This window comes from Gopherus evgoodei, chromosome 14, assembly GCF_007399415.2.
Source record: "Gopherus evgoodei ecotype Sinaloan lineage chromosome 14, rGopEvg1_v1.p, whole genome shotgun sequence".
Classification (NCBI taxonomy): Eukaryota; Metazoa; Chordata; order Testudines; family Testudinidae; genus Gopherus; species Gopherus evgoodei.
Genome location: NC_044335.1, coordinates 31,516,001 through 31,804,358, shown reverse-complemented (window position 1 = coordinate 31,804,358; position 288,358 = coordinate 31,516,001). Strand labels below are relative to the sequence as shown.

Genomic DNA, 288,358 nt, shown 5'->3' with positions numbered 1-288,358 from the left:
CTTAATTACAATGTCACCTGAAAGGGAGAACAAGCGTTCACGTGGCACTGTTGTAGCTAGTGTCACAAGATATTTGTGTGCCAGATGCGCTAAAGATCCATATGCTTCTTCGTGCTTTGGCCACCATTCCAGAGGACATGCTTCCATGCTAATGACGCTTGTTGAAAAAATAATGCGTTAATTACATTTGTGACCGAACTCCTTGGGGGAAAATTGTATATCTCCTGCTCTGTTTTACCGGCATTCTGTCATATATTTTATCTTTTAGCAGTCTCGCATGATGACCCAGCACATGTTGTTCGTTTTAAGAACACTTTCACTGCAGATTTGACAAAACGCAAAGAAGGTACCAATTTGAGATTTCTAAAGATAGCTACAGCACTTGACTCAAGGTTTAAGACTCTGATGTGCCTTCCAAAATCTGCGAGGGGCCAGGTGTGGAGTCTGCCTTCAGAAGTCTTAAAAGAGCAACACTCTGATGCAGAAACTACAGAACCTTTTGCTGTTGGCATCTGACTCATATGATGAAAATGAACATGCATTGGTCTGCACTGCTTTAGATGGTTATCGAGCAGAACCTGTCATCAGCATGGACGCACGTGTGCTGGAATGGTGGTTGAAGCATGAAGGGACGTATGAATCTTTAGCACACCTGGCACATAAATATCTTGCGACATCAGCTACAACAGTGCCATGCAAATGCCTGTTCTCACTTTCAGGTGACGTAAACAAGAAGCAGGCAGCATTATCTCCTGCAAATGTAAACAGACTTGTTTGTCTGAGCGATTGGCTGAACAAGTAGGACTGAGTGGACTTGTAGGCTCTGAAGTTTTACATTGTTTTATTTTTGAATGCAGGTTTTTTGGTACATAATTCTACATTTGTACATTCTACATTTGTAAGTTCAACTTTCATGATAGACAGATTGCACTACAGTATTTGTATTAGGTGAATTGAAAAATACTATTTCTTTTGTTTTTGCAGTGCAAATATTTGTAATAAAAATAAATAAAGTGAGCTCTGTACACTTTGTATTCTGTGTTGTAACTGAAATAAATACATTTGAAAATGTAGAAAACATCCAAAAATATTTAAATAAATGGTATCCTATCATTAACAGCGTGATTAATTGTATGATTAATTTTTTTAATTGCTTAACAGCCCTAAAAGCTACAGTAAGACAGAGTTAAGGTGGAGGGCACATATCAATGATTTAGGGAAGAACTGTAATTACTGTAATTATTCCTAGTGCAACCATTACAAACTCGGGAAATACAGAGTTAAACACAAACATAAAATAAATCCAAACATGTGAAGGTGTGGAAATGCAATGAAAGCACCCACACAACTTTAACTCTGTAGTGACATCATGAAATAATCATACAACTATGATTAATATATAACAAGGTTTGTCATTTCAAAGTAAACTGATTTTTAAAGACAGTTTTTCATTTTTTTCCCCTCATGATCTTATCATGTCTGGATTTCTTTTCAGGTTAATCTGGACTCTGAATTTCCTGGCTTTCCAATGCTGCTTGTTATTTTGGGCATTGCAGAATTCTGGCTTTCCAACCCTCGTGAACCATTTCAGCCAGGCAGCATGGAGAAGAAAACAGTTCCAGGTCTCAGCTCACCTTTCATAAGTTGTATGCCGACATCAGCACCCCCTTCTCTCTCTGTGTGGGGGGCAAGGGAGCTGTACCAGAGACAGACTGGTTGTTGTTTGTCAGGCAGAAGTCACAGCCCAAGAATGGATTTTTTTAAAAGGACAATGTACATTTCAAGTGTCAGGAAAAGGCGGAGAATTTTATGTCAACAAGGCATTCGCCTCTCAAAACAAACACAAAGGGTGCGCCGGCACCATAAAGAGACAAACTCAGTTCCACTAATTGCAGGTCACCAACACCATCTGCCCATCAGCCAGCCCTGAACAAGACCACTTAATCTGCCATCTGCTTACTAAGGGGGGATAAGCTCAGCCCAGCATTTCATTAGAGCTCACAAAGCTGGAGCGTGATAGGGTTCTGAGATTCTAGGTTAATACATTTTATTTCAGAGAATGAACTAGATTACTGCTGCTAATGAAAAAGGAAGAAATTTAGAGGTCCGTAAGCCGTGTGCCAAACCTACTGTTTACTCTCATGTCAAATGGTTAGCAGATTATTCAGTGGTTATTTTAAATAGAGTAATGGCACCCTGGAACACTGACCATTGTTTATCAGCATCTAGCTGTGTTTAGTGGTGGCTAAATGGGTATCAGAAAAGGAGCACGATGTCCTCCATTGGTCAGCTGCAATGCAGGCAGACAGGCTGGGAGCCCCTCCACACCACTCCGACCCAGAGGAGGGGCTTGCACTTTGGATTAGCATAGATCTGTTTCAGACCAGTCAGGACAAACCTAGTTTTATTCCTAAGTGAAAATAAATACTCCAACCACCTGGGAAGTTAGTAACAGACTACAAACGGGGAAGTGCACATAGTCGCATAGCAGCCAGAATGCATGGCAAATACGAACAAAGATGTTCCTGGGGACAGCAATGAGTGCCGAAGCTTTAGTGAGAGCAGCATGTACAGAATGTGCTCTGTGCACCATGCTGTTCAGAGGAACATCTCCCTCTACACCAAGAACATTCCAAGCAAGACTGAAAATAGAAGCTGGGACTCAATTAATTTATCTTCTTAGCAGCTAAACATTCATCGCAAAACATGAACAACTGACAACCTAACGCAGAGCACCCTGAAACTCGAGCACTCACCTGGAACAAGTTCTGGATTTTTCACACTAGATCAGAATGTGGTGCAAGCCAGTGTAATAGTCTACCAAGAGAAAAGTCCACATTGGCCCCCGTCAATTGTCAAAGGCTCAGACATGAGGAAAATGACTTCTGACCCCGCAGGCAAATCAGCTTATGGTCTGAAGCATGAGATTTGCTTACCCACGGTTGATATGCATCTGACCTCTGCTCTGCTCAGTCCATGTCTCCTCATGTCTGGGAAAGGCAAGACTCTGAACACCAAAGGGTTAATGTTCCGACAAGACAGATGATGTAAGATTGTGTTCTCTGAAACCATCCTGCTGAAGAAGGATGTTCTTAATATTAGCCCACCTCAGTCTAAGGCAGTTTCAGAGTAGAAGAGTGAGGAAAACTCACTTCTAGCATAGGCCTTGTCTGTGCACCAATCTGCACCTATTTAGTTAAAACAGTGGCCTGTGGGAACACACTTATTTACACTTAAACCAGATGTATTCAGATTTCATTTAAACCTGTTCCTTATGGAATTAAGCTAAAGCAAAGAAGCCTGGTTTAAACCAATATCTCTGCTCATCCACCCTTTTGCACCAGTTTAACTAAACCAATTTAAAAATCATACCATAAGTTCAACCTGTGCCATTCTGCATGCAGATAAGACCCCAGAGTCTATGAAAACTATGATTCAAAGCTCAGTACCAGGACAAGTGCAGTTGTGACAGTACTGGAAATCCATGAAGATGTATGTTGGGGGAGAAAAATAGGGACGTACCATATAACGCCACAGAAACAGAGGGAGAGGGTGAAAAATTGGGCAAAGATACAGCCAGAGGGATAGGACTGTGAAAAACCAAAACTGACCAATTTCATGGGCAAGTCAGTGACTCCATAACAATTCATGGCTTGTGTTGGATAAGGAATTCTCCATAGTGCAGTTCTATTCTGAAAATTGACTCAAAATGTATAGTGGGGTTTTAAGTCAATAACTTCAGACTGAACTTGCCCTTGTACTCCTGGTATCTGCCTGTGCGTTCCCGCAGCTGGGAAAAATGTGGGTCCCCTTCTATCTACTTGTCTTTCAGGAAGGTAGAGCCTGAAGCAGTTTCACTTACAATTCATGGCAAGTTGGGCAACTCGCTGCATGAGCAAAGCACAGAGAGCCAGACAGCAAACTGGAAAGAATTTACAGATGAGCCCTACGGGGTTTTTAAAAATTGGACATGTCTCTTTTTGATTTTGTTGTGATTCAGGGATGCTTGGAAGGATTCCTCCTCCCCCTCCCCCTTTGTATTTTGTTAAACATGAAAGAAAAGTTGCCCTTTTAAAGTGGCTGGTTAGCAGGGTCCACAGGGACAGGAGAGGCACAGCAATCAAGCCCATTTAACTATGTAAGAAGCCTCTACTGCAATAGTTCCAAATTTTATTAATTCACACGCTGCCTTCTTTATAAATTGTCATGAAGTGAATTGATAGAACATGAAACTCATGTGCAGGCAGTTCTCACACTTATTACACAATTGGTTCCTGAAAATTGTGTCGTAAGTTGAAACATTGTAACTCAGAACCACAATACACTCCATTGAAGGACCAAGTGTCGTAAAGTCGAAACCAATTGTCATAAGTCGTGAAGTGCCATTCGCCGTAAGTCGAACATAATAAAGTTGAGGACTGCCTGTACCACAGTTTGGGAACCTGTGATCTACTGCATGCAAACATATGAGCTGGATAAAGATGAACGTATCAGACATGGATGGGACATGGCAACAATTGTAGGTGTTCAGTTAAACAAGAACATTTTCATTTAAAGCAGGTTGCTGTCTGCACTAAATGAAAATGTTTTTCCAAGAGCCAAACAGAAGGGTAAATCTTATGGTGGTGGTTCAGGGACCCCATAGAGTCTATAAGGTAAAAGCATGAGATATTTTGGGCAGAGTGTCCTGCCCCCCACATTCCTGTGGACTGGATCATTCTGTGTAAGATTGTGCTGTTTCCACAGGAACAGCCACCACCATGCAGGATCACTGGGCCGTCTAGTCTGGGACCCTGTTCCTTTGCATTACTGTAACTGGGTACATGAGAATTTACCCGTTAATCTCATTTCTGTGGGTCTAGGTAACAGCTGAGCCCAACAGGGACTAGACCTTTTGGCAGCTCTAGACTTGCACCCATCCTTTGTGAGCCCCAGATTTCATTCTGACCTTGCACAGACCAATTGGTAAGACAAATGAAGCCAGGCATTCCTTATGAACAGGAAGCACTGACCAAAAATACGACACTATTCCACTCCTGAGAGAGCCTGAGGAGTTGCTGTCTGGGGCCACAGGAGGAAAGATTTTACTTGGTAAGTTCATTTCTCTGACTCCAGACTAGCCATCCCAAAGGAACTCACTACAGTGAAAAACCCAGGACAAGGAGAGTAGGACAGAAAAAAACATCTCTACGTGCTTCATTTCATATCTGCCCGAAGGTGCATTTCTGAAAAGACAGTGAGTCTGCAGCGCTTGGTGAACACATGCACTAATATCAGGCAGCCACCCTGCAGATCTCCTGTTACACGATTTGCTACAATCATGTCAGAGTGGGCTCTAAGCCCAGCATGGCTAGGTACCCTAGCTACGTAGCAAGTTTGGTTAGACAGGTTCCAATTCACTCAGATCACACATCTGGAAGCAGGAAAGCTTTTTTGGCTCCCTGCCAAGAAGAAATAGGGGGAATCTCATTTTCCTTCAGTTCTTACTTCTAGCTAGTAAAGGTTTAGGGGTGTGTTGTGCCCATGGATGTGAGCTAAGCCCAAAGCTGGGGACAAAGCGCCTAAAGCCAGGAACAGTTTCCTGGTGATGGTAAAGAGGGATATCAGCGTAAGTCAGAAAGAAGGGAATGTGTATCAGACTATTTGAGGTGTGCATTAATGGAAATACTGGTGCCTGTATTTCTCGGCCATTAGTTTGTCTGTGGCTAGTTCTGTTTAGTGGTGGCTACATGAGGGTTTTGTCCACTGGTCAGCTGGGATGCAAAAAGACAAGTGGAAAGCTTCTCCATGCTGCTCTGTTCAAGAGAACAGTTCCATGTGCACACAACAACATTGGAGTTATGCAGACTCCAAAAAAAATAGCATGACCCACCAAAGGATTTTAGTGAACTTTGTGGTCCTCTACTCCTTAAAGTTGTCTGTCCATGGTCTAGAATGCCCTAGTTTTAGGGCTTGTTAATTCATCACTGGGGGAATTACAGTAGCTGGTGTATTAAGAATGAAGTGGACATGCTGCTCTGGCTCCCAGGTCTGAACTCAAAAAAATGCTTGGGCCGGATCACAGTTCTGAACACAACAGGGTCAATGAAAGTTGTGAAAGCTGGCTGACCCCCCTTAATAGATTACAAGCGGCCAGTGGGGGCGGGGGCGTGAGTACTGCTCATGGACACAGTAGCCTGAATTTTGGCACTCTCTCCTTTCCTCTGCCTCAAAGCAGGAAGATCCTGCTCCAAACCAGTCAGTACTAGCCAGATAACGGGAGCATGAGATTTTACACTTACCAATTAAGTATTAACATGCAAGGGTCTTTGTCTGAATGTGTATAAAAGGTTTGTGAAATTTGTGTAAGACAGAGTCTTTTTTACCAAGGTACAGGCTCTCCTTTTTCTGCAGAATAAAGCATTTTTCCTTATCCCTGTCAGGCTGTTAATTGGCTCTCAGCTAGGCAGACCCGATATTTCAGTAACAGTTTCTGGCAGCTCCAGACGGGACTCTCCTAGCTCGGACATTGGACTACGGACGGCTGCGGCGAACTAGGAGCGGCGCCACTGGGGTGCTTAACCCCTCTTCCTCACTTCTCCGTAGCCCCTGGGATTTGTGCTCCGATAAGGTGAGCCCTAATAGGATAAGGAAATACTATCTGGTTCTGGTTAGAGGCGGGCATCTTATCTGGTTCTGGGGCACTATCTGGTTCTGGTTCTGTTCTGTTTAACCAGCTACTGTTGTTTTTCTGCTCTGTATACATTTGGGACTTAGGAGTGTGGGCGGAACTGAACCTCTCGTTCGTAATTCCTCGGAGTGGAAGCCATGCGAGCGAGGAAGCTCTGAGGTCGAATTGAGATCCTTCTGTCCCATCCCCTGTAGCGGTCAGTGTAATAGAAGTAGAAAAACCTGGATTAGACTGTAATTCCCTCTGTGTAATTCTCTCTTCTGTTTGAGTGTCAGCAGATAGATGGGTGGGTCTCTGGGTAAACCCTCTAAAGGGGTTTGGATTATATGTTAAGTAAGTGGCCTTTACCTGGTGTTCAGAAAGGAATGTCAAGAGGAAATTGAACAGTTGAACGCCAATGGACCATGCGTTTTTGCCCAGAGGGCAAACCTCACGAGGGAGGACTCGGGTAGTCTTGTGAGTAAGAATGTTTAAGGGAAGAGACCAGGTGGGGGTGGCGGCTAGTTAAGAAGCCCACCCTCCTAGCTAAACTGGCAGTGGAACAAGTTGGTGCCCATGGAAGGGGCGGTTCAGCGAGAAAAGCAGGATCGGGCCCAGGCAGGCAGGCAACAGACAGAGAGATTGGAAAACAGGTTGGAAATTCTGAGGGTATAGTGGAAGGAAGGAGTAAGTAAGTGTAAGCATGGGGATTTCAAATACCCAGGACAATATCTTGAAATGGTGATTTGAGTTGATAAAAATGGCTGTTGGGAGACAAGCAAGTGATTTAAGGAAGAGTGAGAAGTTAACTCTGTAGTTGCTGGACGGAAAAGCAGTTGAACTTTGTAAAATGCTAAATAGGAAAGTTCTTGGTATCTTTGAAATGTTTGTAAATAAATTCAGGCAAAGAAATTATTAGATTGCAATCATTTGGCTATGAACAATTTAGTTGAATTAGCTAAAGAAATATATACAGTGCTATGTAATTGAAATTTTATTAGGCTCTAAGGGGCACTATAAGTAGTGATGTTTTCTTTCAGTGTTTGAAAGCAGGAGTTAAAAGTAAAAAGCAATCAAAATTCTGGTAAAGTTAATTATGTCCCTTTTAAGGTAAGAATCTTTAAGCTGTGGATAGCTTTGGATCCAAAAGCAAGCCAGAAAGCATCTGTATTAATGTGAATTATCTAACTGATAAGGTAGAAGCCACTGAAACCTGGGCTGCCTAGGAAACAAATACAAAAAAAGAATATGGGGTAATTCCTTTGTTTTGCCTGAAATCAACAAGGGTATTTGTATATTTAAGTAATGATTGACTGCCCAGAAGGGGTAGACCTCTGTTTTTTGTCTTTCAGATAATCAGAGAAAACTGGTGCCAGCTGAACAGCATTCAACATATCATGCATTTACTGGCACAATAGAAATTATGTTTTGTGTTCTATGTTCTGTCTTGTGGTGTTTGTCTCATGGCCGGAATTGTTGTGTTTAGTGTTTTCATGGGATGGTCTGGTTTGGAATCAGGCAGAGGGGTTGGATTGGAATGCAGATACTTGTTTTATTCAACTTGGAATACAAAGTGTTTGGATAAATCAGGAAAATGTGATATACTAAAGTCTAACACATTTGCTTAAGTGAAAAAAAAAAACTTCATTGGCCAAATCTTTTAATTGAAAATTGTTATTAAAATTTGCATACCAACAGTTTTTGGGAGCAAGGACATGAAAAGTTAACCCACTCCCCATATTGTACATGGGATCCTTCTGGCTACCTCAGATTTCTAGCCAGAGGGCTGGGGATGGTGGGAAGCTATTAGACTAAAGGTTGTATTGAATGAACTCCTCAAAGTGGGTGTGCTTGTCCTGGCTTGTTGCTCCAAAGCTCTGAAATAAAGTTATTTTAGTGGAAGGGTATATGTGGCATACATTGAATAATAAGACTGTACTGTATAATGGCAATGTTTATGTGTTCATTGTTGGGAAAAGGTGTATGAGTGAAGAGTAGAAGTTTCCTTTGTAGGTTAAAAAGAAGCCAAAAAGGGAGAAGGAAAAAAGAACAGAATGAGTTAACCGGAAAGAAAAAAAAAATAGCTAGCAGACTGAAGATAAGACACTGTCTCCATTCAAGGACACTGCTCACAGCTAAGACTTGGCTGATAACCAAGAAAAGTGGGTGTGTGTGAATGTGCGCAAGCAGCTATGAGATCTTCAAAACACTGCCAGGCACTAATGAAATGTGTTAGGTTCCTTTTCTCACAGGTAAAGAAGCGCTACCCAAAGACCCTAGTAGCCCTGCCACTCCTTGGAATCAGGAGACTGGATCAATGTAAAGGTCCACCAATGAAAGACTGACCGCTTGGACCCATGATTTTCACTGCAAAAAGACCCCTCCACATCGGGAGAATTTTCCTACTGATGATTAGCCTATTTCTCCTTCTAGCTCCACTGTGCCTTCTGGACAGCAGGGAAAAAGTACAAGGTGAAGTGCTAGCAACCTCTCCCTTGTCCACTGACAGATCTACTGTGCCTTTGAATTTTTCTAGAAGAATTAAAACCATTACAGGGTGATGTGCTGGTAACCTCTCCCCTGTGGGATGCTGAACCACGACTGTTTCGGGGAAGAAGAAGGAACACTCACTCCACTGACATTGCCAAAGTCCAGGGATTCCTGACTAGAAAGGATATTAAGAACTGACCCTTGTAAAGAAACAAAGAATTACACACTGGCTGGAAAAAATTTGTGGGACCCATGCTTGGGAATGTGGTGTTGATTGGATTTTGGGGTTTGTTCTACAGGCTGCGCCCTGTGTTCTGGATAAATCCTTCAGTATGTATTGCTCTCCCTAATTGGATTTAAAATGACAGGTACCACAGGCACCTTGTTGCCCCTGCCATCTCCCCTGTTACCCTGTAATACACCCCCTCTTTGGCTATTAATGTTAATGCCTTTTGAAAATACCGAGGATAGATAAATAACAGATGTAATATAGTACTACACCAAGGAAAGATGGTATTGAATATCACTGAGGCTGGGAAGGCATTGAAGTGGGATCTAGTATGTTTAGAAGTTTAGAATTTCCTGAATGACCAGCTGATGGCTGTTCGGAGTGATCTCGAGCACCAGACTTGGCCCACTGCCCTTACAGACACATCAGGAGTACCATCTGATCTGTGGTCATGGAGACATATTTGGACACTTTTTGAGTGGAAGTGTGGACATTCACAGTGTTCCTTCCAAGCATTTGGACCAGTTGGGGGGTGTGCGCTTCCACATACTGAATCCTGACGGGTCCATGGGGAGGATGCATGTGGGACTGGATTATTCACCGAGACATCTGGGAAATTAGACCACCTGGTATACCTAACTGATTTATAGTCATTGCCCCAATCCCTTAGTTGTCAGACAAACAGGATTCCATTCTTTTGTCCGTGCAATCATTCCTGAGTTGGGGGTAGCTGAACCAGAGAGAGCAGTTGTAAATAGTTCTGCAGGGCTTAAGAAAGCAGCTAATGCATTAATAGATGCTTTTCAAAAGTTAAAGCAAGAGATTGATGAAGTAGCAGAAGTGGCTTTGCAAAATAGACATGCGCTAGGTGCTATGAATGCTGAAATAGAGGAGGCTTGTGCTCGCATCAGGAAAAAATGCTGTTTTTATGTTAATCATTCCGGGTTAATTGAATAGGATTTATAGGCTATTAAGAATGCTGCTGTTGTTTTTCATGTTGTATCTCTTGATCACACCTTTAATTTTGAGGACCTTCTCCCAGACCTTGGGTCCTGGTTTACTGGCCATTTCCATACAATTGTTAAATGGATTATTTTCTGCTCTTCCTATGTATTGTTTGAATAGTAATACAATGCGCGAAATGTCTGTATAATGCTGTAACCAAAGGTTCTGCTGTCCTAAGACAACTCAGTACCTGTCTCTTCAGCTTGATCGTAAATTATGTAACGGGCCTGGCAATCTGGGCTTGCCAGGCCCGAAGGGGGGATTGTGAAAGCTGGCTGACCCCCATTAATAGCTTACAAGCGGCTAGTAGGTGGGGGGGGGGTGAGTACTGCTCATGGACACAGTAGCCTGAATTTTGGCACTCTCTCCTTTCCTCTGCCTCAAAGCAGGAAGATCCTGCTCCAAACCAGTCAGTACTAGCCAGATAACGGGAGCATGAGATTTTACACTTACCAATCAAGTATTAACACGCAAGGGTCTTTGTCTGAATGTGTATAAAAGGTTTGTGAAATTTGTGTAAGACAGAGTCTTTTGTACCAAGGTCTTTTTCTGCAGAATAAAGCATTTTTCCTCATCCTTGTCAGGCTGTTAATTGGCTCTCAGCTAGGCAGACCCGATATTTCGGTAACACCCAGGTCTGAACTCAAAAAAATGCTTGGGCCGGATCACAGTTCTAAACACAACAGGGTCAATGCTGCCACCGCCACTTCAGAAAGAACAAGGTAAACGTCATACTGCTTAATACGAAGTTAAACGCCCAAGTTAATGCATGAAGTAATGGCTTCAGAAACATCCTGCCAAGCCTAAAAGGGGTGACTTAAACTGGACAGGAAAGCTGGAATCAGGGCTAGTCACTGTTAATAGTGACTGCTGAAAAACGTGAACCCTGGTCACAAATGAAATACAAATCAAACAGGAATAACAACTGTCCTCCCAATCCCAGAAAGAGACCTCTGCTCTCCAAACAGAGGCAAAGCTACCCTCTGGCAGTGTCTGGACTCTGCCACTAACCCCAAGTGATGCGTTTGATGCATCAGTTCCTCACAATCAGAGAACAATATTTTCTTCCATTTCAGTTCCCAGCCTGCTGAGAAAGAGGCCAGTGAAATACACACGTAATCAAACCGGACGCTGCAGAGCTGCTATTGGCAAGTAGTTCTTCGGCAGAGTTGTGCTACAGGCTTTGTTCACAAGGATACTTACAAAGAGGGGCTTGGGGAGGATATTGTGGAAGAGAATACTATTATGTCACAGCCCTGTCACCAGGTGGCATCCTTTTGTACTCACTTTGTAAAACTCTCAGACCCCCTCCCAAGACAAGAAAGAGCGCAGCCCTTCCCTTCTCCCTCCAGCACTGCACAACTGGCTTATGGGTGTAGATTTCGTGCTCCTTGTACAGGCCACTGTCACAGACAGGAGACCCAATTAGACCAGCCTCAGGTCTGAGCTGATGTAACAGATATTAAGTTCCAGCAGTGGTAGAAACCTAAAGCCACTGCTTAGGTCTGATCCAGTATTCCTCGGCATGCGGATGGCTGAGGCAGACAGCCGTGCCCCGCAGTGGCACTTGGCAGGAGGAGGAGGCGGCAGCGGCAGTACTGAATCACAAAAGCAGCTGTAACTGGATGCTAAAAAGACACTACAATGAATTGAGAGCTCCTGCAAGCAGCATCCTGTTTCCTGCTCAATTGTTGCCATGGACACTGGTCCTCAACTGATCCAACCCACCAAGATCAGGCATTCCTCTGCCGGCGCTCACTTCACTGCCGTCTGCTGGCTACGGGGCTGCTTGGAAACTCTGCCACGATTCAGCAGCGTGGGGAGCTCATCCACATATGGCTTCGCTGGCTGCCCACTCTCTTTTCCATGGGGTAGGGTTCCCCTGTGTTCCAAACACGTCTAGTCAGTCTCTACAGACTGGGGTGTGCCTTGGGGAGAGCATGTGGGAGATGGTGCGGCTTGATGGGAAAGGGCAGCTGAAGAGAAGTGAGGCCTTTTATACCATGGGGGCTTTCCTGCCCCCCCCCCAACCAGTATCTTCTGCCAAGCTTGGACAGCTGCCAGCAAGGAGAGAGAGGGAGCCAGCTCCGAACCGGCAAAGCCTAGGCTGCTTTGGAGATTCAGAAGATGCCAAGGGAATGGTTACTACTGCCCTCTCCCATCCCCAGGCCCCAAGCACACTGCCCCTGTGCTCCCCTTACTCACCATACACAGGCCCCTGCAGGTAGGGCCTGTGCTGCATGATCCCTGATCACCTCCTGACCCAAGCACACTGCATCTGTGCTGCTCACACACATACAGATCCCAGGCCCCATGCACAGCACCATTGCTCCCCTCCTAGGACCAAGCCTTACAAACCTGTGTGCCTCTCCCCAGCGCAACCAGGCCTGGCACCTGAGCTCCCCTCACCCTTTCCTGCACACAAACAGGATGGTGGGGGAACCTGTTTTCATTGCATTAGCTACTTTGAAGGCAACAAAAGCAAAGTGATCCAGAGTCACTGCTGCTGTCTTCCCCTGCCCCTCTGGACACTGTAGCTGTATCAGGATTTGATTAATGCTCTGAGGACTTCAGAACAATGGCAATTTTGAAATCCACTTGCAGCTGGGATAACTAGTCCCAGTAGGCAGAGTTGGAGCCCAGCTGCCCTGGACTGTCACATCCTGCCTGCTCAGAAACCAGTACTTTGTATCTTTTGATAGGGGGCTCCCCAAAGACACTGCGAGACAAACTGCCTGATCGCTGCTGCATTTATGGCTTTGCCTTTTCGGGCAGCCAGAGGAACCATTCCCTCTAAAAAGCTGAGTTTTATATAGAGTGGAGTCAGACAGCCCTTGAGAGCCCACTTCTGCAGCTACTTTGCTAGCACATCACAGCAGTGAGCACTGGCCCTGCCCTTCACAAGCAGAATGCTGGAATAGCAGCAGCAGAGTCCTCACAGCAGGGGAGGAAGAGAAGCCAACAGCTACGCATGGTTCCATGTGTTGCTCCAGCCTGTTTTGACTGAGTGCAGGATGGGGTATCACTTGGCAGAGCAGCTTGGGCCTGCCCCCGACAAGCCTGCCAGGTAACACCAATGCCATGTGCTGCCCAATGAAGAATCAGCCCAACTGCAATGCAGGGAAGCCATGCGGTTTAATGGTTCCTCTGTAGGGATCATTCTGTAGCAACAAGGCAGAGATCACAGTTGTCTTCTGCACTGGTCTGTCAGGATAAAGCGTATCAGGAAGAATTACTACAGCTTTGCCATGAGTGGGCGTCAGGCAATCTGCCCATCTCTAGGTCAACTGACCCCAATGCTATTTAGCACTTCACATCTTCAGAGTGCTGAAGCAACTGAACTACGGCAAGAACAAGCCATTGTGCCCCCTGCCTCCCTTGTCAGCCAATGCGCGGGGTGGGATCTGCGTCTTCACACAAATTTGGTGGCACACACAGCAGAGCTGCATGAGTTTAACATGTTGCAAGTAACTAACTTACAGGAGACAAATCTGTCCAGCACTGGGTGTTGCTACAACAGCAAACATGGTACAGTGCGCTAGAGGAACATGTCCAGAATACAAGCAACTAGCCATGTCTAGTGACAGCTTCCAGCTCCACTCCCAGGCCTCTGTTTTACCAATAAAACGACACTGCTTATTTGCTGAGACTGCCACTTTGCAGGACAATAGGAATTACTCTGCCCGTTCCTCCTCCCAAAGCTACACATCCATGCCCTTTGATAAGTATACATTGCCAAACGGTAGAGCTCATGAGAGGAGGGCAGAGATGCAGGAAAGAGCGGGCACTGCCTGACTGATGCGGTGCATAGGTGGAACACACCGAGAACAAACCCAGCTGTCCCACCACTTCCCTTCGCTACTTAAGAGATCCCTGGAAGAGTTTGATGGTATTAGGAATTTCCTTGCCAACTCACTGAATCTTGCAGCTCAGTCTGAGCCCTAATTTGACATTCCTGTCATGGAGCTCACTGTGTCACCATTTGGCACTGGGACTTCACTGCAGGGGAAGCTGAGCTGGGTGGGCGATGGTCTTGTTAACATAGACAGTAACAGAGGGAGGGAGAAGGCCCAGGACTGGAGGCTGCTCCCCAGGAGATTTTCCCGTTTTGCTCAGTGAAATCTTTACAGGCTCAAGGCAGAAGACTGAGCTAATAAAAGCCCTTCTGAACTATGATGGGTCATGTCTGCGTTCAGCATTGGTTACGACATGGGCCATTTGCTGCTTTCTGCGCAGAGGCTGTCAGTAACAGATCCCTTCTGGCTGCATGCTCCTTACCTGGCAGTCAAAGTCCTGGAAGTGCCGAGCAGCATTCTGTCAATGAGAAAAGAAAAACAGTCAGTGTTCAGCATGGCTCCCCCAGAACAACTCGACAAATCTGCTGTCAACAGCTAGGCATGACTATGTTGGGTAAAGTCAACATAACTATGTCGGCAAAACCCCTGGTGTGGACACAGCTATGCCAACAGCAGAGTGCTACTTGCCACTTAGCTGATGCTGTTTAGAGAGGTAGCGTAACTAGGCCAGAAGTTTCCTCCTGCCACTGTCTTGCCGGCTCTGCTGACACAGTGGCCAAGACTACTGCTGTGCTTCTCAACCAGTGGTACACACGCACCGCAGGGACAGGCAGAGGTCTTCCGCGGGTACAGCAACTTTTCTAGATATTTGCCTAGTTTCACAATGAGCTACAGAGAAAGCACTAGCAAAGTCAGTACAAACTAAAATTTCACACAGAATTACTTACTCTGCTCTATATACTATACACAGAGTACAATATTTATATTCCAGTTGGTTTACTTAATAATTATACGGTAAAAATGAGAAAGTCGGCACTTCCTCAGTGCTAGTGTGCTGTGACCCTTTTATATTTTTAGGTCTGATTTTGTAAGCAAATAGTTTTTAAGTAAGGTGAAACTTGGGGTATGCAAGACAAGGAGTCTGGAAAGATTGAGACCCAGTGCTCTACTGTACACAAGCCATAAGTCTCTGACCATGTCCTGCATCAGAAGCAGGTTTAAGAACCTTTCAGTGAGTATATACGGAATAACCTGTCTATAAGGGAAGTGACCTGGAGTGAATGAAGAGCACTAGTTTCATTAGGAGGGTCTGCTCATCACAGCTGCCATTATCGATCTGAATGCAGAATTACTTAAGGCAATACTGCTAAATCTTAGCTTCACAAAATTCTCCATGTCCCTGTTATACCCTAAATGAAACCAAACCCCCATTCACTCAGAGGGATGGAGGATATTTACCAATTCATAGATTAAGGCCAGAAGGGATCATTGTGACCAGCTAGTCTGACTTCCTGCATAGCACAGGCCAGAGAATCCACCCAGCAATTCCTGCATCAAACCCATGACTACTGAACAGGAGCAGATCTTTTAGAAAGACATCCAATCTCGATTTAAAGGTTTCAAGGGATAGAGGATCTGCCACTTCCCAAGGTAATTTGTTCGTGTTAATTAGCCTCACTATTAAAAAGTTGGACCTTATTTCTAGTGCGAATTGGTCTAGCTTCTTCTTCCACCTACTAGACAAACTTATTATGCCTTTGTCTGCCATACTGAAGAGCCTTCTATTATAAGATCTTCTCCCCATGTAGGTACTTACAGATGGGTGAAAACACCTCTTAACAGTCTCTGATTTTAGGCAGAGCAGGCAGCAACATCTATAGCTAAGGTTGCCAACTCTTTCTACTATAAGACCCTGCTTTCAGTTGCTTTACCAAACTTCGACAGTTCAGGCTGAATGTCTGCCTCAGGCTGAAATTCTGTTTTGAACATTTTAGCTAAACTGGTCCCACTGTTTCCAAGAACAAGGTTGTGGAAAAGTGTATTTTTGCCTATATTAAAAATGCTTACGACCATTTTGTTGAGACCCTCTAGTGCCTTCCTGCTTTGGAGCAGGGTCAGATATGTACCTTTTGCTGTAAAAATTTGTTGATGCTCACACTTTGCACATGGTCAGTAGAGGTTGGTCAGAAGCTGGCAGCTAAATTCTCAGAGGATTCCACAGAAACTTAGCATGCTCCAGCCCAGAGCTGCAGGGGTTGCACAGGTCTTTCCTTGCAACTGATCCTCCCACTATTAGGCATCAGAACTGAGAGCAGGGACAGTGTTGTGTTCTCTCAACATCTCCTTAACAGGTGGTACTTAGGCAAGGTAGAGGAGAAGAAGAAAGCAGCCTGATTCAAATGCAGAAGGATGTGGAGCAGAAAGGGATCGGGACGGGGGAGGACAGAGGTAGTAGGGTCTACCCATAAATGAGACTTTTCTCCAGAACCTGGAAAAGAACCTAGAATTCCTAAGATCCAATATTCCTATGCTCCAGCAAACAACTGTGAAATCCTCTGGCAGTGTGTGTCTCACTAGTGGCTTGTCCATCTACAGAATAATGGCCAACTAGTGCATGCAGGTAGCTCAAGTGACAGGCATCTGTGCTGTGGATCTAAAAGCTCCATCCCTGATGATGATCCAGTTCAGGGGATCAATATGATAGAGTTTTCTCAGTTTACTCTTTTAAAAACCTTAGAAAATTACATGCAAGCCCTCCTCCCACCAATATTAAATACAACGTTTGCAAAATCAAGCACTCAGGACAGGAAATGCCAGAATTAAGACTGTGTAACCATAATTCAACCCCCTTATACATATGCATTATGTTACAGACTAATTACATGAGTGAGGGATAGCTCAGTGGTTTGAGCACTGGCCTGTTAAACCCAGGGTTATAAGTTCAATCCCCGAGGGGGCCATTTAGGGAACTGGGGTAAAAAAAAAATCAACAAAACAAAACTGTGGATTTGTCCTGCTTTGAGCAGGGGGTTGGACTAGATGATCTCCTGAGGTCCCTCCCAACCCTGATATTCTATGAGCACATGCTACTTTTCCACAGGATCCCTGCCACATTCAGTGCACAAGATGGATCTGCTCTGGGGATGAATCAGGATTGTGTATGAAGGAGATTATCATGTTTGTTGCAGAAATCAGAAACTGTGTAGTGAATGATGCAGGGGCTTGCAGGAAGGGAAAGGATGATCTCATGCTTAAGGCAGTTGAATGCTGCCCTGGAGAACTGGATTTGACCCCTGCCTCTGCCACAAAGTTACCCGTAAAAGCAGCAAAGAGTCCTGTGGCACCTTATAGACTAACAGACATATTGGAGCATGAGCTTTCGTAGGTGAATACCCACTTCATCAGATGCATGTAGTGGAAATAGTGGGATATTTCCACTACATGCATCCAACGAACTGGGTATTCACCCACGAAAGCTCATGCTCCAAAACGTCTGTTAGCCTATAAGGTGCCACAGGACTCTTTGCTGCTTTTACAGATCCAGACTAACACGTTACCCCTCTGATACTTAAACTTACCTGCTCGTCAAGTCACTTGATCTAAGCTTTTCACAGCTGGTCACCAAGTGCATATGCCTCATTTTCTGGATGCCCAACTTGAGACACCTGGGACCTGATTTGCAGAAGTGCTGAGCACTGGCAGCTGCAACTTAAGTCACTGGGAGCATGCTTTGAATGTAAGGTACCACAAAAATACTATAAGAACAACACCTGATCCGACAGGAGTGTTGTGCAGAGAAATTCAAGCACTCCAATACCATGGCGATAAGCACCATATAAAATTGCACAAGGAAATAAAATTATTTATCTCCAGTATAAGAGCTGGCATAACGTGCAATAAATAAGGGAAGGGCCACATGAACAATGAGGATAGAAAGTAGTATTGTATCCGGTGCACCGAATGAGGCAAGGGGTCATGGGGAAAAAATATTATCTGACCATGTAACTCAAGACCGCCATAATGTATATGCACAAGGAGGCTGAATTAAAGGTGCACAGGAAACCTAAGATCAGGCATTTTCTACCCTCTGAGTTCTTGAAACTGGTTATTTGTTTATCTGAAGCCCATCCCCCACCCTATACTTCAGAGCTCAAGCTCCAGCCTGAGTCGCAGTTTCCAAGAGCTGTCTACACAGCTATTTTTAGACCACTAGCACATGCCCCTAGCCTATTGACAATGAGTTGGAAGGCTGGTTCCCTGGGCTCCATGCAGTGTGTGGACATAGCCTCAGTATTCTGTTGCATCCAGCACCCCAAGGAACATGGGTAAGGGACCTGAAGGAACAATCCCATCAATAAAGTGTCATTTTTCAAACAGAAGTTTCTCTATGTTACAACTACTGTAGATTTGAAACCGAAACATTTCAAGTTGAATTTCTCTCCAGTTAGGCTCTTCATTGCTTTAATTTCCCTGAGCGTGAACAATGAGAACAGACTGATCAATCTAGTGGCTTTCATTTCATGCAGCCTCAGGCTGCTGCAGGAGAGCTGATGCCTCCAATCACCACAGGGCAAAGTTTATATTGGAACAGAAGTGTACTTGTGTTCTTTGATTCATCACACGTGTTATAATGGTTTGTTACTTTTAGGACTGATGCAAAAGAAACCGTGGTCCTTTTAGTTCAGGCAAGAAATTCACAGCTTGGGGTTTTCCTCATTTTCCAGGCAGCTCTGCCATTTTCACATGCAGTTTGACTGTTATGTTGCCAGCATCTCTCTAAACTTTAGTACCTTCCCCCACCTGGCAGAAGATAAAAAAAAGCCACCCAACACCCCTTGTGCCAAGGAGAAGCTCTAGAGAAGCACACCCTGGGAACTCTGGTCCCATTAAGCACATTTTGGGCAGCTGTGTTCACCCTGGCATGTGAGGTCCTAGTCTTGGAGTGATATCAGCTTAGCCATCGAAGATCTGTGTGCGCAATAGCATCAGCTCTTGGGTCTCTGTAAAACCTGATATGCTGAATGAAAGTGGCCTGTTGTGGCACAGCTACTTTGTATGCTCCATTTACTGGTCTTGGAGAGAACGTGTACATTTCCCTATCAGCTCTGGAAGAATTTCAAGCACCAATGAGGCTCTGGTTTGCTTTTCTGAGAGATGTGACCTCATCAAGACGTTTTGTTCTTGGACAAACATCAGCATTCATTCCACCCAGGCCACTCATGGGGGAGGGAGCAAAGGAAAAGGCAACACAGAAACTGGGCCGATGAGAACATCTCAAGGGGATAGATGCCATTTTCTTCTCATTCCAATTCCTGGCAGAGCGACAAACTCCGACTGGACATGGTTCTGGAGCACTGTCAGGCATGAAGCTGCCTGCTCCACCCATTTTTTCTCACTCTGATACTAGCTCTTGTAATCTTTTGTCCAACTAACTAAAGTGAATTAGGTGGCTGATCTGCCATTATCGTTTGAAGGAGGCACTGAGCACTCCCATAGTGCCACAAGACCCGAACTGATGGGGTGAGGGGGGACAGCTCTCTCCTTCGATACAATGAGGAAGAGAGGTCCTCTCTGGGGAGCTGGATAATTCTCTGGCCCAGCAGTGGCTATCCCTGCAATTGCCAGAACAACCAAGCTGGGGATCTAAATTTGGCTATTTACTAAGCGTTAAAGAGTTAGGAGGTGCCTAGGTCAAGAATCTCAGCTTGTTGATTTGCTCTGCTGCCTGTCACTCAAATAAGAAGGGATCTAAAGTTTCCACCTACCAATCAGTATCTGAGATGATCAATTCCCAGACTTGCTGTGGAATCCCAGGCGAGCGCATGTCCTGGACAGTCAGGGCTGCAGGGCAGGGGAGCATTAACTGGGCCAGAATTTCCTTAACAGCACAAGCCAATTCAGTGCCCTCATCAAAGATGACAGCATGAAAAGATTAAATACTTGCTGGGCTTTTGTAGCATTTCCAAAGTGCCCCAGTACTGCACTACTTTGCCTTAGAGGCTACAGCAATGCTCTGCAGAATCGAGTTGGAATGGCAGGTGAGGTTCCCCTGTCATCAATCTCATGCAGACAGCAGACTTTGAAAGCCAATAGGCAGGCGGGTGAGGTAACATCTTTTATTGGACCAACTTCTGTTGGTGAGAGAGACAAGCTTTAGAGCCACACAGAGCTCTTCCTCGGGTCTAGGAAGGGTACTACCAGTCTCTCAGCTAAATTCAAGGTGGAGCAGATTGTTTAGCCTAAGTAGTTAGCACATGTTGTAAGAGACCATTCAGAAATTGGTCCCATAAAATAAATTATCTCACCCACCTTATCTCTCTAGTATCCTGAGACCAACATGGCTAAACCTACATTGCATACAATAGGCAGGTAGGCCATTTTACAGGTAAGGAAGTCATGGCACCATGTCAGGAGAGAGAATCTGGTATTCTCCTATAATTTCTATCACCAGGCTGGCCCTGCTAGAGATCTCTTACTGCCTAGGGTTTTAGTGATGCCACCTGCCACACAATTTCCACCCCCTGCCCACAGGACTTCATAGCACAGGCTGCATCACACTGGCAGAGTTGGATAGGGGTCCTCATCAGAGCCTGTCAGAGCTGTTCCTAAACGGTCTTTGGGGAGTGGAGAGCAATTGCCATTTCTAAGCATTTGAGCTAGTTCACTCTGTGACTGGAGAGTCTGGCCACCAGAATTCCTGACTGTCTGCACGTGGACACAGAATTAGCTCAAGTCCAGTGAGCGACAGTGGAGGGGCAGTAAGCATTACCTTATCATTCAGGAGGGGTTTGATCTCTGTCAGCTGCACATCCTGCAGTTCATCCATGGCAGCGGGTGTAGAATCGTATAATCTGCAGAGTGGCAAATCAGTGACCCTGGAACAGAAGGAGAGGACAAGATTAGAGATGATGACCTTTCAAAAGGATTCTCCCCACTGTGCCCAATGGCTATGCTTACAGCACAGCTACTAGGATATACTAAGCCTGAAACCTCCTGGCCTTGTTCCCAGTGAAACATGGCACATCTACAACACAGTGGGGAAGAGCAGCTTGGTTTGTGCTTGAGTGAGTCACACCAAGTGACCTCCCCACACTGCAGGGAACCCCTGCTAGGAATCTCTCACCAGCTGAAAACTGTGCAACACACTGGCCTCCACAAACACACACTCCATCAGTTCTCATGCCGGAAACCTGCAGGGCACATAGCTCTGATGCTGCAGAGCTTCCCACTTGCGTAACACCACAGACTTTAACCTAGCAGGAAGATCATGGCCCTAAGTATGTTGTATGGATCTGCTCTTTCAGTGGCACTGGCGCTTTGAGACTGCTCTGCTCAACAAAAAACAGCTGAGACACAGCACCTAGAAGGGATAATGGAACAGACGCAGTTCCAGTTGTGTCTGATCTGGGATTACGTCCCAGTAGCCTCTGACAAATGCCATCACCATTTCCAATGGCACCCCTACATTAGTCAGGTTACTCAAGACATATCCCACCAAGAGTAGACGGAGGAACTTCAGTAGAACCTAAACAAGCTTCACTTGTAAGCTCCTACAGCCAGGACGGTGTTTTTGCTGTGTGTTCATACAGCACCAAGCACAATTGGGTCCTGGTCAATGATTGGGGTCCTCAGGAACTTCCACAATACAATTAAACAACCATCCAGGTGAACGAACAGCACAATGGCAGATGGAAATCACTGGTTACAAATGCAGAGTAACACATACTGGAAGGAATATTAAATACTCCCACACATGCTGGGTTCTGTACTGACTATAACGACTCAATAAGACCTGGGCATCATCGTGGGCAGCTCAGTGGAAACCTATGGTGTCATAAACAGATAGCTAAGGGTTAATGTCTCTTTCACCTGTAAAGGGTTAACAAACAGTGACCTGCAACACCTGACCAGAGGACCAAGCAGGAGGCAAAATACTTTAAAATCTCGGTGGAGGGAAGCCTTTGTTTGTGTTTTTTGGGTTTTGCTTTGTTCTCTCTGGGCTCTGAGAGTGACCACACATACCTACAGGCTCTCTAATCTTCTATTCCAATTTTGTAAGTATAAAGGTAGAAAGGCGGTATAGTCTTTTTATTTGTTTTCCTTTATTTGCAAATGTGTATTTGGCTGGAAGTATTTTAAATTGTATTTCTATTGGAGGAGGCTATTTCTTCAATTTCTTAAGCTGACAGACCCTGTAACTTTTTACCATCTAAATTGCAGAGATAGACCTTTTACTTTTTTCTTTCTTTTTATTAAAAGTTTTGCTTTTAAGACCTGTCTGATTTTTTTCCCCTTGTTAGGCTCAAGGGAATTGAGTCTGTACTTAACAGGGAAGGAGAAGAGAGGGGAAGGGTGGAATCCCTTTGTTTTAGATTCACAGAGCGTGAATCTGTCTCTCTCTCCAGGAGACCTAATTTCTCTGTGTTGTGATTCAAGGGTTTGAATCACAGTAATCTTCCAGGGTAACCCAGTGAGGGGAAGGCTGACAAAGGCAACGGTGAGGAAAGAGGTTTATTTTCCTTGTGTTAAGATCTAGGGGGTCTGGATCTTGGGGGTCCCCAGGGAAGGTTTTGGGGGGACCAGAGTGTATCAGGCACTCAAATTCCTGATTGGTGGCAGCTTATCAGATCTAAGCTGGTAATTAAGTTTAGAGGAATTCACGCTAGTACCCCAACTTCTGGACTCTAAGGTTCAGATTGGGGAAAGATACTATGACATGGGCAGCTCAGTGGAAACCTATGGTCAATGTGCAGGAGTGATAGAAAACCACTAACATGTTTCCCTGGAGCTGCAATTTCTGCATTAGGATGAGCTGGGAGATATTTTAAGACACATTTACACTTCTTCTATGCTATGAGCTGGCGTGTGATTCCCAGCTAGGGTACACATACTTATAGTAGCTCAGTGAGAGCCAGCACGAGTATAAACAGCAGTGTAGCATGGGCAGTGGCAGCACAGGCGCAGCTGAGTTGTGCTGAGTATGGAGCCACCATTTTTAGGCATGTTTGGCACAGCTCAGCTGTGCCTTTGCAGCCACTGCCCATGCTACACTGCTATTCACGCAGTCACAGGACAGAAAGAGGAGGTTATGGGTTACAGATTGTTGTAATAAGTCATAAATCCAGTGTCTGTTCAGTCCATGAGTTAGTGTCTAGCAGTTATGCATTTAAGCTCCCAGGCTCATCTTTTGACAGGGTTGTGCAGGTGTCCTTTCAGGATAATGATAGACAGGTGAGACAGCGTGATCGGTTTGTGAGAAGTGTTCATCCACAGGTGAAAGGGTGTTCTTGTGTTGTCATTTTCCTATTTCACTCAAGAGCCCTCTTTTTGTCCTGTAGAGATGTGATTGGAGCCACTCTACCTTGAATAGTCCCTTACAATATATTCTAACTACTCATGTTAAACAATCTGTTCCACCTATCATTTTGCTGTGACGCTGGGAGTACCCTTCCCAGACCTGAAGAAGAGCTCAGTGTGGTTGGAAAACGTACACTGAAAACTGAATGGCTGCCCATTTGGTATTACATCATATTACACAGACATGCCTAGCTGCATCTGACCTATCTATTAGATGAGCAAGAAGAGACAGCTAAAATGATGATTACAGCTCACTGTGATCTTTCTCACAGTTCTAAATTGGACCACTCCTCTTGCTCACCCCAGTGATCATCATCCTGTATTTCTGGTTCAATACGATGAGGCTTGCGATCAAGCTGTGAATTCACTCTCTCCATGCATGGATGCAGGAGCTTACTCTAGGTCTGGCTGCAGCAGATTCTTATCATGCTCAAATACAACAGTTCATGTGGCGCACACATAAGTAAGGCCTTGTCAATACTACAGAGTTTTGTCGACTCAAGTTAGGCTGATGATCAAAACCTGCTATAATTACATCGCTTCTGCGTGTTCACACAACACTACTTAAGTCAGCAGAGCACATCCACAGTTGGTGCTCTAGCACTGACAGTGAGAGCAGTGCACAGTGGGTATCTATCCCGCTGTGCTACTCACCACCTTCTGTAGCTAGGAATTTGGGAAGGCGGAGTGGGTAGCTGTGCATCATGGATGTGGGGTCAATAGCCCATGATGCAGTTTTTTCCGTCCCATCATTCCATGGGCTTCCAACTGCGTTTCACGATATTTTTCAACAGCCCGTTTACTGTGCACGCGCCATCTCTATCTGAAAGCATGGATCCTGCTCTGCTCTCTGCTGCTATGATCACTGCTCTGAACACATCCTGGCTGATCATGCAGTATATCATGAGTTCCCAATCTGAACAGGAATCAGTGGTGCCTGACCTGCTGTGTGCCATGGAAAGAAGCAACACCAGATTACTTTTGACATTCAAGGAGCAGTTACACATGGTGGACCATCACTTTTGGGCTCGGGAAACAAGCACTGAGTGGTGGGATCACATCGTTAGGCGGGAACCTTTGGATGCGCAAAGCCATCTTCCTGAAATTGTGTGCAGAGCTCGCCCCAGCCCTGCGGGGCAAGGACACTCAAATGAGAGCTGCCCTCTTGGTGGAGAAATATGTGGTGATCACGGTGCGGAAGCTGGCGACCCCAGACTTCTTGCAGTAGGTCATGAATTGGTTTGCAGTTGGGAAATTCACCACTGGGGCTGCATTAATGAAGTGTGCAGGGCCATTAATCACATCCTGCTACAAAGGACTGTGGCTCTTGGCAATATGCGTGAAACAGTGGATGTCTTTGCGGCAATGGGATTCCCTGAGGAGGGATGATAGCTGGCACGCATATCCCAATTTTGGCCCTGGACCATCTTGCAATGGAGTACATCAATAGGAAGGGCTACTTCAGTATGGTATTGCAGGTGCTTGTGGATCACTGTGGATGTTTCACTGACATCAATGTGGGATTGTCCGGGAAGGTGCATGATGCACGCATCTTCAGGAACGCATTTATACAGGGACTTTCTTGCCTGACCAGAAGATTCCAGTGGGGGATGTTGAAATGCCTATAGCAATCCTGGGAGTCCCAGAGTACCCCTTACTTCCATGACTCATGAAGTCTTATACAGGAAATTTGGACAGCGGTAAGAAGTGCTTCAACAATAGGCTGAGCAGGTGCAGAAAGATGGTAGAACATGCCTTTGGCAGGAGCCTAAGGGTGAAAAGTTTCCCCTGGGGTGGAGCATGGAGGCGGATTGCCTGATACCAGGGCTATTAGAGGGGCACAACAGGGAGCTATTCGAATCAGGGAGGCTTGAGGTAACATTTTGACATTGTGAACCAGTAATGTGTCTTTCTGTGCAGCACTTTGCGATGTTTTTTAACCTGCTGCCTTGCATGAAAATTTTAATGATTCCTGACTGTGATTTGTAGTCAGCAAATGATCAAACTGCAACTGTGTATTAATTCCAGCAGCAACCCGTGTGTAGGAGACAAACGAAGATTGGCTATCTTTCAGAGAGTATGTTTTTATTAAATACCAATTAACAACACACACAAAAGGCTTGGTGGGGAGGGAGATAACAATGAAGAGCGGTGTATGCTCTGATAGCTATGTTAAGTCCAGCGATCATTTTGGACACTGTCTGAAGGGATGGAGTGAATGGGGTACTGAGACGGGCTGGGAAGTTGCAAGGAATGTGTGCAGGGAGTTTGGGGAGGGGATGGAAAGCAGTTCTGTATTGGCTGCAGAGAGGGCCGAGCACGTATGAATTTAGCCTGCAGTGTGATTAGAGACTTCAACATCTCCATACCCTTCTCTATCACTTTTATCATCCACTCCTGGCCCATTAAAATTCACTCCTGGCTCTCCTTTCCATCCTGTCTGTATTATAAAATTTTCTTTTAAAGTCTCTCTCCACACCCTGCTTTCCTGTTTTCTGGCTTCTGAGGACTGGAGCACCTCTTGAAACGTCCTCCTTGGTTGCTTCCTTATCTGGTGGAAGCACTCTGCTGGCGTACAGGGGGTTCCCCTGAAGGCCACACCTGCATAAGCACAAAAAATAATAAACAGAAGCATGATTGTTAGTGCACGAATAGCAACAATTATTGTAGAAAGATGCACCCTTTTTAAATATGAATCAGTTTCTCACTGTCCCTTGGCAAGCACACAGCTCAGTGAATGCCCTAAACACAGTGAGTTCAGCCCAGGGAGGGGGATGCTCAAGATGGGGCACAGAGTCTAGCAGGTTTTTTAAGGGGATCGCTGCAGGTGACTAGGAATACTATTTAAATTCTGCCACCCTTTTCCACAGGCAGGGGTCACTGAAGCTCATATCTCATTCCTGATGATAAGCAAGGATGCAAGGGTGCATATCCTGCATGCACGTGGCTTCAGACCAGGTCCCTATGCTGTTCACCGGTGAGCTGCTTTAGTCCCTGTACAAATGACTGCTGATTGGTGCGGGAAAAAGTTTCCTACAATGGAGGAAGGAAGCAAGCAGCTCTGCCAAGGAATCTTCGGCCAAGGACTGGTGAGCATCTCGAGGAAAGTTTCCCAGAGATCTCTCTGGAGGATTTCCCTGAAATCTCAGTGTGCATTGACACACTGTTCTGCCACACTGCATAGCTGCACAAGCGAAGGTGGAGCACACTCAAACACAGTTAGTCTTGTACACGTCTATCCCTTCCCCTACTTCTAGAATATACAAAGCAAAGGACAACTCTACTTCATATAACTGAGCAGCATCAACTAAAAAAGATCACTTACCAGAGCTCTCCTTTCCCGCATCATGTGTGCCAGAAACAGACTGCTGGGACTGGCTAGACCCCGCCAGAGTGGAAAAGTGGTCCAGACTCACTGCACCATCAGGTGACCCTGCCGTAGGCTCCACATCATCCTCCAATTCGACCTCCTTACCACGACTTCATCCTTGGGGTTCAGTCTGCTGTCCGCTTTCTCTAGCTCCGCCGAAGTATCCACGGGGCTCTTGGCAGTAGATGTGGGGTCACCGCCGATGATGGTGTCCATCTCCTAACAGAAGGAGCAGGTCTTCGGCACAGCACCAGAGGGATGGTTTGACTCCCTTGCCTTCTGATATGCTTGCCTCAGCTCCTTTAGCTTCACACGGCACTGATGCATGTCCCATTTGTAGCCCTTATCCAACATGCCATGAGAAATCTGATCAGGTATCGAAGTTCCTATGGCTGGAATGAAACTGGGCCCGCACAGCCTCCTCTCCCCACAGTGCCAGCAGATCCAACAACTCAGGTGTGCTCCAAGCAGGTGAGTGTTTGCTGCATGGAGCTGCCATGGTCAGCTGGGAAGATGCAATGTGAGCTCTCCACACTGACCAAACAGGAAGTTGAATTTCAAAAATTCCCAGGCCTCTAAAAGAAGAGGGACGGATGCCTGTTTACCTGGATGCAGGGCAGTGGAATTCAAACTGCTGACCAGAGCAATCAGGACTGGCATTGTGGGACATCTCCTGGAGGCCATTTACAGCAACATAAGCAAATGCAGTGTCTATATGACTTTGCTGCAAAAAACTCTGTAGCTTAAGCTATAGTGATGTTAAAATTCATTTCACACAACTCTGTCAAAAGAATCTGAAGCTTATGTGACAGGATAGCCTAATTTTGGCAATTAATTGATCTTTGATTATTAGCAGGTTAATTTGCCCATTGGTCTGTGATGGGATGCTAGATGGGGTCAGATCTGAGTTACTACAGAGAATTCTTTCCTGGTGTCTGGCTGGTGAGTCTTGCCCACATGCTCAGGATTTAACTGATTGCCATATTTGGGGTTGGGAAGGAATTTTCCTCCAGGGAAGATTGGCAGAGACCCTGGAGGTTTTTCACCTTCCTTTGCAGCGTGGGGCATGGGTCACTTGCTGGAGGATTCTCTGCACCTTGAGGTCTTTAAACCACAATTTGAGGATTTCAATAACTCAGACATAGGTTAGGGTGTTGTTACAGGCGTGGGTGGGTAAGATTCTGTGGCCTGCATTGTGCAGGTGGTCAGACTAGATGATCATAATCGTCCCTTCTGACCTTAAGTCTGTGAGTCTATGAGCTCTCCGCCTCTTGTCAAGGTGGTTTTATTTTGTTGGCAAAGCAGGAGAGTGTTGTTGGCAGAAGGAGCACCGTAGTGTGTACACCGCCACCATTTTGTTGATGAAAGCTGACTTTTGTTGACAAAACTCTGTAGTGTAGACAAACCTCAAGTCCTCACAATGGTTCTACCATTTCCCACTCGCCCATGTATGATATACGGTTAAAAGAAAACCTATGTTAAAAGAACTAACAGGGGAAAGCGTCTCCTCTCGATTGCTACTAGGGAATTAGGGATGAGCTGTGATTTTTATTCTGAATTTAACCTCAACATGAGAGGAAGCAACTCATAGCCAGAAGCTGCCCTACAAGACACAGACAGTCTGGCAGGTCATTCTCATGATGTCAGCATACTGCTCTCTCTCCTCCCAGAGCTAATGCCCTAGCAACAATAGACACAAGACGTAAATCAGCACAGAGCCAGAAAGATTTTATTCCAGCTTAATCGCTCTGCAGAGTTGCATTAAGAAAATCCATTGCCCCATTCTCCTCCTGCTGCCCTATTAGCCCTGTCCAGGGCACTCCCCCACAACACAACTGGTTGGAACACTCACAAAGCGCAAAAATCCTCTATGTTCTCATCAGTCCTGCCTAACGAAGGATTAGCTTTTATCCAGGCGACCTGGATAATGAAGAGAGGGGCTGGACTATTAGCAGATGCACTGCAGGCCACATTCTGCTATCTGAAAGTCTAGGAAAGAAGTATGTAGAGCACAAGACCAAGAAAAATTAGATTGTCCACAAATCTGATCACCCCCCACTTCCATCCTGCAACAGAACAAAGGGTCCTGCTCCCAGGATTTTATACTCTCCAGCAGCTGATGATCTGAAAGCAGAGCCAGAACGTGCGTGGGTGAAGGTTACAGGAGCTGAACGGGTTTTGAGCTGACGGCAGAAGGTGACAGACTGCCCCTTATAGCCGGAGAGTTTATTCCCTGCAGCTGGCTTACTCTCCTCTGAAGGAGAATGTCCTTTGGGCCAGACACTTGCAGGAAGGGAATGCCGACAGGACCCTTGGAAGCTCTCTCCCATTCAGCAGAATGCTCCATACCACCGCGCTCTGACTCTTTAGAGTGACTGCTCTGGCAGCTGGCCAGGCAAAAGGCTTCAATGCCACCCTGGAAACCTCATTACCGTTGGACATACAGTCCTCCTGCCTGGCCTAGACTGGCTGCCACACAGACAAGGAGTGCAGCTGGCGCAGAGTGGACTCTTGAGGCAAGAGTTCTACCGGGTACCACTGGCCATGAAGAGGTGTCTTCCCAAAGTCTCCTATGCAACCAAAAGTGATGCATAGCCTGAACACTTCTTTGCCTGGGTTCCTCCAACTGAAAACGCACCAGAAGGCTGCATCTGGGGTGGGAAGCCTCACCTGATGGCTGCACTGATTTGCTGGTGGAGCAGTGAAAGGGTCAGGAATAACTTGGAGAGAGACTAGTGTTGCCTGTAAAATGCAGACAATACTCCCCCTCTTGCTCTTCTTGATGTAGCTTGTAGCTTTCTGGGCACTCACATACAGCACCTAGCTTCCCCCCAATTTCAGATGCTACGTGCTACTGCAATATCGGTGATTAACAACAACAAAACACTGATGTTAGCCTGGTAATAGTTCACTTCCTACTCTCCTATTGTTCCCACCGCCTAGCATTAAAGTTTATGAGCCAGCCAGCAGCTCTTTGGAAGACTAATCCGGCGCTTCACAACTTTAAAACTATTCACGCTGGGCAGCAGACTTCCCAAGGCCCATCATTTAGTATGCGGCAGGCTGAGAATCGTACAGAGCATCTCCTCAAAGGGTAGTGAGGTCTAGTATCGCCTGCCTGCAACTGAAGAGGCAGACAGACCCAGTGGGTCCTTCAAGAGCAGTGCCAGTTCCACTCTGACAGGTTATAACATTAACTTCAGAGTACATTCAAAAAGAGAAGTGTCCAAAAGTGCGAGAAACACTCAAGTGAAAAGGAAGAGCACTGCAGAAGGCAGGGTGCAGCTGAAGCAACAGGTTTGTGTGCAATGATCTACACATGCATTTCTCTTTATACGGCTCAGTACAGTATCCTGGGCAATTGCTACCTACACTTGCATTTGCACACAGATGACACTCTCAGGAAACTCCTTCTAAACCAGTTTTTCCTTCCCAAAGGCTTCTTGGAGACTTGGATAGATTTGCATTCTCTGGAAATGGGTTCCAGAAGCATCAAGGCTAAGGTCTTGGCTACACTGGCGCTTTACAGCGCTGCAACTTTCTCGCTCAAGGGTGTGAAAAAAAACACCCCCTGAGCGCTGCAAGATACAGCGCTGTAAAGTGCCAGTGTGAACAGTGCCGCAGCGCTGGGAGCGTGGCTCCCAGTGCTGCAAGCTAAACCCCACCAGGATGTGGAGTACGTGCAGCGCTGGGAGAGCTCTCTCCCAGCGCTGGCGCTGCAACCACACACGCACTTCAAAAAGTTTCAAGTGTAGCCATACTCAAAGTCACCTGGTGGATACATAATTGACATGGGGCCTGGAGCTCTGAGTAGGGGACAGGAAAGTCCTAGAGGTACACAGGGTGGAAGGGTGCAAATACCCACTTGCAGAAATCCTTAAACAAGCCCTCAGTAAATCAGATAAGTAGAAGCCCCATTATCCCACCAGAGCATTGACAACGCTCCCATTGAGGGCTTGCCTATGTGGAAAAAGGAGCCGAAATCATGCATGTACATGCTATTTCAGAATAAGAGTGCCCCAAATAGACAGGTAAAATTTTCATTTAAATTATACTGAAATAGAGTGCTCTTATTCTGAAAGAAGTGTGTAAACCCACGGAACAGCACCAGGATAGCTGAAGGTGCGAATTACAACCCTGTTGGTTATTTTAACTCCCGTTTCTGTGCAGACAAGCCCTCAGAGTGCTGTTACTCACTCAGAATCAGAGGCCTGAAACACTCACTAGCCACTGCAATGCACCTGCTTTAACATTCTTATGTATCATGGAAACAGAATCTCCCACACACCACCTGGAAGAAAGGGCATAATTACTTTCCAGAGTCAGCCACTGTGCAACAAAACACTTTGTGCTCTGCTGCTGCAAGTCCTTCTACATTCATCATAACCAATCCAGAGCTTCTAATTTACCAGCTCCATGACTTGTCACACTCCTGCCTTTACAAATTACATTAGACTTGTCACATCTCTCACAGGGACAATTCTTTAATACAGTTATTAAGCTACGATGCAAAACATGTAAAGGATACATCTGGGAAAATGTAGACTTCTCTCAGTAAAATATTACCTCCCCTACCTTGCCTCTCATGTCCTGGGACCAACACAGCTACAGCACTACTTGTCTCTGACTGTCAGCCTAGCAGAGACTATGGGCATTGGGCAGTCTGTTCTCCAGAAAGCATGTAGGTTTAAAGCTGTAACAAACTGGGTTAGTCTTCCAAAGGGCTGCTCACTCTCCCTTACAGCCTTGAATAAGCAGTTCTTACCAATATGAGAAGCCAAGAGGGAATTTCCTTCCAAAGGGAATCTGGGAGTGGGAGATGGGACACAAGGTCAAACAGGGCTGGCTTTAGGCCAATTCGCCCGATTCCCAGGAATCGGGCCCCGCACCTTAGACACTTTATTTTTTTTTTTTTAAACTTACCCCGGGTCCCTGGCTGCGATCTGCTCAGGGGTCTTCCGCGGTCCCGCTCCCTTGAGCGAAGTGCAGGCGGGAGCGGGCAAGTCCCGCTCTCCCGGCTGGAGCCCCGGCCAGAGCGTGGCAAGTCCCGCTCTCCTGGCTGGAGCCCCGGCTGGAGCGCAGCAAGCCCCGCGCCCTCGCTCTCCTGGCTGGAGCCCCGGCCGGAGCGCGGCAAGCCCCGCGGCCTCGCTCTCCTGGCTGGAGCCCCGGCCGGAGCACAGCAAGCCCTGCGGCCTCGCTCTCCTGGCTGGAGCCCCGGCCAGAGCACGGCAAGCCCCGCGGCCTCGCTCTCCTGGCTGGAGCCCTGGCTGGAGCCCCGGCCGGAGCACGGCAAGCCCCGCGGCCTCGCTCTCCTGGCTGGAGCCCCGGCCGGAGCACGGCAAGCCCCGCGGCCTCGCTCTCCTGGCTGGAACCCCAGACGGAGCGCGGCAAGCCCCAAGGCCCCGCTCTCCTGGCTGGAGCCCCGGCCGGAGCGCTGCAAGCCCCGAGGCCCCGCTCTCCTGGCTGGAGCCATGGCTGGAGCCCCGGCCGGAGTGCGGCAAGGCCCGCTCTCTCGGCTGGAGCTCCGGCCGGAGCTCGGCAAGCCCCGTGGCTCTGCTCTCCCGGCTGGAGCCCCGGCCGGAGCATGGCAAGTCCTGCTCTCCCGGCTGGAGCTCTGGGCCTTTAAATAGCCTCCAGAGCCCTGGGGCAGTGAGGGGCTCTGGGGGCTATTTAAAGGGCCGGGGCTCCAGCTGCCTCTGCCACCCCAGTCCTTTAAATAGCTGCCAGAGCCCCGCCACCCCCATGCATTCCCCAGGGCTCCCGCAGTTATTTAAAAGGTCCAGGGCGGGGTAGAAGCTGGGGAGCCCTGGGCCCTTTAAATAGCCCCCAAAGCCCTGGGATAGCAGGGAGCTTGGGGGCTATTTAAAGGGCGGGGGCTCCAGCTGCTTCTGCTGCACCCCCTGCCCTGCCCACACCAGCCCCGCTCCCCCTGCCTGCAGCCAGCTCTGCACCCCATGCCCACAACCAGTCCCTGTCAAACCCCCTGCCATGTCTCCAGTCAACCCCTACCACACACCCCTGTGGCCCTGCCCAAAGCCAGCCAGCCCCCCACACACTACTGCCCGCACCAGCCCTGCACACCCTGCCCTGTCTCCAGCCAACCCCTGCTGCACCCCACTGCCTGAAGCCAGCCAGTCTCACACTCCTCTGTCTCCAGCCCTGCCAACCCCTGCTGCAACCCCCTGCGGCCCTGCCTGAAGCCAGCCCACCCCACACACCTCCTATCTCAAACCAGCCCCGCACCCCTTGTCCTGCCTGCAGCCAGACCCTACTTCCAGTCAGCCTCTGCCCTGCCTCCAGCCAGCCCCCATGTCCACTTGTGCCCTGCAGATCCCAGGGCAGTAACCCTGCACACCTGCTTCAATGAGGGGGGCAGGGAGCAGCTGGGACCCACACATGTGAAACGGCAGTCATTAATAACCAATCAACAGCATATATATGATGCAATGTACATAATATATAATTTTATTATTTATATAGTTATGGAAAGTAAATAATACATGAAAGAAATTAAAGGCTTTTTTTCCACTTTTTTTTTTTAAGTCATCCCTGCCAGGGCCCTGCCGAAAATGTTCAAATTGGGCCCCACACTTCCTAAAGCTGGCTCTGAGGTCAAAACTACTGTTTGCAAATTGAGCAAGATGCTCAGAAGCCTGCTCATTTCCTTGCATCCTGGATATTTACTCAGCATTCACACTGCTGCAGCCTTGGAGAGGCCCTTCCTCAATGACCTTCTGCAGAAATTTTTATTTATTTATTTATTTTATTTATTATAACAATTGGAGATATACCCATCTCCTAGAACTGGAAGGGACCTTGAAAGGTCATCAAGTCCAACCCTGTGCTTTCACTAGCAGGACCAAGTACTGATTTTTGCCCCAGATCCCTAAGTGGCCCCCTCAAGGATTGAACTCACAACCCTGAGTTTAGAAGACCAATGCTCAAACCACTGAGCTATCCGCTCCCGCCTCCCTGCACACTGCTTGCCTGCCTTTGTTCCACACCCTGTGTTGGAGCCATTTATTTCCAACAACTGTGCATACAGCTCCTCTAGACCCCTTTGATTATGCGCCACCTTAATCTTGGCACATTCCTTTTTCCAAGTAATAAAACCCTCATTTATAGCCCTGGTGACCCTTTATTATCCTTGCTGCCCTCTGCTTTTTCCTCAGTTCTTCATTAAATTCTTCCTGAGCTGTCATTAGCCATCTGTACAGGCCAGTCCAAGTCCTGTATTTATACATGCAGGTTAACAGTAACCTTTCAGCTAGGGAGGTAAGGGTCCAAATTTCTCTTTCAATGTCTAAACACTCTACCAAGTTTGCTACTCCCTCTTTACTCCCTAGCCCCTACATTTTTGGTGTTGTACCAGCAATTACAACTGCATATTCTACCATATTTCCAGTTTCTTGGCACACAAGTCAAATTGTCAGCATTCTGAGAGAGAACTGAAAAACTCCATCTAATCGCTACAGAACATTGTTATACCCATAAAAATATATTAGAATTGGAAAAGATACAGAGAAGGGCAACAAAAATGATTAAGGGTATGGAACAGCTTACATCTGGGGACAGCTTAAAAAGACTAGGACTATACAGCTTGGAAAAGAAATGACTAAGGGGGGGAATATGCTAGAGGTCTATAAAATCATGAATGGTGCGGTTCCTGGACGAAGGGAGCTAGAGAGCCAGCACTCATGGCGGGAGCAGCGCACAGAGCACCCCGACTGCCCCTTCTCCTTGGAGCTGCAGGGATATGCCGGTTGGAGCCGGGTAGGGAGCCTGCCAACCCACACCAGCAAGGGTCCCAGGCCATGCCCCAATACCCAGCCCCAGTAATTATAGGCCTGACTGCCTGACATAGATGCCAGGCAAGATAATGGAGCAATTGATACTGGACTCAACAGAGAATTAAAGGAGAGTAATGTACTTAATGCAAATCAATATGGATTTATGGAAAAGATATCTTGTAATCTTATGGAAAAAGATAAAGTTAGTTCGACGAGTTTGGTTGAGTCAAAGAGGGTGAGGTAATATCTTTGATTGGACCGACTTCTATTGGCCAGAGAGACATGCTTTCAAGCTTATCCAGTGCTCTTCTTTTGGTCACAAAAGTGGGTACAGTAAACAGTATGAGCCTTTCTCCAATATCCTGGGATTGACATGGCTACAATACTGCATACAAGTTTGGTTGATGAAGGTAATGGCGCTGACATACTGTACTTAGACTTCCCATAAAAAATGGAAAATGACTGCCTAGGAAGGAGTACTGCAGAAAGGGATCTGGGGCTCGTAGTGGATCACAAGCTAAATATGAGTCAACAGTGTTACACTGTTGCAGAAAAGGAAACATCATTCTAGGATGTATCAGCAGGAGTGTTGTAAGCAAGACACGAGAGGTAATTTTTCTGCTCTACTCTGTGCTGGTAAGGACTCTACTAGAGTATTGTATCCAGTTCTGGGCACCACATTTCAGGAAAGACAGGGACAATCTGGAGAAAGTCCAGAGAAAAGCAACAAAAAAAGATTAAAAGTCTAGAAAACAATGACCTATGAGGAAAGATTTAAAAAATGGGTTTGTTTAGTCTGGAGAAGATAAGACTGAGGGGGGACATGATAAAAGTTTTCAAGTACTGTACATAAAAGGTTGCTACAAGGAGGAGGGTGGAAAATTGTTCTCCTTAACCTCTGAGGATAGGACAAAAAGCAATGGACTCAAATTTACACCTGGGATTTCTGCCCCCCAAAAATTAAAATTCTGCACACATTTTAAAATTCTGCAAAATTCTGCATATTTTATTTGTCAAAATAAAGCAATATATCACAGTAGTTCCAATTATTTTGCTAAATTTATCGTCAGCAAGTAACAATACAGGCAAAAAATATTTCCCCAGGAGAGGAGAGTTAAACAAACCCCTACAACAATCCAGTTTCTGTTTCTCTGTTCATTGTTGAGCAATCAGTCTGGATGTGTCACACATGCCAGCTGGGCACATCTTGGGAGAAAGCTCTGTCCTTTTGGTCTTTTAGTCGATCGTCAATTTTTTGCCCTGCTCCTGTAGGGTTACCATATAGGTGTTCCCGAAGAGAGGACACTGTCAGGGGAAGGGGAAGCTAAAGGGGTGCTGGAAGGGTGTGTGTACTGGGAGAGGATATTTGGGGGTGGTGGAGGTGGCTGTGTGGGGCATCCCCAGCCAGACGCCTGCATCCCTTTTCCCCAGAGCTCAGGGAGAAACAGCCTGATGCTGCGTCCCTGACTTGTATGAAGTTTCCTGAATGCCACCTCTTTCCTTCAAGGCGATCTGTGAATTGTATCTGCCAGGAACCCTCCAGCTCCCCCTCCCCCTGGCAGCACTCTCTATTTGCGAGCCAGGCTCTGCAGGGCCCAGCGGCCCCTAAAGGTGGCCCAGGAGCTCTGCAGTCCCAATTCTGTGGGGGAAAATGAAATTTTGCACAGAACATTAATTCTACACAAATTCTACATTGCATAACTATGCAGAGTTCCCCAAGGAGTATAAATTGCAGCAAGGAAGGTTTAGGTTGGACATCAGGAAAAACTTCCTATCAGGGTAGTTAAGCACTGTAACAAACTGCCTAGGTAGATTGTGGAATCTGCATCATTTGGAGGTTTTTAAGAACAGATTAGGCAAGAACCTGTCAGGAACGGTCTAGTTATTACTTAGTCTGCCTTGAGTGCAGGGCACTGGACTAGATGACATATTGAGGTCCCTTCCAATGCTACACTTCCATGATTATATAATTCTGCAAGGCATTTGACTTGGTACAACACAACATTTAGATTTAAAAACTAGAAAGATATCAAATTAACATGGCACACATTAAATAGATTTACAACTGACCAGCTGATAGGTCTCAAAATGTAATTATAAACAGGAAATTGTCATTTTATGGAGTCTCATAGGGACCGGTTCTTGGTCCTATGCTATTTAACAGTTTTATCAGTTACCTGGAAGAAAACATGATAAAGTTTGCAGATGACAAAAATAGAGAGAGTGGTAAATACAGAAGAGGACAGGTCAGTGATTCAGAGCAATCTGGATCACTCTGGACACTGGACAAAAACAAACTGCATATTTGCATACAGCTAAATGTAAATGTATTCATCCAAGAATAAAGAATGTAGGCCATATTTACATGATAAGGGACTCTATGCTGGGAAGCAGTGACTCTGAAAAAGATCTGAGAGTCATGGTGGATAATCAGTTGAACTCCCTATGTGATGACACTGTGTCCAATCCTGGGATGCACAAACAGGGGCATCTCATTTAGGAGTAGAGAGGTTATTTTTACCTCTTTATTTGGCACTGGTATGACCCCTGCTGGAATACTGTGTCCAGTTCTGGTGCCTACAATTCAAGGATGGTGATAAACAGGAGGCGGTGAGGAGAAGAGCCACAAGAATGATTAAAGGATTAGAAAACATGCCTTAGAGTGATAAACTCAGGGAGCTTAATCTATTTAGTTTAGCAAAGAAAAGGTTAAGGGATAATTTCATTACAGTCTAAAAGTATCTACACGGGGACAAATATTTAATAATGGGTTCTTCAGTCTACTAGAGAAACGTCTAATATGTTACAGTGGCTGGAAGTTGAAGCTAGACAAATTCAGACTGAAAATGAGGCATAAATTTTTAACAGTAAGACTGAGTAACCATTGGAAACAATTTAACAAGGGTTGTGGTGGATTCTCCGTCACTGACAGTTTTTAAATCAAGATTAGATAGTTTTCCAAGATCTACTCTAGGAATTATTTTGGGGAAATTCTCTGACCCACGTTATGCTGGACATTAGACTAGATGGTAAGAACAGTCCCTTCTGGCCATAGAATCTCTGAAATGTCAGGCCTCAGGCCTTTACCTTTGGCAGGGTGGAATTCTACAATTCTCCCACTCTTAGGCTAGGCCCCGTGTACCAACTATTCTCACCCCACATGTCTGAGTTCACACACCTTCTTCCCTTCAGGAGTCTGTGATCAATAATGTGCAGTCAGCAGCCTTCTTAAGAGTTGTGGGTTTTTTTAAGTAGTAGGAACAAATCTTTTTAGAGAAAAAAAGGGGATTTAAAATAGTCTACATACCGTCCATTCTACCTATAGCCCTACTGTCCTGGGATGGTGATCTAGCCTAGTTTCCCCAGATTCCCTAGCTGGGACCCATGTCTCAGTCTGCTTTCCCCAAAGAATTACCGCTCTTCAGTTTTCCCAGATTTCTTTTGTCTTTGAGTTCACAGGCTTTTTCCTGTTCTGCTCCAAACCAGTTGTGTAGGGTGGCCAGAGAGGTTGTTTAGCACGTACTAAGAGCTGGCTACCTTGGGTGGAGCTGGGTGGGAAATGGTGTTCCCGTCCTGTGAATATTAGAATTCAGAAATTTTCTGTATCAAGAAAAAACTGAAACCTTTCACAGTTTTTGATGAAGAAACACAACTATTTCACTCTCTGACCAGAAATTCCATCCTCAGCCTGAGAAACCCTTTCAACGAGTTCTGGCGAACCTGGTATGTTCCTGCAAACAGTTTCAGTTTCAAGAAACTGACAATTTTTGGGCAAACAGTTTTGGTGAAAATTCCCAGACAGCTTTAATCTTGAGCCATTCTTTTCCCTCATGCCTGTTTTTCCCAACAAATTCCAGTTGAGTTAAACCAATACAGTGTAAGGCAGTTGTCTGAATGACCTCTCCCCTACCACCTACTTAGGAACTAGGGGGAAAAGACCTCAAGAGCAGAGAGACACCTATTTTCCCTTGGTGATCAGCAGGCATACATACCTGCTTTGCCAGAGTCATCAACTGTGGTCGTTTTGGGTTAAAATTCACATAAGTCTTGGCTGCAGGGACAGTGAAATATTGTTATCCTTACTGTAGGACTAAAGGGCAGCAGAATTGTACTTAATTGGCCCTAAGTGGGGGGGACAGTCACCCTACCTCAATCTCACTTGCAAAGCAGCAGGCAGTGATACCAAATCCAAGTGAAAGTTGGCGTGGGGATTGGGACAGATGCTCTTAACCTGGTGGCAAAGACTCTGTTTTCTCAGTTGCCATTTGACCTTCCCCCTCCAGGGTTTAAAGACAGCTGACTGGACTTGAGACCCCTTGTTTCTCGGTGGTCGCTCGAGCTAAAATCTTGATAAGCTGGTCTAGGGGCTGAGCCCTAAGACAATGTGGGGACAGTGTTGCTGAGAAAGACAATGCAGAAGAGGCAGCAGCAGTGAGGTTCCCCACTAGCCAGTGAAATCACTAAGGACTGAGCTAGGTGGTGGAACCTCAGAACACGGCATCACAGACAAAGGCAAAGGGGATAGTGACAGCAGTAAGCAGAGGCATCACTCAGCCGTGCCCTCCCCCCTCTGGGTATGAGGTGAACCCACCCGAACGCACTTATGGAGTCTTGTGATTTTCACATTGCAGTGGGAGAAACTAATGCGAAGCACTACTGCCCAAGATATTGTGGGATGGATGTTTTACTTAACGTTTGCATACTTTTGCATCACTGTTGTGTTTTCCCAAGTTAATACTGGGCTCCCTCTCCTCTTAATAAAAAATTTCTTTTTTTATACACAGACTTAGTGCTTGCAAGTGGGGAAGTATTGCCTCTTAGAAGTACCCAGAGCTGGTGTTTGGTTTTCCTCGAGTTTCAGGGGAGGGAGGAGGAGCTCAAGCCAATTGTGTTTTGTAATGCTAAGAGGAAACCCTAGATACTGAACCCAACGCTGGTTGCTGCGAACGCACCTGGGAGACAGAAACCAGCACAATAGCCAAATCAATACACAACATTCATAAATTACGAAGCAGCTTCAAATGAGTCACAAGTCTTTTCCCAAGTGAGGCAAGAGAAATGCTTTTTAAACAATAAAAGTATCATCTCTGGCTCAGTATTCTAGCCTACTGGCTAATATAGCCTTGCATCTGGTTGCTGTTAAATACAAGGCTAATGGATTTCTGTGACTATTATTCCACATGCTAGTCTGATCAGCATGCTGGATAATTTAGTCACTCTGTATTCCTTATTCAAAACATCCCCCATATTTTCACAGTCACATTCTGAGAGTCCTTATCAAGTCTATGGGCTTGTCTACATCAGAAAGTTGCAGCGCTGGTGAGGGAGTTACAGCGCTGCAACTTTGAAGGTGTACACATCTGCAGGGCATCACCAGCGCTGCAACTCCCTGTTTGCAGCGCTGGCCGTACTCCCGTTTTGTCTCGGGTGTAGAGGATCCAGCGCTGGTGATCCAGCGCTGGTAATCCAATGTAGACAGTTACCAGCGCTTTTCTTGACCTCCGTGGAAGGAGGAAGCCTCTGGTAATCAAGCTGGTTTCCTTTCCCGGTTTGCTCTCTCGGTCCCGGAGCCACCCAGCAAACCGCAGGGAAGGAGACCTGCTTGCTCGGGGTTCCGGGACCGAGAGAGCAAACCGGGAACGCCGCGGTTTGCTCTCTCGGTCCCGGAGCCACCCAGCAAACCGCAGGGAAGGAGACCTGCTTGCTCGGGGTTCCGGGACCGAGAGAGCAAACCGGGAACGCCGCGGTTTGCTCTCTCGGTCCCGGAGCCACCCAGCAAACCGCAGGGAAGGAGACCTGCTTGCTCGGGGTTCCGGGACCGAGAGAGCAAACCGGGAAAGGAAACCAGCTTCGCCGCGGTTTGCTCTCTCGGTCCCGGAACCCCGAGCAAGCAGGTCTCCTTCCCTGCGGTTTGCTGGCTGGCTCCGGGACCGAGAGAGCAAACCGCGGCGTTCCCGGTTTGCTCTCTCGGTCCCGGAACCCCGAGCAAGCAGGTCTCCTTCCCTGCGGTTTGCTGGGTGGCTCCGGGACCGAGAGAGCAAACCGCGGCGTTCCCGGTTTGCTCTCTCGGTCCCGGAACCCCGAGCAAGCAGGTCTCCTTCCCTGCGGTTTGCTGGCTGGCTCCGGGACCGAGAGAGCAAACCGCGGCGTTCCCGGTTTGCTCTCTCGGTCCCGGAACCCCGAGCAAGCAGGTCTCCTTCCCTGCGGTTTGCTGGCTGGCTCCGGGACCGAGAGAGCAAACCGCGGCGTTCCCGGTTTGCTCTCTCGGTCCCGGAACCCCGAGCAAGCAGGTCTCCTTCCCTGCGGTTTGCTGGCTGGCTCCGGGACCGAGAGAGCAAACCGCGGCGTTCCCGGTTTGCTCTCTCGGTCCCGGAACCCCGAGCAAGCAGGTCTCCTTCCCTGCGGTTTGCTGGCTGGCTCCGGGACCGAGAGAGCAAACCGCGGGGAAGCTGGTTTCCTTTCCCGGTTTGCTCTCTCGTCCCGGAACCCCCCTTGAAGCCGCCCAACAGCGCTGCAGTGTGGCCACATCTAACACCACTTGCAGCGCTGGTTGCTGTAAGTGTGGCCACTCTGCAGCGCTGGCCCTATACAGCTGTACTAATACAGCTGTAACAACCAGCGCTGCAAAATTTTAGATGTAGACATGGCCTATAGCTCAAATGGTGGATAACACCACATGTGGCAGAATTTCAGAGCTGAAACATTCTTATTTTGCATTGGGTTTTGCCTGGCCCTGGCCCTGGCCCTGGCCCTCCCTTGTTCCGGTGCCCTGGCTACAAATCTACAGGAATCCTTTCAGAAAAGAGCCAAACTGGTAGTTATTGTGTGTCTCATTTTAAAAGGCCAGGAATATGCACCTAGAACACACTGACAGATCTAAGGTTTTGTTTCACTCACTGTACAAAATACTTGTACAGTTACAGCAGCAGTTTGTAAATACCTGCAGGAACACAAAGGTCACAGGATGAAAAATTCCATCTGCTGAGACATTCAGCAGTAAATCCAGGCAGCCTGGAGTATCTCTGGGGACCTTAGCCTGCCACAAGCTATATTTTTCCCAGATACCCTTTTGAAAATGATACAGAGCAAACCCTCTAAGGTCCTCTTACATGTTTATATGCATTATACGCTGGTCTCTTTTTTAAGATAGAAACAAAATCCACATAGCTTCAAAGTCATTAGTGCCCTAGAGGCAAATTGCAGTAGCAGAGTCCATTACAATAACTCATTCACTAAGATGCAGTACCCGTTAGAGAAACTCCCACTGGAATAAAACCTGCTCCAACAACAGTAATAGCAGCCGTTACCGAGTGATTCTCCAAGCACTAAACCAATTCTCTCCTCTGTTAATAATCAGGTCACTGTACACATCCAAGGGAAGGTGCATACTCCTCACTGCTACTAGCACACAGTGACAGTTTGTGGAGAAGCAGTCTCTTTAGACTTTCAGGCTACATAAGTCTTTAGCGCACACAATGGAAACAGGGAAGAAGGAAGCACTGTCTAGTACTGTGGTTCTCACCTTTTCTCACCCAGGATCCAAGTCCCACTCATGGTTTCTTTCAGGACTAATCCACATCCCACAATCCTTTGCTGTTGCAAAGGGACGTGAGATTGGGGTCATGGAAAGAATTCACAGCTGAATCTTGGATGAAGGGAGTGAGGGGTAGCATGGGAAAGAAAGACCTCCCTCCACACATCAGCTTCAGGGCAGCACAATTTGGAAAGGTTGTGGGGCTGGTTGCACAGGCTTTTGGAGTGCCTCAGAGCTGAGCACATGCAGGTGGGGGGCAGAGGAGAGGGGCTGAGGTGCTGCATTGGGACTGGGTTGAGAGGGGAGCTGGAGCAGCAGGAGGCAGCAAACTGCTCCCAACTGCAGGAGTGAGATGCTGTGGTCACCCCCTCACAATTCAGTCATTCAGACGACTTTTCCTTGTGGTTAGAGCATAGGACTGGGACTGAAGAACTGGCATGTGAGATTTCTAGTCCAGTAGTAAGGATCTTTAATAAAAATATCTATTTGGGGCTAGTACTGAATGACCCAAGACTCCTGGGTTCTATTCCTGGATCTTTCAGAGATTCACGGTGTGACCATGAGCAACTCACTTGACCTCTACAGGCCGCAGTAAGGGTTGATCGACACACAAACTTGTACTGAAATAACAAAAGACGTGAATTAAAACTGACAGTTATTTTGGTGCAAATATCTGCAGACACTAGCCACTTTTATTTCAAAGTAAGAGCATCCACAAAGATCTGCACCTGAGTAACTACAACAGTTTTGGGGAACCAATTCAGTTCGGTCAGTGCAAGTCTGTGAGCAGACTTAAATAGGAGCAACAACTCACCTGCCACCCAAGGGAGCTGTAGTGAGTGAAAAGCACTTTAGAAAGGCGCTATATCCTGCGATGGCTCCAGGGAGATGGACAGGAGGAGGTAACAGGTCTGCCATCTTTAACTTCGGGGTCTGTGCCAATGGTCACACTTAAAAGATTTAAAGTGTCCGTAGCCCACTTAAAAGAAGAAAACAGAAAGCATGTCTATCTGCAGATTCGATTTAGAAACATAATTCCTTAGTGTTGATGCATTATGAAGGTGCCCAAAACTGGTATAATTTATTCTCCTTCACAAACAGGAATTGCTCTACTGATATAATGCACCTTTGTCCACCTTTCAGCTACTTTATTGTCATTACTGCAAAAGTATTAAGGGATATATAAAATCACAGGAGTGTAGGACTGGGAAGGACCTCAATAGGTCATCTAGTCCAGTGGTTTTCACCCAGCGGTATGAGTCTAGATATCATCTAGATATTTGTCTAGTTTTATAACAGGCTGTATAAAAAGCACTAGCGAAGTCAGTACAAACTAAAATTTCATACAGACTATGACTTATTTATACTGCTCTATATACTATACACTAAAATATTAAGTACAATATTTATATTCCAATTAATTTACTTTATAATTATATGGTAAAATGAGAAAGTAAGCAATGTTTCAGTAACAGTGTGTGGTGACACTTCTGTATTTCTCTGTCTGATTTTTGTAAGCAAGACATTTTTAACTTGGGGTACGCCAGACAAATCAGACTCCTGAGACGGGTATAGTAGTCTTGAGTTTGAGCGCCATAAATTTAGTCCAGCCCCGTCATGCATGGTTCATTCTCTCTCAATCTCTCTGCAGTAGCAGAATTGTGTGTGCAGTGGAGCAGTCTGTTTTGGTAGGGTTTTGTGCATGTTTTAAATGTACACAGAGCGCTTGCATTAATTAAAGAAGGCAGATCCGAGAAGTGTTCTTGGCAGCTGGCATAGAAGGAAGTGAAGTTTGTGATGGTCCTTCATTTGGGAGTTCATTCCACAGACTCCCTCCCCCCAGAAGCTCCATCTTCTGCACAGTTGGACTTTACCCTTGTGCTAAGAAATTCCACTGTGCCCGAGTGGAGCTGTTGACCAGTTCTCACCCCAGGGCTTTAGGTAAGGTTTTATATATGCTGGGCTCAGGAAATGCCCTGAAGATAAGGACCAAGACTTTGAACATGATATTCTACGAAAGCCAGCACAGACAGTAGAGGACAGGTGTGATGTGTTCGCAGGAGCCGGTGTTGCTGAGGAGATGTGCTTCAGCATTCTGCACCAATAGGAGTTTCTTAAGGGTTGATGCCTTCACAATCAGGTATGCAGCATTACTATAGTCCAGACAAGTGGTGACAAAGGCATGAATAACTAAGGCGCCAAGTCATCATCTGCCATAATGTAGGATAGGTTCCTCACCAACCGGAGATGACAGAAAGCATTACTCATGCATGCACGCTATGTGAGAGCTCAGCATCAGTGAGAAATCCAGCAATATATTGACTGAACGGACCAGCTGTGGGCATCAATCTTCAGCGCAAGACTGCAAGCTCTTCAGTGCACTTTCCTCTACCCATCAGCATAACATGTCATGCTCAGGTTCTACTTCAACCAGCTGTTCTTCACCCCTGAGCTGATCTCATCCAAGCACTGGGCATCTAGGTCGTGGTTCAGTCATACGTGGTGAAAGATAGGTCAATCTGTGTGTCATCTACATATTGCTGGCACTTATCTGACTAGTACATCTAGTGGCTGCATATAGATTTTGATAAGTACTGGAAAGAAAATTGATCCAGGTGAGGGGTCTCATAGTGGAGGTGCAGTTCCCCACCATTATTTGTTGGAAGCATCCTTCCATGATGGATTCAAACCATTACCCTGGACCCCACCACCTCTCTAAGGTGGGACAACAGTATCTCATGGCCAATGCTAAAGGAAGATCCAGGGAGATGAGAATGGGTATCTGCCTTCTATCCACTGACAGCAGATGATCTTCCACCAATGCCACTAAAGCTGCTTCAATGCCATGTCCTGACCTGAATCCAGATCCAGTCTCGGAGATTAGCTTCAATTAGGTGAACTTGTAGTTGGTGCTTGGCTAGCTTCTCTGTGAACTTTCTTAGAAATCGGAGATTTGACACTGAGCACTAGAACCAATGTATCTTCTGGGGTTCTTCAGTGTTTGTCAGACTATTGTGTGTTTAAGGAGGAAGGGAAGATACCCTCCTTGAATGAGACATCGGCTATTTTGGACAAGAGGGGCACCAGTTGCTCAAGGCTCTCTGGCACCTGATAGAAAGGGCATGGGTTAGTTCACAGGTCTTGGGTTGAGACTCCTTTATTCATAGATTCCAAGGCCAGAAGGGAAGGGACCACTGCGATCATCTAGTCTGGCCTCCTATAAAATACAGGCCAGACACCTTCTCCAAAATAACTCCTATAACAGATCTTTTAGAAAAACATCCAATCTTGATTTCAAAATTGTCAGTGATTGAGAATCAACCACGACCACACAATCGTTTGTAAACTGATCCAGTGGTTAATTCCTCTCACCATTAACACCTTACTTCCAGTCTGAATTTGTCTAACTTCAACTTCCAACCATTGGATCATGTTAGACCTTTCTCTGCTACACTGAATACTCTTGGGGGAATTCTGCGCCACTGCATATTTAATGAGACTCGCAGACTTCGAATTCTTGTGCAGAAAAAAGCTTCTGTCAAAATGTTGCTGCAGTTCTGCCTTTTGCCCACCAGAGGACATTGTGGTGACAGAACAAAGTTGCAGCTCCCCGCCAGCGAGAAGAGAGAGTGAGCTGCCTTCGCAGGGTTTGTCAGGCCAGGTGCTGGGGGTGTCAGACAGGGGCTCATAAGGATTAGTGGGGGAGGACAGACTGGGGCAGGGCTGAATGGGAGTGGAGGCACACGGCCATGAGGGGAGGGAGATGCAGAGACACATGGGGTCGGGGCAGAGCTACATAAGGACGGGGAATGGCTGGGTGAGGACACAGACACACATGGGGGGGCAGATGCGCCTGACTGAATGGGAGATGATAGGGGTCAGCCAGAGTTTGCATGGGGGAAGCTCCCGAATAATACCTCCCTGCCCCACTCGAAACCTGTTCCATACTTCTCCCACTCATATCCAACAGCCCTCCAAGTTCACACCCAGCAATTTACTTCCTTCTTCTTCAGCTCCTCTGTTACCGCGACTCCCCCGAGCCTTTGCACTGCTTCTGAGGAGGTGTGGGAAATACAGTTCTGAATTTATTATTCAGAGTTCCGTGTTAATATACCTAGTAAGGAATCTATTTGTCAAAAAACATTTCCTGAATCTTTTGTCTCTGTATTGTTACAGACCTGTCAGCAAGTATGTATTTTGAAATAAATCACAAAAATAATTGAAACTGGTGTGATTTTTGTGTGTTATTTTGACAAATAAAATACGCAGAATTTTAAAATAGTGTGCAGAATTTTTAATTTTTTGGCACAGCATTCCACCAGGAGTAAACGAAGAGCACACTAGCAAACATTTGTTCCCCCCTGCAGGTACTTTTAGACTAATCTAGTCACCCCTCGATGTTCTCCTTGTTAAACTAAACAGACGGAACTCCTTGAATCTATCACTGTAAGGCAATTTTTCTAATCCTTTAATCATCCTTGTGGCTCTTCTCTGAACCTCTTCAATTTTTCAAAAGGGAGTGCAGTACTTCTATTGAGGGCTGACTGTACTGAGCTCTGGGAATGCAGGCAGATAGTTTGTTGGCTGGTATAGGTGGGTTGGATCCATGTTGTCTGAGAACGATTCCTGAATGTGTGATCTTTTCTGCACAGTAGGATGATGGTTCTTTGCATTCGGAGCTGGGTTCTTTTGTGGGCTGTAGGCACACAGGATTGATAAAGTTGTTTACCATCCTGGATGGCTCCTTGGGGTAGGATTTGGCAGTCTCAACTGAGGTCAGTAGGAAGGTTCTCTTGGCCTCTAATACAGTCTCGGCATGGGCTTAGAGAAATTCTCTATGTTGAGTTAAACAACCTAGGCCCTGGCCACTTGTAGTCATTACAGATTTCACCACACTACTCACAAGAACTTCCCTATGAAACCACTTATTAAATCAATGCTGTGTGTGTCACATTTTCCATTCACCTCCTGTGAGCCATACAAGTATGTCGTCTTCTCCAAAAGGAGAGATGTTTACAGTCAGACTACAAACCTAATGCTCATATAACAACAGATGGAGAAGACACAAGGATGGCAATATTCACAGCATTGGTCTTTCTACATTTTAATTTCTCAGTGACAGGCTGCTGACTCAAGTCCTTGGAAAGAAACATCGTGCAAAAGCCAACAACTGAACAACAATATTCCCTCTAATACTTCGTTTTCTTTTCTTTTAAACTGAGTGGCCCACAAACTCCCAAGTCCTACATTTTTGTCCTCAGGCAAGTTAATTCAAAAGAAGTGCGGGGCATATGCACTGAGAGGGGCTGGGTGTGCAGAGTGGCTCCTTCCCAGTATCTCACACTAATTCCTGTGCCCCCATTTGCAGGGTCCCTGAGGGAGGCGATTTGTTCTGCAGCAGCTGTCTTAGGAGCCCGACCAGGAGTCCGTGTGGGAGAGGGCACATGTCAGACCACATCTTCCCCAGATCAAGGGTTTCAGTCCCCTTGCTCCAAATGGATGCTCCCAGGAAGGGGCCTGGCTGCAGCTCTCTTCCTGCAACATCTCTGGAAACCAACTGCCGGAGGGTGGAAGCGGTTGGGGCTTTGGCCCTGTTAGGAGGAGATCCAGAGCAGCTACTGATCCTGCCAGCACTGCAGAGCCTGGCTGGGCCCCCAGCCTGAGTCCCCACACAAGGCATAGCTGAGCATGTCCGAGACCGGAAGCATTTTCACTCCCCCTACAGCAAGGAGCTGGGGCATTAACACTCTGTCATGGGGCTAGGAGGGTGAGCAGAGCAGGTTCTTCAAGTACCACACCACATCCCTGCTGGGGCCAAACACAGGAGACTTGAACAGCACGGTTTCTGACGTGCACCATATATACAAGATTGCTGCATGGCCATGCTGTTTACAGGGAACATTACTGGATGGAGGGATGCAGGGAACAAAGTGGCAAGGGAAAGTTGGCAGCATTGTGGGGGCAGAGTTAAGGTGATCTAAATGGCCAAATGCACATTTCTATCCAGTAGAACCTCAGTTATGAACCCCAGAGTTATGAACTGACCAGTCAGCCATACAACTCATTTGGAACAGGAAGTACACTATCAGGCAGCAGCAGAGACCAAAAAACCACAAATAGAGTAGACTACTGTATTAAATGTGAAGTTCTAAAAAAATAAAGGGAAAGCAGCATTTTTCTTCTACATCGTAAAGTTTCAAAGTTGTATTAAGTCAATGTTCAGTTGCAAACTTTTGAAACAACCACCATAACGTTGTGTTCAGAATTACAATTATTTCAGAGTTCCTAAGGTGTTCGTAACTATGAGGTTCTATTGTACTTTTAACTCTTCATGGTTTTAACTTGTCTGATGGTTTATGAATTCTTTTGTTTACTGTGTAACAATATTAGTTTACCCTTAAATTATTGTTCCCAGACATAATTTCAGTCTACCAGAATTTTTTTTCCTGAGACTATATAGTTTGTGTTACAACCTGACCCAGTACCCTTCTATACAGTCACCAGTCCATTGTGAGTGGACTCAATTGCTGGGGATCACATGCATCCAAGCAAGCTGGGTCTGAGTAGAAGCCGGTCACAGTTCCTAGCTTTAGAGCCCTCTGGCACACCTGTGTCTAACTTTCCTTGGGACCTGGAACACCTTCATCCAGCCACCCTAAGCCCTAAAATCAGTGTCTGAGACCTCCCAACTTAGCTCATGCTCCCCCAAAGTTCCATCTAGGCTGTGGACGCTCTGAGATTCTATTTTAACCATTTCAGGAACAACATGGCAAGAAAGTAAGGAACACAGCGTAGCAAAGGAATTTCTTAACCACAGTGACTTTACTGTTGAAGAACTCAACTTACAGTTCTTCTGTGTTATACAGAGGAAGCCAGAAATGATCACAGGGGTCCCTTCTATTGAAAACAATCGAAGTCCTGAAATGCTCCCTCCTCTAGTCTGATCTCACCCCTCCTGAGAGTCCAAGATGTCACCATGTTTCCAGCTGGGTAGGGTCCCTTTCATCCCCTTTCTCTGGCAAGTCCTTGTATATGGTGATGGTCTGCCCCCTGCACCAAGCAGAACCCTACTTTTAAGTAGGGTCACTCCTCTGTGCCTGTGCTCCAGCACTGCCTCCTCCTCCACGTACACCCCCTCTTATTATGCTTGCCCCACCTGCTGGCCTCTGTATAGGAAACCCATTATCCTATGGAAGGCACCAGACTGTGATCTTGATGGCTCATAGTGATAGTCCTTACTGATGTCTGAGCCAGGCACTGTCTGGAATGCAGTACTTCCTACAGGCTGCTCTCAGGCACAGTTAGGTTTGTGTTCAACACAATACAAAGTGGAGTTCGTAATTTGACAGATGTATCCCATCCTGTCACAGTTTGTACAATCAGTTCAAGGAGCTGTATCATTTCCATTAGAGGAAAAATACTGTAAGTTGAAAGAAAAAGCTATTTCACTCCAGTGAAATTCACTCTTGTCTAACTGGGAAACAGAACCTGTCAACACAGAGGACTGATATAGTAAATATATTCATACATGGCACTTCTGAGAACTTCGCAGCATGCATCTCATTAGCACATGGCACACTGTTTAACAGCTTCACTCATCACAGAGAAAAAATACATTAACAGAAATCAACAGAGTGATGAGCCCACTCCCCAAAAAACTAAAGGCATGGGAAGGAGTTGAAACTGAAATTCCTTGGTGCCAAGAGTACCCCCAACACTAGGGAATCCAGTTACCGTAAATATATTCAGGGCTTGTTAAAATGTATAGGGGTGTTCTTTTCCTGTTCTCAAAATTACGATTGAGCCACTCAGTCGTTAAAGTGAGCTTTGATGCCTGGTTCTCTGGTGAGATTCTGGACTAAAGGGGAGTCCTCTGAGGGGTTATACATTCATTCCCTTTTCAGCACCTAGAAAGAATAGATTACAAATGATTAATACTTAATTTCAGTTGGCAGAAGACTAGACAGTCCTCATTATGAGAACAGAAGGTGTGCTTTGCACCAAGGTCCTAGAGTAGAACAAAGCTGTTGATGGAGCACATTTTTAAAGATAGTTCCTGGTCCTTTTACTTCAGGGCACAGTTGTTTTGAGAATAAACCACCTTAATTTGCAAACCGTAACACTGATCCTTGCAGATACACAGACACTACACCAAGGCTGATTTACAGGGGATTTGTACAGATCTGAACAAATGAGCTTTCTGACCTGAAAACATCAGATATCCCCAGCAGAATGCAGAAGCAGATGCCTGATCAAAGACTCCTACCCACAGGCTGAGGGGAGAGATGATTGCTCTCTATAAATACATTAGAGGGATAAGTACCAGGGGCAGAAGAGTTATTTAAATGAAGTGCCGATGTGGACACAGGAACAAAAGGATATCAACTGGCCATCAACAAGTTTAGGCTTGAAATTAGATGAAGGTGTCTAACCATCAGATGAGTGACATTCTGGAACAGCCTTCCAAGGGAAGCACTGGGGGCAAAAAAACCCTCCCCAACAGCGTACCCCCGATCCACCCAAGATTTAATCACAGGAATTTTTAGTATAACTCATGGACAGGTCACAGGCCATGAACGTTTTGTTTATTGCCCATGAGTTGTTCGTGACTTTTACTAAAAACACCTGTGACTAAATCGTAGTCTTAGTGATGGGACACTAGATGAGGAGGGCTTTGAGTTACTACAGAGAATTCTCTCTCAGGTGTCTGGCTGCTGGGAGCCTAGGCCTTAGGATGCACTGATTGAGGCCTAGTCTACACTACGCATTTATACCGAATTTAGCAGTTTTAAACCGATTTAACCCTGCACCCCTCTACACAATGAAGCCCTTTATATCGATATAAAGGGCTCTTAAAATAGATTTCTGTACTCCTCCTCGACGAGGGAAGTAGCGCTGAAATAGATATTGCCACGTTGGATTAGGGTTAGTGTGGCTGTAATTCAACGGTATTGGCCTCCGGGCAGTATCCCACAATGCACCATTCTGATCGCTCTGGAAAGCAATCTGAACTTGGATGCACTGGCCAGGTAGACAGGAAAAGCCCCGTGAACTTTTTGAATTTCATTTCCTGCTTGCCTAGCATGGAGTGCTGATCAGCACGGGTGGCCATGCAGTCCCAAATCCAAAAAGAGCTCCAGCATGGACCGTACAGGAGATACTGGATCTGATTGCTGTATGGGGAGACAAATCAGTTCTATCAGAGCTCTGTTCCAGAAGACGAAATGCAAAAGCATTTGAAAAAAATCTCCAGGCTATGACAGACAGAAGCCACAGCAGGGACTCAACACAGTGCTGTGTGACAACCATAACGGAAAGCCAAAGAATCAAATGGATGCTCATGGAGGGAGGGAGGGGGTACTGAGGACTCGAGCTATCCCACAATTACTGCAGTCTCCGAAAAGCATTTGCATTCTTGGCTGAGCTCCCAATGCCTGAAGGGTCAAAAACATTGTCACCAGTGGTTCAGGGAATATGTCCTCAATTTACCCCCTTCCCCCCCCTCAAAGAAAAGGGAAAAAAAACGTTTCTCGTCTCTTTTCAATGTCACCGTATGTCTACTGGATGCTGCTGGTAGACGGGGTGCTGCAGCGCTAAACAGCAGCATCCACTCCCCTCCCCTCCTCGGTGGCAGAAGGTACGGTACAAAATGACTGACAGCCGTCCTCGTCATCACTCTGTGAGTGCTCCTGGCTGGCCTCGGTGAGGTTGGCTGGGGGCGCCTGGGAAAAAATGGGAATGACTCCCGATCATTCTCTTCTTCAAGCTTTGTATCCTAGAGATTCAGTCCTGGCAGATGGTGCAATAGGGCTGGTAACCGTCCTTATCATAGCAGCTGGAGGCTGAGCTCCTCTCCCCCACCTCCTTTCATGTCTAATGGAGGTTCTGGATTATCATAGCAGCGGGAGGCTGTGCTCCTCTCCCCCCTCCCATCCTTTAATGAGTAATGGAAATGTCCTGCCTGGAATATCATAGCAGCTGGAGGCTGCCTCCCCCTCATTTTATCTCACTAAAAACTCAGTGTTTCTTATTCCTGCATTCTTTATTACTTCATCACACAAATGGGGGGATAACTGCCACAGTATCCCAGGAGGGGTGTGGGAGGAAGGAAGCAACGGGTGGGGATGTTGCAGGGGCACCCCCTAGAATGGCATGCAGCTCATCATTTCTGCGGGATATCTGGGGCTCTGACGTGGAGCGGCTGTGCTCTCTGGTTCTCTAGTAGACTTACCCCATATTCTAGGCAGGACTGACTCTATTTTTAGACAAAACATAAAGAAGGGTGTGACCTGGGAAGTCATTCCCATTTTTGTCCATGCGCCCCCGGCTGACCTCAGCGAGGCCAGCCAGGAGCACTCATGACAGCAGCAGATGGTACAAAAGGACTGGTAACCGTCATCGCCAATTTCCAAATCAGCAGACGGTGCAATAGGGCTGGTAACTGTCTCTGCTACCTTGCAAAGGCAAATGAATGCTGCCGTATAGCACTGCAGTACCACGTCTGTCAGCAGCATCCAGTACACATATGGTGACAGTGGAAAACAGGCTAAACGGGCTCCATAGTTACCATGTTATGGCGTCTGCCAGGGCAATCCAGAGAAAAAGGGCGCTAAATGATTGTCTGCCGTTGCTTTCACAGAGAAAGGATTGAGTGACAACATTTACCCAGAAACACCTGCGACACTGTTTTTGCTCCATCAAGCATTGTGATCGCAACCCAGAATTCCAAAGGGTGGGGGAGACTGTGGGAACTATTGGATAGCTATGGGATAGCTACCCACAATGCAATGCTCTGGAAATCGACGTTAGCCTCGGTACATGGACGCACACCGTTGAATTAATATGCTTAGTGTGGCCATGTGCACTTGACTTTATACAAAGTGTTTTAAAAAACTGGTTTATGTAAAATCGGAATAATCCCGTAGTGTAGACATACCCTGAGAGGCAGTCTCAGATGTGGGAGGTTCCCTGGGGAGGGGAGACCCTAAGAATGAGGGGTTACTGCCAGGGCAGAACCCCAGATAACGGGGCAACTGAGTCCAGGGAGGGATGTGGAGGCCCAGCGGCAGTGGGACACTGGCCTGCACAGGGCGCTCCAAAGCTGGAAAATGAGTTAATTCCCAGGACACCAGCAGGAGGCACCACAGGGGTGAGTTGCACATTCTTACAGGACCCCAAAGTGGGTCATGACCCCATTTTAATGGGGCCATCATGGCTGGCATTAGGCTTGCTGGGGCTAGGGTCTGAAGCCCAAACCCCATCACCTGGGGCCGAAGCCAAAGACCAAAGGCTTCAGCCCTGGTGGTGAGGCTCAGGTTACAGGTCTCACCTGGGACTGAAGCCCTTGGAAGTTAGCCCCATGCCTGGGGCAGTGGGGCTCGGGCTTTGGCTTTACCAAACCCAGGGCAGCAGGGCTTGGGCCAACTCAGACTTCGGTCCACCCTCCTGGGGTCATGTAGAAATTTTTGTTGCCAGAAGGGGGCTGCGGTGCAATGAAGTTTGAGAACCCCAGAACTAGACTAAATGGTGGATTCTGTAATTTGAAGTTGTTAAACGATGACTTCAGTAACTCAGGCAGAGGTTAAGAGATCAATTACTGAAGTGGATGGGTGAGGTTCTGTGGCCTGCAATGTGAAGGAGGTCAGACTACGATGATCATGATGGTTCCTTCTGACCTTAAAATCTATGAGTATTTACAGATTTCCTAAGACATCTCATTTTCTTCATTTAAAAATTAAGAGAAGAAACCAAGATAGATACCTCACATGAAAGGCACAAGATGGAGCAGATACTCATATGCCAGTAGCTTTTTGCAAGGCAGAGAATCAACAGCAGATTTAACTTCAAATTGCTTTTTCCATTCTGGACTATTCTCAATAAGGTAAAGAGTGCCCTTGGAGTGACAGAACTCATTTCAGAGTTGGTTATTTCCCCTGGAGTTCACTGGAACCATTTTTGCCAGTCAGTAGCTCAGCCAGAGGAAGCTACACATGACCCCCTACAGCTCAACGCCCTTGTAGTGCTAACAGAAGGGCCCAACAGCTCAGGGTTGCATCTCCCCTCTCCATGGTGTGCTCATAAGGAAATGTCTCCACCAGCTATACAAAACACAGAGAAAGGCTGGCCCAGGATGACAACATCCAATACCAAGATGCAGTTCAAGGTGAGGCTCTCCACTAGCCAGCTAGGTCCTGACTATCCCAGGGACCAACTCTTTCTCCATTGGCCAAGACAATGGCTATGAACAGAAGGAACCTTTAAGCCAAAAATCCAAAAAGCTGGCAACAGACAAAGACTGCTGCTGGGAAAGGGCAGTCACTCCCTGGGAAGAGGGTTTGGAGCTGGTCCACCCAGAGCAAGGAGGGGAACCAGGAGTGGTAAGAAGCAGTCCAGGGCGGGAGAAGTGAGGTCTGGGAAAGGAAAGCATAGAACTGCAAGGTGCAGGATCTGTGGATTGGAAGTAGTCGGCGAGCCCGAGTTCCCCTACCAGCCACTGAAGGCATAGCACAGACCAGCAGGTCAGTGAACGGGAAAACTTCCTGGGTCACTGTGGGAGTTTCAGAGAATTTAAGCAGCATACCCCGAAATGGGGGAAAATGCTAAGTGACCTAGTTGGAGGGCTGAGTCATGAAGAGGGCGCTGCAGTTCCTGAGATAAGAGAGGAGCTGCAAACCAGATGACAGCATGCAAATTGCAGAAGGGGGCGCTGACCTTGTGAACTAACCCCTGAAGTGACTGGGAGAAGGTGCCAGACAAGATCTGAATTAGTTTTTTCACTCTTCAAGTGTACCAGACGCTCCCCACACTTCAGTCTGAAGTGCTCTTGGACAACACTGTGCAGATTTTAAACTTACCATGTTTGGCACTCCATTACTATGGCAATAGATTCTACAGAAATAGCCAGAGGCGATTTCAACAGTTTTAAGGAAAGTATAGCAGAAAATAGGCACCAAGCCACCACTCTCAGCACCAATCTCCATCTATTTCATGGACATCAAGGTCTGTCTAGATCTCAAATACACCACCACGGTGGCTACGTCTCCCTTACAATGTGAGATTCCCCTGCTTATGTACACATTCACACTCGCTCTCATCAAGCTAGCACAAATATAAATAGTAGCATAGCAATGGTAGCAGCAGTAGAGGCACAGCTGAGCCGTGCCAAGTACATACCCACCAGTTTCAGTCAGGTTTGTACTCAGCACAGCTTACTGTGCTTTCACTACTGCTACCCATGCCACGGCAGCTTTCCTCCTATTTATATTTACATTAGCTCTGATTATGTGTACACAAGCAGGGGAAACAAATACAAAATGGGAAATGACTACTGAGGAAAGAGATCTGGGGGTTATAGTGGATCACAAGCTAAATATGAGTCAACAGTGTAACACTGTTGCAAAAAAAGGGAACATCATTCTGGGACCTATTAGCAGGAGTGTTGTAACAAGACACAAGTAGTAATTCTTCTGCTCTACTCTGTGCTGATTAGGCCTCAACAGGAATATTGTGTCCAGTTCCGGGCGCCACGTTTCAGGAAAGATGTGGACAAATTGGAGAAAGTCCAGAGAAGTGCAACAAAAATGACGACAAGTCTAGGAACATGACCTCCAAGGAAAGACTGAAAAAACTGGGTTTGTGTAGTCTGGAAAAGACAAGACTGAGAAGGGAGATGGTAACAGCTTCCAAGCATCTAAAAGGTTGTTATGAAGAGGAGTGTGATCAACTGTTCTCCTTAACCACTAAAGACAAGAATTAATGGGCTTAAACTGCAGCAAGGAGCAAGTTAAACATTCTGAATAGCTTCCTAACTCAGGAGAGTGTAGAAATCTGCTAAACTGGCAGTCAGTTTATTTCCAGTGAATGTAAGAACAGAACAAATCACCATATCTGATGTAAATGGCACCTGAATGGTAAGATCCACCCCTGGCTATGGTGGCTGGAGGTCTACATGAAGTCATAGTAAAAGGGGCACTGATGAGTGTAAAATCTGTGTTATGCAGGAGGGCCTGGCATGTACAATCAAAATATTCACTTTCAGCAAAGAATGTAAACCAGCCTCCTGCGGACGAGCCCTGTAACTATAATATGGCTGTACAGATATTTGATCCTACAAGTAAGTCTGTGGTAGTTTAGGCTATGGCTAGATGGGAGGGGTCGGATCAGTTTCACTGGTTTTTCAAACTTTGGGAACATGCAGTCTACCACCATTCCAACCAAACACATAGGACACACATGTTTTTGAGAAGCGGTTCTCTAACTTATTTGATCACGCCCCCCTTCTGTGTGTCTGTAGTAGTTTATGCCCCCCATTCCCCAACCACCCAGCGAGCAACCGCTGCTCTCTGGCCACCCAGCTCTGTATGTGCACAGTAAGCTTTTTCCCCCTAAAGCTTCTCACACACCCTCAGAATACATTCCAGGCCACCCCAGGGCAGCGTGCCTACCAGTTTGAGAACTTCTGCTCTTGAAGATCGATATTTTCCTACTTCAGTAATGACACTGAATAGTTTATGCTCATCAGTTCCATCTATGAAACACCTGCCACAAACTAACAATTGTATGTGACCACAATGCCTTATTACACGTTTCTACTCAAATGCATTTTCTGGAGAAATTCAACCGGTTTTGTGCTTACACAGGTAGGAGAGCATAAGCAATGTAAATTAATCAGATGGGCTGTTTCTGGAGACCCACCAGGCTTCACTAAACGTCATAAACAACAATGCAAAACAATCTTCTGAACAGAGCTGTGGAGCAAAGCTCTAAGAACATTGTAAATGGTGTTTGGCAAAGTGTTAACTGCAGAATAAGACAAAATAATTGTAGAGTCCTTGTTTGATAAAAATGTCTCTCATTCCCAAAGTTCACTATCCTGCATCATGCAGAGAGCACATGACAAAAAGGTTCAGCACATCATGATCAGACAAATACTGCTGAACAGGGCAACAACACAGAAATCCACATTATAAGTAGACAACAGAGCTGGACTGGCTTCTCATGCACTTTGCTTTTTGCCCTGCTTCTGAGTGTTTTTACTGTGCAACATTCTCTTCCCCTGTCCTAACTGTGTATTCTAAGAAGTCAGATTCATGTAAGAACTGTGCAGTAAGTACGCAGGACATATCCCTCCAAGTGCAAAAAGCAGTCGATTAGCCTGGACCAGGTGGGATGCAGCAGCAGGAGGCAACTTGGGGAGATCAACTGCTCTTGTAAATGATCCTCGTGGAACATTACAGGAGGCAGACACCAATTAGGGATGAAAATTCCACTGTGAAGTAGCAAGACACTCTCTAGGGCATCTTCAGTGTCTGACTAGTTTGAGGGAGATTAATCTAAAAGCAACTTATTCCCATTAGTTAGAATTTAAGCAGCCTGAGTTTTCATTCCACATCACATATTTTGTGAGGGAGGCAGAAAGCACCTAAGAGCATGGATCATCCTGGAGCCTGGCAAATCACACACGGGATGAAGTTTGACTGAGACTGCCACGACACATGTGGGTACTCAGGATGGATTTGCTCCCACCAAAGCCACACAGCGAAGTGTCATCTTGTAGATCATTAGAACACCTCAGAAACTGAATTACAAATTTAAAGGATTCTTGGGCAAATTCAGAGAAGTATCTCCCAACCCCCACGGCATATAGGTTACGCCATTGAGACTTATCACTAGGGCCCTACCAAATTCATGGACCATTTTGGTCGAATTTCATGCTCACAGGGTTTTAAAAATTGTAAGTTTAATGATTTCAGCTATTTAAATCTGAAATTTCACGGTGCTGTAATTGCAGGGGTCCTGATCCAAAAAGGAGTTGTGGGATGGTCGCAAGGTTATTGTACAGGGGTTGAGGTACTGCTAGCATTACTTCTGTGCAGCTGCTGGCGGCGGCACCATCTTCAGAGCCTGGCAGCTGGAGAGCGGTGGCTGCTGGCTGGGAGCCCAGCTCTGAAAGCAGAGCCTCTGCCAGCAGCAGCGCAGAAGTAAGGATGGCCTGATATGGTATTACCACCTTTACTTCTGCACTGCAGCCTGCAGAACTGGGCCCTCAGTCAGCAGCCGCCACACTCACCCTGCCCAGCTCTGAAGACAGCAGCGCAGAAGTAAGGGTGAAATGGTACAGTATTGTCATCCTTACTTCTGTGCTGCTGCTGGCAGGGTGACACCTTCAGAACTGGGCCCCCGGCCAACATCTGCCACAATCTGGTTGCCCAGCTCTGAAGGCAGAGTAGAAGTAAGGGTAACAATACCACAATCCCCCTACAACTCCCTTTTGGGTCAGGACCCCCAATCTGAGAAATGCTGATCTCCCCCCTGAAATCTGTATAGTATAGGGTAAAAGCACACAAAAGATGAGATTTCACTGGTCCGTGATGGATTTTTCATGAAGGAATTTGGCAGGGCCCTACTTATCAAACACATAAGATATGTCTGCCCCTTCCCCCACATATACTGGGAGGGTGAAATTCAGAGATTGTGTAAGAATATAAAGCTTTATCTATACACAAGATTGCAAGGTGTGACAAAGTTCCTCCTCTACCTTGGCGGGTCCTGCGCTTATTGGCAGCTTTGCTCACCTCGGTGATCTTCCCCACAGTCTGGGTCAACTTCTCCTGTGTCTGATCAGGAGTTGGGAGGTTTGGGGGGAACCCGGGCCCGCCCTCTACTCCGGGTTCCAGCCCAGGGCCCTGTGGATTGCAGCTGTCTATAGTGCCTCCTGTAACAGCTGCATGATAGCTACAACTCCCTGGGCTACTTCCCCATGGCCTCCTCCAAACACCTTCTTTATCCTCACATGCACTTCCTCTCCTCTGGCTCCCCCCTTCGTGACTGGAGTGAGCTCCTTTTTAAACCCAGGTGCCCTGATTAGCCTGCCTTGATTGGCTTCAGGTGGTCTAATCAGTCTGTCTGCCTTAATTGGTTCTAGCAGCTTCCTGATTATTCTAGTGCAGCCCCTGCTCTGGTCACTCAGGGAACAGAACACTACTCATCCAGTGACCAGTATATTTGCCCTCTACCAGACTCCTGTCCCCCACTGGTTTGGAACTGTCACAAAGGGTATATAACTCATGTGTATCTGAATGCAGGACGAGCCACACCAATACATTTCCTCCCATGCATGGTGCTCTGGACTTCAATCAGAAAGTTACTCTGGTTCACAACAGCTGTAACCCTGCCTTGATGGAAGTGCAATCACAATGGAGCTATGAAGAATAAAACTCATTTGTGTGGGAGACAGAACTTTCTCCAAGGGTGGTCTGATGCTGGAGAATGATCTCCCCCCAAGAACCATCACAAAGCTCACCATTTTCCACTCCAAATGCAATGTGCTCTTCTTTGACCCTGCCTTCTTTTACATAAACACATAGCAACAGGTATATTAAAAAACACATAAAACCCACAAAAAAACCCACACACACGACCAAGCCAAGATGTTCCACGTGATTCTCCCTGTAGATGAGAGAACAAACACGTGACAGATGTGTAGTTACATTGCTTAATGCACTACAAGGCGGCACTCAGGGTACGTCTACACTACGGGATTATTCCGATTTTACATAAACCGGTTTAATAAAACAGATTGTATAAAGTTGAGTGCACGCAGCCACACTAAGCACATTAATTCGGTGGTGTGCGTCCATGGTCCAAGGCTAGCGTCGATTTCCGAAGCGTTGCACTATGGGTAGCTATTCCATAGCTATCTCATAGTTCCTGCAGTCTCCCCTGCCCCTTAGAATTCTGGGTTGAGAGCCCATTGGCTGATGGGGCAAAAGCAGTGTCTCGGGTGCTTCTGGGTAAATGTTGTCAGTCATTCCTTCTTCCGGGAAAGCAACGGCAGACAATCATTTCGCGCCCTTTTTCCCTGGATTGCCCTGGCAGACGCCATAGCATAGCAACCATGGAGCCCGTTCAGTTTTTTTGTTGTTGTTGTTGTTTTTTTGTTTTTTTTTTACAGTCACCGTATGTGTACTGGATGCCGCGGACAGAGGCGATACTCCAGCGCTACACAGCAGCATTCATTTGCTTTTGCATGATAGCAGAGATGGTTACCAGTCGTTCTGTACCGTCTGCTGCCAGTGTAATTTGGCTATGAGATGACGGTTATCTGTCCTTCTCTGCTGTCTGATGCTATCACGGGTGCCCCTGGCTGAGATCAGCCAGGGGCACAAAAGCAAAACTGGGAATGACTCCCCAAGTCAATCCCTCCTTTATGGTTTCTAAAAATAGAGTCAGTCCTGCCTAGAATATGGGGCAAACGTACTAGAGAAGCAGTGTATCAGAGAGTACAGCTGCTCTGTGTCAGATCCTGCAGAAATGATGAGCTGCATGCCATTCACGGGGGGCGTGCCCCTGCAACAACCCCACCCGTTGCTTCCCTTCTCCCCTAACCTTCCTGGGCTACCATGGCAGTGTCCCACCCCATTTGTGTCATGAAGTAATAAAGAATGCAGGAATAAGAGACACTGAGTTCTTAGTGACATAAAATGAGGGGGAGGCAGCCTCCCGGTGCTATGACAGTCCAGGCAGGACATTAAGCAGTGTGGGGGAGAGGAGCCCAGCATCCCACTGCTATGATAGTCCAGGCAGTACAGAATCTTTTCTTTACACATGAAAGGGAGGGGGCTGATTGAAGCTCAGCCCCCAGTTGCTATGATGAAGACGGTTACCAGCCGTTCTGTACCATCTACTGGGAATGACCGGGAGTCACTCCTATTTTCACCCAGGCGCCCCCAGCCAGCCTCACCTGAAGCCAGCCAGGAGCACTCACGGGTTGATAAGAAGGACGGTTACCAGTCCTACTGCACCATCTGCCACCGGGGAGGGGAGAGGAGCAGATACTTCTCTTCACTGCTGCAGCATCGCATCTACCAGTAGCATTCAGTAGACATAGGGTGACATTGAAAGAAGTCAAGAAATGATTTCTTTCCCTTTTCTTTCACGTGGGGGGGGTGGGGTGGGAGTAAATTGACGAGCTATTCCCTGAACCAGGCCGGACAATGTGTTTGAACCTACAGGCATTGGGAGCTCAGCCAAGAATGCAAATACTTTTCAGAGACTGCTGGGGACTGTGGGATAGCTGGAGTCCTCAGTACCCCCTCCCTCCCTCCATGAGCATCCATTTCAGTCTCTGGCTTCCCGTTACGCTTGTCACGCAGCACTGTGTAGCCTGTAGATTTTTTTTTCAAACGCTTTGGCATTTCGTCTTCTGTAACGGAGCTTTGATTGAACAGATTTGTCTCCCCATACAGCAATCAGATTCAGTATCTCCCGTACGGTCCATGCTGGAGCTCTTTTTGGATTTGGGACTGCATTGCCACCTGTGCTGATCAGAGCTCCACGCTGGGCAAACTGGAAATGAAAATCAAAATTTCGCGGGGCTTTTCCTGGTTACCTGGCCACTGCATCCGAGCTGAGATTGCTGTCCAGAGCAGTCACAATGGTGCACTGTGGGATACCGCCCGGAGGCCAATACCGTCGATTTGCGGCCACACTAACCATAATCCGATATGGTAATACCAATTTTAGCGCTACTCCTCTCGTCGGGGAGGAGTACAGAAACCGATTTAAAGAGCCCTTTATATCAATATAAAGGGCCTCGTAGTGTGGACGGGTACAGCGTTAAATCGGTTTAACACTGCTAAAATCGGTTTAAACGCGTAGCGTAGACCAGGCCTCAGATACTACGGTGATGAGAGCAGCATAAAAATCTATACAGAACAGAACCATTTAGTGGCAGCAAAGGACACATCACATTTCTGATTTAACTAAGCTGTTACAAACAGTCCTCCAGCAGCTGTCCCACATCTCACCAGTCTACATGACTGACCTGTTTGGTTTCCCAGGCTATGCTTCATGGGGTCGGAAGTCATCCCACTCTTCAGGTAGCACTAGTAAACACATGGGTCCTATTCATGAGCCACTTTCTCAGTGAGGAAACATATTTCTGAGGAAATGCAAACTTCTTTGCCCTTTGATCACACATTACACATCAGTCTGGACCTGCGAAGAGGTCAGCACCTCACTGCTCTGTAGAGTGAGGAGCACACACAGTCTCAGCTATCAGTCATCAGAATTTACAAGTAGATGTCTAAGCAAGTGGCTGAACTGGGTATCTCCTCAGAGAAAGAGAGACAGAACAAGGATTTCAGGTCTCTAGACATATTAAAGACAAGAGCAGCCCTCCTGGAACTCCCATAAGTTATCCAGGACTTGACAGGATCTTTTCTAGGGAGCTCAGCAATTGGTGTAGCCTAAGAGATGATCCCTCAGGGGAGTTCCACAGCCACAGTGAGCTGGATTCATCCCCACCCAACAGCCAGGACCTGTTCAAAGCCCAGGAGGATACACAAGGCCATGCCAGAGACATGGGTAGAGACAATGTAGGCTACATACAGTGAGGCCAGATCTGCACTAGATGCTTTTGCAATTATGGCAATATCAATTAGAAGTGTGATAATTCAATATTGGAAAAAACCCTAGTGTAGACACAGTGACACAGCTATAAAAGTGCTTTTGCCAGTATAGTTTATTTTATTCATGTACCGAGTCTACCTTTTACTCGTAAGCTGCGTCTACCTTTTCTAGGGTAGATAGGTTTATGTTTTCATTGCAATATATAACCACTGTGGCCCCTCTTACATATTGGTAGAATGAGAGTAATTAGGTCTAATGGAGTTAAGGTTACACCACCCAACACACTAAAATTTGGCCCTTTATGACTCCTAACTACCAACAGCATGCCAGTGTCTCCAGCCCAGTGGTCAGAATGGTGGTTTCAGAAGGTCTTCTAAGTTCGTGTTCTCTCAGTTCCAGGGTCACATAAGCACTCATCATCCAACAGCTAGAGAATTCCACTGTGCTTGCAATACACAAAATCAGTTCACTCAGAGTGGAATGAGGCCCTGGCATAACATTTCTAGAGTGCAGATGACATGACTGCAGGAAGAGAGCTGATTGCACGCACACACTAAGTGACTAGAGCAGTAGCCTCAAAGAAGCATAGCTACAAAATCAGATGATAGCATTTGTGACAATCTGTACTCTTATGTTCACCACTTTCAAAAGACTATGATAAATTTCATGCAAAGTATGTCTTGTGAGCTATCATTTGAAAACTCATAATTCGCTGATCATTATTGTCCCGGTAAAATGTGTGGAAACATTGTTAAAGTTATAAAATTCTACTTTATAAGACATGACCCAAGTCGAGGGAAACAAGTTCAGACCTGTTCCCCAGAGACAAAAGGCTAGTCAGCACCTCAGCCAGGTGTCAGCATAATCAAATGAACTCTCACCTAGTTAAGTGGCTATTCTTTGCAGGAAAAAGGTTCTGAGTACGAAATTTACATGTTGGCAAAGAAACAGTTGGAAGTTCCCATTACACAGGCTTACTGTTGCCTGAACCCAAGCTGGAGATGATTCTCAAAGAAGAGAAATGCTATAAGAAAGGTGACCACACTCCAGATTACCTCTCTCCCCTCATCTCTACTTTCAGCATCAACACCATCTGAAAGACAACGGAAGCATCACTGAACTGGAGGACAGGTTCTGGCTGAAGGAATCCAGCCAGACAGCTGTAAGAATGTGGTGAAGGAAACCTTTTTCTTTAAATTCATTTAGCTTGTTAAGTTAGATACTAGTTTGTTTTACCTTTTATTTGTTTGTAACCAATACTGACTTTTATGCCTCATTACTCATAATCATTTACAATCTATCTTTATATAGTTAAAAGACTTGTTTTAGCTAAACCAGTGTGTGTTTGGATTGAGTGTTTGGGAAACTTCATTTGAAACAACAGGATTTATGCATATCATTTTCTATTAATAAAGTGATAGACTATCCATGAACTTGTATTCTCCGGAAGGAAAGACCTGGGCAATACAAAGGACACATTTCTGGGGACAAGTCTGGGACTGGAAATTTGCTGGTGTCACTCTGCAATATAATTCAGAGTGGCTAGCTAAGAGATCTCTCACAATTCAGTTGGGAGTGATTTTGCATGTTAGAGGCTATGTGCGAGCAAACCAGGAGTGGCTGCTCTCATAGTGAAGCAGTGTGAAAGGAACTCAAGGTTGAAGAATCGAGGGGACACAGCAGTTCAGCAGTCCAGATTATACCTTTGGTAATGTCACAGTGTTTGAAGGACCTTTCAGGAAAACTTAATTCAGACAGTCTCATATTGTGGTCTGTGGACTAACCGCTGGTCCCATGGTGCTGGCTTCTTGTTTCCAGCTGCTAAGCAGCACTAAAAAGCTAAAAATACATTGAATACTTCCCAGAGATGGGATTAGCTTGATGATTAGCTGTTCTGTTCATTCCCTTTGGGGCACCTGGCATTGGCCAGTCGGAAGACAGGACACTGAGCTAGATGGACCTTTGGTCTGACCAGTATGGTTGTTCTTATGGAAAGGCACTTTTCCACATAAACAATTGCTGTAGCCACCAGAAGGATGTTATACAAGAATGGGGAGATGGGGCCAAGTTATTGCAAACAAGAAGGGAGATATAACAGCTTGTAGATATTTGAGAAATCCTGATCTAGAGCTCAACCCTCTCAGCTTAAACATGGGCATTGTGCTATTCTACTGCAGCACACGGCTTCACGCCTGTAGTACAGGATAAGTGGATCTGACTGCAGTAATTCATTTTAATCTATTTTTATGTTATGCTCTTAGTTTGCTCGCACTTTTCAGCAAATGCCTATTCTTCTGAGATCACTTTCCAGGATGGAAGGCCAGAAACGACCAATTTGACCATCAAGCCTGCCCACCCAATGATTGCTGCATCCAGCCCTACAACTTGTGGCTGAACTACAGAGTCTCTCTTGGAATCTTTATATCAACAATGGATGTCTTTCTAAATGATGGGGAATGCACCATGTCCCTTGACAATCTGTTCCAAGGGTTAATTGCTCTCACTGGCAAATACTGGCATCTGATTTCCAGTTTGACCTTAGCTGACTTTACCTTCCAGCCACTGGATTTTATTACACTAGACTAAACAGGCCCAAATTATCACATCTCCCCTCCCTTTCTAAGTACTTATAAACTGTGATTAAATCCCCTGAATCTTCTTTCTTTGGTGAGCTTAATAAGCTATGGTTCTCTCTCTCATTGTAAGGCATGCTTTCCAGACTACTAATGATTGTTGCAGCTGTTCTCTGAATATTCTCTGATTTTTCCAGTAGTAATTATACCCCATCTCTCCTAACTTTATCTATATACTATATTCTTCCTTCAAGGGCAGGTGTAGACAGATGAGTGACTAAAAAGTACACTGGGAACTCCTGGGAAATCCCTCCCTCCCATTCCCTAAACAAACATGTCTGCACTCTGTTTACAAGCCAGACCAAGTTCTTCCTAGCTGCCAACCTGCAAACTCTGTCTGGGGGCCTGTTGTTTTTCACTTTTTATACCTTCACTAACTCATAAAAATTCTGCAGGCAGATCCTTATTGACAATCCTGTGGAAAATGCAAGAGGCAGAGTACTGCCCAGCTGACCCGTCCATAGTAGTACTGGACTTGCAAGGATGGTAATGACTGGTTTGCATCAGTGACAGATAAGACTCCAAGATGCAGAAGAGGAAACTTCCATAGTGTTTTTTCTGACAATAACTGCATTTTAACGTTCATCATTTTCAAGTTAACAATCAAATGAATTTTTGAACTTTGTGTACAAATTTGTAATGGCTACAAGTCACTGCTCCCCTTGCCTATGTGAAAAAAAGAAATGGCCTTCTCTTTCCCTTCTCTCTCGGTGCCTCTTGTAATTAGGTGTCTCAAGGGCTGATGATTCAATAGACTGAAGCTACAGATTCACAGACTAAGCCAATAAGGCACCTTTTCGCGCCTTCAGCTTTTGATGTTTATCCTGCCATTTCATTTTCTTGATGTTTTAGGGCACATGCAGATGATATTGCACCATGCTGCACAAATGTAGAATCCAAGACTAAATGGAAGGGTTCCCACAACTGAGGGCATGTCTACCTTGTCATCACAGGTATGGCTGCAGCACACGCAGACATAATTGAGCTACCTTTTATCTAGCTAATGGGAGCACAAACAGCAGTGAAACCACAGAAGCACAGACTGTTTAAGCCTTCCTAGGGTCTTGGGTACTTACTCAAGCCACCAGCACACACTGATGTCTGTGCTGCTGAGATGTCACCGCTATTGGTACTTGTAGACATCCCCAAGCTAGTTTTAATCTAGCTAGCACATGAACTGCAATGTGCTCTGACGGCAGTGTGGATATGCCCGTAAAGGAGGAAAGATAGGTCCTGGAAACAAAGGGACTAGTTTTCTAAAGTGCTATGTGTCAACTGGTGTCAATTGATGTTGTAACCGCTCAGCGCCTCCGGAAAAACCCCATCTAAACCTAAAAACATGTATTCCAGTTTGCAACATTAGCCAGTAAAGCACTTACAGCTTCACTAAAAGGAGAGTTTAAGACTCTCAAATTATTTCTCACTAACACCTCACTTTAGGCTTTATTAAACAACCCCACTATAGTTTTTAAAGTGCTTTCATATTTTGTTTTTAGAAATGCAGAACAAAACCAGTGATGGGCATTACATAGGAGAGACTGAGCAGAGGTAATAATGACAGACATAACTGAAGAAAAGGGTGTTCACCTTTCCATAACCAACAGCAAAACTTGGCCTTGCAGAATCTTTACTACAGACAACAGAACACAGGAGATCACAGCTATCTGTAGAAAAAAACATTGTAAATGGATCCAGTTTTATCTGGAGTCACTGAGATAAGAAGCAATAAACTCTGTGATGGTATTTGTAGAGGTACTTTTCACAAAGGATCTACATTTGAAGGTCAGAGATTATGTCAGGGAAACCAGACCACACAGAAGTGAGAGATCCACACTACAGCACTTCTCAGCTCAGACAATTAGTGCTTAGCTCATGAGCTTAGCTTTCTGCTACAAGTATACAAGTAACGTTAACCTCTTTCAACTAAGCCCTCTCTTATAGACTGGACATGTCCAGAGAGCACAGCACGAAATTCATATTCTGCAGACTCAAAGGCTTGACATATTCCTTCCTAAATTGTGCTTGGTTTATGAAAGTCTAAAAATTTAATATATTGTTCATCCCTCCACACAAAGCAGGGCTTGAGTTTTTAGTTAATTTCTAAACATTATATCCTTATTTTACTACAGAATGGATAAAAATATTTTTAAATCCAGTTTTAATTCAAAGTAAATACAATTTGCTTTTTAAAAATAAACCTATTTAAAATTAAATTTGAAGTTACAACAACCTATATTAAGAGCTAATTTTACTATAATCTGTTAAAATCAAATTAAATTATTAAAAATATTCAAGTGGTTCATGTTTGCTGCAAAAGTTTTAAATAAAGTTAAATCATTGACTTGGTGGAAGTCACTGGCTAAGCACCTGGAACCAGTTTGTTGAAATACTAAACTAGCTTTGATGGCAGCAGCCCTTTCTGTAGGTGCAAAGAAAATATTTTCTTCATGTCAGTGTTTCAATTAGTTTAGTTCAAAGACTAATTCATTCAAAGCTGAGAAACCAAAAGGGAATTGAAAAAACAAGAAAGCTTGTTTTCCTTTTACAGACTATGAATAAAAACAAATGTGTGAAAGAATGAGCTTTACTAGTTTTAAATCTACATGGTGACCAGAAACAAATCAGTTCAATAACAGATATTTCCTTTGTTTAATACATCAGTTACTTTTAAATACAAATCATGTTCTGACAAACTTATTTTTCTTATGTGTCCATCCTAGCGGTAGTTTAGTTAAATTTAAAATACATTTTTATGCATTTTAACTGAATTGCTATTCCTATACAAATACACAAATCACAAGTAAAAAACAATCATTTGCTATTTCCTTAAAGTAGCAAAAAATAAAAATTAAGACTCTGTATAAATATGTTAAGCTATATAGTTGTTTAATTAAATGTATACAGATAGTGTATCCTCCTGGTTAGTAAAAAAACCACCAAGTTTAGCGTAAAGGTTATATTTAGCTGTAAATCAGCACATTTTAATGGTTAATAACCAGTAAGTCCCAACCTTTCTTTAGAAAAATAAGTACCAATGCAAAACTAGATTAAAATTGATTATTTAAATCAATGTGTCCTTCTAGCTAATTTAAATTGTTCCAAAGATCACAGCCAATTATAGTGAATAATCAAGACATACAAACATTTCTGTACATGATGTAAACTTTTGTAGTAAACAGTATTTTTATTTATTGTCTTAATCCCAAGTCCGAGTAGTTGACAATTACAAACAACTTTCAAAAACAGGTGACTATTGCTGCCAAAAAGACCATATCTTTTGGGGATTTTGGTAAAACTTAATAAAATTCCTCCTGGTGTGGGAAAATTTAACATAGACCCCTGGTGTGGGAAAGTAAAAATCAGCTGCAGTACATCCTGCTTCTTCCCCGCCAACCCCAACACATACCCAGGCCATGTGTACATCACAAAATCAAGTTGACATAACTTATTTTGATGTACAGCTGCCACAGTAATTAAATTGTTTTTGCATGGTCACACATTCAGTTTGGAGTCGGGAAATCAACTGTGGGGGTTCCTGTGATGCAAGTGTGCAGGGCCATTAATTGCCTCCTGCTACAAAAGATTGTGTGATTCTGGGCAATGTGTGGGAAATAGTGGATGGTTTTGCAGCAGTGGTATTCCAGAACTGCAGTAGGATGACAGATGGCATACATATCCCTATTTTGTCAACAGACCATCAGCAGGGGCTGTTCACAGAAGGTGCATGAAGCACGCATCTTTAAGAACAGAGGCCAGTACAGAAAGCTACAAGCAGGGACTCTCTTTCCAGACCAGAGGATTATCATTGGGGATGTTGAAATACCAACAGTGATCCTGGGACTGTGACAACCTGTACCCCTATGCTCACCTCCTTTTATAAGACTATGATAAATTTTGGACAAAGTATGCTTTGTGAACTATCTTTTGAAAATTCATAATTTACTGATCATTATTGTCCTAGTGAAATATTGTGGCAACACTGCATGCAAAGTTATAGGAAAGAGGATGTGGGCGAAAATCTACATATTGACAAAAGAAACAGCTGGGGAGTTCCTATCCACACAGACTTGATGTCTCCTGAGCCTCAGCTGGAGATGATTCTCAAAAAAAGAGAAAGGGCTATAAAAGGAGAGAGAAGTCACAAATTGTTCCTACTCTTTCTCTACCCACAACACCTGAAAAACAAGGGAAACAGCTTTGGACTCAGGGAGGGATACTGATTCAAAGATACATCCAGTAAGACTGCTAAAAGATGTGGTTAGAGACACTTTGCTTTGAATTCACTTAGCTTGTTAAGTTGGGTATTAGTTGCGTTTCACTTTTTATTTTCTTGTATCCAATTCTGACTTTTATGCCTCATTATTTCTAGTCACTTAAAATCCATTTTCTGTCATTAATAAACTTGTTTTATTCTTTTATCTAGACCAGCGTGTTGGGACTGAAATGTTTGGGAAACTCCATTTAGAATAATAGAATTTGTGCATATCATTTTCGATTAATAAAATGACAGACTTTATATGAGCTTGTGCAGTCTGGGAGTGAGCTCGGCAGTACAAGTCGTACATTTCTGGGGGAACGTCTGGGACTGGGAATTTGCTGATGTTTCTCTGCAGTGCAATTCAAGGGTGGCTGGCCATAGCACTTATGCAGTATATCCGGAGTAATTTACCTGCTGGATGCTGAGAGAGAGCAGGCCAGGAGTGGTTGCTCTCAAAGCAAAGCAGTGTAAAAGGCACGCCAGGTTGGAGAACTGAGGGGACACAGCTGTTCATCAGTCCAGATTATACCCTCAGAAGTGTCACAGAGATCCAGCCTACCCCTTATTCCCATGACTCATGAAGCTGTATACTGGCCACCTCGACAGCAGCAAGGGGCGCGTCAGCAACAGGCTCAGCAAGTGCAGAATGACAGCTCAATATGCCTTTGGACATTTGAAAGGCCACTGGTGATGTTTAATCATGAGATTAGACCTCAGTGAAGAAAATATCCCCATGGTCATAGCTGCCTGCTGTGTGCTTCATAATATCTGTGAGGCAAAGGGGAAGAAGTCCAGTGTGGAGGGAGAGACCCTCAAGGCCACATTTGCAACTGCTAAAGAAACAATGGGCAGAGATACTATTGTGAGTGCATTCACTCCTCTTGATCCACACAAGTTACAAGCTTGCATTGGGATTCATAGAGCACGGCAGCAGTCCCAGCCGTGGTGAGTATGGCCTGGGGGAAAGGGGGCGAGTTGAGACAATAAGTGGCGGTAGGACACGGCTATCTGTGTATGCAGACAGGGCAACTGAACTGAATACTGGCAGCATTTTCACCAGAAGTGGTGATTTTAGCTGATCTCTCGCTCCTGTGGGTAACGGAGGCTGAAAGGGAACAGTTACTGGATGCGTTCTGCTGCAGACTCTGTCCATATGCTGCTAGTCAGTGTGCTGCAATGATACCTGATGAAGTAACCGCTGACTGGCATGGAAAAGTGTCCTACTGCAGTGGAAGAAATAAGGCAGCCCTTCCCAGAAATCTTTGGTAGAGGATTGAAGACTACCTGCAGCAAAGTTTCCTTGAGCTCTCTATGGAGGATTCAAGGAATGTCCTGGAGCACATAAACTATTCCGCAGGGCCCCCTCTGCCTAGCTGTAAGGGAGAATGAGAAGCAGATAGCAACTCTACCTCTACTGGTTATTTCACCACCTCTTTTAGCCTGATTTAAATAAATAGTACCTGAACAGATGTGTTCCTGAAATACTGAAGCAAACTGCATACTTATCAGAGGACCCTTCCCCTGCATCAGGCTTGCCAGTGCTGGACTGCTGGGAGTGGCTCTTCTGCTCAGAAGTCAAAATGAGGTCCTAGCTTGCTGCTCCACTAGACACTCTTCTGTTGCCTGTCCTGCGTATTCTTCCTCCTCCTCATGGTTCGCTTTGGTGGCCTGTGACTCGAGCTCCTGTAAAGTATCCACAAGGGCAGTGGGAGTGGGGTCACTGCCAAGGATGGCATGCAGCTCCTTGAAGAAGCGGCACATCAGCGGCTCCGCACCAGAGCGACTGACTCCCTTCCTTTCTGGTACACCTGTCACAACTCCTTGATTTTCACATGGCACTGCTATGTGTCCCTGTTGTAACCCTTCTCCCCCATGCCCCAAGCGATCTGGCCATAGATATTGAAGTTCCTATGGCTGGATCGGAGCTGTGCCTGCACAACCTCCTCCCCCCACAGACCCAGGAGATCCACCACCTCCTGTGTACTCTGGGCAGGAGCACGTTTACTGCATGGAGCTGGCATGGTCAGCTGGGCAGTTGCTATGTGAGCTCTCCATGCCAACCAAACAGGAAATGGAATTTCAAAAATTTGTGGGACTTTAAAAGGAGAGGGGCATGTTCCTGTGTACCTGGTCACTGGGCAGCAAAGTTCAAAATGGTGACCAAAGTAGTCACGGTGAGGCATTGTGGGACACTTCCTGGAGTCCACTCCACTAAAGTCAATGAAGGTAACACAGTGTCCACACTGACACTGTTGTGATGGTAGCCCCCGCTTCAAGGGTGCCACCTGACGTACTGGGGAACCACTGAGCCTGCCTGTTGCACCAGCCTGGGCTCCCTCACCCTGTCCTGCTAAGCCCATGGAACCCTCATCCACCTCCTCTGTGGATTTTAAGGCTCCCTTCCCTGGGCTCCTCTCTGACATACACACACCTCCATGCTCTCTAGAGCAGTTTCTATCTCTGATTTAGCTGCATCAGACTTGCAGCTACCAGCTGACACAACCTTCTCACTTGCAGGCAATATACTCTCCACCCCTTTTGAGGACCCTACACAATACTCCCTGCTGCGAGTTACCACACCAACAGTCCTGGCCTTGTGGAAAAAATCATTCCCCACCAACATGTCCACCAGGATGTCCTCTAGCATCACAAGTATATTGCCTTTCAAACCTTCCCACTCCACACAAACCAGAGAGCTGAGCCCCAGCATCCCTCCACCTCAAGCAGCCTGTGCCATCAATCTTGAAAACCTTAATGTATTCCCGGTCTGGTTCACCCGGCCCTGTGTCCACCAAGCAGGTGTGGTAAGTTGTGGGGACACCTTCTGGGGCCTCAGAAAATCGAGCCAAAATGGGTTAGGTGAGGCTTATTTTCCTTCAGTTTGGGGCAGTTATACCTCAGTGATCTGTAAAAGCACCTGAGTGGAAGCACCTTCTAGGGTCTCCTGTTTTCAAGGGTGGTTTAGGATAGGTATTGGAGGTAGGGTTCTGGGAAGGTGAATGCCCCACTTCCCAGCCACCCTCCCTCTTCCCAGGGGTAAAGCAGTGGCCTTGCTTCCCACCAAACTTAAACCCCTCTGCCTGTGATTTGTTCCTAATAGATGCTTGGGACTGTTCAAATTCATCTGCAAAAGTAGCATGTTCCTTGACGTTTTTCCCCTTTTATCCCATAAATCACGGGTTCTCAACCTTTTTCTTTCTGAGCTCCCCCTACTCCACATGCTATAAAAACTCCATAGCCCACAACTATTTTTCTGCTTATAAACACCAGGCCCAGCATTATGGGTTAGCAAGTAGGGCAACTGCCCAAGGCCCTGCGAAACTAAGTTGCTCAGGCTTTGGCTTCGGCTTCAGCCCCATATGGTGGGGCCTCAGGCTTCAGCTCTGCATGGTGGCCTTTGGCTTTCTGCCCTAGCCCTGTTTGGCAGCCCCCTAAAGCCTGCTTATGGCCTCCCAGGGGGCCCCAGACCCCTGGTTAAGAACTACTGCCATAAATCTTTCATTTGGTTTACATATACCACATTACTCATTCCAGCCCCTCCCTTAAGGCTTCTAAATATTACCCTCTAGGTTTCAGGTCCTTACTCCTGGTGGAATTTTGTACCACTGCGCATGTGCAGAATGTCCCCCACAGATTTCTTTCCTTTCTCAAATAAAAATGACATTCTGACAGGGAAGAAAATGGAAGCTTCAATCCTCCCCTCAGGCTGGGGGGGGGATCCTTTAGCATTGGGCGGGCGGTACAGCCTCTCCTGGGCTGTTTCAAGCCCCACAGGGCAGGAGCGGGTAATCACTCCGCTATAGGTATACAGTACTCGCGATTGTCTTAGAGCTCACAGCATGCTGCCCTCCTTATAGGAATTAATGATTCAGCCAAGGATGTAGAGAAATACTGTACAGATTATGGGCCTCAAACCTTCCTTTTAAAACCATTTTACTGTTCTTTTACTTGTTATACTGCATTTAACTGCAACAGTACCTGGATTATGTGCTGTCTCCTGTTTGACTTGACATGGGTCAAGTTGAAATAAACTGGGAATTCCCGGGAGGGGTAAAAAAAAAAAAAAAAAGGAGACGTCACGCACCATTTCCTAACTGCACAGGTACATTGTTTCAGGCACCCAGAACAGCCAGCAGCGAAGTAAATCACCCCAGCCAGTGGTTCCTACCTTAAGCCAAGATCAGCTGCTAGTCTCAACTGGGCTGGAGGCAGGAGAGGATGGAACTTCCTCTTTCCCTGCAAGGAGTAGTTGGGGCTGTGTCAGACCAACACCCAAGAAAGCTCCCCTACATCGCTTCTCAGCTGCAGGGGGAGGGGTCACGTTGCAGGGGGCTGCTCCCCCATCTGCCCAGTCCCAGTGCATCTGAACCTTCCATACCCAGACACTCCTGCCAAGCTTCACCCAGAACTCCCTTAGCCCTCCATACCAAACCCCACCCCACTGAACTTCAACCCCTGCACCCGGAGCCCCCTGCACCTGTACCCCCACCCCTTCACCCAGACCTCCCCGCACTCTAACCGCCACCTTGATGAGCCAGAGTGCACACATCCAGACCCCCACGCCACTGATCTCCAACTAACTGCATCCAGACCCCCACCCCACCAAGCCCCACTCCCCAGCACCCAGACCCCTCCACTGAACCCCAACCACATTCACTTGGAAGCCCCTGTAGAGTCCCATTGCCCCTGCACCTGGAACCCCCCAACAAGCCGGTGTATCCAGATCCTGCCCCACCCCACCCCCCGCCAAGACCCCTCACTGAGCTGCCTACACCTTGATTGTCCAACACAGAATCCTCTCACTCCACCTCTGGATCCCCCCAACACTGAGCCACTCCATGCTTGGATCCCTGCCCCACACCTGGTGCACCAGCACAGAGGGATCATCACATGGAGCACACACAGCCTCTCAAAGTTATAAAATATTCAGCAATGTCCCAGTCTTGCTGTATGCAGGACATAACCATTCCCATTTGTGGATTTTTGGAGAGGTGGGGTCCCCTGGTGTGGGATTCCTTTTCTGCCGCTCCATCAAGGCCGGTTCACGCTCTCTCTCTTTTTCCCTCTCCTCCATTTCTGTGTGTCTCAGTTCCAGGACAGCTTTTTGCCTCACTGCTTCTGCATCCATTTCTTTGGCTTGCAGTTCCATGGCTTGCTTCTGGGCTTCCACAGCCCTCTTGTTGGGTGCTTTTAGTCTGGCTTCTTTTGCTTCCTGTTTCTTTATCTGCAATTGTCTTAATTCCACCTGACTCTGGTGCATCTTTTCATTCTCTTCTATCTGTAATCTGTAAAGCTCCAGCTTTCTGGTAGCTTCACTTGGACTCATTTTCCTGCTTTACTGCCCCGAATTCCCTTGCCCAAAATAAGCAAACAGAAAGCCTGGTAACTACTTTGCCTGTTCTCTAGCCACACTGAAAACGTACTTAAAATCTCCACTACTGTGATGGGTTGCCCCCCCTTCTGGGGTGCCACCTGATGTACTGGGGTACCACTGAGACCACCTGTTCCATCAGCCTGGGCTTCCACATTCTGTCGTGCTAGGCCAGGCTCTCAAGCCTCCTCTAGAACACACCCAGTTGCAGAAAGACACAGCCACTGAAGTCAGTACTGCATGGGAAGGCTTCAGCTAGGGAATTGCCCAGCACTCAAGTACACTCCCCCTCTAGAGAGTAAACCCAAAATTATATGGTCCTGCACTGCACAGAGAACTGTACAATGTGAGCGAATTGAAATCCGCCCTCTCCCTCAATGTGGAGAGAGATATGCACAGCCTTTCGCACCCCCGCACTCCACCCCCCGTTATGAATTATACACAAACTGGGTTTAAAACAAAAACAAGTTTATTGAGCACAAGAAGTAGATTTTAAGTGATTATAAGGGTTAGCCAGCAGATCAGATTACCTTAGTAAATAAACAAAAACTGCAAACTGAGCTTAACACACTAGATAGGTAGGATATAAATCGGCAAATTCTCACCCTGAGTGATAAACAGGCTGGCAGACTCAACGCACAAGTTGCCTTGGCTGTCTCAGGTTTTCATACACAGGCTAAAGATCCTTCTAGCCTGGAACCATCACTTCCCACAATTTGGTCTTTGTCCTTCAGGTGTTTCCAGGTGTGTGAGGGGAGAGTGAGGTACAACCATGATGTCATTGTCCTCCTTTTATATCTTCTTCCCACTTGCTGGAAAGCTCTTTTTCTGTGACCTGGGTCCAACAGTTCCCACTGTTTAGTGCTACCTCTGAGAGCTTTCTATCACACACAGTTCCTAGGCTAATCCTTGTGCTTGTCTGCATTTCCTCAATAAGCCATTAACATTGTTTAGCCTTTTTACTGTTGTACCTGAAAGGCTGTTTGTGGGTGCTTTCAACCTCACAACGTTTTATAACACACACAAAGCCAAACTTTATAACATCACATACGACAATAACACATACAATCCAACACGATATTAATATCTAGTAAATCAAAACTTTTAGAATATCTCACAAGACATACTTTATACAAAACATATCCTAATTACATGACAGTATCTACGTCAAACTAAGAGCTGTGCCTCTCATCAAGATGTAGCAAGTGAGTTACATAGGCGGGAGGAATGTTGTAATGTAGAAGCTTATATAGTTAGTTGTGTTGACTTAATGCTGTAATGCAGACCAGGCCCCAGAGTCCCAGCCTCTCTGAACCCATCACCAACAGAACAGCCATCAGCTCTAAGGCCATTTTGAAGCAATATGATGTTGGTCTTGTGGCACATGGTAACCGACAGCCCCCATACAAACAGTTTGTTCCTTTTTGCCCATGTACTCCAGCTGCAATATTCCAGCCCTTGCCCTAGTCAGGCTTCTGTGTGTTGACTGTCTCAATTATCAGCTCACTGCTAATGGTTGAGAAACAAACAAAGTTGAAGGCCCTAGATTGTTCTGATGGCTTCAAAGCCTTAATCATTCAACTAGGTGCCATGTTTTGAACAGTAAACTGATGTTCTAGCCCATCATGAAGGTTACACTATGAAATTAAGGTCATAATGAAGACTACAATCCCAGATGGAAGCTGTAATACAAAATGGTGTTCACAATTTTAGACAGACACACACTGTCAGAGAGGGGACATTTAATGGAGAAATTCTCCTATGGACACCTCCCCTCCCATTTGTTGTCTCATAACATTTCTGTGACAGCTACTTATAGTAGCTTATATAGGCATGGTATTCATGGATTTTCGCTTTCTTCAAGGCAGTTTAGCAACTGGAAATAATGAGCAGTAACCAGTACTCTGTGGGGCCAAATAGAGCTTTGCAGACCAGGTTGGGAATTCTACAGTATTTCCACGGTGCTTATTACTGTAGTGTCAGAGCACTCATATTGATGCTAGAGAGACAAGGTGGGTGAGGTAATATCTTTTATTGGACCAACTTCTGTTGGTGAGAGAGACAAAGCTTCTGAGCAAGCTTGAAAGCTTGTCTCTTTCACCAACAGAAATTGGTCCAATAAAACATATTACCTCAAGCACCCAGTCTCTCTGGTATCCTGGGACCAACACAGTTACAACACTGTATACAATACTGACTGTGTCATTCCCACGTACTGGCAAGGACCAAGTCTATTGAGTCATTGCAAAATATAGCATGATGCTACAGGATGCTCAGCTTACCACAAGGATAAAGCAAGTGTATCATCATTGCAGTAGTTCTCCAGCCACCATATAGTTTTGTAGCTTAAATAGAACTTTCTAGTATAAAAACAAGCAGTTAGGAAAAAATACAACTTTCAAGCTACCTTTATACATCCTAAAACAATAAGGACACATTCATTTCCCTCTTCTGCAGATCACCTTTAGTACTGCCCTGCAGATTTAAGACTTCTCATCTGCAGGTAACAACCTTTAAATTCAAATAAAAACAAACAAATCCTACACATTTCTTCTGGATGAAAATATTGTTTCAATTTCAGCCAAGCATGAATCAAAATTTCTCCTTTAGGTACTATTCAAAAATACAAAACACCTACACAAAATGAAAAATAAACCTTATTGACTAAATAATAGTACACTAAATCTAGTGTAGTCAAAAGTCACTGTCAGAAGCAGAAGCCTACAATTTTACTTCTGCACGACAATCAGAAAGACCTAACTACACAGAACAGCTTTCACTGTGTAACTTATGACAAGACAGCTGTTGAGTCAATACAGAAGCTTCCAAGAATACTGCCCAAAAGTCTGTTTAGCAGCCAGTAAACTTCACTATTTTTGTTGCACTTTACAAGGACATTAACTTAAACCCAGTCAATTTCAATACAGTTTCATGTACTTCACTTGCCTAAGTCTTGCTGCCAGAATCAATTACATAGTTTTATTTTCAAGAATACTTTTCTCTGTCCTGTTGCTCTGTAAGAGAGCCACACAAACTAAAGGTGAAAATTACTATCCAGGAGAAAAAAATGAAACTGGCCATACACAGTGTAATACATGCACAAAATTCATAACAAAATGAAAGGCATTTTTCATTGTCTAATCTTTCAGTTACAGGAAACTCGGGCATCAGTTGCAAGAGAAATGGGTACAATTTTTCAGACAAGAGTGTGATTTTTAAGTTGATTGTATTTCTTTAACTCAAGATGTCCAGGATGCATTCGCAAAAATCATAGTAATTACACACATGCCTTGTGTACACACCAAGTTGTACCAATACAAGTGTGATTTTAATACTTAGTTAAATCAGTGCAAATTTGTATGTACTTTTATTAGCTTAAAACTGGGATTACACTGATTTAAAAATGAGCCTGTAAATTTACAGTTTTAAACTGATAAAAAAGTCCACACACAAAAATTGAATTGGTTTAGTTAAACTAGGTGCGGACAGAGGCAAAACTAAGTCAACTTAGATTGTTATAACTTTGTAGTGTAGACAAGCCCTAGCACCCCAGCACTTCTTCCCAGTGGATATCCTGCCACTGTGGAGTAGCAGCAATCATCATGGGCCTGATGAGAGTTCAAAGGAAGACAATGCCTGATCCACTGTCGGTTTTCATATCTTTCCTTTCCTCTTCTGAATGTTACCACTACAGTACTGTAATCAGGAGGCTGAGTCACAGGGCTTACTCCATGGACACAGCAGTCAGTCACTTAGGCCACGTCCGCACTACAGAGTAAAATCGAAATTAATAAAATCGATTTTATAAAACAGATTTTATAAAATCGATTTTATGCGTCCACACTAGGGCACATTACTTCGGTGGTGTGCATCCATGGTCCCAGGCTACCATCGATTTCCGGAGCGGTGCACTCTGGGTAGCTCAGTAAAAGAATGGGACCAATAACTTCGATTTCCGTCCACACTAACCCTAAATCGATTTAGTAATATCGATTTTAGGGTTACTCCTTTCGTTTAGCTGGAGTACAGAACTCTATTTTAAGACCCCTTAAAATCGATTTTAAGTGCCTTGTAGTGTGGACGGGTACAGCGTTAAATCGATTTAATGCTGTTTAAATCGATTTAATGCTGTAGTGTGGACCTGGCCTTACTCTCATGTGATCTACACTGACTAGAGAATGGCTCCCATAACATCTTAGGTGTAGCAATACAAGTAACTACTAACAACTGCCTACCGGAAAGTGCAGCAGAACAAGGACAAGATTAGCTGCTTCCCTCAGCCACTAGGGGAAACACAACAAAACACAATCAGTTCAGCCTGCAGGGAACTGTTTGGGGTGGAGCAGGTAGAGCACAAGAGATCAGCAGCATCCCTAAGACCATGTCTACACCGGCAGTTTTTTCACCAAACAACTTGGGGCAGTAGCATCAACAGTGAGAGGAATGCACTGTGGGTAGCAATGCACAGCTCTCCACCTTCTGCTGCTAGGTCTTGTGGAAAGGCAAAGCGGATCACACACAGCTCATCATGGGTCCAGGCTCAATGTCCCATGAGGCATTTTTTCCCAATCCAGCATTCCATGTGCTTCCATCTTCAGTTTGTGGCATTTTTCAATGTCCCTTTGTTTTCTGCTCATCCCGCCATCTGTGTCTGAAAGAATGGATACCGCACTGCTCTCCAATGCTCTGCTGTCAGCAGCACACTGTGAATGGCAGTGCAGTTAATTGTGAAGTTCCACACTCAACAGGATTCACAGTTGCCTCATGTGCTGCCTGACATCAATAGGCGCAACATCGATTACTTTTGGCATTCACAGAACAGCTGAACATGGTGGACTGTCACTTTTGGGCTCAGGAAACTAGCACTGAGTGGTGGGATCACATCGTTATGTGGGTCTGAGATGAGGAGCAGTGACTGCACAACTTTCGGATGAGGAAAGCCACCTTCCTGGAACTGTGTGCTGAGCTCGCCCCAGCCTTGCAGCATAGGGACAACTAAATGAGAACTGCCCTCTCAGTGGAGAAGTGTGTGGCAATTGCAGTGTGGAAGCTGGCGACTCCGAACTGCTACCGGTCAGTCGCAAATCAGTTTGCAGTCAGGAAGTCAACCGTTGGGGCTGCGTTAACACAAAAGTGTGCAGAGCCACTAATCGCATCCTACTGCAAAGATCCATGACTTTGGCAATGTGCGTGAAATAGTGGATGGCTTTGCAGCAATGCGTTTCCCTAACTGCGGCTGGGCGATAGAAGGCGTGCATATTCCAATCCTGGCACCGGATAATCTTGCAACGGAATACATCAATAGGAGGGAGTACTTCTCCATGGTGTTGCAGGCGCTTGTGGATCACTGCAGGCGTTTCACTGAAATCAATGCAGGGTGGTCTGGAAAGGTGCATGATGCATGTATCTTTAGGAACACCAGCCTGTGGCTTTCTTTCCAGACCAGAAGATTACAGTAGGGGATTTTGAAGTGCCCATAGTGATCCTGGAAGACCATGAATCATGACATTAGGGGGTACACCTGAAGCCTTATACAGGAAAAATGGATTGCAGTAAAGAGCGGTTCAACAATAAGCTGAGCAGGTGCAGAATGACACTGGAATGTGTGCTTGCAGATTAAAGGCATGCTGGAGATGCCTTTATGGCAGGCTAGACCTCGATGAGGATAATATTCCCATGGTCAGAGCTGTGTGTTGCACATTGCACAATATTTGTGAAGAAAAGGGTGAAAAGTTTGCTCAGAGGTGGACTGCTGAGGCAGAACACTTGGCTGCAGTTTTAGAGCAGTCAGATACCAAGGCTATTAGAGGGGCACAAAAGTGGGGGCAATCTGAAACAGGGAGGCTTTGAGGCAACACTTTGAAGATCAGAAACAGTAATGTATGTTGCTATGCTCTGGATTACAATATTTAATGAAACAGTTTTGCAAGGAAGTACTTGCAATTTTTGTGGTCTAGGATTCAATGTAAGAAAGGGATTTAACTGCTTGTTAACTTATTACTGCCATCTGCTACCACAATTTGCAGGAAATAAAGAGTTCTTATCATTCAAAAAACTTTGTTATTATTGCGCACACACACACAATTGCTGGGGGTGGTGGCAGGGAGAGAAGGTACCAGGGCAAGGTTGACTTTTACAGCTGTGTGTAAGTCCAGCTATCATTTGAAAAGGTGTCTGTGGGGGTGGAGTGAATCAGAAAGCAAGAAGTCCCAGACAGCAGAAAAACTTTCACATAGAATTTGGGGAGGGCATGGGAAAGTTTTCAATGTGCTGAAAAGGAGGGCAGGTATGCATGCACCTGCTCAGCCTGGAGGGTTATAAGGGACTGTATCATCTCAGTTTGTCTCTTCACAACTGTAATCATCCTCCCTGTTGCATCCCTAGCATAAGCCTCACTTTCTTTTCTGTCCTCCCTTTCAATTTCCCTCCTCTGTCTGCGTACCCTGTTTTCTGCATCTGAGTATGTCTTCCTTGCTCCACCTTGGGTGCTCTCTTATCTGCATTGCAGCGTGTCCCAATCATAGTCCTTTCCGCACAAGCTTTGAGAAATCTGCCTGTAGGCATCGAAATTCCTACAGCTGGGGCACAGCTGGGACTGCAGAGATTCCTCTCCCCAAATACTGAGCAAATCCAGCACCTGCACATTGGTCCAAGTCGGAGAGTGTTTGCCATATGGAGCCGCCATGGTCAGCTGGGAAGATACGATGTAAGCTCTCCACACCACGCAAACAGGAAGTGTAATTTCAAAAATTCCCATGGCTTTAAAGGAGGAGGCATGGATGGTTGCTTACCTGGCTTCAGGGCAGCGGAGTTGTAACTGCTGACCAGAGTGGTGAGGATGGGCATTGTGGACACTTCTGGAGGCCAATTAAAGTGATAAAAATCAAGTGTGGTATCTACATTGGCACTTCTGCAACAAAACTTTTGCATAAAAAGCCCTAGGACTTCTGTTGCCGAAAGTGGCATTGCAGTGTGTACACCTCCACTGTTTCATCACCAAAAGCTGCCTTTTGTTGAAAAATACTCTGCAGCGTAGACAAGGCCTCAATTTGCAAGGACAGTAGAACTATTTCCAAGCAGACTAACTCAATCTCACCTGTCCCCAGACCTCAGTGGCAGCGAGAATGCTGAGGCCACGGGACAACATACCTGGTCACTGCCAAGGCAGAAATAATGCCTATTATTTTCTGTGAAGTCTCTTAAGTCCTAAGATCACTCCAGATTCTGTTTGACCTCAGATACACAAATGTGCGCCCACAAGTGAAAGAAAGCTGAAACCAGCCAGTACACAGAGTTCAGAGTGCAAAGAAGGAAGCAACAGCTTGGGAAAGAGGAGACTGTCCACAGTACTTGCCTGAGAACAGTTACAAGTCTATGCCTTGGACCAGACCCTGCGAAATTTCATATTTTGAATCTGTTTTAATTATTGTGGAGAAGCATCCTCAGTCTGGATGTATACATATATACCATCAGGTTACAGAAAAATTAAACACCGTATTTATAGGCACTCTTAGCTGTCTAACAATAACACCAAAGCTAAGGAACGCAAGTCTGCAATCTACAGAAACCCAGTGTAAACAGAACAGCACTTCCAAAGTGTCAGGATGAGTACTAGATGAGAAAAGTTTCCTATTTCTGTCTGACTCAGCATGTACTTGACAATTTCTCCAAATGTTGCTATATCAATCACTGAAGTCAAACTGTATATTGAAGGTACATTATGAATGATCAGTTGTAACTCACTATGATTGAAGTCCCAGCTACTTTTTTAAACTCAGACTTCAAGGCTTCTGGGGACCATTATGACCATCTACACTGGCGTCCGGAATAGCATGCGCAGATCAGAGAATTTCACCCAATAATTCTGTATCAGGCCCTAATCACATTGTCCTCACTCAATGTCTGACAACTGCCCCAAATACTCTGATATCTCATTTGGAGTGGGATACAATGACACCCTTCTCCCGAATCTAGTCTCATAGCCCTATGTGATCACATTCAGTCTTAGAATAAAGCTCTTTGGTATTATTTCAGTACTGATGCGGAGGCAATATTATCTATGTCAATTCTTTAACATGATGTGATGATGAGACACCAATATTTATATTCAAAAACCAAACTAGTTTTGCTAACACAAAGTATAAAATTTCAGCATGAGTCATTCATGTGGGTTCATCCAGTGAGAGCCTTTGTCTGTAGAGCTTGAATAATCCAATGCCGGAGCCCAAGGACCAGTCATTTATTGAGAACATTGCACAAGTTTCCATTTGCTTATCTAGCTACAGCAACATCTCTGGATAGCATTCCAGCTGCCAAGTTAAAAACAGAGTCATCAGGATGAACCAAGGCCTCCATTACTGGAGTGTCCAATAATGCAATTAGAACAGCAGCAGGATAAAACATAGACTCATAGACTTTAAGATCAGAAGGGACCGTTATGATCTAGTCTGATCTCCTGCACAATGCAGGCCACAGAATCTCACCCATCCACTTCAATAACTCAGACATAGGTTAGAGGTTTGTTATACAAGTCTTCAAATTGTGGTTTGAAAACCTCAAGCTGCAGAGAATCCTCCAGCAAGTGACCTGTGCCCCATGCTGCAGAGGAAGGCGAAAAACCTCCAGGGCCTCTGCCAATCTGCTCTGGAGGAAAATTCCTTCCCGATCCCAAATATGGCGATCAGTTAAACCCTGAGCATGTGGGCAAGACTCACCAGCCAGCACCCAGGAAAGAATTCTCTGTAGTAACTCAGATCCCAGCTCATCTAACATCCCATCACAGACCATTGGGCATACTTACCTGCTGATAATCAAAGATCAATTGCCAAATTAATTGTCAAAATTAGGCTATCCCATCATACCATCCCCTCCATAAACTTATCAAGCTTAGTCTTAAAGCCAGATATATCTTTTGCCCCCACTACTCCCCTTGGAAGGCTGTTCCAGAACTTCACTCCTCTAACGGTTAGAAAACGTCATCTGATTTCAAGTCTAAACTTCCTGATGGCCAGTATATATCCATTTGTTCTTGCGCCCACATTGGTACTAAGCTTAAATAATTCCTCTCCCTCCCTAATATTAATCCCTCTGATATATTTATAAAGAGCAATCAACCTTCTTTTGGTTAGGCTAAACAAGCCAAGCTCTTTGAGTCTCCTTTCATAAGGCAAGTATCGGAGGAGTAGCCGTGTTAGTCTGGATCTGTAAAAGTAGCAAAGAGTCCTGTGGCACCTTATAGACTAACAGACATTTTGGAGCATAAGCTTTCGTGGGTGAATACCCACTTTGTCGGATGCATACTCTATAAGGTGCCACAGGACTCTTTGCTGCTTTCATAAGACAGGTTTTCCATTCCTCGGACCATCCTAGTAGCCCCTCTCTGAACCTGTTCCCATTTGAATTCATCCTTCTTAAACATGGGAGACCAGAACTGCACACAGTATTCCAGATGAGGTCTCACCAGTGCCTTATATAATGGTACTAGCACCTCCTTATCTTTGTTGGAAATACCTCACCTGATACATCCTAAAACTGCATTAGCTTTTTTAACGGCTATATCACATTGGCCGCTCACAATCATCATGTAATCAACCAATACTCCGAGGTCCTTCTCCTCCTCTGTTACTTCCAACTGATGTCTCCCCAATTTATAACTAAAATTCTTGTTATTAATCTCTAAATGCATGACCCTGCACTTTTCACTATTAAATTTCATCTTATTACTATTACTCCAGTTTACAAGGTCATCCAGATCTTCCTGTAGGATATCCCAGTCCTTCTTTGTGTTAGCAATACCTCCCAGCTTTGTGTCATCCGCAAACTGTATTAGCACATTCCTACTTTCTGCGCCAAGGTCAGTAATAAAAAGGTTAAATAAGATTGGTCCCAAAACTGATCCCTGAGGAACTCCACTAGTAACTTCTTTCCAGCATGACCTGTTGTAGTCTCTCCTTTAACCAGTTCCTTATCTACCTTTCAATTTTCATATTGATCCCCATCTTTTCCAATTTAACTAATAATTCCCCATGTGGAACAGTGTCAAATGCCTTACTGAAAACAAGATAAATTAGATCCACTGCGTTTCCTTTGTCTAAAAAATCTGTTATCTTCTCAAAGAAGAGGATCAGGTTGGTTTGGCATGATCTACCTTTTGTAAAACCATGATGTATTCTGTCCCAAGTACCATTGACCTCAATGTCCTTAACTACTTTCTCCTTCAGAAATTTTTCCAAGACCTTGGATACTACAGATGTCAAACTAACAGGCCTGTAGTTACCTGGATTACTTTTTTTCCCTTTCTTAACAATAGGAACTATGTTAGTATTTCTCCAGTCATATGGTACAACCCCTGACTTTACAGATTCATTAAAAATTCTTGCTAATGGGCTTGCAATTTCATGTGCCAGTTCCTTTAATATTCTTGGATGAAGATTATCTGGGCCCTCCGATTTAGTCCCATTAAGATGTTCGAGTTTGGCTTCTACCTTGGATGTGGTAATATCTACCTTCATATCCTCATTCCCATTTCTCATCCTTCCATTATCCCTAAGCTCCTCATTAGCCTAGTTAAAGACTGAGGCAAAGTATTTATTTAGATATTGGGCCATGCCTAGATTATCTTTAACCTCCATTCCAGCCTCAGTGTTTAGCGGTCCCACTTCTTTCTTTATTTTCTTCTTATTTATATGGCTATAGAATCTTTTACTATTGGTTTTAATTCCCTTTGCAAGGTCCAATTCTACATGGCTTTTAGCCTCTCTCACTTCATCCCTACATGTTCTGACCTCAATAAGGTACCTTTCCTTGCTAATCCCGCTCATCTTCCACTCCTTGTAGGCTTTCTGCTTTTTCTTAATCACCTCTCTGAGATGCTTGCTTATCCAGCTTGGTCTACAACTCCTGCCTATGACTTTTTTCCCCTTTCTTGGGATCCAGGCTTCTGATAGTTTCTGCAACTTTGACTTGAAGTAATTCCAGGCATCCTCCGCCTTTAGATCCACAAGTTCTTCAGTCCAATTCACTTCCCTAACTAATTTCTTTAATTCTTTAAAGTGAGCCCTTTTGAAATAAAAAACTGTCATCCCAGATCTATTTTTGTTTATCTTTCCATTGAGTTTAAACTGAATTAGCTCATAAAATCGCTCGAACCAAGGTTGTCCCCTATAACCATTTCTTCTATGAGGTCCTCACTACTCACCAAAACCAATCTAAAATGGCATCTCCTCTTGTTGGTTCAGCAACTACTTGGTGAAGGAATTCATCAGCTATCACATCCAGGAAAATCTAAGCCCTATTATTATTATTAGCACTTGTCCTCCAGTTTATATCTCGGAAGTTAAAGTCTCCCATGATCACACAATTCCTATTAGTGTTTACTTCATTAAAAACATTAAAGAGGTCTCTCTCCATATCCAAATCAGATCCTGGCAGTCTGTAGCACACCACAAGCACTCTCTCAGGGGAGGCTCTGGTAGCTTTCTTTCCCAATGTGATTTTTGCCCAGACAGACTCTGTCTTATCCATTCCATCACTTCTTACTTCTTTACAGTTAACATCTCACCTTCCTCCTTCACTGCAACAATCATGCTGGGCCAAGAGAGCTGTTCTACAGACAGTCCCAATACATGCAGCGCTACTCCCCAACCCCATGTACAGCATACACCGTACAAGCATATTCTCCAAAATACATTGCTGCCTGATTATAAGAACAAGATAAACTCTGGTTATGGAAGGTTACAATGTCAGCACTGAATAAAGCTATAAAAATAGCACTCACTAAGTACTCAACTTTAACTGTTTTAAAAAGAGACAAGAGTGACAATCTAGGAGACAGCTATTATTTAAAAGGACATTGGATAACTAAAATTGAAAATTCAGTGTCAGTTATTAAAGCTGAAAATGTTAACCATCTATTTTTAATCAATTTTATTGTGTGCTTTTTGCATTTAACAGTGCAATTAAAACAGATGTATTATATTTTAGGTGTAGTCAATTTCATGTTCTGATTCTCATGCACTACCACATAGCTGCAATATTTAGATTGAAGATATAATGGGGGAATGTTTAAATCCAAAATGAACCCAAACTGTCTCTTTTTAAAATAATTTTGTGAAAAATTCTAATATTCAGTTCTACTTAAAAAAATCTAATTATGGGACCTACTTGATGGACCCCCATTAAATTCAAATGTACAGGTATGTTTTCCATCTAAAAAGATGACTAACATTAAATATGAGCTATTTAGAGCTCCGCTGGAAGAGTTTTAAAGGTGACCAGTGAACAAAAAACATGAATCAAACAGCTTTTGTTAATAATGAAATATGATCTCAGCTTATATGCAAAGTTCTGTGAGGAATACAAAGAGAGCTGTGACACAAGTGTGGAGACCTAAGCTGTCACTGTCAGCAGTATTTAAACTTTCCCAGCTCTTATGGCTGCAAAGATAGCCTTCTAAATGTGAACCAAGTGTAACTGATGTAATGTTATCTGCTTGAGTCTGCAGACAGCCAGCTCCAGTGCCTCTGTTACTGCTCATAGACAAGTTTTAAAGATGAACATTACTTTGTTCCCAGCCTAGAGTTTCCTCCCACTTACCAACCCTGTACAGTATATCCCGTAACCTAGTTCACCAGAAAAGCTCTAGTTTTCTGGAGAGAGCCTCCCAATGACTCTATTGAAATCCCACTTCACCTGTTTGCTCAGGCACACTCCCATAACCCATCAATCTCTGCCCCACTCCCTGCTATGCCTGCCCTAGAAACAATCAAGTTCACAAGTATCCGTGTACTAAACCCTAGTACTTTACCATCCACCAGTCTCTCCCCATGAGCTGTGCACATTAGGACAAAACAAAAACAAAACAGAAAAACGATGCTGTTGCACAATTTGCACTCTTGGGTTTGGAGGACACCAGACTGCAACAGGGAGGAAGGCAGACAGAGCACTGAGGCAGTGGGACCCTTAACTCCTAACTCAGTGAGGGAGAGGGTGCTGGATGTCTTTACAGGGCAGACAAAGGCCAAAAGGATTGCAGGGGGAAGAGACAATTCTCACACGATGGTAAGTTTCCCCCAGTATAATCCCCCATCCTCTCACACCCCACTGCAACCCAACTGTGCTTCCCAAACATGATTATTCCGCCCTTCCCCGCCCCAAGACCTTCCAAGGTACAATCCACACCGGTGAGATGGTGTAACCACCTGCCCTGCAACCTGGGGTGCCTTACAATGCTTTGCTGTTGTAGCTTTCCGCCAAATTGCTCAAACAGCCTGCTAACATGTAATTCACTCTCCAAATATCTGTGTGCAGCCAGAGCCCGGATCCAGAACCTCTGATCTCTGCAGCCTGCCAGCAAACACTAGCCACACCTTGGCTCCCATTAGTCTTGGTTACTATTTTCCCAACACACTCCCAGTCCCAAATTTCCCACCCTCCCCCTAAACATATATGTCCAGCTCTCTCCTGGACAGCCCAGACACATGAGGTCCATTGTCCCTCTAAGAGTACAACACACAACAGTGTACCACCTTAAATGGAGTTACCCAAACAGTTTAACTTATAAACACACTGGATTTGATGAAACAAGAAAACAAGTTTATTAACAAAAGAAAATAGGATTTTAAATGCATTTAAGTGTAGGCATTACATTGAGAAATGGTTACCAAAAAAAACCAAACAGAAAAAAACACCACCCTTTCTGATGCTAAAACTTAAAGTAGGCTTGATTTAAGGCAAAGTTCTTACCCACATGCACCTATGAGAATTACTGATAGGTCAGGACCTCTCCCCCAAAGTCCAACAGTGGATTTTTTTTATCTTCTTAGATGCAGAGACACAGAGAGAGAGAGAGACAGAGAGAGATCTTTTGGAGTGTTTGCCCCTCACCTTTATATCTCATTTCCCCCCTGTGAAATGCAAGCTCTTAAGAAAAGAACAGAAGTGCTTGTGGCACCTTAGAGACTAACAAATTCATTTGAGCTTAAGTTTTCATGGGCTAAAACTCATTTCATAGGATGCATGCAGAGGAAAATACAGTAGGAAGATATATGTATACACAGAGAACATGAAACAATCGGTGTTACCATACACACTATAACGAAAGTGATCAGTTAAGGTGAGCTATAACCAGCAGGAGAGTGTTTTTATATATATATATTCCTACTGTATTTTCCACTGCATGCATCCGATGAAGTGGGTTTTAGCCCACAAAAGCCTATGCTCAAATAAATTTGTTAGTCTCTAAAGGTGCCACAAGTACTCCTGTTCTTTTTGTGGATACAGACTAACACGGCTGCTACTCTGAAGCTCTTCAGAGTTATTTCTAGGTAAAAATTTTTTCCAGCTGAGGGCCAGTTGGGATGAAATCTCCTGGTGAAAAATCCCAGGCTATTTTTTCATATTCCTGTTTGCCAAAATGCATATCTTCTTTGTCCCCTGCCTTTCCCCTTTCATTTTCTGAGAACTCCGTTTACTGTTTATATGGAAATTTGAGGTAAACACAAATCCCTTTGTTTAAGGCCTGCTTGGCCTGTTTTGTCTAATTGTTGCTTCATGAGCTTAAACATACCCCATCAACACAACTTTACATATAATTCATAACTTTACATATAATGATGCCACACACATTTCACCATGATATTATTGACCAGTGAATTATGAGTTTTCCAATGATACTTTACAAGGTATGCTTTGTGCAAAGTATCTTACAGAAATGTGTTGCCCACCGGGTGAATACAGGGTGCATTCAGTCACACCCTCTGAAACCCCTTCTAGTCCACAGTAAGATGGGTCACTCTCCTACAGGCTTTGGGCTCCCTTCTCAACAAGTCCTAATCATACTGTGCTCTCAGATCTGCTGCTAACTTGAGCAGAGAGATATTGGACCAAGCACGAGAACCCATGTCTCTTCCATGGCAATGCAGCTTCCCACCCTGTGCCACAAGACCAACTGTCAGGGCTTGGCTACACTGGAGAGTTGCAGCGCCGGTGGTAGCTTTACAGTGCTGCAACTCACTCACCGTCCACCCTTGAAAGGCACATACAGCGCTGTGTCTCCCTGGCTACAGCGCTGGTTGTACTCCACCTCGACGAGAGGAATAAAGACTATAGCGCTGCTGATGCGGCGCTGCTCCGCCAGTTATTGGCCTCCAGAGGTATTAGGAGGTATCCCAGAATGCCTGTTCAGCCACTCTGCTCATCAGTTCGAACTCTACTGCCCTGGCCTCAGGTGACCAACCATCAGACCCACCCTTTAAATGCCCCAGGAATTTTAAAAATCCCCTTCCTGTTTGCCCAGCCAGGTGTGGAGTGCAATCAGTGAATCTTTCCAGGAGACCATGCTTCCACGCGCCAAACGAGCCCCAGCATGGAGCAATGGCGAGTTGCTGGACCTCATCAGTGTTTGGGGGGAGGAAGCTGCGCAGTCTCAGCTGCGCTCCAGCCGTAGGAATTATGATACCTATGGGCAGATACCAAGGGCCATGATGGAAAGGGGCCATGACAGGGACGCGCTGCAGTGCAGGGTTAAAGCGAAGGAGCTGCAGAGTGCCTACTGCAAAGCCCGCAAGGGAAACTGCCGCTCAGGTGCTGCCCCCACACCCTGGCGTTTCTACAAAGAGCTGGACGCGATACTTGGGGAGGACCCCACCTCCACTCTAAGGACCACGATGGACACTTCAGAGTGGGGGGAGGAGGAGAGCGAGAGTGAGGGTACTCGGGTGGGGGGAGACACCCCGGAGTCCCTGGAGGCATGCAGCCAGGAGCTCTTCTCAAGCCAGGAGGAAGGGAGCCAGTCGCAGCAGCGGGTACTTGGTGTAGGACAAACAGTGAAGCGGGTTCCCGGTAAGTGGCTTTTATTTTCAGGATGGAAATTTTTCAGGAGAGGGAGGGAGGGTTAGGGCTGCATGCATGCATGCTTGCCTGCCTGCCTAGATGCGGAATAGTGCATTGATGTGGTCTATCATGTCGCGGTAATCGGCCTCGGTAATCTCTTCAAAAGTCTCATCCAGAGCGTGGGCAATGTGCTTGTGCAGGTTTATTGGGAGAGCCACTGTGGTCCTTGTCCACGGGTATGTCTACACTACAGGATTACTCCGATTTTACATAAAACAGTTTTTTAAAACAGATTGTATAAAGTCGAGTGCATGTGGCCACACTAAGCACACTAATTTGGCGGTGTGCGTCCATGTAGCGAGGCTAGCGTCGATTTCCGGAGCGTTGCACTGTGGGCAGCTATCTCATAGCTATCCCATAGTTCCTGCAGTTTCCCCCACCCATTGGAATTCTGAGTTAAGATCCCAATGCACGATGGGGCAAAAACAGTGTCATGGGTGATTCTGGGTAAATGTCATCACTCAATCCTTCCTCCATGAAAGCAATGGCAAAATCATTTAGCGCCCTTTTTCCCTGGATTGCCCTGGCAGACACCATAGCATGGTAACCATGGAGCCCATTTAGCCTTTTGTCACTGTCACCATGTGTGTACTGGATGCTGCTGACAGACACAGTATGGCAGTGCTACACAGCAGCATTCATTTGCCTTTGCAAGTTAGCAGAGACAGTTACTAGCCCTATTGCACCGTGTGCTGACTTGAAAATTGGTGATGATGGTTACCAGTCCTTTTGCAACATCTGCTGCTGTCATGGGTGCTCCTGGCTGGCCTTGCTTAGGTTGGCCGGGGGCGCATGGACAAAAAAGGGAATGACTTCCCAGGTCATTCCCTTCTTTATGTTTTGTCTAAAAATAGAGTCAGTCCTGCCTAGAATATGGGGAGAAACAGAGAAATACTAGAGAAACAGAGAGCACAGCTGCTCTGGGTCAGAGCCCCAGATATCCTGCAGAAATGATGAGCTGCATGCCATTCTAGGGGGTGCCCCTGCAACAACCCCACCCGTTGCTTCCCTCCTCCCACGCCCCTCCTAGGCTACCGTGGCAGTGTCCCCCCATTTGTGTGATGAAATAATAAAGAATGCAGGAATAAGAAACACTGAGTTTTTAGTGAGATAAAATGAGGGGGAGGCAGCCTCCAGCCGCTATGATATTCCAGGTAGGACAGAATCTTCATTAGACATGAAAGGTGGCGGGGGGGGGGGAGGAGCTCAGCCTCCAGCTGCTATGATGAGGATGGTTACCGAGCCTATGTAACTGTCTGCCTCTCCAGGAAACAAAGCTTAAAGACAGGAATGACCGGAAGTCATTCCCATTGTTGTCCAGGAACCCCCGGCTGACCTCACCAAGGCCAGCCAGGAACACTCACGGATGATTAGGAGGGTTTTCAAGCCTTTTGCACCGTCTGCCATCAGGAAAGGAAGAGGATGGGATGCTGCTGTTCAGCGCCGCAGCACAACATCTACCAGCAGCATGCAGTAGACATACGATGACATTGAGAAAAGGCGAGAAACAATGATTTTCCCTTTTCTTTCATGGGGGGTGAGGGGGGTAAACTGACAACATATACCCTGAACCACTCGAGACAATGTTTTTGACCCTTCAGGCATTGGGAGCTCAGCCAAGAATGCAAATGCTTTTCGGAGACTGCAGGGACCATGGGATAGCTGGAGTCCTCAGTCCCCCCTCCCTCCCTCCAGTCAGGCTAACGCGTCAGCGCCACTGTGCTGCGAGGGGTGGGGGGACCATTGCTGCACACCGGCAAGCTGCATAGGGGCCAGGGCAGAATCCGCATTGCAGTAGAAGACCCTTCCGTGCTTCCCAAGTGACCCGCAGCAGCGAGATATCTTCCAGGATAAACTCCTATAGAAAATGTTGGGATAGCGTTCAGTGTAGGTGCTCCCCGCAGCTGTTTGCTTTCCCCAACACACAGAAACCCCAGTGAAAGTGGCATCTGTCATCCACAAGTTCTGCAGCCACTGTTCGTCATCCCAGACTTGCATGACGATGTAATCCCACCAGTCAGTGCTCGTTTCCCAAGCCCAAAAGCAGTGTTCCACGGTGCTGAGCATGTCTGTGAATGCCACAAGCAGTTCTGTGTCATACGCATTACGCAACTCGCTATCATCGTCGGACTCCTCACTGTCACTTTGGATCTTAAGCAATAGCTCAACTGCCAAACGTGATGCGCTGGCGAGACTCGTCAGCATATTCCTCAGCAGTTCAGGCTCCATTTCCCACAGACCGAAAAGGAACACAGAAACCATGCAAAGATGGCACCAAATGTGGATGGAAACAAAGGGAGTGCTAGGATGTGAAGCGATGCATCACGGGGCATTAGGACAGGAAACAGAATGACTCGCATCTGCCCCCTTCCCATAATCCACGGCGCCAGAATGGGAAGAGGTGCTCTGTGAGATAGCTGCCCTTAATGCACCAGTCCCAACACCGCTGCAAATGTGGCCACACTGCAGCGCTGATTGCTGTCGGTGTGGCCACACTGCAGCACTTTCCCTACACAGCTGTACGAAGACAACTTCAACTCCCAGCGCTGTACAGCTGCAAGTGTAGCCAAACCCTCAGACACTAACTGAACACTTGCAACTTTCCTCAGAAGTGAGTGTTGCATATGGGGTTGTCTGGTCCAAACAGTTGGTCTCTTACAGCACAAAATTTTATGAGAATGTTTAATATGGTCCCAGAAGCAGTTAATTTAACAACCATCATATTTTTGAATAACTCATTCTGCCTTACATTAATATCAGGTAAATATAGACACAGAGCCAAATGAAGCTGCAAATGAGGAAAAAATTGTCACAACCAACTCCTCTCCCCACTCACCCCTAGACAAAACCTCATTGTTTAAGGAACATCTTGTTTTCATCTCCCAAAAATTATTACTTTTAGGCAGACTTTGCATACTCCTGATATGCTGAATTCCTTCCTATCTTTATTAAAGGCTCTCAGCACAATATTTTAAAGTCATTTGATTTTTTTAATTTGCAGCTGACCTTCAATAAAGTCAGAGTGATCAAGAAAAAAAAATCAATATATCAGTGACTAAGGTTTATCTATGCCGTAGTTTTCCCCAGCACCATGAAGGCTTCCATAACAATACCCTCCCATGGATGATTTCAATGAATAAATCAATCCATCTGTAAACTAGATGGAGAACACAGCCTTATAATATACTTTAAAAAAATGGGAATATAAAGAGATTATTTATGAAAACCATAGCATGAAAAACACTTAGAGGTGAATAAATGGAGGAGCTAAAAACGTAATTCAGGCAGAACCTACCCTTTCATGTTTCTAGCCCTTCTGTTTGCAAAGAAAACCTTTGGAATGAGACACCAAGGCTGTGCTCAGTTTGCAGACAGACAGTGCCAATGCTTATTCCTCAGCAGCAGGAGAGTGAAACTCAATTGACAGTTGCATTACTGCTCAGTGTTCTGTGATGTCAATTTTATTCTGCTACCTGGGAAAACCTTGAGTAGCAACAGATGCAAGCACTGGAGTACACCCCAAAAAACAGAAGATGGGGAAGATGTAGTAAAAATCAGTCCTGCCTAAACAATCAGATCTGTCTAATATGGAGAAGACATCTGGCTTCTCTCCTTTTCAGCAAGGAGAGGTGGGCAGAGGCTCAAGCCCAAGATCAGGCATAACATCCTGGTAGGAACTGGAGCACCCTCCCCAGTACAAGTCAGACAGGGATGAGACTGGACTTCTCAGACATTTGGACCCTGGACCTCACTTCTCGACTTGCTTCCTCCTTCCCTTTTTTCCCCTCCTATCAATCCCAGGCTGGCAGATTTCTGGCAGCCAAGGTTAAATATTACTCCTTCAAAGAGTAATTAGCACTTTCCTGCACTGCATTGCTTCTCTGGTTTAGGAAGCTAGAAAACTGGGAAAGAATCCTTTCTGCAAGTATCCAGTTACTTAACACAGGTGATGTGCAGAAGCCAGTGTTTCCAATATCAGGTTACTAAATTTACAAGCTATTCTCCTATAGGAGTGGAGGTTTAAGATTTTTATCAGCACGCATTATTTACAACTCAAGCAGGGATAAAGGAACCCTATTACAACTTAATCCATTTCTAATGGAAATTTTCTGCTCACTTTTGAAAGTCCCAGGATCAGTATTGATGGAGATGAAGGCCTGAGAACTGGAATACCAGAAGTTTGAAACATTAGCTCTTTTGGGAGCTGGAGTTAATTGGGAAAAAAAACTGCCAAAAAGTCAACTAGCACCATTAAACAATCTAAAGAACTGAAGAGGTCTGAAGAAATTCAGCAGCAGCCTGTATTACAATCGATTTGCCTATTTGCCCAAGCATGAGATAACTTTTGTTAAGGCATGAGGGTATGTCTATAGTTAAAACACAAGGGAGGCAGCAGCACCACTGTAGGTTACAGGCTGTTTAAGCTAGTACTTTTGTTGGTCAGGGGTGTGAAAAACACCCCCTCTCCCCCCACCAACATAAGCTTCACAGACAAAAGCGCTGGAGCTGACAACGCTGTGTGGGAGGAAGACACTGTCCCACCGACATAGCTACCGCCACTCGCTGGGGGTGGTTTAATTATGCCAACCGGAGAGCTCACACCCATCAGCACAGAGCGGCTACGCAGGAGACCTTACAGCGGCGCAGTTGCTGCTGTAAGGTCCCTAGCGTAGACACGCTATGCCAAAGGAAGCGGTTCTCCCACCAGCACAGGTACCCGCCTCCCGGGAAGATGAAGAATTATTCAGCTGACCTACCGCTGTCTACGCGGACGGTCCGGGCGATATATCACCTCACTCGCACGCCTGCGACACAACTGTGCCAGCGCAGGCTCCCAGCACAGACTGGCCCTGGACCCACAGATGCGGTGGAGAGCTACCGCCCATCCCCGCCACTTGCTCGGTCCCCTGCCTCGCTGCTCCCAGGGAGCCGCCGGACTCCCATGGGAAGTTCCCCATTCGCCTGCATCGCGTCTTGCCCTTCGGCCTCACGCCGCCTGGGGAAAGGACCGTCCGCACCTCGGGGCCCGGGGAGCGCCTGCCACGGACACCCCGCCGCCGGGACCACCCCAGCGCAGGCTGCAAGGCGTCGGGGCGCCCGGCGCGGACCCTGCTGCACAGCGGGCGGGGAGAGCCCAGAGCCCGCAGCGCCCACCCCGCCCCTGGCCCAGGCTGCGGAGACCGGCGGTGCCGCCCCTCCAGTATCTGGGAAGGGGGCGCTCTGCGCCCGGGCCCGAGGGAGAGCCCCGCCCGGCTCTTACCGGACTCGCAGGGCAAAAGACAGCTCCGGCGCTGACAACAGCATGTGTGAGTGCGTGACGCGCCTGCGCACTGCCCGGCAAAGCGCTCGGGACTCCCGCACATGCGCAGAGCTCTGGCAGGTCTCAGAACTACAAAGAAGATGGCGGCGGCGGCGCTGAGGGAAAAGGAAATCGCTTTCTCTCCCCGCCGGGCTGAGGCACTGCGAACCGGGGGGCGGGGCTGCGTGGGCAGCGGCTCCTCTTCCCTCGACGCCCCTGGGCCGGGCTGGGGTGAGGGCCTAGCAGGATCGGTCCCGCTGCGGGGCCTGGGTGGCTGTGAGTTCCCCTCAGCCCAGCTCGCTGTGGCGCTGGCAGAAAGACTCCCTGGAACCTTGTCCTGGCTGCGGAGCAGACGCTGAGCCCCCAGCCCATGGCGGCTGGGGTGACTGGATGTCCCGTTTTTAAAGGGACTGTCCTGTTTCTTTGGGACTTTTTCTTGTCTAGGCACCTATTACCCCCACCCCTGGCCTGTTTTTTCACAGTTGCTATCTGGTCACCCTAATTGTGGCCAGGCGCTGCCATCCCCACCTGGCTCCAAGCCCCTGGCCCATCACACCCCACCTTGGCCTGGCTCCCTTCTTCAGGCCTTTCTGCCTCTGCACATGGGCACGAACCTGGGGCAACGAGGGAAGGATGACTAGGGAAGAGCGCTGTAGTGCATCTCCTCAGAGACACAGGCCACTGGGAGCACGGCACCCGTCCTCTGCACTGGCTTCCCGTACAATGGCAGCTCAAGTTTAAGGTCTTGGTGCTTAGCTTTACAGCGCCCCATGGAGTTTCAACAGACTGGTTAAAGCTCAGGGACAAAGAGCGTGGTCAACAGCTTCACCCCTGTGGCATACTCAGTGGAATGGACCTCTCAACAATACCAGTCTTTTTGTTTATTGCCTGGGACTGGTCCATGACTTTTACTAAAAGTAACCATGACAAAAGCTTAGCTTTAACTATTACAGATGGCATAAGCTAATTCCATGCAGAATACTGTAGCTTGCACAGTCCCTTCTGAGCAAAGCAGGTAGAGGACAACTGTCGTTCCCTCTTACAGTGGGCTGAGTCACATATTAATGGAACATAACAGTAGGTCTGATGGTTAAAATAGCTACACTTCTGGCAAAGTACCTATGGTTTCCCAAACAGATTGAGGTGGGTATATTAAAAATCCTTATCTAAAGCAGCTAACAGCCTTAATACCTCTACAAGTGCTTAGATCTATTCTGAGCAAGGTTAGATAACATAGGCCATGACTATACCGCACTTTCACCATTACAACTTTTGTCACTTTGAGCTGGTCTACACTGGGGGGATCAATCTAAGATACGCAACTTCAGCTATGTGAATAGCATAGCTAAAGTTGAAGTATCTTAGATCGATTTACCTCTTGTCCTCACAGTGAAAGACCGACGTCCACGGCTCCCCCGTCTATTCCGCTACCGCCATTTGCGCTGGTGGAGTTCTGCAGTCAACGGGAGCGCTTTCGGGGATCGATATATCGCGTCTACATGAGACGCGATATATCGATCCCTGAGAAATCAATCGCTACCCGCTGATAATGGTGGGTATTCTAGACATACCTGTGGGGATGTGAAAAAACACCCCCCAAATGACAAAAGTTATAATGAAAAAAGCACCAGTGTGGCTAGCGCTTAGTCGGCGGGAGACACGTTACCAGCAACAAAGCTACCGCCTCTCATTGGAGGTGGTTTTATTTTGTTGCCGGGAGAGCTTTCTCCCAGCAACAAAGAGTGGCTACACTGTGCATCTTACAACACTGCAGCTATTGTAAGGTGTGCAGTGTATACAGCCATAGTACTGTAAGCACCTACTAGCTTGTGTATACTGGAGCTCCCAACGGTACTGACTCAGAAGGAGCTTAATGCGTGTTAGTCACAGTAGGAAATGTTTTAAATTTTTGTGTAGATAATACTATAAATCAGCTATAATTGATGAGGAATGTAGGTGTGCAATGCAGATTACATGGGTTTCAAATACTGGAATCCTCTCTCCTACCCAGCAATGTGAAAGCAAGGCACACTGGGATTTGGAGTCAGTAAGCGGCCCTTCCTCTCGTGGCCGTGCAGACCAGCGGCTGGTTTCAGTTAGCCTTTTGGGGCTGGTGCAGGGTAAGTACACACCGTCACAGTGTAGCAGGAGACTTAAATTGGCAGGAGGAGCATTGCAGTGTGTACACCTCCACTGTTCTGTAGATGAAAGCTGCCTTTTTTTGACAAAACTGTAGTGTAGACAAGACCGTAGGCATCTAAGAACTGGATTCACAAAAGCCAGCAAGCTGAGCAAAGAGCCACCTAAACAAGACAATGGGAAATGCCAAAGCCCTGCCCCTCAAAGGGAGTTAGGTGCCTAAATCAGAGGGAAGTGCCTGTATTGATTTAGGATTCACAGCCATGAACCCTCTCAGGAGGGTGGGGAGGTCTGAGTAGCTCTTAGCATATGAGATAGTGATGTTGGACCTGGTGATGAAAGAATCGAGGATGTTACAACACTTGAGGGAGGAGTAGACTGAGGCATGGAGCAAAGTTATAGTATCATAACATCCCATAATATGCTCAGAGTTTAGCTGATCGCCATATTTGGGGTCAGACTGGTGAGTCTAGCCCACATTCACTCATGATTCTATGTTAGATTCTGTGTTAGATGGGTGGGATCTGAGTTATTACAGAGAATTTTTTCCTGCGTCTCTGGCTGGTGAGTCTTGCCCACATGCTCATAACATCCCATCACAGGCCATTGGGCATATTTACTGCTAATTGTCAAAGATCAATTAATAGCCAAAATTAGGCTATCCCATCAAACCATCCCCTCCATAAAATTATCAAGCTTAGTCTTGAAGCCAGATATGTCTTTTGCCCCCACTGCTCCCCTCAGAAGGCTATTCCAGAACCTCACTCCTCTGATGGTTAGAAACCTTCATCTAATTTCAAATCTAAACTTCCTGATGGCCAGTTTATATCCATTTGTTCTTGTGTCCACAGTGGTACTGATCTTAAATAATTCCTCTCCCTTCCTGGTATTTGTTCTTCTGATATATTTATAGAGAGTGATCATATCTCCCCTCAGCCTTCTTTTGGTTAGGCCAGTGGTCCCCAACATTTTTCGTCTGGTGGGCACCAGACGAAGAACCGTGGCATGGTCGAGCATCTGCCGAAATGCCACCGAAATTCAGAGGCGACGCCTCTGGATGATGTTGCTTTTGGTAGCAAGCAGCGTCATCCAGAGGTGTCACCACCGGATTTCGGCGGATGCTCGACCCCCAGCCACAATGCGGGCATTTAGATGCCCCTGCGGGCACCATGGGACCCACAGGCGCCACATTGGGGACCCCTGTGTTAGGCTAAACAAGTCAAGCTCTTTGAGTCTCTTTTCATAAGACAGGTTTTCCATTCCTTGGATCATCCTAGTAGCCCTTCTCTGTACCTGTTCCAGTTTGAATTCATCCTCCTTAAACATGGGAAATCAGAAGTGCACACAGTATTCCAGATGAGGTCTCACCAATGCCTTGTATAATGGTATTAACACCTTCTTATCTCTACTGGAAATACCTTGCCTGATGCATCCCAAGACCGCATTAGCGTTTTTCACAGCCATATCACATTGGCAGCTCATTGTCATCCTGTAATCAACCAATACTCCAAGGTCCTTCTCCTTCTCTGTTACTTCCAACTGATGCATCCCCAGCTTATAATAAAAATTCTTGTTATTAATCCCTAAATGCATGACCTTGCACTTTTCACTATTAAATTTCTTCCTATTACTATTACTCCAATTTACAAGGTAATCCAGATCTTCCTGTATGATATCCTGGTCCTTCTCTGTATTGGCAATACCTCCCAGCTTTGTGTCATCCGCAAACTTTATTAGCACGTTCCCACTTTTTGTGCCAAGGTCAGTAATAAAAAGATTAAATAAGATTGGTCCAAAAACTGATCCCTGAGGAACTCCACTAGTAACGTCCTTCCAGCCTGACAGTTCACCTTTCAGTACGACCCATTGTCATCGCCTCTTTAACGAGTTCCTTATCCACCTTTCAGTTTTCATATTGAGCCTCATCTTTTCCAATTTAGCTAATAATTCCCCATGTGGAACCATATCAAATGCTTTACTGAAATTGAGATAAATTAGAACCACTGCATTTCTTTTGTCTAAAAAAAATTGTTACCTTCTCAAAGAAGGAAATCAGGTTGGTTTGGCATGATCTACCTTTTGTAAAACCATGATGTATTTTGTCCCAAGTACCATTGACCTCAATGTCCTTCACTACTTTCTCCTTCAAATTTTTTCCAAGACCTTGAACACTACAGATGTCAAACTAACAGTCCTGTAGTTACCTGGATCACTTTTTTTCCCCTTTCTTAACAATAGGAACTATGTTAGCATTTCTCCAGTCATATGGTACAACCCCTGAGTTTATAGATTCATTAAAAATTCTTGCTAATGGGCTTGCAATTTCATGTGCCAGTTCCTTTAATATTCTTGGATTAAGATTATTTAGGGCCCCCAATTTAGTCCCATTAAGCTGTTCGAGTTTGACTTCTACCTTGGATGTAGTAATATCTACCTCCATATCCTCATTCCCATTTGTCATCCTACCCTTATCCCTAAGATCCTCATTAGCCTCCTTTAAGACTGAGGCAAAGTATTTGTTTAGATATTGGGCCATGCCTAGATTATCCTTAACCTCCACTCCATCCTCAGCATTTAGCGGTCCCACTTTTTTTTTTTCCTTTCTTATTTATATGGCTATAGAACCTTCTACTATTGGTTTTAATTCCCTTTGCAAGGTCCAATTCTGCATGGCTTTTGGCCTTTATCCCTACATGTTCTGACCTCAATAAGGTAGCTTTCCTTGCTGATCACTCCCATTTTCCACTCCTTGTAGGCCTTCTGATTTTCTTCATCACCTCTCTGAAATGCTTGCTCATTCATCTTAGTCTACAATTCCTGCCTATGATTTTTTTCCCCTTTCTTGGGATGCAGGCTTCTGACAGTTTCTGCAACTTTGATTTGAAGTAATTCCAGGCCTCCTCTGCCTTTAGATCCACAAGTTCTTCAGTCCAATTCACTTCCCTAACTAATTTCCTTAATTTTTTAAAATAAAAAACTCTAGTCCCAGATCTATTTGTTTATCTTTCAATTTAGTTTAAACTGAATTAGCTCATAAAATGGCTCAAACCAAGATTGTCCCTTACAACCATTTCTTCTATGAGGTTCCTCACTACTCACCAAAACCAAATTAAAATGGCATCTCCTCTTGTGGGTTCAGCAACTACTTGGTAAAGGAATCCATCAACTATCACATCCAGGAAAATCTGAGCCCTATTATTACTACTAGCACTTGTCCTCCAGTCTATATCTGGAAAGTTAGTCTCCCATGATCACACAATTCCTATTTGTATTTACTTCCTTAAAAACATTAAAGAGGTCTCTATCCATATCCAAATCAGATCACGGTGGTCTATAGCACACCCCAAGCACTATCCCAGTGGAGGCTTTAGTAACTTTCTTCTCCAATATGATTTTTGCCTAGACAGACTGTCTTATCCATTCCATCACTTATTTCTTTACAGTATACCTCATCATTGATATACAATGCTACTCTACTACCTTTGCCTTTATTTCTGTCTTTCCTAAACAGCACATACCCTTCAATACCTGTACTCCAGCCATGGCTACTATTCCACTATGTTTCTGTTATCCCTATAATATCTGGTTTCACTTCCTGCACCAGTAACTCTAGTTCCTCCATTTTGTTACCTAGTCTCCTCGCATTGTTGTACAAACATCTTAATTTTTGCTGTTTGGCTTTGTTTACATTCATTACCTGATTAGACACAGATATTTTACTGCCAGCATCACCTATTAGACTAGTGTCTACACTACCCTTCCTCCCTGTGTCCATTCTCCTATCTACAGCTGTATACTTTCTTACTTTGTTTTCTTCCCTCTCAATGTTAAAATCCAGCATGGAGATTGCCCGGACATCTCCCCCCAATTCCTAGTTTAAAACTCTCTTAGTTATGTCATCCTCCATCCTAGAAGTTTATTTTCCTCCCTACTCAGGTGAAGTCTATCCTGAGAGAACAGTCCTCTGTCCATGAATGCCTCCCAGTGGCCATACATCCTAAACCCTTCTTTATAGCACCACTTCCTGAGCCATCTGTTGATCGCCATAATCTTGTCACACCTTGGTTGCCCTTCTCTAGGAACAGGCAGAATCCCACTGAAGATCACCTGAGCCTCTGTTTCCTTAAGCAGCTTCCCTAGCCTGGCATAGATCTCCCTTGATATGTTCCAGCGAGAATCTAGCTGTATCATTTGTTTCCACATGAAGGACAATCAGCAGATTCTTTCCCGCTCCTGTTAGGATCCTCTTCAGCCTCAGGTCCACATCCCCTATCTTAGCACCCGGTAGACAGCACACCCTTCTGTTCTCTGGATCAGGTCTGGTTACAGGCCCGTCTGTTCTTCTCAGTAAGGAGTCCTCAATCATGTAGACCTGCCTTCTCCTAGTGATGGTGTGATTCTCAGGTCTATCCCTTGTTCCCTCTGACTGCAAGTCCTCTTGATTCCTGTTCTCCCTTGCAATCCTCCACAACCCATCCTGTATCTTCCCGGGGCTCTGTAACAGGTGCTCTGCCCACCTCTCTTCCTGGGACCCACTGGCTGCCCCAATAAAACACAGAGAGGCTTCTCCTTCTGCAGCACCCATGGCTTTATTTACATATGTTCTCCCACCACCAGTGATATACTATATACAGAGCAGGCCTTACAGTCTCCTCTTCTGCACAGAGTCTGCCCTCAGCCTGGAGACTGACCTTCCCCTGGCCATTCTCCTGTCTTCTCACTGCCAGCCAGCCTTTATAGCCCTCGAATCCTCAGGCTCACAGGTGCAGCCAGTTTTAAAGGCCAGGCTCCAGCCTTCTCCCCAGCCCCAATCTATTTCCCCTGATTGGGGCTGGCTGAGCAGGGGCTAATTAGGTGCCTTTGCACCAGCACACTGCTACAGGCTCATATTTGGTATTATCTCCATTGACTCTTCCCCGCTTCCTGTTGGACTAGCTGCTCTTCTCTTCTTCCTTGCCCTCTCACCTTCAGCGACCACCTGCGGTACCCCTTCTTCATTTTCCAACTCCACAAACCTGTTCCTGAGCTCTATTTCTCCTTCACTAGCTCATCTTTTCCTTTGCCTGGTCCTCTTAGTCACATGCTTCCCCTGTTCACTTTCCTCACCCAGCAGTCTCCCCTCAGAGTTCTTTGGTCCTGCTTCCATCTGCAAGTCTGAGCTTTTCCCTTCAGCCTCCTCATGTCTTTGTTCCATCATCTGCTTGAACTGCCTTCTAAACTCAACCAGAGTTTCCACCTGCATCTCCAATCCTCAGATCTTTTCTTCCATCAGCTCTATCAGGTGGCAGTTCATGCAGACAAGACTTTTTTCAAGTACCCCCTCCAGGATCATGTACCTACTGCAGCTTCCACATCCAGTTATATTTATTGTGTCTTCCACTGCTTGGGTCACTACCACTGCTGCCTCTGTATCTACCATAGGCTTCCCACCTAAATCCTGTAAATCTGAGAAACACAAACCAAACATTCTATGATGAATACTTGAGGCAGGAGCCGATTGAGGCATGGAGCAAGGTTACAGCAACAGGAATTGAAAGAGTTGGACAGATTTTGGGCAAGAAAACCAAACAGCAGGGTTTACTGTCAGCACGGATGTAGAAAGGGAGAAGTTGAACCTGACACCCACACTACATAGCTGGTAGCTGGTAAACTGGGAGGCTGATGGAATTATTGGTAATGTTTGAGAGGGAAATAATCTGTAAATTGTTTTAGGATCCTGCTGCCTGCAGAGTCCTTTAGCAATGCATCTTGGCTTCCTGGTGCTATTTCTGGACTAAAAGGAAAAGGTTTGGACAATTAGGGCATGCCTACACAGGGAAATTAACCAGCACAGCTAATCTAAAATAACTACTTTGCTATAGCTATCCCAGAACAACTAGCTGGCTGTAGCTAGTCTGGGACAGTTCCCAATGTGGACACTAGTCTGAATTTAAAATGGCTGAAATAAAGTCACTTTCCACCTGTAACAGAGAGGCCGCCTGCAGAAGGTCCTCTGGAATAGCTCGATTCTGGCATGGCTACATGGGAGTACTTATTTTGTAATAGCTCTGCTGGTCAATTTCTGGCATGGAGTCAAGGCTTTAGAGTAAAATCCTGCCCCCTCCACCCAGGCTCTAGAGCAGCAGAAGTGGTGTGGCTCAGCTTTGAATGGGTTAGGATTTCTGCATCCCCAGCGCACACTAGCCCAGTGAGGTTTGGAGCTGGGCAGAGGCAGGGCAGACACAGGACTGGCCACTGTACAGATCATGGGGCTATAGTGCTCCTATGAAACAGTGCTCAGTGACTGGAGCCACTGGAGCCCATGTGGCAGTTACCTGGATGGGACAGAACTGCCCTAGAAACCCTGCGCCTGTGAATCTCCAATTACTACACATACTTATCCCAGAGATAAGTTGTGCCACCTCCCCAGTGTTGGTGTCACCAGGTATAAATCTAGGTAACTCGGGAGAGTGGTAGATCACAAGTGTCAATGAAGCCCTCCTGTTGTAGGCCTCAGTGAACCATTGTTCCTCCATGTTCAACACTTTGTGTAACCTAGTGTAACCTAATGTACTAATAGTTGCAAAAATGTAATGTTAGCAGTTAGTTTTCGGTTGTAACAGCCAGTTTTCTGCTGTAATACATTGAAGCTCGGCTGAAGCAAGTTTCAAGGCCACTTTTAGATACAGCATACATGTCTCTGCAGCAGAAAGGGGGAGAGGGAGGGGGAAGACAAAGAAGTGTGTGAGAAGAGAATGCTGCAGCTGGACAGAAGAGGGAGGGGAAACGGGATTGCGAGTCAGCCAGGAAAGTTCTCATGGATATAAAGGAACAGACAGCTTGTTTTAAACGTGCTTGATTTGAGTCAGTCTCCCTGCACCGCTTTGAGATCTCAAATAAACTTGGTTTGCTTCTCCACCCTGGTGTGTTCATTGGCGCGGCACACCGGGTGACGGAGTCCCCCCCCGCTGTTGCTTGGCCTCAGGCAGTTATCTGCCGGCAACACCAGTGATCCAGTCAGCCCCCCACCCTAGGGAGCCAGCTGCTGCTCCTGCCCTCCTCTCCCCTTCCCATTCTGTAGCACTTCACTTGGCCCTTGGCTCCAGGATTCATTTAATAAGCACTCTCTGGGAATGCTGCTGCCTCATCCTTTCCTCCTCCCGCCAGAGCCCCCCGCAGCTAGCAGGCGCTCTCCATTACCGACAGCCCCAGCCCTTTTTCCAGCTTAGGGCCTGTCTTCTTCCATAGTCACGCTGCAGGTTTTTAACCCGTTGCTTGCTTGAATGGCTAGGGGATGATTTCAAGGAGAGATGGCCCCTTCACAAGGCTGGGGCTCTGGGACAGCAGCAGCCTGGGGGAGACATTAGATTGGAGGGAGCCGCATATACAGATGATGGGCCAGAGCCTGGGAGGGACTTCTGTTCTACAGGAGAAGCCCTTGAATGTAGTTCCATGGGGCACTGATGCAGCCAGCTAAAGGGGGGTGGGGGGGGGGCAGATGGTGGCACCAGGTCCCCAGACATGGGGTCAGTATCAGGCCAGACCCTTTGCTTGCTGTCAAAGAGAAGGATGGATTTGAAGGGTACTTCTGGTACTAGACTCACAAGCCCTAAAGGGAAGGCTAGCATTGCATTCTACTGGATTGCCCAGAGGGTCAACCAAAGAACTATGCCTCACTTATCTTCCTGCAGTCCCACAAGTGCCAGGGAATAGCAGTCCCTGAGTGAGGCTGCAGGGGAACGCAGCAGCGAGGTTCAGAACAGTTTGAAGAGAAGGCGGCAGGTGCCTATGTTCCCTGCTTCTTCTAATGAACTGTACTGTCTATCCACCCCACTCAGACTGCTGGACTGGGGCAGTGTCCATAGTGCAACCCTCTCAGGATGGACAAACCAGCACCTCATTGCAGAGCAGTGTGAAAAAGTGTCCTGCTGTGGAGGAAGAAATAAGGCTGCCATCCCTAGAAACCTTTGGCAGAGCCCTGCAGAGGAGAGGAGGATAAGGCACATAGATGCTGAGTTTCTAATCTTCTGGGGGGTGCTCCCACTGGCTGTGCCCAGGCGCCGCCCCCACTCCAATGCTGCTGGGGCTGCCTATCCTGTGCTCAGGGGCTGGAGGGCCACCCGCCCACTCTGGGAATAGGGGAGCGGGACCTGCATGCTGCATGCTCACTTGTGCTTGCGGGGGCCATGTGTCACCCGCACGTCCTGTGCTAGAAGGTCGGGGGGCCATGCGCCACCTGCCCTGTGCTTCAAGGCTGGGGGGGCTATGGCAGGGGAAGGGGGACAGGTCCTTGGGCTGGGGTGGCTGTGCAGGGTTGGCTGGGGGCTAGCCTCCCTCAGCCAGTGGTTCACCCGCCACTCCTGGGGTTCAGCTATTTGTTCTCTGATGTGCCCCACAAACTTTTGGGTACTGTGAACAGGACAGAACAGGTTGTGCTGGTGGGTGAGTGGCACTATATGTGAAAGAAAGCATAGAGTCAAATGAAGTAAAAATCTTAAATGAACCAAACTGTACCATAGAATTTCCATGGATAGTCATTCCAGGCTTCCATAATAAGAATATAGCAATAGGGATATATTACTGATCACCTGACCAGGATGGAGATAGTTACTGAAATGTTCGGGGTGATTAGAGAGGCTATAAAAACAAAAAACTCAATAATAATGGGGGGATTTCAGCTATCCTCATATTGACTGGGTACATGTCACCTCAGGACAGGATGCAGAGGTAAAGTTTCTTGACACCTTAAATGACTGCTTCTTGGAGCATCTAGTCCTGAAATCCACAAGAGGAGAGGCCATTCTTGATTTAGTCCTAAGTGGAGCACAGGCTGTAGTCCAAAAGGTGAATATAGCTGAACTGCTTCGTAATAGTGACCATAATGTAATTAAATTTAACATCCCTGGGGGTGGGGGAGGGAGAGGGCAAACACCACAGCAGCCCATGACAGTAACATTTAATTTCAGAAAGGGGAACTACACAAAAGTGAATTAAACAGAAATACAAAGGTGCAATCCCAAGAGTGAAATTATTGCAAGCTGCATGGAAACTTTTAAAAAACATCATAACAGCGACTCAATTTAAATGTATACCCCAAACTAAAAAAACATAGTAAGAGAATCAAAAAAGTGCCACCTTGGCTAAAGAAAGTAAAAAGCAGTTAGATACAAAAAGGTGTCCTTTAAAAAGTGGAAGTTAAATCCTATTGACGAAAATGGAAAGGAGCATGAACTCTGGCAAGTGAAGTATAAAAATATAATTAGAAAGGCCTAAAAAGGATTTGAAGAATAGCTAGCCAGATTCAAAAACTAACAGCAATTTTTTTTCAGTATATCAGAAGCAAGGAGCCTGCTACACAACCAGTAGGGCCAAAGTAGCACTCAAGGGGAATAAGGGAATTGCAGAGAAACTAAATGAATTATTTTCATTGGTCTTCATGGCTGAGGATGTGAGGGAGATTCCCACACATGAGCCATTCTTTTTAGGTGACAAATCTGAGGAACTGTCCCAGACTTAGGTGTCATTAAAGGAGGTTTTAGAACAAATTGATAAACAGTAATAAGCCACCAGGGCCAGACAGTATTCATCCAAGAGTTCTGAAGGAACTCAGATGTGAAATTGCAGGACTACTAACTGTGCAATGAAACCTATCACTTAAATCAGATTCTGTACCAGATGACTGGAGGATAGCTAATGTGATACCAATTTTAAAAAACGCTCCAGAAGTGATGCCAGCAATTAGAGACTGGTAAGCTTAACTTCAGTACCATGCAAGTTGGTTGAAACTATAGTAAAGAACAGAATTATTAGACACATAGATGAACACAATTTGTTGGGAAAGAGTCAACATGGTTTTTGTAAAGGGAAATCATGCTTCACCAATCTACTAGAATTCTTTGAGAGGGGTCAACAAGTGTGTGGACAAGAGGGATCCAATGGTATAGTGGACTTAGATTTTCAGAAAGCCTTTGAAAAGATCCATCATCAAAGGCTCTTAAGCAAAGTAAGCTGTCATGGGATAAGAGGGATCATGATCTCATGGATCTGTAACTAGTTAAAAGACAGGGAACAAAGGATAGGAATAAATGACCAGTTTTCAAAATGGAGAGAGGTAAATAGTGGTATCCACCATGAGTCTGTACTGAGACTAGTACTGTTCAACATATTCATAAATGGTCTGGAAAAAGGGGTAAGTAGTGAGGTGGCAAAATTTGCAGATGATACAAAACTACTCAAGATAGTTAAGTCCAAAGCAGATTGCAAAGAGTTACAAAGGGATCTCACAAAACTGGGTGATATAGGTCTGTAAAATCATGATTGGTATGGATAAAGTAAATAAGAAAGTGTTATTTACTCTTCTTCATAACACAAGAAGTAGGGGTCACCAAATGAAATTAATAGGCAACAGGTTTAAAGCAAACAAAAGGAAGTATTTATTCACACGACACACAGTCAACCTATGGAAGTCTTTGCCAGAGGATGTTGTAAAGGCCAAGACTATAACAGAGTTAAAAAAAGATTTAGATACATTCATGGAGGATAGATCCATCATTAGCTATTAGCCCGGATGGGAAGGGATGCAAAACCATGCTCTGAGGTATACATAGCCTCTGTTTGCCAGAAGCTCAGAATGGGTGATGGGATGGATAACTTGGTGATTACCTGTTGCATTCATTCCCTCTGAAGCAGTGGGCATTTGCCACTGTCAGAAAACAGGATACTGGGCTGGAATAACCATTGGTCTGACTCAGTTTGGCTGTTTTTATGTTCTTATGAAAGTAATGAATTGTAAACAGAGGGGATCTAAAACTCCATATGAAATTCAGTGTTTGCATGTAACACTTTGCATTATTGCTGTGAAATATTGTATATAACACAATGACAACAGCAAGCTGAGGTGGCAAGAGCACTGGTTTCACAGCAATAATGCAAAGAGCTATGTTATATATATGGCCTTGTCTTCATTACAGCTTTTTACTGTCATTTTTATATCCAGTTAGGTCACCTTAATTGGTTATAAGTAATATAGGTTGTCCACACAACAGCTTTTGTTATCTCAACTGTGCATACATGTCAGCACTTACTGTTTGTAGCAATGCATTTTAGGAAAATCTAGGCAGCCTTAGCCAGGAAAAGAGTTACCAGCAGGACATGCACATGGAATTGTATTGCCGATATGTATGGTAATGTGTTCTGGGGTGTCGCAGTACGTAGGCTGTTGTGAAGAAGGAAGGCCAGTTAAATTGGTTACCCATACATGGTTATAGGATCCTGTCCCTGCTGTAGGAAAGTGTGTTGAACTGGTTATAGAAAGGCAACCATCTACCCAGAATGAAATGCTGTTAACTGTCTCAGGTAATAACAGTCTCTATGTGGCATGTGTACATAACCTGTACTTGGATCCAATTGTGCTAGGAGCTAATTAACAACTTAAGCTGTAACATAGTTAGGGGCTTAAGCTAGAGTGGAAGATTGATTAGTCCCAAAGTACTGTCTAACTTTATATGTCCAAGACCAAATCTCCTGTATTTATTTAGTAGGAAACCTATTTCTTCCCACTGCCAGTGAGACTTGATTTGACTTTGAATGTTGATTAGCCACTTCCTCTGTTGGCTCCCTTGCTCTTAGATCCAAACATGTTAGATGCTTTAATTTGGATGCAGTCCATTAAAATACACCAGCCTTGAAGATTTTACCTTTATATTTTTAACACAATTTTTTTTACTGTTTTTCACTGCATACTGGTGGTATGAAGCCCTAATAGGGAATATTTCTTCTTCAGGTTCTCAGCACTGTTTCTAACAATAGCATACACTTAGTGATCTCATAGCTTCTGCTAAACAAAGATGAAGGGCTAGGAATTGGATTTTCAATAGACATTTTCCAACAAAATAGTTTGAATATAAATCGTTAGTTAGTGTATCCCTGTTCAGGGTCCATCTCCAACATGAATGCTTAAACAAACTGTCCTTCATTATAATCAGTTATGCAACACCCAACAAATATAACTTGTTTAAAAGTAATTTAGAATTGGTGAAATAGTAAACATTCTTGTTCTAGAAAACTGTCTAATTACTTTTATAGGGAGAAATTTCAAATCCTTGTGAAAATGAAGGTAAAAGGAAGACAAGCTGGTGTGCAGGTTTCAGTATCTGATGGTGCAGGAAAGGATGGCACTTGGTATTTTGAGATGGTGGGCGCATTTAAAAAATTTGGGATAGCGGAGTGTTGGAATGATTAGGATGTTATGCTATCCTAAGTGTTATTTTTAACATGCCTACCATCTTGGAGGAGCAGGTGCTATCCTGTCCTGCATTATCAGACAGATTTACATTCCAATGAGGAGAGATTAAAAAGACTGAGACTTTTCAGCTAGGAAAAGACAACTAAGGGGGTAGGGGGATATCATACAGGTAGATAAAAACCTTGACTAATATAGAGAAAGTGAATAAGGAAGTGTTATTTATTCCTTTACATAACAGAAGAACCAGGGGTCACCCAATGAAATTAATAGGCAGCCAGTTTAAAACAAAGGGAAGTACTTCACACAGTGCACAATCAACTTATATATTCTTATTCATTCTCAGTAAATATGCCACAAATAGTTAGAAAAACAACACCCCAACAACCTAGCCTGGCCCAAATTCTGGTTTCTGGCGCCATCCACTGGTCTGATATAGTATTTCCAATTAAATTCCCTTCATAACAGAGAGCAAGGACTGCCTAGACAGTGGTTCTCAAACTTTTGTACTGGTGACCCCTTTCACGTAGCAAGCCTCTGAGTGCGACCCCACCCCAACTTATAAATTAAAAATACTTTTTAATATGTTTAACACCATTATAAATGCTGAAGGCAAAGCGGGATTTAGGGCGGAGGCTGACACTTTGCAACCCAGTGTTATGAGTTCAATCCTTGAAGGGGCCATTTAGGGATCTGGGGATTAATCCTGCTTTGAGCAGGGGGTTGGACTAGATGACCTCCTAAAGTCCCTTCCAACCCTGATATTCTATGACTTGAGTACATCTAACCTCCCATATAATAACCTTACGACTCCCTGAAGGGTCCCAACCCCCAGTTTGAGAACCCCTGGCCTAAGAGAAATAGCATGCTGAATGGGTGTGGGGGCATCCTGTATGGAGGGGAAGGAAGATTAAGCATTCCCCCAAGAATAGAATGAGTGACTGTGTACTATTTCTTTAAAACTGTAGCTGGAAACCAGGCAGGACAGGTCTGAGGCAGGTTCTAGCTGAAGCACTGCAGTGTAGCAGAGAGAACCAGAGTAGCCTTAGGGATAATAATGTTTCCTTGTTATGATGAAGCTCCTTGTTCAGCATTAGAAAGAAGTGATGTGCTCTGCAATTGTTTAATATTGTCTCATGAAGGCTGGAGTGGTTGGTGATAACGAGAATGGGGCCCTGAGCACAGCAAAACTGAGAGCTGTCCACATAACTTAATGGAAAACAGAAACCTCAATTAATTCTGTGAGGGGATTACAGGTTTGGTTGATAAAAGTAGTACACTTAGACTTAGGTCGTGTCTTTGACTTAGTACCGCATAATCTGATTATTGATATCACATAGTGCTATTTTTAGCACACAGTAGAACCTCAGGGTTACGAACACCTCGGGAATGGAGGTTGTTTGTAACTCTGAAATACTTGTAACTCTGAACAAAACGTTATGGTGGTTCTTTCAAAAATTTACAGCCAAACATTTGACTTAATACAGCTTTGAAACTTTACTTTGCAGAAGAAAAATGCTGCTTTTAACCATCTTAATTTAAATGAAATGAGCACAGAAAGTTTCCTTACCTTGTCAAATCTTTTTATTTAAACTTTCCCTTTTTTTAGTAGTTTATGTTTAACACAGTACTGTACTGTATTTTTTTTTGTCTCTGCTGCTGCCTGATTGCATACATTGCACCAAATGAGGTGTGTGCTTGCCCAGTCAGTTCGTAACTCTGAGGTTCTACAGTACATGTTAATTGGAGCAAGAACAGGTTAACTGATCTCAAAGAAGTTGTCAGTGGGGAAGCATCATCAAATGGGGGTATTTCTAGTGGAGTTCTTCAGGGATCAGCCTGACAATATTCACCATTTTCATCAACGATTTGGAAGGAAATGAAATCACTGTTGAGAAAATTTGCAGATGTTACAAAGATTGTTGGAAATGGTAAATAATGCTGAGGACAGGGCAGTCATACAGAGCAACCTAGATTGCTTAATAAACTGGGTCCTTTCAAATAAAATAAGTTTTTAATCCTGCCAAATGCAAAGTTATAAATTCAGGAACAAGGCGTGCAGGTCATATGTACAGAATGGGGAGCTGTGATTCTGAAAAGGATTTAAGGGTCATAATAGAGAAAAAAGCCTGACCCATGAGCTCCCAGTGTGATGCTGTAGCAAAAAGGGCTAATGTTATACCTGGAGTTGTCATGGGATAAGAGGGAAGACCCTTTCATGGATTGAGAGCTTGTTAAAAGACAAGGGAACAAAGGGTAGGAATAAATGGTAAATTTTCAGAATAGAGAGGGGTAACTAGTGGTGTTCCCCAAGGGTCAGTCCTAGGACCAATCCTATTCAACTTATCCATAAATGATCTGGAGAAAGAGGTAAACAGTGAGGTGGCAAAGTTTGCAGACCATACTAAACTGCTCAAGATAGTTAAGACCAAAGCAGATTGTGAAGAACTTCATAAAGATCTCACAAAATTAAGTGATTGGGCAACAAAATGGCAAATGAAATTTAATGTGGATAAATGTAAAGTAATGCACATTGGAAAAAATAACCCCAACTATACATACAATATGATGGGGGCTAATTTAGCTACCACTAATCAGGAAAGAGATCTTGGAGTCATTGTGGATAGTTTTTGGAAGATGTCCACACGGCGTGCAGCAGCAGTCAAAAAAGCAAATGGGATGTTAGGAGTCATTCAAAAAGGGATAGAGAATAAGGCAGAGAATATCTTGTTGCCCTTATATAAATCCATGGTACGCCCACATCTTGAATACTGTGTACAGATGTGGTCTCCCCATCTCAGAAAAGATATACTGGCATTAGAAAAGGTTCAGAGAAGGGCAACTAAAATGATTAGGGGTTTGGAATGGGAGAGATTAAAGAGGCTAAGACTTTTCAGCTTGGAAAAGAGGAGACTGAGAGGGGATATGATAGAGATATATACAATCATGAGTGGTGTGGAGAGGGTGAATAAGGAAAAGTTATTTACTTATTCCCATAATATAAGAACTAGGGGTCACCAAATGAAATTAATGGGCAGCAGGTTTAAAATAAATAAAAGGAAGTTCTTCTTTACACAGCACACACTTAACCTGGGAACTCCTTGCCTGAGGAGGTTGTGAAGGCTAGGACTGTAACAGGATTTAAAAAAGAACTAGATAAATTCATGGAGATTAAGTCCATTAATGGCTATTAGCCAGGATGGGTAAGGAATGGTGTCCCTAGCCTCTGTTTGTCAGAGGGTGGAGCTGGTTGGCAGGAGAGAGATCACTTGATCATTACCTGTTAGGTTCACTCCCTCTGGGACACCTGGCATTGGTCACTGTCAGCAGACAGGATACTGGGCTGGATGGACCTTTGGTCTGACCCAGTATGGCCATTCTTATGTTCTTATGATGGATAAACAGGGGAGTAGTGAGTAGAATAGGGAGGGGCCTTTATCTCACCAATGCCATATACAGAGACCAATACTGGAATACTGCATATAGTTCTGGTGTCAATATTTGATGAAAAACGGAGAAGGTGCAGGAAAGAGGCATAAATGTTATTTGAGGGCTGGAGAAAAGGCCTTCATGGGCAAAAAATCCCAAGTGTTAAAGAGCTCTTTAATCTAGCGGAGAAAGACAGAACAAGAACCGATGGCTGGAAGCTCAAACCAGAAAAATCCAGATTAGAAATAAGGCACGAATGTTTAACAGTGAGAACAACAGTTAGAACAAACTGAAGTGCCAAGGGAGGTGGTGGATTCTCCATCTCTTGATATGTTCATACCAAGGCTGAAGGCCCTTCTCAAAGCTCTAGTTTAGTCAGACACAAGTTATTGGGTTTAATTCGGGGTAATTGGGTGAAATTTAATGCCCTGTGATATGTGGGAGGTAAAACTAGATGATCTAATGGTTCCTTCATGCCTTAATCTCTATGGAAATAATATGTAATCATAGATTTAGTCATGGGTATATTTGGTAAAAGTCATGGATAGGTCATGGGCAATAAATAAAAATTCACTGTCCGTGACCTATCCATGATATTTACCAAAAATACCCATGATTAAATCTCTACTTCTGGGGCCCTGCTACTCCGGGGGGCCCTGCTCCAGTGCTGGGGGTTGACTGCCCTCTAGCAGCTGCTCCCAAGACCACTCTCTGGATGGCCTCCGGGCACTCCTGTGGTCCCTGCTCCAGACACCCCAGGACCGCTGCTGCTCAGGTGGTCCCCAGAACACCTCCAGGACTGCAGTTTGGGCACTCCCTGGAGCCAGCCACACAAGTCACTATTCCAGCGGTCCCAGGACCACTGCTTGGGCAGGCTGCGGGACAAGCCACACCAGCCACTGCTCGGGCAGTCCTCAGAGCCCGCTGCCCAGGGCCTCCCAAGCAGTGACTGGTGCAGATGGCCCTGGGTCATTCCAGCAGCAGCCAGTGTGGCCAGCCATGGGGCGCCCGAGCAGCTGCCCCTGGGGTTATGGGGCCAGCTGCTCGGGTGGCCCTGAAGTCAGCAGCATCAGCCTCTGTGGATGTCACGGAGATCACGCAAAGTCACAGAATCTGTGACTTCTGTGAAAGAATTGCAGCCTTAATCATAGTTGTACCTCTGCCCTGCAAAATGGAGCAGAGTTGGAGTACAAGAGCTGGAGTAGAGAGGTGAAGGATTCCTGACCTTGCCTAACCCAGAAGGCTTGGAAGGGACCATTATGGAGAAAGAGGGAAACAGAGGCAGTTGCCCCAAGTCCTGCAGCTGAAGAGAGACTTCCCTCAACAATGTGAGGAGCAGGAGCAACAGCAATGAGCCACAGTGTCAGATCAACGTGGTAGCTGAACAAGGAAAGACGATCAACAACAAGGAGAGAGAACTCCAACATCCATATGTGACAGGCTGTTCCTAAGGAGCCCAGTGATGGGACACTAGATGGAGAGGGCTCCAAGTTACTACAGTGAATTCTTTCCCAGGTGTGTGTCTGTTGGGTCTTTCCTAAGTACTCAGGATCTAACTCAGGCCTGCACAACTCATAAAGCAGCGAGGGCCACATTACTCCAAAGAAAACAGCTGAAGGCCGAAACCCTCTGGCCCCATGGAAACACTCCCCTCAAAACCTCCCGGCCCTGTGGAAACACCCCGCCCCAACACCGCCCAGCACTGCAGAAACAAACCCTCCTTCCCCAGCACCGCCCCACCAAAACAGCTGTGGGCCAAACAGGAAGGTTGGGGGTGGGGAGGTGATACTTGATTTTAAATCAATCAGGAGCTCCCAGGTGAAGAGGTGGCTGGGAGCTGTCAGGGGCAAATTAAAGGGCCCAGGGCTCTGGCCACTGGGAGAACCTGGAGCTTTGCAGGGCTGGGGCAGGGATTTAAAGGGCCCAGAGTTCCTACCACTGAGGGGAGCCCAAGCCCTTTAAATCCCAGCTCAGCCCATCTGCTGGAGCCGCGGCTGGGATTCAAAGGGCTCTGGGCTGCCTGCAGCCGTGGGGAGCCTTGAGCCCTTTAAATCTCAGCCCCTGCTGGGATTCAAAGGGCTCTGGTCTGCCTGTGGCTGCGGGGAGCCCTGAGCCCTTTAAATCTCAGCCGTGGCCGGGAATCTCTGTGGACAGCCCAGAGCCTTTTGAATCCCGGCCACAGCTGGGGTTTAAAGGGCTCTGGGCTCCCTGTGGCTGCGGGCAGCTCAGAGCCTTTTGAATCCCGGCTGCGGATGGGGTTTAAAGGGCTCTGGGCTCCCTGCGGCTGCAGGCAGCTCAGAGCCTTTTGAATCCCGGCCGCAGCTGAGATTTAAAGGGCTCTGGGGTCCCCGCGGCTGCGGGCAGCCCAGAGCCCTATGAATCCCGGCCGCGGCTGGGATTTAAAGGGCTCTGGGCTCCCCGCCACTGCGGACAGCTCAGAGCCTTTTGAATCCTGGCTGCAGCTGGGATTTAAAGGGCTCTGGGGTCCCTGTGGCTGCGGGCAGCCCAGAGCCCTTTGATTCCCTGCCGTGGGCTGCACAGTGAGCCTCTGCGGGCTGCATATTGTGCAGGCCTGATCTACTGATCGCTGTATTTGGGGTTGGGAAGGAATTTTTCCCTAGGTCAGATTGGCAGAGACTCTGGGGATGTTTCACCTTCCTCTGCAGCCTGGGTCACTTGCAGGTTTAAACTAGTGTAAATGGTGAATTTTCTGTAATGTGAAGTCTTTAAATCATGATTTGAGGACCTCAGTGACTCAGCCAGAGGTTAGGGATCTATTACAGGAGTGGGTGGGTGAGGGTCTGTGGCCTGCAAGGTGCAGGTCAGACTAGACAATTATGATGGTCCCTTCCAACCTTAAAGTCTGTGAGCCCTACCAGCTTCTGCAGTGCTGCAACTGCATCCATCCCATCAGAGCCCTGTTGAGAGACCAGTTACTGACTCATCCATGCTCGCTGAGGAATTTTGTTGTGATTAGTACAGAAATCAGACCCTTCCCTGATGAGACTGTTAAAAGGCTATACCCCAATTGGATGTTTTGGGGAATGAAGGGGAGAGACGAGGCTACACTTTTGTAAACCTCCTGCACTTAGGTCCTATTTCTGATTGGGTCAGTGTCAAGTATATTGTAAGTGGTCCTTGGCCAATTTTGATCACTTCATTTCTTTCTCTATCTTTTACCTTTACTGCTCTGCCTTACCCTGTCTTGTTTTCCCTCCCCTTCATGTCTCCAAGACAGTGAGAGGGAACCCAGATATATCATTCCTAGAGCTGGAACTAACAATGGCTCAAACAATGACACTATTTGGGTGCTGATAAAAAGAAATTTGATCTAAACACTCCTTATGGCTAATATTATAAACTCTGTTTCCAGGAACATCAAAGGGGTGAATCAACTGATAAAAAGTCACATTTTCTTGAATGCTGGGCTTTTAAAGCCATGTTCGTAGATGCTGGAGCATTTTCCCCACCTCCTTGCACAGAGCTCTTTCAAATGTGAAAATATCTGCCAGGGACACTAGCTTTGACAAACAGATCCTGTCTTCCAAGAATGTGATCAAACTGGAAGGCTGCTGTGGGAGAGCTTTTGATTTTGCTTTGTAACACTCTTCCCTTTGATGGTGGTTGTGTCAGCAGGGGAAGAGGCATGCAGCAGATCCAGTGGAACCTGTTTGTTACAATATACCTCTTGCAAAGGAGACTCTCTTGCCTAGCTCAGGGCTGCCCAAAGCAGATTCCCTGCCTCTGGGAGCCCAAGGAAAGACAGGGAGGTCAGGTTCTATGACAGTGAAGCACCCCAAAAAGCATTTACAGACAAAACTAACCTTCCCTGACCTCTGCCCTCTTAGCACCATTGTTAGATAGAAGGTTATAGGAACAATAAGTAAAACATCCACAACCCGTATCCCAAAGGGTCACAAGGCCAACTGTTGCACAGATTGGATCCCTGTAGTGAGGCCCACAGAACTCATTGGTACCGTGGGAAGGACAGGTGTCAGAAACTTTTTCAGGGTGCTGTAGTGGAGGAAGGGGGCCACCTCAGCTTCAACCCAAGAATTTACATCCTCCAATTAACTTCTGCCTTCCAGGGATACAGTGTGGCTACAACTGATGCACATGAACCTTCAGACTGCCCAGAGCTCCCGTCAGCTGCACCAAGTGTGTGACTGATCTAGTGCAGCCTAGTCAGTCCCTGGGGTCAGTACTGTCAGCAGATCAACACCTGCTCCTTAGATTGGAACTTACTTGACCCAATGGCAGAAGCCTGAACAGCCAAACTGGAAATGGTGAGAAAGAGGGAGAACTGGCGTCACAGCAGGCAGCTAAGAAAAGTAGACCCATATCAGAATCTGGGAATGCCAAAGCTGCCCCAAACTCACTGACATATTGTTTGGCTGGCTAAGTGTATGAAACCACAAGCCACACCAGGGCCAACAATAACTCATTCTGGAAGACTAGTAGTATCTATAAGAGTTTAACTATCAGGTCACTGGAGATGTCAACCATTAGCAAAACTCCCACCTATTTCACAGAGACACCCACTATCAATCAATAAATACAATCACAGACTCTGCACTAAGATCTACATGCAGACGTGGTTAGACCCCAGCTTTCCGCTCATGCATGACAGCCTTTGCTGGCTATTTACAGAACATCTGAATTGGGGTGGGGGCGGCGAGTAGTTCCAAATTCAGTTAACTGTCTTCTACTGATCTACTGGACAGCTACCACAGTCAGCTGCACATTAACGTTTTAGTTCTGTCAGGCCCCAGTAAAACCCCACATCACTGCCTGTGGTAAGGCATCTTGTGTCCTACTGGGGCATGAGCTAGAACAGGAGTCAAGAACAGGAGTCAAAGGTCAGAGTTGGAGCCAGGAACCAGGACTCAAGCTGAGGGTCAGAAGCAAGCAGGGACACAGGACTGGAGCGGACTAAAGCAGGACAGGAATAAGACTGGAGCAAGACAGGAAACAAGGCAGACACAGGAAGAATTACTTGTTGAGCTGGGGTTAAAAGCAGGCTTGTTGGCTCCTTTCAGCCAATCAGGTGGTTCAGCCAGGACCCAGCTGAGCTGATTAATCTGTCTGGAGGTGGGCTGGCTAGTCCTCAGCTGAAGGAGCTCACTCCTGACATCTTGAACTACCATTTGAAGGCCTCACAGTAAACAGCCTTGCACTGTAGATTACTCATGTCTGCAATGCTAGATTGGTCCTAACACCAGCATCACAGAGTTGTGTGGCCACCTCCTGGCTACAAATTCATACCCTGTGAAAGAAGAGGTTTGTGACAGTAGCTACAACTAGTTGTTTAGCTGTAATGGGTACGTCTTCCCCCTGTGACACCCCATTGCTTGATGCAGGAAACACTCATGTCTGGGTGAGTGTAGTGAGGCGGCCTGGCTCCCAGACGTCCCAGAGAGGGACGAGTCCCGCCGGATGCCAAAGTGAGTGGAGCCACTGGAGCCTGCGCCCGCCCCCACAGAGGTCAATGTGCAGGACCGGAAGTATAAAAGCCCAACCCCAGGGCTCAGAAGCTGCCTGGCTGCTGGAGATGCCGGACGCTGGTGCCCTAGCTCCTGCTAGGGAGACTCCTGTTACCTGTGACTGCCTCGAGGACTGGCCATACCCGTCGAGGTCAGACGCTGACCTGATGTCAGAGAAGCCAGCAAGCCTACCAGTGAGAAGGGACCCAGAGGAGCTGCCCAGCTTACCGCTCGCGGCGTACCCCAAGGATCCCATGGTGCTCGATGCCGTAGAGGACGTCAACCAGATGCAGGTACTGCTAGAGGGGGAGGTCGGAAGTAGCCCAGGGGCAGCCAACTCTAGTCTGGCTGGGGTACACCCAGAGCTGATGTCAGTGTGTTACGGCCAGGGTCCCCACTGACACAGCAGCAGGTCGCCTGCCGCTGTCAGGGCCCCGGGCTGGGACGCAGTGGAGTGGGTGGGTCTGCATTCCCCCCTGCCATCCCACTCATGGGTGGCAGTCTCCCCCTCACCCCGATGCTCAGGACCAGGAGCCTGGGCTTTGCTCTTGAACTGTTTGTTTGCTGCCACGCCCTGACCTAGGGCCTGGGCTTATTACTGAACTCTCTGCTCAACCCCTGCCTGGGGGTCTGAGCCCTGAACTGTTTGTTTGCTGCTCCACTCTGACTGAGGGCCTGGGCGTACTATTGAACTCTGTGCTCAGCTCCGACCTGAGGGCCTGAGCCCTTGACTGTTTCCTGCCCCACCGGGCTAACTCCCTGACTCATTGGACTTGTGTAGTGAGGCAGCGTGGCTTCCAGCTGCCCCAGAGAGGGGAGATCCCAACAACACATGCCTACACGTGGTACCAGAAGTGAGGAGTTCGTCCAGGACCCCGATCCCTGTGAGCAGGGATCTGAGGAGGCTTATCCAAGGCAGCCATGGACATGGACAAGCTTATTAAATTTTTGGCAGAGAGCCAACAGCAGCAGCAGGCCGCCACCCGCTTCAGCAGTAGCAGCAACTGGTCCAGCAGCTTGGGACACAACAGCAGCAGCTGATTCTGGAAGTGGGACGCCAGAACCGGGACCACCAGCAACAATGCCTGCAGCAGCTGGCAACACTGCTGCCCCATCCCGCGGAGCCCCAGCCGGTGGGCCCCCCGGGACCACCCAGCAGCACCCCACCTAATCGGTTGACAAAGATGAGCCTCAACGACAACCCAGAGGCCTTTCTGGTGACATTTAAACGGGTGGCAGTAGTTGCTGGCTGGGCCCCCGAGCAATGGGCTATCCTCCTGGCCCCATATCTGACCGGGGACCGCCCAAACTGTCTGTCGGGGCCTGTCCACAGACGCAGCACGGGACTATAGTCAGGTAAAGGCGGCAATTTTGGATGCCCTGGATGTAAGTCTGGAAACTTTCTGGTAACAGTTCCAGAGCCTGACCTACCCTATAGGTGCCCGGCCCCTGCTGATAGCTCAGGAGCTAAGGGAGGCGTGCAAGCAGTGGCTGCAGCCCGAAAGATGAACCCCGGAGGAGCTCACCAAACAAATCATGCTGGAACAATTCATCCACATACTCCCACCATGAGGAAGGGCCTGGGTCCTCCACCATCGGCCTATGATGCTATCCGCCACCATCCACCTGATGGAGGATTTTCTAGCTGCTGAAACACCAGTGGGTCCGACTTATCCGAGCAGCCCCACCAGGGAATTCGTGAATCGGTCCGGGTGGGCGCCCTAACGCAGAGAGAAGGGGGGCGCCCACCCGGACCGACTCACGAATTCCCTCGCGGGGTGTGGAGCCCCGAACCCATCCGGCTGAGACCCCAGTGCGACAAGCCCCAGCACCCTCCCCAGTTTCTCGAGAGATCAACCGGAGCCCTCCCCGGAGACCGGTGGGAACACGACCATGCCCGGGACGGTCAGACCTTGGGCCCCATTTTTCCTGCGGGGAGTATGGCCATTTACAACGGGACTGCACAGCGATGGAGTGCAACTTTGGCCAGGTCTGCACCGGAGAAGCCCGTGCCCGATGTCCACAAACCACCAAGATCACAGTGCTGGTAGTTGTCGAGGGTTACCCAACGGTGGCCCTCATTGATTCAGGCTGTGGTCAGACGCTGATTCACCAAAACTTAGGCTCCCAGACCGATGCCCGCCTGGGGACGATCCGGCTAGAGTGTCTTCACGGGGACGTACGGCCCTACCCCAGTACTCGAACCCAGCTAACTGTGGATGGGGTCACCCGACCTATGGTGGTTGGTGTAGCCCCGTGCCTCACATTCCCAGTGACCTGGGGCGAGACTGGCCGGAGTTCCCAGATGTCCTCCATTGCAATGCCAGGGAACGCCCGAGGGTCACCCCAGTCTTGGAAGGAGACCCCCCCGAGACCTGGGTAGAGGAAGGGGAAGCACCCGACCATACTAAACTGGGGGGAGAACCTGAGGACTCTCCCCCAGAAGTTATTGGTGAGCCCTCGCTCTACACCGACTTTTGCCATGATCAAAGGGCTGATCCCACACTCAAGCAGGCGTACAAGCAGTTGGCCACTGTTGATGGCACAATCATTAATCCACACCAGGCGGCACAGTAGCCACACTTTGAACTGTGGTAGGAGCGCCTATATCGGGTTGAGCAGGACCCTTGCATGGGGGATTCCCAGATCCAGCTACTCGTGCCCCAGTGCCACTGGCGAGCCGTCATGAAACTAGCCCATGATGTCCCGGCGGCCGGACACCTGGGCCACAAGAAGACTCTGTCCCGAATATTGATGCGCTTCTTCTGGCCAGGTGTACACCAGGACATAAGGAACTACTGTAAGTCCTGCCTGGAATGCCAGTTGGCTGCTCCTCCGCAGACCCCCCAAGACTCCCCTGTCCCCATGCCCTTAATCGAAACCCCCTTCGAGCATGTGGCCATGGACCTGGTGGGGCCTCTCCCAAAAAGCATCACCGGGTTTCAGTATATATTGGTCATGGTGGATTATGCTACCCGTTTCCCAGAGGCAATACCCCTCCGAAACATCAAGGCCCACACCATCGCAGGTGAGCTTGTGAAGGTCTTCGATCGCATAGGCTTACCCCGGGAGATTCTCACGGACCAGGGCACCAACTTTACTTCTCGGTTGTTGCGGCAGGTGTGTAAGCTTCTGGGGATCAAGCAGCTACGTACGTCAGTCTACCATCCCCAGACCGACGGGTTGCTCAAATGGTTTAACCAGACCCTCAAGGAAATGTTACACAAGTTCCCCCAAGAAGATCTCCGCCGATGGGACCAGTTACTGCAACCTCTGCTCCTGACGGTTCGGGAGATCCCCCAGTCCTCTACAAAGTTTTCCCCTTTTGAACTACTATATGGTCAGCCCCTGCGGGGCCTGTTGGACCTAATGAGGGAAACATGGGAGCAAGCCCCGTCGCCTACCCAGGGCCTCTTAAAATACGGACTCCAGCTCCAGGAGGACCTTCCTCAGGCTGGGGCCTTGGCGCGGGAGAATTTGAAGGCCGCCTAAGAAGCTTAGGCCCAGACCTACAACCGGGATGCCCGGACTCGCAACTTCCAACCCGGGGATCAGGTTTTACTCCTCCTTCCCTCAAGTGAGTCAAAGATTCTGGCACGATGGCAAGGGCCTTATGAGGTGGTCCGAAAGGTCGGGCCCATCACGTATGAGATCAACCAGCCTCACCGGCGCAAGAAAATGCAACGGTACCATGTTAACCTTCTCAAACCCTGGCGGGAGCAAGAGGGACTCTTAATTAACCCGTACCCGCCGGAACCTAAGCTGGGTCCCCATGTAACACGTCCGGAGGACCCCAGAGGACCCCAGCTCAGAGAGACGCTGATTGAGGAGCAACTCAAACAGACCCAATGTCTCCTACAAGCGTTCCCACGCACTTTCACAGCCCAACCAGGATACACAACCCTCGTCCATCATACAATTCAGACAGAGCCTGGGGTGGTGATCCGGGGCGCAACCAGGACCTTGCCATATCACGTGCGACAGGTCGTTGAAGAGGAAGTACAGGCCATGCTGGACCTGGGAGTCATCGAACCATCACAAAGTGAATGGCGCAGCCCACTAGTGCTGATACCAAAGCCTGATGGCACACAATGGTTCTGCATCGATTTCCGACGCGTCAATGCCGTCTCAAAGTTCGATGCGTATCCTATGCCCCGTGTAGATGAGCTGCTTTGCTGGTTAGGAGAGGCCCACTACATCACCACCCTTGATCTGAGCAAGGAATACTGGCAGATCCCTCTCGAGCCGGCCTCCAGGGAGAAGACCGCCTTTGCCACCCCCACAGGTCTGTATCAGTTTACTCGGATGCCCTTCGGCCTCCATGGGACCCCGGCCACGTTTCAGAGGCTGATAGACCGCTTCCTCCAGCCCCATCAGGACTACGCTGCTGCCTACCTGGATGATGTGGTTATTTATAGCTGCCAATGGGAGAACCACCTAGAGCGGGAAGCAGCAGTCCTGAGATCCCTGCGGGCAGCTGGGTTAACAGCCAACCCAAAGAAGTGCTGCATTGGCTGGCAAGAAATTACCTACCTGGGGTATACTATAGGAAACGGACAAGTAAAGCCCCTCGTGGGAAAGGTTCAGGCCATTGCAACCTGCCCACCGCCGGCCACAAAACGCCAGGTATGCCAGTTCCTGGGGCTTGCTGGCTACTATAGGCGGTTTATTCCCCAGTTTGTGGCGATTGCAGCCCCCTTGACCAGGCTGTTGACCAAGGACAGTCCTCGGCAAGTAGTGTGGACCCGAGAGTGCGATAACACATTCCAGACGCTCAAGGCAAGTCTCTGCCATGAACCGGTCTTAAATAGCTCCGATTTTGACCAGGCATTCATCTTCCAAAAGACGCCTCAGACATGGGACTCGGGGCCGTCCTCTCCCAAGAGGTAGACAGGGAAGAACATCCGGTCGTCTATATCAGCTGGAAGTTGTTCCCCCGGGAAAAGAACTATGCGGTGGTAGAGAAGGAGGCCCTCGCAGTAAAGTGGGCTTGTGATGCTTTGCGTTACTATCTCCTTGGAGTCCCGTTCACGTTGGTCACTGATCATGCCGCACTCCAGTGGCTGCCCTGAATGAAAGATCATAATATGAGACTACAGCGTTGGTACCTGGCGCTACAGCCCTATGCCTTTACATAGGGCCGGGAAGGACCACACAAATGCCGACTTTCTGTCCCGTTTGGGAGGCATGGAAGGGTCTGGCCCCGCTGAACGGGAGCCAGACTTGAGTGTGGGGGGGTGTAGTGAGGCGGCCTGGCTCCCAGCCACCCCAGAGAGGGATGAGTCCCGCCACAGGCCAAAGTGGGCGGAGCCACTAGAGCCTGCACCTGCCCCCTAGAGGTCAAGGCGCAAGATCAGAAGTATAAAAGCCCAACCCTAGAGCTCGGAAGCTGCCTGGTTGCTGGAGAGGCTGGATGCTGGTGCCCTAGCTCCCACTGGGGAGACTCCTGCCGCCTGTGACCGCCCTGAGGACTGGCCATACCCGTCGAAGCCAGATGCCGACCAGACACCGGAGAAGCCAGCAAGCCTACCGGTGAGAAGGGACCCAGAGGAGCTGCCCAGCTTACCACTTGCAGAGTACCCCGAGGAGCCCGTGGTGCTCCATGCCATAGAGGACACCAACCAGATGCAAATACTGCTAGAGGGGGAGGTTGGAAGTAGCCTGGGGGCAGCCAACTCTAGTCTGACTGGGGTACACCCAGAGCTGATGTCAGTGTGTTGCGGCCAGGATCCCCACTGACACAGCAGCAGGTCGCCTGCCGCTGTCAGGGCCTCGGGCTGGGATGCAGTGGAGTGGGTGGTCCTGCGTCCCCCCCTGCCACCTAGGTCGCAGGACGCAATCTCCCCCTCTCCCCAACGCTCAGGACCAGGAGCCTGGGCTTTGCTCTTGAACTGTTTGTTTGCTGCCCTGCCCTGACCTAGGGCCTGGGCTTATTACTGAACTCTCTGCTCAGCCTCTGCCTGAGGGTCTGAGCCCTGAACTGTTTGTTTGCTGCCCCACCCTGACTGAGGGCCTGGGCATGCTATTGAACTCTGTGCTCAGCCTCTACCTGAGGGCCTGAACCCTTGACTGTTTCCTGCCCCACCAGCTAACTCCCCGACTCACTAGACTTGTGTAATTAGGCGGCCTGGCTCCCAGCCACCCCAGAAAGGGGCGACCCCAACGACACACGCGTACAGTGAGGTAATCTGGAGAGCATGCCCATCATCATATATGCAGAGCCCTCTTTTCGCAAGAGGAATCTGGTGCCCACTGCTGGAAGTGTGCTGCTGTCATTTGGGAGTAGCCCTGTTCTAGGCCCAAATATCTTGACAAGGGATTTATGGACAATGAGGGGAATAATTTTCCTACCACAGAGTAACTATTATATTTGAGAATCGTGAACTCTAATGCCACTGCATCCTCCACTCGTAGTGTGTGCTGCTTTGGGCAGATGGAATGGAAGGCATATGGAATGGCACACGGGGGCCAACAATGCAAATTCGCTTCCCCAGCCTCTACACCAGAGGCATCATAGGCTGAAATCAGGAGGCCAGGATCTAAATACAGAAATACAGGAGCCACAGCCCATTTTTATTTTGCCTGCTATGAGGTGCGTAAACATGCTGGGGACCATTCCCAGCAGATCCCTTGGGCTGGTCAATTACTGAAGGGGCAGCATGATGTGGATAGGCCCTTTAAAAGTCTGCCAGAGAATGCTTGGCTGGCTGAAAGTGCCTGGCATTGAGAGAGAGAGAGGGGCACAGGGCCTCTAAGATCAGCTGCCTCTTTTGGCCAAAGAAATTAAAGAGGCACTGCACTGCTGTGCCTGTTGCCCTACAGCTGTAGGCAAGAATGTGCTGGGGCTATCACAGCTCCCCCTGTGGAGCATGAGACTCCCTTGCTAGGCTTGATCAAGACACTCAGGAACTACTGACAGGGAACAGAGTCTTCGTTAGAATGTGAAACAGCTTTTTTGCTGTTTCACGCGGCAAGCACTGGGAGGAAGGGAGAACGTGGCGTGCTCGGGGAAGAGGCGGGGTCGGGGATTTTGGGGAAGGGGTCCAATAGGGGCAGGGAGTGGGTGGAGTTGGGGCGGGGACTTTGGGGAAGGGGTTAGAATGGGGGCAGGGAAAGGGTGGAGTCAGGGCGGGGCCAGGGGTGGGGGGCGTGAGCACCCACCAGCGCTGGGAAAACCTATGGTTGTCACGGGATGATAGCTCTAGCTCTGACTAGTGGGATAGAGTTACTCAATAATTATACAGTGTAGACCAAACCACAAGCCTGACTACACTAGTTCTGAAGTCAAAAGGGCAACTCTTTTGGGCGCAAACTGGTGAACACAAATGGATATTTCAGGGCTGAGAGACAGCAGGAACCTGGCGTGAATCATCAGCTATCTGCTCTCCATGTTATTTGAGCATGGAGCTATGATGAAACTGAAGGGTCTGTCACCATCATTTCTGAACTGTGGGTGATTTTATGAAATCGTAGCATGAAATTACCATGTCCTGGAAAGCCCGTGTGTGTGGCTCCCCTTGAGTTAACAGGGTTGTGTCACAGCTCTGCCAGGCCAGAGACAATGGTGAGTGATTGTCTCTTCAAAGTCAAACACCTTGGGACAATGGCTTTGCTTTAGCTCCAAGAAGACACTTCCTCTTCTTGTCTGAAGGGAGGAGGGTTTAGAGCTGTGGAAAATTACCAAAAGGCAGAACAAAACAAGCAGGTGACCCCAGCAGGAGTCTATAAAGGGGATCCCAGAGTGGAACTGTTACACGGTCTCAGGTAACAGGACCAGGTTCTTTGATTGGCAATACCAGTATCTAATCACCTGGGGAGTAAGTTAACTAAAATCTGCCCACAAGGTAGGTAACAGAAGACTAGAGAGGGAAAATGTTTTAAAACAAACAGGAAATTGATTAAAAGAGTTACTACCAATGTCAGGGAGAAGGGGGTGGGGGAGAATAAAACAGATTAAAACCATAAAACAGCAATGTGGTTGCCCAAAATGGGCCTGAAGCCCGGTCCCCAATACAACCCTTGGTAATTTACACTTCTAACAAAACAAGCTAAACCAAGGTACCCCAGAACTGTACTGTATCTTGAAGGATGGATCTCAAGTGGGATCAGCTGCGGGTGTTAAGTGACAGTCTCTCTGTTGCTTGGGTTCATAGGGACCTGGACCTGCAACTATGCACCCGGTGGTTACCAGGGACAGGAGGAGCTCGGGACCTTCCCTGTGTTGGAACCAGGAGACCACTGATGTTGGCAATCACTGGAACCAGGAACAAGGTAAGTGGATTGAGGTGGAAGATACCCGGATCGGTGGGATAGATCAGGTAAGATAGTGAAGGAAGTCCTCGATGCCTGTGCAAACATGACTGTCACTGGCTGCCTCTCAGATGGACAGCCCCGCTGACAACATGTGCAGCCCTTTTATGCCTTCTGTGTCGCGAAAGTTCTAGTCCAGACCAGTTTGATCCAGTCTGCTCAGAGGCAGTTTCTGCGGCAAACCCTGTTTTCTACCAAACGAAAAGGTGCGAAAGTGAGTTGTAAACAACCAAAACTGGACTCCCTTTTAAAAAATAGATTCCATTGTCCAAAATGCTGTATAACTAATTATTTTAATACAAATACAATACATTCAAATGTGAACAGTGAAACAAGCATAAGTAAGTATGAATAAACATATATAGGGAACTCAGCCCTACAGAACAGGGTAGAGAGCCATTTTGCACCAGAGTAAGATGAGAGAGGCTGCTGCAGGGACAGGTTAGGCAAGAGGGCAGTGGATCTTGCCTGCCTGCCAGAGCACAGATGATCCCCCTTGGACTCCCAAGAGAAGGGTGAGCTAGTGAAGGACACTGCAGTTAGGAAGTCTTGTGTGATCTGTGCTCTCCTGCACTATATCTGCTAAGTAAAGAGCATAAAGATGTTAGACTAGGCAGCATGCATGTGTTGACTGCTTCACAACTGCTGTGTGACCCCAAGAAAGTTAAACTGTAAGCAGAAGCTTCACACCTGTTTGGTGGAATCCTAGGAGAGGGGTGTGTTTAAATACCAGGGAGTCAGAAGGGTCAGTGCTGTGTTGAGAGGGGCTAGATGGCTGGACAGCAGGTTCCAGCACTCAGAAGGGGGGTGCCAGGTAGAGTGTGCCAGGGACCCTGAGATTGGGGCAGTGGCTGGACTCTGTTCAGGCTCCAGGAGTCTGAAACACAGCAGGGATCCAGAGCCAAAAGACCTGGGTTCCCTCTGCAGCAGTCCCAGTGGATGACGCTGTCTAGGATCTGTGAATGCACTGCAGTCTATTTGCTGCACAATCCCCAAGTGCTTCCTTGCATGTCAGTAGTATCTGGCAGTACTGATTGTTCTCTGGTAGGCTGAGGCTTTCTGCAGTTTGCACATCTAGGTGATGCCAAGTAAGATACTTTTCTCACCCCCACCCACACCTGAAATAGAGTAAACACTCACTTCCTTCACATAGCCCTTGTTTTTCCTCTCGAAATGTTCAGTTGCTCTGTATTTGGTTGGCTGGTGTTTAGCTTTCCACTGTTCACTTTCTAAGTTTCTCTGCAGTATGTGGCTAACAAACATGAGCCAGGCTCTCCACAGTGTACACACTGGGGCCTGGATGCATTGCAGATGTGACGTTATATGATTAAAATATGACCACGTATAATCATTGTTGCTACCACTGTTTACAATTGCAACAAATCTTGTGCAAAATATGTCATGTAAGGTGTAACAGTACTCTCTTGAGGATCATGGCCTATTGATCATGGCTGCAACTCCTAATGGCCAAGGGACCCTACCACTCCTCTGGGTTGGACCCAGGACCCTTTGGGCCACCAGTAGTCTGGCAACGAAGCCTGTTTAATACTGTCCTCCCTGGTGCTCTTCCTCTTGTCCACAACCCCTGGTGTCAGCTTAGTCCAAGGCTTTCCCCTGGTGGAGAAACCCAAACCACAATAAGTAAAGGGGGTTACCAATGTGCAAGGTCCACAGGATACTTCCCTCTCTGATTGTCTCTGGGGTGGGTCCTCCTTTCCGTCACTGAGGGCCCCTTGGGGCAGCTGTGCCAGGGTGTTAGGCTTCCCGTTGCTCTGCTCTGTTGGAGCTGTGGGCTGCAGGTCTGCTCACATCCAGCTCTGCCACCCAAATGGGCTAATTCCCTGCCTTTTAATTCCTCCAGCAGATGGAGCATTTGCTGCAGGTGTACTGGAGTTGGGCTGGTAGATCATTACCAGATCTGTGAGAGGGGCTGCAATTGTCGATAACCTCTGTAGAAATCGGTGGTAGTAGCCAGCAAGTCCCAAAAAACTCCTGACCTGTTTCTTAGTGGTAGGGCATGGGGTGTCCTTGAGGGCCTGGATTTTATCTGTAAGGGGCTGGATCTGGCCTTTCCCAAACATGTATCCCAGGTAGGTGGCTTCTTCTGTCTCTATTTTACATTTTGCAGGGTTTGCTGTTAGTCCAGCCTGTCACAGGGAGCAGAGCACCGCTGCAATTTGTGCCAGATGTTCTTCCCTGGTTTGGCTGTAAATAACTACATCATTTAAATAGGCTGTGGCGTACGAGTTATGGGACTGCAAAACATGGTTCATAAGGCTTTGGAACATTGTGGGTGCCCCATGGAGACCAAACGGCATAGTTCAAAACTGGTAGAGGCTGAATGGAGTGGCATTCTTGCGATTCTGGTGTGAGTGGGATTTGCCAATGCCTGTTTGTTAAGTCTAAGGTGGTGATATACTGAGCTTAGCCCAGCTGGTCTAGTAATTCATCCACATGGGACTTGGGGTAGGCATCAAATGTGGAAATTGCATTGACCTTCCTGAAGTTGATGCAAAACTGAACAGTGCCATCTGGCTTTGGGACTAATATGACAGGGCTTCACCACTCACTGTGGGATTCCTCAATGATCCCAAGCTCCAGCATGGTCTGGACTTCCTGTTTTACTGCCTCGCACTTTCCAGGGAAGTGGCCAGGGGTTCTCCTGGACAATCTGTCCAGGTTCAGTCTGGATGTGGTGGTGTGTGAGGTGGGTCCTTCCTGGCTGGGATGAGAACACCATCAGGAATGCTTTCACCAGGCTCTGCACCTGGGCCCGTTGTTCAAGGCAAAGTTGTTCCCCCATTTGCGTAGCCTCTGGGGGACAGGGCTTAAGGCACTTGTGGCCCCAGTTCTGGTTCCGGGGGATACGGGGCAATGAATAGGCTTTCTCGTTCTTTCCATTCTTTCAGCAGGTTGAGGTGATAGACCTGGATGGGCTTCCATTTGTCAGGTTGTCTAACCTCATAATTGACGGCCCAACTTGGTGCATAATTTCGTAGGGCCCTTGCCACTGGGCCAGTAGTTTAGACTCCATACTTGGGAGTAGAAGGAAGACCCTATCACCTGGGCTGAAAGTGGGTACCCACGCTCCCTTGTTATAGGAGAGTTCTTGAGTCTGTTGGACGGTGAGGAGGTTTTCTTTAGCCGATCTCCCACAGTCTCAAGTCTCCCCCTGAGTCTCAACACATACTGTAGGACATTCTGAGTTCTTGGCATTTGTCCTTCTCCCCATCCAAGGGGAAAGCATATGGGAAGCCTCTCAGAGAGGACTGGTGGAGATGCTAGGGGAACCCATTTTCTCCTTCTTTGAAAGAGTGGTTGGGGGTGCAGAATCCTGGGGGAGGACTCTGTCTGCCAACCCAGAAAGGAGAAGGCCTGTTTTTCTTCCCAGTGCCATGCATTACCTTCCATTGCTTCCTCATAGCACAGGCACAGCACAGAGTGGAACAGAGGTGCCGATGAGTTGTAGGTAGGACTATAGTAAGGATGATGAATTCTATAAGGAGTTAACACCATGTGGACAAGGGTGATCCTGTGGATATAGTGTACTCAGACTTTCAGAAAGCCTTTGACAAGGTCTCACACCAAAGGCTTTTAAGCAAAGTAGGCACTCATGGGAAGGGCCCTACTAAATTCATGGCCATGAAAAACATGTCATGGACTGTGAAATCTGGTCTTTTATGTGTTTTTACTCTATACTATACAGATTTCATAGGGGAGACCAGAGTTTCTCAAATTGGGGGTCCTGACCCAAAAGAGAGTTGCAGGGGGGTCGCAAGGTTATTTTAGGAGGGTCACAGTATTGCCACCCTTACTTCTGCACTGCTTTCAGAGCTGGGTGGTCAGAGAGTGGTGGCTGTTAGCTGGGTACCCAGCCCTGAAGGCAGTGCCCTGCCAGCAGCAGTGCAGAAATAAGGGTGGCAATACCATACCATGCCACCGTTACTTCTGCACCTTTGCCTTCAGAGCTGGGAAGCCAGAGAGTGATGGCTACTGACCAAGGGGCTAGCTCTGAAAGCAGCAGCGCTGAAGTTAGGATGGCAATACCAAATTGTGCCATCCTCACTTCTGCATTGTGGCTGGCGGCAGCTCTGCCTTCAGAGCTGGGCTCCCACCCAGCAGCTGCCACTCTCCAGCCACCCAGCTCTGACAGCACTGCCTCCACCAGCATCAGCACAGAAGTAAAGGTAGCAGCACTGCAACCCCCTGCCCTGTACAATAACCTGGTGCCCCCCCACAACTCTTCTTTAGGTCAGGACCCCTACAATTACAACACCATGAAATTTCAGATTTAAATATCTGAAATCATTAAATTTATGATTTTTAAAATCCTGTGACTGTGAAATTGACCAAAATGGACTGTGAATTTGGTAGGACACTACTCATGGGATAAGAGGGAAAGTCCTCTCATGGATCAATAACTGGTTAAAAGGCAAGAAACAAAGGGTAGGAATAAATGGTCAGTTTTCACAATGGATAGAGGTGAATAGTGGGAGTCCCCTAAGGATTTGAACTAGGACTGTGCTGTTCAACATATTCATTAATATCTGGGAAAGGGGGTGACTAGTGAAGTGGAAAAGTTTGCAGATGATATAAAATTATTCAAGATAACTAAATCCAAGCAGACTGCAAGGAGTTACAAAGGGATTTCACAAAGATGGGGACTGGATGACAAAATGGAAGATGAAATGCACATTGGAAAAAATAATCCCAACTATGTACATACACAATGATGGATTCTAAATTAGCTGTTACTACCCAAGAATGAGATCTTGGAGTCACTCTGGATAACTATCTGAAAACTTCTAGTCAATGCACAACAAGAGTCAGAAAGGCTAACAGTATGATAGAAACTGTTAGGAAAGGGATAAACATAAGAGAAAATATAATGCAATTACATAAACATAGGGTGTGCCCACACCTTGAATACTGTGTCCAGTTCTGATCACTCCATCTCAAAAAAAGTGGAACTGGAATAGGTTCAGAGAAGGGCAACAAAGATGACCAAGGGTATGGAATGGCTTCCATAAGAGGAGAAACTAGAGAAATTACTGTTGTCCATCTTAGAAAAGAAATGATTAAGGGGTAATATGATAGAGGTCTATCAATAATGAATAATGTCGAAAAAGTGAATATAGAATACTTCTGTTAGCCTATAAGGTGCCACAGGACTCTTTGTTGCTTTTTACAGATCCAGACTAACACGGTTACCCCTCTGATACTTTAAAATCAGAATTCTTTATAGTCAGAATTCTTTAAGGTTCCAGTCTGTAGGGCAGGTACAGATAATTTAATTAGTGGAGGACTGTGAATGACACAAGTGATAAAATAAAATACTTTATTTACTCTGAAATAGTTAAGCAAATAGGCCTTACAATGGAATCACATACTGCACTGATACTCCCATTCTAAGATGAAATAATGCATTTAGGGATGATCAATCCCTAACTAAAGAGAATGGGTGTATTTTCTCTAAAAATACCTTGAAGGCAGATGGGTACACCTAATCTGAAATTAACATTCTACCCTCTTTATAATCAATTATAATAACACCCCTTAATTAATATGAACTCCACCTTTTTACCATAATTAAATAGTTTCCAATTTTTCATTGCTATTTTACCTTAAACATCATCTTAATTAACATATGCATAACTATCCCATGTGCCAATAACTATAAAAATATATAGCATTTTCCAAAACATTAACAATTTATCTGAAACACTTGTAAAAATCAGTTAGGACCAAAACATGTTTACAGGACCTGAGTTATGTCCTAACTTATCTCCAACTTGCCTCTGACTTGTCTCACTTCACTTCACTCATATTTTACAAGGAATCACTTGCCTCATCTGTTTTTAAGAAATAGATTTTGGGGCCTACTTACATTTCAACATTTCCATATAAACATAAACAAGCATCATCTCTATAAGCTACAAAGTCCATCAATGGCTATTAGCCAAGATGGTCAAGGATGCAACCCTATGCTCAGAGTCATCATAAATCTCTGACTGCCGGAAGGCAGGAGTGAAAAATAGGGGTGGATCACTCCATAATTGCTCTTTTCTGTACACCCCGCCCCCCAACCCCTGCCGAAGGTCTGTTACAGGCCACTGTCGGAGACAGGGTTCTGAGCCAGATGAACCATGATCTGACCCAGTATGGCTGTTCTTATGTTCTTATGTCAAGGAGATCACTTAACAGCCAGTCCTTAATTGCCAGTGGAACAAGTCCCTTGAAAGGCCAGAAGACTGTTAGCTGTGAAGTTTTCTCTGTTCCTGTGGTGATATGTTTGGAAGAGAGCTACCATGCACAACTCTTGGTTTGCCTACACCAGAAAAACAACTCCTTGCTGATAATGGATGTCAGCATCAGGTGCAGCTGAGTTGGCACTGAACACAGGTTAGGGGCAAGTGTCGATTGAAAAGCAAAAGTTAAAACCGAAATGGTGCTGAACCCGATTTGTCTAATTTTGTTGAACGTGGCTTGTTTTGGCAAAAATGGAACAAATAAAGCCACTGCCACAGTCCTGTCTGGAAGGGAACCTGGTTGAGAATTGGATGAAAATGTTTGGTTACTTCCTGCAAAGTGTGGTAGGATTCCAAGTACCATTGTGGATAAACAGGAGTTGGTGAAATCTCCCTCACTACCACAAGCAGCAGGCCAAGAGGCATGGAGCATGAGGTTGACTGCAGACTGTTAGAGGCATTCAGAAGTTTCAAGAGTGCCCAGATGTTGCTTGGGAAAAGCACATTTTCTTCAGAAGAATAAGGAACTATGTGAGATCATTATTATGTAGCGCTGTAGCAAAATAATCAAACTAAATTATATAAAACTGAACATCCACCACGTAGACTGACTGAATTATTCCTGATGTACTTGATCACTCTTTGATCTGACCAGGTTATCTTTTGAGTGGGTATTTGCAGGGCCTGCAAAAGCTGCTTCCTAAATGAATGTTTTAGCAAATACTGAAAGAACAAAGCTTAAAGCTTAAAGACAGAATGCAGGAATAAACACATGGCAGAGACTAGATTTGTCTGCCAAACGTCTGGAGGCAGTCATAACACACGACAGAGGTGTCCAGCACACAGGGTGGATTTGCATTCATGCAACAGAAGCAACCATTTTGCAAAAGCCATTTGCAGCATAAGTTGTAAAGAAATACAAAAGCAAGATACTGTACATTAATGGACATACCGATGGAAGACAAAGCTCCGAAAATGATGCAAAACAGAGTTCTTTGCTGGCTCTCTTAAGTTTACAAAGCAGGAGTTTGACAATAAGTTGTTTTATAACACTGGAAAGAATTAACCAAAGGTGATTTTCAAACTATATCCTGGAGCTGAGTACAGTGGAATCACAAAGTTATTAGTGGCCACCACATTTAAAACAAAACAAAACAAGCTCATCTCATGAAGTGGGCACAGAATGAGCCTCTGTGGCTAAGCTACACTGGCACATCTCTGTGAGGACAGATGCCACCTCACAGTCTGAAATAGCAGAACAGGAAGTCCTGTGTTTGTTTGTGTCGAAGAACTGTCTGCAAGTACAGGTTGTCAGATGGGTATATAGCTTATAACAGGGCACTGAACCTTTGGGCACGTGTGTGGCATGCATGCCTGTTAGGGAACCTGGCCATTTAATGCTGAAAATTCCAGGAGATACAGTCCAGAGGAACAGTTTGGAGCTGAAGTCCTGGGACACATGACTAGGAGCAGGCATGTGACCTACAGGAAATAAATATTCCTGACCCTCCAGTAGGAACCAACACACTGAGACACATAGCAAGTGGTGGGAAAGGTGCTCTGTGGAGGGCCAAGAAGAAGGGCTGAGGAAAGCTCAGAAGCACTCAAACAGGAAGGGGCAGGGTACTGTGACTGGAGCCCTGAGATGGGTGAAGGGGTGTTTATATTATGTTAGTCATAAATTAAACCTTTGTGTCACGCTGTAGTGTCTGGTGTGACTCACGTCCATGAGTGCCTGCCTCAGGGCAGACTGTCAAAAGCAGGGCAGACACCCCAGACTGGTGTGTTCTATAATAAGATTTCACCAACTCAGTGCCCAATGAGAACTCCCAATAGTCTTGGAATGGAGTCACAGACAGTTCCCTTAGACTGTCCAGTCTGTGTGATAAGTGGTCACTTACACCAAAAATCACAACATATTCCAGGTTACTCCCAGTCCCAACAGACCAGTCACTGACCCAGGTAAATTTGCATCCTAGATCTCACACCAAAGACAGTGTTGGTGGCCAATTCTATAGTAAACTAACTAAAGGTTAATTAGCTAAGAAAACAGAATGAGAGTTATTGAGAGGTTAAAGCAGGTAAAATACATGTACAGGGGAGTGGCAGTCTGTAATTCCAAATGGTAACAGAAATGTAGTAATCTGCAAGTTTCCCCAAAGTCTCTCAGGGTTGCCCAGAATAACTCTGGGGATCTCTGTCTTCTCATTCAGTTATTCTGCCCTGTTAGAATCCAGACAGTCCAGAGATGAAGGATCCTTTCCTGAATCCACATTTATAGCTTCTTCTCACAGAAAACAAGCTGAGAGAGGGTCACTACCCACATGGACTCTTTCTTTGATGATGGAGAGTGAGGAATACATTTAAAGTCTTTGATCTCCACTTATCACACACACTAACTACTTGCATTGAAATTAGCACCTTCCAGTTAAAGTTCTTCATTTGCATTCCACAAGGCTTCTTTCTTGTTTGATGGGTTATTTAGTTAGAGGGGGATATACAATGTAAATGTTTGCTACTGCATTATAACTGGATACAAATGAATGAAAACAAGGCATGCAGGATCCCATTAGTTGTCATGATATTTAAACAACAAATACACTCATACATTTAACAATCACTTTGATCTACACTAATACACAAGTGAAGTGGCCTGGCTTCCAGCTATACATTTGTAAGCTTTCAGTGAGGCTTGGTGCTTTGACATGAGCTGGCATCTGGTCTGCCAGCATCACACCTTGGAGGAGAGGTGTGTGTGTTGAAGATTTCCATTGTGTTTGGCCATTAATAGAGCTGGGCCTGAAAAGAGGGGAAACTGAGGCATACTATACTAGCTGCAGGGAGGCAGATACCTCTCATATAGAACAGGATGGAAAGTATGTTCTCAAAGAATCTGATGAGTTATTTAACATACTAGTGATGTATTAAGGATATAATGCACGTACCACAGGAAGTCCTATTAGCACTGAGAAATAAAACTGAACTTAACTGGATGGTAAAACTTGATGTGAATGAGCACATTAAGACTGAACAGATTAACAGTATGGACATTGTAATAAACTCAAACAAGTTAAGGATTTATATAGATCCAGAATACTTGAATAAGGCCATCAAACACAAGCACTCCCCCACGAAACCAGCTTCAGGTTTGGAAACAAGCCAAAAATTCTGACTTCGTACTCAAAGTGCTAGACTTCCCCTTGACTTCCCCTTTGGGTCCCTGTGTTTAGGTGACTTCTCTAGATTACCATTGCATGTGAGTGAAACCAAAACAGCATGTCTCACATCTCTGAGGATTTGCTGATTCAGGACAGGAGTTACTATATGTGACTGTGTAACATGCAAAAAAAACCTCAAGCCACACCAAATCCAGAACTGGAAACTGAACAAAAGCAAGTGTCAGGGCTACAGTCAGATTGGTTATGTAGGGATTATCCATAATTTCACCTACAGTGCTGTTATAGACATTTCAGTGAGTATTAATGGCCAGTGTATTATTAGTTTTTGGATGATGTCTTACATGACACCTTTCAAATAAATATCATGTTGACAGGGTGTGAGGTGTATTGAGCTGGTAAAGTTAGCTGAGTTTTATTGTTAATATGGCGAGGAGCCCTTTCCCCTCTGGTATTGGGGAGCTCTGAGATCATACTGCCTAACTTTTAAGCATCTAGAAAATCACAGGGATGACACTGCTATCCACAAAGCTGCGTTAGGTGCCCAGGCACCCTGTACAATGACTGGGGAGACAGATGCTCTTTAGACTGCAATCCACAAAAGGTAGGGAGATGCCGACCAGAGGGGTGTGTGCCAAGTTCCTCCTCTCTTGCAGAGATAGGAGCCTAATGCTGGGCTATAAAGACATGTCACACCGTCTGAAGTGCCTCATGACCATGAGTACCAAACTCAGGGCAGACTGTCAAAAAGCAGGGCAGAGCACCCAAACTGGTTTTTTGTTCTATAATTCGATTTCACCTGCCCAGTGACAAGTGTGAACTCCTAAAGCACTATAACAGTTTTACCATGGTGTCAAAGACAATCCCCTTGGGCATTTCAGTCTATCTTGCCACCTAGGTAAGATGGACCATGTGTCCCTGTACTACTATGTATCCTTGCATGCCCTGTTCACATGTGTCCCTCCACCCCCATTCAGATACTCACTCCCCCCATCCCCATGTGGCCCTGCAACCCCTCCCCCTGTCCCTATGTGTCTCTGTGCCCCCACTCAGCCATCCCATCTCTATGTGTCACAGCACCCGCTGCCCCATCCCTATGAGGCCCTGCACCTCCCTCCCTGCTGTGGCCCTGTGCCTCCATTCCAATTCAGCTCCTGCCCCAATCCGTCCTCCCCCACTAGCCCTTATGAGCCACTGTCTGAACCCCCACCAGTCCCACACTGTCTGTCTCCCCATAGCCCCTCTCTGCTGACCTGGCCCAACAGGCGCTGTGAAAAAGGCATGTTCTTTCTCTTCCCTAACTGGCTGGGAGCTGCTACTCTGTTATATCATCACAACTCCCCCTGGTGGGCAAAATGTGGAACTGCAGCCACTTTCCAGCCGAAGCTTTTTTCTGTGCAAAAATTTTTAAAATATACACATCCCATTAATTATGCACATATAAGGGCACAGAATTCCCACAGGAGTAGTTACAGTCTATGGTTTTAAAAGGTGACAGAGTTGTAGTAATGTGTCAGCTCTGAATGTCTATTAGAGCTAATTGAGATTGACCTTGGGGATCTCTGCTTTTGTTTTATAGCTCCAACCCTGTGAGATTCTAAACAGCAAAAGGGATGAAAATTTTTCTGGTCAGCTATCTTTCTTTCCTTCTTCCAGAATACAAGATGATAGGATGAGCCCTTTTGCACATAGCTTCTTCACGGGTGCCAGGGAGCAATTAACAAAGTCTTTGTATTGTGATGTTCCACAATGGTCCATTAAGGCTTTGTCTACACTAGCACTTACATCGGCAAAACTTTTGTCAGTCAGGGTGTGAAAAAACACACCCCAACTAATATAGGTTTCACCAACAAAAGCACTGGTGTGGACAGTTGGCAAGAGAGCGTCTCCTGCCAACATAGCTACTGCTGCTTGTTTGGGGTGGTTTAATTATGCCAGCAGGAGAGCTCTCTCCCATCGGCATAGGGTGGCTACACAGGAGCCCTTACCATGGTGCAGCTGCAGCTAGGCAGCTGTGTCACTGTAAGATCCACAGTGTAGACATAGCCTTAGTTTTGATAGGCCTTCCTGATGGTGGGGAGACAATCCCTCTTGACTGGGTTCACAGTTTTAGAGCAAACATTTTTTACAATTACAAAGCAAAAAGTTATATATATTTCCTTATAGCATGGCATACAGCCATTACAAGTGAGATTATGAAATGTTTGTAAATTTCTGCATCCATTAAAGTCTAAACACATTGCTGTAAATCCAATATCTTAACCACACTAGCACACACGTGACACAGACTGGTTTCCAGCAAGGAATTTGTCAGTGATCAGCTGAAGCCTAAAACCTTTCAAGAGCTGGCACTTGGTCTGTCAGCAACACAGGAGGTACCCATCTCTGCTTACCAAGCCAGGCACAGCTATTTCTAGGATCTGCTGGTTAACCCTTCCCTCCCTGCCTATAACCGTCACCACGAATCTTGGGGCTTTCCGTCCCTGCTATCATCCTTGACTTTTAAGTCTTCAGAGGCATAATATGCCCTAACACAAAAGACACATACCCAGTAATGCAGGAGTTTGAGAAACCCAAGGAATATACAAGCCACTTTGCAAAGGGAAAGTGCCCAAACAAAGAGGCCTTACAGGGGTTCAAGGGTATGTTAAGCACATTCCTCTAAATTTGTCACAAATTACAGTTAAGTGCCTCCCTCAGAATGCTGCTTTAGGAAACTTAATGCATTGGGCTGTCTGGGGAGCTGAGCAGAGCATAACTGTTTGAACCCCATTGCTGACAGGTGTGGAGGTAAAGGAAGGTTTAGGACTTAGCCGTGGTCTACACTACGAGTTTAGGTTGAATTTAGCAGCGTTAGATTGATTTAAACCTGCAGCCGTCCACACAACGAAGCCATTTTTGTCAACTTAGAGGGCTCTTAAAATCGATTTCTGTACTCCTCCCTGATGAGGGAATTAGCGCTGAAATCTACCTTGCTGGGTTGAATTTGGGGTAGTGTGGACACAATTCGACGGTATTGGCCACTGGGAGCTATTCCACACTGCTCCATTGTGTTTGCTCTGGACAGCACTCTCAACTCAGATGCACTGGCCAGGTAGACAGGAAAAGCTCCGCAAACTTTTGAATTTCATTTCCTGTTTGACCAGTGTGGAGAGCTGATCAGCACAGGTGACCAAGCAGAGCTCATCAGCACAGGTGACCATGCATGCAGTCCCAGAATCACAAAAGAGCTCCAGCATGGATTGAATGGGAGGTACTGGATCTGATTGCTGTATGGGGAGAGGAATATGTGCTATCAGAACTCCATTCCAAAAGATGAAATGCCCAAATATTTGAAAAAATCTCCAAGGGCATGAAGGACAGAGGTTATAACAGGGTCCCACAGCAGTGCCACATGAAAGTTAAGGAGCTCAGGCAAGCCTACCAAGGAACCAGAGAGGCAAACGGCTGCTTCGGGTAAGAACCCCAAACATGCTGCTTCTATGATGAGCTGCATGCCATTCTAGGGGGTGCCCCTATAACTACCCCACTCCTGTGCGTGGACTCTGTCAACAGATTCTCATGCAACAGGGATGCGGATTTTGGGGACGAGGAAGATGATAGCACACAGCAAGCAAGGGAGAAACCGTTTTCCCGAACAGCCAGGAACTGTTTATCACCCTGGAGTCAGTACCCTCCCAACCCACCCAAGGTGGGCTCCTGGATCTTGAAGGCGGAGAAAGGACCTCTGGTGAGTGTACCTTTGTAAATATAATACATGGTTTAAAAGCAAGCGTATTTAATGATTAATTTGCCCTGAAGACTTGTGGTGCATTCCAGTACAGCTACTGGAAAAGTCTGTAAACGTGTATGAGGATGGAGTGGAAATCCTCCAGGGACATCTCATTGAAGCTCTCCTGAATATACTCCCAAAGCCTTTGCAAAAGGTTTTTAGGGAGGGCAGCCTTATTCCATCCTCCATGGTATGACACTTTACCAAGCCAGGCCAGTAGCACATAGTCTGGAATCATTGCATAACAAAGCATGGCAGTGTATGGTCCCGGTGTTTGCTGGCATTCAAGCAACATCTGTTCTTTACCTCTCAGTGTTATCCTCAGGAGACTGATATAATTCATGGTCACCTGGTTGAAATAGGGTGATTTTATTAAGGGAACATTCAGAGGTGGCCGTTCCTGCTGGGCTATTTGCCTGTGGCTGAACAGAAATCATCCCCACTGTTAGCCACGTGGTGGGGGGAGGGGTGAAGCGATCATCCCAGAGAATTGGGTGTGTGTGTGGGGGTTTATTTGGATTTGTGCTGCACGTTAACCCGAAAACTGGAGCCCCTCCTTTTAAATGGCCAACCCATTTAAAATGGCCAACTCAACGGGTGCATGGCATGGGAAATGAGGGCGCTGCTGTTTGAAACCATTCCCACATATTATGAAGGTTAAAGAAGCCAAAAGACTTTGGCTTACCATGTCTGCCTGCAAGCCAAATTCTGTTGCCTGCCAGCCCTGCATGTGTCGTATCTCACACCAAACCGTCAGGCCCTCAATTTAAGAGGCTATGTAACATTAACAGCTTGGTTCACAGTGAAAGAGTCTTCTCATTGTTCTCTAAAATGTGTCTTTTTAAATACTATTCTCTCTTTTTGTACTCCCACAGCTGCAAATGTTTCAACGCTCCCCTTATTATCTCCATCCCAGAGGCTAGCGAAGATTAGAAAGTGAAAAAAACTCACTTGCAATGAAATGTTCTCTGAGCTCATGCAGTCCTCCTTCACTGAAAGAGCCCAGCAGAATGTGTGGAGGCAGACAATGGCAGAGTGGAAGAAAGCACAAAATGAATGTGAGGACAGGAAAGACGCACAAGAGGACAGGTGGTGGGATCAAGATGCACAAGATGATAGGTGGCGTCAGCATGATGAGAGGAAGCAAGAAGCAATGCTGAGGCTACTGTAGGATCAAACCGATATGCTCTGGCATATGGTTGAGGTGCAGGAAAGGCAGCAGGAGCACAGACCGCTGCTGCAGCCCCTGTGTAACCAACCACCCTCCACCCCAAGGTCCATTGCTCCTCACCCAGACACCCAAGAACGCACACAAGGCACGCAACCACTCCACTCCAGAGGACTGCCCAAGCAATAGAAAGCTGGCATTCAATAAGTTTTGAAATGCAGTGTGGTCTTGTCCTTCCCTCCTCCATCACTCCACCCAGTGCTTCCCTCCTCCCTCACCCCGCCCGGGCTACCTTGGCAGTTATTCCCCCATTTGTGTGATGAATTAATAAAGAATGCATGAATTTGAAACAACAATGACTTTATTGCCTCTGCAAGCAGTGATCAAAGGTGGGGGCGGTTGGCTTACAGGGAAGTAGAGTGAACTAAGGGGACGGGTTTTCATCCAGGAGAAACAAACAGAACTTTCGAACCGTAGCCTGACCAGTCATGAAACTGGTTTTCAAAGCTTCTCTAATGCGCAGCGCACCCTCCTGTGCTCTTCTAACCGCCCTGGTGTCTGGCTGTGCATAATCAGTGGCCAGGTGATTTGCCTCCACCTCCCACCCCGCCATAAACATCTCCCGCTTACTTTCACAGAGATTGTGGAGCACACAGCAAGCAATAATAACAATGGGAATATTAGTTTCGCTGAGGTCTAACCGAGTCAGTAAACTGTGCCAGCGTGCTTTTAAACATCCAAATGCACATTCTACCACCATTCTGGCACTTGCTCAGCCTGTAGTTGAACAGCTCCTGACTACTGTCCAGGCTGCCTGTGTATGGCTTCAGGAGCCATGGCATTAAGGGGTAGGCTGGGTCCCCAAGGATAACTATAGGAATTTCAATATCTCCAGTGGTTATTTTCTGGTCTGGAAAGTAAGTCCATTGCTGCAGCCGTTCACACAGACCAGAGTTCCTACAGATGCGAGCATCATGTACCTTTCCCGGCCATCCCATGCTGATGTTGGTGAAACGTCCCTTGTGATCCACCAGTGCTTGCAGCAACATTGAAAAGTACCCCTTTCGGCTTAGGTACTGGCTGCCTTGGTGCTCTGGTCCCAAGATAGGGATATGCGGATAGGGATAGGGATCTGCGGATGTGGATGGGGATATACGTTCCCCATCTATCACCCCACCACAGTTAGGGAATCCCATTTCAGCAAAGCCATTCACTATGACCTGCACATTTCCCAGAGTCACTACCTTTGATAGCAGCAGATCAGTGATCACGTTGGCTATTTGGATCACAGCAGCCCCCACAGTAGATTTGCCCACTCCAAATTGATTCCTGACTGACCGGTAGCTGTCTGGCATTGCAAGCTTCCAGAGGGCTATCACCACTAGCTTGTGAACTGTGAGGACTGCTCTCATCTAGGTATTCTTGCGCTTCAGGGCAAGGGAAAGCAAGTCATAAAATTCCATGAAAGTGCCCTTATGCATGCAAAAGTTTCACAGCCACTGGGAATCATCCCAGACCTGCAACACTATGCGGTCCCACCAGTCTGTGTTTGTTTCCCGGGCCCAGAATCGGCGTTCCACAGCATGAACCTGCCCCATTAACACCATTATGTCCAAATTGCCAGGGCCCGAGCTTTGAGAGAAGTCTGTGTCCATGTCCTCATGACTCTCGTCACCACGCTGCCGTCACCTCCTCACCTGCTTTTGAAGTTTCTGGTGCTGCATATACTGCAAGATAATGTGCTTGGTGTTTACAGTGCTCACAACTGCCGCGGTGATCTGAGCGGGTTCCATGCTTGTTGTGGTATGGCGTCTGCAGGAGAGCAGAATGGCCGTGTAAGTTGTCATTTGATGATGACAGTTTGCAGTCCTACTGCACTGTCTGCTGCCAGCAGCACCCAGGACACAACAGTGTCGGCTGAGCTGAGTGGGCTGCACACTTGCCGTGGTATGGTGTCTTCATGGAAAAAAGGTGTGAAACAATTGTCTGCTCTTGCTCTCACGGAGGGAGGGGTGACTGACAACATGGCTTACAGGGTTGGCTTACAGGGAATTAAAATCAACAAAGGGGGCGGGTTTGCATCAAGGAGAAACACACACAACTGTCACACTGAAGCCTGGCCAGTCATTAAACTGGTTTTCAAAGCCTCTGTGATGCGCAGCATGCCTTGCTGTGCTCTTCTAATCGCAAACAGCCTAGTCAGCAAACAGCACCAGCAAGCTTTTAAACCTCCAAAGGCACATTCTATCACCGTTCTGCACTTGCTCAGCCTATAGTTGAACTGCTCCTTACTACTGTTCAGGCTTCATGAACCATGGGAGCAAGGGGTAGGCTCGGGTAGGTGTGACTGCGCAGTGCTGCTGGCTGGGAGAGCAGCCTGAGGCAGAAGCCTCCAGTTCACATGGTATTCCAGGCAGGACTGAATCTTCATGAGACATAACTTAAAGAAGAGAATGACCTGGAGCACTCCCATTTATGTCCAGGCGGAGGTGCCCCTGACAGACCTCACTGAGGTCTGCCAGGAGCCCCCACGTCTGTCCAGGCACCCCTTACCTACCTCACCGAGGTCGGCCAGGAGCACCCAGGAGACGACGACGACGGCTAGTAGTTGTACTTCTGCCACGAAGGCAAAGAGCTGCTGCTGTGTAGCAATGCAGTACTGCGTCTGCCAGCAGCACCCAGGAGACGTATGGTGACGGCGAGCTGATGGGCTCCATGTTTGCCATGGTATGTTGTCTGCATGGATAATGCAGGAAAAAAGGCGAGAAATGATTGTTTGCCGTTGCTTTCATGGAGGGATTGGGTGGGGGGGCTGACAACATGTACCTAAAATCACCCGTGACAATGTTTTTGTCCCATTGGGCATTGGGAGCGCAACACAGAATTCCAATGGGCAATGGAGATTGCGGGAACTGTGGGATAGCTACCCACAGTGCAATGCTGCGAAAGTTAATGTTAGCCTCGGTACTGTGAATGCACTCTGCCGACTTAATGTGCTTAGTGGGGACACACATAATCGACTGTACAAAAGCGACCTAATTTCGTAGTGTAGACATACCCTTAATGTTACGGTAATCTGTGGGGCAACACTCCAGGGCGTGTCAAAGTGCGCACTGTCCCTTTAAGAATAAGAGAAAGGTGGAGAAAGCGGATTGACAGTATAGAATGCGCAAGCGCAAACGACAACGCTAGAGACATTTGACAATGAGGAAAATGTCACGCGCACGCGCACTTCCCAATAAGTGGAGCGCCGATAAGAGGGAACTTATTTCGCGAAGCAGTCAGTGTGGTGCACGCACCCCGTGTGCCGAGAAACCGGGTTCCTCAAGGTGAGTTTTCTGGCGCTGCCGGAAGTGTCCGGAGAAAGCCGAGCCGAGCTGAGCCTCCTGTGCTGTGTCGCCGGCCTCACCCACTGCGGGCACCATGGAGCCGGGCGCCTGAGGGCGGAGCGGTGCCCTGCCCCCGACATGCCAGCCGGGTCCATCGGCGCAGGTAACTGGCCCTCCCCTCCGGGCGGGCAGCGACGGACCCTGGGCGCCCTTGCGGGGAGGGAGCGGGCCGGGCCAGGCCACGCCGCGGCAGCTCCCCTGGGGAGGCCCGGGCCGCGGGTGGGCCGTGTCCGTGCTCGGGCTGCGGGCGCCGCGGTGGCTGCAGGCCCTGGCCGAGTAGAGGGGCTGCGGCCGGCTGCCCTAGGGCGGGCTCGGCAGGCTGAGCCCGGCCCTGCGCGGGGTGGCTGCGGGGTGTCGCCTGCTGGCCGCACTGAGAGGTGCCAGCTCGAGGGGCGCGGCTCCCGCCGCAGCGAGCGGTGTTCCCTCACTCCTGGGCCCGGCCCATCTCCGGAGGCAGCGCCTGTCCTGGGCACCCTGCTGGCCGCTGCCTACCGGGGGCGGCGGGGCAGGTCCGCTGTGATCCCGGCAAAGCAGCGGGCTCAGGAGCGGGTTCCTGGGGACTGACGGGGGGTGGCGAGTCTCAGCGGCCTCCTGCCTACATCTCGGGCACGTTGGCAAATGCCTGAACTAGAGGTTATGGTTTAGGCTGAAGTGATACAGTGAGAGCAAGACGGTGGTGAACAGAAAAGTGCCCTTGGATGAAGCATGAGGCAATGAACTAGAAAGGGGTTTGAACAGATTATTAGGAGTCAGGGTTTAGCCTTTAGTTGATTTATAATATAAAACTGCCGTTGGAGAGAACCTGGGAATTGCCAGACACCATCTAGCTATAAGTAGCTGCAAAAGAGGATTCCCTCTTTGGTTAGGCCTTGGGCCAGCAGTATTTGGGAAACCCAGGTGCCCCATGACCCAAGCTGCTGCAAGGGTGCTTGCTCTGAATTCTGCTGTGGGAAAGGAACTCCATCTTTTATATTCGCTCAAGATTATTAAGTGTTATAAATTTGAAGATTTGCCTTAACTTGCTATTGAAAGAGAGTGAGCTTTCTCTCTGTCTTCCCCCTGTTCACAGCTCCTTGATTGCTGCAAGTTGGAGTTCAGTGTATATTGATGGAGCAAGGAATGTTTCTGTTACTTTTCCCTTTCATTAGATTTCCCCGGTGAAGAACTTCAGTGCCTGCCTCTGTTGTTGCTGCTCAGGAAAACTCTCTTTTTCGACTGTATTTTCCACTACATGCATCGATGAAGTGGGCTGTAGCCTATGAAAGCTTATGCTCAAATAAATGTTAGTCTCTAAGGTGCCACAAGTACTCCTGTTCTTTCATGACTGTTGATTTTCACAGCTGATATTCAGAACTGTTAGTATCAGTGAACTCTGCTGTTGTATGGCAAAGTTATGAGAATGGCAGAAGCATGGAAGGTGACTGTAGACTAGATAATATTGAGATTAACTCCAAATTTTCAGGTAATATTTTTACTTCAAGGTCCCAGAGACACAAAACGAGTTTTCATCTCAATACTAAAAACGAGAGACAGAAGAAATCTTGCAACTGGTTTATAAAGAATTGGGATTATTGACTCATGAATGGCCAAAGTGCTATCTACAGAAATTTAGCCTACCTACTAATAGCCAAGTGCTCATTCTTGTGGCTGACTTATAAGATTCTCCTTCTCTGCCCCCCCCCCCACCCCCCGATCTTTCTTTGAAGGTTCTAGTGGAACAAGCTGGAGTGGCTCAGCTGAACTCAGCCAATCCTGTTAGAGATGAAGTGGTCTCTCTTCATCATTGCTCCCTGATACATCTAGGAGATTGGACTGGAGGGTACAAGTCATAGTCCTAGAGCTTAAAGCCAGAAGGAACCACCGAAGCGTCTAGTCTGATGTCTTGTGTAGCACAGGTCACCAACACCACCCAACTAGGGTGACCAGATAACAAGTGTCAAAAATCGGGACAGGAGGTGGGGGGGTAATAGGTGCTTATGTAAGAAAAAGACCCAAAAATCAGGATTGTCTCTCTAAAATTGGGATATCTGGTCACCCTACACTCAGCACCTGCACACTAAACCCAACAGCTGAAATCAGACAAAATTACCGTGGCCCTCAGGAGACTAGACTGTTATGTGCCACATGTGGAGAATAGGAGGGACTAAGATGCACCGGTGCCTTACGGCCCTGTCAGTAATTGGGAAATGTTTAAGTAAGGCATACTCAGATAATCCTGGCAAGTGACCCACATGCACATACTGCAGAAGAAGATGAAACCTCCAAAGTCGCTGTCGATCTGGCCTGGGGCAAAATTTTCCTCCTGACCCCACATATGGCAATCAGTTAGGTCCTGAGTATGTGAGCAAGAACTGGCCAGCCAAGCACCTGAGAGAGAATACTTGGTGCCATCTCAGAGCCCTGACCCTCCGTGTCCAATGTCCCATCTCTGGCAGTGGCCATCCATGTTGCTTCAGAGGAAGGAGATTAAAACAAACAAACCTAGAATACACGGGGGTGGGGGGGAGAAATCCCTTCCTGATCCCTGCAGGTAGCTTTTAGGCATATAAGACATAAACTGGAAGTAAGCTTCAAGGCTGCTGAGGCTTGCCCCCTACCATCAGAAGCAACCATGTCATTCAGTCGCACTCTTAATTGACAGAGAGATGAAGGTGGTGGGGAGAAATGTGGTGGCATAACTTATAAATGGGAGAGCAAAACAAGACAAGGCATAGAATTTTCCATACTGATGTAGTCACTTAGGAATCTAAGTCCCATTAACATTCAACAAGACTTAGGCCTTGTCTGTTTATTACATCAACTTAGCTATATTGTTCGGATCTGTGGAAAAAGGTTATGCCCTAAGCACCACAGTTGAGTCAATCTAACCCCCGGTGTAGATGTGCTAGGTTGATAGAATTCTTCTGTCGACCTAGCTACTGCCTCTTGGAAAGGTGAATTAACTACATCATGAGACAACCTCCTTCTGTCAATGTAGGATGCGCTTACAGTATAGCAGGATAGTTGCAGTGTGCAGCTGTAGTGTAGACATGCCCTTAGGCTTCTGGATGCAGAAACAACATCTCCTGTGACAGTAAATGCAGTTTCTAACGGGGCAGATTCCAGCACTTTAAAGAGGTAGTTAAAGTGGAATTGAAAGGAGGTGGGAAATAAATTAAAAAGGAGAGAAGAGACTCCCTTCTTTTGGAATAAAATCTTCCGGAGTATATCTGAGCTCTCCAAAAGTTTGTAGCAGGGACCCCCAAGCTTCCACCATCCTGACTTCAGGATTTAGTCTTGCACGTCTGCCAGCTGACTTTCATTCCGTATCTACTCTAGCGTCAATCTCGTCACCCCCCTGAAGCTTCGGAAGGCTTTGCCTCTCTGTCCCAGTGGAATTCAGGCAGTTCCACGTGTCCTAATATTTTGTCCTCCTATAGGGATTTTAATTGAGGATGTCAAATCATTTTGCAAACCATGTTAAATCTCCCAGCCCTCCTATGGTGCAGGTATGCACTAGTATCCCATTTTACGGAGACTAGACACTGCATTTGAAATTCGTGATCTTAGTTTAGGTTCCTAAATAAAGATGAACTTTAAGTGGTTTGATTTGGAAGCTGAATGCCTGTAAAGTCCACTGAAATAATTGGATATTTTGGGTGCTCACAGCACCTGTGGAAACCAGGCCACTTTTTTTTTTCTTTTCTTTTTTTTTTTTTTTAAAGCTAAGTACCTTACAGATTTAGGAGCCAGCTTGAGTTAGCCAGAGTTGAAGACTTTGGCCAGAGTTGGTTGCCCAAGGCCTGTCAGAGCAGGGAATAAAACCCAAATCTCTTGATTTTTCTGTCATGTGTGTGTGTGTGGTGGTGGTGGTTTGTTTTGTTTGTTTTTTTTTTTTTTTAATATAGAGACTTCTCTCACAAGAACTGCAAGAGCACAAAATCAGTATTTTATGCTTGCTAAAAAGCAGTTGGGAAGTCTAGTTTTCAACTGACAAAACATTAAGTTCTGATTGCAGTGGTTTCCAAGATAACAGCTACTAAAATCATGCCAGAATTTAAATGGATGTGGAGGAAGCAAGATGAAAATCCAAATGACCTGTTCTATTAAAATATTTTAATAGATCCCCAGTTTTAATAAAGCTAAACAAAAATATTTTAGCTTCAAAACCTCTCAATTGCTCCACTAAACAAAGTTATTTGTACCTCCTCTGTAGTTCCCTGTGAAATTTGAGAGGATGTGTTTTGTTCTGTGCTTCTTCTGAGGACATAAGCACTTCCTGTTTCCAAATTTGAGAGGCTATGATATAGTTTAATGAAGTTAGGTGGAGGAAAATATATTTCAGATGTTTTCTCTTTAACTTTGGGTATTAATAGCAAGTTGAATTTGAAGACAGCTGTGATTATATCACTATGAAACTTGAATATCCTCCCAAGTTTCATAGGGACAGGGCGCTGGAGTACAACTATTAACTGTTATTTTGGACCAATTTTAGTGGTTTTATAAAGTTAAAATTCAAGAACACACCAAAATATATTAAAAAAAAAAATGGTGTGTGTAAAATGTATATTTTGAAGTCTCATCTCTGTCAACTTGCCATGGCTATAAACTGTTTACAAATGCTTTATTGATCAGTAAACTCTTCCAGGCAATGGTCTTAGAGGAAGTCTCTTTCCAGTAATCAATCTTTCTGACACTTTTTTGAGCACTATAAAATTGTCCATATATGTATGGAATCTGAAAATCGTGTCTCTCGAATCTGACATAAGATCTTTTTCAGCATCAGAGCAAGTTCTATTAGGCTTTTTGGATACCAAAGCACAAACTGTTTTAGAAATAGTTTATTCTAATTAGAAGCCCAACAAGCAGTAACAATCTTTACTTCTCTTGAGTGGCAGTTGAATGTGAAAGTCTTTCCTGTTTTGAAAATTCTAGAAGGAAATTTCTAATCTGACCAATGCAGCCAAATATCCCACAGCTAAGCATAAGCCGGGGCAAATGCGTTGTCATACAGGCTTTTAAGAAATACCATGAGATTGAATCCATATAACCAAATAATCGCAGCAGTCAGGAAAACCAAACTCTACTGAGCTTTTTTTTGACAAGACTGACCAAAACAACCTTGTTACATAATAAGACCAAAAAATTCTGATACGTAGCCCTTATTAGATGCACATAAACTCCCACATCCTTAAGATCAGGCAGTCAGCTGTGAGTACAAAGCACCGGCGAAGGCCCTGCCCTTTCTTGATTCCTGTCCTGCTTCCAGGACTGTCCTTTACCCCCACACAGTAAAGTTACTTCCTTCCCTTGTACATTCCTTCCCTTCATCCCTGGAAGATGATGGGCGAAATCAAGCCAAAAACGGCTGTTTCTTTGCTCTGGTGCTAGGGAGGATGGAGCCAGTCATGGGAGGCTGCAACTTGCTGGCGGTGTCGCTCCTAGGTTTGGTTATCCTATGCCCCATGATGGATTTTCAGAATAATCAGGATTTGGGATTTCCTGTCTTTCCTCCAAAGCTGGCACACTGATTACATAGGCCTTGTGTACATGTGCATTTTTTCAGTGTAACCTAAGGTGTGACTTTAAACTGATATAGTTGTACTGGTATAACACCTCCACCCAGTGTGTGGGCAAACTTACTGTGGTATGAGTCCTTTTTGTGGGGAGGAGGGTTACCATATGTTGCTTGTGAAGAAGTTTAAGCTAAAATGAAAAAAAGCACTGTTCTACTAGGCTACTTGTCCATATGGGGGGTTTACCAGAATAACGCTCTATTCATTACTGTGATATCTGAGAGACTGTAGTTATTCCCCATAACACACCTATGAGGTAGGAAAGTACACCAAAACAGTCTCTGCATCGGGTCTCCATCTGTCAGAAATAGGTGTTGCTAAGTGACTTGTCCAAGGTCCCTCACAAAGTGTGTGGCAAAGCAAGGGTTGAACCCAAGTCTCCTGAGTGCCAGGCTTGCACCCTAATCACTGAACGCTACTGGTAGACAAGGCCACAGTCCTAGACTAGTTGGCACTGTCTGCTTTCCTGACTTCCTCTCCCCTGCTTCTACCTGGGGTTCATCCATTTTCCCCTTCAAAGAGCTGGCTCTCTTGTGATCATCCTCTTCTCTCCAAGGTTTAGGTCTCTGGTCACTGTGCTCCCATCACTTCAAAAGCATTTTTTTTTTAATTGCTTTCTTAGGAAGGTGTAGGGAGAGAGCTCTTTCCTACAGGCTCAATGCTCTGATGTATTTGATATTAACTTAATCAGCAGTGCATCTGGCTCCTGCCTCAAACCAGGCAGCAGTTGAATCTGGAAAATAGCAAAATAAATCTCAGATGTAGGCTTTCTACAATGCTCTTTGGGAAACCAGCATGGGGGGTTACTCATCTGAGACTTTCCTAATTTACAAAGCTGTTTAGGTGATGAGCCTGCTTTTTGAAAGCACTAGTATCTCTGCAAGCCATGCCCTGTTATTTGGTACTGGGCCAAGAGTCTCTTTTTAGGGGAAAGGTTGAGTGCAAATGTTTTGAACAAATGGGCTTTTACTTCTCTTGGCTGGCAAGCCACACTTTAACCTTCACTTCTTTGTTTCCTGGAAGATGGGCTAGTGCAGTGATTCTCAACCTTTCCAGGCTGCTGTACCCCTTTCAGAAGTCTGATTTTTCAGCCCTAGGTGGCAGGGGTTGGGTTTTGGCTTCAGCATGAATCTTAGCTTTGTGGGGGCCCTGCATGCTACCCTCTAATGCTTTCTGTGTACTTGTGATTTCCTCACCCACAACCCATCCTTCAACCCTCCCCCCGAGCGATCACCACCACCATGTTGAGAAACACTGATCTAGTATATAGAGCAGTATAAAAAAGTCACTATCTGTATGAAATTTTAGTTTTGTACTATCTTTGCCAGTGCTTTTTATGTAGCTTGTTGTAAAACTAGACGACTGTCTAGATGAACTGACATACCCCCTGGAAGACCTCTGTGTACCCCCAGCAAGAACCACTGGATTAGTGTCTGCCCACAGTTTTTAGCGATCTTAGGACTGTAAGTGGAGCTGTGAAATCCTGTCTCTTGTAGATCAAACTTAAAACAAAACAAAATCCAAACGGTAAACTTTAATTGAAGGGAAGAGAATCTGAGACTTTTTTTAAATGCGACTTGTGATTATTTTGTGTTGGAACTGTAACTTAAAGCTTACCATGTGGGTTACTCAAAAAACTATAGCCCAAATCTTCAACCATGTGTATACAACCCCAGAATGACACCAAGACTTCCCTTTTTAGAAAGGTAAGCCTTAGAAATAGCCTGCTCAGCTGCACTCATTCCAGACTTAGCGGTGTCTTGACTTAGTTTATTAGATCCTAGGAAAATGTTAAACTGATGTTACTTTTTCTTTATGGTGAATGTAATTAAGATGAGACTCTATTGCTGAACTCTCAAAATATTAAGCTGATGATTCTGTTGAACTTATTTTTTTAAAGTCTTCCACTTAGGATTCAGGGCTGCAAACTGAACATTATCATTGGATCAAACATCGGAATCTCTTTTCACCTATTTGAATCTTGCAAATTAATTCTAATCAAAAGCGTGGAGGACACTACAAACAATGGAGATCTTGTCTCCATGGGGAAATTTTGAACAATCAGTGGGGCCATTGGATGATTTGAGATGCTAAAGGAATGCTTAAAGACGACAAGGCTGTTATGGAGAAACTAAATACATTGTTTGCATCAGTCTTCAGTGCAGAGGGTGTGATGGAGATTCCTATGCCTGAGCCATTCTTTTTAGGTGACCAATCTGAGGAACTGTCCCAGGGTGAAGTGTCAGTAGAGGAGGTGTTTGGAACATTTTGATCAATTAAACAGTAATTAGTCACCAGGACCAGATGGTATTCACCAAGAGTTCTAAAGGAACTCAGATATGAAATTGGAGAACTACTAACTGTGGTATGTAACCTATCATTTAAATCTGCTTCTGTACTAGATGACTGGAGGATAGCTAATGTGACACCAATTTTTGAAAAAGGCTTACCAGCCTGTAATTGCCAGGGTTGCCTCTGGAGCCTAACTTCATTTCCAGGCAAATTGGTTGAAACAATAGTAAAGAACAAAATTATCAGATGAACATGATTTGTTGGGGGAAAAGTCAATACAGCTTTTGAGAAGGGAAATTATGCCTCACCAATCTATTAGAATTCTTTGAGGGGGGTCAAGAAACGTGGATAAGGGTGACCCAGTGCATATAATGTACTTCAACTTTCAGAAAGCCTTTGACAAGGTCCCTCACCAAAGGCTCTTAAGCAAAGTAAGTAGTCATGGGATAAGAGGGAAGGTCCTCTCATGGATCAGTAAATGGTTAAAAGGCAGAAAACAAAGGGTAGGAATAAATGGTCAGTGTTCAGAGTGGAGAGAGGTAAATAACGATGTTCCCCGGGGGTCTGTACTGGGAGCAGTGATGTTCATATTCATAAATGATCTGGAAAAAGGGGTAAGCAGTGAGGTGGCAAAATTTGCAGACAATACAAAATTGCTCAGTTAAATGCAGAGCACAGTGTGAAGAGTTGCAAAGGGATCTCTCAAAACTGGGTGACTGGGCAACAAAATGGCAGCTGAAATTCATTGGTGACACGCAAGTAATACACATTGGGAAAACAAAATCCCAACTATAAATTTAGCTCTTACTACTTATGAAAGAGATCTCGGGAGTCATTGTGGATAGTTCTCTGAAAATCTATGTTCAATGTGCAGCGGCAGTCAAAGCTAACAGAGTTAGCAACCATTAGGAAAAGGATAGGGAGTAAGACGGAAAATATCAGCATGCAGCTATATAAATCCATCTTGAATACTGCATGCAGATCTCAAAAAAGATACATTGGAAAGGTTCAGAGAAGGGCAACAAAAATGATTAGGGGGGTATGTGGAAAAATTTCTGTATGAGTAGAAGGTAAAAAGACTGGGACTTTTCAGCTTGGAAAAGAGCCAATTATTGGGGGAATATGATAAGAGGTCTATAAAATCTTGATTGGTGTGTAGAAGGTGAATAAGGAAATGTTAGTTTACGCCTTCACATAACACAAGAACCAGGGGTCAAGCAATGAAATTAATAGGCATAGGGTTTAAAACAAAAGGAAGTACTGCTTCGCACAATGCACAGTCCACGTGTGGGACTCTTTGCCGGGGATGCTGTGAAGGCCAAAACATGGTTTAAAAAAAAAAAACTAGACGCAAGTTCCTGTAGGATCGGTCCATCAATGGTTATTAGTCAAGGTTGGCAGGGACGCAATCCCATGTTCTGTGTCTCTATAGCCTTTGATTGCCTGAAGCTGGGAGTGGATGATGGGATGGATCACTTGATGATTACCTGTGCTGCTCATTCCTTCTGAAGCACTTGTTGTTGGCCACTGTCAGAAGACAGGAACTGGGCTAAATGGATGATTGATCTCATCGAGTATGACTGTTTTTATGTTCTTAATTTATTGGCATAATAGACTACTATAGCTCACTGCATGGACTCTTATTCCAGAATAAATGTGTCCACAAACAGTTAAGATAGTAAACTTCCTTGTGTAGACAAGCCCTGAGAGAACAGAGGAAAAAATCAAGACCACTGAATGTTGTATGTATTGTTTACTAGACTACTGGTTTTGATGACTTGTATTGCAGTAGCACTTATTCACCGCATTGTGCTAGGCATATTACATATGTATGTACCTCCCTCCCTGGAAAAGACAGTCTCTACCCCCAAAGAGTTTACAGTCTGAGTGACTGGCATATGTGCAATACTGCTGTTTGGTATACTTATTAATATACTTTAATATGTATAAGAATTCAAAGAAGTTTTAAAGTTTTCTGGATTAATTTGCAACAAAAGAGGGGGCTTATTCAAGTGGAACATTAGTTGGAGAGTGCACACTACAATTCACTCATTTGCTTAGCCAACTTTTTCCCAGTAGCCCAGGATCCTTTAGCTGTAAAGGGGCAGGGTTTAACTTGCCTTCCCACAAGATCATCTCTACAGTTTTTCTTAACATTTTAATCACCCGCCATTTCCTTGAAATCTGTCATGGGTCCTTTCCTTGGCATCATGGGTGTTGCTAGGAACTAATGTGTAGGCATGTGCATTGGAGCCTGTGCTTAAATTCAGTTCTGGAATTGACCTCCATTCAGGTGAAAAGAGGTGTCAGAGTAAGAGCAGTATCTGTTCCATAATTACTGGGAAAGAGCAGGGGTCGTTTCAAGTGATTGGACCATAATGCAGGAGAGGTCTTAAGATTGATGTCTGGTCTCTAATTTTCAACCTGTAGTCAACATTCATGGACAAATTCCATTTAGTCAACATACTGGTTTACTGGACTATATTAGAGAGCTCTTGAAATTGAATGGCTGTGGTTTGATTTTTTTTTTCTTTCCAATTCTCCATGGGTGTGAAGCGCTCATTTGCATTTTTAAATGTGTAATAGGGTATGTTCTGTGTCATCTAGCCAGAGTTCTAATAATGTGTACCATAAGCATATATAATAATTGCTGCTTTTTCTTCTTCCAGGTGTTTGGTGTGTAGCATAGAGACACTATGTACTCAGAGTGGAGGTCCCTACATCTTGTTGTCCAAAATGATCAGGGTCACACCAGTGTACTTCACAGCTATCCTGATAATGTGGGGAGGGAGGTGGCAAATGCAGTGGTGCGTCCTCTTGGGCAAGCCTTAAATACGCCGTCGGCAGCTGGGAGCGAGAGTTTACTAAAAACAGATAAAGAAGTAAGTTTTTCTCAAAGGAGATTCTGGTTCTGTTCACATGTTAACTTCCATGTAGCTGATCTGTGTAGCTTTCTGCAGTGTAACTTTGAATTTTTTAAGTAATCCAAGCTTTCTGAAGTACAACTCAAGTCCTAAACCAGTGATCTGTAGAAGGCTTTTCCCAACAGCTAATTCATAGCATAAGTAAATTCTGTTACTTTTCTCACCACTGAATTGTTTTCTATGAAATATGTAGCTCTCCAGACAAGTAAGCTTCTCCAGCTATAAAAATGTTATTAATTGCTAAATTCCTTGTTTTCAGTTTGGGCCAACTTCTCAGAACCTATGGCACAATAGACAAATATTGAAAGTCAGTCATATAACCAACATGTGCACTGTCTTTAGCTACTACAGAATACATATTCTTCTTTCTCAGTATTATGGGTATTTAATCTTCCTAACAATATGTTAACCTGTCTGTTGTTCAGTCTTGCACTCTGTTAAAAAGTATGAAGGGCTGTTGTCAAATGCAGGTATGCTACACTGGCAGTTTAATGCAAACTGAAAGTGCTTAAAGTCATGATCATCTTATTAAGGATGAAATAAACTTCATGAGGCTGTGATGTCATGTCAGTGTATCATACTAATAACAAATGGCAGCGGAAGGCAGAACTAGCAACAGTAGCAAATGATGGATTGTTATAAAGTGCAAACGTTGGTTAGAAAACAAGCTGAATAGCATTGTAGGCTAGTACAGTAAAAGCTATTTTATCTGGCACTTCATCAGCCAGACAACTCCATAAACCAGCATTTCTGATCTTAATTGAAATTACGGTTTATAGTCTAGTTGGAGCAGGGCTGGCAGGGGGTTGAGTTGCAGGAGCGGGTGTGGAGCACAGGCTCTGTGAAGGAGGGGTGTGGGAGAGGACTTGAGCAGGGGGTTGTGGCTCAGGAGTGGGAATCTGGGGGGCACTCCCCTCAGGTGGCTCCCTACAAGTGGCCACATGTCCTGGCTGCCCCTAGGTGGGGGCTCAGCAGGCGGCTCCGTGTGCTGCCACTGCCTCACCCCGAGCATTAGCTCTGCAGTTCCCATTGGCTGGGAACCGTGGCCAATGGGAGCTGCAGGGGTGGTGCCTGCAGGTGGTGGCAGCTCACAGAGCCAGCTGCCATGCCTCCACCTAGGAGCAGCCTGGACAAGTCTCTGCTTGCGGGGAGCTGCCCAAGATGAGTGGCATCCCCCCTGGATCTGGCACCTTGCACTCCCATATCCCAACCCACTACCTCAAGCCCCCTCCTGCGCCCAAATTCTCTCCCTCTTAATTAACTGACATTTTTCACTTACTGACACCCCCCACTTCTCCAACATGCTGGATAAAACAGCTTTTCTTATGTGTTGCTTTTGTTTCAATGTTAAGTCTGTTAGGTAGCATGATTTACAATCTGTAAGTTGGGGTTTGTTTAAAAAGTTTCTTTAAAGTTGTGGGCAATCCCCACAAACCCCTTGTGGTGGTGTGGGTGTGTCCTGCCTTAATTCCTATAATTGGGGAGGCATGGGTTTGCTTTTATAGCCCGAGGCAAGGAGAAGCCAACACACACTAACCAAATACCAAGTCCCCTTTTTAGTAAGGTTTTAGGACAGGAGTGATTGCAAGCCTTCCCAGCTTCTGCTCCCTGCTCTCCCCTGTTGTATATAGCTTGATATGAGGGTGTGGCAGGGCCTCCTGTATTATCCCCAAACTGCAAGCTCTAGCCTGTGCCTTAAGGGAAACTGTCCCTTTACATATTTTATAAACGGACACAGGCTGAAGTACTTCTTGAAGGGATGCATATGTTCATAGCTTTTTGCTAAAAGCTTAAAAGCGGGCTATTGGCACCATTGGGCTTGTTTAGGAACATGTAGACATGCTCTTATGTTTGGTACATACAGTATTTTAACAATCTCATCTTTCTTTCTTTGTTTAGGTAAAATGGACCATGGAGGTGGTTTGTTATGGACTGACCCTCCCATTGGAGGGCGATACTGTGAAGTATTGTGTTGATGTATATACTGACTGGATTATGGCTCTTGTATTACCTAAAGACTCCATTCCTTTACCTGTTATTAAGGAACCTAACCTTTATGTTCAGAGCATTCTCAAACATCTACAAAATCTCTTTGTACCAAGGTGAGACACAGATCTGTAGTGACTGGGGAGGGAGGAGATTGGGTCTGGGCTTCTCTGCTATAGTAGTGTAATTCTTTTGCTAGAAAGTCCAGCAGTTTTATTTTACTACAAATCCTACTCTGGTTTGGCTAGCAAATGAAACTTACTTGTCTCTGCTGCAAAACACAACTGGCTCTGAAGTGGGCTGGGGGGGGGGAGGTGGCCACTCTAATCTGTTGCAGCTTTGAATTGCAAACTAGGCAGCTGCTTTTGCTGCCATGGTTAGACAACTTAATTTGCAAATCTGTCCTTGACTTACACACTAACTACTCTAAACACTTCTTACAAGGACTATGTCCATGGATAGTTGCATGATGTTGGGGGGGGGGGGGGCGGAAATTGAAAAATGTTTTTGGACAACATCAGATCACCCTGCTCGGCTTCTGGGGTGTGGTTTCAAAAACAGAAAACCAAAGAGCACTTGTTAGCTTGAATCAACAGACTGTGCCAAATAAGTACAAAGCACCTGAGGCTGAGCAGATTAAGAAATGAGAAACTTGTGTATTACATCCAAATGTAAGATCATTATACATAGGAACAAAGAATATAGGTCATACAAGGTGAGTGACTGTATCCTGGAATGCAACGACATTGAAAAGGACTTAGGATCATGGAAGATAACCAAGGGACTGCGAACTCCTAGTGTGGCTCTGTAGCTAAGAGGGCAAACATGATTCTTGGATAGGTGGTGATTTGTCCATGACCGAAGACCATGCTGATGGTGGTAATACGCTTTGTCCTTTCTATATTGAATGCCTATGTAGCTCAATATCGATGAAGGGATTACAGTCTGTCTGCTGAAGCTGCTGCTGTTTACAACTCAGCCTCTGTACCTCAAGGGCCATACTGTGATTAGTCTCTGAATATCCCATTGCTGACTACTGCTTGTCAGGTGATCTGTCTGTTACTGATGACTCTCAGCTGTTGACGTCAATGATGCACTGCTTCAAGTTATGCTTCAGTGTGTCTATGAAGCATTTCTTCTGGCCATCTTGTGTGTGGTTATCTACTTCCAGTTTGCTGTACAGCAGCTGTTTTGGCATTCTGGTATCATTCATCCTGAACACATGACCAACTGAGCGTAACTGTGATGCGATGAGCATGGCTTCAATCCCTGTGGAGTGGCTGCATTCCCGAACTTTATTCTGCTGTTTGATGCAGAGTATGGTATGCAGTTCTCAAATAGAATTTATCTAGGACAGGGTGGGCAAACTTTTTGGGCCGAGGGCCACATCTGGGTGGGGAAATCGTATGCAGGGCTGGGGCAGAGGGTTGGGGTGTGGGAGGGGGTGCAGTGTGCAGGAAGGGGCTCAGGGTAAGGGATTGGGGCAGAGGAGTGTGGAATGTCTGAGGGGGCTCGGCAGGGAGTTAGGGTGCAGGAGGGGGCTCAGGGCAGGGAGTTGAGGTGTGAGGTGCAGGTAGTCGACTTAAGTCAGGGATTTGGAGGGGTTGGGGTGCAGGAGGGGTTCTGGCTCTGGCCCAGCGCCACTTACCTAAAGCAGCTCTGGGGTGGCAGCGGTGCACACTGGCGCCATGGCAGTCTTCCTGCATACCTGCCCTGTCCCCAGCCCCATGCCACTCCAGGAAGTGCTGCAGCCCCTGCAGGAGGTGGGGCAGAGGGCTCTGCATGCGCTGTCCTTGCTGTGCCTCCAGGTACCTCCCCCAAAGCTCCCATTTACTGGGAACAGCGAACCACAGCCAATGGGAGCTGGGGGGAGGAGGGGGAGCGGTGGCTGGAGGCAAGGGCAACGCACAGAGCACTCCGTCCCCCTCCCGACCTGGGGGCTGCAGGGACATGGTGCTGGCCGCTTCTGAGAGCTACATAGGGTCCACCGTGCCACGGGAGGGCAATCCCATGGGCCGGATCCAAAGCCCTGAGGAGCCGGTTCCAGCCTGTGGGCTGTAGTTTGCCCACCCCTGATCTAGAAGCTTGAAGGGATGCAGGGCTCACACTTATAAAACAAATTGGACTGCGCAACTGCTTTAATCTCTTTGCTTTGTTTTGAAGCTTAATACAGTATTGCTGCCAGATTCTGCCTGATAGTCAGCCTGCCAATGAGGAACTGGTTTTGTTAATGCAACTTGTCAGCTCCTTGTCTAGAGTAGCATCACATTCACCAATATTCTGCCAAGATAGCAGAAGTCTGTAACAGCGTTCAGCTGTGTGTGCTGATGTGGTTCCTTGTAGGGTTTCCTCGTGCAGGTTGATACATGACTTCTTTGAAAAAAATAAAATAAAAATTGTCAGCCTCTGTTTTGTAGACTACAATTTTGTCGTCTTAGTACGTCTCTCTAGAGTGCAGTCATTCGCATACAGCAGCTCATCAACAACTGCCTCAGATCTTGGTGGAGTTTGCAGCATGTTTAGGTTGAATAATTTTCCAGAGGATAGGAAACCTATCCTGATACCAGCATCCAGGTCTCTTGTAGCATCACTTAAGTGTTGGTCAATAGAAGACATTGAACAGGATTGGATTACTTATGCAGCCCAACTTAATAACATTAGTGATAGGAAATGGGTCATACTGAACTGATGTGCACAGACTCGTCTGAGCTTTTCGTTTATGCCATAGCCTCAGAATGTTGAATTTTTCTGGATAACCAGACTTATGTAATAGTGGCCAAAGTCCAGATCTGCTGTCAGTGTCAAATGCTTTAGCCAGGTTAATGAACACAGGTGTAAAGGTTCTCTTATTATTCTCTGCATTGCTCCTGCATCTGACTCGTTACAAATATCATGTCTGCTGTTCCTTGCATTGTCCTGAAACAGCATTGTGAGACTGATAGCAGACCATTAGTGATGTTGCATAGCAGACAGAGTATTCTGTCCAGAATCGTTCCAGTGCACGTAAGTAATGAGCTACTGTGATAGTTGCCCCAGTCGGACTTTCACCTTTCCTCTTGTATGTGGTGACAATAGTGGCATCATTGAAGTCTTGCAGTACATCTTCAATACTCTGTATATTGAGAGACTCTCCATGTAGTTGTCTCAGTAAGGTCTCTCCTCAGTGATTGACTATTTCTGCAGAAATACCATCAGATCCCTGCAGTTCCTCATGGCACTGATGGCAGTGCCGACTCCATCAAAGGATTGGGCTGCGTCCATGTTGGCAGATGGACTGCTTTTATTTGTGCCTCGTCTACAGGGATCTGCAACCTTTGGCACACAGCCCACCAGAGTAGGCACCCTGGCGGGCTGGGCTGGTTTGTTCACCTGCCACATCAGCAGGTTTGGCCAATCACAGGTTCCATTGGCCACGGTTTGCCATTCCAGGCCAATGGGAGCTGCGGAAAGCCACAGCCACATTGGCCTAGAGTGGCGAACCGCGACCAGTAGGAGCTGCTCTCGGCCAAACTTGTGGACGTGGCAGGTAAAAAAACTGGCCCAGCTAGGATGCTTACACTGGCAGGCTGCATGCCAAAGGTTGCCAATCCCTGGTTCAGAAGATCACTGAAATGCTCTTGGCATCCCTGATAAGATGTCTCCTTTGTTGGTGATCAGCGATAGGCTGTCTGCACTCTTCAAAGGCACTGTAGTGGTGTGTGCAGAACCATATATATCTTTCAAAGCAGCATAGAAGTCTTTGGTCTCATGACTAAGGCTAAGACTTTGTCATGGTTATTTTCAGTAAAAGTCATGGACAGTTGCAGGCAATAAACAAAAATTCACAGGAGCTGTGACCTGTCTGACTTTTCTAAAAATAACCAGGGGGTGAGCAGAGGATGAATTAGTAGCTGTTGGATTTCTGCGTCCTTCTCATCATACTAGGCTTGGCGATGACATTTTGCTGTACCCAGGATGGCAAAAGCTGCTTAATATATAGTATTGTGAAGAATTGCCAATTGGCTGTTTACATTAGCGCTAGTAGTCAAGCCAGCAAGGTCAGGCAGAGCTGCTCCAGTGTTTGTTGAAGCTACATAAGCGCAGCTCTGCATCTTGTAATTGCTGTATGTTGAGCTATCTGATCAGTTTAAATCAGTTGGTCAGTGGCCACAAGACAGTGTTTACGTTGACCTTTCCGCAGCTCCCATTGGCCAGAAATGGCAAACCATGGCCACTGGGAGCTGCGGGAGGCCGTGCCTGCGGAGGATCGGTGTAAACACTGTCTTGTGGCCCGCCAGCAGATTACCCTGATGGCCGCAGGTTGCCCACCACTGATTTTAAATGATGACCTGTGGGGTGCTTGCCATATTAACAAATACAGTTTTGGAGCATATCGTGTGATGGTCTATCCAGCAATCTATCCTGTGCAAGGCCGCAGTTGTTCATACATCCTGCAGATCTTGCTGCCAGATGATAGCATAGTCAATAAGATGCCATCGTTTGAATCCTGGGTGTGTCCATGAGGATTTCTTTTTGGTCTGGTAGATGGAAAAAGGCTTTCATGAGCACTAGCTGCTGCTTGACATATTCACTGAATAGCAGACTTCCATTGTTGTTCTTTCCCAGTCCCATCCTGTCCTGTGGTATTCTGCCAGTTTACTGCATTACTTCACCTTTGCATCGAAGGCCCTTTTTTGATGATCAGTTTATTGGATGCCAGTGTAAACACTATGAGGTTTTTGTCTGTCACTGTAGGACTTTTCTTTTTCTCTGTCTGCGTTTGTCATGATGGAAGTGTAAGCTCTGGTGGTGGTAGAGTACCACTTGTTTCAGTGGCACCTGTAGAGTCGTGAGATGATCACTTACGCCTTTAGATAGACTTTTGAGCTTGGCAGCAATGCAGTTGTTAATGGCAAAGCCAACATGTGACTGTCCATCCACAGAGCCATGACAGTCTTGCTAGAAGAATGTGTACCCTCCTCTGATCTCTGCAAGTCGCTCTTTGTGACAGTTAGTGAAATCTGATTGACTTGCCAATGATGGCCAGTTCTCTTGCAACAAGGGCCGTGCCTTTATCAGGTTTGCTGCTGGTAGGGTAGTTGCATAATCCATGAAGCCATTCCATGTAGAACATACCATAAAATTATTGTAATAGTAAGTTTGCTTATTTGCTGACTATATAGGAGCATGACCTTCCGGATACAGTGGTCTGGTCTGCTTCTATGGAAGCAGATAGTTTAATAGTCTCCTGCTTATTTATCTTGTTAACTAGGAGACAGAAGATGTATCAGTATATGGTATTAGATAGTTATTGGAATATTATGTCCAGTTCTGATGTCAACACTTAAAAAAGATCTTAATGAAAAGAGCTCAGAAAAGAGCTACAAGAATGATTTGAGATCTGTAAAATATGCCTTCTAGCAGAAAAGCTTAGGAAACGCAATCTATTTAGTTTATCCAAGGCAAAGTTAAGAATTGACATAATTATGATCTGAACTACCTATGTAGGAAAGAGGTGTCTGATACATTTCATTTTAGCAGAAAAAGGCATAATGTGATCTGCTGTTGAAACTAGAAAAATTCAGATTGGAAATCAAGTGCAGATTTTAAATGGGGGGTAATAATCACTGGAACAATTTACCTAGGGATGTTGAGGACTCTCCATCCCTTTGCAGTCTTTAAATTAAAACTAAATAGCTTCCTGAAAGAGATGCTCTTGCTCTAAAAGAAATTTATGGACTTGATGCAGGAAACACTGAGTGAGATTTGTTGGCCTGGGTTATGACGAAGCTCAGGATAGGTGATCATAGTCATCCCTTAAGATCTGTGAATATGCTTTCCAGAGTTCATGGTGATTAAATATCAGTAGGTTTCATGTCATAAAGATGACATGACTTTGATTTGCAGACAGCATGGGAAGCTTTTTGATAAGCGAGATCCTCTTTTTATAAGTGGATGCAAGAATTTTAGAACTGATTCTGTACAGATACATGATGGCTCTGCTGCTCCTGTGAAATTCATGGAAGCAGAAACTATCAATTTTGTCCACAAAAAACTCTTCTGGCTAAACTGCACCTTAAAATGCAATATGTGGACTTCCAAAAACGTGCCACCTTGTTCCAACACCTCTTGCACACTCACTGAATATGGATTTCAGTTTTAAAAATTATGAAATCGTTTACAAATGAAACAAAAAATGAAGTCAATCTTGCATCAAACTAAGATTTAAGAGAACTATTGGCAAAATCTTAGAGGTCTCAGATGCACATTGAGAGGTAGAAATACTATGTCAGAAGCTGAGCAGGTGTCAGTTTACATCAGATTTATGCAGGCTAGAAAACTTTTTACTTTGTCAAAGTAGACATGGAATCTGGGACAGCTGATGTAACAGGGCATAAAAATATGTTTTCGGAAGTGCTGTGCCTGATGAAATGGATCAAGGCTATCCTACTCTTTATGTCCACAGGGAGGGTGAATTTGAAGAGGTAAAAACTTCTGGTTGTTGAGGCAAAGCTTCAGAAAGATCATATCTATATCCTTGAAGCTGACATTGAATACATGGATAGCAGTTTTTGCAGTCTACAGCAACCACCATTCATGTGTTTTCAATAGTTTGAATCTACACTCTGATCTAGTGATTAAGAATGATTGGCCTATTATGACAACATACAAATCAATGATCTGTTTAAGCACTTCGTACAGCTATTAAATGAGGAAGAAGAGCATATCATCTGTCATTGGCGGACTCTAAAATTACATTTATCTATCACCAAGCTTAACACATCAGTTCACGTGCCTGTTTAATAAAATTTTTAGCAACTAAGTCATTTGCCTTGCAGGATATATTAGTGTAGATGGATGTACTGTGCTTATATTGCATGCCTGTAGCGTGAGTTCAAAACACATGTCATGGTCACATAGTAAGTGCTTACCACAATCTACTCTTACTATAGCGCAGGACTAGACCTAATGCTCATCTGTATGGTTAGCTCTAAAGTGCAAAGCAAAAGGATATTCAGTAACTTGCTTCAAATTCTAATAGCTGAATATTTAATAATCTTAGTTTTGACTTGATCTCAGACCACAGATAGAAGTGGCATTTTAGTTTTATATTAAAGCAAGGTCAAAAGTAAGCTTAAAATGATAATCAGCTACTTAAACAAGCAAAAAGCCATGGCGGAGAAATCCCTAACCGCGTCCTCCTATCTGCATACTCAAGCACTGACTAAGGGAAACTCTCAAAGGCATTTAGTGATTTTATTATATTGTCTTTTTGTAATGACTGATCTCTGCAGCTGTAGACTAGGTGCTCTGTGATGGCACAATTTCTGTTAAGTCTATGCCTGTTGTGGGTGAGATTTCACAAGCTGGTCTTGCAGGCTAGAGAAGCAGCAGTATCTAGATAAGATTTGTGAAGGGTATGAAGGAAATATTCAGCAGTCTCAGTTGTATGTAGGCAGTCCTACTGGCCCCTATTACAGCAGTGAGTCCTCCTTAATAATCTTGAATAGGTTTACCCTCGTAACACTCTCAGCTAGGAAGGTGGTGCTATCTCCATTTTATGGGTGGGGTGCTAAGGCACAGAGTCAGTGTCTTGGAGGTTTGGTGGAGCAGGGACTTGAACCAAAGTCTCCCAATTACTAGGCTAATGCTCTAACCACTGGCCATCCTTCTAAGGGTCTTAAACTTACTGCAGACTTAAATTCTAGTTAATTTTCAGATACTCACTTCTGAGAAGGGTAAGGGAAAAGGTGAGGACTAAGAAAAATAACATTAAAATTAGGCTTGTTTTATCAATTTTTTAAAAAAGTATTATAGTAGTACCTAGGAGCCCTAGCCCCCCTTTGAAACTGTGATGAAGACTTTGAAAGCATGAACCAAGTGCATCCTTAGTGTTGTCTTCATGAGTCTGTAAAGAGCCTAGTATGATGATCTAAGAGGTGTGAAGTCCTCTCTTCATGTCAGTACTGACTCAGCTGGCCAGTGATTGACACAAATCACACTAACAGGAACACCCAGCCAATGTGCTTATCCCAATGGTCTCCTGGCCCTCTCCAGGTACCAAAAGCCTCAACTGTTTCCTACCTGGCTGCCAAAACTTGCAGCTTCCCCTGACAGCTCTGAAAGTTATGCATTATCAACCTAAAATTCTATGGCACAGTGAAAACAGGGAGCCTGCATAGAACCAATTTAATTTATATCCACATAAGTAAGGCTCTGCGGATTGCATTTTCATATTTTGTTCAATAAAAACATCAGTTAATCAGTTATAATATATGAGACTCTTTTCCACAATTCCCACAGAGGCTACAGCGCCAGGTACCTTGCTACAGAATTAAGGTCCACATTGTCAGAGTTCAGAGGAATTTTACCTAACATATGTAGGCTAGAAATAAAGTAGGCCAGGGACGGTGCGGGATGGTTATGTGAGAGATGATGTGCCTACTAAGAGCTTTATATAGATATATATTTTTTCCTTTATTTCTAAGTGGGAGAGGCTCAGATCCTATGGGAAGTGATGGTGGGGATAGAATTCAGGAGAATACTTCTTCTGCTTCTTTTTGTGGAATAAAAGTATTCCCTACTCCTGTATTACAGCATTCAATCCACACCATAAATACATTTTCTTGGTCCTGGTGAAATAGTTTCCTTCCCCACCCTGAGGAAGTGATGTAGCTATTGACTGCCAGGGGCACAGTATTCCAGAGTTGTGATAAGAGGATGCTGATATCTAAAATAGCTCAAGTGCACATCCTCCATCTAGGAAATGAATGCATCAGGAAGGCTGTCTATTCTGAGTTAACCTAATTAGTTACAAACGAGCAGACTTGAAATGGCAGGTAGAGAACAGACAGATTGAAAAAGGTTTGATACCCCCAAAAGTAAGTGTTCATAAACATTTTTATAATACTCAGACCAACATTTAGTCCCCTGAAACAGCAATGTGTACAGAATCCATGCCTGCAATACTTATAGTGCTAAAAACAGTTAATCTGTGCTCACATGTGAAACCCATAGCCTTGAAATAACATCAAGAACAATGAATATAAATGAGAGAGCGAGAGCAGGGTAACTTGGAATTGCTCCTAGCTGGCTAATCAACCAGAAAGAAGTCATCTACATTCTTCCCTCTCATATCAGCCTCTGACTTCTAGCCCTGATGAAATGAACCCTAACCCTAGCTACCCTGCTTGATTCAAGAAGCACTAAAATTCAATAGCAGTGGCAGTTATTACAGTCAGATAATGCCCCAGTGCTACACAGGCTTCCAGTTGCATTAGCTCAGGGGTTCCCAAATGGGGTCGGGACCCCTCAGCAGGTCGTGAGGTTATTACATGGGGGGGGGTCACGAGCTATCGGCTTCCACCGCAAGCCCTACTTTGCCTCCAGCGTTTTTAAATGGTGTTAAATATATAGATTCTTTTAATTTATAAGGAGGTCGTACCCAGAGGCTTGCTATGTGAAAGGGGTCACCAGTACAATAGTTTGACAACCACTGCATTAGATGAACAAAATGCTCAGGCTCTGGCAGATCTTGTCTTAAAACTATGTATAGGGCATCTTTTATAGATGGTACTCTGTTGAAATGCCTTAATCTGGCCCAGATTTCCCTTTTCTGTAAACCCTGAACTCCTTTTATTTATTGCTGCTTCAAACTGTTTTCCTCCATCACAAAAATCTCCTGAACGTGTGGGCATGGAGTGAGTGCTTTTGCCTTGCCCTTCCTAATCGGGTGGAATTCATGCATGACATTTGCATGCTCTAAATGTATGATGATAATGGCATCCTGTCATCAAGAATGGAGTGACAGAAGATATATAAGGGCTGGTGCTGTGGAAAAGCTTTTGTCATTGTCACTTTCCTCATCTCGTCTTTGTATTTCACAAAATGGCTTTTTGAAGGGGTAGAGAAATCCAGCCAATCTCATCAAAACTCACTCTGTTGTGGTATGTGAGAGTCAATAATATTTTCATGATGGGATAACCCTAAGAGCTAATGTATTAAAACTCTGGCTTCTGTGACCAAACTTTCTCTATATGCAGAGGACTTCCTTAATCTGCTTTTCCTATTCCAGTGACTTTTTTAGGATTTTTAAAAAGCTTAGGAGGGTGTAGTTTTATGGTCAGTTGGGGATAGGAAGTGTTGGAGGAGGTGGCAAAGAAGTCAAACTAGTTTGCTAGCACCATTCTCTCCTGCTTCTGAATTAGATACCATCTGGCCATAAGTGAATCCTGACATCTCCATTATGTTCAGGTTTATCTTTGTCTTGTCTAGGATATATTCTCTTGGATAAGTGGGCTCCTTTTTGGTGACGTGTGAGGTATTGAGTCAGTCTGATCTGCATATCCTGCACAAAGAGAAAGTCAGGATCACTTTTGCTCTCCCTATGCCATTAAAAAAAAAATACGTAATGTGGTAGTCAGCTCCTTCATCTTTGCCAGTCTAACTGTGACTTCAACATATCCTTCTTACATCATAAGCTCTCTGAAGCAGGATCAGGTCACTGTCCATATTTATACAGCATATTGTACAATAGGATTCCCATCCTGACTGATGCTGTGACTATATAGGAGTAGGTGAAAGTAATCATTCCTGGAATGAATGGGTGGGAAGGATTGGGGACTCGTTTATTTGGTAAGCTTTATAATTTACATGTGCCTGGAATAATTAGGAACACTCTTAAAAATCAAAATAATACATACCACACTTTAATTCTGCCTCTCTGCCTACTCCATATGTGTCTTTATGCATTTTACATGATCTCATGGCATTAGGTGATGAGCCATTCACTTAGCAATTGGAATATAATGCAAAGGAGCTGTACTTTCTCTAACTGTGAATGTGTACATAGTGTGGCATTTTGTATGAGTGCATGTTTGTGTAGTATCATATGAAAGAGCTGTTGTACTGTATGCTTCACTGCACTGAAGCAGACTTGGATTCCGGTGAATCACCTTAGTTCAAAGTTTGGTTCAATAATCTTGCCATTTTAAGTTCTTTTGCATATAACACAGTGAATTTTAGGTACTGTAGTCAATCTCAAAGTTATAGATTTTTTTTTTTTTTTTTTTTTTTTTGAGAGAGACACTCAAATAGTGTTCTTCCCTTCTAGGCAGGACCCGGGGTCCAGTCAGAATAGACTATGCTTGCAGGTTTTGAAGGCTGTCCAGAAATTGGCTCGTGAGTCAACCATCATGGCTCGAGAAACTTGGGAGGTTTTATTGTTGTTTCTCCTACAGATTAATGACACTCTTCTGGCAGCTCCCACTGTGCAAGGTTTGTGTCTTAACTTTTTTCATTTGCTTCTCTTATGCATATAAGGGATTTTGGCCCCTGAGTGTAGTTTTGTTTTCATGTTGAAAAACAATCAAAAGTTGCTAGTGACCATGTAAGAACAACAACCCAGCTCCGGTATTTAAACTCTGAATTAAAGTTGGATGGCCTGAAATTGAACCTGATTAAACAATTTTTGTCCTATATGAATTGTCAAAACATACTCTGCAAGACACATGATGGTCCATCCAACTATAAACTCAGATTACTGGGTCTTCTGTCTTGGTGGCCCCAGAGTTCTGCCTGTCAGCTACATATCTTTATTTTCCCTTAGCTAGAGAGAGTGTGAAGACATGTCAGTATCTACCCACCTGTAAACTAATAAGTTCATGGTCAGATCTCTTTCTCTCTCTGTGATGTGTTACTGTGGTGATAATATGTCTAAGTAGGTGAATCCCTTGTTGCATAGGTGTTCGCATTACCCATATAGCTAGGCTTTACACTATCAGTTATAACATTTCGACTTTTTAAAAGCATGGATGCACCTGTAGAAAGTAAGCAAATGGTACTGTTGTAGATCAGAATAGATTTAAGGGTATTTAAACATTGCTTATAAAATGAAATCTATATAAATTCAAAGTGATATGAGCATGATAGCCATGAGATTTCTTTTAGGTTTAATAGAGTTTCCTAGGGAGATGGCTGAAAGAGCTCTAGCATCTTAAATGGCTTTAAATGTTTGTTTTTGTTCCTGCATAAGGTGGCATTGCTGAGAATCTGGCTGAGAAACTGATTGGGGTGCTGTTTGAAGTGTGGTTGCTAGCTTGCACTCGGTGCTTTCCAACACCCCCTTATTGGAAAACTGCCAAAGAAATGGTGGCCAACTGGCGGCATCACCCTGCTGTAGTGGAGCAGTGGAGCAAGGTTATCTGTGCCCTTACTTCCAGGTAGGTGAAACCTCAAAAGAAACTGACATTGAAATGAACACACTTACTGTGTATGTTGTTCAGCCAGTTTTCTGTGATGGTGGAGTCTTTCATAGCTCTGTATTTTCTGTTCATTTGTGGAATGCGGTTTTAAAGGGACAAATATATTCCAATATTTGCAGAATAACTGCGTGTCCATTATTTCATAACTGCAGATACAGTAACCATATCTATCATATGGTTGGTCACACTTTTTTTTTGCAGACAGTAGCAAATTTGAATAATGAGCAGCTTATCCAAAACCTTTTGGTAAACAAAGCAAATACCTACTAAAACCAGGTAAACTTCAATATTCTCTGAAGTTTGGTTGTATGGAATCTTTTTTTAATGTCCATATTTTTAGTAAATGTTAGCATTCCATAAATGAACAGTTCAGTATATTGTCTTTTTGTATCTGTGTATAATCTTAATATCTCTGTTATCCAAAGCATTACAGTGTTACCTAGTCTTGTTACATATAATGTTCCATTGTTCTGACTTTTTATCTTGTCTACAATAGCTTTCAGTTCAACTCTAGGAAAACTTCTACTATCAAAGTGCTTCTTAAAATCTGAAAATATATGTCTAGATTTTTCCATGCTGTATAGCTTCTCATCACATGTATTTAGAAGATGATGATGATTAGGGTTGGAAGAAACCTCAGGAGGTCATCTAATCTAATCCCCTGCTCAAAGCAGGACCAACCCCAGCTAAGTCATCCCAGCCAGGGCTTTATCAAACTAGGTCTTAAAAAACCTCTAAAGAAGGAGATTCCACTACCTCCCTAGGTAACCCATTCCAGTGCTTCACCAGTGTCCCACTGAAATAGTTTTTCCTAATACCCAACCTAGACCTCCCCCACTGCAACTTGAGACCATTACTCCTTGTTCTGTCATCTTCCACCACTGAGAACAGCCTAGCTCCATCCTCTTTGGAACCCCCCCTTCAGGTAGTTGAAAGCAGCTATCAAATCACCCTTCACTCTTCTTTTCTTTTCTGCAGACTAAATAATCCCAGTTCCCTCAGCCTCTCTTCGTAAATCATGTGCCCCAGCCCCCTAATCATTTTCTTTGCCCTCTGCAGGATGTGATCATTCCCCTCTATTCAACATTTGTTGAGGCTCGTCTGAAGTACTGAGTCCAGTTTTGGGCCCCACATTACAAGTAGGATGTGGAAAAATTGGAAAGAATCCAGCGGAGGGCAACAAAAATGATTAGGGGGCTGGAACACATGACTTATGAAGAGAGGCTGAGGGAACTGGGATTGTTTAGTCTGCAGAAGAGAAGAATGAGGGGGGATTTGATGGTTGCTTTCAGCTACCTGAAAGTGGGTTCCAAAGAGGATAGATCTAGACTGTTCTCAGTGGCACCAGATGACAGAACAAGGAGTAATGGTCTGAAGTTGCAGAAGGGGAGGTTTAGGTTGGGTATTAGGAAACACTTTTTCACTAGGAGGGTGGTGAAGCACTGGAATGGGTTATCTAGGGAGGTGGTGGAATCTCCTTCCTTAGAGGTTTTTAAGGTCAGGCTTGACAAAGCCCTGGCTGGGATAACTTGGTTGGGGTTGGTCCTGCTTTGAGCAGAGGGCTGGACTAGATGACCTCCGGAGGTCCCTTCCAACCCTGATATTCTATGTCTGTCTGTCTCTCTCTCTCTCTCCAATCTGTCCACATCCTTTCTGTAGCGGAAGGCCCAAAACTGGATGCAGTACTCCAGATGTGGCCTCACTAGTGCCAAAGAGAGGGGAATAATCAATTCCCTCGATCTGCTGGCAATGCTCCTACTAATGCAGCCCAATATGCTGTGAGCCGCCTTGTCAACAGTGTGCCCTTGTTGCCTCATATGCAGCTTTTCATCCACTGTAATCCCCACGTCCTTTTCTGCAGAACTGCTGCTTAGCCAGTTGGTCCCCAGCCTGTAGCAGTGCATGGGATTCTTCTGTCCTAAGTGCAGGACTCTGAACTTTGTCTTTTGTTGAACCTTATCAGATTTCTTTTGGCCCAAACCTCCAATTTGTCTAGGTCACTCTAGACCTTATCTCTATCCTCCAGCATGTCTACCTCTCTCCCAGCTTAGTGTCATCCGTGAACTTGCTGAGGGTGTAATCCATCCCATTATCCATGAAGATGTTGAGCAAAACCAGCCCCAGGACTGACCCCTGGGGCACTCTGCTTGATACCGGCTGCCAATTAGTGAAGCCATTGATCACTGTCCACTGATCCCGACGATCTAGTCGCTTTCTATCTACCTTATAGTCCATTCATCCAATCCATTCTTCTTTAACTTGCTGGCAAGAATACTGTGGGAGACCTCATCAAAAGCTTTGCTAAAGTCAAGGCGTATCACATCCACTGCTTTCCCCATAGCCACAGAGCCAGTTATGTCCTCATAGAAGGCAATCAGGTTGGTCAGGCATGACTTTTCCTTGGTGAATCCATATTGACTGTTCATGATCACCTTCCTCGCTTTCAAGTGCTTCAATATGGATTCCTTGAGGACCTGCTGCATGATTTTCTAGGGACTGAGGTGAGGCTGACTGGCCTGTAGTTCGTCAGATTCTCCTTCAAAGATTGGCACTATCTTTGCCTTTTTCCAAGTGTCTGGAACCTCCCCCCATCATCATGGGTTTTTCAAAGATGATGGCCAGTGGCTCTGCAATCACATCAGCCAACTGCCTCCGCACCCTTGGATGCACTGGATCTGGCCCCTCGAACTTGTGCATGTCCAGCTTTTCTAAATAGTCTTTAACCTGCTCTTTCACCACTGAGGGCTACTCACCTCCTCCCAATACATACATATATATACCTATGTGAGGCATCTTTTATTTTGCACAACTAAATACACAATTCTTCTGGCTATTTTTAGCTGCTTAGATGTAGCTGTGTTTTTATGATCCACTGATTTGATAACAGTTGTAACTCCCTTAAAGCATGTATCAGTGTTCTGTTCCACTGCTACTCCAGATGCTTTATGCTCAGATCTTACAGCCCTCTGATATCTAACAGTTTTAATGCCACTCATATAGAGTAACCTGTGGTTTCTGGGACATTTGTGTAAAATGTAGTACTTCTGTTGTGGATTTGTTTGCTTGTTTAAATCTAATATATAAAGAGCTGAGGTTTTTTGATGCTAAACTTAAGCTCAGTGGTGCTTCAAGTTTTGCATGAGTACCTTTAGCCCAAAGAAATTCTAATCCAACTTCCAAAGGGCAAAGTGACTTTTTAATAAACAACTTTCCTGAATTTGGCTGCTAGTAATATGCTCAGAGTAGGTTTCCTGAATCAAAACAATGGTGGTTGGCTAGTCACATAGGAGTTCATGTGTATGTAAAAACTTAATATTTTGATATCTAAGAGTATTTCTTCACTTTAGAATTAATTGGGAATCTTCTGAGATGTTGTTGTCCTTCACCAGCTCTCCCACCAGAAAACAAACCTTTCACGCAAATTTAGTCATGCTCTAAACCCAGGCTAGTTGGCCCTGCTGGCATATAAACTAGGCTCAGGTTCTGCTTTCACTTGAGCTGGTAACCCACCCATTTTGCAGTGAGGACACAGGCTAAATTGCTCACATGCTGGTAGTCTTCCAGTGCCTTCCCACAATTTGCCCCATGTGCTCATAAGGGCAGACAAGTTCTCCCACAGTTCACTGGGAAAGAATCCCAGAGCAGCTCAGCTTATTGCAGCACCAAGAACCATAGGATGTGCCCCCAGCACTCCTAGTGAGAGACATGGGTAAGTGTAGCACCAGTGAAGACACTAACTCAGGTAGGGCTTTGCAGTGTGGTTGCTTAGACCTGGGCCAGGTGGCCTTGGGTTCTGAATCCGGTCACCTGAGTTAACTCTGCAGGGAAGATATACCCCACTGTGTTAGGGGAACTGGTTCAAGAGTTAAACCTTAACATAGCTCATATTTTGAAAGCAATTAAATTACTGCCCAACATGAATCTGTCTTCAGCATTTACCAGGTGCAAATCACTATAATGTCTAGGTGTGAAAATACAGTTTCAAGAAAAGCATAATCACTCAGTTGGACATTGCTCTTGCTGTCCTACAGTTTGGCCTCTTAGACTTTATTTTCTTCCCATCTTTTCTGCTCTTCCTAGTATAACAAATTTGCTGCTATGAAAAGTGTGACCTGAGGTGCCTGGAATAGCCCAGACTGAAAATGCCACGGTCAGGGCAGGCTGCGAAAGGAGAGTGGATTCTCCCCAAACTGGTGGTTAACTCTATAGTTTGATTCACTAACCAGTCACAAAATTGTGCTCTTGATTCCCCCATGCTGGTTATCCAGAAGCTTAAAAATAAATATCACAGCCCCCTCTATTGCATTCCAGTTTCTGGCCCCCAATCTGTGACTAAGTCCAGTAAAGTGAGAAGTTACTTAAAAGTCTGTTCACTTTAAAATGTTCTTCTTATCCCCAAAGGACCAGACACAGTACCAGATCAATACTTGTTTAGAACTTACCCAAAATACAACTCTGCCAGACAATCCTTTATTATCTAAAACTAAATGTTTTGTTATATAAGAAAAGAAACAAAAAAGAAGAGAGTTGTTAAAGAGTCAAAACAATTAGATACATGTACATATGACTTCAGAGTTCATAGATCAGGTTCTTAAAAGCACTGGAGAATTTGCTGGCCTGTAAAGTATTTGTGGAACACACCCAAAGCTTGAATGGGTCTATCAGTCCTTTTTTCAAAGCTTCAATGTGTAGAAAACTCATTGCAGAGGTCTTCAATCTTGCTTCTCACAAACTGGAGATGATGCAGCTGCCTTTTTATATTCTCTGCCATGTGGCTTGTATATCCTTTGTCCCAAACACAAGCTCACAGCAAGTGGGCATGGAAAAGTATTTGGAGTCCCCTGTCTATAAGTGTGTCCCTATATGTCCCCCAACTAGGTGTAGCCCCTAGCTTCTCTCAATGGATTCGTTGTACAGCTGATTGCTGATGGGCCATCAAGCAGCCTGGATAGTACTGATGCCAATCTGTCTGGGGGTGTCTCCCAGAAACACAGGATAAGTTTGAGATGCAGATATAGCACACACATTTATAATTCATGATACAAAGATTAGATAGATATAATCTACTAAATATGATATTTTTATAACTTTTCCACTGAGGCATGTAAGGTATATCTTGTATACTCTTAATTGCTATTTTGTAATATTGGTATCAGTATTTTAAATGTTCATCCTTATTCCATGCAGCATCACAGACAGCAGTCTCAGTTAGCTCAGATGAGGCACCAGTTGGAGTGGAAAATACCAAGTGAGGTTTTGATCCTCCCCCCGATTGGGGGGGCAAAGCATAATTTTGAGAAGAGTAAAAACTTGAGATTGAGGTGGCAGGCACTCAATTTGGAGAAGAATGAGACAATTCTGATTGGAATCTATCTGTCATTTCTCATGGGTTTGCAAGATAGAGGAAGTGGCGGTGGGCTGGAGCCTAAGTTTCTTTTGGATGGTGGTAAAGGTTTGTTCCATCGCTGCTTGGCCAGAAAGTTATCACTCTTTCTTTCCAGCTGTGACCCCACTTCAGTTTTCCAGGCCTTTAACACCTTGAGATTGGAGCATTGTAATGTGCTCTGTGGTGCTATACTTAAAGACCGCTTGGAGACTTCAGCTTCTTCAGATTGTAATGGGTCTTCTTGCTAAGCTTGGCACCTCATGGAGAGCATACATTGCACCTGGATCTGCGCTGGCTCTTTGTTTCCAGGTGTAATTCAATGTGTTGATTCAAATCAATAAAAGCCCTAAGTGGTTTGGGACCTAATTACTTGAGAAACTGCCTCTCTCCTTGTGCGATATCTTGTCACTTAAAAAACACATGGCACACAAGCTGGTGGTCCCCTGGTTTTAAACAGTGAGGGTGTGCTGGCAGAGTGTTTCCATAGAGGGCCCCGGCATCTGGAATGCCTTCTTAGTCTGACAGAATCCAAGCACACTGAACTTCAGGCATGCTTCAAGGCTATAAGCTGAAGCTTTTGAGAAGAGTGGAATAGAGAGGGTTAAATGGATTGATTTTTAATTTTGAATGGATGACTGTACAAAGTTCATGATTTATTTAGTAAGGTTTGTAAGTATTTTTTTTATTTTACATGTGCTTAAAACAATATATGGTGCACTGTATTTACACTTGTAAAAAGATGCAAGTGTGAGGAGTACTAATGCAATGACAGCCTTACTGACTTGTCCCCTAGATTGCTGCGTTTTACATATGGACCTTCATTTCCTCCATTTAAAATCCCTGATGAAGATGCAAGTCTGATTCCTCCTGAAATGGACAACGAGTGCATTGCACAGACTTGGTTTCGCTTTTTACATATGCTGAGGTAATGTAATACTTATAAAATGTCCATGGTATAAAGCGTTCAAGAATATCAACAAATCCATGTTGGATGTGAGTGAAGTTATCCCAGGAAGGAGAGAGAACTAATGTTAAGTGTCTGAAATGAGTAAAGACTACTACAGAAGTGCTCATTGTGACAGTGCCACAAGAACAAGCGCTGTGAGTGGGAGTTAGAACACTTTCCTCTCGTACAACTTTGAACTTACTGATTTTTGCAGAACTTAAGAGTCTGCCTTAAAAAAAATATATATATATAAAAAAATTCCAACTTATGATTTGGAGGAAAAAAGTGCAAATGTGACTTGATTGTCTTACGTGATTGTAAGCAGGAAGACTAAAACAACAGCTCTAGGAGCTGTGAATTGCTTCCATTCATCTCAGTGGGGGTATTAAATAATCTTTGTAGGTCACGTTTTTTAAAATGGGCGTGCATCCTTTTTTTGTTCAAGTGCTTGTTCATGTCCACTCCGATGTAGGTGTGCATGGACCACCACGGGAAATTTTGTTTTCTCTCAGTGGTATACGCCATATGGGCTCTGGTGCCCCTGGAGTCGTGCCCTCATAGCGCCGGCATATAGGGACCTGCCACCCCACTGCTTCTTCAGTTCCTTCTTACCACCTGTGATAGCTGCTAGAACGTCTCCTTGTCCCTTGCATTCTGCAAATGCCTTTTTTTCAGTGGACTTTTTTCAGAAAAAATTGTACATAATTACTGTTAGGATTAAGTTAGTAGTTAGTTACATAGTGTAATATAGGTAGTAGCGATCCCCGCTTAGTGGTGCTAGGCCCCCCTGCACCACAGTGCCGCAGTCCCAAGGGTTCAAACCATGTGTGACCCACACCATACCTGTCTTAAATGCCTGGGAGAGGCCCACATGCAGGAATGGTGCAGGAGCTTCAGACTCAGGACAAAAAAGGACAGAGATGCTAGACTTAAGTTTCCCTCACATGGAAGCAGCGCTCTGTCCCCCTTTGGAGCTGCTCAAGGGGAATCGGAACCATATACTTCTAGGTTAGTAAGAAGTGCTCTGGAGTCTCTCAGGGTGGCGCAGTTAGGGTGATCAGATGAGAGGGAGAAAATATCAGGAGACATGGGGGGAGGGGAGTGGGGGTCTGCCGGTGGAGGAAAAAAAAGCCAAGTGTACTGGCAGAGAGAGAGAGAGAGGAAGGGGAAAAAAAAAAATGCTGCCAGAGCAAAATGTCAGGACAAATTGCGTCTCGACCAAAGATCGGTCGGGACGCCAGACAGACACCTAAATATTGGGACGTCTGGTCACCCTAGGTGCATTGCCATTCCACATCCCTGTTACCAAGAAAGGACTTTGCTACTGATGGTTTGGGGCTTCCAGCACCGATGTAAGTCCCCAGCACAGAGGAAATCAATTTGGCTTGGGACTCTTGGCACCGCACACAATCGCCGGTGCCTAAGAAAAAGCAGAAAAAGACGACAGAATGGAGGCACCCTCCAGCCCCAAGGTCTGCAGGCAGTAGGACTTCTGGTAGAGTGTGACCCGTGGTGGGCCACTTGGAGGTGCCAACAGAGTGTGCGACATCGTCGACTCCAGCCCTGGAAAGGGTGTCGTTGAGACTGGTACCATTGGACTCCCCACCAAGGGAGAGCCATTGTGGCGTGACAGCCCTGGTTTTACTCTCTATGCCAGAGGCTGTGAGAGACCTCCTTTCCCTCATGGTGCCACCATCCTCCACCATTTGGGAGCAGTCAGTGGCCGCACCAGAACTGAGGGGCACCATGACACCGAGACAGGTATTGGTGAAGGACAAGCTGGTCATGATGGTGTGGCACAAATTCCCTCACTCATGGCACCACTCTCTGGCACTGGTCGGCAGTGCCCTGCCTTGGTTGCCAAGAAGCCACTCCTCAGACTCAGTTTTGGAAGCAGAGTCCTAAGCCTCATGCAGGAGCAGATTTTGCTTCGATAGGCAACACTCTGTGACTGGACATGGGCCAAGGAATGCTGCTTGTGTCATGGCCACCAGCACAATGGCAAATGCCCCAGAAGTGGCCATTTTGGAATCTCTGAGGGTTCCAACCTATCCAGGGGTCCCAGTCCATAAGATTGTATTCTGCGATATTGGCAGCACGAGCTGCCTAGCCATCCCTCTTGGAACTGAAATCAGTCCCCCTCTGTCAAGCCTGGTCCTGAGCAGGAGGCTGCCCCCTCACAGGGCCCATCTAGAGCAGAGGGAGAAATACAGGGCCAGGTGCCTATGCAGGCTTCTCCATCTTCCCCTCTCAATGAGACAGTGATGGGAACAGCTATGGTACCCACCCAGGAGGATTATAGAGTGCACCAAGAACTGCTGAGGAAGGTAGCCCAGAACCTGGACATGCAACCAGAAGAGTTCTCTGAATCCTAAGAAGCAGTTCTGCAGAAAAGGACCTAGGGGTTACAGTGAACGAGAAGCTGGATATGAGTCAACAGTGTACCCTTGTTGCCAAGAAGGCTAATGGCATTTTGGGCTATACATATAAGTAGAGGCATTGCCAACAGATCGAGGGATGTGATCATTCCCCTCTATTCGACATTGGTGAGGCCTCATCTGGAGTACTGTGTCTAGTTTTGGGCCCCACACTACAAGAAGGATGTGGAAAAACTGGAAAGAGTCCAGCGGAGGGCAACAAAAATGATTAGGGGGCTGGAACACATGACTTATGAGGAGAGGCTGAGGGAACTGGGATTGTTTAGTCTGCAGAAGTGAAGGATGAGGGGGGATTTGATAGCTGCTTTCAACTACCTGAAAGGGGATTCCAAAAAGGATGGATCTAGACTGTTCTCAGTGGTACTCGATGACAGAACAAGGAGTAATGGTCTCAAGTTGCAGTGGGGGAGGTTTAGGTTGGATATTAGGAAAAACTATTTCAGAGGGACGCTGGTGAAGCACTGGAGTGGGTTACCTAGGGAGGTGGTGGAATCTCCTTCCTTATAGGTTTTTAAGGTCAGGCTTGACAAAGTCTTGGCTGGGATGATTTAGTTGGGAATTGGCCGTGCTTTGAGCAGGGGGTTGGACTAGATGACCTCCTTAGGTCCCTTCCAACCCTGATATTCTATGAAATACTTTGTCCTTCCCAAGGGGTATACATTCTTGTATATTACCCACCCCCACCCCCCAACAGGCTCGCTGGTTGTTTCTGCGGTGAACAAAAGGGAGAGAGAGGCAACAGGGGCCAGCCCCTAAGGCAAAAGATGACTAAAAACTCAGCCTTTTTGGCAGAAAGGTCTACTGTACTGAGCCACTAGCTCAGGATTGCCAACCACCTAGTGTTCCTGGGTTGGTATGACTTTTTAATTTTTGGCGTGCTGTGGCAAAGTTCAGGGAGCTCTTGCTGCAGGAATCCAGGGGTGAGTTTTCGGCCGTAGTGGAGGAAGGCAAAGTGATGGCCATGGCATCCCTCCAGGTGGCTCTGGACACAGTAGCCTGCTCCATGGCTTTGTTGGTAGTGATCATGATGGTCTGCCTTATGTGGTCTAGCAGGCAATCCAGGACCTGTTGTTTTGAAGAGAAATCACTCACTTCAGAGCAAACTGATTTGACTTTCTATAGCTTGAAAGACTCGAGGACTACTCTGAATCCTTGGGTCTACATACATCAACTCCTGCTAGGAAGCACTATAAGCCCTAACCAATGATCAGGTTCTACACGCCGCAGAAGAGAGAGGAATACAGCAGGAAAAAGAACAGGCTTTAGAAGAAGGCCTCTGTCCCAATCCTTGTCTTACTGAGCACCTGCCGCCGAAGCCATTTGACTGTGTCTAAACAGGCCTTTTGAGGGTATGCCTGAGGATGGCATACCAGGACAGTGTCTGGAGCCTATTTCCCCTACGTTTGTTAACCGGTTGTCCCACTTCTATCAGGCATGGGCCTGAATTAACATGGATTTCTGGGTGCTGTGCATGGTGGAAGTGGAATACGCTCTTCAATTCAGTTGTTCCCCTCCTTGTCCTCCTTCAGGGACCTTTCTCATGAGAGACTTGTAGCCAAAGAGGTGCAGTCACTCCTAAACTGTGGAAGCAGTGGTGGAATTTCCCCCCAGTGCTAAGGGGTTGAGGGTTCTACTCTCATTACTTCCTAATCCCAAAGACCAGTGGTGACTGTGACCCACGTGCCTGGGGCAGCCCTCACTGAAATGTCGAGTTCAGGGCAGGCTGCAAAAAAGAGTGCAGACACTCCCCAAATTGGTGGTTAACACTGAAGTTAAACTCACCAACCAGTCAGAAACTGTGCTATTGGTCTGCCACACTGATTATTGAGAAGCTTAAAAAAAAAAAATCATACTGCCTCCCTTTATTGCATTCCAGTTCTCTGGCTCCTAATCAGCACCTAGGTCCAGTACAGTGAGAAGTTATTTAAAAACTTTGCTAACATCTACAAAATTCCCTTTTGACCCCAAAGGGTCAGCCGTTACTAGGTCAATATTAGTTTGGTTCTTCCCCAAAATACCATGCTGCCAGCCAGTCCTCTAGTGTTTATATTATAAGGGAAAAAAAGAACCAAGAAGAGTTTTTAAGTGACAAAGCACTGATACATACAGAGACTTCGAAGTCCATATAGGAGGTTCTTAGCAGTATTGGTGAGTTTGCTGGCTTGAAAGTCCCTCTGGAATACATCCACAGCTTAGAGGGTTTTTCAGAGCTTTGTTTGTAGGAAAGTTACTCCAGAGGTAAGAAGCAGGAATGAAGACAAAATGGAGACAATGCAGCTGCCCTTTATATTCCTTTTTCCATGTGGCTTGTATTTCCTGTGTCCCAAACACAAGCTTCACTGCACATGGAAAAGCCTTGGAGTTCTTCTCTGTCCATAGGCATGTCCCTGCAAGTCCTGCTGACTCCTAAAGTGTATTCCCTGGCTCCTTTCAATGGGTTCATTTACAGCTGAGCCCTTGATGGGCCATCAAACCGGCATCAGCATTGCCTAGCCTATCTCTCTGGGGTGTCACAGAACAAGTTTGAAATACAGATATACATATCTGTAACTCTCACAATACAAAGGTGATACGAACACACAAGCAAGATTATCATATTTGGCAAATCATAACATTTCACCTTACATGGCATATCTGATCAGATTCCTTACAATTTTATAATATTGGTATCAACAGTATTATAAATGTCTCATATTCCATACAGCATCGCAGTGACCTCATAACAATTGTTGGATTTGCAAAACCTGAACAGATTCATTAAGAAACTGAAGTTCTGCATGGTCTCCTTGGCCTCCTTTAGCTGTTCTCTGGATCTAGGGGACTGGTACGCCTTCCTCGATTTAAAGGACATATATTTCTAGATTGCTATCTTTCAAGACACAGAAGGTGTTGATGATTTGTGGTAAAGCACAGACATTACCAGTTTATGGTACTCCATTTCAGTCTGTCAGCAGATCCATGGGTGTACACGAAATGCATGAGAGTTGTTGCAGCCTTCCTGAGGAGACAAGGGGTTTTGGTGTCAGAGATTGGTGCAGGGGCCATGTGGAAGCAGATGTAAAACTGATACAGTTCACTTTTCAGGACCTGGGACTGTTGACAAATATGCTAAAATCCACATTTTTCCCCAGTTAAAAAAATAGAATTCATAGGAGCAGTCCTCCATGCAAACCAGGCCAGAGCTTTTCTCCCAGAAAGTCAGTTCAGAGCTGTAGAGGCACTCCTAAAGAGCCTGAGAGATTACCACAGCAAGAAACTGCTTAAAGCTTCTGGAGCATATGGCATCATGCACCTATGTGGCGCAATGCACAAGACTACGATTAAGACCCCTCCAGTCTTGGTTGGCGTCATCTAGACAAGGTGGTCTCATTTTCCCCTGTTTGGTGATTTCCACCCTCCTTTGGTGTCTGGATTTGGAGAGGGTGTGTGCAGGAGTCCCGTTCTTGAGACCTCCACCGTCAAGGTCTCTTGTCATAAACGCATCGGCGATGGGATGGGGGGCCCACCTAGGGACCTTCAGGACTCAAGGCTGCTGGTCCCCAGAGGAACTCGAGTTTCACATCAGTGTGAGAGAATTGAGGGCGGTGCACCTAGCCTGCCGAGCTTTCCAATTGCATCTGGAGGGCAACTGCGTATCTGTCCTCACAGACAACATAAAAACAATGTTTTTCCTAAACAAGCAGGGCAGAGCTCGCTCCTCTCTCCTATGTGAGAAGGTTCTGGTGCTCATGGGATTTCTTTATAGCCCATTCCATTCACCTCAAAGCCTCTACCTCCCAGGGTCGCAGAACAAGTTAGTGGATCATCTCAGCAAATCCTTTTCTAACCATCACAAGTGTCCATTTGCGCAGACGTCATGTTCTTCTCCTTCCTAGGCCACAGTTAGGGTTCACTCACAGACACCTTTCTTCTCCCTTGGACCGACCAGGTCTTCTCCACATTCCCTCTCACTCCTCTCATACACAGGGTCCTCCTGAAGGTCAGAAGGGATAGGGATGGGATGGGCCGGGCCTCGCCTGGCTGCACAGGCACTAATTCAGCACCCTCCTGGACCTCTCTATGGGCACCTCCATCACCCTACCACTATTTCTGGACTTGATCCTTCAAGATCACAGTCACCTATGTTACCCAAACCTTGAATCTCTCCACCTCACAGCATGGAAGCTCCATGGCTGAACCCAGCAGAATGGGCTTGCTCAGGGCCGGTTCATGAGGTGCTCTTGGGTAGCAGGAAGCCATCTTCTAGGGCCACTTACCTGGCAGAGTGAAAGAGATTCTCGATCTGGTCAATGCAGAAGGGTGTTTCGCCTACTGAGTCATAACTGCCCTTCATTTTAGATTCCCTGCTTCACTTAAAGCAGGAGGGTCTGAAGGGGTCATCCGTAAGTGTCCCTGCTAGCTGCAATCTCTGCATTTCACCCTTGGGTGGGTGGCCGGTCTTCTCAGACTCAATCTGTGAATGGCTGTGCCATCTCAATATGGTGCTGACTAGGCTGGCAGGACCCCTATTTGAGCCACTGGCAACATGCTCCCTGTTTTGTCTTGGAAGGTGGCTTTCCTAGTCGCCATTACATCTGCCAGAAGGGTCTCAGAGATCCAGGCTCTTATCTCCAAGCCACTGCATACTGTTTTCTTCAAGGACAAGATACAACTGTGGCCCCACCCATCCTTTCAAAGGTGGTCTGTCAATTCCATAGTAACCAGGACCTCTTTCTGCCTGTCTTCTATCCTAATCCGGAAACAAACAGAGAGGAACAGACTCCACTTACTGAATGTAAGTTGTGCACTAGTTTTCTGTTTAAAGGGGACCGAGCCCTTTAGGAAGACTGCCCAGCTATTCATACCTATTGCAGACAGAACAAAAGGCCATCCAGTCTCAGCCCAGAGAATGTCATCATGGATCACTTTCTGTATCCGCTCATGCTATGACCCAGCAAAGCGCCCAGAACCTCAGTTGACAGCTTACTCTAAGAGAGCTCAAGCATTGTCGCTGGCATTTGTGGCACAAGTTTCAATCAGGTATCTGTAGAGCGGCAACTTGGTCGTCAGTCCACGTGTTCGTGTCACACTATGCCATCGCCCAACAAGCCAGAGATGATGTGGGCTTCGGCTGAGCGGTACTTCAGTCGGCATGCTAATGAACTCCAAACCTTCCTCCTGCATAATTGCTTGGGAGTCACCTACATTGGAATGGACATGAGCAAGCACTTGAAGAAAAAAATAGTTACTAACCTTCCATAACTGTTGTTCTTCGAGATGTATTGCTCATGTCCTTCCACATTCCAGCCTCCTGTGCCTCTGTCGGAGTTAGCTGGCAAGAAGGAATTGGCAGGGTGACAGGCCCCTGTATACTGGTGCTATGAGGGCACAACTCTAGAGGGCACCAGAGCCAACTCAACAGATACCGCTGACGGGTAATTTTTCAGTGGTGGTGCATGTGGCACATTGGAATGGACATGAGCAACACATCTTGAAGAACAGCAGTTACGGAAGGTTTAAGTAACGGTTTATCTATGATGAAGACGTGGAAGGTTGTTAGTGTGTGTATTTCTTGGGTTTTTTTAATCAGAAATATCCAAATGTCAGATTTGGTCTACATTGGTTTATTTAAAGAATCCTTAGGCATTCCTTGTGAACTGTGATATCTAATGAATGGCTGTTATATCTTAACATTTTAGCTAAAAGAAATTTTGTATGTAACTAGTTATTGCAGTTATATAGGTGTTACTATTAAAACTGTTTGTTTACTAACTAAAAATCCCTTCCCCTTCAATTGCTCATCTCTCATTCATGGTCCTCTTGATGTCACCATTGGGCTAGTTCTCCATTTGCCATACTCTTCCAGCCTCGATAGACTTTCAAGGGTTTTGTGTCAATCATAAGAAAGAAAAGGCACAATTTTTCCTTTTTGTAGGTCTTCTTTAGCAGGTCTGAAATCTGATGGCAGCAATTTAAATATTCTTAAGTGCCATCTCAACCCTCTACAAAGCGTAGCTTTAGATTTGGTCACTGCTCTATAATGCTTAATGTCAATATTTTATTCACTGCCCATCATTTTAGAAGAAATACCCTAACGAGGGCTACGGCTCTTAACCAATGTTAGATTCTGTTAGCTAGTCAGAATTTGTATGGAAAAGATCTTCTCTATAACTCATCCATCCCTCTGCAATTGCGGGATTGTTATCTACAATGTATTCTCTAGATCTTCACCAGGTTTAATTTGAAATGGTAGCTCAATTCACTGACCATGATTATAATTGATGATTTTTATAAAACTTGTTTTTATAAAACTTCAGGTCAGTAGAAATGTTTCTTTATTTTTATTTTTATTTTTTTTTAGAAAGCAATTATAACACCTGAAAGCATGCTCTTGCAGCCTTAAAAACCAAAATGTTGTAACATTAGGACCCTGAAAGTGAAACTGATTTTAGTTGTCCATGCTGAGAGAATAACTGGAAACAATTCTCTTACTATCTAAGGTGTTGGCAAAGAAATTAGTTTTGTAAAACCAAACCATCTTAAATTGAGTGTCCTTTTTAAATTTTCTTAAGTTATACACATTGTCTGACTATCAAAGGTTGCATATTTCGGTGTTAAGATTTTTAATTGCTACGAGTACACTAAAATGTGGTAATTTTTTGTTTTTTTTAAATAGTAATCCAGTGGATTTGAGTAACCCAGCCATTATAAGCTCTACCCCCAAATTTCAGGAGCAGTTTCTGAATGTGAGTGGAATGACTCAAGAATTGAATCAGTATCCCTGCCTTAAACATCTGCCTCATATATTCTTTCGTGCCATGCGTGGGATCAGCTGTTTAGTGGATGCGTTCCTAGGTAATCTTTCCACTTATTTGTGTATTATCTGTCATAATTTAATACAAGACTTCAAGTAATCTTTGTTTATGCTTTTAGGTCTGGATTTTCAGAATTGTGTGCATGTGTTTTTTTGTTTTTTGTTTTTCATGCACAATGCTATTGCCCACATTTTCACAGCGAATTACCTGCAAATGGCAAATAAGACTTCTAACTGGCCAGTTATGTGCATAGTTATTAAATTTGTGTAAATCATCCTACAAATGTGTACACAGTTCTGAAAAGCTGGGTTTAATACAGTATGGCCAAAATTTGTAAACTGAGCCTCCATAATCAGGTCTAAGGATATGTCTACACTACCTGCCAGATGGGCAGCAGTGGTCGATCCAGTGGGGGTTGATTTATCGTGTCTAGTCTAAAACACGATAAATCGGCTCCTGAACGCTTTCCTGTCAACTCCTGTACTCAACCACTGTGAGAGGCTCAGGCAGCAGTCGACTCACTGCGGTGAAGATGCCATGGTAAGTTGATCTAAGTATGTCGAAATGTAGCTGAAGTTTGTGTAACTTAGATTGATTCTGCCCCCCCCCCCCCCGGTTAGAACTGGGCTAAGTCCACTTCTTTTTCAGAGGTTCTGAGCACCAACAATTTAATTTATAAAGCTCTTTGAGGCACAGTGGTTATTACTGTGAAGCACTGTCTTTGATTGTATTGCTGTTGCAATACAAATTAGTAATCATTGAAGTCTGTGGGATTTGCAGATGTTCAGCATTGGTGAAAAATGAGCCAATTTTATTTAGGTGCCTCCTAGGAGTCTAATTTAGGCCCCCAGGTTTAAAAATGTTGTTGTTTGGTAACATTATATAATTTATGTAGAGTTTTTGACTACTAGGCATTATGCCTCTTGCCTTCCTGAAGGTTTATCTAGACTTAAAACTTCCTTAGAGTTGTGTATGCTATATTGTACTCCAGATCTTACTGCCCCTTCTCTGCTTTTTGACGTTTTTAATATTTAAAACCAAATCATCTGTTATGACTCCCAGAAATCTGAACTGATAAAACAGGTTGTGGCAGACTATAGAATAAACACGTCAGTACTATGCTCAGGAAAAAAAAGTTAATCTGTAACATAATGCTACCTAGTCTGCATTTCCTCCTTTGAAGGAACTTGGAGAGTTTAGTTCCTTCAAATAAATAGAGAATTCTTATTTGCCACACTGCTTTTATAAAGCAACGAATATTCTTTTGACTAGTAATGCTTGTTTATATTACAATGTAATATTTGTATACTACTAATCGTTTTCACTAGTATGTTGCTTGTTTGCAAACATAATTTCATTTTCTAAACAATGGCTTTATTAAATGCTTCTATTGTATATTGCAGAAAGCAGCAAATTAATTTCTTTCTTCTCTAGGAGTTGCAGCCTTTACGAACAGTGGGTGTGAAAGATACCCAGATATGGTATTAAGTCTTGACTCTTGTTGCACTCATTTTGGTAGCAGAATCTGGGCAGAAGGGTTGATAACTAATACTGATATACCAAACAATGTTGTAAAAGCTGCAGTATTCTGTCATTATTTGTAAAAGTGTTGTTTCAATTTTTGTTTAATAAGAAATATATTTGAATTTCCTAAAAGGACATTGTTATGGTATAGTGACTTAAAAATGTTAACTATTTATTATAGCCTTGAAGAGATCTAAAATTGAAATCTGTTCTAATTTTTTTACCCGTTGGTTTGTCAAAGGGTTGGTCACAGGGCTGGTTTTTTGTTTTTGTTTGCTTTAAACAAAGCTCTGAAGTATGTGATGTTTTAAAACATTTTACGTAATTGCAGTGACTTTGCAAACAGATGTAGATAGTGTAGAACTTTCACATTGGAACAAACTTCCAAATGCATCAACTTAAAAAATTTGTATTAACATGTTTTCTGTTTTACATAATCTTTACTCAGAATGTACTACAGATTACATTTTGATCCTAAACTATTGTTGCTGCTTATCTGAGCTTCAGTGAAGTCATAACATTGCAATTGTGCTGCAATAACCATGTTAAGAATGTCATAAATGAAGAATTATGACCTCACTGCAGGATCTGTTAGAACCTGGGCTTTGATGGATGTGGACTTTTAAAATCAAAAATAGCTTAGTTCTGGTGGGGAACACAGAGTGCTTGAAGCCACTTGCACTTTGTATATAGACTCTTTTCAAGTTTGTTCCGGTGTGAAAGAGGTGCCCTTAGACATTTATAGGAAAAAAACAAAGTTAATCATGCTCCTGGGGTCCTGCCAATAGTGTCCCTTTAAACAATTTGTTTAACTGCTATCAAGCATAAAGTTCAAACTGGACGTTTGAGTTAGTCTGCTTAATACAGAATACTGCTTCTTTGTAATTACAAAATTAATAATCCTCTCAACGCTATGTAAATCATATTTGCTTTGTGTATTGTGCTATATGTTGCACCAGTGCAGGCAGAAGTGCAGAGGTGTCACATTACACATTGGCTAACTGCCACTGTCCTTTCAGTTTTACATGGGTTAAGCTTTTGAATTTGTTTAGATTCATACATACTTTAAATATACTCTGATACATTACTTGGTGACTAAGGGTTTGAAGTACATATTGTGTTCAGATGAATTTCAGGGTAAAAGTACTTGAAAATAAAGTATTGTCCCTTGTCAGTTTGTACTGGGCCAGATAAGGTTGCCAAGTCTTGCATTCCTGACTCTTGCACTGTTTTCCTGCCCTGATTATGAATGACCTGGAGCTGATTTTATTTTTAATACGTTACATGTGAAGAATTGATAATTCAGCAGTTTGATAAAAATTTCTATTAATAACCTGGTACTGCCTTGTAAATAATAGATTAGTGACCTTCTACACAGCAGACTTATTGTAAGTTGTCGAACAGTGCAGATATAGAATTTACATTTTAATCTTAAAAGAAACTTCACTGGTATAAATATTTATGAAGAGATGGAGCTTTAAAGTATAGTGCTTAATTGTGCATTTCTAAGCCTGCTTCCACATATTTGGTTCTTCCCAATGGGAAAATCAGCCTTTGGGCTGGTTAACTCCTGGCTTAGATTGGGAGGCTGGTCTTGAGACTTTTGTTGCAACCTAGTAACTACCTAGCAAGCCTGCTTTGTCCATTAATGTCAGAGACTATACAGTGAAAGGTCAGGGGTTGAAAGTGAATAAGGACCAACTGTAGCTCCCTGCTTCCAGTTATGTATCAGTCTGGAATGCTGTACCCAGCAGAAAATAAGGTTGTCACTTTGGGATTTGGTAGCAGAAGCCTGTGGGCTAACTACAAATACTTGTTTCAGATCCACAATATTGCTTCTGTGTAGCTTTCTTTTACATTCTTCAGTTCCTCTGCAGCATGGAGGCCTTAGACTACTCACCTGAAACATCGTTTTTTAAAAACATTCAAACTAAATATGGGTAATAAACCATGATAGTGGTAACTAAACTCTTTTTCTCTTTGTCCTGAAAAATTGGTTGGTTGTTTCTGTGATTTAGTGTCTGGACAGGTCAATATCTTAAGCATCTCACGGAGAAGTGATATGGAAATGTTGTTGTTGTTTACCCCCTTCACAAAACACAAGAACCAGGGGTTACCCAACAAAATGAGTAAGCAGCAGGTTAAAACAAAAGCAAGTACTTCACATAGTGCGACGGTCAATGTGTGGAACTCTTTGGCAGGGGATGTGTGATTAGCCAAAATTATAACTGGATTCAAAAAAACATTAGATAAGTTTCATGGATGATAGGTCCATCAGTATAAGTACGGATGGTTAGGATGCATACCCATATCAGGGTGACCCTAAGCCTCTTGACTGCCAATGCTGGGACTGGATGATGGGATGAATCACTTGATGATTACCCTGTTCTGTTCATTCCCTCTTGAGGCATTGGCTAGTGCTGGAAGACAGGATACTGGGTCTAGAATAGACCTTTGGTCTGACCCAGTACGGCCATTCTTATGTTCTTAAATGCCCTGCCCATAGCCTATCATTAATTCTCCCCCCCCCAGCCCCCTCTAATCTTGCAGCACACTTTCCCCTTGTATCCTGGTTTCTCAGATTGGTCTTAAAGATATTAATCTTTGTGGTTTGCAGAGAAACTAAGCGCTCTGTCCCACAATGATCTCCGATTACATTTTCTAGGACAGATGGGGGGAGGGAGGGCATGTCTTTTCATTGAAGTGGGGGGTGGAAGTGGAATTGTCCTTTGAGTTTCATTCAGACCTCTCTATGTAGAGTAAAAGTGAATTGGTTGTTCTGAACCCATGACTAGAAAGAAAGTGGCTTTCTACAAACCATCTGCATTCCCTTTTACCATCTGTTGGTGCCCTCACTCCTCCACTTTCTTAGGTGCTTATGTTGATGTTTGCTCACCTTTTGATAAGCAGTGGTCTGTCATGTAGATTTAACTCAAATGCTTTTCTGGACCACTTATCAATCTCTACTAATACTGAATGATAGATGCTTTTTAACCCTCTGGTGTTTTGGGGGAATCTCTGATGCTAATGATTTGCAGAATGCCTTAATATCTATGCCATAGGGCTCTAAAAGTACTTTGCACTGAGATTTGCTTTATTTCATTCTTCAGGCATTTCACGACCCCGGTCAGACAGTGCTCCCCCCACGCCAGTAAATAGGGAGCGGCCCCAGAATACTGCTATCAACACAACTCCACCTCATAACCGAAGGCATCGGGCTGTGACTGTGAATAAGGCAACAATGAAAACCAGCACTGTAAGATGTTATGCTTAGTACTTCAATATTTTCCATTTGATCTGTTTCTGTGTATGAAGGAATATAGAAATTTAAGGAAATTTTAATAGGGTGAAACTTTTTTTCCTTTATTCAAAAAGGTTAGCACTGTTCAGCATCAAAAGTGCAGCACCAGCCGTCGTCCTCCACCTCTCATTGTCTACCCGAACCAGACTTTCTGAGCCTCGACCGCTACCAGCTCCCCACAGGCCAAAGGTTAACAGCATCTTGAACCTCTTTGGATCATGGTTATTTGATGCAGGATTTGTTCACTGTAAACTTCATAATGAAAATAGAGACAGCATGACTGGTAAATATTGCTGACCAAATATATGCAACTCTTTCCTTGCTTACTGACATTTCCTACCTGCAAGATTAATATTTACTTAATCAAAAGAAATAAATAACTTGATAAAGCACTTGTTATGGTTAACCTTTCCAGCTGAACTAACCCAAACTGGCGCCTTTGCTAGCAGCTCAGGAGAGAGATCTCTCTTGAGCTGTTTTTAATCTTAGAAATAAATATCACCTAGACTTTTTATAGTACATACTTGTTAAATCAATGTTACTATTAGATAACCAGGCAGTTTTCCACTATGTCAGGGAGACTGTTATTAAACAAAAGAAATGCAGTGTAGTGAGGGAGTTTCCTTTGTGTCTTGGAGAGCATCACTTTGAGTAAGAACAGTTTTTTTCTTATATGGTAGCACTTATAAATTCACCTATGAAAAAACTGGCAGCATCATTGCAGATCTGTTCTGCATCATGTAACTTCACTTGGTCTTAGTATTGGAGAACAGGATTTCTACATCTTCACAAAAGCAAAAAGTCAAGCAAAATCATTCCCTTTCACTGATGGTTGACAACTACCAGTCTGTTGTGTGTTCAGTCCTCCTAACTGTTAGATTTATTTTCAGTACTCTAGAGTACCTGGTTCCCATGGTTAGATCTGTTGCAAGATGTCATATCTCAAGAAGCAGTGCTCTCTGTATTGGTGGTGGTCTAGTCAACATGTTCTTCATGTAATAGGTCAGATTTAGTGGTCTCAAGAAAAAAATCAAATCAGTTACTGGGTAGGAGAGGTTTGTATTAACAAGTTTAGGTTTAGAGGTGTCACTCAATAGCCATTATGCTGGCTAGCTTCCATGCATGTCCTGCCAGAAAATACGTTTTTAGATGTGTTAAGCTGATATGATCATTATTCAGTGAGTTTTGCAGTGTCCATTCTAAATACGTATGTCAGGCATATAAGGCCTGATTTTCAGAGGTCCATCTGCAGAGTCCCTTGACTTCAGTAGGAAATATATGTTCAGTTTCTCTGAAGAATCAAGCCAGTAATACACATTTAGAGAGAGAGAGAGAGAGAAGTGGCTGAGCTTAGGAAAACTGAACAATTTAAGAGTAAATTCACACCTGCATGCGCAGGTGAGTGAACTAATACCATTCCCCTTTTAATAACAGGAGTTTCATACCACTTTAAACATTGAATTTACCACTTGGTCTATTTGTTGGACTATTTTAAAGTTGGACTATTTTAGAAGTTTACAGGCGATCTCTTAGAACAGGGTGTAGATATAAATATAGTCTGAGCAATTTTTGAATAAAATGTGCATTGTTTTTCCAGTGTGCACAACATCTGAGCTGTATGTTTACTCCACTCACTTCCTTACAGATGCTCTTGCTGCGTGGGTTTTTATAAGTAGTTCTTACACACAAATTACTTTTATGTACCAGTAAATGTCAGAGACCAAGAGAGGGACCAAGGAATAGTTTGGGTGTTAACTAAAACACCTGGTCATCCAAAAATTGTAACTTGGTTGAAGAAATCTTTCATTCTCCAAAGCTGCTCTGTGTTAGCCTAGCCAGTGGATATAAGTCCTATGCCATTAGAGAGAGAGATTGTAATATTTGTGCCCCAGTGGTGGGACTTTACTTTCTGTATGATGCTTTGCAGTTGTTTCCTGCTCAAGCAGTTAGACATAGCTCTCTGGATGGCTGAGGTAGACCTATGTCTGTAGTTGGATAGGAAATTTTAACCCCCGTCTTTTTTTGCCCATGAATGGAGTGCTTTGCAGTCAATTCTGTCCCTCTTTTATGCTCTCCAGAGCCCTACAGGAAGAGGCCAACCTTTGCCTAAAATGTATTGCTGATTCCGTTAGCAAGAACTGCCCCGCAGGAAGGCACTTAGAATACAATGATGGGGCTACCTGATGAAGACCCAGATAGATAGATAGAAATAGTGTTCTATTTCTAGTGTGTCCCTCTTTCTCTCAGTGGCTTGGAAGGTAGAGGTTTGGTTTGTGATCAGAAACCTCCTGAATTTGGAAGTCAGACTCAGTCCATGCAATTCCTTGATTTCACTACTTGTGCATTTCTCCCATTCCCACAAGGAGGAGTGCCTTCTTGGGGACAGTTTTATTTACGTCGTGATATCCGTTAAGGAGAAAGCTAATGTAACACTCCCAGAAAATAAAATCCTTTCAGGGTCAGCCCTTTTGATTTTGAGTCTCCCAAGCCCTGTAGACTAGGGAAAATACAGTTCCTTTTCTTTTCAGAGTTATAGGTTGCTTGATCCATCTTTCTTCAGGGCGAGAGTGATAGTCTAGCCCTGGCAGCTCCTGCATGCAAATGGACTTAGGTCCACAGCAGCCAGCCTCTTAGGAGGCTGTAGTCGTTTGCCTTCATGTGAACTGACTGCTAGTCACTGTGCCTCATGGCTTCTTTCTTGAGTTTGTCTCTGTGCCTGGTGAGGTACCTTTCTTCCTCATCTTAATATAAAAAGGAATGCAATTCAGGAAATTGAGTCATCTGGTAAAGATTCAAGCTCTAGTACAAAACCGATTCAGAACATACTCTTTGGTATGTTGAGGGATTTGGATTCTGACCTGTTCTGTATGAACTTGAAGTCAGTAAAACATCCCTTCTCCACTTGCTGCCCTGCTGAATGAAGACTCGAGCTCCATGACTCAGCCAGGCAGTCCAGGTAGTTTGCTTTGTACTGGCCACCTACAGACTATTTGCCTGTACAAGAATCCATCTTGCTGAAACCCCTCTTTTCTTCATTCTGGGTCAGTATGATCGTTCGGGGCCTTTGGCTTTCAGTTCATCACAATGGCTCGTATGCTTATGACTTGTCTGCATAAACTAGCACTTAATTAACTACATCGGTTGTAATTCATGCCTGTTATGACATCAGTGCAGAAATGTTAATAGTTTTTTTTAAACTTATTTTATAACACTGTTAGTGCTCAGGAGGTCTCTTAGTTGCACAGTGTTAGCCAGGCATCTTCATCATATAGATGAGTAACACGACAGAGCTATTCTTCTGTCTCCATCTGATGGTTGAAGGACTTACACCTACTTTTGTGGAATGGAATAGAGGGAATTTGAAGTAATCAGAATAGAGGGGGGAAATTACCACTAGTGCATTAAAATTGTACTTAATCCTTCAGATGGTCACACTTGCAACTTTCCCTGTTGAAAGAATCCTGAAGACCTTTTTGTTTCCCAGAATTCTATACTTACCTTATTTGTATTGTGCGAGACACCCAGAATGCTTCAGCATGTGGCAGGCCCCATATAAATAAATGCTGTCTAGCTAAGGCTGAGAGAGCATCCCAACCTGGGTAGACAAATTTCCACTAGCAGGGCTTGAGCTAGTGCACTAAAAATAGCAGTGTGGATGTTGTTGTACCAGCAGAGGCTTGGGCTTGCCACCCAAGCTCAGATCACTATCCTCCCTGACCTTTTGAGTCCAAGCTTGGGTGGCTAGCTCGAGCTTCCACCAGTGCAGCAAGATCCGCACTGCTGCTGCTATGAGTCTGTGTACCCGAGCAGAGAGGCTGCTGCCAGAGAGCAACACAGTATGTTCTGCCATACGAACAAGGTGCATTCTGACATTCTACTCCCTGGAGAACATGGGCAATTTCAAAAGGATCCTTTTATTAAATTTTGTGTCACACATCATACTTCTCCCATCCTACAGTAGATTCCTTGTGATGGTCTTTAAGGCTCAGTCTTCCATGAAGCAAGGAGGCAAAGAGCTGTCAGTCATAGCCAGTATAAAGGAGCCAACCCATAAACATTCTCCTCAGTTCTTTGTCTCCTTGTCCTAGAACTCCATACCTCATGACTCCGCTTTAATTTTTTTCTCTAAGACTCTCTCGTTCCATAGGGAAGGCAAGAATGAGAAAAATGTGGCTGTTTGGGAGAAAAAGGGAGGGGGAGGGTTGGACAGCAAGCAAATAGCCTTTCCTACAGATTCCACAGCTGGATCACAGCTAAAAGTATCTTTGGTCAAATGGGGGAGAATCTTCTTAGGATCTAGCAGGAAAACTGTCCCTTCCGCCTAACCTTCTCATGACCAGAGGGGAATTTAGGGTCAGCCCGCCTCCTTTGGCAAACATGAGCTGTTCCTACAGATCATCTGGCTCCTTCAACATGGCATGACTTTTTTCTGCTTGTTTAGGCAGCCAGCCTCCAAACTCCTCCCTGAGCTGAGACCTCTCTGCAGTCTTTGTTTGAATGACAGATTACTAGCCACCACAGCAGCTGGCAAGGTAAACCCAAATGTAATGAACCTTTTCTGTTTTCAAGGGCTCTGTATGTCTGATTTTGGACCTTCATTCACAATAAATGCAATCACTGCCCCTTTTCGGCCAGTTCAGATTAATCTTCACTATCATTGGGAAAACTTACAATGATGTCCCTTGCACAGCTGAGTATAGCCTGCAACATCTCTTAAGTTATTTTCAGGCAGTCCATTCTTGTCTGCTTTGCTTTTAGGTATGTGTGGCATATCTTCCTTCAAGCAAAGAGTATTAATGAGACTCCACTTCAGGGTAACTTCTGTATAATTCTGAGTACATCTGGAGGATCTTTTGCCACACTGCATTCTCAGGCCTATCTTTCAACATGATCTCTTGCATTCTGACTCAGAAGCAGCAACTTGTCTGCTGGCTAGCCAAGAGTCTTGTGCTTTGGGGATCCTATGTCAGTTACTGCAGGAATTCAATGGACTGAGTTGCATTCCAGCTGGCTAGAAATTTCCATCTCTGATAAGAGATGGATAATAAGATCTACTGCTTCATATATGCATCCAAAGACTTACCTGCCTTTCTTCCTTTTATGAAGTCTTGCAGTAAAGGAGAAGTGATCTGTTCCAGAATCAGGCACTGCTTGTGGAGACAATCAGTCAGTTTTGTTTGTGTGTCTCATTCTCGAGAATTAGATCACATGGCAGGTCCCCATTCCAGGGACTGTTCCTTCATTAGTCTGTCTGATGTCCAGTTCGTCTTTCTGTCGGCATAGCATAGCTGCATGTGGCTATTTTACTTTGATCACAATAGATATTATTTCTCCTCGGTATGCTGTACTGCTCCTCAATAATTTTAAATTCAGTGAGGAATTCTGTATGACTTTTTATGCAACATGCTGGGCAGCAGATACCTTCAGCTGTGCAGTTGGAAACTCCAGATGGATGATGCATTGATCTCAGTAATTGGTCAGCTTGCTATCCTGGCTGCTTTAGAAACAAATGCTTCCCCTCAGTTGTGTAATGTCAGCTGCTAAGGAGTTTTCCTTGGGCATAAGTTGGGAAACCTTGAAAGGATATCCCCTGAATGCTACAGTCATAGGCTGAGTCTACTTTCTTAATAGAGCTTGCTCTGCGGAGTTCTCCAGACCATGTGTCAAGTAGAATGTAATGATGTTAACCCAGCCCTCTTGACAATTTATCTTTTGAGACTAATTTCTTTTAAAAGCGCATGTGGGATGATATTCCTTGGGTCCAGTTAAATGACAGAGAGATTTGATTGCCTCTTGTAGTATGTCTACACTATGATGATAAACCTACGACACTAAGTCTCAGAGCCCGGTCAGCAGGGTTGGGGATACGTGGCTAGTAAAAATTGCAGTATAGACAGTGAAAGACACTCAGAGCATCCGTTGCCTCGGGGAATCTCATGTTTCCTAAAGGTGCAGCTTCTTTGTGGACGTAAAAATCTAGAGCCAGAAAAAATAGGGAGATCAAACTTCACTACATATGATGGGGAGCTTGCCGTGCCCAGCCTCTGATCCATGCAAGGCAGGACTCATCCTTCCAGTATGTCAGTCTCAAGAAATAAGTCGGCTGCCTCTGAGTCTCAGTCCTTGAGGCCAACTAGAAGGATGAACCAAGATTCTTCTCCTACATTATCTGAAGACCATGCATCGAGTTCTACAGTAGGGAATCTGCCTCAGAGAAGTCACAGTTGCTGATGACATCCAGCCACTTTGGCACTCGTCAGTCGCCTACCCAATACCTATGAGGTTGCTTGTTCTGCAGGTTCCAGGGCACTGTTAAGCTAAAGACTTAAAACTTCAGGCTCCATAATCCATCAGGTGTCTCTGCTCACTCGATACTGAAGATGTTCACTCAGGGCCCCCTCTGGACTCACCTTGGCGATATTGAGACTCAGTACTGTCAAATCCCTCAGCCACCATCAATTCGACTCAAGCTTTGAACACTGTATCTACGACACTCTGTGTCACAGGAGTTTAGTTTTCCCTAAGACCTGCTGTTTCCTGAGACACCTGGCTCGCCATTGCTCACTGTGATCTGTCTCGGTACCAAAGACCTCTGATCCCACACTCTTGTCCCAGTACAGACAGTTTTATCTCAGTTTTCTTCCAGTGCTCCACAATGTCGGAGTGATTTGGAAGGGAAGATTTTGATGAGACCATGGCCTTGGTTTCTCAAATACTGTACAAGCCTCTTTTCTCCATCCCCAGAGAGGCTTTTTTCAGAGTCTCTGGGGAAATGGATCTCGCTTGTGAGAAAGTGTCCACAACCACCATCTTGTTGATATGAGACACTCATACCAATGGATGCCTCCACCCATGCTACATGCGTCACCCCCCTTGGCCATACTGAGGCCACCGGGGGTCCCAGTATTGCCAGCAATTCTTTAGCACCTTGAACACCACCTGATTGGAGAGGAGCATCATCACCCTTCCCTCTCTAGAGACCAGAACCTCAGGAAGAAAACCACTGAGGAACAGAAGCTAGGCTGATAAAGATGTCTCTCTGTCAGCCAACTCCCTTCTTCAATCCGTGGATGAAGCGGGTTATGCAGCCTCTACCATCTCTGGCTGCTGATTTGAGCAGTTTCAAGACCTTATCAAGAGAGTTGTGGATTCTTGATATACAGAGCCCTCTTGAGGATGTTAAAGAATCACATCATAAGCTGCTTGACATCTTTCATACAGCTTCATCTGCCTGAGTTTACCCTGCCTGTTACCTTTGCAGGGTTCAGGAGGGCTCCATTATCTGACCCCGAGCCACAATTCTGCCCATATGCAAAAGAGCAGATAAGAAATATTATGTTCATTCTAAGGACTCCGAATTTTTATTTTCTCATACCTTATCTAACTCCTTGGTGGGTCGAGGCAGTTAATAAACATGGAAGCCAGCCACCACACTAAATCTGTGCCCTATATAAAGATCATAAGCACCTTGAACCTGTTTGATAGACAGTCATACTCATCAGCTGCTTTACAATTCAGAATCACCAACTTCTAGGCATTGATGGCAAAGTACAACCATACAAATCATACCAAGCTGAACTCCTTTATTGAGCATCTACCAGCAGAACATAGAGAGCAATTGTAGAATGCTAACTGCTCACCAGACCATCTCTGCAGGTCTCTCTTGATGCTGTTGATACTGCCACTCTGATTTCTGTGGTAGTAGTTATGAGGAGGGCCTCCTTGCTTCAGCTCCCGGGATTCCAGAGGAGGTCCAGAATATGGTCAAAGACCTTTCTTTTGGTGGCACTTAACTGTTGGTTGATAGCACAGACGAATCTTGTGCACATTAAATGACTCCAGGGACCACTTTGTATTCTCTGGGGATCTATAACCTGCCTGCTGGAGAAAGTCTAAGTCTCGGGCAGGGCAGAATTTGCTCAAGCCATGCCTCTTTACTGTCTTCTCTCTGCCCCCAACATATGCCTTACTCTAGGGGACGTGATGTGAGGAGACAGGGTCCAGCTGTGGGAATTCCCAGCTGTTTGTTTCCAGAATATCACTGAGGGACTGCATCTCAGCTCATGATCTGTCCCAAAATATTTAGAGAAGCAGTTTTTACAAAGTAAGTAATTTTTTTCCCTTACTATAATTCTTTGAAGTTTTCCCTCTCTTCCATCTTTTCTTGGGAATTGCGTCTAAGGTATTGAATCTTTGTCATTATTCTGCTACCTGTTTGTTTCTGCGTTGGAAGTTTCTTGACTGAGATGGAAGTGGGCAGGCTTGTACATTCATAATGGCCTTTGTTAAGGATTCTTTGTCATCTTGCTTCCTGGAAACTGGAGCCATAACACTTTTTAGTATAAAGAATTTGTGGTTGGGGAAAGAGGAGAATTGGGGCAAGCAGCATTACTGGTAAGTAACTTTTTCCCATGTGGGTTCACCCCAAGTAAGCAAGTCTTATGATTATTGTACTTGTGTAGTCTTGTAATATACTTCATGTACAGCATAGTTCAGGAGAAGCACAGCTTGAGCTGAGATGGGTTAATACATTTATTTAAAGATCAAATGTACATTAATATGAACAAAACTAAACATTATTAGTATTTTGTAGATTTCTTTATTCATTGTTTTGCATGGTACGTTCAAACCAGAATTTTGGACCTGAATGCCATTTCCTGTGTGTTTAACAAGCTTGCTATGTCAATAAAGCTTTTATCTATTTTTTAAAAAAGCTGAAAGCTTCTTAACTTATTACAATTTCACCATCTTAAAGTATTTTATTAACTACTGCTGTCCTTTGATTTGTTTCCATTTTATTTCTATATTCTGCAGCATCTTTTATCCAAATTCTTCTTCTTATAAATCTGGTAAGTAGGGAACCAGTAGCTTTTCCTTAATTGCGAGTCATGTTTTTTCTTTTTCATAATCTCTATTTTTATTTATAATGGTCATTGTCATTGTCTCTCTTGTAACTTTTGCACTTTTACTTGGGAAAGACAAGTAATTTTTTGTGTGTGTGTTTTTTTGAACTGGGGGAAGATTGTGGCAAAAGCAAATTAATCTGCCTGAATCGTCCCATCATTTATGTACTATAGTCTGTGATCATGTCATGAATTTCAGGACTTTGCACTAACCATGTTTTGTTTTGTTTTTTAACTTAAAGCTTATTTTTATACAGACCTAATGTTTGATTTGTATGCATTGTGCATGTAGTGTGTTTCGTTTTTTTTCCAACTATACTATATTGCTGGATAGCTATTTAGGACACAAATGGCTCATGGGAAGATGCATAAAGATTTGTGCTTAATTGTCACTGATGCCAGAAAAATCTGTAAGGTACAAACATCAACTAGTTTACACCCAAGAATTTTAAAAAGAAAAACTGAGGAAAGACTTTGTTAGGAACTTTCTAAAAATTAACTCTCCATATAATTTGTACATATGTATCTGGCAAAGCGTAATCAGGACTTCTGTTAGTACAAATTCAAACTCCTCACCCTTTGCAAATCTGATTTTTTTTTTTCTCCCCTTGCAGTTGTCCCAGGCCCTAAATTGTGTGTGTGTGTTACTAGTGGAATTCTGATGTGCTCCTTCACAGAACCAAACTAGCCACTATGTTTTTGAAGTAATACTGGCACATGATTTCCTTTCCTGAAAATCACAAGCAATGTGCTGTTCCAGTCTTTGGGGATCCCCAGGGAAGTGGCTCTTCTGTTGCCCAGGGAATGCACAGTACATCCTTCTTCGCCAGAAGAAATAATGGGGCAAGCAAAGTGGCTAGCTTTCTCCATGTTGTGCACATGGCACTGACGAAGGGGCTAGGGACATCTCTCAGAGGACTTCATAAACTACATTTGTTATATCACTCTCAGATATATTCTGCAGGAAAAGAAAACAGTGCTAAAGATGACCAACCCCAGTTAGGTCCATGGGGCCACCCAAAGCCATTTTGGTATTTTAGAAATGTTTGCAGATTATGTTGAAGAGTGTATTAAAAACTTTCATTAATACTGTGAAGTAGCCATTAGGCAACTTTCCAGTTTCCTGGTAGCTGACACCAGTACTGGCTAACTTCAAAGATTCCCATGGCAATTATGGGCACTGTGTGATGGAGGGACCAGTTTATAACAGCAACTTTCAACACATTCAGACATGTCCCCCTCTCTCACAGCCATGCCTTTCACTCTGACGTGGGTTCCTGTCCTCTCTCCTGACTTCTGGAAATAGGCAGAGGGACTTACTTCAACAGTAGAGACCAGAGGGATAAGCTGGGCCAGAGTAGCTGTGTGCTCAAGAATCAGCCAAAAAAATCTGAGTTAGAAGCATAAAAGTAGTCATCTGCTTTTTTGGGGGGTGGAAGGGGAATGGAATAACTTCAGATAGTGACAAGATAGCTTAGGAGATGGGAAGGGAAATTAGAATGTCTACTTTTCTAAAGGGGAAGAGGAGGCAGGAAGTGAGATGAGGGGTATGGTGGATCTTTTTGTTTGCGCACAACTCAAGGAATTGGACCGATGCGCACATACTCGCATACGTGTACTCTTCTTCAGTGCACAATGCTGAGAGTGATATACTTATACATAGGGTCTGAAGAATTAATCACTCCTGTGTTAGGGAAGAATCAAATACCCTGAAATAGCTTTTTAAACAGAGGCAGTGATTCAAATACAGGTGAACTAGCAGCTTCATCATAATCCCTAAATTTGACGTGATCTTTGTGTCCTGGATCCCATGAGCCTGTCTTGTGTTTGTCAACATACAATGAAAACTCTTACTTTTTCTCTTTCCAGCTATAGCAACCCAAGCTAGCATGGAGTTTCGTCGGAAAGGATCTCAAATGTCAACAGACACCATGACTTCCAATTCCACATTTGATTCAAGTGACTTTCCTGATAACTATGAAGCAGAAGAGCAGAGGCATGTGGAACACTATGTAGGATATTTTGTAGCAAGAAGACTGGGGAGGATATACTGCCAGCTTACTTATCCCGTAATAAAGCATCTTCCAGTTGCTTTCTTGCTGTAATTTTGTGGTGAAAATCTAACTTATTTTGAGTAAACAGCATCCAGTTGCTCCTGAATCTGTAATGCCAATCAGTAGATAATTGTTCAGGTCTTGAAAGATGCTGCATCTAGGAACCTCTGTTTAATCAGGGGAGATTTCTTGCCCCTCTCATGACCTCAGTTATATCTGGGTTTTCTTGAGGATGCAGAATATGTCCCTTCCGTTTGATGGTGGTCTTTGGCTCTTCCCTGATGGTCTTTTCTCTTCTATCTTATCCACTGTAAGACTGAAATTTTTTTACTACACAGACACAAGCATGTTTGTGTATTAGACATTGAAAGATGTTCCTATATGGTCTCCAGTTTTACAAAAATGAAGCCACGTAGGCTTAAATTTGAATATGGAAATATCATGAGATGTTCTCTTCCAGACCATTATGATTAAGGCTGTCAAGCAATTAATGGTGCAATAAATTGCATTGTTAAACAATAATAGAATTCCATTATTTAAATATTTTAGGATGTTTTCTACATTTTTCAAATATATTTCAATTACAACACAGAATGCCAAGTGTACAATGCTCACTTTATATTTAGTTTTGATTACAAATATTTGCGCTGTAAAAACAGAAGAAATATTTTTCAGTTCACCTAATACAAGTACTGTAGTACAATCTCTTTATCATGAAAGTTGAACTTACAAATGTAGAATTATGTGTTTAAAAAACAAAAAGCAAAAAAAAAACCCGCATTCAAAATAAACCAATGTAAAACTTTAGAGCCTACAAATCCACTTAGTCCTACTTCCTGTTCGGCCAATCGCTCAAACAAACCAATTTGTTTACATTTGCAGGAGATAATGCTGCCTGCTTCTTGTTTACAGTGTCACCTGAAACTGAGAACAGGCATTCACATGACACTGTTGTCGCCTGTGTCACAAACTATTTACATGCCAGATGCTCTAAAGATTAATATATTCTTTTATGCATCAGTCACCATTCCAGAGGACATGCATCCATACTGATGACTGCTTCTGCTCACTAACAATCCAAAGCAGTGTGGACCAACACATACTCATTTTTGGCATCTAACTCAGATAATGAAAAAAGCAGAAAGTTGATTTTGGTTTGGTTCGGGTTCTTAGTTTCTGCATCAGAGTGTTACTGTTTTAAGACTCCTGAAAGTATGCTCCACACCTTGTCCCTCTCAGATTGTGGAACGCGCTTCAGAGTCTTTAAACCTTGGGTGGAGTGCTGTAGCTATCTATAGAAATTTCACATTGGTAACTTCTTTGCGTTTTTGTCAAATCTAGAGTGAAAGTGTTCTTAAATCAAACGTGCTGGGTCATTATCTGAGACTGCTATAACACGTAATATATGGCAGGATGCGGGTAAAACAGAGCAGGAGACATAGTATTCTCCCACAAGGAGTTCGGTCACAAATGTAATTATTTTTTTTTTTAATAAGCATCAGCATGGAAGCATGTCCTCTGGAATGGTGCCCAAAGCATGAAGGGACATACAAATGTTTAGCTTATCTAGCACGTAAATATCTTGCTATGCCTGTTCTCACTTTCAGGAGACATTGTAAATAAGAAGCGGGCAACACTATCTCCCGTAAATGTAAATAAACTTGTTTGTCTTAGCAAAGAAGTGGGACTGAGTGGACTTGTAGGCTTTCAAGTTTTACTTTTTTGTTTTTGAGTGGAGTTATGTACCAAAAAAAAAAATCTACGTTTGTAGTTGCACTTTCATGATAAAAAGATAGCACTACGGTACTTGTGTGAAGTGAATTGAAAATACTATTTTTTTAATCATTTTTATAGTGCAAATATTTGTAATCAAAAACAGTATAAAGTGAGCACTATACATTTTGTATTCTGTGGAAGATTCACGCAACCAACAGGTGGAAGGGAAATATTTTTTTTTAAAGCAGGAATGGCAAAACCCCAAAACTTATGCATGAGGACTCAGTAGAAAGTATGGCAGGCTGGATAAAAGTAGTCATTTAAACCAAATTAGATTTTTTTTTTATACTTAGTTTTATTTGCATGTTACTTGTTCTTTACTTTTCACTTTATATTGCTAAATTGATTGCTTTATACTTTTTTCTTTAGTTTCCTAAACGTTAGTAGAAACAAATATGTAAAAATCTGAAATTCTACTAAAAAATTTCACACTTACAATATTTACCTGTGCTGAAAAAGACTAGACCTAGTCCTTGTTAGCATCCTTACTGTGTGAACAACACACATTCAAACAAAATTGGTAAGACTCTAACCTGTGCTATATTTGTGACCGACATCACCTTCCAAGTATGAACTTCCCACAGATCAAAGCTGAAACACTTTGATCTGGCTATCTTACTCCATCAGGGTTTGCAATCTGAAGTCAATGGAACACGTGCTCCGAAGTCATTTAGGAGCATTTAAAAATGCCACCCTTAGGTGCATATGGATTCAGGAGCATAACTGTAGGCTCTTTTTGTATAAACCATTTAATCCTGACTCTCTCTCTTTCAGATTTTACATGCTTTTAATTCAGGGTTTGCAGATAGCAGATTTCATTTGCCACCCAGTGCTGGCCAGCATTATTCTAAACTCTCCTCCGTTGTTCTGCTGCGACCTGAAAGGGATTGATGTTGTGGTTCCTTACTTCATTTCTGCCCTTGAAACGATTTTACCTGACAGGTAAAATACTCTTTTTCATGTAGATGTTAAAAGAAAAATTGTGACATGTTACTTGTGAATAGTTTTCATTAGTGCATTCTAAACTGTACCCTGAGGGTCAGTGACCCAGTAAATATATGTTAAACAGCAACATTAGTGCTTGGTAATAACTCTGGCTTTATAATGATAATCATAGTGCATACAGGCTCTTGCATTTCCTTACCTTTAACAAGGCTTGGTGGATTTGATTTTTTTTTTTAATGTATATAATTTTAATGGATAGTATCGATATTTATTTTAAAGCATTTTTTATTTTTAATTATTTAAGTTTTCACATTTCTGGGAAATTACGGGCAGCTCAGCTAGTAAAGGAGTCAGGCAATAATTATTTAATTCTATATGTTGAGATTCAAAATGTTCAAGCTTTATAAAAGTTAAACCCAAATTGCCAACGTCACATGTCAAAATATACAAAGTAATATCCTTAAATCAACTTTAATAAGTTCCCAAATAGTATTTTTTCTTTCTTTCCCTAGCTGAACATTTTGATTAATATTGCTGGAAATATTTATTGTCTGTGTGTGTGTGCACAGTGAAATCGACACTTACCAATTAAAAATCAAATCCCTCCAAGCCTAGCTTTAACTAATTGTTATTGGGGTTTTGACCCAATAATAGCATGTTGCCTTTCCAAAGAATATAATGTTCTTGTCTCTGGGGTGCCCATGAGAATCCAGCAGACCTCTGCTTGGGAGCATGTTTAATTCTGTGGGCAAGTTTAATGATAGAAAAGTAAGGGAGTTGTCATTTTGATTGATAAAATCTACTGAATCATAATTTCGATCAGAGTCATAATATCTTCATGGGGGGAAGAAGCTGCTCCTCCCCCCAGCTCCAGGTGCTATGATTGGTGGACATTTTGCTAATCCAGTGTTGTTGGAAATAGGTCGAGTTGGGTATCATTCGAAAGCCCTTTCTCCTACTAACACAATGCTACTGAACGTGACAAACCTAGAACAATTATGTAGATATGTATTCAAGAACATGTTTAAAAATCAACTTTTAAAATTATTCTTTAACACAGACATGTCAGACATGCAATCTTCACAACGTTAAATTGTGGCCCTCAATTGACAAGGCTTTATCAGGCAATGCTCAGAACATGATCCCTGATTAATTTTTTGAATGTTACAGATGACTATAAATGGAAGGAGCACTTTATGCTGATTTGCCATCATAGGCCAAAAAAGTGATTTGATCTTATTGATTATCAGCTTGCTTTATTATACCAAAAGAGTTGTAATGAGACTTTGGTTAAGATGTCTGCATCCAGCCAGAAATTACTTGAATCTATCTATAATTGGTATACACATAGTTATGCAACATACATTACATAACACAATGAATTATAATCAAAAGAACTTATTACAAAATCCTTGTTTTTTACTTTTGGTCTTGATAATTTTCAGGCATCAATGGGGATACAGAGTACTGACTAGTAGCTAAATCTTTGGAAAATACCACAGTAGGGCAGTTGGTTAAGCTCAGTGGGCACCTCACTATAAGAAGTGCGCTCATAAACTGAATTTGGTAAGGTTGGAGAGAGAGTACATCAAGAAAATGTTGAAGATGCTGGGACAACTGCCAGCTGTTGGCAAGACTCACCTTATATTAGGTCCCAGGGCATGCATTGCAAAAAGAACACCTGCTTCTTTTGTTGTATAGAAGCACACACCTGAACACTTGTTGCCCTTTAAAAGTGATACCTAGATGTCATCTTTGAAAAACAGATGAATGTGTTTTGAAGCCCTTTTCGAAGGGGCACAGGACTTGCAAGACCGGTTCCACACATCCAGTGTACATTCTGCTCTTAATGACCTATTGCCACATGATGGGGAGCTGCAATACTGCAGAATGGATCAAGCAATTCAGTGAGGTTGAATCGGCAAATCAGCCAACTTTTGAGATAGTGCAGCAATATATGAACATGACTGAGTCTTTGCTACCCTTTATTTGATCTGTCAGGACTACTAATTGGAATTTGCACCTTGCAGCACTGGAAGACTTTGAAATTTTTTTTTTGCCAACTATTCTCCAATGGTTGCCTGGGGCTTCGCTGAAATAAGAGGTGTAGAAAAATCTGACCCTGACAATGGGGAGGAATTTTGAAAAGGAAATTGGGTTGTTAAAAGATCACTAGCTCCCTTCTGTGTGCTTGGTTCTGGCAAAGCCATAAAATGTGGAAACGTGGAAAACAGAGCATTAAAAGTTTTTTGGGAGGAAAGGGGAGTTGTGGGCATAACACAGCTTCCAAATGCCCTTTCCCAGTTTTTCCTGGCAACCTCAGAACTACATCACTTACTGTTTCACTCCAAAATCTGGGGTTGGAGTGCCTTCCCTGGAAATAACCATGCACCAGCTAGACTCATAAGATGCTGTCAATTGCCAAAAAGGGGCAATTTTAAAGCTACAGTTGAGCTTACTCGGACTGGCAACCCATTCACATATGACAGACAGGAGCTCATTAATATTTTGATGAAAGCAGTCTTCACTGATGAGACAGCTAAAGATGTCAGTTGAATAGATACTTTGGGTCATGACTTGTATGAAGCCTTCAAAACCCAAAGAATTATCGTAGGCTACAATCAAGAAAAACAGATTAAAGTTGTGCTTGAATGCGAAGAAGAAAATCAGAGTGAGGGTGGCAGGGACTATTACAGAGGTAACCACAGACAGGTCATTATTTTGCTAGTCTCCTGGTTGTGTCTAGAGCTGTGTGATGTTGATATGTGTGAGACTTTGGGAAAGTGTAAGTTCTCTGTGGTACCACAATTAGTGTTAGAATCTGATGGAATGCAATATATGTGCCAGGTGAAAAGCAAAATAATGCACATCTTGCATAGTCTTCCTAAGCTAACTACTGGTAATGTGACCAGTATTATGCTAGCAGAGGCCTTTCAGTGTAGCAGCCATACATGGTATGGCTGAGATACAAGCTCTTGACAAAGCAGAAACTCTTAACACCTGCCACGGTTTGGCTGAACACTTCATTATGAAGCTAGAGAGAAAATACTGGACCTATGACAAAGTCCACCTCATGTTTTGACATGTATGCAGAGGAGTCAATTAAAAATATTACCAGAAAGAAGAGACTTCATGGCATTGCACCTGTGCAATACAAAGTCATTGACTCCACGAACATGTTCAGTGTGACAGCAAAGAAGCTACTGCCTCATACTACATGGAGGACAAGTTAATCTCATACCTTGCAGGAAAAGCGCTCCTGCATACCAAGAATTGCTTGAAGAATTTTGTCATCACATGTCGTCATAAAGCTGCTGCCTCACACTGTTCAGTTGAGTTTCTTCATAGTTCCTGTAGGAGAGTGTAATGGTCCCTCACTCTCCTGCTTGGAGGGAGGCCACTCAGGCTGGTCATGTGTGGCCAGGACCAGAGTCTGTGAGACTGCCAAGAGCCCACAATAGGGCTGGGTGATGAATAGTCCCTGTCAGGCTTTAGCCTGGGTTTGGGTAGCTCAAAAACCCTTAAAAAGAGCCTATCCGGGCTGGCTTTAGCCTGGGTAGAGCTTAGGCAGCCAGCAAACAAACAGTCTACAGGTGAGCTGGGCCTGGACTTGAGTAGGCTCGGGGGGCCAGCAAGCACACCAGTCTTTCAGGACTACTGGTAAGGGAAGCTCCTCTTCAGAGCTAGAGCCTCCTGGCACAGTGGAGGGAGGAATTAGCCATCCCGGGATGGGTTGGCAGGGGGACGCAGGCCCACCCTACTCCACTGCATCCCAGTCCAGGGCTCTGGCAGGGGCAGGACTGGCTGCATCTGCGTTGGCAGGGATCCAGCTGCAACATGCTGACTGAGCCACACTGGACTCTGCAGTCGGGCTGCTCCCTGGGCTACTTCCTGCCTCTCTGGGGTTTGGTACCTGGCCTCTTCCGGTTTCTTGGGGTACATGGCGGCAGGCATTCTGGGCCAGTGCTTGTCGGCATCTGGGGATTGGCAACAGCCAGGCATAGATTCCTCCGGGGGACACGGCAGAACCGGCAGAGTGTCCTTCTCCTGCACAGGCTCCCCTCCAGCTGAGCCTCAGGGCTGGCCTTTTATACTTCCAGCCACACCCTGGTACTTCCAGTGAGGGGGGTGGGGTGATCTAGGCTCCGCCCTCCAAGGGGAATGTAATGGTCCCTCACTCTCCTGCTCGGAGGGAGGCCACTCAGCCTCACTGCAGAGGGTGACACTAAATTATCTTGTGTGCCATCAATGTCACAGAGAGATGCTACTAAACTCTGGATTTTTGCAGTGGACACAGGTGTTCTAGTGCTTCCTATGAGACGTTGGCCAAGCCTTCCTCAACATTGTTTTAAGCCCGATGCTGGGGAGCAGATCACTGTATATCCATCAGAGAGAGACTCCTATTGGTCAGACCATTAAAAGCTGCCACACTGCTAGGTTACTGCGCCCTTTCAGGATGTGACACTACTGAAAGATTGACTGGAAAAATCAAAATATCGTACTAGAAGGCATTTGATACAGCCTCCAAATACACACACTCACTCTGAAGGTGCATAGGATGGCTGAGACTTTCCCACTTAGAACATAAGAATGGCCATACTAGGACAGACCAATGATCCATCTAGCCTGGTATCTTGTTTCTGACATTGGCCAATGCCAGGTGCTCCAGAAGGAATGAACAGAAAAGGAAATCGAGTGATCCATTCCCTGTTCTCCACTTCCAACTTCAGGCAGTCAGAGACTAGGGACACCCAGAGCATGGAGTTGCATTCCTGACCAGCTTGGTTAATAGCTAGGTTCCTACCAAATTCACTATCCATTTTGGTCAATTTCACAGTCATAGGATTTTAAAAATTGTAAATGTCATGATTTCAGCTATTAAAATCTGAAATTTCACGTTGTTGTAATTGTAGAGATCCTGACCCAAAAAGGAATTTATTGGGGGTTTGCAAGGTTATTGTAGGGGACGTTTTGGTACTGTTACCCTTACTTCTGTGCTGCTGCTGGCAGTGGTGCTGCCTTCAGAGCTGGGCAGCTGGAGAGTGGTGGCAGCTGTCTGGGAGCCCAGCTCTGAAGGCAGAGCTGCTGCCAGCAGCAGCACAGAAGTAAAGATGGCCTGGTGTGATACTTCCACCCTTATGTCTGCAGGCACCAGCACAGAGCTGGGTCCTTAGTCAGCAGTCACCACTCTCTGGCTGCCCAGCTCTGAAGGCGGCAGTGCAGAAGTAAGGGTGACATGGTATGGTATTGCCACCCTTATTTCTGCATTGGTGCTGGTGGGTTACTGCCTTCAGAGCTGGATGCCCGGCCAACAGTTGTCACTCTCCAGCCACCCAGCTCTGAAGACAGCACAGAAGTAAGGGTGGCAATGCCTTATCTCCCCCCCACGCAAAATAACTTTGTGACCTCTCTGCAACTCCCTATGGGTCAGGACCCCCAATTTGAGAAACGCTGGTCTGGATTGTGAAATCTGTATAGTATAGGGTAAAAGCACACAAAAGACCAGATTTCATGGGGGGAGATAAGATTTCATGGTCTGTGACGTGTTTTTCATAGCCGTGAATTTCGGTAGGGCACTATTAATAGCCATTGATGGATCTATCCTCTGTGAACATATCTAGTTCTTTTTTGAACCCCATGATTGTTTTGGCCTTCACAATATCCTCTGGCAAAGAGTTCCACAGGTTTACTGTGTGTTATGTGAAGAAGTACTTCCTTTTGTTACTTTTAAACCTGCTGCCTATTAATTTCATTGGGTGACCCCTGGTTCTTTTGTTATGTGAAGGAGTAAATAACGTATCCTTATTCACACACTCTACCCCAATCACAATTTTATAGACCTCTATCATATCTCCCCTTAGTTGTCTCTTTTCCAAGCTAAACAGTCAGTCTTTCTAATCTCTCCTCATACAAAAGCTGCTCCATACCCTTAATCATTGTTGTCCTTCTCTGTACCTTTTCCAGTTCTAATATATCTTTTGTGAGATGGGATGACCAGAATTGCATGAAGTATTCAGATGTGGGCATACCATGGATTTATATAGTGGCATTATGATATTTTCTGTCTTATTGTCTGTCTATTTCGTAATGGTTCCTGACTTTCTGTTTTGCTTTTTTGACTGCCACTGCAGAGAGTGGATGTTTTCAGAGAACCATCCACAATGACTCTTTTTCTTGATTTGTAAAAGCTAAGTTAGACCCCATCATTTTATATGTAGAGTTGGGATTGTTTTCCAATATGCGTTACTTTGTATTTATTAATACTGCATTTCATCTACCATTTTGTTCTCCAGTCACTCAGTTTTGTGAGATCCCTTTGTAACTCTTCGCAGTCTGTTTTGGACATAACTAATAAAACTAGTGAGGTAACAAATGCACTAGAGGTGTTCATATGCCGAGTTTACCATTTGAAGACCAGCATTACAGCATTTGCAGAGCTACATTGGTGGATAGTTTTCCAAGAACTAGACAAACAGAGAAAAATTGCCACCAACAAAGAGTGCATTTATACCTGCCATGAAGAGGTCAGATTATCAAGCAACGGAATGTCTCTGGGATGATTGAGTACATCCAAATCTACCCGTCGCTATCAGGCATGGATGGGTCTTGGTGGATGGATTGATCACACCAGTAATATGTGAAATGCTATATGCTCCTGTACCGATCCTTTAGCTAATGAAATGCTTGTGTGCAAAGATGAGGTACTCACCACCCTACAAATGTTTGACCAGCAGTTTGCTTTGTATGGAGCTGTGCACATGTGGCACGGATGAGGATTAGTGTGATAACATGTCCATCAGTGGTGCTCTGGATAGAGACAATACTGACTATGAGCTTGATGAATAAATGTTTTCAGTCCTACATGTCAAGGATAACTTCTCTGAGATGACCAACAATCAATGCCTTTTTTATGTAAGCAATGCATCTCTCTGTTAAAGTATTATTTAAAAATCATTGGTTTTTTTTAAAATTCTCAAATATATATCTACATAATTGTTACTGTTGACAATTAAAATCACATTTTAAGAGGCAATGTGCATAAACTGCGTTGATTAGATACTTGTCTCTTTAAAAACAAAACATGCAGCAATAAGGAGAGATGAAGAAATGGGAAAACCCAGCTTAGCTCCAAATGCGCTTATAGCCTATTTATTCTTAAAGATTTGCTGCACAATGGAATATTTCTTCTATTTTACATTTGTATTATTCCTGTGAATTAATTTATTAATTTTGAGAATGATGCTGCCACTTAGGGTTTTTTGTTTTGGTATATAAAAAATTAACTTGATTTGAATATGGTAAAGAACAGAGTACAGCTCCTTATATCATAAAACTTTACTTGAGTCTTATGTCCAGGAGGCTGTACATCTATGACATGATTAACTATTTGTCAACATCTTTCATTTTATTCAGTGCAGGCTTTCTACATTATATTTCTTAGATATTAATTAATATCGCTGTTATCCTGAAGTCCATGTAAAATAACTATTATGTAAATCTGTCCCTTGTGAAATTTTGAGCTGTTGTTCCTTTTGGCCTGGAAAAGGTCTTAACTCTGAGCAAGAGAATTTACCTGGTATTCTCTACTGAAAAAAAGTTAAGCTAAAGATATTTTCCTAGGCAGTTTCTATCTGGTGCAGTGTGCATGCAAAGAGCTACTTTAACATCATTGATGGTACTGTTGGTTTCACGAGTAATAAATGTAGTAGTTTGTGACAGTGCCGTTCCTGTTTTCAGGGTGCTCTGTCTCTGAATGATACCTGATACATCAGTTCACTTGCCAAATACCAATGGTGTAATTCTGGCCTTGTTGAAGTCAATGGTAAATCTTCCATTGACTTCAATGGAGCCAAGATTTCAACCCATGTGTGCGAACTGAACCATGACAAGGATAGGGACAAGTCATACATGTTTAGACCTATTGTGCAGCGGAGCTCATAGTGGAGCTTGGAGCAATCCTACTGCTGTGTATGTAAGAGAGCAGTAGGATTGCTTAGAGAGCTCCAGTATGATACTGGAGAAAAGCCTGTTAAGCGTCTTTGGGTTAAGTTTAGAGGCAAGAGCAACAAGGGTGATGTTGTGGTGGGCATTTGCTGTAGACTACCTGTCATAAACAGATAGCTAAGGGTTAATGTCTCTTTCACCTGAAACACCTGACCAGAGAACCAATCAGGAAACCGGATTTTTTCAACTTTGGGTGGAGGGAAGTGGGTGTCTGAGTCTTTTGTCTGTCTGCCTGTTTCCTCTGAGCTTTGGAGAAGTAGTTCTATTTTCTAGTCTTCTGTTTCTAAGTGTAAGGACAAAGAGATCAGATAGTAAGTTCTATGGTTTCTTTTCTTTGGTATTTGCATGAATATAAGTGCTGGGTGCTTTGATTTGTATTCTTTTTGAATAAGGCTGTTATTCAATATTCTTTTAAGCAATTGACCCTGTGTTGTATCATCTTAATACAGAGAGAACATTTGTATTTTTTCTTTCTTTTTTATATAAAGTTTTCTTTTAAGACCTGTTGGAGTTTTTCTTTACTTCAGGGAAATTAAGTCTGTACTCACCAGGGAATTGGTGGGAGGAAGAAATCAGGGAAAGCTGTGTGTTGGATTGCTAGCCTGATTTTGCATTTCCTCTGGGTGAAGAGGAAAGTGCTTTTGTTCCAGGATTGGGAACGGAGAGGGGGACTCACTCTGCGTAGTTTCACAGAGCTTGTGTCTGTGTATCTCTCCAGGAGCACCTGGAGGGGGGAAGGGAATCAGGATTATTTCCCTTTGTTGTGAGACTCAAGGGATTTGGGTCTTGTGGTCCCCAGGGAAGGTTTTTCAGGGGGACCAGAGTGCCCCAAAACACTCTAATTTTTTGGGTGGTGGCAGCAGTACCAGGTCCAAGCTGGTAACTAAGCTTGGAGGTTTCATGCTAACCCCCAAATTTTGGACGCTAAGGTCCAGAATCTGGGAATAAGGTTATAACATGGTGTGCAGCGGCGGGATATAGACAGAATCCAGAAGCCAGTAGGAATATTATATTTTTCTTTGCTAAGGGCTTTTTAGCAGAGAGAAACAGTTTGGTTTTAAAAGGGAACCAGAGAGAATTTTTTTTTTTTCTGCTCTCTCTAGCAGTTTGTGGTTTGCATATTAAGCGAGAAGACTGTTAAGGGTCTTTTGTCATGCAATAGCCCTCCCATTAGGTGGCAAGTACCAGCACTTATATGCATGCAAATTAAGTGGTTTTTCTGGTTTCCCTTAATTGAACATTAGCTAGAGAGAGAAAAGGAAAAAAGCACTGTTGCTAGGCAGACTTCAGGAGGCAACAGAGAGCCTGCAGTTCAGAAGATAAACATCGGAGGGCACCCCAACACAAGAAAACAGGAACCATGACTTCTAAGGCAAGGATTGACGCCGAAGAACAAATCAAAGACGCTGAACACAGGCGACAGATGGAGATGAAAGAAAAGGAAGAAAGCCTCAAACTGGCAGCCTTCCAAAGAGAACAGGCAGCCCAAGAGGCAGCACACAAAAGAAAACTAGAAGAAGAAGAGGTGGCCCACCGCCGAGAAATGGAAAAGCACCAAAAAGAAATGGAAAAGCACCAAAAAGAAATGGAAAAACAACAAAAAGAGAATGAAGAGAAGGAAAAACAGAGAAAACATGAACTGGAGATGGCAAAAGCTGGGCTGCAGGTGCCAGCCAACCCTAACAACCCGGCGCCAATTATTGCTCCCCAGCACAGGAAATTTCCCACCTACAAGGCAGGTGATGACACCGAGGCCTTCTTGGAAAATTTTGAAAGAGCCTGTCTTGGGTACAGCATCCCCGAAGACCAGTACATGGTAGAATTAAGGCCATACCTCAGTGGACCTTTAGCAGAGGTGGCAGCTGAAATGCCCAAGCCGCAAATGAATGACTATAAACTTTTTCAAACCAAGGCCAGATACAGGATGGGGATAACCCCAGATCATGCCCGTCGGCGCTTCAGAACCCAAAAATGGAAACCAGAGGTGTCATTTCCCAAACACGCCTACTACATTGCAAAAAACTATGAGGCCTGGTTAACAGGAAACAACATTCAAACCTTGGAAGAAGTGAACCTCCTCATACAAATGGAGCAGTTCTTGGATGGTGTTCCTGAAGACATCACACGGTACATACAAGATAAAAATCCCAAAACTATCGCTGAGGCGGGGGAGATTGGAGCCAATGGATGGAACTGGCAGAAAGCAAAAAAGCTACTGTCAAGGGGAACGATTACCCCAGGGGGCACACAGACCATAAACCCTACAACCGAGGACAGCCAAAGACCCTCCATACCACCCAAGTAAAGCCACAGATACCCTACTCTTCAACCTCACCAGTCTCCAGTAACTCCCCTCGGCCCAGTGAACCATCAGATGGAAGATGCTTTAAGTGTAATGAACCGGGACATATCAAGGCCAACTGTCCCAAGAACACCCTGCGAGTGCAATTCATTACACCACCATCACACCAAAGATCCCCAGGCCCGGATGCCTCTCAAATACCCTTGGAGCGAAGGGAAAACTTGAGAGTGGGCGGAAAGAAGGTTACTGCGTGGAGAGACACGGGGGCACAAGTGTCAGCTATCCACCAATCCTTCGTTGACCCCAAATTCATCAACCCAAAGGCCAAAGTTACAATTTACCCCTTCATGTCACAAGCTGTAGACTTGCCTACAGCTGAACTGCCTGTCCAGTACAAAGGCTGGTCAGGAATGTGGACTTTTGCAGTCTATGACAATTATCCTATCCCCATGCTACTGGGGGAAGACTTGGCCAACCAGGTGAGGCGGGCCAAGAGAGTGGGAATGGTTACCCGTAGCCAAACCAGGCAAGCTTCCAGACCCATTCCTGTTCCTGAGCCGTCCACAGAGGCCCCGTCTGTGTTACCAGAGACCCAGACAGAGGTAGTGGACCCGGATTCCATGCCTACCACTGAAACAGCCACAGCATCTCCAGTCCCAGGCCCGGAACTGGAACAGCAACCAGCACCAGCAAGTGCAACCACATCTTCAAACTCAACGCCGGAGGGCGCCAGCGAGCCAGAACTGGCAGAAGCACACGACAGCCATACCCAAAAGGCTCAGCCAGAGCCTGAAATACCCTCAGGTGCACCAGCGGAGAGCGGTTCACCAGCAACGGAAACAACCCCATCACCTACATCGCTTCCAGAGGGACCAAGCCCAAGTCCACAGTCTGAGGAAGAACTGGTGACCCCAGCCTCAAGGGAACAGTTCCAGGCTGAGCAGGAAGCAGATGACAGCCTTCAGAAAGCGTGGGCGGCGGCTCGGAGCACCCCACCGCCTCTCAGCTCTTCTAATCGATCCCGGTTTGTTATAGACCAAGGACTTTTATACAAGGAAATTCTTTCTGGTGGACACCGGGAAGAATGGCAGCCGCAAAAACAGTTGGTGGTTCCAACTAAGTACCGGGGGAAGCTCTTAAGCTTAGCCCATGATCATCCCAGTGGCCATGCTGGGGTGAACAGAACCAAGGACCGGTTGGGGAAGTCCTTCCACTGGGAGGGGATGGGCAAGGACGTTGCCAAGTATGTCCGGTCTTGTGAGGTATGCCAAAGAGTGGGAAAGCCTCAAGACCAGGTCAAGGCCCCTCTCCAGCCACTCCCCATAATTGAGGTCCCATTTCAGCGAGTAGCTGTGGATATTCTGGGCCCTTTCCCAAAAAAGACGCCCAGAGGAAAGCAGTACGTACTGACTTTAGTGGACTTTGCTACCCGATGGCCAGAAGCAGTAGCTCTAGGCAACACCAGGGCTAACACTGTGTGCCTGGCCCTAACAGACATCTTTGCCAGGGTAGGTTGGCCCTCTGACATCCTTACAGATTCAGGGTCTAACTTCCTGGCAGGGACCATGGAAAAACTGTGGGAAACTCATGGGGTGAATCACTTGGTTGCCACCCCGTACCACCATCAAACCAATGGCCTGGTGGAAAGGTTCAATGGAACTTTGGGGGCCATGATAAGAAATTCATCAACGAATTCTCCAATAATTGGGACCTAGTGTTGCAGCAGTTGCTGTTTGCCTACAGGGCTGTACCACATCCCAGTTTAGGGTTTTCACCATTTGAACTTGTGTATGGTCACGAGGTTAAGGGGCCATTACAGTTGGTGAAGCAGCAATGGGAGGGGTTTACGCCTTCTCCAGGAACTAACATTCTGGACTTTGTAAGCAACCTACAAAGCACCTCCGACACTCTTTAGCCCTTGCTAGAGAGAACCTAAAGGATGCTCAAGAAGAGCAAAAGGCCTGGTATGACAGACATGCCAGAGAACGTTCCTTCAAGGTAGGAGACCAGGTTATGGTCTTGAAGGCGCAACAGGCCCATAAGATGGAAGCATCATGGGAAGGGCCATTCACGGTCCAAGAGCGCCTGGGAGCTGTGAACTACCTCATAGCATTTCCCAATTCCTCACTAAAGCCTAAAGTGTACCATGTTAATTCTCTCAAGCCTTTCTATTCCAGAGACTTACAGGTTTGTCAGTTTACAGTCCAGGGAGATGATGCTGAGTGGCCTGACGGTGTCTACTACGACGGGAAAAAAGACGGTGGCGTGGAAGAGGTGAACCTCTCAACCACCCTGGAACGTCTGCAGCGGCAACAAATCAAGGAGCTGTGCACTAGCTTCGCCCCATTGTTCTCAGCCACCCCAGGACGGACTGAACGGGCATACCACTCCATTGATACAGGTAATGCTCACCCAATTAGAACCCCACCCTACCGGGTGTCTCCTCATGCCCAAGCTGCTATAGAACGGGAGATCCAGAACATGCTACAAATGGGTATAATCCGCCCATCTACCAGTGCATGGGCATCTCCAGTGGTTCTGGTACCCAAACCAGATGGGGAAATACGCTTTTGCGTGGACTACCGTAAGCTAAATGCTGTAACTCGTCCGGACAACTATCCAATGCCACGTACCGATGAGTTATTGGAAAAGTTGGGACGTGCCCAGTTCATCTCTACAATAGACTTAACCAAGGGGTACTGGCAAGTACCGCTAGATGAACCTGCCAAGGAGAGGTCAGCATTCGTCACCCATGCAGGGGTGTATGAATTCAATGTCCTTCCTTTCGGCCTTCGAAATGCACCCGCCACCTTCCAGAGGCTGGTAGATGGTCTACTAGCTGGACTGGGAGAATTTGCAGTTGCCTACCTCGATGATGTGGCCATTTTTTCAGACTCCTGGCCCGAACACCTACTCCACCTGGAAAAGGTCTTTGAGCGCATCAGGCAGGCAGGACTAACTGTTAAGGCCAAAAAGTGTCAAATAGGCCAAAACAAAGTAACTTACCTGGGGCACCAGGTGGGTCGAGGAACCATAAACCCCCTACAGGCCAAGGTGGATGCTATCCAAAAGTGGCCTGTCCCAAGGTCAAAGAAACAGGTCCAATCCTTCTTAGGCTTGGCCGGATACTACAGGCGATTTGTACCACACTACAGCCAAATCGCTGCCCCATTAACCGACCTAACCAAAAAGACCCAGCCAAATGCCGTTAAGTGGACTAATGAGTGTCAAGAGGCCTTTACCCAGCTTAAGGCGATGCTCATGTCTGACCCTGTGCTCAGGGCTCCGGACTTTGACAAGCCATTCCTAGTAACCACGGATGCATCTGAGCGTGGTATAGGAGCAGTACTCATGCAGAAAGCAACAGATCACAACTTCCATCCTGTCGTGTTTCTCAGCAAGAAACTGTCTGAGAGGGAAAGTCACTGGTCAGTCAGTGAAAAGGAATGCTATGCCATTGTGTACGCCCTGGAAAAGCTACGCCCATATGTTTGGGGGACGGCGGTTCCAACTACAAACTGACCATGCTGCCCTAAAGTGGCTTCATACTGCCAAGGGGAACAACAAGAAACTTCTTCGTTGGAGTTTAGCTCTCCAAGATTTTGATTTTGAAATTCAACACATCACAGGAGCTTCTAACAAAGTTGCTGATGCACTCTCCCGTGAGAGTTTCCCAAAATCCAGTAGTTAAAAGTGTTCTTAAAATGTAAAGTCTGTTAGTTATATACTTAGTAGTATATGTAAAGGTGCATGTGTTGTATTAATCTGTTTATTTTCAAGTTCTAGAAGGAAATTGCCGCCAGTGAGCTTCCCCACTGTCTGCAATTTGGGGGGCGTGTCATAAACAGATAGCTAAGGGTTAATGTCTCTTTCACCTGAAACACCTGACCAGAGAACCAATCAGGAAACCGGATTTTTTCAACTTTGGGTGGAGGGAAGTGGGTGTCTGAGTCTTTTGTCTGTCTGCCTGTTTCCTCTGAGCTTTGGAGAAGTAGTTCTATTTTCTAGTCTTCTGTTTCTAAGTGTAAGGACAAAGAGATCAGATAGTAAGTTCTATGGTTTCTTTTCTTTGGTATTTGCATGAATATAAGTGCTGGGTGCTTTGATTTGTATTCTTTTTGAATAAGGCTGTTTATTCAATATTCTTTTAAGCAATTGACCCTGTGTTGTATCATCTTAATACAGAGAGAACATTTGTATTTTTTCTTTCTTTTTTATATAAAGTTTTCTTTTAAGACCTGTTGGAGTTTTTCTTTACTTCAGGGAAATTAAGTCTGTACTCACCAGGGAATTGGTGGGAGGAAGAAATCAGGGGAAAGCTGTGTGTTGGATTGCTAGCCTGATTTTGCATTTCCTCTGGGTGAAGAGGAAAGTGCTTTTGTTCCAGGATTGGGAACGGAGAGGGGGACTCACTCTGCGTAGTTTCACAGAGCTTGTGTCTGTGTATCTCTCCAGGAGCACCTGGAGGGGGGAAGGGAATCAGGATTATTTCCCTTTGTTGTGAGACTCAAGGGATTTGGGTCTTGTGGTCCCCAGGGAAGGTTTTTCAGGGGGACCAGAGTGCCCCAAAACACTCTAATTTTTTGGGTGGTGGCAGCAATACCAGGTCCAAGCTGGTAACTAAGCTTGGAGGTTTTCATGCTAACCCCCAAATTTTGGACGCTAAGGTCCAGAATCTGGGAATAAGGTTATAACACTACCAGACCAGGAGGATGAGGTAGATGAGGCTTTCTTTGGACAACTAACAGAAGTTTCCAGATCACAGGCCCTGGTTTTTATGGGGACTTCAATCACTCTGACAGCTGCTGGGAGAGTAATACAACAGTGCACAGACAATCCAGGAAGTTTTTGGAGAGTGTTGGGGACAACTTCCTGGTGCAATTGCTGGAGTAACCAACTAGGGTCCGTGGTCCTCTTGACCTGCTGCTCACAAATGGGGAAGAATTGGTAGGAGAAGTAGACGTGGGTGACAACCTGGGCAGCAGTGATCATGAGATGGTAGAGTTCAGGATCCTGACAAAAGGAAGAAAGGAGAGCAGCAGAATACAGACCCTGGACTTCAGAAAAGCAGACTTTGACTCTCTCAGGGAACTGATGGGCAGGATCCCCTAGGAGGCTAATATGAGAGGGAAAGGAATCCAGGAGAGCTGGCTGTATTTTAAAGAAGCCTTATTGAGGGCGCAGAAAGAATCCATCCTGATGTGCAAAAAGAATAGCAAATATGGTAGACAGCCATCTTGGCTTAACAAATCTTCGGTGAGATTAAACACAAAAAGGAAGCTTACAAGAAGTGGAAACTTGGACAGATGACTAGGGAGGAGTATAAAAATATTGCTGGAGTATGCAGGGATGTAATCAGGAAGGCCAAGGCACAATTGGAGTTGCAGCTAGCAAGGGATGTGAAGAGTAACAAGAGAGGTTTCTGCGGGTATGTTAGCAACAAGAAGGTGGTCAGGGAAAGTGTGGGACCCTTACTGAATGGGCGGGGGGCAACCTAGTGACAGATGATCTGGAAAAAGCTGAAGTACTCAGTGGTTTTTTTTGCCTCAGTCTTCACAGACAAGGTCAGCTCCCAGACTGCTGCACTGGGCAGCACAGTGGGGGGAGGAGGTGAGTAGCCTTCAATGGTGAAAGAACAGGTTAAGGACTATTTAGAAAAGCTAGACATGCACACGTCCATGGGGTCAGATGCAGTGCATCTGAGAGAGTTGGCTGATATGATTGCAGAGCCATTGGCCATTATCTCTGAAAACTTGTGGCAATCGGGGGATGTCCTGGGTGACTGGAAAAAGGCAAAAATAGTGCCCATCTTTAAACAAGGGAAGAAGGAGAATCCGGGGAACTACAGGTCAGTCAGCCTCACCTCAGTCCTTGGAAAAATCATGGAGTGGGTCCTCAGGGAATCCATTTTGAAGCACTTGGAAGAGAGGAAAATGATCAGAACAGTCAATATGGATTTGCCAAGGGCAAGTCATTCCTGACCAACCTGATTGCCTTCTATGATGAGATAACTGGCTCTGTGGATATGGGGAAAGCAGTGAACATGATATGCCTTGACTTTAGCAAAACTTTTAATACAGTCTCCCACAGTATTCTTTTCAGCAAGTTAAAGAAGTATGGATTAGATGAATGGACTTTAAGGTGGATAGAAAGCTGGCTAGACCGTCGGGCTCAGTGGGTAATGATCAACAGCTCCATGTCTAGTTGACAGCCAGTGTCAGCGGAGTGTCCCAAGGGTCACTCCTGGGGCCCTTTTTTGTTCATCATCTTCATTAATGATCTGGATGATCGGATGGATTGCACCCTCAGCAAGTTTTGTGGATGACGCTAAGCTGGGAGGAGAAATAGATGCACTGGAGAGTAGGGATAGGGTCCAGAGTGACCTAAACAAATTGGAGGATTGGGCCAAAAGAAATCTGATGAAGTTGTGGCACATGACTTAGGAGGAGAGGCTGAGGGAACTGGGCTTATTTAGTCTGCAAAAGAGAAGAGTGAGGGGGGATTTGATAGCAGACTTCAACTACATGAAGGGGAGTTCCAAAGAGGATGGAGCTCGGCTGTTCTCAGTGGTGCCAGATGACAGAACAAAGAGCAATGTTCTCAAATTGCAGTAGGGGAAGTCTAGGTTGGATATTAGGAAAAACTGTTTCACTGGGAAGGTGGTAAAGCAATGGAATGGGTTACCTAGGGAGGTGGTGGGATCTCCATCCTTAAAGGTTTTTAAGGCCCGGCTTGACAAAGCCCTGGGTGGGATGATTTCGTTGGTCCTGCTTTGAGCAGGGAGGTCTCTTCCAACCCTAACCTTCTATGAGAGTATGTGGCACAGGGTAAAGAAGAGAGCACATTTTGCTAAAAAGGTGGTGACATTTAATGGAAAATGCAGTGAATTTCCTTGCTGTACATATTGCTCCTAAACTACCATTCAGAAGCACAAGTTATCTCTTCAAAGGGCTAAGAGCAGATTCTCAATCATGGGTTCCCTTGTTTGGGTCCAGGTTTTTGCATGGCTTTGACTTTGCCAAAGGGCTTAAACTCCTTGTTACCAAATCTCTCAATTTGAAATGTAGTGTATATCTGTGTATTTACTCACAGAAGTGTTTATTCCTTCTGGGAGTTCAGTGTAAGAGGTTAAATGTCAATTGCCCCTCTCTTTTGATTGTATGCACAATCACATTGGGTTTCAATGTTAGATTAGAGTGGAGGCTAAAGAGCCTTATTCTGACAAGGAAAGTACAGATTAAAACCATGTCACATGCTTCTTTTTTCCTTCAGTTTGATTGAAGAGGCAATTTGTCTTTTCTTTGTAAAAAGAGATCCTGTTTCTAGGTCTCATGCAATGGATGCAATACCGTATATAGCTGACTTTTGTGTGTGACTGTGTGCCTATGCACAACTGGTTACCTTAGTTTAAACCAGGGATTGGCAACCTTTGGCACACGGCCTGCCAGGGTAAGCCACCTGGCAGGCCGGGCTGGTTTGTTTACCTGCTGTGTCTGCAGGTTTGGCTGATCATAGCTCCCTCTGGCCGTGGTTCACCGCTTCAGGCCAATGGGGGCTGTGGGAAGCTACGGCCAGTACATCCCTTGTCCCATGACGCTTCCCGCAGCCCCCATTGGCCTGGAGCGGTGAACTGTGGCCTGTGGGAGCTGCGATCCGCCGAACCTGTGGATGCGGCAGGTAAACAAACCAGCCCGGCCTGCCAGGTGGCTTACTCTGGTAGGCTGCATGCCAAAGGTTGCCAATCCCTGGTTTAAAATATAGCGTGTGAATGGTTTAGAGGAAATATTTGCTGCTGTATCCTTGTCTAGCTCATAGGTACCAAAGAGTATACACTCAGCTGCTGGGTTGGCACCTGATAAAATACTTAGAATGTTTTACCAGGACTAAGAGGACTATTGGACTAGTATGAGATGACATGCTATTGAAAATGGTAGGTGTGAAATGGTAATGAGACTGGAAGGGCTTAATGCATGGGGTTTCAAACTGCATTTAAAAACCAGCCATGGAAGCATGTATGTTCTTGTTTGGGGTAGATAAGCTTCATTTGAACTCACTGAAAATGAAATAACGACACTTACCATGGTTCTGTGGAACTTATTAGCTGATTACTGCATTGTATATCAAGCTGTTGGACTGTTTCACATTGCAGTTGGAGGATTTGCCTGGAGGGTCTTTCTGTCTCTAAAGCTCAAATTCTTAAAGCCTAGGTTGTTAAAGTTGAATTCTAAAGTCCTAGTTGGTTATGCTGAAGCCAGAGCTACAGATACACCTTTCTGTTAAAAATAAAATGACATATATGAATTCAAAATCTGATCATTGATAACACAAAGTAAGGCTTCTAAACCCAAAGTGAAATAGATACCATATTATACAGTGTGCTCTTTAAGTATCTTTTGTGCTTGTAAATTTAATCCATATGGAATTACATTTAATTCCAAACTCCTGTGAAAAGTTGATTAACTTTCTAACGCTTTTTCTTATTGGCAGAGAGCTCTCAAAGTTTAAAACCTATGTAAACCCTACAGACCTGAGAAGATCCTCTATCAATATTTTGCTGTCATTGTTGCCTCTCCCTCATCATTTTGGGACCATAAAATCTGAGGTAATGAATTAGCATGATTGATTTCGGTGAGATTATTTTTGTCAGCATTTTTCAGAAATAATCTACGAATGTTACACGTGATATTGCAGTATTGACTCAATGATCCTGCGGTTTGTCCTCTGCACAAAAGGGTACAGGTTTGGTCTTTCTTCCAGATTGTTAGGGCTTTTGAAGCAGCAAGCTCAACTCTTACCAGGCTGTAGGGGAAGTGAAAGCAGATGGCACACCTTGCTTTCCAGCATTCCCTCTGGCTAGTACAAAAACAGCCTCCATAAAGGTTCCCAAGGGATGTCCCTCCATCCTCAGAGTAAGAAATTATGGCAATAGGGATGTACGTGTGGAGAGAGGGAAGAAAAGTGTAGGTTAGGATATTACTGTGCTCAAGTGTGATGTCAGGCCAGTTTAGTTTAAGGATATTCAAAGTCTGACTATCTTAAAAATCCACAAGGTTCTTCCATCTTCCGATGGAGTTTGACTTATTCTGCTTTCTTTGTTATGCTGCAACTATACCAAGGCCAATTTTGCTGTCTAGTTAACTGCTCCATTTAGCGCTGATTTTCTTCATTCCACCTCTTCACTTACAGAAGAAATAATATGGTACATCACAGATGTTGGTAATGCTGCAGAGAGACAAATACTTTCATTTTGGGTTAGTTAAATTACTTAATAGTAAAACTAATCAAATAACGATGCAAGTGCTCTGAGGTTATCAAATCCATGTCTATGCTAATTGATATTAAAGGAAATTTATTCTTTCTTCAGGTTGTCCTGGAAGGAAAATTCAGCAATGATGACGGCTGCTCATCATATGATAAACCAATAACCTTCCTATCCTTGAAGTTGAGGCTTGTGAATATACTAATAGGAGCTTTGCAAACTGAAACAGACCCTAACAACACTCAAATGATACTAGGTTATTTGAATGTATTTATTTATTTTTTGTTTTATGCTGGATTATAAGAAAAATCCTGAACTCGAGGATTGAGTTGTCAATATTATACAACAGAATACTTTGCAAACTACCAGGGATCATGTAGGACTTAAATAATTATGTGCTGCTATGCAAGTGGAAAGACACAAAGTTCCAGCCTTAAGTTCTTTTGCTTAAGAAATCACTTAGGTTGCACTTTTCACTGTGAAAGCATTCCGATAGACAACTAAAATTGTCCCAGTAATGTTTAGTAAGTATTATCCCCATTTTACAGATGGGGAAATCATAGATACTGCGTCTGCACAGCTAGTTCATTGGGCCCTCTGAACATGTAGTTATAATTATCTGTCACTAGGACTGTTGTAGCACCTAGAGAATAGGGTCAAGATCAAGACCTATTTGACTATGTGTATGTACAGCACCTAGTTCAAGTCAGTCCCTGCCCAGCTCCTTTTAAATCAGTGTCTGATGCCTTGTCCTTGTAAAGGTTTCATAGTGTGTGCAGTGCATTTAAAAAAAATCCCATCTCCATAATTTCTATGCTTGCAAAGTGGACAGCTTTTTCGGAGTCGAGTTCAGGGAGTTTCTAATGAAGAAGGAGTTAAGATTTAAAAACAAACAATAAAAAGGTTTATTGGAAAAAAAAAAAAAGGCCTTTCCGAGTTGAGAGGAGCATAAGGAACTTCTCTGTCAAGCCAAGTGAATTTAAAATAATTTACAGCAAAATCTGAGCTAGTATCACCCTCTGTGTTGAATTTCAGAGTCTGAAGCAAATTCTTGTGGCTATCATAAACCCTTAAACAGATCTTTTATAAAAGTGAGCACTGACACACTTTTGTAGATTTTAGCAGCACACACACTGCTTTTCACACATTTGAACTGTAAGCAGTTCACCTCTTGTGTTTTAATGTTGCAGGAGCGATGTTAAATATTGTTCAAGACTCAGCACTTTTAGAAGCCATTGGCTGTCAGATGGAAACGGTGAGTTTTTTTGTGTTAAAGATGAACTTTTTTAGAATAACATATTACTGTATTATATCTACTTTTTCCAAGATATCTAAGCTGATTCCATTAGATTTTGCCTTTTTATTCTTCTCAGTACATCTTCTAAGATTGTTTTCAGATATGCAGAACCACTAACGTATAGTCTTGTCCCTCATTCATGCTGATATCAATTTACAGAATGGTGGAGAAAATAACCTTTTGAAAAACCACCGTCGCACTAACAGTAGCATTAGTACAGCAAGCGGAGGAAGCACAGAGCCCACAACTCCAGATAGTGAGAGACCAGCACAAGCACTTCTAAGGGATTACGGTAAGGAGTGAAGCTTATTTTTTTTAATTTAATTTTATTTTTTTTAATTGCCATTATATCCCAATTTTACAAAACTCCTTTCCAGGTTGTGTTTGACTTACTGAGACCTTTAGATGTATGAAGGATATTTTCAACCAGAGGTGATGGGTATTGTGGGTAGCCCTTTGGATCTGGTGTTAGCTGCTAAATTTTTGCTCCTATTTGTATTTATCTGTTATAAGGTATTTTGTTAGTATTCTTATAATAGTAAAGTGAGTGTGAAAGCTTATGAAAAATGGGAAAGAAGTTAATAAACTGCTTATCTTTGTAATGTAGTTTTTGAGCATCTTAAAATTTGCAGCTGATACTGGGGCAGATCCTCAGATAGTTTAAATTGTCGTAGCTCCATTGATTTTGATTTAGGTGTGACAACTTACACAAGTTGATGATCTGCCATTCTTAAATCATAGTTGAAAGGATTCCGGTTTGAAAATTAATTATGGTCCTCTAAAATAGGACATCAGCTACACAGATCCCTTGATATATAATATGTTAAAATTTTGTTTTGCTTTAGTTTGGAGTTTGTTTGACCTTATAATAAAATCCACCCAGTCCTAAATCTGTATGCAGTGATCCAGCTGAACTTAGTGAAAGCCTGGATTCCCATTTGTATCTATTTGTCGGTCTTTGATTAAATCATTAATGTTAACCAGATGTACCTGAGAACAGACCACTCTAGTATGCTGTCTACTAAAGATGTAGAGTCTAGGGGCCAGGTCCTACACCACTGAAGATGAGTATTTCCATTGACTTCAGTGGCAGGGGAAATCAGTGTATGCTCGAAGTTTCACTTCCGCTGTTGAATTGTATCTGTGCAGGAATTCAATTTGTCTGGAAATGGCTTACTTGATATCTGAATGCTGCTTTTTCAGCACATGGGTTTGTTTTTAATGTGCATGTTTTAATTGGTATGAGTTTGCACTGAGACAACTGCTTTTGGCATGTCATACGCAAAGTATCTGTTTGTCGGGTTCATAGTGACCTTTCTTCTGTGTATTGGTTACTGAATTCTGTGACTATGATATAGTCTAAAGATGGACTTTCATAATGTTTTGGCCAAAGACTTTTTAGCACTGTTAACATTCATTTTATTGGATTCTTGTGCCTTATACAGACAAAATATAGTGTTCAGAATAGAAACATAATTTGGGAAGCTCATAAACACAGTTCATTTTCATCTGGAGCCTCTAAAGAAAGTTCAAAAGAATCAGGATGGTCTATTTTCAAATTTTAACTATAACTGATACTTTGAGTTCTGTTACTAGTGTTCCAAAGAATGTCTTACTAAGAATTCCTGGTTTTTATTTTTATATTATAGATAGAGATAGATATATATAGATTTGATTTTTTTCCATCATAATTCTCCTGTCTCTTTTAGTCACAGGCACCTGCTTCCTCTGGGCACCAGGGGTGCTCAAACCCCGCTCTGCCCCAGGCCCCACCTCTGCCCCTACCCTATCCCTCTCCCAAGCCCCCATCCCTGCCCCGCCTCTTCTTGCCACTGCTCCACCCCCACCCTGCATCTTCTTGCCCAGTGCACCCCATTCTCGCTCCTCTCTCTCCCTCCAGTGTCTCCGGCACACTGTTGAACAGCTGATCATGGTGGGCGGGAGGCACTGAGAGAGAGGGGGAGGAGCTGATTGGCAGGGTTGGCGAGGGATGGGAGGCGCTGGGTGGGGAAGTGGTGGCTGCTGGTGGGTGCTAAGCATCCACTAATTTTTTTTTTTTTTTGTGGGTGCTCCAGTCCCAACAGCTTTCATTTCTGAAATCAGTTTTTTCCCCTACTCCAGTCTTAACAAATTGAACCTAAATGACCCTCAAATATGAAATTTATAAAGAAAGCAGATACTGAAAACATACCATTTAATTTCAAGCCTGTGGTGCAGGAAAATCAAATGTCTGGAAATAATTGTAGTGCCGTTGTCTTTTTTTTTTTTTTTTTTTTTCTCCCCCAGGATTAATTCTCTCAATGCCTGGAGCTAATCTTTATGAAATCCTATAGTAATTTTCAGCATATGTGTTTTAAGTAGAACGCTATGTAATATTTGTACATCATATTAACGTCTGAATTAGTTGAAGTTATGAGTACTCAAACTATGAACTCTTACAGAAACTTAAACACTATAGCGAAAAGTTTCTGTATAAAGTAAAGCTGCTGTTAGCCATTCCACAGCTCCACAGTTTAAATGTTGTAGCTAGTATTATGCAGCATGCAGTGGACACCTAAAATGTGTTTTCAGATGAATTATTCTAACTACATTCAAATGGCAAATCTGGTAAAATATGTTTATATATGCATAAAGAGAGAATGCTTTGAGAGTAGAAGCTAGTCTGATTTAGATATATAACTTGCTGGAGTTATAAACCAATTAATTAATCCATGTGAAATTTACTAAATTGCTAGCTTCTGAGATGTATGTAATTTTGTTTTCTATGCTTTATTGTGGCTGCTTTGGCCTGTGCCTGACAGATTGCTTTGCTTATTGTTACTAATGCTTAGTTATTTTCCCTCCCTGTGGGATGTGGTATTGGGATTATATCCTAGCTCTTAATACAGATACAGCGGCTGGACTACTGATTCGCAGTATTCACCTGGTAACACAAAGACTCAACTCACAGTGGAGACAGGACATGAGTATCTCACTAGCTGCATTAGAGCTTCTTTCTGGATTGGCTAAGGTGAGAGCTGAAGTTTCACTTGTTTTGGTTTTCAATAATTCAGGGATTCTGTCAAGCCACAAGATGTCTTACAAAAAGAAACAATAGTTCTGTTGATTTGAAATATGAAGCATGTCTTGCTGCTATTCTTGGAATGATTTTGCGGAATAGATAATTGTATAACACATTCAGGTTTTTAATGAGAAACCTTGGTTTAAAAGGCTACCACTGCAGTTCCAGGGCAGTTCACTGCTTGGAAAATCTACCAGGGCAATGAACCCATTTAAAAATCCTTGCTGTAAAGGCCACATGCTGCTTTTCCCCTTCCTTCTGCTCTGGAAACAATCATTCTTGTAAACTGAAAACATACAGATTATATTTTTAATAAGGAAATAGTATCTTTCTTTTTGAAATTTGTATTTCTGCTCCTCAGTCTGAAGCTAATGGGCTTGCTGCTTCTCCCCTCTTCCCAGTTGAGCAGTTAGATCAATCCACTAGCCTGGATTTTGGCATTCCCTGCAGCAGTCCAGATGCTGAGCAGATTTCCTCCCACTGTATTCCCCTTTATTACGCCCGTGACCCTATTGTAATTTTACCATTTTCCCTACCCCCAAAAAACTCCAGCTGTCTGTCAAGCCATCTTTTTTTAATACCTACCTTTGGGCAATTGTCACTTGCCCCTTTCAACCTAATTTAAAGCCCTCCTCACCAGGTTGTCTAATCAGTGTGCGAAGATGCTCTTCCCCTTCTTCAGCAGGTGGACCCCATCTTTCCCAGCCGTCCTCCATCCTGTAGCAACATCCCATAGTCATAAGAACAGCCATACTGGGTCAGACCAAAGGTCCATCAAGCCCAGTATCCTGTCCTCTGGCAGTGGCCAATGGCAGGTGCCCCAAAGGGAATGAACAGACAGGTTATCATCAAGTGATCCATGCCCTGTCACCCAGTCCCAGCTTCTGGCACACACAAGCTAGGGACACCATTCCTGCCCATCCTGGCTAATAGCCATTGATGGACCTATCATCCATGAATCTATCTAGCTCCCTTTTGAATCCAGTTATAGTATTGTTCTTCACAACACCCTCTGGCAAGGAGTTCCAGAAGTTGACAGTGCCTTGTGTGAAAAAATACTTTCTTGTGTTTGTTTTAAACCTGCTACCTATTAATTTCATTTGCTGGCCCCTTGTTCTTGTATTATGAGGAGGAGTAAATAACACTTCCTTATTTACTTTCTCTATACTACTCATGATTTTATAGACCTCTATCATATCCCCACTTAGGTGCCTCTTTTCCAAGCTGAAAAGTCCCAATCTTATTTCTCTCTCCTCATACGGAAGCTGTTCTATACCCCTAATCATTTTTGTTGCCCTTATCTGAACCTTTTCCAATTCTAATATAATCTTTTTTTGAGATGGGACGACCACATCTGCACGCAGTATTCAAGGTGTGGCAGTATCATGGATTTATATAGAGGCAATATGATATTTTCTGTCTTATTATCTATCCCTTTCTTGATGATTCCCAACATTGTTTGCTTTTTTGACTGCCGCTGCACATTGAGTGGATGGTTTCAGAGAACTATCCACAATGACTCCAAGATCTGTTTCTTGAGTGATAACAGCTAATTTATGTATGTATATGTATAGTTAGGATTATGTTTTCCAATGTGCATTACTTTGCATTTATCAACATTAAATTTCATCTGCCATTTTGTTTCCCAGTCACTTCAGTTTTGTGAGATCCTTTTGTAGCTCTTCACAGTCTGCCTGGGACTTCAGTATCTTCAGTAGTTTTGTATCTGCAAATTTTGCCACCTCACTGTTATATCCCTTTTTCTGATCATTTATGAATATGTTCAATAGGACTGGTCTCAGTACAGACCCCTGGGGCACACTACTTTTTACCTCTCTCCATTCTGAAAACTGACCATTTATTCCTACCCTTTGTTTCTTATCTTTTAACCAGTTACCAGTCCATGAGAGAACCTTCCCTCTTATCCCATGACTGCTTATTTTGCTTAAGAGACTTTGGTGAGGGACCTTGTCAAAGAATTTCTGAAAATCTAAATACACTGTATCCACTGGATCTCCTTAAAGAATTCTAGTGGATTGGTGAGGCATGATTTCCCTTTACAAAAACCATGTTGACTATTTCCCAACGAATTATGTTCGTCTAATGGTCAAGGAAGCTGTCATAATTATAAAGGGAAGGGAACAGCCCTCCTGTGTACAATACTATAAAATCCCTAATGGCTAGAGACACCAAAATCCTTTTACCTGTAAAGGGTTAAAAAGCTCAGAAAACCTGGCTGACACCTGATCCAAAGGACCAATAGAGGGACAAGATACTTTCAAATCTTGGTGCGGGGAAGGCTTTTATTTTTGCTCCTTTTTTTTGGTGGTTGTTTGCTCTTTAGATTAAGAGGGACCAGACATCAATCCAGGCTCTCCAAATCTTTCCGAACCAGTCTCTCATGTTTCAAACTTGTAAGCAACAGCCAGGCAAGGCGTGTTAGTTTAATTTTTGTTTTCTCGACTTGTAAATGTTCCTTTTTGCTGAGAGAATTTTACCTCTGTTTGCTGTAATTTTGAACCTAAGTCTAGAGGGGGTTTCTCTGGGCTCTATGAATCTAATTACCCTGTAAAGTTATTTTCCATCTTGATTTCACAGAGATGAATTTTACCTTTCTTTAATTAAAAGCCTTCTTTTTAAGAACCTGATTGATTTTTCTTTGTTTTAAGATCCAAGGGGATTGGATCTGGACTCACTAGGAACTGGTGAGGGAAAGGAAAGGGGATGGTTAAACTCTCCTTGTGTTAAGATCCAAGGAGTGGGATCAGTGTTCACCAGGAACTTGGTGAAGAAGTCTCTCAAGGCTGTCCAGGGAGGGGGAAGGTTTTGAGGGGGAAAGAGAGTGTTCCAGGTACTCAGAAATCTGGCTGGTGGCAGCGAGACCAGATCTAAGCTGGTAGTTAAGCTTAGAGGTGTTTATGCAGGTCCCCACATCAGTACCCTAAAGTTCAGAGTGGGGGAGGAACCTTGACAGAAGCCAAAGCTCTCCTGTCAATGCCATCTGTGCAGGCACCTGTTCATCTCCAGAATGCATCTTCCCCTGCCTGGGCCCTTACCCTTAACTGTGAGGATGGATGATACCACCACATACACCCATGATTCCTTCACTCTGGCTCCAAGAGCCCTGTAGTCAATACAGATCTGCTCAGGGTTACATCTGGCATTATTATTAGTGCCCACTAATAAGAGAGCAGTAGAGAGACAGATGAGCCTTGGCAATCTTGCTGTACTGTCTTGGATACAGGCTCTAGGCAGGCAGCAACTTCCTGGGATGGCAAGTCAGGTTGGTAGATAGATGCCTCTATCCACTTCCATCACCCATGGATGGGTGCCTATGCTGCCTCCTCTTTGGGGTGGTGGCCCTGAGCCTCCCAGCCTCGGGGGAGATGGCTTTTCTTGCTCAGCCATGAGGTCTGATCATCTCCTCCTGTTGCCAGTATAGCATACTGGTTCTTGATCTTGATGGACTGGGTGAGGGTGGAGCACTATGTACTGCCTGAGGTCTCCTTCCCACAGAGCAGCCATTTTCCTTCCTGTTCTGGTGCCGTTGTTGCCTTCTGTAGTCAGCTAGTGACCTCCATCCAGACGTCCCCATGTACATAATATCAATTAAGTCCTCGCATAATAAATGACAATAAGCTCTTTGGCTAGGATCTGCCCCAGCTTGTGTCTTGGACATCACTAAGACTGTTTGGTACTCAGTAAATAAATAAAAATCCCAGCCGGTGAGAAACCAAATTCAACATGGGAATAACCATCAGAGTGCCATTGGGAAGTCTGTTGTAATCACTGGAGATGATTTGGCCTGAGACCAGCCTTCAGAACAGTTGGAGAATTGAGAGGCACCAGACTTTCAATGACACGCAGGTTGAAGGTGTGACAGTCTCTAACGGCAGCTCCACTGTGTGACATCCAGTGCTGGGATGTAAGAGAGGCTGCCTGTCTCTGAGCTCAGAGCTGTGTCCCCACCAACAGAGGCATAGAATCATAGAATATCAGGGTTGGAAGGGACCTCAGGAGGTCATCTAGTCCAACCCTCTGCTCAAAGCAGGAGCAATTCCAAACTAAATCATCCCAGCCAGGGCTTCGTCAAGCCTGACCATAAAAACCTCCAAGAAAGGAGATTCCAACACCTTCCTAGGTAACCCATTCTAGTGCTTCACCACCCTCCTAGTGAACAAGTTTTTTTCCTAATATCCAACCTAGACCTCCCCCACTGCAACTTGAGACCATTACTCCTTGTACTGTCATCTGCTACCACTGAGAACAGTCTAGATCAGGTGTCGGCATCCTTTCAGAAGTGGTGTGCCGAGTCTTCATTTATTCATGCTAATTTAAGGTTTCATGTGCCAGGAATACATTTTAATGTTTTTAGAAGATCTCTTTCTAGAAGTCTATAATATATAACTAAACTGTTGTTGTATGTAAAGTAAATAAGGTTTTTAAATGTTTAAGAAGCTTAATTTAAAATTAAATTGAAATGCAGAGCCTCCTGAACTGGTGGCCAGGATCCACGCAGTGTGAGTGCCACTGAAAATCAGCTCGCGTGCTGCCTTTGGCACACATGCCATAGATTGTCCCTGGTCTAGATCCATCCTCTTTGGAACCTCCTTTCAGGTAGCTGAAAGCAGCTATCAAATCCCCCCTCATTCTTCTCTTCCACAGGCTAAATGATCCCAGTTCCTTCAGCCTCTCCTCATAAATCATATGCTCCAGGCCCCTAATCATTTTTATTGCCCTCCGCTGGACTCTTCTCAATTTTTCCACATTCTTCTTGTAGTGGCGGGGCCCAAAACTGGACACAGCATTCCAGATGAGGCCTCACCAATGCCGAATAGAGGGGAATGATCACGTCCCTCGATGTGCTGGCAGTGCCTCTGCTTATACAGCCCAAAATGCTGTTAGCCTTCTTAGCAACAAGGGCACACTGTTGACTCATATGCAGCTTCTCATCCACTGTAATCCCTAGGTCCTGTTCTGCAGAAATTGCTGCAAAGCCACTCGGTCCCTAGTCTGTAGCAGTGCATGAGATTCTTCTGTCTTAAGTGCAGGACTCTGCACTTGTCCTTGTTGAACCTCATCAGATTTCTTTTGGCCCAATCTTCTAATTTGTCTAGGTCCCTCTGTATCCTACCCCAACCCTTCAGCATATCTACCACTCCTCCCAGTTTAGTGTCATCTGCAAACTTGCTGAGAGTGCAGTCCACGCCATTCTCCCGATCATTAATGAAGAGACTAAACAAAACCGTCTCCAGGACCAACCCTTGGGGCACTCCGCTTGATATGAGCTGCCAACTAGACATGGAGCCATTGATCACTACCCGTTGAGCCCGATGATCTAGCCAGCTTTCTATCTACCTTATAGTCCATTCATCCAATCCATTCTTCTTTAACTTGCTGGCAAGAATACTATGGGAGACCGTATCAAAAGCTTTGCTAAAGTCAAGGAACAACATGTCCACTGCTTTCCCCTCACCCATAGAGCCATCATAGAGCTATCTCATCATAGAAGGCAATTAGGTTATTCAGGCATGACTTGCCCTTGGTGAATCCATGCTGACTGTTCCTGATCACTTTCCTCTCCAAGTGCTTCAGAATTGATTCCTTGAGGACCTGCTGCTTGAGTTTTCCAGGGACTGAGGTGAGGTTGACTGGCCTGTAGTTCCCCAGATCCTCCTCCTTCCCTTTTTTAAAGAGGGACACTACATTAGCCTTTTTCCAGTCATCTGGGACCTCCCTGATTGCCATGAGTTTTCAAAGATAATGGCCATTGGCTCTGCAATCACATCCGCCAACTCCTTTAGCACCCTCGGGTGCACTGCATCCGGCCCCATGGACTTGTGCTTGTCCAGCTTTTCTCAATAGGCATGATGTAGATGTATACACGAGCAGGCAAAGTACTGTCTGAGGCCAGGAATTGTAGCTCCCTGTTCTAGGCACCGGGGACTTCCTTCTTACATGAGACGTTTCTAAGGTGTGGCTAAATTATAGGGAGCAGGGAAATGCAAATGGGCTGATTGCATCAGTGTTAGCTGTATGGCTAGAGCAATCCAATTTGGGAGGAGGGAAGAAAGGAGGACAGTTTTTCATCTTTAACTCTGTATCAAGGCAACCTTTGCCCCCTAGTTTGTGGTACTGTTTGCTAGCTTCCAAGATCTTGGGCTCTGGCTCTATGGTTGTCCGACCAGGCCAGAAGTTCCTTCCCATTTATATGTTGGGGAGTTTTCCACTAATTAGTCAGAGAGGGGCCTGGCAGAAGAAGCAAAGTAACTACTACTGAAAGGTTCTGCTCCACAGACTGCTTTCCTTTCACTTCCTCTCTTCCTGCGAGAAAGCTGCGATGTTAACTGAAGGCTGAGAGCAGAAAGTTCCATTGTTGGAATGAAGTCACACAAAAGAGAGTTGTCAGAGGTTAGTGATGCCAAAACCCAGACAAGTGGATAGGTCCAAATACCTGCATGAGAGAGGTGACAACCCGTAAGTTCCAAAATAAGGAAGCTAAGCAGAAATCCCTCTTGCAGCAAGTCCACTAGTAAACCAGCTGGTGTCCTCAGTTCTTTAGATGTAAACCAGTATGTACTGCGGTAGGATTCATGCACAATCTCTTCACTGAGACTTTGATGTTCCATTGCACATCAGCATTACATTAAACCTGTCTTACTCACAGTGCTTTCCTGTATATCAGAGAGCGGCACTCAACTGTTCGTTTGTATTTTTTAGCGTTTAGAAGCACTAAAACAAGTTTTCTCTTCTCTGAAAGAGTTCCTGAAGAAATTCTCAGCTGATAGTGTCTCTACTGCTTGCTTTACTTAGGTGAAGGTGATTGTTGATTCAGCGGACAGAAAGCGAGCTGTCAGTTCAGTATGCAGTTACATTGTGTACCAGTGCAGCCGTCCAGCTCCACTCCACTCTAGAGATCTTCACTCCATGATCGTTGCAGCATTTCAGTGCCTCTGTGTCTGGCTCACTGAACATCCTGACATGATGGATGAGAAGGTGAGAGGATCTGTGCTGTTCCTGTTTAATGGAGGGAAGTGTGTAGGGTAAATTAAATTCTTGCTGTTCTGTGCTAGAAGGCTTGCACATCTAAACCACCTGTTCTTAGGTACTTTTCATGTGTATATTTCCAGCGTTAAAGAAATGCAGTTAACCTGAAATCCTATAAACATAAACTAACTTCTGTCTAACTCTAAGTTGTGTTGCTAGAGGTGACAGGGCATGGAGAGTGGGGTGAGGGGTAGGAGAACAGGGTGAAATGCACCTGTGTTGGGGAAGATATAGGGGATTGGGGTAAATGGAACCACCTGAGGGACTTATGAAAATGGGGCTAGGATGGGGGGGATACAGATTTAGAATTGTAGGGGCTTAAAGAGGTGTCATGGAACTGTGCTCCTTGGTCTCAGAATGGGTGGGGGCTGTGGGAGGTTGAAAGCAAATTCAGGGGGTAGGAGGGCATAGATATACAAGGGGGAACAGGGTACCTGGGGTGGGCATGGAGAGGAGACATGGAGGCAGAGATGTGTCTAAACAGGACTCCTCTCTATCAGACCTTATTGACAAACTGACTTAAAATTTTGACACTCATTGAAAAGACAGGAAAATTCTTTTCAAACTCACTTTGTCAGGGAGTTAAGTTGAAGTTGTGTTTAGGTGAAGTCCAACTACCCCACACAAGCCACTCACTTTCTATACAAAAATCTGTGCCTAAAAACAATCTTCACAAGTATCCAAAAATGAAAAAGTGAGGGCTCTAGCTAGTTCCCCAGTGCTCCACAACCCATTGCTCACTCTCATCTGCATAGGCTGGGAGATTGATAACTTGAGAACTAGTGAAATGATGATGTGATGAGTCATGAAATGAAAGTCAAATAACTGAGAGGAGAAAGGGATTTTTAGTCAGGTTACTTAAAACTGTTTTATGCAGTGTGGTTGTAGCCGTGTGGGTCCCAGGGTTTTAAGAGGCAAGGTGGATGAGGTAATATCAATAAAAGATATTCCCTTACCCATCTCATCTCACTCTGTTTTATCTGTTAACTCCCATTTAACTTCCATGCCTAACATTTTAGCTAAAGGAAACCTTCCTTAAAGATCCAGCATCCTTGAACCTTCAATTAAGGTGTGGGAGCCTACAGTAAACAACAAGCTCTGAGACCCACAACAAATTCTTCAGCAAAACTGAAGGGAGAGCAGAGTTGATGTTCCATAAAATTTCTGAGGTAAAATAAGCAGGAGAAAAAAACCACCACTTCCTGCCATGTTCATCATAAAGAAGCAAAAAAAGAACATACACAGAGTTTAAAAAAAAATCCTTTGGTCACCTTTAGCAATGTTCTGTAAACAGTGTTTTTGTTTGGGAATCATGTTCTTAGGCAGTGGTTAGCAAGAGTAGGCTTAAATAGAAGTGTAGGGCATTCTTCAAAGGGCAGATTACTCTATTGACTTCAGTGGAGATGTACTGACATACCTCAGCTGAGGAGCTCACTTGTTATGGTGACAGTGCTCCTTATATTTTGTTGTTTTAAATCAGTTTGTCTCTGCATATTTTGAACACACTGGGCCAATATTTAATGTGCACCCACAAACAGTTATAGCCCAGATGTGTGCCCAAATACACACACTGCCAATGCTCCACAATCTCAATGCAGCAATATGAAGATCTGTATTTTGAAGTAGCACTTATACACCATTAGCAGTCAGAGTCCTAAAAGGTTTTCATTTTTATCAAATGGCTTCCCCCAGTGAATTGGGGGCTGAGCTGTTATGTCTTTGGCAGCATGGTCTCAGTGGACTTTGTGTGTTCTTTCACACGTTGAAGGTCTTTAACATTGATCACACATTGACTATATGCAGTTAACTCAGATCATCACTTTATATTCTATATAACCAAGTGTTGGCTCATTCTGGATTCATGAGGTGGTCTTTAATGCCTTTAAAAATATTTGAGGCCACTGTCATGGGATGGCAGCGGTGCAGAGCTTTGTCACCTAGCCATCTTAGGTCAGTTACAGGCCTGGCACCTTATTCCTTGGCAGTATCTTGTGAAGACCAGTGTATCAGGAATTTCCTGGATTATAAGGGGGAAAATTTGCTATAGCTCCCCAGATAGAAGGGAATTCAATGTGTGTTAGTAAACCATGTGTAAATTCCATGGCTTTCCTCCACAAGATACAGTAGAACTTCAGAGTTAGGAACACAAGAGTTACAAACTGACCAGTCAGCCGCACACTGTGTTTGGAACCAGAAGTAGGCAATCAGGCAGTAGCAGAGACTCCCCCACCCCCCAATAAAAAAGGCAAATATAGTACAGTATTGTTAAACATAAACTACTTTATAAAAAAAAAAAAAAAAAAGGGAAGGCAGCATTGTTCTTCTGTGTAGTAAAGTTTCAAAGCTGTATTAAGTCAATGTTCAGTTGTAAACTTTTGAAAAACCATCTATAATGTTTTGTTCATAGCTACAAACATTTTAGAGTTACAAACAACCTCCATTCCCAAGATGTTCATAACTCTGAGGTTCTACTGCAAACGATATTTCTCCCCTGGAATATTCAAGTTTGACCCTTCTACAACACCACTGGGAGCTACATCCTATCTTGCAACAGCTCACAAAGAAAAGTTTTCATTCTTTGGATTTTTATGTGACATGACTGCAGTTCAAAAAAGTTCAGCAGAATGGCCTTGTCACCAGCAACCCTTCTCTCAGTCACAGCTATGGATGCACTAATTCACAACTCATGTGTCTCAACAGATTTGATGCTGCTTAGCTATTTAGTTGTAGCTTTTTCACTGCTGAATGAGCAAGCTAAGGGTTTTATTTTACATTATGAAGGTTCTTTGCAAGTACAAGGACTAGAAACTTTAAAGAAGAAAAGCTGACTGAAGAAATAGTAGAAATATGGAGAAGAACTGCAACACTCTGGTATTCTGCTTAAAACATCAGACGCATGACACAATCTTTCTGAAATGCATTTAATGCATGTCTGCTTAAATATTTTTATAAGAGACTTTTTCTGGATCACTCTCCTAATAACATCCCCTCTGTTGTGTTCCACATATATAACTGTGAAGAGATGGTGTATAATTTAACTTATATATACACAATTTAGCAGCATTCTTCTATAATGTGATTTTTGTACAAATTCGGCAAAGCTTTTTTTGAGGGCTTATGTTTTTGCATTCTACCATGTATGTGTGCAGTTGGGATAGTCTTCTAGCAGTGACAAGAGCCTCAAAATTTACTTGATCAGCAAAACTCACATGGCAGAACTTCATTTGAATTGACAATACATGATTCATAGATTCTAGGACTGGAAGGGACCTCGAGAGGTCATCGAGTCCAGTCCCCTGCCTTCATGGCAGGGCCAAATACTGTCTAGACAGTAGAAAGACAAGATGGGTGTGATGATATTGTTTATTGGTCCAACTTCTGTTGGTAAGAGAGACAAATTTTTGAGCTACACAGAGCTCTTCTTTAGGTCCAGGAAAGGCACTCAGCGTGTCACAGTTTAAATGCAAGGTCGAACAAATAGTTTAGCATGAGTAGTTAGCACATGTTCTAAGGGATCATTCAAGGTGAAGTGATCCATTAACACCCCTGCAGTCCAGGACAAAAAGGGGGGGTAGTGGGTTACAGATTATTGTAATAAGCCACCAATCTAGTGTCTGTATTAAGACCATGATTCTTAGTATTTAGCACAGTTATGAATTTAAGCTCCCAGACTTGTCTCTTGAAACTCTTGTGCAGTTTTGAGAATGAAGACTGATAGGTCAGATATATAGTGTGTGACAGGATCAGGCCAGATGGCTACAGGAGAGTGTTAAAAGGCAGAGATATTAGTCCCAGATTAAGTAGATCCCTTTCCCCTGGGTAAGGTAACAGGGGCAGTTCCAGAACCAGCAGGAACTTGCTGGAACCAACTAAGGAAGGCCCTTTAATTAGGACACCTGGAGCCAATTAAGAAGCAACTGCTAGAATCAATTAGGACAGGCTGGCTAATCAGGGCACCTGAGTTAAAAAGGACCTCACTTCAGATTGTAGCATGCATGTGAGGAGCCAGGAGCAAGAGGCACTAGGAGCTGAGAGTGAGAAAGCATATTGCTGGAGAACTGAGGAGTACAAGCATTATCAGACACCAGGAGAAAGGTTTTGTGGTAAGGATAAAGAAGGTGTTGGGAGAAGGCCAGGGGGAAGTAGCCCAGGGAGTTGTAGCTGTTGCGCAGCTATTCCAGGAGGCACTCTAGACAGCCGCAGTCCACAGGGCCCTGGGCTGGAACCCAGAGTAGAGGTCGGCCCCGGTTGCCCCCAAACCTCCCAACTCCTGATCAGACACAGGAGGAATTGGCCTGGACTGTGGCTTCTACCAGAGGGGAAGGTCTCTGGGCTGTTTCCTGACCCACATGGTGAATCTCTGAGGTGAGCAAAGCCACCAGTAAGCTCAGGACCCACCAAGGTAGAGGAGGAACTTTGTCACCAGTGAACGCTTTATGAACAGTGTTCACCCACAGGTGGTTGGGTGCTTTTGTCTTTTATTATTTTCCTGTGAGTTCATTTGAGAGTGTAGAGATTCTGGTTTCACCCACGTAGTTTGTTTCTGGAGTGCTTAGTGCACTGGATGAGGTACAACATATGTTATGATTGGCATATGTAGGACCCAGGAATCTTGAAAGCTGGGTTGTGGGAGGTGTTGATCATTGTAGCAGTGGAGATATGTCAGCGGGTTTTGCATCTCTTGTTCTGGCAGGGTCTGGTGCCACTTTGAGTTAGTGTGTCCTCATCTGTGGGGAGTTTTCTTCTGTTGATGATCTTGGGGGGGGTTGTTTGAAGGCCAGAAATGGGGGCTCTGGGAAGATTTCTTTCAGGGTGGGTTCCTCATTGAATATGGGTTGTAGTTGTTTGTACCCCACATGGCTTCCAGTGTGGCATTGTAAGTGACAACTTAAGAATGTACAGTCGACAGGAGTTTTCTGTATTTAAGCAGGCTTTCTTGGGGTATTTGGATGGCCTGTTATATGATGTGCTCTACTTCTCTGAAGTATCCTTGTTGGGTGAAGGTGGTTTAGAGTGTGTTAAGGTGTATATTCCAGATGTTCTCCTTGGAGCGTATTCCGTGGCATCTGAGTGCCTTGCTGTAGATAACAGATTTCTTGGTGTGCTTGGAGTGGCTATAATGGTGTTAATAGAATATCAAGGTTGGAAGGGACCTCAGGAGATCCTCTAGTCCTACCCCCTGCTCAAAGCAGAATAAATCCCCAGACAGATTTTTGCCCGAGATCCCTAAGTGGATTGAACTCACAACCCTGGGTTTAGCAGGCCAATGTTCAAACCACTGAGCGATTCCCTCCCCATTGTCTCATGAAATTCTTTAGGGAAGACAAGATTGGAGTGTTTTGCTTTAAACAATTTGTCCCTTTCCCACTTTAGGACTGTTTAAAAGAGGTGTTGGAGATTGTGGAATTGGGCATCTCAGGAAGTAAATCTAAAAACAGTGAACAAGAGGTCAAGTACAAAGGAGATAAAGAACCAAATCCTGCGTCAATGAGGGTGAAGGATGCAGCTGAAGCTACGTTAACGTGGTATGGCATTCATCAGAATATGTCAGCTGCCTGGCAGGATATTGCTGCTGGGGAAATTAACATTCAGAAGAACACTGTTTTAATGGGTGGATATGATGGGTGGTATACTGGGTAACTTGGAATGGATAGTAACTTGCTAACTTTACAAGTGGCTTGCAAAAGAGGGTACCTGCCTTCTCCTTTGTTCCAATTGCAGTAAATTGCCATACAGTTGAATGTGAACTATAAAATGATCCCATGTAGTTACCAAGATAAATGTAACTATTCACCAGAACTTGCAGATGAACTTGGTATTGCATAAAAGTACTTTATGCATGTACTGTTGTAGTCCAGGCACGTTCCCTTTATCTGTGTAAATATTATTAATGGAGGGGGGGAGTTTTAACTATTAAATATGCTCATATCTGGTGGTGATCTGACCAGAAGTAAGAGCTTTTTTTTAAAAGGCATGATTTCTGGGCGAAGATCAAGTAGGTGATCAACAGCAGTCACCTACCTGATCTCTCCCCCAGAAATTATGCCTTTTTAAAAAGCCCTGTCCAGATGGTGTATTATCACCAGACATGATCATACCCTCATTCACTGTTCTTAGCCAGGGAATTTCTTTGGAAATTAAACCCTGAGATGGGGCTGTTGCATTGGTGAAGACAGATAATATCTGGGAAAATAGTTTTTAAAAAATCTGCCTAATTTCAAATTATTATTGAATATTTTTATTGCAGTAGTGCCCATGGACCCCAATCTGGTCAGGGGCTCCATTATGCTAGGTGCTGTACAACCACATACGAAGACCTGGTCCTTGTCCTGAAGAGTTTTTTGCAATCTGAAACCTTCAAAGGCTGCACTCCTCAAATTAGGAGTCTAGGTTTATGAAGGCTCTGCTGGATAACTTCTGTTCAAAGTAACACTAAAACAATGATAGCACGCACACCTACTGTGGCTGCTACAGGTGCTTGGGATTCAAGAAGGGATTAGGAATTAAACACTTCAATGGACAATAAGAATATTCACAGAGATATATGAAAAGTTAAAGTAAATAAAAAAGAGGTAGAAATTCTCATACTTCAAAGCATTCCCAAACTGCTTATGTCTTGTGTTAAAGAAATAACCTGCCCATGTGAGAAGTTATTTGTTCCTCATGGGGTTTCTTGCACTGTCCTCTGAAGCCTTCAGTTATTGGTCCCTGTTTGAGATGGGACCTGGATTATGTGGATCATTTGGTTTGATCAGTTGTCAAATTCCTATGTCAGGATGTAAAGGAACAACATGTCTAAAAGTTCCCATCTCAGATGGGATCGAGATGCATCTTTTTAGGATGTGTTGTTGACTGAATTCTTCTCTGATTTGCAGTATTATGCAGTTACTTGGAGCATTTCCTTCACCCAGTGGCCCTGCTTCTCCTTGCAGCCTGGTGAATGAAACCACCTTAATTAAATACTCCCGTCTACCTACCATTAACAAACACAGCTTCCGCTACTTTGTCCTTGATAATAGTGTCATCCTGGCAATGTTGGAGCAGCCTTCAGGGAATGAGCAAAGTAAGTTAAACATTTTGTGTCCTCTTGGTTCTGTAGATCAACTTTCTTTGTAGCATATCTGCAAAATGTTTGTTTTAGTTAGGCAGTTCTTTTGCATTTCACACACTGGAAACCTGTTCTACAGGGTGTTCCACTGAAGTATGAAATCTGGCATGTAATTGCAGACATTCATGCAATAAGATCAACAAAGTGTCACTGTAGTTACAATGAATATAAACCCTGCCAAATTCTCCAAATAAATGTGCGCTAACCTGTGAGATCACATGCTTTTAGCTGACTGCTTTGTAAATACAGCTGAAGGAATAAAACCAGTAACACTTCAGTACATTTTAAAAAGTCACACGTTCCACTCCATAAAAGGATGAATGTTTAAAATGTATGTCAGACTATATGGATTGGTGTTTAACCAGCAACTGCTGTGTGTGGTATTGATTTGCTCAGTTTAAGTCTCTGTTGCTGTTAAATATTTCAGTGAGGACTGACTCCCAGCAGCTGTATTGTGTCATTGCTTTTCATCTGGTAGGGGCTTAACTTCAATTGCGCTCCAGTCTCTAGCAGACACTGGGTGAGCCATCCCACTGCACCAGTGGGATTAGCTGTAAAGGAGATGTGCAACAGGGTATTATATGTGCCATAACCCCTGCTCCTTACTAACTCTCCTAGCAGTTTCATGTGCACTTTGAACAAGAAGGGAATTAGAGTAAGAGCTCTGCAATACTCTGCGCAAGCATGCCCTAGAGATGGACAAACACTAGCCCCAATCACACTCTGGGCCTTCTATATACAAAGGGGGCCGCTTAAAAGATTCCATCCTCTCTGGCAGATGTTGTAGATAGACACGTCAGACAGATCTAACAGTTTGCATGGGTATATGGTCCTTGTCCAGAAGGCCATTGACCAATGACACTGGTTCATTCCCATATGTGGGACTGACGAGGATCAAGGAAATCTGAAGACTCGGAATCTCTGTAATCTTTCTCCAAAATGGGAGATGTGATACTAGCCTATAATTACAAGGTCGTCAGTATCAAGGGATGACTTGAGTAGGGGCCTCACCCATGCCTCAGTGAGAGTGACTGGCACCCTATCCTCAGATGGACACTGACAGTGTCCACCGCAGTGGGACTATCATCTTTGCCAGCCAAAAAGAAACATGGATCCAGGTACCAGGTTGTGGCCCAAAGTGCCCATAGCACTCCTGGAACTTCACTGACCATCACTAATTTTAAATTCTAGCAGATTTTAAATTCTAGCAGATAATTTTTGTCCCATTTGGACTGATGAACACCCACACCCATATCTGTCCAATCCAACAAGTTTACAATAACACTCCTTTACTTTCTTGGAATAATACACACACTTTCTCAAGTGAGCAGTTCTTCTCTCTCAGAATAATGTTGTGTTTCTCCTAAGTTGTCAAATATCACTGGCATTAAAATCCTCCAAGGACTGGTCCAAATCCATGTTATGTTCTCAGATGCTGATGTTGTATCCGGGCCTGTACAGTAAAGTAAATATACAAACATACTTATCCCTCCATGAATCCACTTGCTGTACATCTAAACAAGCAGATTTTTTTTGATCTACTGGCCTTACTTCTGCATGTAGAAATTACAGTCTGTTAGCTGAGTTGTAATGAAACTGACCTCTTCTTGCAATCAAACCAAGGTGATCCACTTGAAATCTTCAGAGAGCCCAGCAGAACAGTATTTCCATGTTGCAACAAAGATCATCCTTTATTTTTGCTACCCTTCAGGGATCTGTCTTATGGGTCAGATGGGAGGAGTTACCCTGAAAATCACACAAGTTTACATGGTGATATAGTATATTGACACTTTTATGGGTATGAATACATTTCCGTCTGTTTGTACTGATCACTTAAGTGTTTAATGCAATTGGCAAATTATTACATAATATTTTAAAATGTTTTTATCTGTGCACTCTGCAGATGACTCTTTCCCCTCTGTCACGGTTCTGATCCGTGGGGTGTCTGGAAGACTTGCGTGGGCCCAGCAACTTTGCCTTTTGCCAAGAGGAGCTAAAGCAAATCAAAAGGTCTCTGTCAGAGTCCAATGGGCAATCTCTAACTTACAGATGCTCAGCAGAAATTTCACTAAAATTGTAAGATAACCCACAGAATTGGTGACTGTATGTATGGCTGAATCACAGTGCCCTTAACTGTGGGTAATGGGACACATCTCTGGTGCACTTTTCAAATTTGTTATAATACTTCAGTGTGAGCGTTGAACAAAAATGCTACTTAATTCCATATTGTTTGTGTGTGTAAGGGAAACAGTCCCTGCATTGTTTGGAAAGTGTCATGTGGTGGGACTGTCTGTCCTTCAGTGTTCAGCATTAATAGTTTGAGTGGAGGTGATGCCATGGCTTCTGGGACTCTTGGGAACATTTTCCAGCATTATGGCTTTGACATACATTTCTCTGGCTTTTCGGGATGACTGGAAATGGATTTATTACAGTGAAACAAGGACACTCAGACTGTGGTTGAAATTCGAGGCTGTCAGCCTCAGCTGTTCCTTTTAATATTTAGGTCACTTACACAAATCTAAAACTATAGGAAACTCAAGCAAAACTTAAATTGCTCTTAGCAGTCTGCCCAGGGCTAACAGGGGCGGCTCTGTGTTTTGCCGCCCCAAGCACAGCAGTCAGGCGGCTTTCAGCAGCATGCCTGTGGGAAGTCCGCCGGTCCTGCGGCTTCGGTGGCAAGTACATGCAGGACTGGCGGACCTCCTGCAGGCATGCCACCGAAGGCAGCCTGACTGCCACCCTCATGGCGACCGGCAGACTGCCCCCGGCACGCGCTTGGTGCGCTGGTGCCTGGAGCTGCCTCTGATGGCTAAGCAAGTTTTGGGGAAGCATATAATCCTTCTGATGCTTTTAAAGCTACCCTGGCACTTAAGCAGATGTGTCACTCAGTTGAGACACTTAATGGAATGGCAAGATAGTGAGGTTTGATAGAGACTATGGGAAGGTTCTCTCTTGGCATGTGAAATACTTGTTGGCGTCAGTGCGAGTGTAGCAAGGATACAGCACTTCTTACTTTTTAGCATTTTATACCTCTAAATTTAAAATAAATTAAATTAAAAAGAAAGCTAGTAACGTGGCACTCAGGGCAACCCCAAAGACACTTATCCCCCATGGCTTATGTGGTGGTGTTCCCATTCAGACTTTGGGGGTTGAGTAACTCTGATGGTCATGAGGAACTGATTGTACCGCTGAGAGTAAAATACAGTAATTACAAGCAGTATCAAGCTGCTTGCATACCTCAGCCAGTGAGTTCATCCTGACCTGCAGTATCGCTCCTATGCAGCCCTAGGCTCATCAGCCTGACATGCAGCACCCTTCCCTCATCTAGTCAATATTCAGTAGGGCCTAGGTGGAGACTATCAGAAATAATCTTCAGCTCTCTTTAAACATTATTAGAATTGCTTTAACCTAAAACTAAAGTAACCCCAGAAAGGCTTGCAACTTCCATGTAATCGAATGGGACTGATGGCAGAGAGACTGTGTTTAAAAACCACAGTTCATAGGTACCATGAGTAGAACCATAACGAGTAGGACTGAATATCAAACTTTGCTCTAAAACTTATTCACTTGTAAGAGTTGATTATAATATTTAGTTTTCTGAATGCTTTCTTAATAAATAAAACCTTTTGTTACCTATGGTTATGAATCTGTGATATTGTGATATACCTAAAGAAAATTATTTCTATAATGTAAATGTATTGCACTACAGGACAAAGCATTTAAATTGGACATAAAATTGTTCCCTTCATCGTAACAGATGTTTTTACCAGAACCTCGACCAGCTCCTAAAAATGATGTTGGACTCAAATACAGTGTGAAACACCGGCCCTTTCCTGAGGAGGTGGATAAGATCCCCTTTGTGAAAGCCGACCTGAGCATTCCAGACTTGCATGAAATTGTTAATGAGGAAGTAAGAGGTTTTAGTCTTTGATTTCCTTTGTTCTTTGCCTGTCAGCTTCAGAGTCCACTTGGTAAATTACACCCTGTACAGGGCTCTTAACCATAAAGCTTTCCTGTTGTAAAGAGTATTGCAGTAGAAGAGGGGTCAGCAACCTGTGGCACGCTGCTCGCCAGGGTAAGCCCCCTTGCAGGCCAGTTTGTTTACCTGCCACGTCGGCAGGTTCGGCCGATCGCGGCTCCCATTGGCCATGGTTTGCTGTCCCAGGCCAATGGGGGCTGCGGGAAGCAGCGCAGGCCGAGGGATATGCTGGCCATGGGTTCCCACCGCCCCCATTGCTGTGGGACGGTGAACCACGGCCATTGGGAGCCGCGATCGGCTGAACCTGCCGATGTGGCAGGTAAACAAACTGGCCCGGCTTGCCAGGGGGCTTACCTTGGTGGGCCACGTGCCACAAGTTGCCGACCCCTGCAGTAGAACGTTACTAACTTCCGTTAACGAGGTGACAAACTCACTGCAGGTTAGTGAAGTCTAGGAACTATACAGGGATGATAGTAGGACCTGTGATATGACCCTACCGATTATTGGCCTATTGGGGAGCCCCACACAATGTTTTGCCCCAGTCCTGACACACTATGATGACCTGAAGCAGTGACTTGTTTCCTGCTGCTGCTCCAGGGAAAGAGGCTAGCACCTCTTCTTCTGTCTTGTGAGAGCTCTTGTAAATGTGGCATTATTAGATCAGAGTGAAAAATGTGCTATTCTTCCAGCTCATTTGAAGGACCAATATTGGCGTTGACACTGGTTACATCGTTTGTCACAGTTGTCCTAAAGAAATATGATATTGATTGGGGGGTTTCAAGTCACATCCACCGACCCTCCTCCACATCTGTGGGACCTCAGTGCTCCCATAAACATAGGGGAGTGTTCCAGGAACTGTTCAAGCTTGTGGTTTGTTGCTCTGTGAACTAGCTAGGGAGTTGCTTTGAAATGCTGGGAAAGAGATGTTGCTGGAATCAGTATTCTATATCTGTGAAATAATGTGTTTCAGCTGGAAGAGCGTCATGAGAAGCTGAGGAACGGTATGGCCCAACAGATCACTTATGAGACTTCTGTAGATCAGCAGAGTGAAGAGGAGTGGCGCAAGAAGAGTTTCCCTGACCCAGTCACTGAGTGTAAGCCCCCGCCTCCTGCCCAGGAGTTCCAGACAGCACGCCTCTTCCTCTCGCACTTTGGATTTCTGTCCCTAGAGGCACTGAAGGTGACTTGATATCTCCCTTCATATTGTACAAATGGCCTCAAACACCCCAATATCCTGTAGGACAAAACAGTGTCATTTAGCAGCTTTGCTAATGGAGTTTTCTCTTGTGTAAATATACTGCTAGAGCTAGTCACTGTTACGATAGTTGTGGTCTGCTCAGATACAGGGAAATGAACCCAGAACTTCTCAGGAGTTCTGGAAGCCAGAGGTCTAAGCTGGCTTTACAAAAGGTACCTAAATTGGGATAATTTACATATTGTGTACTTGAAATTCTTCCTGCAATTTCAGTTGGATGCCATAGTTGCTTTCAGCCCTAAACATTTCTGTAGGATTGCAGTATTCTCTTAAACAGATCCAGTTATCCATACATATATAGCTTGTAAGTTGCTACATAAAGCACTTTTGGATCCATGTAATGGAAATACTAGCTAAATGTACAAGTTATTTTATGAGTTAGTACAGATGATCCAATTTTCAGAGGGAAACACTGCTTTTGGGCTCTCTCTATCTCACCGTGGAGTTTGTCTCTAGCTATGTACAGACTGTCAACAAACAGAGAATTGAGCTGTTGCAGAAATAATAATCCCAAGAAGTACTTAGTGGTGATCTATAAAACCAAGTCCATGTGGAGTTCAGCACAGTGTTAGTGTGCTGCAAGTCCTCACTAGCCTGGGTATGGGGGAAAGCATTAATATTAAATAGTTCAAAATTATTTCTGTTTCCACTCAGTGAAATCTCTTGGTACTTCTAGAATTTCTTCAATGAACCAGAGACACTGTGACATCAAATACTACAGGCTTCTTTGCAAAACCATACAGAACAAGGCTTTTGTGGTGTCACATTTATATCCCGTTAGAGATTAAGTTTTATGGTTTTGATCTTATTTAGAAAAAAATTGCATTTGTTTTGTTCATTGTATTTTAAAATGGATCATGGTGAAACCATCAAAAAAAAAAACCCTTTTTCACCAGTAATGTTCTTTAATAGTTAATAAATTGAACATCTTTCTTTGCTGGGTAGGAAACTGCTAACAGCCGTCTACCTCCTCATCTGATTGCACTTGACTCCGCTCTCCCTGGGTTTTTTGATGACCTTGGTTACTTGGATCTACTGCCATGTCGTCCTTTTGATACAGTTTTCATTTTCTACATGAAGGCAGGCCAGAAAACAAGCCAGGAGGTATGTGAAAAATTGGAGCACCGATTGGTCTCGGTATGTCTTTGCTTCATTTACCTCTTAGTTATATAACTGCGATCTAATGGCTGGAGCAGAGGACTGGGACTCCGGATTCTTGGATCTGCACTGAATTGCTGTGTGATCTCCAACAAGTCACCATGCTTTGCTTTTTTTAATCTGTAAAATGAGGCTCATGTATTAGTTATGTATGCCGAAGGATTAATAATGCTTTGTTATCCAGGACTGTTCTAAATGTGTGCAAACACCTGTCTGCAGAACCTGACATTAGAGGGACACTTTCAAGGTTCGCAGGCCCAATGTACGGGCAATACCATAACTTGTTCCAGTGGTGTGCAAAGTCCAGGTAGTTTGCTTTTGTAGGGTTTCATTTCAAACAGATGGCAATAAATTGGAAAACTAAATGTACGAGTAAAAAGGAATTATTGCTTTGTAAGGTATATGTTGCACTGACTGTACTTGTTTGCGATCAGATGTTATCAGTAGTGAGAGTATCGGGCTAGAGGACTGCAGAGCCTAACAGTGACATCCTTGCAGCTGAACTGTACCTTGGAAGCCCACTATTATAAAAGTGTATAAATTCATCCTAATGAGACATTTTTATAGTGCCTTCCTCTCATTCCCTGTGTACTCCACATTGTGTATATAGTGTAAATGTAGCTGTCTGCCACAGAACTAATTAGTTTTACTCCAGGAACCCTCTCCACATCTTATAAGCTTGGAAATGTTTAGCTAACAAAATGCAGCACAACCTTGTTTATCTTAAAATGCACACGTGGACCATATTTTTACTGTTACCTGAAACCAGGGTCATACCACCTGACAACCTTTCAGATGAGTGAGGTTTGGGTGCAGAAAGCCTGTCCCCTGGCTTTTCCCAGGCCAGACATCTTAGTACGATAAAATAGGGCTAAGGCATTCAAGTTAAAGTACCTTATTTCTACTGAGCCAGCTGCTCCGATCCATGCATTTTTATGAGTTTAGGCAGATAAAGATAAAGGTCAGCCTGCAGGAGCCCAACCAGCAGTCTATAATTGTGGGGTCAGTTCTGTAAACTTTGCTGTTTGGTGGTAGGGTAGGAGTCCCTGAGTGCACTGTTTCAGACTCTGTAGCACTAGTACCCCTAATTATCCAAAGGCTTTGAGTATTCCCTAGGGTCTTCAGATAATGTACTTGATTTCCTGAATCACCTAACGTGCACTAAGTCATGGTGATCAAAGCCAAGTTAATTAAAAATGTACTACTACTGTTCCTATCTCCGCAGGACTGAAGTAGGTGAGGAACTCAGGGTATATCCGCTTTTAAAAAGTACTGAGATTTTATTTTTATGGAGTTTGCACTGACCTTAATCACCTTAAGATAAAATGTTACCTCTTTTCCATTGTTATCCAGTGCTAGCCTAGATGAGTGGCTGAGCCCTATCTGCAGAGGGACAAGATCAGAGTGAAGACCAAGTGAAGTTATTGCCTCTGAAATGCTAGCTGGCTGACCCTACCCAGTTGTTTTTACTCTCTACAGCAAGTGAAGGGAGCTCTTTGACCTAGCTGGAGAGGGGTGTTTTTTTTTTTTTTTTTTTTTGTTTTTGTTTTTTTTTTTTTTTTGAATCAGCCCTGCAGAATAAGGGGCCAGGATGGCATATAACTTATTCCTCTCTTCACCGGCTTTATTAAAACTGTTCCATGGTTTGTCTTTATGGTGGCCATATCCTCTTTTCAAATAGTACAATATAAAATTTGTTTCTGTAGCCTTAAATGCACATGTCCCGTTTGCAGCTCTGACTCCTTCTCTGATCTCTGATTGCACCCCCACAAGTGTTAGGCCTCATATAGTTTTTCCTTTCCTGGGACGGAAACCTGTGATTCTCCCACTCTTAGATTGTCTTAGGCCTCATCCAGACTAGGGGAGGAAAATCTATCTTAGATACGCAACTTCAGCTACGTGAATAACGTAGCTGAAGTCGAATATCTAAGATCGAATTACTCACCCGTCCAGATGGCGCGGGATCGATGTCCGCGGCTCTCCGTGTCGATTCCGGAACTCCGTTCGGGTTGATGGAGTTCCGGAATCGATGTAAGCGCACTCGGGGATCGATATATCGTGTCTAGTCTAGACACGATATATCGATCCCCGAGCAATCGATTTTAACCCGCCGATACGGCGGGGTAGTCTGGACGTGGGCTTAGGCTACAGTACCCTGTGCACTAACCATGTTTGTCCAGCAGGTCCAACTGGATTCCATCTCTAAAAGTTTTCCATTTTGGAGCATGTAAATAGCAGTAAATCAGTGACTCCAAACAGCTTCTTAAAAGCAAAGTATTGTTTTGTCTTAACAGTAGGAACAAAGCATAATACAAGAGAGAAGGTTTTGAAACAACGAAGGCCTGAACCATCCTCTTATGGGGACCCTGCTAGGTGTAACTTCCCTTACACCCCTCACCTCTGGAGTCTGGGTTCAGCTTTCCCCTCCCTGAACGTCTCTTAGGTCAGGCCAAAGTTCTCTTCTCCTGTATTTTCTGAGCCTGGTTCAACCAGTTTGGGTAACTCAGCAGGAGCGTTTGTGTGGGGGTGGGGTGGGGGGTAGTAGTGTTAGAGTCAATAGTCCCGGGTGTTTGCCGAGGGGCAGTTGTCTGGGCTGTTGTCCTCATTTCTTGATCATCCTGCTATTAAATTAACCCAGTGTGCATACAGTACACATTCCAAATAAACTTGTTAGTCTCCAAGATGCCACATTTATTCCTGTTCTTATTCCAATAATCAGGTCACCTACAGTATTCATGGGCTATTACAGAACAGTGTTGTGTGGGTACAGTGCTGTGTTGTACAGCAGTATAAGATATTATTTGTGCATTACGACACATTCAACAGTGTCCTTGAAAATCACTGATATGAAAAGTACCCAGAAAAAACATGATGATGATGATGTGCTGCAGAGGCAGCAGGATAGTAAACTGAAGTAGTAATGAGCAGCATTCTGTGCTGGCATATGGTAGGGGTTGTAATCACCTTTCTCTAAATATATTATTTAATTTTGTGGTTGGTTTTAGGCAGGCATGCAACCAGTCCAAACTGCTGAATATAAGTGAAATATTTAGGAATTGGAAAAACCTACACTTTTATGTCATCTTAAGGAAAAATTAGCTTTCACCTGACTCTATGTACAGCTTCTGTATGTCATTTCTCCCATGGATTTATAGGTACATATCAGCAATTTAATGTGTATTCAATACTCTTTGAAAGTAGATTATGCAGTTTGAATCGGTGTAAGAACAGGTTCTATGAGAAGCACATTGGGTAAACAGCTGCATAAAGGTACACTCAAATAGAACATTGCTATATCATAGGAAATTATCCTAGAATATCAGGGTTGGAAGGGACCTCAGGAGATTATCTAGTCCAGCCTCCTGCTCAAAGCAGGACAAATCCCCAGACAGTTGTGTGTGTGGAGGTTTTTGTTTTTTTGGTTTTTTTTAAACCCAGTTCCCTAAATGGCCCCCCTCAAGGATTGAACTCACATCCCTGGGTTTAGCAGGCCAATGCTCAAACCACTGAGCTAGCCCCCCCCGAGAAACAGTATGTTACTACATTGTTTTTCAGAGGTCTATATGTATCAAAAAAAAAATTTGAGGGTATAGTCCCTATGTGGTAACAGAACCATTAAAATACATGTAAAGTCTGCGTCATTAAAATCTGATCTTCTGAGTTGCATTTGCTTGCCTGGTTGCGGTATGTGGTAATAACATTAGCATGCTTAACTAGAGTAACTCCACATGCGCAGGGAAGTAGCGTATCTAACCATCCACATGCATGTGCAAATGTGTGCTCATCTCTATATCTGGAAATGTGTGCACAATTCTGAAACTCTTGGCCTTTCATTAAGGAAGCACAGTGATAACAATGTATTACCAGGTGCTACACACTTCAGACAACTAACAATTTTCCAGCTTGACTGGCCTTGTGTCTCATCTTTATGGGCAGCGTTATTAGTACCCATGATCTTCTTTCACCTTTTGGTAGGGCCTCACGTATGATGTAATTATTATGCAGCCATTTCCATTTGCCTGGATAAATAACTATTTTTTAAAAATAGCCGCATAGTTATGTTCCAGAATGTAAATTTTCCTTAAAAACATCTCTAGCCTTATTTAGAGCTCTGAAGATCAGCCCTTCTGATGTGAATGAGAGAGAAATCCATTCAGTTGTGTATGCCTGAGTTTGCAGATGGCCCAGAACAATACTTCTGAGACTCGTGAACTCTCATATCAATGAGGCTGAACCATAACACTGAATGTTAACATTAACTGTCTCGCTGCTGATCATGTTAACGCCCTCCGTGTAATCTGTGTATCTGTTCTTGGATAGGGTGAAATGGGATGGGTGGGTGCAAGGAGGCTCTTACTGACACTGTAAGCAGTTTGTTTTGGTTGTACAGTCCCTAGCACACTGGGGCCCTATGTGCGAACGCTGTATGAAGACTGCAGACCCTTCTTGCTCCAAATTTAAAATCCCCTTTCCTGCGTCCCAAGAAGGAGAGAGAGATGAGCTGCTCCCTTCTTCAGGATCAAAAGTCATAACTGTCTCCAATGTGCTAAACACCACAAGTGCCTTCTATCCCTTCCTGCCTCCACTGTCCCCGATATGCTTTTCAAAACCTCCACCTGGCCTCAGATACACCTAAAATGCAGTTTTGTGTTTTCTATATAAAACCTGTGGAACTGGCCATGGAGGGGAGAGTAAAACTGATCTCAGACTCCAAATAACAAGGCGTGGCAGAATTAGATTTTTGTGTATAGTTTTGATGGATAATATCGATGTTTGTTTGTTTTTAAGCATTTGTAAAATCAATTTGCATTTTCAGCAGTTTTATAGTGTGTTCTTTATGTTTTCAGTTGCAGGCAATTAATGGCAGCAGACATTGACATTCAAAAAAGTTAAATCTTTATAACCATTAAAACACACGTTGTCAACATATATCAAAATACACAACATAAATATCCCTAAATCAAACTGAGTTCTCAAACACCATTTTTCTTACTTTGCCTGACTTTAAATTTTGATAATCGTCTATGGAAATATTTTTTCATCAGTTTGTGTGCGTGGTGAAAGTTTACCGATTTTTAAAAATCTAATCCTTCCAAGCCTAAGAATAAGCAAGGAACTTCATACTGATAATACTGCCCAGGATCAGGAGGCAAGAGTGAAGGGGACAGGTCTGTAGCGCCTGCTGCATTCCTTTCAGTCTAATGTGCTGTGTAAGACATGAGGTCTTGCCTTTACATCACTGTTCAGGTTTCATCCAGGTCAGCAGCGATTAATTGGCACCAGACATCTCTCTGCCTCAGTCCTGCAATGAGATTTGCATAGAAAGACCCCAGATCTAAATGAGGCTTTGTGTTGGCGCCAGGGTCCGTTCTTGATGTTTTCATTGCAGAATTGGGGCCCTGGGGCCTGTCTGGAATGAATGGGAAATGTCAGTGTTGCCCAGAACAAAGCAAAAAACTCACCAACTTGTAATTGGCTCCCTCAGTCTCAGCAAAGGGAAATGAACGAGTCAGGGAGACTGAACTATTGTTACTCATAGAGATAGCTTCTTTAAAACCAAACTGAGGCACCTAAGTAATGTGGCCAAGGCTGTACTGCTCTAGGGATCAATAGAGGACTTTTTGTCAGCACATTTGCTGTACAGAAAAATTCAGTGAAAACTGCCTCCTCCAGCTTTCTGTTCATATTGTGAATTGGAATATGTTGCAGATTCTGAAGAATGTAGAGTCTTCCAGAAATGTTCAGCCACACTTCCTAGAATTCTTACTGTCTCTTGGCTGGGCCGTAGATGTGGGGAAGCACCCTGGCTGGACTGGGCATGTTTCAACAAGTTGGTCTATTAACAGTTGCAGTGATGAAGAGGGATCCGAGCAAGGTAAGATCACTAAACAAGTACTAGAATTGTAAATCTGTAGCTCTTTCAGAATGCATAGTCTGTTTAAATTTCTTGCTTCAGGATGTACTAATTCCTTGGACCACTTTAAATCTTGTTTCTTTCCATATAAGTCTGCCTACATTTGCTAGTATTCGGTGTACAGCTTTTATTATACCCAAGACTTTTTTTTTCTTTTTAATTATGCTGTTTATTTAGAGTCTGAAGTGCACAGACCTGAAGTACAGAACAATAATGGTCTCGTGTACTGTTGAGAGCAGATATTGAGTCAGGTCAACTCTGCATCCATGCCTGTTCAATATTTTAATTAACAGTCTGGAGGGTGGAGTGTAATGTGATGTGATACTGGCAAATATTCAGGTAGAATCAGAGGTTTGACATGTCTCAGTGGACAGGATTAAAATACTATGCAACTTGAGAAACTGGTTGTAAATCTATTAAATTGAGATTTGATCAAGATAAACTTAAAAGAAATAGCAAAAATATAGATTAGGGTAATACTGGCTACTCAGAAGTACCATATAGGAGTGTCTAATTAATTATGATGCAAGGATCGGATTCCATGTTTATTTATGGTCCATTGGCCAGGATATAAATTCAGGACTTCATATTCCCTTAGTTCCACAGCAGACTCCCACACTGATGTTAGTGGGTGTTTGAAGAGAGAGCAGTGGGAGAATGCAGCCTATATGTAGTAATTGTTTAATATTTAGTCCCTTTTTGTAACATTCAGTATAATTCAGTGGAAAAATTGCTGCCTTTATGCCACTGCTGTTGCTGTGCGCGCGCTCTCTCTCTCCCCCCCCCTCCTATTTTTCTTCCTTTTTCCTTCTTTGTGAGAGTTCTTTGTTCTTCCTTCTGTTTTTCTTCCCAGCAGCAACTCACTTCCCTGCTGGCTTCATTCCCATCCATTTTCCTGTTCTGTCAGCTCAAATGATCAGCAATGCAGTGTGGAGGCTGAAGTATTCTTGGGCTTTAGCGTTGGTGCTCCAATGAGATGATTGGAGAACATGGCAGTTCACACCCCTCAGAGCTATTGTATCAGGCTGTCCGGAGACTTCGGCAGACATCAGTGTGTTGGTTTACACTTGGTTCACCTTTGGAAGGTTTTCTTTATGACTATGAGGACTCAAAGCTTTTTTAAATGTAAAGGCAAGATTCTAGGGAGCCTAAATGTCATGAAAGGCACATATACATCATCTAGGCTGGATCTGGTCTGTGGTCTATATGTCTAACAGCCCTGGTATAGAGCTTAGATTAGATGATAACTGAGTGGCTAACCATGCAGTGTTCCTGCAAAAAGGCTAGTCTGTATATTGGGCTGTCGTACTAGCGGTGTCACACAAGCAGTGTCAAATAAGTGAGGAAACTATTCTGCTCTGCTCTGACTAGGCCTTAGTTGGAATCTTGAATTCCAGTTTGGCCACCACATTTCTGACAATAGAGATAAATTGGAGACCACCAGAGGAAAGGAATTAATGATGAAATGCGTGGGAAATGAGTGGGTCGGTTGAGAGAGCAGAGGGCATTCATTCAGAGGAGGAGACATAGCTGTCCACAAATATCTGAGAGGAGACTGCAATATGGCCATGGATTAATTGTACTCTCATTAAGCAAGTACAGAAGGGGATAAGTAGGTAACTTAAAGATTGCCACGGCTGTGGTTGTTACACGGTAATAACTAGATTTGAGTGTGCACTTTGGCTTTCATCTTAACGAAGTAACTTCTTTCTTTTACTCCTTTATCCCAGTTGAGTCTTGGTGCTTGCAAATCCTGTACTGCTGAAGTGCATGAGGAGTTGTGAAGCACTTTCTTTTGACTTAACTTTTGTTTCTTCATTCTCAGATGAAATCGTTTCTTCAGAAGACACCGGAGCGAGCATATTCAATGGGCAGAAGAAGGTTCTGTATTATGCTGATGCCCTTACAGAAATAGCATTCGTTGTTCCCTCCCCAGTGGAGTCCTTAAGTAAGATCACTGTATACATGCCATGTGCACTTTAAAAACACTTTGTTTACATAGCCTTTCTTTGACCCAGAACTTGATTAACAGAGATAATGTAATATTTATGTTACTGGTGCACCCAGAGACCCCAGTTAAAAGCAGAGCCCCAAATATAGATTCTTGACAATATAAATGTGGGGAGGGAATCAAATTAGCAGTGTCAGTTGTAAGTGATTTGTTACAGAATTAGTTCCTAAAATGTATAATTAAAGAAATCTTGATGTGGGAATATCATCTGTTCCCCACTCCTTCGTATGATGGAGCCTAAGCCTTGAATTGCCGCTCAAGTTTGCACTGCAGGAGTGCAGTCTCCCGAGCTTGTCCTAGAATAGGGGCTGGCACCCCCTGCACTGTGGCTATGATTCCAGTATGCAGGTGTCTGCTAAGCTAGTGAGTTCAGAACAGCTCCACAAGCAGTAGACTGCTTTGTGGGGTTTTTCTTGGATAATGTGCCCCTAGGACACGCGTAGAGAAATACATGCTTAATTATGTGCTCCAAGAATTAGAGCATTTGCTAACCCTTTATCCCAAAATATGCAGTGGAGTCACTCTTGGATCAAAGGGTGGCTGTGCTGTTGTCTGCACTGCCAGACGTCCCTCCCCTCCCCTGAACACACCTTGTCTCTTAGCTCCCGTTGACCCAATCCCCAGCTTCTCTCTCAGGGGTCCCTTTAGATCAGGGGTTATCGGACTTCTGTACTGGTGACCCCTTTCACACAGCAAGCCTCTGAGTGCGACCCCTCCTTGTACATTAAAAACACTTTTTTTTAAATATATTTAACACTGTTATAAATGCTGGAGGCAAAGCGGGGTTTGGAGTGGAGGCTGACAGCTCGCGCCCCCCTATGTAATAACCTTGCGACACCCTGAGGGGTTCTGACGCCCAGTTTGAGAACCTCTGCTTTAGATCTCTCATCCTGTCTGTTCCCACTCCACTGGAGCATGCCTACATATGCACACTCTTCCTTCTTCACCCAAACCTTCCACCCTATATCCTGCTAACTACAGTTTCACTTAATCCAGCTGCCACACCAACCCTGCCTATTCCATCCAGCTGCTTCTCTGCTGCACCCCAGTACCCAGATGAAATCTCAGATGAATTCAGAAATGAGAGAATGCTAGACTTGAAGGATGAGAAATCGTACTGCATAGGAAACATGAAATCTAATGGGACGTTATCAAAAGCAGATCCCCATACCTAGTGATCTTAGCTTCTCTCAGTTTCTAGAGCTCCCAGACTCACTGGCAGGACATTCTCTGAGAGGAGCCTGGAATTTTAGAGCTCATGCCAATTCACCACTCTCAGATTCCTAAATAGGTAGGTCTCTTGACCTTCAGGTCTCACTGGAAATCTAATCTTTTGGGATTTATATATAGCATTAAAAATATCTGGATAGTCACTAACTCTGTTTTATGTAAATCTAAATAAATAGTGAAAGAAAATCCTGTATGTGTTGCAAATACGATTTGCAATGTCAGAACAAAAGGTGGCAAACAGACTGCTAGCTTTGGTCAAGTTTCACCTACATTTTGCTGACCAAAGTTTTGAATATAGTGAATGGTCTTTTCTCTACCATCTGGAAGATGGACTCTTGCCACTCATGGCTGGTGAAAAATGGAGGAGGGAGGAAGAGAGTGCTTGGATCTATTGTTAACTAGGATTGTTAAGGTCTCCTGTTCTTGTGAAGCCAAAGTGCCAGTCAGTTTAGAGTCTGCTCAAGATACCATCTTGCCTGATGTCAAGTGCCGTCTACTTCCATGTCTAGAAAACTGCCAAGGAAAAGGGCGGATGACCGGATTCGCAGTGACTGGCTAACTTTACTGTCCTCTAGATTCCTACAGTTTCTCTGTCTCTTATCAGTATGATTTGAGACCTGTGCATAACTTCAAGACTGCAGAGAAATCTGTGGTCGTTGATCACCTCCTAATGAAGGACAAGGGTCATGTGTCATGGTGGTTTTATTAGATTATTCAACAGTCTTTGTTTTTGTTGACTGAAGTGTTGACTCTCTCTGGGCCTGCCTGGGGTTGCTAAAAGTCAGCAGGTGCGAATGCTCTTTTGCGGTATTTTGTTGGCACTTCTGCTGACAAAATATTTCCAGCCCCGCGAGCAGCGTAAGGTTTGTCAGCAGGAGAGCGCTCTTGTCGACAAAGTCACGTTCACACTGCCACTTGCATTGGCAAAACTTTTGTCTTTCGGGGGGGGGGCTTTTTTATTACCCGCGAAAGGCAAAAGTTTTGGCAACAACTGTGCAGTGTAGACATACCCTTAATGACACACCAGCTTAGAGGGCTCTGTAAAAGGCAAGTGCTTCTTTGAAATAAGCTTTCGATATTTTCTCTTATCTATCTTCTTCACACCCTTTGTTGGATTTGGAATGTGTTTTTCCACCCAGTCCCATTTTTAGCAATATGTGTAGCCTTGCTGTGTGCTCTGCCCATGATTACTCATATTTAACTTCAGAATCTTTAAACTTAGCCTTTTTTGCGAGAAGGAAAAAATTCTTTCCTCTTTGACTTTTAGCTGATTCATTGGAAAGCAATGTCTCAGACCAAGAAAGCGACTCTAACATGGATCTTCTGCCTGGGATACTAAAGCAACCATCTCTGACACTTGAACTCTTCCCCAATCATACAGACAATTTCAATTCCTTGCAGCGGGTAAGGCAACATATTGTTTGTAGCAAATGGCTGTTTTGTATGCAAATTGTTATGTTTCTAAGCAAATAGAGAGAAAATACAGTAGATGTTTATAGCCCTGATATTTGTAATCCAGCTTTTTAGTATTTGAAACTCTTCATCAATAGTCCTTAGTGATTATTAACAGCAATCTGGAGTGTCTGTTCTGATTTTGTTGACACCCACAGTTGCAGTAGCAGTAGGAGGCTGCTGGGTCATAGTATTTATACACATTTAAAACTCTGCAGTTAGATTAAATATTCTAACCCTTGGGGTACATCCCAAACTCCTGAAATACGTCCAAAGAAAATTGGCATGCTGTACTTATGAAACTGGTTAGACTCTAACCCATATCTAGAAATTCAGAATGAACCGGTATGTATTGAAATTGCAAAGCTTTCCCACCTGCTCTGTTTAAAATCCCATGTTAGTTACAGTACATGTGTAGAATTCATGGTGCTCAGTCCTCCTGCAGCAGCTGAAATTTCAAGCCTGGAAGAGTTCTGTTTTATGGTGGGTACCGAACCAGTCCTGTTATAACTTTGTAAGTGAAGGATTTTTAGAAACTACCCATTCCTTATATGAAACACTGGCCCAAAATCTAAAAGTACATTCAGTTACTGATTTGAGACCTTAAACATTTTTAACAAAATGTCTTGATTCTGCTTTAAGGTACATTTGCATTAGCTGATAAAACAGTTGATGTAACTAATTGCAATGGTCTTCCATGTATATTTGTCAAGGGAATGTCTGCAGAGGACATTCCTTTATGTAAGGCAGTATCATGTGAAACTTCCATCTTTAAGTTGGTCTGACTTCAGTGGGCCCTTAGGGCTCTAGTACCCTGAGTCAATGAGAAGCACAGGGACTTCAATGTGACATGTTTATCCGCTTAAAAACAAATGCCTGCTAAAGCCTGGAAGCAGATGCAATTCTTCCTTGCCCTCTGGAGGCTGGTCAATCTTGGGAGGGATCCAGGGCAATAGGAGGAGGAGGAATATGTCCTTCCTAATGAGTAGAGCTGTACATTTACTCTGATCCTGGAGTTAGGAAATACCCACATTTGTCCTCATTCCACACACAAGCAGAATGGGAGGGGATGGGGACAGGCAATTTTTTTACCCCAACTATACTTACTAGTTATGTCAGTGTACCAGTTCTGTCCAGATCCAGTCGGCTTAACTTATGAGAACTGACAAGGTAACAGGCTGGGAGCTGAGGTAATTGATTGTTATATTTATTGCAGCATATATTCCAGGACATGAGTCTTGGCCACACTGGAGCTTAGGTAGGGACAGTAAGCAAACATTATAGAAAGCCAGAACATTCTAAGTTAAGATTAAATTTTGTGTTTTTCCAACCCTAAACTTCCAGTTCTCTTCAGGTGATATTGCATCTCCTCAAGGACTCTTGAATTTGACAAGTTTGAAGTTTCCTGACTGACCATTTTTGAGAGATAATGTGACCAAAACCATCAGCATTATTTTAAAAAACTTGGATCTTTCTTTTAAATCTCCAGATATCACAAACAGCCTGAAAACTTTGAAAATAAAAGCACATGTTCCTTGGCTAAAGACAGCATGTGCAAACTGCCACGCTCAAGTAACCTTTTTAAAGGTATTTGAAGGGGAGGACTAGAATCAAAATGCACTGCATAAAGCAAGATTCAGTAGTCTGATCCATGTAGGTAGTAGAACCCCATTGAAGTCAGTAGAGCTCCTTGTGGCTGCAGCTGTCTGCCTTCCTGCCTGTCCGCCCACACAGATCAGATTGCAGCACTGGACCCTGAACTAGCTGCTACCATAACTATGGAGAGATGTCTGAATGCCTATGACCAGGGACAGTTGATCTCTGGCCAAATTATTCCTGACATTGCCTATTCTGCATAGCACTACCTGCTTTTAGATTCTCATACCCCAAACCCTTATTATGAAGGCCATTGATCAGTATTGTCTTGATGCTGTTGGATGCATTTCTATAGAAAATCACTAACCCCTCCCTGTCACAATGGGGGATCAACATCTGCCTAATGCTACTGTGTAAATTTAATAGGGTAAAAGCAGTGTTCATATTGTCAGATGATCAGTTATCCAAATTAGTGAGACAGAGAAGACTCTGCATATTTTACACTTGCAGCCTTATTATGATAGAATATCCTTTCAAATGAAGGATCACCAAGATGTGTCAGGTTTATCCAACTTCACTAGACCAGGATAATTCTGGTACAATCAGCCGTGGTAAGATTAATGTTGACAACTAGGCAGTTATATCTACTAGGCTGTGTGTTGATGCAGTGACTGAATACAAAAATCTCAAACCACTGGGAAATAGCTGCCAAGGAGAGCCTGAACAGTACTTCCCAGTGGCTGGTCCCAGACAAGTATAGGTCGTATGACAACCAGAGTGTGGCACATGATAGGAGATGGAAATGTGAAAGACTGGCTTGCTGCCAAGACTCCCTGGTGATCTTGTCCTAGGTGCTTATTGCATGAATACATGGAATATGCCCATTTTACTGCCTTCTCTCCTTTATGATCTCAGTGTAATATTGCAGCTATACTACCAGCTGCTCCAAGTATGATGAGAATTCTGCCACCTCCTCCAGCTCATGTATCTGCAGATTGCAGGCCGTTGCTATCTCCATTTACATTTCAATGACTGCCTTCAGGAACCCGAAGGGCTAGATACTCTTATGTAAAACATAGGTTCCCTAAGAGAAACAATGGGCAGGTAACCCTGGGGAGAGCCTGTGCGCGCGCGCGCACACATACACACTGATGGAATTTTCCAGCTGGCTGCCTTATGCTTTCTTTGTCCATAACTTAGTTCAGAACAAAATCTCTTCTAATGTCCAAAGCACTCAATGGCAAATGACAGTTGGGCATCCGACTTCCCTTGAAAGTCAGTGAGAGTTAAGAGCCCAATTGCCTTTTATGCGTTTGAAAATCTCCTCCACTGTTACAGGGCTGTGTATGTATCTGTTTGAAAGGTTAAAATAAAACCATTTGGGTTTGATAGGTGAGAGGTATCAAACTTTTTTTTTTTTATACAGGTAGGAAATATTTGTCATATCACTCCTTTGCCTTCCTAGCACCTTTCATTATAGTATCTTAAAGTACCTTAAAAACCTTGAGTCTCACTTTGTCTCTGAGCAATGTCCTTGTACAGTGGAATCAATGAGGCACAAGAGGGTAACATGAGCTAGTGGCACAGCCAGTAAGAGAACTGAAAAGGTCTGATGCCCATTCCCCTGCTCTTCCTTCCTCCCCACTTCTGTGGTCATACTGTAGTGACTAAAATAAGTGTGACTGCCTTTTGCTTCCATTAGCACAGCTGATCCCCTGTAGCTATGGGAAAAGGAGCCGGATTCTGCTGTACACATCATCCCCAGTGTTATGAGCTACGTTCCCATTGCAGCATCAGATTCTACCTTCCGTTACTTACAGCTGTGTCTGTTTTCAGTGGGGCTGAACACGTGTAACTGATGGCAGAATCTTTGATGATTCATGAGCCAGAAAGAACTCTGGTCAATTCCAGATTGAATGTGCAGTAGAGGGAATTAAGAAAAATATTTTTATTTGTTAACGGAGCAAATTTGCTCTGGAATCTTTGAGACAAGAAAGATACAGTGCCCCATTGCCATTTTCAGAGCAGCATCATAGCTTGTGGGTTGCGAAGAATGATGTGTAGCTTCCATAGTAGCACAAGAGTATGTCATGGTGTTTATATGCATGAACCGAGATGTTAGTTCAATTGGTTGAGCTCAGACAACAGCAACAAAGTAAATGGAGAGAGATTCATCAACAGATTTCAGTGTTAACCTCCCAAGCAATAAAAATAAGTGTTATAAACCAAATGTGAGAGAGAACCCAAATCATGGCTCATAATTGGCTGATGACTACAATCATCAGTAGCCTAAACAACAACAGCTCCATCTTGTGGCTGTCACGTGTGCTTCCTAGCAGTGTACCTCTTGTGTCTCTGATGTCCAAAAATGTCTTAAGAGTGACTACAGTATTGTTGCTTGTTTTAAATGTTTAATTTAACTTTCGTTATTTTGCAAATGCCACTCTACTCTTCTTCAAAACAGCTCAGTCCTACTTCCAGATCAAAGAAGTTGCCTCAGGGCCGGACCATTCCACCAATGGGACCTGAAACCAAGGTGTCTGTGGTCTGGGTTGAACGTTATGATGATATAGGTGTGTTGACCTTCTGCTTTCTATAATGAATTAATGTACTTACAGGGCCAGTAATTGAGTTATATGTGAAATGTTTTATTAAACAGAACTCTGTTTTTAGGTAAAAGTAGATTGTGATTTACTATTGTAGTTCACATTTAAATTATCTAAACTTAGTTGTTTTGATTTGTCCAAATTTTACAAGTGAATACTTAGCCTGTACTGTAAACCTCTTTTTCTTTCAGAAAACTTTCCCCTCTCTGATTTAGTTTCTGAGACCAGCACTGGTGTAGAAACTACATCAAATAGTAGCACTTCCCTCAGGTATGACTTTGAATTTCTTTTCATTACAATTTCTCTACTTTTTGCAAGCAACTGCTTATGCAGGGCTTCAGAATAGTTCCTAACTGGCTACATTTAGCTTTCTTCGGTTTTCTTAAGACAACTGCATAAAAATGTCGTCAAAGATGCAATCTTGTTCAGAATGATGCAGTGAGGCTCTTCAAATGGTTTTCCAGTCTTCCCTTTTCTCTTTTTCTGACCACTAATGAAAGGACTCTTCTGTTGCAGGGGTTAGAACATGAGACTGGGAATCGGACAGTTTGGGGTGGTTCTTTGAGTGCTTGCTCATAGAGATTCCAATTAAGTGTGTGTGCACTGCGTGCATGATCATTGGAGAATTTTTACCCTAGCAACACATGGTGGGTTGACTGTGGAGCCCCCTGGAGTGGTGCGTTAATGGCGCTGGATATATACTCCAGTCGACCCAGCGTCCCCTCAGTTCCTTCTTACCACCCGTGGCGGTCGTTAGAACTGTGGAGTGCAGCATAGCTGTCCTCCACTTTCCCTAGCTTTTGCTTCCCAGTTTTAGATAGATGTTCTAGTTGTATAGTTAGTATAGTGCAGTAGTTATAGTTATAGTATTAAGTTTTTTTTAATTAGATTTTAGCAGGTTGGAAGGGGTCCTCCCCCTTCCTGCCTGCCTGCCGCCCGGACTCATATCCAACGCTCCGGGTTTTAAACTGGTGTTCAGCCTGCTCAAAGCCTATGCCAACGGGAGACCCCCACGACTCTTGTTTGAAGTGTCTCAGAGTCTCACAGGCCAACAAGTATAGGATCTGTAAGGTGTTCAGACCTCAAACCAAAAAGGAGTGGGACTTCAGGCTCAAGCAGCTCCTTCTGGAGACAGCCCTTAGCACAGATCCCCCATCAGCACGCCAAGTTCCGGCACCAAGCACGTCCGTGCACAATGCCCCGGCGGCAGCTTCAGGTACTGCACTGCGGGTAGACTCGGAGGCCTGTGGCACCAGACCTCTCCAGCACCATGTGCAAGTGACTCAGCGCTGTTCCCTGTCTCCAGGCCAGAAGAGACAGCGCAAGCTGGAGATGACTGTCTCTCAGCAACAGGCACTGGCACCTGTTTTGCCAACTTCAGAATCGTGTCTGGCACTGGAGCGACCGAGGGTACAAGCACCGATATCGGCACCATTGACACATCTCCTGGCTACAGGTATCTGGCCTACCACCAGAGCTACAACAGACCCTGCAGGACCTGCCATTTGATGGACAGGGCCTGTTCTCAGACAAAATGGATTCTAGACTACAGAGCCTGAAAGATTCCAGGGCTATCATGTGCTCCCTGGGAATGCACATCCCGGTAACAGTTCTCCTCCTCCTCCTCCACTCTCTCTTCTCTCCCCACCTCCCCCCCTCCGGTCGTCCAAGGCAGGACTTTTATAGAAGACGCGGATAAGGTGGTAGAAAGAAATCTACCGGCCACCAACCTGATCAGAACCAAGGCCATCCCAAACCATCGATGGGGCCTAGGCAAAACTTTTGAAGGTGCGCGCGAGGACAGCGTACCAGTCACCATCCAGGATCCTTCCCCTCCATTTCGATATCGTGTCTCCCATTTCCACCATGCGTGGTCCTGTATAACTTCAGACTGGTGGGTTCTTCGCACAGGGGGGAAAGGGATATTCTCTCCAGTTTTTTCTCCCCCCCTCCCTGTCCCTCTTCAGGAACCCTTCTCACAAGCAATTCCTTATACAGGAGGTCCTAACACTCCTGTCCATGGGAGCAATTGAGGAGGTTCCAAGGGAGCTAAGGGGCAGGGGTTTTTACTCCGGCTATTTCCCAATTCCCAAGGCCCAGGGTGGGCTTCAGCCCATCCTAGATCTGCGTGGACTCAACAAATTCATGGTAAAGTTGAAGTTCTGCATGGTTTCACTGGGGACCATTATTCCTTCCTTGGATCTTGGAGACTGGTATGCCGCCCTCGACATGAAGGACACGTACTTCCACATAGTGATTTACCCAGCGCACAGACGCTTCCTTCGCTTTCTGATCAATCACAAACACTACCAATTTGTTGTCCTTCCCTTCAGGCTGTCCACGGCTCCCAGGGTGTTCCCCAAGTGTATAGCCATCGTGGTAGCCTACCTTCATCGAAAACGGATCCAAGTGTTTCCGTATCTCGACAACTGGCTCATTCGAGGCCACACTAGGGACCAGGTACAATCCCCTTCGCCCTCTTCAGGCCTGGTTATCAAAAGTATATCAACCAGGTCAAGACAGCCTGAGCATGGTGGTCACTGTCCTAGAATCGGTTCCGACCTCCCTCCATTGGTGGTTGGACCCCACGTCGGTATGCGAAGAAGTACCATTTCACACCCCACAACCTCCTTGTACCTAGTCAGACACATCATCTCTGGGATGGGGCGCCCACCTCGGGGAACACCAAACGCAGGGCCTTTGGATCACATCCGAACTAACTCTGCACATCAGTGTATGAGAGCTGATGGCAGTACGCCTAGTGTGTCAGGCATTTCGCGGGCACCTACATGGCCGTTGTGTGGCAGTCCTCACAGACGACACTACCCTCATGTTCTACATCAACAAGCAAGGGGGAGTCCAGTCGTCCCCCCTATGCCAGGAGGCCATTTGCCTGTGGGAGTTCCGCATAGTCCACTCGATACATCTAGTGGCGTTGTTTCTCCTGGGGGTCCAGAACACACTGGCAGACCGCCTCAGCAGGTCCTTCAAGCCTCATGAGTGGTCAATTCGCCCAGACATCATCCACTCTATCTTCCTGAGGTGGGGGTTTCCCCAGGTCAACCTGTTCACTGTGTGCAACAGTCCAGAAGTGCCAAGTGTTCTGTTCTCTCCAGGGGCATTCTCCGGGTTCCCTACCAGACACAATCCTACTTTGGTGGAAGGACCAGCTGTTCTACGCCTTCCCTCCATTCCTGCTAGTCCACAGGGTCCTGCTCAAGTTACGCAGGGACAAAGCACATATGATTCTGGTCGCCCCAGCATGGCCCAGGCAGCACTGATATACCACGCTCCTGGGTTATTGGTAGAGCCTCCAATCACACTCCCGCTGTGGCCGAACCTGATCTCGCAAGACCACAGGCGCCTCTGTCATCCCGACCTGCAATCGCTCCACCTTACAGCGTGGATGCTGCATGGCTAACTTGGTTGGAGTTACTCTGCTCATAATTGGTGCAGCAGAACCCCTTCCACGGCAATTCTCCCGTTGGCGCAAGCAGCGTGCCACGCCCCCTTTGCAGGTGTCGATAGTCTAGGATGAGCGGTATCTCCTATTCCTAAAGCAGCAGGGCCTGGCGATTATCATCTGTCAGGGTGCACCTGGCAGCCATCTCAGCTTTCCATCCAGGAGAACATGCTTCCTTTGTCTTCTCCAGCCTGAAGGGTTTAGATCACCTCTACCCACAAGTGCGACAACCGGTTCCGGCATGGGACCTTAACCTGGTCCTTTCCAGGCTCATGGGGCCCCCATTTGAGCCAATGGCCACCTGCTCACTTCTCTACTTTATCTTGGAAGACAGCTTTCCTTGTAGCCATCACTTTAGTGAGATGTGTATCTGAGATTAGAGCCCTCACATTGGAGCCACAATATACAATTTTCCACAAAGACAAGGTGCAGCTTTGCCCCAACTCTGCCTTTCTCCCCAAGGTGGTATCAGCTTTTCATGTGAACCAGGACATTTTCCTCCCAGTCTTTTATCCGAAGCCACAAGCTACGCGGCAGGATCAACGTATGCACTCTCTTGACCTTCGTAGAGTTCTCGCCTTCCATATAGAGCGTATGAAGCCATTCAGGAAGACGACCCAACTTTTTGTTGCAGTGGCCAACCGGATGAAAGGCCTACCAGTCTCCTCGCAATGCATCTCTTTGTGGATCATGGCCTGTATCTTGCTACGACTTAGCCGGTGTCCCGACCCCACTCCACGAGGGCTCAAGCCTCATTGGCCACTTTCCTGGCCCAGGTTCCAATACAGGAGATCTGTATAGCTGCCACTTGGTCATTAGTTCATACATTTGCTGCTCACTACATGTTAGTTCAGCAGTCTAGAGGTGATGCCACATTTAGTTCAGTGTTTCTGCACTCAGCAATGTCTCACTCCGACCCCACTGCCTAAGTAAGGCTTGGGAGTCACCTAATTGGAATCGATATGAGCAAGCACTTGAAGAAAAGATGGTTCCTCACCTTTGTAACTGTTCTTCGAGATGTGTTGCTCATATCCATTCCAAATCCGCCCTCCTTCCCCTCTGTCAGAGTAGCCGGCAAGAAGGAACTGAGGGGGCGCTGGGTCAGCTGGGATATATCCAGTGCCTTTAAGGCACCACTCCAGGGGGCTCCACAGCTAGCCCACCGGGTGTTAACAGGGTAAAAATTCTCCGATCTTGCACACAGCGCGTGCACACCTAATTGGAATGGATATGAGCAACACATCTCGAAGAACAACTGTTACAAAGGTGAGTAACCGTCTTTTTTTCTCCCTGGCTATGTGACCAGCCACCAAACCCTCTCAGCCTCTGTTTTACTCATTTACAAAATGGCTTAAACTTATTAAATTGGTGTCTGCAGCACTTTGGACTTTTGTGACAGGAGGAGATATATAAGTGCTTTGTTATAGTTGATCCCTCACCATTCTTAAGTACAGATCATAGGCCAGTGGAAACTCTTACAGGCCAGGCTCACAGACACCTTTTTGCTGGCATCCTAAAAGGTTGTGGTACTTCCGACAGTTACATGGTGTACAGTATGATTGACCATCTCGCACAAAGAAAAGCTTGTTTTATTTACAAACCGTTTTTGAATGTCTGTTCTTGCTAAGCACATTGTCTCCATTCCCCTTCCCCTTCCCCTAAATGTTCTCTCAAAATACTGTCTCTGTGTTGCTAATTTAACAAGTGGTTTGTTTTTTTCCTTTAGATCAACCACTCCTGAAAGAGAAGTTCCTGTAGTTTTCATCCATCCCTTAAACACTGGGTTATTCAGGATAAAAGTGCAAGGCGCTACTGGGAAATTCAACATGGTTATCCCCTTGGTAGATGGAATGATAGTTAGTAGGCGAGCTCTTGGTAAGTTCTGTTCTGTGAAAGGATATATATAGGAACTAGTAGAGCCTTTGCTACCTAACCGTTCAATGATTAGTCTGTATTAAAATATGAATTGGATCCTTCTGGTATGAGATACTTTTGACTCAGGAATAGCTGCTGAGTTTTCCTCCTGGCTCACAGTGGGTGGAGGCAGTCCTCCTGCAGAGGGAACAGTACATTTAAATTGACAAGCACTTTATCCATGCTTCCTGGTTTGGAAACTTTTTTGACACTTTGTTGTTTGCACTAACAGTGGTGTGACCGAGGCTAGGGGCGCAAACACTGAATAGAGAGAGGCAAGAAAGGGGGCGGGAGAAAGACAAGTGGATAAAGTTGTGGGGAAAAGATTTAAGTGGCTCTAATGTTGGTGACTCACTGAGGCCTGGTCTACACTACGCGTTTAAACCAAATTTAGCAGTGTTAAACCAAATTAACCCGGCACCCATCCACACAATGAAGCCCTTTATATCAATATAAAGGGCTCTTTAAACCGATTTCTGTACTCCTCCCCGACGAGGGGAGTGGCGCTGAAATTGGTATCGCTATGTCGAATTAGGGTTAGTATGGCTGCAATTCGACGGTATTGGCCTCCGGGCGGTATCCCACAGTGCACCATTGTGACCACTCTGGAAAGCAATCTGAACTCGGATGCACTGGCCAGGTAGACAGGAAAAGCCCCATGAACTTCTGAATTTCATTTCCTGTTGGCCCAGCGTGGAGCTCTGATCAGCACGGGTGGCCATGCAGTCCCGAATCCAAAAAGAGCTCCAGCATGGACCGTACAGGAGATACTGGATCTGATCGCTGTATGGGGAGACAAATCTGTTCTATCTGAGCTCCGTTACAGAAGACAAAATGATAAAGCATTTGAAAATATCTCCAGGCTATGATAGACAGAGGCCACAGCAGGGACTCAGCACAGTGCTGCGTGACAAGCGTAATGGAAAGCCGAAAAATCAAATGGACGCTCATGGCGGGAGGGAGGGGGTACTGAGGACTCCAGCTATCCCACAGTTACTGCAGTCTCCGAAAAGCATTTGCATTCTTGGCTGAGCTCCCAATGCCTGAAGGGTCAAAAACATTTTCCTGGGTGTTTCAGGGTGTATGTCATCAATTTACACCCTACCTCCCCCCCTCAAAAAGAAAAGGGGAAAAAATCGTGTCTCGCCTTTTTTCAATGTCAGTCTATCTGCTGCATGCTGCCGGTAGACGGGGTGCTGCAGCGCTGAACACCAACATCCCCTTTCTGGTGGCAGATGGTGCAAAATGACTGGTATCCATCGTCATCATCAGCCCATGAGTGCTCCTGGCTGGCCTCGGTAAGGTCGGGCGGGGTGCCTGGGTAAAAATGGGAATGACTCCCGGTCATTCCGGGCAGACGGTACAGAAGACTTGGTAACTGTCCTCATCATAGCAACTGGAGGCTGAGCTCCTCTCCCCCAAACCCTTTAATGTCCTCCCTGGACTATCATACCAGCTGGAGGCTGCCTCTCCCTCATTTTATCTCACTAAAAACTCAGTGTTTCTTATTCCTGCATTCTTTATTACTTCATCACACAAATGGGGGGACACTGCCACCGTAGCCCAGGAGGGTTGGGGGAGGAGGGAAGCAAGAGGTGGGGATTGTTGCAGGGACATCCCCTAGAATGGCATGCAGCTCATCATTTCTGCAGGATCTCTGGGGCCTGACCCGGAGCAGCTGTGCTCTCTGGTTCTCTAGTAACTTGCCCCATATTCTAGGCAGGACTGACTCTATTTTTAGAGAAAACATAAAGAAGGGAACAACCCGGGGAGTCATTCCCATTTTTGTCCATGCGCCCCCAGCCGACCTCAGCGAGGCCAGCCAGGAGCACCCATGACAGCAGCAGACAGTACAAAAGGATTGATAACTGTCATCGCCAATTTTCAAATGCAAACGGTGCAAAATGACTGATAACCATCATCTCATTGCCAATTTACAATGGCATACAGTGCAATAAGGATGGTAAACATCTCTGCTACCTTGCAAAAGCAAATGAATGCTGCTGTGTAACACTGCAGTACCGCGTCTGTCAGCAGCATCCTGTACACATATGGTGACAGTGACAAAAGGCAAAACAGGCTCCATGGTTGCCATGCTATGGTGTCTGCCAGGGCAATCCGGAGAAAAAAGACGTGAAATGATTGTCTGCCGTTGCTTTCATGGAGGAAGGATTGAGTGACGACATTTACCCAGAATCACCCGCGAAATGTTTTTGCCACATCATGCATTGGGATCTCAACCCAGAATTCCAATGGGTGGGGGAGACTGCGGGAACTATGGGATAGCTATGGGATAGCTACCCACAGTGCAACGCTCCGCAAATCGACGCTAGCCTCGGTACATGGACACACACTGCCGAATTAATGTGCTTAGTGTGGCCACGTGCACTTGACTTTATACAATCTGTTTTAAAAAAACGGTTTCTGTAAAATCGGAATAATCCTGTAGTGTAGACATACCCTGAGATCTAAGAATGTCTACACAGCCTGAAGCAGTGAGCCGCTTAGTCCAGGTCAAGAGATGTGGGTAACAAGGCTTGCGTTTGCACTCTAAAAATAGTTGTGTAGACAGTGCATTGAAGTTGCGGCTCACACTGTGAAACCAAATCCCTCTCTGGGCCCCAGAGCCCAAGATCCAGCCCAAGCCACAACTTCAAAGTGTTGCCTACACAGGTATTTTTAGAGTGCTAACATGAGCCCCGCTAGCCCGAGTCTCTTGACTCTGGGCTGGGAGGCTTGTTGCTGTGGGCTTTGTAGACATCCCCTGAGACAAAAATGTAGTCAGCTACCAAAGGATACATGTTAAATACTCCCTTGTTGAGTATTTTGTCGCGGTGTGTTCATCCCTTGTAGTCCAGCTCCAAGATACAGGGGAAAGTTATTGAGCTTCAGATACTAAAAAAAAAAATCCTCTTTCCCTCACATCCCAGTAAATATTGCCTTGTATTTCCAGAAACATCTAATACTTTTCTTTCCTGTCCTCATGGATGGATACATGGCCATGTCTTCGTAGATATCTGCCCTACTGGAACTTCTGTGAAAAGGAGGCAGGGAGTTCCATGCCACTGACTGTGTTTTCAAAAGAACACATTAAAGCACAGTTCTGCTCTGAAAATAATTTGGGACTCTAGTTTTTGTTGTTTTTCAGTTACTTCAGGTCTGATGTGTTCAGTTCACTGGTAACACAGGTTCTGTAGGCTAAATTAGGCCATTGGTGATACCTGTGCGATCCTATTGTCTTTCAGTGAGTCTGCACAGATGTAACTGATTGTAATTTACTAGACAAGTCTGTTGATGATGCCTAAAACAGGTTAGAATCAAGATCACTCTCCCAGAGAGAGCTATGCTGGCTTTGCCGTTGTAACAGAAGTATGGCAGAGTAAACCATACTTTGTCACTAAAGTTAGCAGATCTAGTTCTGTACACAGCCAGGGAGCAGAACAGCAAGAAGAAACTGTGTTTGCAGTGACTTCTTATGGCTGAACCCACACATGAACTTGCACTGGAGTAACAAAAGTGTTCATTAAAACACACACAGTTGTTCAGTACAAACTGGTGTGTGGGCTCTATTTCAGTGTAAAAGTGGCTAAAGTCTTATCAACTTGAGTTAACTCAACGGGAGCCCACACACAGATTTATCCTGGAATTAAATTAGTTTCAGGAAATGGACATAGCTGAATAGGTGCACGTTTGTGTGTACCCCCAGTCCTTAGAGTTGGAACACACTAGATGTTAAGGATCTGATTGTGCTTTGCTAAGTCTCCACTCAGACTGAAATGTGAAGGGTCCTTTAGGGAACCAGCTATGGCTCTTGGATTCTCTGCCAGGCCCAAGCTTAGCTGAGAGCACACTAGGGTGCTCTAATGTGTGCCAGATGGCAGCAATCCATAAGGACACCTGGCCAGCTAAGGATAGCTGGGGTAGGAAAGCACACCCAGCATGCTCCTCCCTGTGTTGGGGGCTGGAGGGAGGGTGGTGTGAGAGTTGGTTAGCCACTTCTCCTCCCACTAGGACTTCCCCATGTCAGGGGAATACTCAAGTAGAATAATCCAGTCAGTCCCTCCCTCTCTTGGTGCCTCTGGGGTAGGGTGGCCCAGAGAACTTGGCCTGAACAGAATTAAGTTTTATGCACTCTAGTACTTTCATTCTCTGCAATGCCATGCAAGAGAGGTGGGCAGGATTGCAGCTCCCCTTGACTCCCAAGTGGGCCAACAGGCTATAGAGGTGGTGCATTCAGCCCCTTGGGACTGGGATAGCGGGGCAGGCAGCATGTTCCCTCACTAGGGGTGGCTGAGACTCAGCTTACAAACTACTCTTTTGCTGGCCAATCAAGGAATAGCAGATGTGATCCTTCATCCAGGCCCTGCTTCGGCCAAACAAGGAGCCCAACAGGCAATCTCTAAAGCATTACATTGAAAATTTTGCTTTTAAAGTAACGCTTAATAACAAAGAGACCTCTCGGTGGTGGAAAGTTGTGATTCCTCACTAGCTACCCTTGAACAAGGGTCACTTACCCAGAGCAGTGACAACAGCTGCCATTGGGCTTTAGCTGGGACAGAGCCCAGATTGAAATGTCCGTCCTCTAGCTGGAAAAGCAGCGGAGGAGAAGTGGGATTGATTTTATTTAAACTTAGCACCACTTTTTTCTCTTTCAGGTTTCTTAGTGAGGCAAACAATAATAAATATTTGTCGGAGAAAGAGGTTGGAAAGTGATTCATACAACCCTCCACATGTCCGCCGAAAACAGAAGATAGCCGACATTGTCAATAAATACAGAAACAAGCAGCTGGAGCCAGAGTTTTATACCTCACTTTTCCAGGAGGTTGGGCTCAAGAACTGCAATCCCTAGACCAATATCCTTCCAGGACAATTAGATCAGAGCTTGGTGGCTACAGTAATCGAAACAGTTAGACAACCAAAAAAACCCAAACCACCCTGCAAAAAATCTCCCTCTTAGTCCTCCAGAGTAGAGAGAAATGACTCGGTGGATACCATGCAGGAGGAGTCAGGAATGAATAGGTTCTCAGCCTTCAATATCCTAGTAAGACCACATCTTTAAACACAACTCCATGTCCCCTGCACAAGAGGAGGCCAAAACTATCCTAATTTCACCATTTAAACATTTTCCCATTCTGTTAAAAAATATATATAGCAAGTATGTCTGAGAGAGGCTTGAATGCGGCTCTGACAGCTTCCTGAGTTCAAAGAAAATTGCAGGTGCCGGGCGTAGGTTCAGGAAATAACAGCTAGGGCTTCCTTCCTCACTGGTCCAGGAGATTTGGTTCAAGAACTAATCCTGAGACCAGTTCCTTACAAGACATGAAATCAAGAACATGGTAGCTGGAATATTAACTTACCTTGCCCACTCACCCACTGACAACCAACCACTGCATTCCACACCAGTCCTCCTGGCTACTCAAAACATCATCTGTTAGCACAACCTTCATTCTCACCTAATTACAGGAAGGAACAAATATCTCATTCAGCGAGAAGGATGCACTGAATAGAGACCTCCATTTCTGCATAGGGGGATGGAAAATGAAATACAGATTAACCTGGCTCCCACATCTGAATGAAAGGTGTCTAAGTGCACACATGCACAAAAGAAGAAAGGAACAGAGTCATCTTCCCTTCACACCTGCTGGGAAAGAGAGACTCCATCTCGGAGCATTAACCATCCACTGTAAGGAGTTAAATAGAAGTTCTTAAAAATACCTCCAAACTCAATAGAAGAGACTTCTCCGACCAAGGCCGTTCCACTCCTATAACAAACTGGAGGAGAAAAAAGTTAGGTCATGAAATCCATAGCTGAAGTGCTGTGATTCCATAGTTACCTCTCAATAAATCCCAGAATTACTGCTGGTGTTCGCATGACTGAGTTTTATGCATATTTACACTTATACCAGGTATACACAGAAAACCTGATTACCTTACTTTCAAGAATTTTTTTCTACTAGATAAGAGTTGTCTTGCAGTTGTGTATAAACAAAGCTAAGGCATTAAGGTCTGTTGCAAGATGTCACTTGGTTTTAATACTATTTGGTTTTATGCCACTATCTAAATAGCACATTATAATGGTTAAATTGCCTGCTTGCTTACCACCAGATCAAAAATGAGTGTCTCCAGAAAGACTGTTTAGAGAGCTGTATGCACGAGGACTGTTACAGGAGCCATGTTACTGAGTGTGGTCCAGAACATTTGCTTTACTTTCGCTGAAATGATTTGGGGGCTGGCCCATTAGAGAATGTTTAACTCTTTTTGATATTTGTGCAGGTGTCAGGCTGTTCCTCAAACTGTTAAACTATCCCCTAAAGAACAATACCCGTCAAATTCGCTTTCTTCTCCACTCTGGGATGATCCAAGCTACCACAGCCTGTTTGTAGTGACTATTGTGCAACTGGCTCATAATTCAACATAAAATACTATAAAGATACTGTGAGTTTAGTTTGTTCATCTCAAGTAATGGCTACTGTTTCTGAAAGTGGCTTCCTTTCCTAAGGACTGATGGAAGTGGCCAGTTACCCTTTACAGCAGGGAGAGCTGTTCATAAGCTCTAAACTCCTCTGTTCCCTCATTTTAGTGAGCACAGGTCAAAAGTTTTCTCCAGAGTGCCCCCCCTTTGTGTCATAAATTAACAATTAAATATAAATATTTTAGTCCCAAATAAAACAGGCCTGTAGCATGAAATGTGGATTTTGCATTCTGTGACTATTGATGCCTGTTCTGTCCTCTGCAAAGCTGCTGGGTTTCTATTTGAGCTCTCTTGCTCTTTAGGTAGAACTTTTCCCCCCTGCTGGGCTCATAGTGCCCAGCCCCCTTTCCAGGCATCTGCCTTTACATTAGGATACCAAAATTTGTTTTATGCAGTGCACAAACTCACACCGAGGGACATGTTGGGAGGCAAAAGTCAGATTGACACATACAGTATTGGAAATTCCAAAATCCACTGTAATATGATGCTGAAAAGTGTAATACAACGTTCAGAATTCCTCTTCACCACCACCCCCAAAAAATTCAATTTGCATTTGCAATGATGAATTATCACATGATGAATAGCTGAAGTTTGTCAGAGCACGGGGGTGATGTGTGGTCTCTTCTGATCAGCAGAAAGGATTGGTGTGAGGAGGAGGAGTTTGGCAGGTTTATTATAGTTTATTATGAAAAGACATTCAGGGACTTTTAATGCAAATTGCAATAAGTTTTGATATTTATTTAAATTTTATATTTTTGAAAGTTACTTTTTGCAACAGTTCTGACTTCCAAACAGGCTTAGTAAGGAAAGTATTTCATCACACAAGACTAATGTAAAAGAAGTGGTCTTCTGCAAAGAATAAATTGGAAAAAGTGCCCTAAAAATCCCCCTGAAAGGACTTTTGAGGATGTGACAAAGGGGAGGTGGGGGTTGGGTGATGGAGTGTGCTCCTTACAGGGGCCTAGAGCACTAGTTACTCAGCTCTGGGAATCTGGGTTCAAATTCAGGTGGATCACAAGTGAAAAATGAGACCACAAAGAAACACTGCGAATATTTGCATGATTGCTGGCCCTTGCTCATGCCATGCCCAGGGGTCAAATAGCAAGGGATTGCAGCAGGGTGGACGTGAAGTCCAGTGGCCGAGTTGTAGAGGGAAGCTTGTGGAGCATCTTGCCAGTGTTAGTTCAGTTCATGAGCACCAAATTTAACCACAATCTTTATGTACCTATTTGATCTATTATGACCGAACACATTTAGTCCACTGAATAAATGGCATGACCAGTGCATGTATACTGAAGTGGTGTAATGAACGTGTTGAGCAATCAAATGTCTGCACATTATCAATAACTTTTTAAAAAACAAACGACCATATTTGTTTGACCAATGTATGAATATTATAGATAAAGCCAATAGTTCACATATGGACTGCAATGGGCTGCAAAAGACAGCTGTCTGTTATTCAGGCCTGAAGAAAAGTGTCCAAAACATCAAGACGTGTATTGAGAGGGGCATGAGTATTTTTTTTTGATAAGTCCAAGATAGCCAAATAGTCCTCACATTTTATTTTCAGAAAGATTAAAAATCTGCTCTTGGGTGAAGACTATTTCTTGGTTTATTTCTGAGTCTCTGAGCTCAACTGAGACATGAGTTGTAAGTTTTTACTGTACAGGAAGGCACCCACCATGAGTGAACCCATATTGCTGCTGTATTTATCCAGAGCCTGGGGAATGGGGCTTTATACCTTGCTGACACAACCTTAATTTGGTTTTACAATTGGCTGTTTAACATGTTACCACATGACTGTTACTGCTTGGCCATTAATGGTTTTTCACTTGCCTGAAATAGTGAAAAGGGTGGAACTTCTGGAGAGAGACTGTCCAATATAAAACTATAGTGATTACACAAATACACGACGACGACTCAGTAGAGCCAGCATATCACCCTGAGTATTTACCCCAAATCATTAGACCACATAAGAGAGATTTGACTTGGTCATGCTTAAAGGAACACTGACAGATTAAAAATCCAGATTTCCTCACGTTTCTAACACCATAGATTAGTACAACTGAATATTAAAGCCCCCCACAATTTTCTTAACCCTTAAATGGCCTAGTTACTACTTGCATTTCATTCTTGGTAGAAAACATGTTGACTGTTTCACTTGCATATAGTTTATTTTCTGTCGAGTAACAGGCACCAGCATGGCACTACAATATTTGGGTTACAAACATTACACAGGTCTCTATTTAAATATTCCTTTTTTCCCTTTTTAGATCCTGAAAACATTCTGTTGGGGTCTGTAAAAAACATTTTTAACTGACAGTACCCTGTTTAATAAATTATTTCCGTAGAATTTGAGAAAAGGTAACATACTGTCATCTTGTTAGTATTTCTGCATTAGAGTTGCAATAATTTTAGGACCTTACGTCTCATTTAAAGAGTTACGAAGTATCTTTTTTTTTTAAGTACTTAAAAGGGTGTTACAAACTTACAGCAAATGAATGGGAAAACCCATGTCTGTGAAAGATTAGATACCTTTGTGGACAGCATCTTCAGAGAAATTATAGGAAGCAAAGCCAGTCATTTGTAGCCTAACATCAAATTGCTGGCTTCACAACAGGTAGCTGTGCATTTTTCTCATGCAGTGTTCTGAGTGTTTAGCCCAGAAGGATAGCAAAACTAAATGTGACTTTTAATGGTGAAAAAAAGTTAGATATGATTCAATGATCACACAGTTTAAGGGCTGATGTCTTTGAAGAAACCAAACGTATACTGTTTCCACATTGGGTTTTAGCAGGAGTGGTTTGAATTGCGATTGCCAGGTATCATGTGCTTAAAATCATGTACACTTTGTGTGAACTTCTGTATGTTGCCAAGATATGATCTTTTTGTTCCTATTGTATTTTTCTGTAAATATTCTTGGCGCTAAGTTGTAAAGTAAAGGCAAACTGTAAATATGAAGATGTGAACTATGTTCCCTTGTCTCTAGTACTTATCTCTTATTTGTTTAGGGAAGGCACAAAGGCTTGTATGTATTTAGGCCAATTCTTTGTCCAGAAGAAACACATCAGATATTGAATGTAACACAATTAGTCCAATAAATTTTAAAGAAATTCTTATCTAGTACCTGTGTGGTGGTCAATTTGTGAGCACGTTTTTGTCCAAGCCAACACATTCACCCAACATATTCTAATGGCTTTCCGTAGGGATGTCCACAGTCAGCATGGAGGTACTGAAATAGCTGCTCTGTAGCTTACCTCTGGTTACAGTGCACAGGCCTGGCTTTAAGCAAACCAAGATCCCTCAAGTCACAATCTAGGAAGGTAGTGCCTTACAATCACACAGTAATTTATCTTCACTACACCCCTGTTACTCATGGGGAACTGCAGTTCAGAAAGGCAAAGTGTCACATGGTGTCTTTGGCAGAGCCTGCAATTAACTCCAGATGCATTGACTTAACCACAGGACCAGCCTTGCTCTAACATAAGAACAAAACATAAGAACGGCCGTACCGGGTCAGACCAAAGGTCCATCTAGCCCAGTATCTGTCTACCGACAGTGGCCAATGCCTGGTGCCCCAGAGGGAGTTAACCTAACAGGCAATGATCAAGTGATCACTCTCCTGCCATCCATCTCTATCCTCTGACAGACAGAGGCTAGGGACACCATTCCTTATCCATCCTGGCTAATAGCCCTTTATGGACTTAACCACCATGAATTTATCCAGTTCTCTTTTAAATGCTGTTATAGTCCTAGCCTACACAACCTCCTCAGGCGAGGAGTCCCACAAGTTGACTGTGCGCTGCGTGAAGAACTTCCTTTTATTTGTTTTAAACCTGCTGCCCATTAATTTCACTTGGTGACCCCTAGTTCTTGTATTATGGGAATAAGTAAATAACTTTTCCTTATCCACTTTCTCCACATCACTCATGATTTTATATACCTCTATCGTATCCCCCCTTAGTCTCCTCTTTTCCAAGCTGAAGAGTCCTAGCCTCTTTAGTCTTTCCTCATATGAGACCTCTCCAAACCCCTAATCATTTTAGTTGCCCTTTTCTGAACCTTTTCTATTGCCAGTATATCTTTTCTGAGGTGAGGAGACCACATCTGTACACAGTATTCGAGATGTGGGAGTACCATCGATTTATATAAGGGCAATAATATATTCTCAGTCTTATTCTCTATCCCCTTTTTAATGATTCCTAACATCCTGTTTGCTTTTTTGACTGCCTTTGCACACTGTGTGGACATCTTCAGAGAACTATCCACGCTGACACCAAGATCTTTTTCCTGACTTCTTGTAGCTAAATTAGCCCCCATCATATTGTATGTATAGTTGAGGTTATTTTTTCCAATGTGCATTACTTTACATTTATCCACATTAAGTTTCATTTGCCATTTTGTTGCCCAATCACTTAGTTTTGTGAGATCTTTTAAGTTCTTCACAATCTGCTTAGCTATCTTGAGCAGTTTAGTATCATCTGCAAACTTTGCCACCTCACTGTTTACCCCTTTCTCCAGATCATTTACGAATAAATTGAATAGGATTGGTCCTAGGACTGACCCTTGGGGAACACCACTAGTTACCCCTCTCCATTCTGAGAATTTACCATTAATTCAATTAATTAATTTGTTCCCTATCTTTTAACCAGTTCTCAATCCATGAAAGGACCTTCCCTCTCATCCCATGACAGCTTAATTTAATGTGCCTCCCCAACAGCCAGGTGTGGCCCGGCCTCTAACCCCTATCTGACCATCACATCCCCCGCTTCTTGCCCCCTGACAGCCCCCGGACTCCTGCCCCATCCCTCCCCCTCCACTCTCTGTCCCCTGACTTCCCCCAGACCCTCCCTTTGGTGAGGGACCTTGTCAAAGGCTTTCTGGAAATCTAAGTATACCACGTCCACTAGATCCTCCTTGGCCACATGTTTGTTTGACCCCTTCAAAGAACTCTAATAGATTAGTAAGACATGATTTCCCTTTACAGAAACCATGTTGACTATTGCTCAACAGTTTGTTTTTCTATGTGTCTGACAATTTTATTCTTAACTATTGTTTTGACTAATTTGCCCGGTACCGACGTTAGACTTACCAGTCTGTAATTGCCGGGATCACCTCTAGAGCCCTTTTTAAATAGTGGCGGTACATTAGCTAACTTCCAGTCATTGGGTACTGAAGCCAATTTAAAGGACAGGTTACAAATCTTAGTTAATAGTTCTGCAACTTCACATTTGAGTTCTTTCAGAACTCTTGGGTGAATGCCATCTGGTCCCAGTGACTTGTTAATGTTGAGTTTATCAATTAATTCCAAAACCTCCTCTAGTGACACTTCAATCTGTGACAGTTCCTCAGATTTGTCACCTACAAAAGCCAGCTCAGGTTTGGGAATCTCCCTAACATCCTCAGCTGTGAAGACTGAAGCAAAGAATCCATTTAGTTTCTCCACAATGACTTTATCGTCTTTAAGCGCTCCTTTTGTATCTTGATCATCAAGGGGCCCCACTGGTTGTTTAGCAGGCTTCCTGCTTCTGATGTACTTAAACATTTTGTTATTACCTTTAGAGTTTTTGGCTAGCCAGTCTTCAAACTCCTCTTTGGCTTTTCTTATACTCTTGCACTTAATTTGGCAGTGTTTATGCTCCTTTCTGTTTGCCTCACTAGGATTTGACTTCTACTCTTTAAAGAGAGTCTTCTTATCTCTGTGTGTCATGAAGCCACAACCTAAAAAGCCTTGTCCCTAGAACCAGTTCAAGTCAGTCCAAGGGAAATACTGCCAGGTACTGCATTCCTGCTGAAATGTTGCCTGGTCATCATGACACTATTAGAGAGAAGTGGCAGTTCATTTGGTGTTCTGCCTTAGACACTGGACAGCAGATGGGTATTCAGTTCGAATCCTCTGTGCCTCAAATTTCTCTTGTGGATTCTTGTTTTGATTCATAGATTCCAAGGCCAGAAGGAACCGTTGTGATCATTTTGTCTGACCTGGAGAACTCAAGACAGAGAACTTCAAAATAATTACCAGAGCAGATCTTTAAGAGAAACATCCAATCTTCAATTTAAAAATGGTCACTGAGGGAAAATCCTCCACACCCCTTGGCAAATTGTTCCAGTGGTTAATTACTCTCCACTATTAAAAAAAATTACACCTTATTTCCAGTCTGAATTTGTCTAACTTCAGCTTCCAGCCACTGGATCATGTTACTCCTTTCTTTGTGAGACTGAAGAGCCCATTATCAAATATTTGTTCCCATTGTAGATATTTAGCCTGTAACCAAGTCACCCCTTAGCCTTCTCTTTAAGTTAAAAACTGAGCTCCTGGAGTCGATCACTGTAAGGCATATTTTCTAATCCTTTAATCATTTTTGTGGCTCTTTGAATTCTTTCCAATTTATCAACATCCTTCTTGAATTGTGGACACCAGAACTGGACACAGGATTGCAGCAGCAGTTTGCACCAGTGCCAAATACAGAGGTAAAATAACCGCTTTACTCTTACTTAAGATTCCCCTGATTATATGTCCCAGGATCGCATTAGCTCTCTTGGCCACAGTGTAATAGTGGGAGCATGCATTCAGCTGATTATCCACCATGACCCCCAAATCTTTTTCTGCATTGCTTCCCACAATGGAGTCCCCCATCCTGTGAACATGGCTGACGTTCTTTGTTCCAGATGTACACATTTACATTTAGCTATATTAGTAACACACATTGGTTGTTTGCACCCAGTTTACCAAGCAATCCAGATAATGCTGAATTAGTGAATTTTGTATCCAAACATTTGCAGAAAGGTAAATAATTAAGGGTTATTTGCTCCTCTCCAATTTTTTGGTTCATCTGTAAATTTTTTCAGTGATCATTTTATGTTTTCTTTCAGGTCACTAATAAAAATGTTAAATACCTTGGGGCCAAGAACTGATTCACTATGGGACCCCACTGCAAACACGTCTGCTTGAGGACGATTTCCCATTTATAATTACATTTTGAGGCCTATTTTTAATCTGTTTTAATGTGTACCATATTAATTTTTTATCATTCTAAGTTTTAATCAAAGGGTATGTCTACACTAGAAACAAGTCAACTTACAACCACTGCAGTAATTGGTTCATGTCCACACTACCCTCCTCCTCTTGGTGGTAAATGTCCTTATTAGGCTCTGAGCTTCACCTATAGCTCCCCACCAGCAACCTGGCTGTCCGTCACCCCTCCACACACACAGGCTCTCTGCTCCCCACTGCCAGGAGCCTGGGTGAGCTCCCAGCGAGGACCTCCATGCCCAGAGCCTGAGTGGCTCCTGGACTCCCTTCAGGCAGCTGGGAGCCTCTGAGTAGCCAATGGGCTCCCCACAGGGAGCATCAAGGCAGCATCTGGATGCCCCACAGGAGCAGGGAGCCCAGGATGCGGCTCACTGGGAGCAGGGAGCCAAGCTGGTATAGTCCAGCAGGGAGCCTGGGAAGCAGTGGGGCAGGGGAGTCGGGACCCAGGAGGCAGACTGGCTCCAAGTGGGGTGGGACTAGTCCAACTGGCAGCTGGGCTTTGGCTGGATCCCAGCCATGCAGGGGTCACAGCTCAGCTTTCTTGTCAATTTCACAGCTCCATGATAAGAATGACCACCAATAGCCAGTATTAGTGAGGCAGTGTGTACATGGACACTGCATTGCCGTAACTGCACCAACATAAGCCCTTCGGCTCTTGTGGAAGTGGAGTTTTGCTGGTGTACTAGGGTGGGAGGAAGGCTGCAGTGCAGGGGTGGGCCACATCGGGTTTCTGAAATTGTATGGAGGGCTGGTGGGGGGGGGCCATGTCCCCCCCACCTCCCCCTTCTTGCCCCCTGACAGCCCCCGGACTCCTGCCCCATCCTTTCCCCTCCACTCCCTGTCCCCTGACCACCCCCAGAACCTCCTGCCCCTGACTGTCCCCCACCATCCCATCCAACCCCCACTCCTTCGTGACTGCCCCCCCAGGACCCCCCGTTCTCCACCCTCTGACTGCCCCAACCCCTATCCACACCCCCACCCCGACCTCCCCTGCTCTCTAGCCAAACCACCCTCTCCACTGCTCCCTGCCCCCTTACTGTGCTGCCTGGAGCGCTGGTGGCTGGCAGAGCTAGAGCTGCACCGCCCAGAGCACCAGGACAGGCAGCCACACCACCTGGCTGGAGCCAGCCATGCCACCGCGCAGCACAGAGGACCGGGTCAGGCTGGCTCTTTAGCTGCGCCGCTGCCCAGAGCATTGTGCTGGTGGCGCAGTGAGCTGAGGCTGTGGGGGAGGGGAAAAAGCAGGAGAGGGGCCAGGGGCTCAGGGGCTGGGCAGGAGCGGCCTGCAGGCTATAGTTTGCCCACCTCGGCTGTAGTGTGTACACTGACATAATTAGGTCACCATAATGCCTTATTTCGACTCAATTCTGTAGCGTAGACCAAGCCAAAAATCTTGTGGTACCAAGTCAAAACCCTTACAGAAGTCGAAGTATATTACACCAATACTGTTAACTTCTCAACCAAACTTCTAATCCCTCACTCAAATCAAGTTAATTTAATAGGATCTATTTTCCATAAATCCATTTTGATTTGCATAATTATATGACCCTCCTTTAATTATTTATTAATTGAGTCCCATATCAATCGCTCGATTAGCTTGTCCAGGATCTATGGCAGGCTGACAGGGCTATATTACCTGGGTCATCCTGTTTACCTTTTTAAAAACTGGCCCAATATTAACTTTCTGCCAGTCTTCCAGAACTTCCCCAGTGCTCCAAGACTTAGATAGGAAAGAAGGGGTAAAAATGGTCTGTTTTCAAAATGGCAAGAGGTAACTAACTGTGGGGTTCCCCCAAGGATCTGTACCAGGACTAGTGCTGTTCAACATGGGCATTACTGATCTGGAAAAAGAGGTGAACAGTGAAGTGTTAAAAGTTTACAGATGATACACAATTATTCAAGAGAGTTAAGTTCAAAGCTGACCGTAAAGACTTATAGGATGATCTCACAAAACTGGTGTGGGCAACAAAATGGCAGATGAACTCCCCCGGGTCACTCTCTACAGCCTCCACCACCATCTTTGGGGGCCGTCTTTCCTGGTTTGCCCACCAATGGGGCCAGATCGCTGGAGATCATACAATGCAGTTACTAGAGAGAGTTCCTCATCTTCCCTTCCCCCTGGAGCCCCTCCTGGGAGCCTCACTCATTATGCCTTCCTTCAAAATGAGGTGGATGCCCTTCTCATGAAGGGTGCAATAGAACCTGTGCCCTCCCACTTTGCCAGCAAGGGCTTCTACTCCCTGTACTTTCTCATCCCAAAGAAAGGCGAGGGCCTTCACCCTATCTATCTTCAGGCTCTACTTACTCAACACTTTCATCAGAAAAACTAAGTTCCAAATGCTGAGGCTCACCTCCATCATTCCCTCCCTCCTCCAGGAGGTGCGGTTTGCAGCCCTCAACGTGAAAGACATGAAGTTCCATACTGATGTCAGCCCAGCCCACCACAAATTCCACTCTTTGTGCATGGGCAACATCCATTATCAATTCAGGGTGTTCCCCGTCAGCATCACCACAGCCCTGGGTCTTCACCAAGGTCTCTGTGGTCATTACAGCCCACCGTCACTGCCTAAGGCACTTTGTGTTCTTGTACCTGGATGACTGGCTGCTGGTGGCATCATGCCTTGCTGAGATAATGGCGGCTGTCACCACCCTCTACTCGTTCCTTGCCTCACTAGGTATCTGTGTCAAAGAGGAGAAATCCATGCTTCTCCCAGCACAAGTGATCTATTTCATAGGAGTGTGTCAGGAGTCTATAGCAGTGGGAGCCTTCCTCCTGGCTTCATCACCCTGCACTGAAACTTGCACACAACGGTACGCCATTGTCTCTGCCTCCTCAGCCACATGACAGCCTTGACCTCTGTGATGCCGCATGCTTGCTTCACATGCGCTGTCTACAGCTGTAGTTCCTCTCTGTCTGCAGGCCCTGCATCGCCTCGACCCTCACTGTCCTGAGTTGCTTCCCTCACCTTGTGGACTAGAGGCGAAGGTGTCCAGAGGCACCCTGTTCAGTACTCCCATCCCTATGGCCACCCTTATATAGAATCATAGAATATCAGGGTTGGAAGGGCCCTCAGGAGCCCATGGACACCTCCTTGGTGGGGTTGGGTGCACACCTAGCTGGCTGTGCTGCACAGGGGATGTGGACCCCCAGAGAGGCATGCATGCACATCAACATACTGGAGTTGCATGCGCTCCACCTGGCTTGCCACACATTTCTGCCTCTGCTCCACTCTGCTCTCTCCACATATCCAAATCCATCACCACCACAGCGGCTTACATAAGCAGGCAGGGTGGCACCAAGTCCCAGTGACTCTGCATGGAGGCCATCTGCCTCTGGAACTGGTGTCTCCACCATAACATTGTGCCGCATGCGGTGTATCTCCTGGGATGCAGAACTCCCTGGACCTGATACCTCAGCCATGAGTGGGAACTCCATGACCCTACTATCTGCTCCATCTGCCATGCCTGGGGTACCCCCTCAATGGGACTTCTATGTCATGCAAGTGAACCGTAAATTCCTCCTCTACTACTCCCGATGGCCAGGGGTCGAAACTCCAAAGGCAACACTATTGTTCTTCCAGGACGTGGCAGCATCTGGTATGCCTTTTCCCCCCCATCCCAAAGATCCTGCGCAAGATCCACTGAGACCGAGCCACGGTCATCCTGGTAGTCCCGTGCTGGCCATGACAATTCTGGTTTCCTGATCTACTCAGACTGTCTGCCTGCCCGCCAATCATCCTCCCCATCCTGCCAGACCTAGTAACCCAGGACAATGGCATGGTTCGATACCACAACCCAGGCCTACTTCAACTGATGGCTCAGTTTTTGGATGGGATTCACATGTAGACAACAACTGTTCATGACCTGTCTGCTGTATACCTACACTCAACAGATGGGTCTCCATGCTAGCATGGTATGCTGCATAGTGGAAGTGCTTCACCTCCTAGGTACAACGCTACCACCTTCCCCTCCAGGCCATCGCCTTGCCTGTTGTTCTCGATTAACTCCTGGAGCTCAAGAACTTAACCCTCACATTCAGCTTGATCTGTATCCACCTTGTGGCACTTAGTGACTTCCTCCCTCCAATGGAGGGACAGTTGGTGTTTACCCACCCTACCACTACCCAGTTTCTGAAGGGCCTGCCAGTCCTTACCCTTACCCTTCACAGGACCTTAATCTTATGCTATGTGCCCTCACCAGGCCTCCCTTTGGACCATAGGTCACATGCTCCCTCATCCACTTACCCATGAAGGTCCTCCTCCTGGTGGCTATCACTTCTGCCTGTCAAGTTAGTGAATTGGCAGCCATGATGGCTGACCTCCCCCATACATAGTCTTTTATAAAGACACAGTCTCCCTGTGCCTTCACCCTAAGTTCCTCCCAAAAGTTGTTTCCAAGTTTCATTTCAGCCAGTCCATCCATGTCCTGGTATTCCCTATTAAACTGCACGCCACTGCCGAGAACAGGACACTGCACTTACTGGAAGGCACTGGCTTTCTACTTGGACAGAACTCACGTATTCTGTGCCTCCCTATGTCTCTTTGTGGCCATTGATTAATTTTAGCAGGATATAATCTTGCCTAAGCAGGTTTCTCACCTCTATTGAAAGATCCAACTTTCTGTGATTTCAAGCGCTCTGGCCCCTTGACCCTGCCCCAAATGATGGACACCTGTGAGGTTCACTACCCTTTCTTTTAATATTTTAGTAAATCTCTGAAAAATGCTTTCTTTCAAAACTAAGCCCAGATAAAGTTCCTTTTCCCTGCTAAATGTGGACACCAGGGATGTGGGATGTAGACGCCATGTTGTCTTCTCCCCCACTGGTGATTTTTACAATGCAAATTATTATTTTTCCTGCAACCTCCAATACCAATGAATAGCCCATTTAATTTGGCCACACCTGGTTGGAGGTGTTGGCCTCTTTCCTTTGTCTGGAGAAAAACCTGTGTATCCTCTCCCCCGACATGTCTGGTTTAAATACCTTTTAATCAGAGACTTCAAACATAATATCAGTGAGTAGCCATACATCCTCATACAGTGCTAATACATGCATTTAACAATGATATTGATCACCAGAGTGTCATTAATTTTCATAAAAGACCTTACTTGATACACTCTGACAATACAGTAATTTTGTATTCAATCAGTTGAGCCAAATTCTTATCACCTGAGTTTCAGATTCCATCTTTAAAATTAACTGATGATCTCCCTCACTCACTAGGTTGATGGGTTTTATTTACCTTTTATGAGAGGGATGGGACTCAGATCCCAGACTCCTTCCCGCACCAGAAGGTCTATATTGCAATTTTTAGTCCCGCAGCCTGAGCTCTGCGATCCTGAGTTGTGGTGAGACACCTAAAACTTGGTACGGCGAGTTTTTTATTGCAGTGTAGACGTACCCTAAGAGGCTGTTTCCATGGGAGCTGCAGGCAACAGCTCCTCTCAAAATCAGTCCCTAAAGCTAGAAGTTAACAGAATTGGTCCATGTTCCTGACCATCAGCCCTGAAAAGTTTCTGGCAATTAAGGTAAGACAACTACTAGCTGATACTTGCCCAATAACAATTCTGGTTCGGTACGTATACAGAGAGAGGGTGATCTGGGAATCATTTCAGTATTAATCTGAACAGCTTTGATATGGGCAAGTGCATTAGTATGCGATCTGCTGTGTGGAGTTTCAGCCAGCGCATGAGAAGATAGTCGTGCTGCTGCAA

At 44.8% G+C, this 288,358-nt stretch overlaps 2 protein-coding genes across 6 annotated transcripts in view; one reads left to right on the top strand and one right to left on the bottom strand.

Moving 5' to 3' along the window:
• Positions 1-96,114, bottom strand: part of NDRG3 (NDRG family member 3) — a 120,824-nt gene extending 24,710 nt beyond the window's left edge. For 2 of the 5 annotated variants that reach the window (XM_030533132.1, XM_030533133.1), the window contains exons 1-4: positions 96,047-96,103; positions 43,036-43,200; positions 20,940-21,045; positions 14,652-14,687 (exon numbers count right to left, since the gene is read on the bottom strand). In XM_030533132.1, coding sequence (XP_030388992.1) covers positions 14,652-14,687; positions 20,940-21,045; positions 43,036-43,139 — 246 coding nt within the window. In that variant the 5' untranslated portion in view covers positions 43,140-43,200; positions 96,047-96,103. Of the gene's footprint in view, positions 1-14,651; positions 14,688-20,939; positions 21,046-25,896; positions 25,984-43,035; positions 43,201-95,990 lie in introns of those variants that run through there. The other 3 variants (XM_030533134.1, XM_030533135.1, XM_030533137.1) reach the window with 3 other exon arrangements.
• Positions 96,115-145,325: 49,211 nt separating this feature from the next.
• RALGAPB (Ral GTPase activating protein non-catalytic beta subunit) lies at positions 145,326-278,736 on the top strand. The gene is given in 34 exon segments (XM_030532769.1): positions 145,326-145,522; positions 155,936-156,148; positions 158,090-158,292; positions 169,269-169,432; positions 170,190-170,376; positions 176,598-176,729; positions 185,844-186,022; positions 190,617-190,762; positions 190,882-190,955; positions 190,957-191,090; positions 199,622-199,639; positions 199,642-199,656; positions 201,580-201,693; positions 201,696-201,780; positions 204,315-204,482; positions 223,279-223,393; positions 224,156-224,306; positions 225,241-225,305; positions 225,507-225,639; positions 228,224-228,357; positions 235,222-235,404; positions 240,829-240,980; positions 242,331-242,518; positions 244,467-244,573; positions 246,321-246,473; positions 247,513-247,722; positions 248,743-248,901; positions 254,665-254,830; positions 256,695-256,817; positions 259,378-259,514; positions 263,623-263,731; positions 263,956-264,034; positions 268,954-269,102; positions 273,797-278,736. Coding segments are annotated over 33 exon segments (4,512 nt in total). The 5' UTR covers positions 145,326-145,522; positions 155,936-155,962; the 3' UTR covers positions 273,991-278,736.
• The last annotated feature ends 9,622 nt before the right edge of the window (positions 278,737-288,358 follow it).